General features: G+C 43.9%; 1 protein-coding gene across 9 annotated transcripts; it reads left to right on the forward strand.

The window, feature by feature from the left end:
• Positions 1-20964: 20964 nt before the first annotated feature.
• On the forward strand, positions 20965-148374 carry KCNQ2 (potassium voltage-gated channel subfamily Q member 2). 9 transcript variants are annotated; one of them, XM_069751122.1, is made up of 17 exons: positions 21068-21555; positions 66485-66575; positions 72989-73115; positions 73519-73694; positions 76287-76415; positions 84991-85101; positions 87050-87145; positions 89430-89524; positions 90302-90325; positions 92179-92247; positions 97903-97932; positions 131500-131723; positions 135250-135355; positions 135440-135571; positions 142439-142546; positions 144709-144832; positions 145097-148374. In XM_069751122.1, the coding sequence occupies exons 1-17, from the start codon at positions 21254-21256 to the stop codon at positions 145826-145828; spliced, it is 2676 nt and encodes an 891-aa protein (XP_069607223.1). In that variant the 5' UTR covers positions 21068-21253; the 3' UTR covers positions 145829-148374. The 9 variants fall into 9 exon arrangements, with proteins under 9 accessions (XP_069607227.1, XP_069607224.1, XP_069607225.1 ...); XM_069751129.1 differs by lacking the exon at positions 142439-142546 and adding an exon at positions 116947-116988 and having other exon boundaries at positions 21069-21555; positions 135247-135355; XM_069751121.1 differs by having other exon boundaries at positions 21069-21555; positions 135247-135355.
• The last annotated feature ends 139984 nt before the right edge of the window (positions 148375-288358 follow it).

Below are 288358 nucleotides of genomic sequence, written 5' to 3' on the forward strand. Positions count from 1 at the left end.
TTGTCTGCTATGTTGTTAACTGAATTGGTGTTCTCAAGATCCCCATACTCCCCATAGAGTTGTGAATGAGCACAAAGTTGCTGACTCCGTCACTTACCCCAGTAGCCCAGTAGACATATTGGTATCATAGAAAATCTTCCCTTCCTCCATCCACGGTAATATTAGTAATATATCCCATCTTGTGCTTGAGGACGGGGACAGCATGGGCCTGAGTGATTTAAAATGCCAGGGCTGAATTTCAGCCCCAGTCTGTACCTGGACGTCCGTGTTCAGAATTCAGCACCGGATACTGGATGGTTGTGCCTAATATGGTGACTAGGTCCTATTCATTGAGTGGGACTGACTTGCATTGAGCAGCAATAGCAGGCACAGCCATTCCCAAATTTATGGTCCTATGTAGGATAAGTAAGCAAAGGCCCACCATCCTCATAGCGGCCCCTACACTTATCTAATTGACAGGGGTGCTCCTCATATCCGATATTCATGGCTTATCCTTTTTCAACAGCAGAAAAAAAAGGCAGCAACACTTACCTGCCCAGATCTTGGAACAAATGCACTGCAGGGTGCAGCCAGCCCATAAAGCAAGATGTTAGCAACACAGGTGCAAAATACCAGCTCAACAGCCACAGTATACAAGTGCACAATAAAGGCCCACATAGGGCGTTGTTCACACAATGGTACTGCATAGTGTCTGGTTCACAGCCTATTAGTCACGCCCCTACTTTTAGGCGATTAGGCGGGCTGGCCAGTACACTCTCAATGCATCCCAGTGTGAACACCCCTCATGCGAGACTGAACATGTTTGGGCTTGGCTGCACCCCGAAAAATATAGTGTAAAAAATATACAAAAACAGTGAAGTATTGGTTAATATTTTGGCCAAAATACGTAAGCTCGTAACCCACGCCAAGGGTCCCCACGCTTACGAGTCCTACACTAAACTAAATAGCAAAGCCACTAGAGACTCAAGGTCTACAAACATTCAATTTTCAACAGCAGAAAAACAACAACGCCCCATGTGGTCCTTTATTGTGCACTTGTATACTGTGGCTGTTGATCTGGTATTTTGCACCTGTGCTGCTAACATCTAGCTTTATGGACTGGCTGCACCCTGCAGTGAATTTGTTCCAAGATCTGGGCAGGTAAGTGTTGCTGCCTTTTTTTTCTGCTGTTGAAAATTGAATTTTTGTAGACCTTGAGTCTCTAGTGGCTTTGCTATTTAGTTTCATGGCTTATCCTATAGACAACTTAGGTGCATCTGACACCAATGAATGCTGATAGATCCTGTTGACTTCTATTGGATCAAATTGATTTTTTTTTACAAGATTACTTTTTTTCTTGCCTTATTCTTTTAATATTGGTATTTTTGTCAGTAGCCTCCTGCTCTGAAAAAAAAAGTTAACAGATAAAAAAAATTTAATAAAAAAGAAAACAAAAACAAATACAATAGGTGGTTATGCAAAGAGAAAAAATAATCAAAAGTAAAAAATAAATCCACTTAAAAAGAAATGAAAAATAATTTATTACTGTTGACAGGAAAAAAAATTATTTCCAACCTGTTGTTACACATACGACACGCAGACATGAATTAAGGTCCGTTGCCCAATATAGAAGTCATTCAGGTATGAACATGTTAAGCGCATAAGACAAAGTATTTTCTTTATACCAGCTAATTAAATGAAATCTCCAGGGAATGAAGACTAATGTGAGCTTCTACCAGAATGAACACCCAGATGTGTTGGGGAAAAAAATATATACCGTACATAAGCCTAAAAATCTAATATATATTTTTTTATGCAAATTACTTTAATTAAAAATATTCATATACAATGAAAAATATGATTATTTTATACTGCAGAAGTAAAAATAAAATGTTGGTAATGGTAGAACATGACCACTAGAGGCACTAGCTCCTCTGCGGTGTTTTGGAGATTTTATCAAAGATTATATATATATATATATATAAACAAAATAATAGTGATGCATTATGTTTAGAAATGTTAATAATTCTCAAATAAAAAATATATGGTATATACATAAAAAAATGTGTTTGAAAGCTATAAAAAAGATATATAGTTTCATAATGATTTCTGGCTCTTTCCCTGAAGGCATTGCACTACATGGGACTTAAATAGCCATGAAGAGACTATAAATGGTAGAAGTGCCGAAAGCCTGTCCAGTCCTATATACGATTACATGAGAAGTGGCGTCAGTAGTTATTCCCAGAAGAGGGAGCCCTCAAAATGAACTGTCAGAGTCAGAAGCGATGGGGGGAGTTGCTTTCATGAGCATGAAAATACGTAATTGTTCTTTGCACAAGCAATCAGCCTGAAAAATGACTGTCATTGAGCAGGCGGTGATTATTGTAACCTGCCACTGAATGGACAGTGACTGATACAGATTACTGGGTTTTGGCAGGTGGCTCCTGGACTGTAGGTTTCCTGCAATAATACGATAAGTTGTCTCATACATTGTTACAGTAATTTATAATAATAATCTTTATTTTTATATAGCGCTAATATATTCCGCAGCGCTTTACATTTTGCACACATTATCATCACTGTCCCCGATGGGGCTCACAATCTAAATTCCCTATCAGTATGATTTAAAAACTATCCCTGTATTAAAACATCTAGTCTTGGGATACAGGACAATATCACACCTACACTTGGGGTACCATACAAGACAATGACACTTGGGGTACCGGACAATGACACTGTGACACTTGGGGTACAGGACAGTGACCATGACACTTGGGGCACAGTACAATAATATGCTGACATTTTTGGTACAGGATAATGGCACAGTGATACATGGGGCATCGGATAATGACACTTGGGGTACATGATACTGACACTTGAGGAACAGGACAATAACATGAAGACATTTGACAATGTCAATGACTCTTGGAGTACAGTACAATGACGCAGTGACACAAGGAGTACCAGACAATGACACCGTGACACTTGGGGAACCTGGAGAATGACACTTGGGGTACAGGACAATGACACAGTGTCACTTGGGGTACAGGACAATGACATTTGGGGTACAGGACAATGACACAGTGACACTAGGAATACAGGACAATGACACAGTGACACTTGGGGTACAGGACAATGACACAGTGTCACTTGGGGTACAGGACAATGACATTTGGGGTACAGGACAATGACACAGTGACACTAGGAATACAGGACAATGGCACAGTGACACTTGGGGTACAGGACAATGACACAGTGTCACTTGGGGTACAGGACAATGACATTTGGGGTACAGGACAATGACACAGTGACACTAGGAATACAGGACAATGACACAGTGACACTTGGGGTACAGGTCAATGACACAGTGAAAATTGGAGTACCGAACAACGACACAGTGACACTTAGGGTACTGGACAATGACACTTGGGGTACCGGACAATGACACAGTGACACTTGGGGTACAGGACAAAGTCATATCGACACACACCTCCCAACTTTTGAAGAACAGAAAAAGGCACAAATCATGCCTAGTGCGTTGCGTCAAATTTTGACTACGCCCCTGGCCATATGCTAATCCAAACTCATTGCCTTTTCTTTTTTCTCTGGCAGGACAAGATGTCAGAGGGGCGCTGGCAGTGAGGGACATTCAGTAGACATCTGAGACTGCAGGGTATAGACCCAAATCCAGGACTGTCTGTTGTATACAGGGGACTCCGGTCCATCATACAGGTCAGTGATACCTGGCAGCTGTACGGGAGACCACAAATCTCTAACCTTCAGACGTCCTCTGTTGAGGGCAGAGCAAAGTCGTCCTGTAGTGCACAGGCACTGGGCCTCTCTAACCTTTCCCAGCACCTCCGCACAGCAGCACTTTGCTCTGCTCTCAACAGGGCAAATCAGTACACCAGGGCAGGAGCACGATGCAGGGGAGCAATGAAGCAACAGGAGGGAGGCATCGCAAGAAGATGGGAGGCGCCAGACTAGGACCTGCGACACCCATAGGACCAGACCGCCCTGCAGGTGATTATAATAAAAGTTAATTTTATTCTCTGACAGGTCGGATCGGGGCTTATATACAGCATTATACAATGCTGTAGATAAGCCCTGAAAGGCAGTGGCCATAACTCATATCGGCAAAACCTGGTGATAGGTTCCCTTTAACCCCTTTACCCCAAAGGGTGGTTTGCACATTAATGACCAGGCCAATTTTTACAATTCTGACCACTGTCCCTTTATGAGGTTATAACTCTGGAGTGCTTCAACGGATCCTGGTGATTCTGACATTGTTTACTCGTGACATATTGTACGTCATGATAGTGGTAAAATTTATTTGATATTACCTGCGTTTATTTGTGAAAAAAACGGAAATTTGGCGCAAATTTTGAAAATTTCGCAATTTTCCAACTTTGAATTTTTATGCAACTAAATCACAGAGATATGTCACACAAAATACTTAATAAGTAACATTTCCCACATGTCTACTTTACATCAGCACAATTTTGGAACCAAAATTTTTTTTTGTTAGGGAGTTATAAGGGTTAAAAGTTGACCAGCAATTTCTCATTTTTACAACACCATTTTTTTTGTTAGGGACCACATCTCATTTGAAGTCATTTTGAGGGGTCTATATGATAGAAAATGCACAAGTGTGACACCATTCTAAAAACAGCACCCCCTCAAGGTGCTCAAAACCACATTCAAGAAGTTTATTAACTCTTCAGGTGTTTCACAGGAATTATTGGAATGTTTAAATAAAAATGGGTATCGTTTCTCCTTATGGAGAGTGACATACCATCTCTGGCTTGTCAAGGTAAGGAGGCTTATTCGCCGTGCAATGCTCCTCTGGGAAATATAATATGCAAATTGCCTCTTCTGAGAAAAAGAGGACTTAACTCTATAGCGCTACCTGTTGGAAATAGCGATCCTACAAGTCACAATCCACACTTTAAGGAGTCGTGCAATATGACTTAGGATAAAAGCCAAATTAGTATCTCAATTCGCAGACACGGTGTTTCGGGCTGTTGGCCCTCGTCAGTGCGAAGCATGAGAACTAATTTGGCTAGGTGAGAGGCTCTGGACTGGGGTCTAAGGGGTATCGTTTCTCCTTATGGAGAGTGACATACCATCTCTGTCTTGTCAAGGTAAGGAGGCTTATTCGCCGTGCAATGCTCCTCTGGGAAATATAATATGCAAATTGCCTCTTCTGAGAAAAAGAGGACTTAACTCTATAGTGCCACCTGTTGGAAGTAGCGATCCTACAAGTCACAATCAAAATCACGTAAAAATAAATATCGTAGTTACTCACCGATAACAGTATTTCTCTGATCCCATGACGGCACCACGGAGAGAGAGGGATCCGCCCTCAGGGACAGGAAACCCACAGGTTAAAAAGTCGGGACCTCTCTTCCACCTCAGTTTGGTTTACAGAGCCTTGACAGGACTTCAGCTGTAACTTAAATGGTTATTAAACAACAAAATAATTAAATCTTTCCCTTTTTTCTTTATTTTTTTCGACACCGCGTGATTAAACATTAGTAGTGTGCACAACCACACGTGAAAGGGAGGGAATATACGGGTGCCGTCATGGGATCAGAGAAATACCGTTATTGGTGAGTAACTACGATATTCTCTTACCCCCATGACGGCACCACGGAGAGAATTTCATAGAATGTATGTTAGGGTGGGATGACTGCCTCTAGAACCCTCCTACCAAAGGTAGAAGAGCAGGATAGGTCCTGTTGGTAGTGTTTGAAAAATGTAAAGGGAGAAGACCAAGTGGCTGCTCTACATATCTGGTCAATCGATGCTCCTGCCCGTTCTGCCCAAGAGGTTGATACCGATCTGGTGGAATGAGCTTTAATCCCTTCTGAAGCGGCTTCATTGGACGAGGCGTATGCTAGAGTGATGACCTCCCTTACTCATCTCACCAATGTTGCTTTTGACGCTTTGTGCCCTTTATTTTGACCCTGAAAACAAACAAACAGAGACCTGCCTTTCCTACACTCACTTGTGGCTGTTATATATTGGGTCAAGCATCTCTTAAGATCTAGTGTGTGTAGGGACTTCTCTTTTTCGTTTTTGGGATTTGGGCAAAACGATGGTAAGGATATTTGCTGAGATCTATGAAAACGTGATGCTACCTTGGGCAGGTAAGACGAGTCAGTCCTAAGGACTACTCTATCCTCTAGTATCTGAGTTAGAGGCGGGTAAGCTGAGAGAGCCTGCAAGTCACTAATTCTGCTTCCTGAGGTTAAAGGGACACTGTCACCTGAATTTGGAGGGAACAATCTTCAGCCATGGAGGCGGGGTTTTTGGGTGTTTGATTCACCCTTTCCTTACCCGCTGGCTGCATGCTGGCTGCAATATTGGATTGAAGTTCATTCTCTGTCCTCCATAGTACACGCCTGCGCATAGTCCTCCATAGCAAGGGTAAGAGAAAAATCATATTTTATCACAAAAATTATCTTTTTGCCCCCAATTTTTTATTTTCCCAAGGGTAAGAGAAGAAAATGAACCCCAAAAGTTGTTGTACAATCTGTCCTGAGTACGCTGATACCCCATATGTGGGGGTAAACCACTGTTTGGGCGCATGGGAGAGCTCGGAAGGGAAGGAGCGCCGTATGACTTTTCAATGCAAAATTGACAGGAATTGAGATGGGACGCCATGTTGCATTTGGAGAGCCACTGATGTGCCTAAACATTGAAACCCCCCACAAGTGACACCATTTTGGAAAGTAGACCCCCTAAGGAACTTATCTAGATGTGTTGTGAGATCTTTGAACCCCCAAGTGTTTCACTACAGTTTATAACGCAGAGCCGTGAAAATAAAAAATCTTTTTTTTTCCCCACAAAATTTATTTTTTAGCCCCCAGTTTTGTATTTTCCCAAGGGTAACAGGAGAAATTGGACCCCAAAAGTTGTTGTCCAATTTGTCCTGAGTACGCTGATACCCCATATGTTGGGGTAAACCCCTGTTTGGGCACACGGGAGAGCTTGGAAGGGAAGGAGCACTGTTTTACTTTTTCAACGCAGAATTGGCTGGAATTGAGATCGGACGCCATGTCGCGTTTGGAGAGCCCTGATATGCCTAAACAGTGGAAACCCCCCAATTATAACTGAAACCCTAATCCAAACACACCCCTAACCCTAATCCCATGTAGACACAAGAGAACAATTATAGAACCAAAAAACACAATGGCCTACTCTGTGGGCCATTTGCATAGAAGCTGTTCCATCCTGGATGTCCACATGTATATTTTCTCTCTGAACCCTGCTTATACAGGTACTATACAGATGATCAGGTTTTTAATACATCAGATAGGGATTATATACATTAGATAGGACAGCTCTATTATGGGTATACCTTGGCGATTGGTGGAGCAGCTTAATATACATTTTTTTTGCAAAAAAAAAGTATTAACTAAATACCCTGTATTTTTTTTCATTTTTTGACTAGCACTTGCTCATTTACTGTGACTTCTTTACAACAGAGTATTTTTGACCTTGCTGTGCTCTTTTTGGTTCTATTACCTCCATAGGCTGCCGTCACACTATCAGTATTTGGTCAGTATTTTACATCAGTACTTGTAAGCCAAAACCAGGAGTGGAACAATTAGAGGAAAAGTATAACAGACACATATGCACCACTTCTGCATTTATCACCCACTCCTGGTTTTGGCTTGCAAATACTGATGTAAAATACTGACCAAATACTGCTAGTGTGACGGCAGCCATACTGTTACTCAATAAAACAAAGAATCGCTAATTTAAAGCAAATTCAGGAGGCCCATATAGTTTTTTGGAAATGATGATGTTGCCTATATGAAGAATATGCTGTATGCAAAAAAAGGGTCTATATGATGCTACCACATGGGTACAGCCGGGACCAGCTGCTTCGAAAGCATCACCAAACCGCGCGCCTGTAGGACATTATTGCAAGAGAGCTTGGCTGAGTAGATTACACAAGAAGGAAAACACACAGCAAGTCAGCAGGATCTAGGAGCAACGTGGCAGATGTGACAACCTACATGGTGAGCTGCAGCATGTGCTACATGTTCACAGATCGACCAGAAGAAGAATCCAATTTCACCTGTCAGAAGTGTAGACTAGTGGCCCTTTTAGAAGAAAAGGTGCGGGGTCTGGAAGAAAGAATAGCAACTTTGAAACTCATCAAAGAGAATGAAGACTTTCTAGACAGAACAGAAGCATCTCTACTGGTCACAGAAGGTGCAAAAAGTGTCAGAGAACCTCCAAAAGCAGATGAGTGGAAGCATGTGACCAAAAGAAGCAAGAAGACCATGGAGAAATCACCAACCACACAACTGAAGAACCGATATCAAATCTTTGTAGAGGATGAAGATGGCACACCCAAGAATGAAGCAATACCAGCAAGCAAAAAAGAAAAGGGCACACAGCAACAAGTGACAGCAAAAAGTACAGCCAAGAAGCAACGAAGAGTGGTGGTGGTGGGAGACTCACTACTGAGAGGCACAGAAGCAGCCATCTGCAGACCGGACATAACTGCAAGAGAAGTATGCTGCCTTCCAGGTGCGATGATCAAGGATGTGACCGATAGGATACCAAAGCTCTTCAGCTCCAAGGACGTCCACCCATTTCTTCTGATACATGTTGGCACCAATGACACGGCAAGGAAGGACCTACCGACAATCTGCAAGGACTTTGAAGAGTTGGGGAAGAAAGTAAAGGAACTGGATGCACAGGTAGTTTTTTCTTCTATCCTTCCAGTAGACGGGCATGGCACCAGGAGATGGAACAGGATCCTTGATGCAAACAACTGGCTAAGACGATGGTGCAGACAACAAGGATTCGGATTCCTGGACCACGGTGTGAATTACTTGTACGATGGACTCCTCGCCAGAGACGGACTACACCTCAACAAACCTGGGAAACACACATTCGCCAGAAGACTCGCTACACTCATCAGGAGGGCGTTAAACTAGAAGAAGAGGGGACGGGAAGAAAAACATTAGACTCGAACAAAGACGACCCAGGAAAACATACTCAGAAGGGAGGTAAGAACATTTCTAAAACAATCCACAGTGAGGAGATTGGAACAAAACAAAATCCTCTGAACTGCATGCTCGCAAACGCCAGAAGCCTGACAAACAAGATGGAAGAACTAGAAGCAGAAATATCTACAGGTAACTTTGACATAGTGGGAATAACCGAGACATGGTTAGATGAAAGCTATGACTGGGCAGTTAACTTACAGGGTTACAGTCTGTTTAGAAAGGATCGTAAAAATCGGAGAGGAGGAGGGGTTTGTCTCTATGTAAAGTCTTGTCTAAAGTCCACTTTAAGGGAGGATATTAGCGAAGGGAATGAGGATGTCGAGTCCATATGGGTTGAAATTCATGGAGGGAAAAATGGTAACAAAATTCTCATTGGGGTCTGTTACAAACCCCCAAATATAACAGAAACCATGGAAAGTCTACTTCTAAAGCAGATAGATGAAGCTGCAACCCATAATGAGGTCCTGGTTATGGGGGACTTTAACTACCCGGATATTAACTGGGAAACAGAAACCTGTGAAACCCATAAAGGCAACAGGTTTCTGCTAATAACCAAGAAAAATTATCTTTCACAATTGGTGCAGAATCCAACCAGAGGAGCAGCACTTTTAGACCTAATACTATCTAATAGACCTGACAGAATAACAAATCTGCAGGTGGTTGGGCATTTAGGAAATAGCGACCACAATATTGTGCAGTTTCACCTGTCTTTCACTAGGGGGACTTGTCAGGGAGTCACAAAAACATTGAACTTTAGGAAGGCAAAGTTTGAACAGCTTAGAGATGCCCTTAATCTGGTAGACTGGGACAATATCCTCAGAAATGAGAATACAGATAATAAATGGGAAATGTTTAAGAACATCCTAAATAGGCAGTGTAAGCGGTTTATACCTTGTGGGAATAAAAGGACTAGAAATAGGAAAAACCCAATGTGGCTAAACAAAGAAGTAAGACAGGCAATTAACAGTAAAAAGAAAGCATTTGCACTACTAAGGCAGGATGGCACCATTGAAGCTCTAAAAAACTATAGGGAGAAAAATACTTTATCTAAAAAACTAATTAAAGCTGCCAAAAAGGAAACAGAGAAGCACATTGCTAAGGAGAGTAAAACTAATCCCAAACTGTTCTTCAACTATATCAATAGTAAAAGAATAAAAACTGAAAATGTAGGCCCCTTAAAAAATAGTGAGGAAAGAATGGTTGTAGATGACGAGGAAAAAGCTAACATATTAAACACCTTCTTCTCCACGGTATTCACGGTGGAAAATGAAATGCTAGGTGAAATCCCAAGAAACAATGAAAACCCTATATTAAGGGTCACCAATCTAACCCAAGAAGAGGTGCGAAACCGGCTAAATAAGATTAAAATAGATAAATCTCCGGGTCCGGATGGCATACACCCACGAGTACTAAGAGAACTAAGTAATGTAATAGATAAACCATTATTTGTTATTTTTAGGGACTCTATAGCGACAGGGTCTGTTCCGCAGGACTGGCGCATAGCAAATGTGGTGCCAATATTCAAAAAGGGCTCTAAAAGTGAACCTGGAAATTATAGGCCAGTAAGTCTAACCTCTATTGTTGGTAAAATATTTGAAGGGTTTCTGAGGGATGTTATTCTGGATTATCTCAATGAGAATAACTGTTTAACTCCATATCAGCATGGGTTTATGAGAAATCGCTCCTGTCAAACCAATCTAATCAGTTTTTATGAAGAGGTAAGCTATAGGCTGGACCACGGTGAGTCATTGGACGTGGTATATCTCGATTTTTCCAAAGCGTTTGATACCGTGCCGCACAAGAGGTTGGTACACAAAATGAGAATGCTTGGTCTGGGGGAAAATGTGTGTAAATGGGTTAGTAACTGGCTTAGTGATAGAAAGCAGAGGGTGGTTATAAATGGTATAGTCTCTAACTGGGTCGCTGTGACCAGTGGGGTACCGCAGGGGTCAGTATTGGGACCTGTTCTCTTCAACATATTCATTAATGATCTGGTAGAAGGTTTACACAGTAAAATATCGATATTTGCAGATGATACAAAACTATGTAAAGCAGTTAATACAAGAGAAGATAGTATTCTGCTACAGATGGATCTGGATAAGTTGGAAACTTGGGCTGAAAGGTGGCAGATGAGGTTTAACAATGATAAATGTAAGGTTATACACATGGGAAGAGGGAATCAATATCACCATTACACACTGAACGGGAAACCACTGGGTAAATCTGACAGGGAGAAGGACTTGGGGATCCTAGTTAATGATAAACTTACCTGGAGCAGCCAGTGCCAGGCAGCAGCTGCCAAGGCAAACAGGATCATGGGGTGCATTAAAAGAGGTCTGGATACACATGATGAGAGCATTATACTGCCTCTGTACAAATCCCTAGTTAGACCGCACATGGAGTACTGTGTCCAGTTTTGGGCACCGGTGCTCAGGAAGGATATAATGGAACTAGAGAGAGTACAAATGAGGGCAACAAAATTAATAAAGGGGATGGGAGAACTACAATACCCAGATAGATTAGCGAAATTAGGATTATTTAGTCTAGAAAAAAGACGAGTGAGGGGCGATCTAATAACCATGTATAAGTATATAAGGGGACAATACAAATATCTCGCTGAGGATCTGTTTATACCAAGGAAGGTGACGGGCACAAGGGGGCATTCTTTGCGTCTGGAGGAGAGAAGGTTTTTCCACCAACATAGAAGAGGATTCTTTACTGTTAGGGCAGTGAGAATCTGGAATTGCTTGCCTGAGGAGGTGGTGATGGCGAACTCAGTCGAGGGGTTCAAGAGAGGCCTGGATGTCTTCCTGGAGCAGAACAATATTGTATCATACAATTATTAGGTTCTGTAGAAGGACGTAGATCTGGGTATTTATTATAATGGAATATAGGCTGAACTGGATGGACAAATGTCTTTTTTCGGCCTTACTAACTATGTTACTATGTTACTATGTTACATGGTGCTCAAAATCCTACACACTGAGGCTATGTGCACACGTAGAATGGGCTACTGCGGATTTTTCCTCAGCAGATTTGCTAAATCCACATTGGAAAACCGTTGCGGTTTTTAATGCGGATTTATTGCGGATTCTACTGCGGATTCCGCTGCGGTTTTCCATCTGCAGTTTTCTATTGGAGCAGATGGAAAACTGCTGCGGATTCCGCACAAAGAATTGACATGCTGCAGAAAATAATCCGCTGCGTTTCCGCACGGCTTTTTCCGCGCGGCTTTTTCCGCAGCATGGGCAAAGCGTTTTTGTTTTCCCTTAAGTTTACATTGTACTGTAAACTCATGGGAAACTGCTGCGGATCCGCAGCTGCGGAAACGCTGCGGATCCACAGCAAAATCTGCATCGCGTGCACATAGCCTGATTCTTCAATTACCCTGTTGTATTCAAGTAATCAGAGTTTTTACCAACTGCACCTGAGCTAAGATGGCCTACGAGAGAGGGTATGTCTCAGTGTTTGGGCAAACATCAATTTTTTCTGTGTCCTCTTTCAGTTTTATGAAGGGGTAATAGTGTCGTAGTGCTACATAAAGCAATACAGCTGTATAGTGCCTAAGAAAAGCCGCCATTTTCTACTTACATAATGCAGCTGTGAGCAGGTAGAGGGATGCAGTGATGGACAGGAGGCAGAACAAGAGTTAACAGGTTTATTAACAATGGGATTGCTCCACGCAGGGAGGTGATGGGTAAACAGGGATTTGGCAGGAGGAAATGGCCCTGTATACGGGCAGGTTATAGTAACAATGGCAATAGATAAAGCAACTGTTCACGAAAGGTTAAACTTATCAGTCAGATGGCTTCTAACTTAGAAGGCTACTTTTACACTTGCGCCGCTACGCGTCCGTCGCTAAGCGTCGGGCTGACGTACCGACGCACGTTGTGAAATTTGTGCACGACGTGGCAGTGGATGCAGTTTTTCAACGCATCCGCTACTCATTCTGACGTCCGGGGAGGAGGGGGCGGAGTTCCGGCCACGCATGCGCGGTAGAAAATGGTGGCTGCGACGTACAAAAAAACGTTCCCTTGAACGTTTTTTCGTGACGACGGTCCGCCAAAACACGACGGATCCGTTGCACGACAGACGCGACGTGTGGCCATCCATTGCTAATGCAAGTCTATGGGCAAAAAACGCATCCTGTGGGCACATTTGCAGGATCCGTTTTTTGCCCAAAACGATGGATTGTGACGGATTAGAAAAAACGCTAGTGTGAAAGTAGCCTCAGCTGCAGAGTCCTAGTGCCCAACAGAGGCGCCTTCGCAACCGGCGCGTGATGATCTCGGAGTAGTCCTGAAGAAGTTGCAGATTCGGCTCCTAATGGTGGCGTCGAGTCCTTGCTGTCTCCAGCATGATCCTGAGTCTGGATTCACCGTGAGGAGTGAAGAATAGTCAATGATGCTGCCCGTACATGGTTCAGCTTGGCAGAACACTACGGGTGAGGTGGGACACAGTTCTATGCAAGTCATCCTGTCTGTCTCAGGCGGCATGCACGCAGCAAAAAATGGCCAGGAGCGTCTGGCACTTTCAGATGCAGGAGCAAGCGGGCACAATGCAGGTCTCTGCTCACAGTCACTGTACTTGACAGTCGGGGGTCTATTGCGCAGGCCTGCGCTGTCACGTTGCTCAAAGGATTGAGCACCAACCTTTCCCTGATGCGCATGCTGTATTCCCACCAAGTCTCCTCCACTCTTCCCGCGTACAGCCCCTTTTATATCAGACGTGCCTCCTATTGAACAGTGCAAAGGTGAGTCCAGGTAACAGTGCAAAGGTGAGTGTTGTGAATTCTGTGGCAGAGCTCCCTCCTGTGGTCACAAGTGGTACTTCGGCTGATTCTCTCTATGAGCTTCCGTTGGTGGAGGAGAGTGGTACTGCGGCTTCTGAGTTTCCTTCCGCAGGTGATGTGGTGAAGTCGTTAGGTGCTGCTCTATTTAACTCCACCTAGTGCTTTGATCCTGGCCTCCAGTCAATGTTCTAGTATAGGACTTGCTTCCTCCTGGATCGTTCCTGTGGCCTGCTGCTCTGCATAGCTAAGTTCCGCTTTTGTTATTTTTGTTTGCTGTTTTTTTCTGTCCAGCTTGCTTGTTTGGTTTTTCTTGCTTGCTGGAAGCTCTGGGACGCAGAGGGTGTACCTCCGTGCCGTTAGTCGGTACGGAGGGTCTTTTTGCCCCCTTTGCGTGGTTATTTGTAGGGTTTTGTGTTGACCGCAAAGTTACCTTTCCTATCCTCGCTCTGTTCAGAAAGTCGGGCCTCACTTTGCTAAATCTATTTCATCTCTACGTTTGTCTTTTCATCTTATCTCACAGTCATTATATGTGGGGGGCTGCCTTTTCCTTTGGGGTATTTCTCTGAGGCAAGGTAGGCTTATTTTCTATCTTCAGGCTAGCTAGTTTCTCAGGCTGTGCCGAGTTGCATATGGAGCGTTAGGCGCAATCCACGGCTGCTTCTAGTGTGGTTGGAGAGGATTAGGGATTGCGGTCAGCAGAGTTCCCACGTCTCAGAGCTCGTTCTATGTTTTTGGGTTATTGTCAGGTCACTGTATGTGCTCTGACTTCTATGTCCATTGTGGTGCTGAATTGCCTGATCATAACAGGTGAGTCCAGGTTAGAAAGCTTTCCCCCGAGCAACAATGGTGACAGCCCTGACAGTTTCAGAAAGGTACCCCCGGTCCATCTTCTTACACTGCCATACCATGCTCAGGTCGTACCACAGCTACATGTATTAGAAGATGACTATTGCAGTGTCATCCGATTTTCTCATATGTGGAGAAATTAAGAAACAAAATTCTCCACCGCCTCCATTCTGACAATCCGGAAAAATTGGACCACTCTCAGATGTCATTCGTGTGTCGTCCGATTTTTTTCACGGACCCATAGACTTGCAGTGCTGATTTTGGATAAAAATTGGACATGTCTCTGATATTCTCTGCAGAACACATGGTCCGAGGATAAAAATGGACGTATGAATGGCCCCGTAGACTATCACAGGTAGCACTCGTAAGTGAAAATCGCACATCTGAATGAGTCCTGACTCCCTTTAAAAGCAGAAGGGGGTCCTGTTGTTATTCAGCTGGAGAATCAAAGTCAGCATTACTGCCCTGCCGATACAGCAGGATATGTCGCCCTGCAAATAATGTGGAGAAGTGTTACTGTCACATGGATAAAACTGCACGGCTTCACTGTATTAAAGGACTGTAAGCACGTAGGGACATAGATTTGCAGCAATGGGCGGTGTGAGGGACAAGGGAGAATCCATTTTGGATTTTAAATTCAGGACATCTCCTTCCACTCCTGAAATGTGCCCCCACCCTTGGGATTACACAGGCTCATTGTTATCTTTTAATTAAAAAAGCTAGGACAAGTTATTTGAAGCTGTTAACACAAGGGTGTGAACTCTTCTGCAGCTATAGCAACCTGGACCTCTTTGTGTGACTAAGTACATGGTACAACTATTCACAGCAGACTGAGGTATGGAATCTGGAAAATGACCTATAATAACAGAATGCAATATCTCTAAGATAAGGCAAGCACATATTCCGAATCGGCGTTCCTTTCCCCACATGCACATATTGGTTAGCCACTTGTAGCACTCTGGATTCTGGAGTTATAAAGCATAGCTAGCAGTAATTACATTCGGTTAGTCATATTTAGTCTCCATGCGCAGATAAAGTCCAGTGGCGGTACAACCAACCCATTCAGAGCTTCGTGCACAAAGTTATGGGCCAGCCATAGTTCTAGGCAGAAAATCATATTCTCAGATATGGGAGGAGAGGCTGCACCACCCAGGGGTGGGAGCATATGTGTGAGGTAGGACCCTAGGAGATATAAGGCAGCCTCTTATTTTGAACTGTGTTTTTCTGATGACCGGAGGATACGTTTGCTGACGCAGCTCGGAAAGCCTGTAACTAAGATTTGGACCTGTGATCTATCATCGCCTCCCTGTGGTCACATGCTACATTACACGGTAATTGCAACCTAGCTATACACTATCCTTGTCCTACAGTCCTGACTGTATATACAGGTCCTTCTCAAAAAATTAGCATATAGTGTTAAATTTCATTATTTACCATAATGTAATGATTACAATTAAACTTTCATATATTATAGATTCATTATCCACCAACTGAAATTTGTCAGGTCTTTTATTGTTTTAATACTGATGATTTTGGCATACAACTCCTGATAACCCAAAAAACCTGTCTCAATAAATTAGCATATCAAGAAAAGGTTCTCTAAACGACCTATTACCCTAATCTTCTGAATCAACTAATTAACTCTAAACACATGCAAAAGATACCTGAGGCTTTTATAAACTCCCTGCCTGGTTCATTACTCAAAACCCCCATCATGGGTAAGACTAGCGACCTGACAGATGTCAAGAAGGCCATCATTGACACCCTCAAGCAAGAGGGTAAGACCCAGAAAGAAATTTCTCAACAAATAGGCTGTTCCCAGAGTGCTGTATCAAGGCACCTCAATGGTAAGTCTGTTGGAAGGAAACAATGTGGCAGAAAACGCTGTACAACGAGAAGAGGAGACCGGACCCTGAGGAAGATTGTGGAGAAGGACCGATTCCAGACCTTGGGGAACCTGAGGAAGCAGTGGACTGAGTCTGGTGTGGAAACATCCAGAGCCACCGTGCACAGGCGTGTGCAGGAAATGGGCTACAGGTGCCGCATTCCCCAGGTAAAGCCACTTTTGAGCTACAGAGAAGCAGCACTGGACTGTTGCTAAGTGGTCCCAAGTACTTTTTTCTGATGAAAGCAAATTTTGCATGTCATTCGGAAATCAAGGTGCCAGAGTCTGGAGGAAGACTGGGGAGAAGGAAATGCCAAAATGCCTGAAGTCCAGTGTCAAGTACCCACAGTCAGTGATGGTGTGGGGTGCCATGTCAGCTGCTGGTGTTGGTCCACTGTGTTTCATCAAGGGCAGGGTCAATGCAGCTAGCTATCAGGAGATTTTGGAGCACTTCATGCTTCCATCGGCTGAAATGCTTTATGGAGATGAAGATTTCATTTTTCAGCACGACCTGGCACCTGCTCACAGTGCCAAAACCACTGGTAAATGGTTTACTGACCATGGTATTACTGTGCTCAATTGGCCTGCCAACTCTCCTGACCTGAACCCCATAGAGAATCTGTGGGATATTGTGAAGAGAAAGTTGAGAGACGCAAGACCCAACACTCTGGATGAGCTTAAGGCCGCTATTGAAGCATCCTGGGCCTCCATAACATCTCAGCAGTGTCACAGGCTGATTGCCTCCATGCCACGCCGCATTGAAGCAGTCATTTCTGCCAAAGGATTCCCGACCAAGTATTGAGTGCATAACTGAACATTATTATTTGATGGTTTTTTTGTTTGTTATTAAAAAACACTTTTATTTGATTGGATGGGTGAAATATGCTAATTTATTGAGACAGGTTTTTTGGGTTATCAGGAGTTGTATGCCAAAATCATCAGTATTAAAACAATAAAAGACCTGACAAATTTCAGTTGGTGGATAATGAATCTATAATATATGAAAGTTTAATTGTAATCATTACATTATGGTAAATAATGAAATTTAACACTATATGCTAATTTTTTGAGAAGGACCTGTATTTGCTCTTGTATGAAAAGCTGTATTTTCTAGTGCGCCTCCTCAGCGATTAAATATAAAATTAATCTTGGGCTGCTCTTTTATCTTGATCCACGAATCCCCACGTCTGAACGCTCAGTTGGTTATATTATACGCTACCGCAGGGTTGGTTCCTGACCAGATATAAGCCTGCTGTCGGACGGGGCTTATTTTAAATGAGGCACTGGTGGCAGAATACCGTACTATTTTAGTGAGAAGCTCTGGCAGTGACAACCGGGAGGTTTAGACATATATCCCCAGACTGGACTGGTGATATATATAAATCCCCCCTCACTGGGAGCACCTCACTAACTCGTACCTATAAGGGAAGCCTTTCTGGCGAGTATTTCCCCTTGGTGCAGTTCCCTGACTGACCTGAGGCAAGTGGTGGTGCCAGAGAGCCGATCTCTGCTGGGTCCTTCTCTCCGCTCCCCCAGAGGGTGATAGACAGCTAGCAGCAATGGGGAAGTGGGTGATGGAGAGCTAACAGCAATAGAGGTGACTGACAGCTAGCAGCGATGGGGGTGATGGACAGCTAGCAGTAATGGGGGGTGATGGACAGCTAGCAGCAATGGAGGTGACTGACAGCTAGCAGCAATGAGGGTGACTGACAGCAGCAATGGGGGGGTGATGGACAGCTAGCAGCAATGGGGGTAACTGACAGCTAGCAGCAATGGGAGGGTGAATGACAGCTAGCAGCAATGGGAGGGTGACTGACAGCAAGCAGCATTGGGGGTGACTGGCAGCTAATAGCAATGGGGGTGACTGACAGCTAGCAGCAATAGAGGGTGATGGACAGCTAGCAGTAATGGTGGTGACTGACAGCTAGCAGCAATGGGAGAGCGACTGACAGCTGGCAGCAATGGGAGGGTGACTGACAGCTAGCAGCAATGGGGGGGTGATGAAGAGCTAGCAGCAATGGGAGGGTGAATTACAGCTAGCAGCAATGGAGGTGACTGACAGCTAACAACAATGGGGGTGACTGACAGCTAGCAGCAATGGAGGTGACTGACAGCTAGCAGCAATGGGGGTGACTGACAGCTAGCAGCAATGGGAGAGCGACTGACAGCTGGCAGCAATGGGAGGGTGACTGACAGCAAGCAGCATTGGGGGTGACTGACAGCTAATAGCAATGGGGGTGACTGACAGCTAGCAGCAATAGAGGGTGATGGACAGCTAGCAGTAATGGTGGTGACTGACAGCTAGCAGCAATGGGAGAGCGACTGACAGCTGGCAGCAATGGGAGGGTGACTGACAGCTAGCAGCAATGGGGGGGTGATGAAGAGCTAGCAGCAATGGGAGGGTGAATTACAGCTAGCAGCAATGGAGGTGACTGACAGCTAACAACAATGGGGGTGACTGACAGCTAGCAGCAATGGAGGTGACTGACAGCTAGCAGCAATGGGGGTGACTGAGAGCAAGCAGCAATGGGGGTGATGAGGAGCTAGCAGCAATGGGAGGGTGAATGACAGCTAGCAGCATTGGGGGTGACTGACAGCTAGCAGCAATGGGGGTGATGAAGAGCTAGCAGCAATGGGGTGAGTGACAGCAGCAATGTGGGGTGACTTACAGCTAGCAGCAGTGCGGGGTGATGGAGAGCTAGTAGCAATGGGTGTGACTGACAGCTAGCAGCAATGGGAGGATGACTGACAGCTAGCAGCAATGGAGGGTGACTGACAGCAGCAATTATTATTATACATAGCGCCATTTATTCCATGGCACTTTCGGTGACTGGCAGCTAGCAGCAATGGGGGGTGATGGACAGCTTCCATCTACAGAACATGAATGACATATAGCGGGTGATTGACAGCTGGAAGTCACAGTAGATGACTGACAGCTTGCAGATATAATTGACACTGACACTGAGGATGACAGAGAGTTTACATACTTATAGGATGACTAACAGCTAGCAGATTAATGGGATCATTGACAGCTTGCAGATATAGGGGAAGATTGACAGCCACAGGGAATGATAGTATGCAGTTATATGGGATGACTGACAGCTAGCAGTAATGGGGGGTGATGGACAGCTAGCAGCAATGGGGGTGATGGAGAGCTAGCAGTAATGAGGGGTAATGGACAGCTAGCAGTAATGGGGGGTGACTGACAGCTAGCAGCAATGGGGGTGATGGAGAGCTAGCAGTAATGGGGGTAATGAACAGCTAGCAGTAATGGGCATGATGGACAGCTAACAGCAATGGGGGTGATGGAGAGCTAGCAGTAATGGGGGTGATGGACAGCTAACAGCAATGGGAGTGATGGAGTGCTAGCAGCAATGGGGTGACTGACAGCTAGCAGCAATGGGGGTGATGGAGAGCTAGCAGTAATGGGGGATGATGGACAGCTAGCAGTAATGGGGGATGATGGACAGCTAGCAGTAATGGGGGAGGATGGACAGCTAGCAGTAATGGGAGGTGACTGACAGCTAGCAGCAATGGGGGTCATGGAGAGCTAGCAGTAATGGGGGGTAATGGACAGCTAGCAGCAATTGGGATGATGGAGAGATAGCAGCAATGGGCATGATGGACAGCTAACAGCAATGGGAGTGATGGAGAGATAGCAGCAATGGGGGGTGACTGACAGCTAGCAGCAATGGCAATGGGGGTGATGGAGAGCTAGCAGCAATGGGGTGACTGACAGCTAGCAGCAATGGTGGGTGACTGACAGCTAGCAGCAATGGGGTGACTGACAGCTAGCAGCAATGGTGGGTGACTGACAGCTAGCAGCAATGGGGTGACTGACAGCTAGCAGCAATGGGGAGTGACTGACAGCTAGCAGCAATGGGGTGACTGACAGCTAGCAGCAATGGGGAGTGACTGACAGCTAGCAGCAATGGGGTGACTGACAGCTAGCAGCAATGGGGAGTGACTGACAGCTAGCAGCAATGGTGGGTGACTGACAGCTAGCAGCAATGGGGTGACTGACAGCTAGCAGCAATGGTGGGTGACTGACAGCTAGCAGCAATGGCGGGTGATGAGGAGCTAGCAGCAATGGGGTGACTGACAGCTAGCAGCAATGGTGGGTGATGGACATCTAGCAGCAATGGGGGTGATGGACAGCTTCCATCTACAGAACATGAATGATAGTGGGTGATTGACAGCTGGCAGATATAATTGACACTGACATTGTGGATGACAGACTTTACAGACTTGCAGGATGCCTAACAGCTAGCAGGTATAGGGGATGATTGGCAGTTTGCTAGCAGATTAATGTGATGATTGACCGCTTGTAGTTAGAGAGGTTCTGCAGCAGTTGCAGCCCTGGTTGTGACCCTAGCAGTGTGCTTCTAGCACTGGGGTGGGGTTCCATGACTGAGAGGCTCCTCCCTGTAGTAATAAATAACGCAGCCCTGTGTGTGGTGTGCAGTCTGCACTGGAGCCGGTACAAGGGGTTAATGAGGGAGGTGAGGGGCCGCCCGTGTAGGAGGAGCCGGGCTCCGGAGAGCGGATTGCGGAGATTCCGTGTTCATCACTGAGCCATCGGCAGCAGCACTGGTCATAGCCCCCCACCTTCCCCATATAGCAGGGATATGAGCCCCCCACCTGGAGAGACCCCCTCGGTCTGCCCCCCATTCAGCATGGAGCCCCGGTGAGACCCCCAAGTCCTATTCATTGACCATGGTGCAGAAATCCCGCAATGGGGGGGTCTACCCCGGCCCTACCGGGGAGAAGAAGCTAAAGGTGGGCTTCGTGGGTCTGGACCCGGGGGCCCCGGAGTGCAGCAGGGACGGAGCTCTGCTGATAGACGGCTCCGACCACAACCCGAAGAGGAGCAGCATCCTCAGCAGCAAGAGCCGCTCAGCAGTGCCCGGGACCGGGAAGCCCCCGAAACGCAACGCCTTCTACCGCAAGCTGCAGAATTTCCTGTACAATGTGCTGGAGAGACCCCGGGGCTGGACCTTCATATACCATGCCTATGTGTGAGTACCCGCCAGGGCGCTGGGTCCACTACATTAATGGGGTACACACAGAGAGGGGCGCTGGGTCCACTACATTAATGGGGTACACACAGAGAGGGGCACTGGGTCTGCTACATTAATGGGGTACACACAGAGAGGGGCGCTGGGTCCACTACATTAATGGGGTACACACAGAGAGGGGCACTGGGTCTGCTACATTAATGGGGTACACACAGAGAGGGGCACTGGGTGCACTACATTAATGGGGTACACACAGAGAGGGGCACTGGGTCTGCTACATTAATGGGGTACACACAGAGAGGGGCACTGGGTGCACTACATTAATGGGGTACACACAGAGAGGGGCACTGGGTCTGCTACATTAATGGGGTACACACAGAGAGGGGCACTGGGTGCACTACATTAATGGGGTACACACAGAGAGGGGCACTGGGTCTGCTACATTAATGAGGTACACACAGAGAGGGGCACTGGGTCCACTAACTTAATGGGGTACACACAGAGAGGGGCACTGGGTCTGCTACATTAATGGGGTACACACAGAGAGGGGCGCTGGGTCCACTACATTAATGGGGTACACACAGAGAGGGGCACTGGGTCTGCTACATTAATGGGGTACACACAGAGAGGGGCACTGGGTGCACTACATTAATGGGGTACACACAGAGAGGGGCACTGGGTCTGCTACATTAATGAGGTACACACAGAGAGGGGCGCTGGGTCCACTAACTTAATGGGGTACACACAGAGAGGGGCACTGGGTCTGCTACATTAATGGGGTACACACAGAGAGGGGCGCTGGGTCCACTACATTAATGGGGTACACACAGAGAGGGGCACTGGGTCTGCTACATTAATGAGGTACACACAGAGAGGGGCACTGGGTCCACTAACTTAATGGGGTACACACAGAGAGGGGCACTGGGTCTGCTACATTAATGGGGTACACACAGAGAGGGGCGCTGGGTCCACTACATTAATGGGGTACACACAGAGAGGGGCACTGGGTCTGCTACATTAATGGGGTACACACAGAGAGGGGCACTGGGTGCACTACATTAATGGGGTACACACAGAGAGGGGCACTGGGTCTGCTACATTAATGGGGTACACACAGAGGGGCACTGGGTGCACTACATTAATGGGGTACACACAGAGGGGCACTGGGTGCACTACATTAATGGGGTACACACAGAGAGGGGCACTGGGTCCGCTACATTAATGGGGTACACACAGAGAGGGGCACTGGGTCCGCTAACTTAATGGGGTACACACAGAGGGGCACTGGGTCCGCTACATTAATGGGGTACACACAGAGAGGGGCACTGGGTCCGCTACGTTAATGGGGTACACACAGAGAGGGGTGCTGGGTCCACTACATTAATGGGGTACACACAGAGAGGGGCACTGGGTCCACTACATTAATGAGGTACACACAGAGAGGGGCACTGGGTCCACTACATTAATGAGGTACACACAGAGAGGGGCACTGGGTCTGCTACATTAATGGGGTACACACAGTCAGGGGCACTGGGTCCACTACATTAATGGGGTACACACAGCCAGGGGCACTAGGTCCACTACATTAATGGGGTACACAGAGAGGGGCACTGGGTCCACTACATTAATGGGGTACACACAGCCAGGGGCACTGGGTCCACTACATTAATGGGGTACACACAGAGAGGGTCACTGGGTCCACTACATTAATGGGGTACACACAGAGAAGGGCACTGGGTCCACTACATTAATGAGGTACACACAGTCAGGGGCGCAGGGGTCCAATACATTAATGGGGTACACACAGAGAGGGGCAAAGGAGTCCAGTACGTTAATGGGGTACACAGACGGGCGCAGGAGTCCAATACATTAATGGGGTACACACAGCCGGGGCGCAGGAGTCCAATACATTAATTGGGTACACACAGCCAGGGGCGCAGGAGTCCAATACATTAATGGGGTACACACAGCCTGGGGCGCAGGAGTTCAATACATTAATGGGGTACGCACAGCCGGGGCGCAGGAGTCCAATACATTAATGGGGTACACACAGCCAGGGGCGCAGGAGTCCAGTACATTAATGGGGTACACACAGCCAGGGTCGCAGGATTCCAATACATTAATGGGGTACACACAGCCAGGGGCACTGGGTCCAGTACATTAATGGGGTACACACAACCAGGAGCGCAGGGGTCCAATACATTAATGGGGTACACACAGAGAGTGTCAAAGGAGTCCAGTACATCAATGGAGTACACACAGCCAGGGGCGCAGGGTCCAATACATTATTGGGTAGTACTCAGCCAGGGCGTAGGAGTCCAATACATTAATGGGGTACAGACAGCCAGGGACAAAGAGGTCTAGTACATTAATGGGGTACACAAAGAGAGTGGCAGAGGGGTCCTATACCATATTGGGGTACACACAGCCAGGGGCACAGCCTGGGGTCCAGTACATCAGCAGGGAAAACACAGTAAGGGGCACAGGGATCCAATACATCAATGGGGTACGTGTAGCAAGAGGCACAGAGGTCCAAAACAACAGTGGGGAACACGGTAAGGGGAACGGGGTCCAATTCATCAGTGGGGTATACACGGGGGTCCAATACATCAGTAATGTACACACAGTACACCCTGCCAGGGGCACAGGGGTCCAGTACATCATTGGGTAGCACACAGAAAAGTAAACGGGTCCAGTACAACAGTGGGGAGCACACAGCAAGGGGCACAGAGGTCTAGTATATCTTTGGGGAACACACAGTAAGGGCTACAGGGGTCCAGTACATCAGTGGGGTACACACACTTTGTGTCAGAGGTATCCAGTACATCATTGGGTAACACACACTTTGTGGCACAGAGGACCAATACATCAGTGGGGAACACACAGTAAGGCTATGTGCACACGTTGCAGATTATTTGCGGTTTTTTAGCGTTTTTGCACTATAAGGGTATGTGCACACGATGCAGATTTAGTGCAGAATTGGTGAATAACTGCAGCAGATTTTTCTGCTGCAGAAACGCTGCAGAACTGCACTGTGATTTACAGTACAATGTAAATCAATGTGAAAAGAAAAAAGCTGTGCACATGGTGCAGAAAAATCTGCGCAGAAACGCTGCAGATTTCAAAGAAGTGCACGTCGCTTCTTTTGTGCAGTTCTGCAGCGTTTCTGCAGCAGATTTTTCTGCACCATGTGCACAGCTTTTTTCTTTTCACATTGATTTACATTGTACTGAACAGAAACTGCACAGAATCTGCACAGAATCTGCACAGAAACTGCACAGAAACTGCACAGAAACTGCACAGAAACTGCATAGAAACTGCGCAGAAACTGCATAGAAACTGCATCAAATCTGCAGATGCAGATTTAGTGCAGAAAATTCTGCACCACATTTCCTACGTGTGCACATAGCCTAAAACGCTATAAAACCGCAAATAATCTGCATACATTAAGCATCCTATCATTTTTATGAAAAACGCATTGCGGAAAAATAATGAACCTGCTCATTAATTTTGCGTTTTTTTTTTGCGGTTTTCCCACTGTCTAATGCATTGGGAAATGTCCGGAAAAAAACGCGCAAAAACCGCATGCGGATTTCATGCAGAAATCTGGCAGAAATGTCCGAATTTTCTGCATGAATTCCTGAACGTGTGCACATAGCCTAAGGGGCACAGGGGTCCAGTACATCAGTGGGGTACACACACTTTGTGTCAGGTGTCCAGTACATCATTGGGTAACACACACTTTGTGGCACAGAGGACCAATACATCAGTGGGGAACGCACAGTAAGGGGCACAGGGGTCCAGTACATCATTGGGTAACACACACTTTGTGGCACAGGGGACCAATACATCAGTGGGGAACACACAGTAAGGGGCACAGGGGTCCAGTACATCAGTGGCGTACACACACTTTGTGGCACAGGGGTCCAGTACATCATTGGGTAGCACACAGAAAAGATAACAGGGGTCCAGTACAGCAGTGGGGAGCACACAGCAAGGGGCACATTTTATGGAGATGAATTGGTGTACACTTATGAATTCAGAAAGTATGTCAAATAGGAAAGCCAACTCCATAGTGGGGTACAGTAACAATCACAGACCTATGTTACTTTGGCTTTAAAGTTGAAAACCCCAATTATAAGACAATTATGAAAGGGAAGAAAATATAGGGCTAGCAAAATTGGAAAATTGGTGTACAACTCTATTGGCACATGAGTGGTAGACTCAGCAGTGGTGGGGGGCTTAGATGTAAGTGTGGTCTTCTAAGAGTGATGTCTGATTTTTGGGGTGTATTGGACCACAGGGCTTTTCACGATATCCCAGGAAATCTGGCTACCAAATTTTGGGTTCAGTATTAAAATCATAGGGCCTGTCAAGTTCAAAGAAAGACTCTGAGATAGAGGGTGGCCTATTTGGTGGTGTAAAACACTTTTGTAGAAACATTTGGCACCAGATGTTCATACTGAACACCAGAACAGATCGAAGCCTGTGGAAACTGGGGTTCAGTTGATGACAAGATCAGAATGTTGTGAGGTCCTGTAGATTCCTGCCCAGCCCATATCTCCATAAACCTTACAGTTTACAGATACCGGAGTCTGTCCAGAACATATGACAGGTACTATAAAGGTCTTATTGTTGGCTCATGGTGTCCTCCATGAAGCCTTTTATATTAGTAGATATCAAACTGTTGTACAGAACACATAACATGTATGAGAAGGGAGGCATTATCTTCTATTTCCTCGCTACTGTATATTTCCAACCTAAACATGCTGATATTCACTTGTTTATTATGCGCGATGGAACCTTGAGGATCAAGCCAGTGACCACTGATGGTCAGGTGTCATCGTAGAAGAAGCATTACATGAATGTAACCTATCATGGGAGTTAATAACTGAAGGGAGGTTGGGATACCATTACATTGTTCATAGCTTTGAACCTTATAGTGAGGTGATCACCCAGATTGAGGGTGTTGTCCTTCATGACTTCTCTGAGCTTTGTCTCCATTTGGATATGTGTCTGCCCATAATCTGTCTTTAGCTCATGTTCAATTAAGGTTTTTTCTTTATTAGAAGATTTAACCCACTCTGTGCTGGTATGAAGGTTTCTTTTCTTCCATTATTTCATATTGAGCCCCCTTTGACTTTTTCCATTATCCTACATAGCTAGAAATATTGAGTTTCTGATTTTTGGGGTAAACTATAGCTGTTTTTCTATCTTCCATTTTAATTAGTTTAATTTAGTTTCATTCCTTATCTATCATCTATATGCATCTTGGCTACCACACCCCAACAATGCCTTCCTCAAGTTGGATAGCACAATTCTTTGTCCATTCTTACAGTCCGAAATCCATTGTGAGCCTGTTTTCTTCAGAAATCCTCTGCCTGCAACATCTTAAGACGTCCATGTAACGTTTCTTCTATCATATTTGGACATACAATGGTTGCTTCTTGCTGTGACTTAAGCCTAAGGCTTTCATAAGACTCTTGAGCAGTAGAGGGAGAGTATAGGAGGCAATATTGTCTGTGAATTTGGTCCATCCCACAATTTGTAGACACAAAAGGGGGGAACGTTCCATTGAAAACATCCACAACGTCACAGCTGGATCTCATGTGTGCCGAGAAAGCTGAAGACATTTTCTAGTGTGGAGAATACATTCAGCATCTGTCCTGACGGGGAATCATGTGGGGCCTTAGCCGTCTCCCTGTTCATCAGCCAGTACATGATAGAACATTCCTTGGCTTGGAATGACCACAAGATTCTTCTCCCTAGGGGATTTCTTTAGCTGAAGATCAGCTTTACGTGGTGGGGTTTTCATAGAACAGAACGCCACATTAGACCCAAATTTCCAAGCACTAATCAATGTAGTTCATTGCGGAGCACCAGGTGGTGTGAAACAGCTCAGGAAGGTGCGAGTTCCTGACTCTCTCATAGACATGAGCTTGTAATTTATTCAGTGAAGAACAAAAAGAGAACTGTTGACCTAGAAAATACGAACATTATTTTTAATATTTCTTTTTACTTACCGTAATTTGGTAAAATATTGTAAAAATGGAATAATGCAGAATAAGGCAATTTAGCCAAAATGAGGACCCATGACGATTATCTATAGGTCCATGGTGGCGAAACTATTTTTGGCTCTTGTATGGACATGGGTATCTCCAGGGGTTTCAATTGGTAAAAGTTCACATACATATTACTGTATACTAACCTGTTGATATCGTTAGGTTCAGCCTATGGTCTAATGACTGCTGACCCTTTTGTTCTCCCAGATAAGTAGCCAGCAGAGAAGTCCTTCAGCAGCTCTCTGTAGAGAACACAGAAATGATCGGCGAAACCATTGTATGTCTGACAGCTACCTAAGATGTATTAGGGGCTTAAGGTGGAAGATAGGACTGCCACCGATCACTAGCACAGATGGGTCCTAACTCTACTTTAAGAATCTTTAGATTGAGGATTTCTTGATCTCAAAGCTAACGTTGATGGGTTAGCTGTAGAGACATTGTACCTAATGCTGACTTTCTCAATTTCAGTATGAACTTTTAGCCAAAAAGTCTTTACATCCTCAAGCATTAACCTTGAAACCAAGGCCATGTATACCAAAGTAGTGGCATCTGTGAATACTACAGAGCTAGTGAAGTTGGGTGACTCCGCTCAGGTTGGACCCATGCCACTTGTCTAGCATCTTAATTAAAAACGAAAGTAAGCAATGAGGGTCATTCTGCACCAAGGATTAAAAAGGAGTATAGCTAGGTTGTGATAGCATGTGACTTTATGACACGAAGCTAGAAGATAAGTATAGCTAGAAAGGGTGCAGAGGTAGCAGTACCACCTAAGTCCTGGTGCCTGAGGGGCTCAAAAGCTATTATCCTACTTAAGGACAAACCCTTATTATAGATCCATGGTAGGTGGTGACACTGGAGCTTTTCCAGTGAGTCTCAGGAGCTTCATGCTACATCTCTGAGGGCAAATATGTATAGGGGATTATGGTGGTGGAAACATGGTGATGGAATCTATCTTAAGGAAAGTTATAGTTTTGATCTTTTTTCTCTGTAGCCTGTAATTCTCTGCAAAAGGCCAGAATGCCTACTTGGTCAAGTGTGTAGCTGTGTATTGATGAAACAAATATTCATGTTTCCACTATAAAGTAGGGTACAAAGATTTTTTTTTTATTGTCTGTAGCAGCAGGATCCTCAGTAAATGATGAAATGTGATTGTAAAGTGTCACCTACGTCACATGTACAAGGTAACAAGCTTTAGCTGAAATGACTAGGGTCCTGAGTTTTGTGCTACTGTTCTTAGGCTACGTTCACATTAGAGTTTCCCGACGCAGCGTCGGGAAACGCTGCGGCGACGCATGCGTCATGCGCCCCTATATTTAACATGGGGGGGCGCATGGACATGCGTTGTGCTGCGTTTTGCGACGCATGCGTTTTTTTTGCCGCAAGCGTAGGGCGCAGAGGACACAGCAAGTTGCATTTTTTTTGCGTCCTTTTTTCGGCAAAAAAGGACGCATGCGTCGCAAAACGCAGCGTTTTAGCGTGTGTTTTGTTGCGTTTTTGTTTGCGTTGTGTGGTGCGTCGCCGACGCAGCCCCGCAGATGGGTTATGCGCGTTGACTAAGCCCACAAGATCTAGACTGTGAGGTGAGTAGGCACCATGATGTGGTCTCCATCTTCTGTTTTGGATCCTTACCTTTAACATATTGAAGGGTACATCCCAATCATGGGGTGGAAAGTGGGAATCTTTCCATTAAGAGCCCTCATCAGTTGCAACCAATGGGAAAGCCAATCTTGTCGGTGTGCCCATTGTGTCCATTCTGTTCAGTGGCCACATTTTGGTCCACCAGCAAATAAATATTGGGATGACATTAGTCATTTTGGAAAAATAAGGCAGCTGTCACTCAGTGGGTTCCTACAGGCGGCAGCAAATTTTACCAAAATGTCATATTCTGTGAGATAAGTACCAGATGTGGCGCTGCATGTTAGGTTGGCGTCAACTACGATTCTAGCAGCGGATAATGGGTTCCTTATGATGTATCATGGTCGAATTAATAGGTCACGGTCTCTGTGTTGTCCTTAGATCCAGGGATATTGTTCCTTTGTATTCAGGTATAGCCTGGAACATGGCCGCGTTCCCTGTGTGTAAAGGTACCGTCACACTAAACGATATCGCTAGCGATCCGTGACGTTGCAGCGTCCTGGATAGCGATACCGTTCAGTTTGACACACAGCAGCGATCAGAATCCTGCTGTGCCATCGTTGGTCGCTGCAGAAAGTCCAGCACTTTATTTGGTCGTTGGACTCCCTGCAGACATTGCTGAATCGGCGTGTGTGACGCCGATTCAGCGATGTCTTCACTGGTAACCAGGGTAAACATCGGGTTACTAAGCGCAGGGCCGCGCTTAGTAACCCGATGTTTACCCTGGTTACCAGCGTAAAAGTAAAAAAAAAACAAACACTACATACTTACCTTCCGCTGTCTGTCCCTCGGCGCTCTGCTTCTCTCACACAGACAGCTCTCCAGCGACCAACGATGCCGGTAACCAGGGTAAACATCGGGTTACTAAGCGCAGGGCCGCGCTTAGTAACCCGATGTTTACCCTGGTTACCATCCTAAAAGTAAAAAAAACAAACGCTTCATACTTACCTTCCGCTGCCTGTCCTCGGCGCTGTGCTTTCCTGCACTGACTGTGAGCACAGCGGCCGGAAAGCAGAGCGGTGACGTCACCGCTCTGCCTTCCGGCCGCTGGGCTTACACAGGGCAGAGAAGCAGAGCGCCGAGGGACAGACAGCAGAAGGTAAGTATGTAGTGTTTTTTTTTTTTTTACTTTTACGCTGGTAACCAGGGTAAACATCAGGTTACTAAGCGCGGCCCGATGTTTACCCTGGTTACCAGTGAAGACATCGCTGAATCGGTGTCACACACGCCGATTCAGCGATGTCTGCAGGGAGTTCAGCGACCAAATACAGTGCTGGACTTTCTGCAGCGACCAACGACATCACAGCAGGATTCTGATCGCTGCTGTGTGTCAAACTGAACGATATCGCTAGCCAGGACGCTGCAACGTCACGGATCGCTAGCGATATCGTTTAGTGTGACGGTACCTTAAGGAGTCATGTATCGATTTGTTGGATCGTTTGACTGACTGAATGGCAGGTTGCATCCTCCATGTGGCATCTTTACCAATTGGTGAGATTTTTCCAATTTATATTACTGCACCCCTTGTCTTTACTTTTGCTGGTATACTATGGTGATCATCAGTGGTACTGATTCGTTTTCACATATCTGAGCAAAGGTATATTGGTACAGACAGCAATATCAGTAAAAAAAAAATTTTCTTGGCTTCTTTGCTGGGTTGGACAAAACTTATTAGCTGTGTAGGGTTTTTTTTGTATCCGTAACACCTTTATTTGCTTGTAGTACCATATTTTGATCTCTTTTAATTGTTTAACCGGTTGTTTGTAAAACATGTGTGTTCATATATGTTGTGTCACGTGATTTTAATAGGTATATTAAATGTTATATTTTAGGTCCCCTTTTTTTGCTATTTAAAATAATAGAATATGTATGTAGTTTACTTATGAAGATTTCAGAATAATGCAATGAATACACAGGATTTGGCTGGCCGGGCGCGACCAATTAGCAAAGCGTGGTTTGCATTCCGCGCCAATTCGCAGCCGGACTGCGCCTGTTGCTGATTGTTCACGGACGGCCACGTAGTATATAGCACAGCTACATAGTATATAGCACCGCCACGTAGTATATAGCACAGCCACGTAGTATATAGCACAGCCACATAGTATATAACAAAGCCCACGACGTATATAGCACAGCCCATGTAGTATATAGCACAGACCACGTAGTATATAGCACAGCCACGTAGTATATTGCACAGCCCACGCAGTATATAGCACAGCCACATAGTATATAGCACAGCTACGTAGTATATAGCATGGCTATGTAGTATATAGCACAGCCACGTAGAATATAGCACAGCCACATAGTATATAGCACAGCCTATGTAGTATATAGCACAGCCCACGTAGTATATAGCACAGCCCACTCAGTATATAGCACAACCCACGCAGTGTATAGCACAGCCCACGTAGTATATAGCACAGCCCACGCAGTATATAACACATCCCACGTAGTATATAGCACAGCCACGTAGTATATAGCACAGCCACGTAGTATATAGCACAGCCACGTAGTATATAACAAAGCCTGCGTAGTATAGAGCACAGCCCGCGTAGTATAGAACACAGCCCACGTAGTATATAGCACAGACCACGTAGTATATTGCACAGCCCATGGAGTATATAACAAAGCCCGCGTAATATAGAGCACAGCCCACGCAGTATAGAGCACAGCCCACGTAGTATATAGCACAGCCCATGTATATAGCACAGACCACGTAGTATATAGCACAGCCACGTAGTATATTGCACAGTCCACGCAGTATATAGCACAGCCACATAGTATATAGCACAGCCCATGTAGTATATAGCACAGCTACATAGTATATAGCACAGCTACATAGTATATAGCACAGCCACGTAGAATATAGCACAGCCCACGCAGTATAACACATCCCACGTAGTATATAACACAGCCACGTAGTATATAGCACAGCCACATAGTATATTGCACAGCCCACGGAGTATATGGCACAGCTATATAGTATATAGCACAGCCACGTAGTATATAACACAGCCCACGCAGTATATAACACAGCCAACGCTGTATATAACAGCTACGTAGTATATAGCACAGCCACATAGTATATAGCACAGCCCACGCAGTATATAACACAGCCCACACAGTATATAACACAGCCTACATAGTATATAACACAGCCTACGTAGTATATAGCAATGTGGGCACCATATCCCTGTTAAAAAAAAAGAATTAAAATAAAAATGAGTTATATACTCACCTTCCGGCGGCCCCCGGATCCAGCCCAGGCCTTTAGCGATGCTCCTTGTGATGCTCCGTTCCCAGTAATGCCTTGCGGCAATAACCCGTGATGACCGCTACGTCATCTGGGGTCATTGCTGCAATGCATTCTTAGGACCGGAGCGTCGTGAGGAGCGGAAAAGTCTGCCGCCGATGCCTGAAGGTGAGAATATAATTTTTTAATTATTATTATTATTTTTAACATTATATGTTTTTACTATTGATGCTGCTGACTGGAGGGAGTATGGAGGGGGCACTGATTGGAGGGGAGTAGGGAGGAGCCAATTCGCGGCCTGACTGTGCTTGTTGCTGATTGGTCGCGCCCAGCCGGCCGCGACCAATCAGCGACGCGGGATTTCCGTGACAGACAAACATATGGAAGTGGACCTTAGACAATTATATATATAGAGTGCCTTTCCAGAAATACCTGCTGGGTGCAAGCACGATCTCTGGGACCATTACCTAGGGGGAGAACAGAGATCCCACTAATCCTGTTTGTCAACTGATGATAGCTGCTGTCCCTATTAAAGTCTATAGAGTTATAGATGGAAGAGAGTGCGACTTACTTGGGTCTTCCCATACCTGCCACAGACCACCATAGACCTCTATAGGGAAAGCTGCTCATGTGATACGGTGAATAGGAGTCACAGGACCCCGGTTACTCTACAGTAGCACTTTATAGGGCTTAGAGCTAATGTGTGTACACAGTGACTGCACCAGCGGAATAGTGAGTGCAGCTCTGGAGTATAATACAGGATGTAACTCAGGATCAGTACAGGATAAGTTATGTAATGTATGTACACAGTGACTGCATCAGCAGAATAGTGAGTGCAGCTCTGGAGTATAATGCAGGATGTAACTCAGGATCAGTACAGGATAAGTAATGTAATGTATGAACACAGTGAATGCAGCAGCAGAATAGTGAGTGCAGCTCTGGAGTATAATGCAGAATGTAACTCAGGATCAGTACAGGATAAGTAATGTAATGTACATACACAGTGACTCCACCAGCAGAATAGTGAGTGCAGCTCTGGAGTATAATACAGGGTGTAACTCAGGATCAGTACAGGATAAGTAATGTATGTACACAGTGACTGCATCAGCAGAATATTGAGTGCAGCTCTGGAGTATAATGCAGGATGTAACTCAGGATCAGTACAGGATAAATAATGTAATGCATGTACACAGTGACTGCACCAGCAGAATAGTGAGTGCAGCTCTGGAGTATAATACAGGATGTAACTCAGGATCAGTACAGGATAAGTAATGTAATGTATGTACACAGTGATTGCACCAGCAGAATAGTGAGTGCAGCTCTGGAGTATAATACAGGATGTAACTCAGGATTAGTACAGGATAAGTAATGTAATGCATGTACACAGTGACTGCAGCAGCAGAATAGTGAGTGCAGCTCTGGAGTATAATACAGGATGTAACTCAGATCAGTACAGGACAAGTAATGTAATGTATGTACACAGTGACTGCACCAGCAGAATAGTGAGTGCAGCTCTGGAGTATAATACAGGATGTAACTCAGGATTAGTACAGGATAAGTAATGTAATGCATGTACACAGTGACTGCAGCAGCAGAATAGTGAGTGCAGCTCTGGAGTATATGCAGGATGTAACTCAGGATCAGTACAGGATAAGTAATGTATGTACACAGTGACTGCACCAGCAGAATAGTGAGTGCAGCTCTGGAGTAAATGCAGGATGTAACTCAGGATCAGTACAGGATAAGTAATGTATGTACACAGTGACTGCACCAGCAGAATAGTGAGTGCAGCTCTGGAGTATAATACAGGATGGAACTCAGGATCAGTGCAGGATAAGTAATGTAATGTATGTACACAGTGACTCCACCAGCAGAATAGTGAGTGCAGCTCTAGAGTATAATACAGTATGTAACTCAGGATCACTACAGGATAAGTAATGTAATGTATGTACACAGTGACTCCACCAGCAGAATAGTGAGTGCAGCTCTGGAGTATAATACAGGATAGAACTCAGGATCAGTGCAGGATAAGTAATGTAATGTATGTACACAGTGAGTGCACCAGCAGAATAGTGAGTGCAGCTCTGGAGTATAATACAATAATACAGGATGTAACTCGGGATCAGTACAGGATAAGTAATGTAATGTATGTACACAGTGACTCCACCAGCAGAATAGTGAGTGCAGCTCTGGAGTATAATACAGTATGTAACTCAGGATCACTACAGGATAAGTAATGTAATGTATGTACACAGTGACTCCACCAGCAGAATAGTGAGTGCAGCTCTGGAGTATAATACAGGATGTAACTCAGGATCACTACAGGATAAGTAATGTAATGTACCGTATGTACACAGTGACTCCACCAGCAGAATAGTGAGTGCAGCTCTGGAGTATAATACAGGATGTAACGCAGGATCAGTACTAGTTATGAGTTGCTTTTAAAAAACAACTCAATTTTGAATGCAGATTATATTTCTGTAAATATATATGTTATAAAGTGTAACCCTGTTAAATCTGGTAATTGCGAGAAATTTACAACTCTTAAAGGGCCCCATGTAAAATATCACACACGTTCATTCCTTCATCTCTTGTTCCTGGCAAACATGGTGACGCATAATTTAATGGACCGGTTCCTTAGAGAATTGACTTTATTCATTCACACTGTAATAACAGGAATTATCCATATTACAGACTCTTTAAACAGAGCAAGATCCAGACATTCTTACATTAATAGGATATTAATGAGGCTTTGTAATATAATCTGTTCTAGAACTGAGAACATTGGGTTGTCCCTACTGATTGCAGTGCACACTAGACTACATACAGTGGGAAAATAAGCGTTTGATACATTGCCGATTTTGCAAGTTTTCCCACTTACATTTGCATTTTATTGCATGAAATAAGTATTTGATACTATAGAAAAACAGAACTTAATATTTGATACAGAAACCTTTGTTTGCAATTACAGAGGTCAGAAGTTTCTTGTGGTTCTTGACTAAGTTTGCACACACTGCAGCAGGGATTTTGGCCCACTCCTCCATACAGATCTTCTCCAGATCTTTCAGGTTTCGGATCTGTTGGGATTTTCAGCTCCCTCTAAAGATTTTCTATTAGTTCAGGTCTGGAGACTGGCTAGGCCAATACAGGACCTTGAATTGCTTCTTACGGAGCCACTCCATAGTTGTCCTGGCTGTGTGTTTCAGGTCATTGTCATGCTGGAAGACCCAGTCACGAAGTTGGTGAACTTCAAACAGGCCTAAACATGTGCTGGCGTGGGCATGGGGACATTGTGTGCCCTGCAGTATTTCATGATGGTGTAGTGTGGAACTAATGGTAATGTTTGATATTATGGTTCCAGCTCTCTTCAGGTCATTGACCAGGTCCTCCCTGATAGTTCTGGGCTGATTCCTGACCTTTCTCAGAATCATCCTTACCCCACGAGGTGAGATCTTGCATGGAGCCCCAGACTGAGGAACATTGACAGTCATCTTGTGTTTCTTCCATTTTCTAATAAATGTGCCAACTCTTGTTGCCTTCTCACCAAGCTGCTTGCCAATTGCCATCCCATCCTTGTACAGGTCTGCTATTTTGTCCCTGGTGTCCTTAGACAGCTCTTTGGTCTTGGCCATGGTGGAGAGGTTGGTTTGAGTGTATGGACCGGTATATTTTCTACAGGTAACGAGTTCGAACAGGTGTAATTAATACAGGTAATGAGTGCATAGTAGGAGGGCTTCTTAAATAAAAACTAACAGGTCTGTGAGTCAGAATTTTTGCTGGTTGGTAGGTGATCAAATACTTATTTCATGCAATAAAATGCAATTTAATGATGTAATAATCATACAATGTGATTTTCTGGTTTTGATTTTTAGATTCTGTCTCTCACAGTCGAAGTTACCTATGATAAAAATTACAGACCTCTCCATTGGTTGTAGATGGGGAAACTTGCAAAATCGGCCGTGTACCAAATACCGGTACTTATTTTCCCCACTGTACGCCTCCTATGCTGACCGATGAGTCTCCATGGTGACAGATTACAAATTCTGAGTGGTCTGGTCCTGCGTTACTCCACTACAAGATACCAGAAGAAGGTGGAGTGATTGGAGTAACACATGACTGCAGGATCAGACTACATGGTGTGTTTGTAGTCTGTTACCATGGAGACCCACAGAGGTCTGCACAAAGGGAGCCTGACATTATCAAGGTAGTCCGCGTTAAAACCCTCACCAAATGGAAGTGTTGATGGCAGGGCTGTGGAGTCGGAGTCAGTGTCATGGAAATTAAGCAGTCGGAAGTTTGGCTTACCGTCTCCACAGCCCTGGTTGGTGGAAGCGATCATTTCCAGAATCGCCGTGCTCATTGATCATTAAATGGATATGTGTAGGTGAAGGTCTCATGGTGGTCAGGAGGAGTTAGGAGACTAGTCATCTGCTGGTCCTTAGGCCGCATCCTCCGGATGAAGCACAGACCTTTTCTCTTTCCTTACCTTGAACCATATCCCAGTCATCAGGTTTTTCGATCCATAAATCATTCCTCCTGGCCGCGGAGGGGCCGGCGCTGACTGTGGTTCTTCGGGATTATTTTCCACCATTTCATACCGACAGCCTGATGTAGATCATTGATTCCTTTCACCGCTTCCTGTGTTGCTGGGGCTGATAGTTTGATTTCCCTATAGCAACGGTCACTATGTCTTCATTTCTTCACTGCTTATATACTCTGTGCCTCCAGGGTTAACGAGCCCAAAATTTTAAAGGGGCAGTCCACTTTTTCTTTTTTCAAAGACGTTTTGTAGGATCTTTTTTGCTTTCTTCCATTCTAATGCCACACCTGGCCTTTGGTCATATCGGTTATTATGGCTTGGCTTTATTAACTTTTGTAAAACTGAACTTCAAGACCAGATTTAGTAATGACTTTTGGAAGAAAGCAGCCATGTCTTTCACATCCAGAACTATCCCCTTAAAGGGAACCTTTCACATTGTACTTGCAGTCCGATATGTGAACAGCATAGTATAAAGGAGAAGCTGAGCAGACTTATATAGATTTTGTTTGGAAATATTCAGTACAATTTGTACTTTATTCATTGAAATCCCTGGTGTTTGTATCATGAGTCCAGTGGGCGGGCCTACTAGTGATTGACTGCTCTCTCCATGCACATAGAGGAAGGACTTAGTGGGACCGCCCACTGGACTCACGTAATCAACACTACAGATATCAATGAATAAAATAGACATTTTTATGGGAAATGTTTCAGTAAAATAGTTTTTTCATTGAAATCCCTGGTGTTTGTATGTATAGGAGTCCAGTGGGCGGTCCTACTACTAGTGATTGACAGCTATCTCTGCATCCACAGTTTTAGGGTATGTGCACACGATGCAGAAAACGCTGCAGATCCGCAGCAGTTTCCCATGAGTTTACATTACAATGTAAACCTATGGGAAACAAAAAACGCTGTGCACATGCTGCGGAAAAAAACTCGCGGAAGCGCAGCAGTTTACATTCCGCAGCATGTCACTTCTTTCTGCGGATTCCACAGCGGTTTTACAGCTGCTCCTATAGAAAACCGCAGGTGTAAAACCACAGCGTAATCCGCGGTAAATCCGCAATAAATCTGCAGCAAAAACGCAGCGTTTTTGCCCTGCAGATTTATCAAATCCGTTGCGGAAAAATCCGCAGTGGATCATTCTACGTGTGCACATCGCCTTACAGGGAAGACTGTCAATCACTCAGTAAGACCGCCCACTTGACTCATATGTATGGATTTCAATGAACGAAAGTCAAAGTTGTTAGACATGTACTAACTCCGGCTCCAGCTGTAAAAATTATCCTCTCTGTCATGAATATTGTATAATGAAATGTATTCATTTTTTATCAGAATTTAGCCAAGATAAGTGATGTTAATAATATAAATATATTTTATGTTTTTCAATCGAAGTCTGTGCAAAAAATAAAACAGCAAAAATCAGTAAATCTAATAATGTAATTTCTTTCTAATTATTGGCCATTTATAAAGGAGTCTGGAAAAATGAAAGCATTGGAGATGGGGTGAGATCTTTGGTTTATTGACTCCTTGGGCCTGTAGACATAGACCGGGCTTCTCAGCTTCGCTATGGTACCAGATGGGGCCCAGACGTTCCTCTGCCAAATAAGGAGACCCCAAGATTATAAATGGCACATGGTAGGTAGCGGTATGTCACAGATTTTGCATTGCAGCCCAGGAGCCTCAAATTGCACCAAAGCTGGACTTCCTTATTAAAGGGGTTAATCCCATAGATGGTTATTGTCAGATAGTGCTTGTAAATACAAGACATTTTCCATTTTACTCCTTATTAAATTTTGCAGCCGTTCTTTAGATGTTAACAGTTTTCTTTTCTTTACATAGCGTTGCCCTGGATACCGACCACTGCTGCTAGACTGCAGAACATGTCCAGTGCTTACAAGCTCTTTTCTATTGAGATTGTAAGCAGTGTTTTGAAGCTGGCAAGAATCGCTAGAGCGTGCGCTGCTCCATCCTAAACCCGGCCACCTGCAGCACAGCATTTATAAGCCAGACGGCAACAGTGGTCAGTTTCCTAGGCAACGAGCTGTAAACAAAAGAAAAGAAAAATGTTAATATCTCAAGAACAGCTCTAAATATTAATTAGCAGTAAATTGCAAACTTGCTTGTTTTTACAAGCACTCTCCAAAAATATCTCTGAAGAAGGGGATAACCCTTTAAGGCATGTTTGAATTATTGATGGATCAGTGATGGATACCATAACATTTGGTTGTTACCCAGCTATCCCAGATAGAAATAAAGCTTGCCATTAACATGAGATATTTATCTGCAGACAATTGACAGATCCGGCTATAATTGATGACAACCCGATGTCTGTAGTGGTCATACACATCAGAACAAGGGGTTATTTACAGGATATCTTGTAGATCTATGGGGTCTGACAACTTAGACTGCCTCAATCCCAAGAAAGGGGTCTGTGAGATGCCCTGGATCAGTGGCTGGACACGTGCACCACAGCTCCATTCATTCTTCATGGGACTGCCAGTAAAAGCCCGATGCTGTGGAGTCGGAGTCATGGAGTCGGAGCCCATTTTGGTGGAGTCATGAAGTCGGAGCCCATTTTGGTGGAGTCATGAAGTCGGAGCCCATTTTGGTGGAGTCGGTGTCATGGAAATTGAGTAGTCGGAGCCGAAGGGTCTGTGGAGTCGGAGTTGTGGAGTCAGAGTCGGAGCCCATTTTGGTGGAGTCATGAAGTCGGAGCCCATTTTGGTGGAGTCGGTATCATGGAAATTGAGGAGTCGGAGGTTTGGCTTACCGATTCCACAGCCCTGTTACATGGCTATGTCCGGGAGTCCCATTGAGAATAGGCCGTTGCTTCAGAGCCTGTTCTTGGGACTGGTGGGGCCCCCAAAAGCTGAATAATTATAAATGTTGGGAAGAAGCCTTTAACAGCAGATGCTGCAAAAATAAGTTGGATCTGCCAGGGATCTTCCAATACATTTCTCATGTCAATGCGATGTTCAGCAGAAGACACTTATCTGCCCCCTGAAAGGGATGGTCCTTACGCAAATACATAAAAGGGACTTTTTGAGGAATTCATGGGCTGAGAGGGGAACAGGACTTTTATCATGATTTTGGATTGAAGCATGAATGGTGTAGTTGCGCCTATTATTACTAGAATATAGGGCGTTGGGGTCTGCTGTATTTGCAGTGCGGTAAGCAGGACCCCTGTCACCTCTGTGGCCCCCAATACACCTAGTTGGAGTTAAAGACTGTACTAATTATATAAAAACAGGCGCCGAGCTCCCCCGCAATCTGTCAGGATTAGACTCCGACGTCCCCCAATTTCCCTCCATTGATTTCTCATTTGCTATATAACCAGATTACAGGAAGCAGAGGAGGCCTGTTATTCAGCGACGGCAAATGAACTCTACTGCCATAAAGAACAGTGTGCCAGGTTCCTGCGCCATTCTCTGGCATAAACCCGGTGATAATTTGTCATTATTTCCCGTGGTGAGGTGTAATTATGAATGCAAATACAACAGCAGCATGAGAAATGGCGCCATGGGGTCAGGATTCGGGGGAGGGGCAGGGTTAGGGCAGCTGGTAAATTCCCGTATGTGGACAGTGATGCACTGGTGAATGGGCTCAGAGGTTACTGTATTTCATGCTGAAAGCCGGACACTTGTGCTCCAGGGCCTGGCTATGGATTTTCTGGTCCCAGTGGTGATGCATTAGGCTAGGAGATGGACTTGTTTGTTGGATTTACTGACACTATTTTCTGTGTCCCAGTGAAAGTCCTGTGTTAGGGAGAATAATGGACATTCACCATGATAACATTTTGTTGTCATTTCGCTGGTGGCAACCAGTGTGGCTTGTTCGATGTCGGGCTTCTTCAGTGCTCTAGAACCTTCATCCTGTGTCGTGTGTAAATGGGTTTCTTGGCTCTCAGATCTTCATCTTTTGTGTTTGGTCTTACTTTCTTGTGTCTTTTCCCGTGTTATTTGTATTTTTTCCGTGTTCTAGAACTTTTGTTTTGTGGCTTATTTAATTTTTTCAAAGCTCTACGAACTTTATTTTGTGACATGTTTTATGTTATTTAGGGCTCTTAATTATCTGAATCAATGATTGATTTAATCAGTGCTCCAGCATTTTCATCCTGTTCCATCCAGGTTTTCCTCAGTGCTCTAGGACCTTTATCTCTTTCCATGTATGGTTACATCACTTCCTCTATAACCTTCATCCTGTTCCATCCAGATCTTCTTCGGTGCTTTGGGGCCTTTATCTCTTTCCATGTATGGCTTCATCAGTTCTCTATAACCTTCATCCTGTTCCATCCAGATCTTCTTCAGTGCTTTGGGACCTTTATCTCTTTCCATGTATGGCTTCATCAGTTCTCTATAACCTTCATCCTGTTCCATCCAGATCTTCTTCAATGCTTTGGGACCTTTATCTCTTTCCATGTATGGCTTCATCAGTGTTCTATAACCTTCATCCTGTTCCATCCAGATCTTCTTCAATGCTTTGGGGCCTTTATCTCTTTCCATGTATGGCTTCATCAGTGTTCTATAACCTTCATCCTGTTCCATCCAGATCTTCTTCAGTGCTTTGGGGCCTTTATCTCTTTCCATGTATGGCTTCATCAGTGTTCTATAACCTTCATCCTGTTCCATCCAGATCTTCAGTGCTCTGGGGCCTTTATCTCTTTCCATGTATGGCTTCATCAGTGTTCTGTAACCTTCATCATGACATGTTCCATCCAGATCTTCAGTGCTCTGGGGCCTTTATCTCTTTCCATGAATGGCTTCATCAGTGTTCTATAACCTTCATCCTGTTCCATCCAGATCTTCTTCAGTGCTCTGGGGCCTTTATCTCTTTCCATGTATGGCTTCATCATTGTTCTATAACCTTCATCATGTTCTATCCAGATCTTCTTCAGTGCTCTGGGACCTTTATCTCTTTCCATGTATGGCTTCATCATTGTTCTATAACCTTCATCGTGTTCCATCCAGATCTTCTTCGGTGCTCTGGGTCCTTTATCTCTTTCCATGTATGGCTTCATCATTGTTCTATAACCTTCATCGTGTTCCATCCAGATCTTCTTCGGTGCTCTGGGTCCTTTATCTCTTTCCATGTATGGCTTCATCATTGTTCTATAACCTTCATCGTGTTCCATCCAGATCTTCTTCGGTGCTCTGGGGCCTTTATCTCTTTCCATGTATGCCTTCATCAGTGTTCTATAACCTTCATCCTGTCCAATCCAGATCTTTTTCGGAGCTCTGGGGCCTTTAGCTCTTTCCATGTATGGTTTCATGAGTGCTTCAGCATCTTCATCCTGTTCCATCCAGGTTTTTCTCATAGCTCTAGGGCCTGTATCTCTTTCCATGTTTGGTTTCATCAGTGCGCTATAATCTTCATCCTGTTCTATTCTGGTCTTCCTCTTGATTGGCAGATTTCTGTGTACACTGCATAGTCAGAAAGCTGCCAATCAGAGATGTGTGCGGGGTTATACAACTCTCAACATTCAGAGAACTTGTAGAGCTACAGCAGATAAAATTGATTTTATCAAAACTACAGCATCAGCCCAGTAAGTGACTCGTTCTAGAGCGGATCCAACAGGAGGTCAATGTGTTTGCTAACTTAACAATTATTTGAATCTATGGAAAGAATACCAAGGAATATTGGCGGTTTTAGGCTGCAGCGGTCTTGTTCACTGGTTGTCCGCATTATTGCACTTCAATACCAGACACAACATACTGCTGGATGGGGGCTATTACTATAGAAAAAAGAAAATCTAGACAACAGCTTTAGGTGACCTATAAAAACCCGTGGAGTATTGGCATATTCTATGCCTTAAGTGTGTTGCCATTTGTAAGATCTCTGCTTGCTGTCAGTGTCTGAAAAGATTTCACATAGGCTCAGAATTGATAAAATTGCGTTCAGTAAATATTTGACAGATTTTATTGAATTGGATTAGCATCTCTGCTCCAGCAGTAAATAGGTTAATCGCCCAGCTTTATTCAGTCTGCCAGCCAAGGGAAAGTGCCCTGTCAGCAGAACTGGACCTGGATCCGGCTCCTCCCGGCGCTGCCGGGTTCAGTTTCATCGGTTAAAAGCTTTATGTAAATGAAGAGTGGCTTTATTGCTACTGATTTGTGTTACTGGCTTGTTTCTCCCGCACAATAGTGAGCAATCTCCCCATATAATCGCCCCTCCAGTGCCCAGTGCCACCGACCCGCCAGATCCCTATGGTCCTAGTGCCATCATGGAGGCACGAGCTCTGTTTCCCCAGCACTACATTTTCCCCAGCACTACATTTTCCCCAGCACTACATTTTCCCCAGCACTACATTTTCCCCAGCACTACATTTTCCCCAGCACTACATTTTGGCCCAACCGTTCCCGTGACATCATGGCGATTGTGTCTTCTGTCTGCTCTGTGGCAAACGATCGGCCTGTGTGTAGCAGAGTCGGGCGTGTGTCCTACACGGCAGAGACGAGTTTGTTCTGGTTGATGCACATTTCTATCAGTTTCAACAGCTGAGTTTGTCGGATACCGCAAAGGTGAATTTTAAGGTTGCAGCAGAGGTGAGGTTTTTTTTTTCAGGTATAGCAGAAACTTATGGATGCAGCAGAGCCGAGTTTCTTTCAGATGCAGTAGAGAGGAGTTTCTTTCAGAATGCGGAGTGATTAGTTTTTTTGGATGCAGCAGAGCCGAGTTTCTTTCAGATGCAGCAGAGTGTGTCTTTCACATGTAGCAGAGCTGAGTTTATTGTTGATGCAGCTTACCCAAGTTTCTTTCAGATGTAGCAGAGAGGAGTTTCTTTCAGAATGCCAAGTGATTAGTTTTTTTGGATGCAGCAGAGATGAGGTTTTTTCTTTCAGTTGCAGCATAGACCAGTTTCTTCAGTATGTAGTAGAGATGAGTTCCTTGCTGATGCAGCAGAGCTGAGTTTCTTTCAGATGCAGCAGTGCAGAGTTTCAGATGTAGCAGAGATGAGTTCCTTGCTGATGCAGCAGAGCCGAGTTTCTTTCAGATGCAGCAGTGCAAAGTTTCAGATGTAGCAGAGATGAGTTCCTTGCTGATGCAGCAGAGCTGAGTTTCTTTCAGATGCAGAAGTGCAGAGTTTCAGATGTAGCAGAGATGAGTTCCTTGCTGATGCAGCAGAGCTGAGTTTCTTTCAGATGCAGCAGTGCAGTTTCAGATGTAGCAGAGATGAGTTCCTTGCTGATGCAGCAGAGCTGAGTTTCTTTCAGATGCAGCAGTGCAGAGTTTCAGATGTAGCAGAGATGAGTTCCTTGCTGATGCAGCAGAGCTGAGTTTCTTTCAGATGCAGCAGTGCAGAGTTTCAGATGTAGCAGAGATGAGTTCCTTGCTGATGCAGCAGTGCCGAGTTTCTTTCAGATGCAGCGGTGCAGAGTTTCTTTCAGATGCAGCGGTGCAGAGTTTCAGATGTAGCAGAGATGAGTTCCTTGCTGATGCAGCAGAGCCGAGTTTCTTTCAGATGCAGCAGTGCAAAGTTTCAGATGTAGCAGAGATGAGTTCCTTGCTGATGCAGCAGAGCTGAGTTTCTTTCAGATGCAGCAGTGCAGTTTCAGATGTAGCAGAGATGAGTTCCTTGCTGATGCAGCAGAGCTGAGTTTCTTTCAGATGCAGCAGTGCAGAGTTTCAGATGTAGCAGAGATGAGTTCCTTGCTGATGCAGCAGAGCTGAGTTTCTTTCAGATGCAGCAGTGCAGAGTTTCAGATGTAGCAGAGATGAGTTCCTTGCTGATGCAGCAGAGATGAGTTTCTTTCAGATGCAGCAGTGCAGAGTTTCAGATGTAGCAGAGATGAGTTCCTTGCTGATGCAGCAGAGATGAGTTTCTTTCAGATGCAGCAGTGCAGAGTTTCAGATGTAGCAGAGATGAGTTCCTTGCTGATGCAGCAGAGCCGAGTTTCTTTCAGATGCAGCAGTGCAAAGTTTCAGATGTAGCAGAGATGAGTTCCTTGCTGATGCAGCAGAGATGAGTTTCTTTCAGATGCAGCAGTGCAGAGTTTCAGATGTAGCAGAGATGAGTTCCTTGCTGATGCAGCAGAGCTGAGTTTCTTTCAGATGCAGCAGTGCAGAGTTTCAGATGTAGCAGAGATGAGTTCCTTGCTGATGCAGCAGAGCTGAGTTTCTTTCAGATGCAGCGGTGCAGAGTTTCAGATGTAGCAGAGATGAGTTCCTTGCTGATGCAGCAGAGCCGAGTTTCTTTCAGATGCAGCAGTGCAGAGTTTCAGATGTAGCAGAGATGAGTTCCTTGCTGATGCAGCAGAGCCGAGTTTCTTTCAGATGCAGCAGTGCAGAGTTTCAGATGTAGCAGAGATGAGTTCCTTGCTGATGCAGCAGAGCTGAGTTTCTTTCAGATGCAGCAGTGCAGAGTTTCAGATGTAGCAGAGATGAGTTCCTTGCTGATGCAGCAGAGCTGAGTTTCTTTCAGATGCAGCAGAGCTGAGTTTCTTTCAGATGCAGCAGTGCAGAGTTTCAGATGCAGCAGAGCCGAGTTTCTTTCAGATGCAGCAGTGCAGAGTTTCAGATGTAGCAGAGATGAGTTCCTTGCTGATGCAGCAGAGCTGAGTTTCTTTCAGATGCAGCAGTGCAGAGTTTCAGATGTAGCAGAGATGAGTTCCTTGCTGATGCAGCAGAGCTGAGTTTCTTTCAGATGCAGCAGAGCTGAGTTTCTTTCAGATGCAGCAGTGCAGAGTTTCAGATGTAGCAGAGATGAGTTCCTTGCTGAAGCAGCAGAGCTGAGTTTCTTTCAGATGCAGCAGAGTGTGTCTTTCACATGTAGCAGAGCTGAGTTTATTGTTGATGCAGCTTACCCAAGTTTCTTTCAGATGTAGCAGAGAGGAGTTTCTTTCAGAATGCCAAGTGATTGGTTTTTTTGGATGCAGCAGAGATGAGGTTTTTTCTTTCAGTTGCAGCATAGACCAGTTTCTTCAGTATGTAGTAGAGATGAGTTCCTTGCTGATGCAGCAGAGCTGAGTTTCTTTCAGATGCAGCGGTGCAGAGTTTCAGATGTAGCAACGACGAGTTCCTTGCTGATGCAGCAGAGCTGAGTTTCTTTCAGATGCAGCAGTGCAGAGTTTCAGATGTAGCAGAGATGAGTTCCTTGCTGATGCAGCAGAGCTGAGTTTCTTTCAGATGCAGCAGTGCAGAGTTTCAGATGTAGCAGAGATGAGTTCCTTGCTGATGCAGCAGAGCTGAGTTTCTTTCAGATGCAGCAGTGCAGAGTTTCAGATGTAGCAGAGATGAGTTCCTTGCTGATGCAGCAGAGCTGAGTTTCTTTCAGATGCAGCAGTGCAGTTTCAGATGTAGCAGAGATGAGTTCCTTGCTGATGCAGCAGAGCTGAGTTTCTTTCAGATGCAGCAGTGCAGAGTTTCAGATGTAGCAGAGATGAGTTCCTTGCTGATGCAGCAGAGCTGAGTTTCTTTCAGATGCAGCAGTGCAGAGTTTCAGATGTAGCAGAGATGAGTTCCTTGCTGATGCAGCAGAGCCGAGTTTCTTTCAGATGCAGCGGTGCAGAGTTTCTTTCAGATGCAGCGGTGCAGAGTTTCAGATGTAGCAGAGATGAGTTCCTTGCTGATGCAGCAGAGCCGAGTTTCTTTCAGATGCAGCAGTGCAAAGTTTCAGATGTAGCAGAGATGAGTTCCTTGCTGATGCAGCAGAGCTGAGTTTCTTTCAGATGCAGCAGTGCAGTTTCAGATGTAGCAGAGATGAGTTCCTTGCTGATGCAGCAGAGCTGAGTTTCTTTCAGATGCAGCAGTGCAGAGTTTCAGATGTAGCAGAGATGAGTTCCTTGCTGATGCAGCAGAGCTGAGTTTCTTTCAGATGCAGCAGTGCAGAGTTTCAGATGTAGCAGAGATGAGTTCCTTGCTGATGCAGCAGAGATGAGTTTCTTTCAGATGCAGCAGTGCAGAGTTTCAGATGTAGCAGAGATGAGTTCCTTGCTGATGCAGCAGAGCTGAGTTTCTTTCAGATGCAGCAGTGCAGTTTCAGATGTAGCAGAGATGAGTTCCTTGCTGATGCAGCAGAGCTGAGTTTCTTTCAGATGCAGCAGTGCAGAGTTTCAGATGTAGCAGAGATGAGTTCCTTGCTGATGCAGCAGAGATGAGTTTCTTTCAGATGCAGCAGTGCAGAGTTTCAGATGTAGCAGAGATGAGTTCCTTGCTGATGCAGCAGAGCCGAGTTTCTTTCAGATGCAGCAGTGCAAAGTTTCAGATGTAGCAGAGATGAGTTCCTTGCTGATGCAGCAGAGATGAGTTTCTTTCAGATGCAGCAGTGCAGAGTTTCAGATGTAGCAGAGATGAGTTCCTTGCTGATGCAGCAGAGCTGAGTTTCTTTCAGATGCAGCAGTGCAGAGTTTCAGATGTAGCAGAGATGAGTTCCTTGCTGATGCAGCAGAGCTGAGTTTCTTTCAGATGCAGCGGTGCAGAGTTTCAGATGTAGCAGAGATGAGTTCCTTGCTGATGCAGCAGAGCCGAGTTTCTTTCAGATGCAGCAGTGCAGAGTTTCAGATGTAGCAGAGATGAGTTCCTTGCTGATGCAGCAGAGCCGAGTTTCTTTCAGATGCAGCAGTGCAGAGTTTCAGATGTAGCAGAGATGAGTTCCTTGCTGATGCAGCAGAGCTGAGTTTCTTTCAGATGCAGCAGTGCAGAGTTTCAGATGTAGCAGAGATGAGTTCCTTGCTGATGCAGCAGAGCTGAGTTTCTTTCAGATGCAGCAGAGCTGAGTTTCTTTCAGATGCAGCAGTGCAGAGTTTCAGATGCAGCAGAGCCGAGTTTCTTTCAGATGCAGCAGTGCAGAGTTTCAGATGTAGCAGAGATGAGTTCCTTGCTGATGCAGCAGAGCTGAGTTTCTTTCAGATGCAGCAGTGCAGAGTTTCAGATGTAGCAGAGATGAGTTCCTTGCTGATGCAGCAGAGCTGAGTTTCTTTCAGATGCAGCAGAGCTGAGTTTCTTTCAGATGCAGCAGTGCAGAGTTTCAGATGTAGCAGAGATGAGTTCCTTGCTGAAGCAGCAGAGCTGAGTTTCTTTCAGATGCAGCAGAGTGTGTCTTTCACATGTAGCAGAGCTGAGTTTATTGTTGATGCAGCTTACCCAAGTTTCTTTCAGATGTAGCAGAGAGGAGTTTCTTTCAGAATGCCAAGTGATTGGTTTTTTTGGATGCAGCAGAGATGAGGTTTTTTCTTTCAGTTGCAGCATAGACCAGTTTCTTCAGTATGTAGTAGAGATGAGTTCCTTGCTGATGCAGCAGAGCTGAGTTTCTTTCAGATGCAGCGGTGCAGAGTTTCAGATGTAGCAACGACGAGTTCCTTGCTGATGCAGCAGAGCTGAGTTTCTTTCAGATGCAGCAGTGCAGAGTTTCAGATGTAGCAGAGATGAGTTCCTTGCTGATGCAGCAGAGCTGAGTTTCTTTCAGATGCAGCAGTGCAGAGTTTCAGATGTAGCAGAGATGAGTTCCTTGCTGATGCAGCAGAGCTGAGTTTCTTTCAGATGCAGCAGTGCAGAGTTTCAGATGTAGCAGAGATGAGTTCCTTGCTGATGCAGCAGAGCTGAGTTTCTTTCAGATGCAGCAGTGCAGAGTTTCAGATGTAGCAGAGACGAGTTCCTTGCTGATGCAGCAGAGCTGAGTTTCTTTCAGATGCAGCAGTGCAGAGTTTCAGATGTAGCAGAGATGAGTTCCTTGCTGATGCAGCAGAGCTGAGTTTCTTTCAGATGCAGCAGTGCAGAGTTTCAGATGTAGCAGAGATGAGTTCCTTGCTGATGCAGCAGAGCTGAGTTTCTTTCAGATGCAGCAGTGCAGAGTTTCAGATGTAGCAGAGATGAGTTCCTTGCTGATGCAGCAGAGATGAGTTTCTTTCAGATGCAGCAGTGCAGAGTTTCAGATGTAGCAGAGATGAGTTCCTTGCTGATGCAGCAGAGCCGAGTTTCTTTCAGATGCAGCAGTGCAAAGTTTCAGATGTAGCAGAGATGAGTTCCTTGCTGATGCAGCAGAGCTGAGTTTCTTTCAGATGCAGCAGTGCAGTTTCAGATGTAGCAGAGATGAGTTCCTTGCTGATGCAGCAGAGCTGAGTTTCTTTCAGATGCAGCAGTGCAGAGTTTCAGATGTAGCAGAGATGAGTTCCTTGCTGATGCAGCAGAGCTGAGTTTCTTTCAGATGCAGCGGTGCAGAGTTTCAGATGTAGCAGAGATGAGTTCCTTGCTGATGCAGCAGAGCCGAGTTTCTTTCAGATGCAGCAGTGCAGAGTTTCAGATGTAGCAGAGATGAGTTCCTTGCTGATGCAGCAGAGCCGAGTTTCTTTCAGATGCAGCAGTGCAGAGTTTCAGATGTAGCAGAGATGAGTTCCTTGCTGATGCAGCAGAGCTGAGTTTCTTTCAGATGCAGCAGTGCAGAGTTTCAGATGTAGCAGAGATGAGTTCCTTGCTGATGCAGCAGAGCTGAGTTTCTTTCAGATGCAGCAGAGCTGAGTTTCTTTCAGATGCAGCAGTGCAGAGTTTCAGATGCAGCAGAGCCGAGTTTCTTTCAGATGCAGCAGTGCAGAGTTTCAGATGTAGCAGAGATGAGTTCCTTGCTGATGCAGCAGAGCTGAGTTTCTTTCAGATGCAGCAGTGCAGAGTTTCAGATGTAGCAGAGATGAGTTCCTTGCTGATGCAGCAGAGCTGAGTTTCTTTCAGATGCAGCAGAGCTGAGTTTCTTTCAGATGCAGCAGTGCAGAGTTTCAGATGTAGCAGAGATGAGTTCCTTGCTGAAGCAGCAGAGCTGAGTTTCTTTCAGATGCAGCAGAGTGTGTCTTTCACATGTAGCAGAGCTGAGTTTATTGTTGATGCAGCTTACCCAAGTTTCTTTCAGATGTAGCAGAGAGGAGTTTCTTTCAGAATGCCAAGTGATTGGTTTTTTTGGATGCAGCAGAGATGAGGTTTTTTCTTTCAGTTGCAGCATAGACCAGTTTCTTCAGTATGTAGTAGAGATGAGTTCCTTGCTGATGCAGCAGAGCTGAGTTTCTTTCAGATGCAGCGGTGCAGAGTTTCAGATGTAGCAACGACGAGTTCCTTGCTGATGCAGCAGAGCTGAGTTTCTTTCAGATGCAGCAGTGCAGAGTTTCAGATGTAGCAGAGATGAGTTCCTTGCTGATGCAGCAGAGCTGAGTTTCTTTCAGATGCAGCAGTGCAGAGTTTCAGATGTAGCAGAGATGAGTTCCTTGCTGATGCAGCAGAGCTGAGTTTCTTTCAGATGCAGCAGTGCAGAGTTTCAGATGTAGCAGAGATGAGTTCCTTGCTGATGCAGCAGAGCTGAGTTTCTTTCAGATGCAGCGGTGCAGAGTTTCAGATGTAGCAGAGACGAGTTCCTTGCTGATGCAGCAGAGCTGAGTTTCTTTCAGATGCAGCAGTGCAGAGTTTCAGATGTAGCAGAGATGAGTTCCTTGCTGATGCAGCAGAGCTGAGTTTCTTTCAGATGCAGCAGTGCAGAGTTTCAGATGTAGCAGAGATGAGTTCCTTGCTGATGCAGCAGAGCTGAGTTTCTTTCAGATGCAGCAGTGCAGAGTTTCAGATGTAGCAGAGATGAGTTCCTTGCTGATGCAGCAGAGCCGAGTTTCTTTCAGATGCAGCGGTGCAGAGTTTCTTTCAGATGCAGCGGTGCAGAGTTTCAGATGTAGCAGAGATGAGTTCCTTGCTGATGCAGCAGAGCTGAGTTTCTTTCAGATGCAGCAGTGCAGTTTCAGATGTAGCAGAGATGAGTTCCTTGCTGATGCAGCAGAGCTGAGTTTCTTTCAGATGCAGCAGTGCAGAGTTTCAGATGTAGCAGAGATGAGTTCCTTGCTGATGCAGCAGAGCTGAGTTTCTTTCAGATGCAGCAGTGCAGAGTTTCAGATGTAGCAGAGATGAGTTCCTTGCTGAAGCAGCAGAGCTGAGTTTCTTTCAGATGCAGCACAGTGTGTCTTTCACATGTAGCAAAGCTGAGTTTATTGTTGATGCAGCTTACCCAAGTTTCTTTCAGATGTAGCAGAGAGGAGTTTCTTTCAGAATGCCAAGTGATTGGTTTTTTTGGATCCAGCAGAGATGAGGTTTTTTCTTTCAGTTGCAGCATAGACCAGTTTCTTCAGTATGTAGCAGAGATGAGTTCCTTGCTGATGCAGCAGAGCTGAGTTTGTTTCAGATGCAGCAGTGCAGAGTTTCAGATGTAGCAGAGATGAGTTCTTTGCTGATGCAGCAGAGCTGAGTTTCTTTCAGATGCAGCAGTGCAGTTTCAGATGTAGCAGAGATGAGTTCCTTGCTGATGCAGCAGAGCTGAGTTTCTTTCAGATGCAGCGGTGCAGAGTTTCAGATGTAGCAGAGATGAGTTCCTTACTGATGCAGCAGAGCTGAGTTTCAGATGCAGCAGTGCAGAGTTTCAGATGTAGCAGAGATGAGTTCCTTACTGATGCAGCAGAGCTGAGTTTCTTTCAGATGCAGCAGTGCAGAGTTTCAGATGTAGCAGAGATGAGTTCCTTGCTGATTCAGCAGAGACGAGTTCCTTGCTGATGCAGCAGAGCTGAGTTTCTTTCAGATGCAGCAGAGCAGAGTTTCAGATGTAGCAGAGATGAGTTCCTTGCTGATGCAGCAGTGCCGAGTTTGTTTCAGATGCAGCAGTGCAGAGTTTCAGATGTAGCAGAGACGAGTTCCTTGCTGATGCAGCAGAGACGAGTTCCTTGCTGATGCAGCAGAGCTGAGTTTCTTTCAGATGCAGCAGTGCAGAGTTTCAGATGCAGCAGAGCCGAGTTTCTTTCAGAATGTGGAGTGATTATGGTTTTTTTGGATGCAGCAGAGATGTGTTTTTGTTTTCAGTTGCAGCATAGACCAGTTTCTTCTGGATGAAGCAGAGCCGAGTTTCTTGCGATGCAGGAGACATGTGTTTGTGTTAGAAATTTGCCTCTGTTGGGTCTATCACATGCAGCAGAGCTGACTTTCTTAAGTAGAGATACGTTTCTATTGCACCCAGTAAAGACAAGGTTTTTCATGATGTAGCAGAGCTGAGTTTACACTCTTTATGTCATACGCAGAGAGCTGAGTTTGTCATTGTGTTCGGTTTGGATTTACATAGGACTGCAGATAAACTTAATGCATTGCCTGAGCGCTATATGTGAGTTGTTAATACAATATTTAAGCTGAATTACAAATTTAGCTCTGCTACATCTGTACGTAAACTCTGACACTCAGGAATAATGGCTGATGGTCTAGTGCAGGGATTGGTTTTCTGACCACTGGTCACTTGGTATCACCAGCCCTTGTAGTGATTCCTGGGGTTATGGCTCAGACCTGTCTCTGTAGAAGCAGAGGACATGACACTCCCGGATTTGATGTTGGCAGACACGCGCCCGTGGGCCGCAATGCTCAAGATCTCTCCCAGAAATCCTGGTATAAATGGAACGACCCTCGGCTGTGACCGGTATCACGTCCGTACCAGCATTGATCCTCGGGATATCAGCAGGAATGTTCACACAGACTGACAGCAAGCACCGATATTGATGGGGGGGTCCTAATTTTGAGGGGGGCAGACTTGTCCACAGATCTGCATGTGATGGTCAGCGTGCCATGGCGAAATCAGGGTAAATGGGATAATGCAGAATGAGTGTTTGCTATTAGCAGCACAGAGTATTTCAGGAGAGTATTTGTGGAGAGTTCTAGTTAATGACTGAACCCCAGCAGCACAGAGTATGTCAGGGTTTGAGTACTCAGATCATGTGTAGGGGCTTGTTCTCACTAGTCTTGTGACAAGTGCTAAAGGGAATCTGTCACCAAGTTTTTGCTATCTCATCTGAGAGCAGTATGATGTAGGGGGCGAGACCCTGATTCCAGTGATGTGTCACTTACTGGGCTGCTTGTTGTAGTTTTGATAAAATCCCTGTTTTTTCTGCTGCAGATCTAGCAGTGCTCTGAATGCTGAGCTCTGACAACCCCGCCCACACCACTGATTGGCTGCTTTCTTTGTACATGGGGATGGGGTTACACCGCGCTCATGAATATCCTCCCACATTCCATATTCAGAATTTAGATTATGAGCCCCAATGAGGACAGTGATGATGATGATGTCTGTAAGGTCCTGTGGGACTAATAATAAGCTGGTAAAAAAAACGTATAAATATGGAGCACTCCATAGCAGCAGGTGTAATAATCTGATGATAAAATGTTGATTTTATCAAAACTACAGCAAGAAGCCCAGTAAGTGACACATCGCTGGAATCAAACATAGGGCAGCACAGAGTATTTAAGAAGGTATGTGTGGTGTGTTAGTGGAGGCAAGTGGGAGGGTAAAAACTGAGAGTTAGCAGTGGCAAAAGAAGGCTGGCACAGTGGCACAAAATATTTCAGGAGAAGAATACTCATCTTATTAGAGTCACAGACTGATAGTTACCTCACGCAGCACAGAGTACTTCAGGAAAGGGATGTCCTATCTTCAGGGATGTAGTGAACACAGAGGGTCCGCAGTAGCACAGAGCATGTCATGAGAGGACCAATGATGATGATGAAGGTCAGAGCAGGGATGCACATTTCCCACAAGACCTTAGAGGGTCCTTCCCCCCCAAAATCTCCCCTTTATAGATGACGGCTCCCTGTGATAATGACGCTCACCGCTTTGAGGTCTTGTTGAGAGAAGACACATTTATAAAATGCATTTTCTTCTAAAACCGCAGATTAATTTTCCGTCTCATTATCCAATTACATGAGCTCTGGATAATAAGACATTACTGCAGTCCCCTGGTATTACTGATGCTGCCATATAGCGGTCTGTAGCCAGGCGGCACAATGGAGGTGCATTGCCCATGGGACCGGGGCGGGTGTATGAGGCCGAGGTGCTGACTGTGGTGGAACCACAAGGAAGTGCGGAACTCAACTTATTCACTGGATATTGCCCTCCCGGGATTGGAGAATGGGACGCCCTCCCCCAACAATCATTGAGGATTTGGTTTGCTGTACCATGTACCTCTTCAGGGAACCTGTCCGTCAGCCCTGATTTCTCTGCAATTAACAGAGCTATGTAATTCCTGAAGGTGCTATAGTCTCACATGTCACGTAGGAGGCTGGAGAACAGGAACATTATATATAACTAGATGGTGGCCCGATTCTAACGCATCGGGTATTCTAGAATATGCATGTCCACGTAGTATATTGCCCAGTCACGTAGTATATTGCCCAGCTACGTAGTATATTGCTCAGTCACGTAGTATATTGCCCAGTGACATAGTATATTGCCCAGCCACGTAGTATATTGCCCAGCCACGTAGTATATTGCCCAGCCACGTAGTATATTGCCCAGTCACGTAGTATATTGCCCAGTGACGTAGTATATTGCCCAGTCACGTAGTATATTGCCCAGCCACGTAGTATATTGCCCAGTCACGTAGTATATTGCCCAGTGACGTAGTATATTGCCCAGTCACGTAGTATATTGCCCAGTGACGTAGTATATTGCCCAGTCACGTAGTATATTGCCCAGTCACGTAGTATATTGCCCAGTGACGTAGTATATTGCCCAGCCACGTAGTATATTGCCCAGCCACGTAGTATATTGCCCAGTCACGTAGTATATTGCCCAGTGACGTAGTATATTGCCCAGCTACGTAGTATATTGCTCAGACACGTAGTATATTGCCCAGTGACGTAGTATATTGCCCAGTCACGTAGTATATTGCCCAGCCACATGGTATATTGCCCAGCCACATAGTATATTGCCCAGCGACGTAGTATATTGCTCAGACACGTAGTATATTGCCCAGTGACGTAGTATATTGCTCAGTCACGTAGTATATTGCCCAGCCACGTAGTATATTGCCCAGCGACGTAGTATATTGCCCAGTGACGTAGTATATTGCTCAGTCACGTAGTATATTGCCCAGCCACGTAGTATATTGCCCAGCCACGTAGTATATTGCCCAGCCACGTAGTATATTGCCCAGCCACGTAGTATATTGCCCAGTCACGTAGTATATTGCCCAGTCACGTAGTATATTGCTCAGCCACGTAGTATATTGCCCAGTCACGTAGTATATTGCCCAGTCACGTAGTATATTGCCCAGTCACGTAGTATATTGGCCAGTCACGTAGTATATTGCCCAGCCACGTAGTATATTGCCCAGCCACGTAGTATATTGCCCAGCCACGTAGTATATTGCCTAGTCACGTAGTATATTGCCCAATCACGTAGTATATTGCCCAGCCAAGTAGTATATTGCCCAGCCACGTAGTATATTGCCCAGCCACGTAGTATATTGCCCAGTTATGTAGTATATTGTCCAGTGACGTAGTATACAGCACAGAGCCACTTGGTATATTGCTCAGCCACGTAGTGTATTGCCCAGTCACGTAGTATATTGCCCAGCCACGTAGTATATTGCCCAGCCACGTAGTATATTACCCAGTCACGTACTATATTGCCCAGTTACGTAGTATATTGGCCAGCCACGTAGTATATTGGCCAGCCACGTAGTATATTGCCCAGCCACGTAGTATATTGCCCAGCCACGTAGTATATTGCCCAGTCACGTAGTATATTGGCCAGTCACGTAGTATATTGCCCAGTCACGTAGTATATTGCCCAGCCACGTAGTATATTGCCCAGCCACGTAGTATATTGCCCAGCCACGTAGTATATTGCCCAGTCACGTAGTATATTGCCCAGTCACGTAGTATATTGCCCAGCCACATAGTATATTGCCCAGTCACGTACTATATTGCCCAGTTACGTAGTATATTGCCCAGCCACGTAGTATATTGCCCAGCCACGTAGTATATTGCCCAGCCACGTAGTATATTGCCCAGCCACGTAGTATATTGCCCAGCCACGTAGTATATTGCCCAGTCACGTAGTATATTGCCCAGCCACGTAGTATATTGCCCAGTCACGTAGTATATTGTCCAGCCACGTAGTATATTGCCCAGTCACGTAGTATATTGCCCAGCCACGTAGTATATTGCCCAGTCACGTAGTATATTGCCCAGCCACGTAGTATATTGCCCAGTTATGTAATATATTGCCCAGTCACGTAGTATACAGCACAGAGCCACTTGGTATATTGCTCAGCCACGTAGTGTATTGCCCAGCCACGTAGTATATTGCCCAGCCACATAGTATATTGCCCAGTCACGTACTATATTGCCCAGTTACGTAGTATATTGCCCAGCCACGTAGTATATTGCCCAGCCACGTAGTATATTGCCCAGCCACGTAGTATATTGCCCAGCCACGTAGTATATTGCCCAGCCACGTAGTATATTGCCCAGTCACGTAGTATATTGCCCAGCCACGTAGTATATTGCCCAGCCACGTAGTATATTGCCCAGCCACGTAGTATATTGCCCAGCCACGTAGTATATTGCCCAGTCACGTAGTATATTGCCCAGCCACGTAGTATATTGCCCAGCCACGTAGTATATTGCCCAGTCACGTAGTATATTGCCCAGTTATGTAGTATATTGCCCAGCCACGTAGTATATTGCCCAGCCACGTAGTATATTGCCCAGTTATGTAGTATATTGTCCAGTGACGTAGTATACAGCACAGAGCCACTTGGTATATTGCTCAGCCACGTAGTGTATTGCCCAGTCACGTAGTATATTGCCCAGCCACGTAGTATATTGCCCAGCCACGTAGTATATTACCCAGTCACGTACTATATTGCCCAGTTACGTAGTATATTGGCCAGCCACGTAGTATATTGGCCAGTCACGTAGTATATTGCCCAGCCACGTAGTATATTGCCCAGCCATGTAGTATATTGCCCAGCCACGTAGTATATTGCCCAGTCACGTAGTATATTGCCCAGCCAAGTAGTATATTGCCCAGCCACGTAGTATATTGCCCAGCCACGTAGTATATTGCCCAGCCACGTAGTATATTGCCCAGCCACGTAGTATATTGCCCAGCCACGTAGTATATTGCCCAGCCACGTAGTATATTGCCCAGCCACGTAGTATATTGCCCAGTCACGTAGTATATTGCCCAGCCACGTAGTATATTGCCCAGTCACGTAGTATATTGCCCAGCCACGTAGTATATTGCCCAGTCACGTAGTATATTGCCCAGCCACGTAGTATATTGCCCAGCCACGTAGTATATTGCCCAGCCACGTAGTATATTGCCCAGTTATGTAATATATTGCCCAGTCACGTAGTATACAGCACAGAGCCACTTGGTATATTGCTCAGCCACGTAGTGTATTGCCCAGTCACGTAGTATATTGCCCAGCCACGTAGTATATTGCCCAGCCACGTAGTATATTGCCCAGCCACGTAGTATATTGCCCAGCCACGTAGTATATTGCCCAGCCACGTAGTATATTGCCCAGCCACGTAGTATATTGCCCAGTCACATAGTATATTGCACAGCCACGTAGTATATTGCCCAGTCACGTAGTATATTGCCCAGTCACGTAGTATATTGCCCAGTCACATAGTATATTGCCTAGCCACATAGTATATTGCACAGCGACGGAGGATACAGTACAGAGCCACGTAGTATAGAGACTTAAAAAAAAAAATAAACATATACTCACCTTCCGAAGCCCCGTTGACTTCCTGCTATACTCACCATCCGCCGCCTTTCCCGCTCCTCGCGACGCTCCCGGGACCGCTCCCTTGCAAGCTGGTGGTATGTTTAACATGACATATTTTTACTATTGATGCCGCATATAGGCAGCATCGATAGTAAATAGTTGGGGACACACAGGGTTAATAGCAGCGGTAACGGAGTGCGTTACACCGCAGGCCGTTACCGCTGCCATTAACCCTTTGTGAGTGCTGACCGGAGAGGACTATGCGAACGCCGGGCACTGACTGCGGTGAGTAAGGAGCGGCCATTTTCTTCCGGACTGTGCCCATCGCTGATTGGTCGCGGCAGCCATGACAGGCAGCTGCCGCGACCAATCAGCGAATGAATAACCGTGACAGACAGAAGAACAGACAGACGGAAGTGACCCTTAGACAATTATATAGTAGATGCTTTGTATCACTGCAGCGTGATGGGGGAGCGGAGGAGGGGGACTTCCTATAAATGTCCACCAGGAAATATGAGATTTATGTCTGTAAGTGCATGTAAAAAGTCTTTTACCCCTGTGTAGATATTTATTACCACAATCATGAAGCATCAGTATATTTTGTAACCGTGAGCGGATAATACCGGCTCTCTCAGAGCACCCCGCGGGTGCCCAACCTCCAGGACCACTCCAAAATAATACCAACACTTCAACATAGCTATATACTGTATAAAAGTCTACAAAATTTTATTAGTCTATAACAATCACATTAATGTATCAATATACAATATTAAGGTTCAGAATATGTGTGCTGTCTGCACTCATATATAGCAGGAGACAATAAAAGGAAAATGTGACGGTAGCCAAGTTAGAGGGGGAGTGCTACAATACATCTTTATGGTAACAGCATGAACAAATAGCAAACAAGTTCAATACGTGGCCGTACAAATCTCTAGTCTTATGTGTAGCGATGCACTCATCAGACCACCCCCGTATATAAAGTCACATAATTGTACATGGCTCATGCTTACCCATCGGTGATCAGGGAAGGCACCCCCACCTCACTTGGCACCCCGGACGCGCGTTTCGCATAGCTTTTTCAACAGAGACCCTGTTGAAAAAGCTATTTATTTTCTTATACATAGGCAGTATTATAGTAGTTATATTCTTATACATAGGGGCAGTATTATAGTAGTTATATTCTTGTACATAGGGGCAGTATTATATTAGTTATATTCTTGTACATAGGGGCAGTATTATAGTAGTTATATTGTACATAGGGGGCAGTATTATAGTAGTTATATTCTTGTACATAGGGGGCAGTATTATAGTAGTTATATTCTTGTACATAGGGGCAGTATTATAGTAGTTATATTCTTGTACATAGGGGCAGTATTATAGTAGTTATAGTCTTGTACATAGGGGGTAGTAATATCTACTATATAATTGTCTAAGGGTCACTTTCGTCTGTCTGTCTGTGCTTCTGTCTGTCTGTCACGGATATTCATTGGTCGCGGCCTCTGTCTGTCATGGAAATCCAAGTCGCTGATTGGTCGTGGCAAAACAGCCACGACCAATCAGTGACGGGCACAGTCCGGCGGAAAAATGGCTGCTCCTTCCTCCCCGCAGTCAGTGCCCACTCCGTACTCCCCTCCAGTCAGCCCTCATACAGGGTTAATGGCAGCGTTGACCGCGGTGTAACACACTCGGTTAACGCTGCTATTAACCCTGTGTGACCAACTTTTTACTATTCATGCTGCCTATGCAGCATCAATAGTAAAAAGATCTAATGTTAAAAATAATATAAAAAATAGTTATATACTCACCGTCCGTCAGATCGGGAACAGGCCTTTCCCGATCCTCGCGACGCCCCGGTGACCGCTCCATGCATTGCGGTCTCGCGAGATGATGACGTGCGATCTCGCGAGAACGCTACGTCATCATCTCGCAAGACTGCAATGCACTCTTCAGACCGGAGTGCGCGAGGAGCGTCAGTAACCGCTTCGATCCGGGGGCCAACGGAGGGTGAGTATATAACTATTTTTTATTTTAATTCTTTTTTTTAATAGGGATATGGTGCCCACATTGCTATACACTGCGTGGGCTGGGCAATATACTACGTGGGCTGTGCAATATACTACGTGACTGGCCAATATACTACGTGACTGGGCAATATACTACGTGGGCTGTGCAATATACTACGTGACTGGCCAATATACTACGTGGCTGTGCAATATACTACGTGGCTGAGCAATATACTACATGGCTGGGCAATATACTACGTGACTGGGCAATATACTACGTGGCTGGGCAATATACTACGTCACTGGGCAATATACTACGTGGCTGGGCAATATACTACGTGGCTGGGCAATATACTACGTGGCTGGGCATTATACTACGTGGCTGGGCAATATACTACGTGGCTGTGCAATATACTACGTGGACAGGCATATTCTAGAATACCCGATGCGTTAGAATCGGGCCACCATCTAGTAGTAGTTATATTCTTGTATATAGGGGCAGTATTATAGTAGATATATTCTTGTACATAGGGGCAGTATTATAGTAGTTATATTCTTGTACATAGGAGGCAGTATTATAGTAATATTCTTGTACATAGGAGGCAGTATTATATTAGTTATATTCTTGTACATAGGAGGCAGTATTATAGTAATATTCTTGTACATAGGAGGCAGTAGTATAGTAGTTATATTCTTGTACATAGGAGGCAGTATTATAATAGTTATATTCTTGTACATAGGAGCAGTATTATAGTAGTTATATTCTTGTACAAAGGAGCAGTATTATAGTAGTTATATTCTTGTACATAGGGGGCAGTATTATAGTAGTTATTTTCTTGTACATAGGGGCAGTATTATAGTAGTTATATATTCTTGTACATAGGAGCAGTATTATAGTAGTTATATTCGTGTACATAGGAGGCAGTATTAAAGTAGTTATATTCTTGTACATAGGAGCAGTATTATAGTAGTTATATTCTTGTACATAGGTGGCAGTATTATATTAGTTATATTCTTGTACATTGAGGCAGTATTATAGTAGTTATATTCTTGTACATAGGGGCAGTATGATAGTAGCTATATTCTTGTACATAGGGGGCAGTATTATAGTAGTTATATTCTTGTACATAGGAGGCAGTATGATAGTAGCTATATTCTTGTACATAGGGGGCAGTGTTATAGTAGTTATATTGTACATAGGGGGCAGTATTATAGTAGTTATATTCTTGTACATAGGGGCAGTATTATAGTAGTTATATTCTTGTACATAGGAGCAGTATTATAGTGGTTATATTCTTGTACATAGGGGGCAGTATTATAGTAGTTATATTGTACATAGGGGGCAGTATTATAGTAGTTATATTCTTGTACATAGGGGCAGTATTATATTAGTTATATTCTTGTACATAGGGGGCAGTATTATAGTAGTTATATTGTACATAGGGGCAGTATTATAGTAGTTATATTCTTGTACATAGGGGCAGTATTATAGTAGTTATATTCTTGTACATAGGGGGCAGTTTTATAGTAGTTATATTGTACATAGGGGCAGTATTATATTAGTTATATTCTTGTACATAGGGGGCAGTATTATAGTAGTTATATTCTTGTACATAGGGGGCAGTATTATAGTAGTTATATTCTTGTACATAGGAGGCAGTATTATAGCAGTTATATTCTTGTACATAGGGGGCAGTATTATAGTAGTTATATTCTTGTACATAGGGGCAGTATTATAGTAGTTATATTCTTGTACATAGGGGCAGTATTATAGTAGTTATATTCTTGTACATAGGGGGCAGTATTATAGTAGTTATATTCTTGTACATAGGAGGCAGTATTATAGCAGTTATATTCTTGTACATAGGGGGCAGTATTATAGTAGTTATATTCTTGTACATAGGGGGCAGTATTATAGTAGTTATATTCTTGTACATAGGGGCAGTATTATAGTAGTTATATTCTTGTACATAGGGGCAGTATTATAGTAGTTATAGTCTTGTACATAGGGGGTAGTAATATCTACTATATAATTGTCTAAGGGTCACTTTCGTCTGTCTGTGCTTCTGTCTGTCTGTCACGGATATTCATTGGTCACGGCCTCTGTCTGTCATGGAAATCCAAGTCGCTGATTGGTCGTGGCAAAACAGCCACGACCAATCAGCGACGGGCACAGTCCGGCGGAAAAATGGCTGCTCCTTCCTCCCCGCAGTCAGTGCCCACTCCGTACTCCCCTCCAGTCAGCCCTCATACAGGGTTAATGGCAGCGTTGACCGTGGTGTAACACACTCGGTTAACGCTGCTATTAACCCTGTGTGACCAACTTTTTACTATTCATGCTGCCTATGCAGCATCAATAGTAAAAAGATCTAATGTTAAAAATAATCTAAAAAATAGTTACCGTATATACTCACCGTCCGTCAGATCAGGAACAGGCCTTTCCCGATCCTCGCGACGCCCCGGTAACCGCTCCATGCATTGCGGTCTCGCGAGATGATGACGTGTGATCTCGTGAGAACGCTACATCATCATCTCGCGAGACTGCAATGCACTCTTCAGACCGGAGCGCGCGAGGAGCGTCGGTAACCGCTTCGATCCGGGGGCCAACGGAGGGTGAGTAAATAACTATTTTTTATTTTAATTCTTTTTTTTAATAGGGATATGGTGCCCACATTGCTATATACTGCGTGGGCTGGGCAATATACTACGTGGGCTGTGCAATATACTACGTGACTGGCCAATATACTCCGTGGCTGGGCAATATACTACGTGGCTGTGCAATATACTACATGGCTGGGCAATATACTACGTGGCTGGGCAATATACTACGTGGCTGGGCAATATACTACGGGGCTGGGCAATATACTATGTGGCTGTGCAATATACTACGTGGACATGCATATTCTAGAATACCCGATGCGTTAGAATCGGGTCACCATCTAGTAGTAGTTATATTCTTGTACATAGGGGCAGTATTATAGTAGATATATTCTTGTACATAGGGACAGTATTATAGTAGTTATATTCTTGTACATAGGGGGCAGTATTATAGTAGTTATATTCTTGTACATAAGAGCAGTATTATAGTAGTTATATTCTTGTACATAGGAGGCCGTATTATATTAGTTATATTCTTGTACATAGGAGGCAGTATTATAGTAATATTCTTGTACATAGGAGGCAGTATTATATTAGTTATATTCTTGTACATAGGAGGCAGTATTATAGTAATATTCTTGTACATAGAAGGCAGTAGTATAGTAGTTATATTCTTGTACATAGGAGCAGTATTATAGTAGTTATATTCTTGTACAAAGGAGCAGTATTATAGTAGTTATATTCTTGTACATAGGGGGCAGTATTATAGTAGTTATTTTCTTGTACATAGGTGGCAGTATTATATTAGTTATATTCTTGTACATTGGGGCAGTATTATAGTAGTTATATTCTTGTACATAAGGGCAGTATGATAGTAGCTATATTCTTGTACATAGGGGGCAGTATTATAGTAGTTATATTCTTGTACATAGGAGGCAGTATGATAGTAGCTATATTCTTGTACATAGGAGCAGTATTATAGTGGTTATATTGTACATAGGGGGCAGTGTTATAGTAGTTATATTGTACATAGGGGGCAGTATTATAGTAGTTATATTCTTGTACATAGGGGCAGTATTATAGTAGTTATATTCTTGTACATAGGAGCAGTATTATAGTGGTTATATTCTTGTACATAGGGGGCAGTATTATAGTAGTTATATTGTACATAGGGGCAGTATTATAGTAGTTATATTCTTGTACATAGGGGCAGTATTATAGTAGTTATATTCTTGTACATAGGGGGCAGTTTTATAGTAGTTATATTGTACATAGGGGCAGTATTATAGTAGTTATATTCTTGTACATAGGGGCAGTATTATAGTAGTTATATTCTTGTATATAGGGGCAGTATTATATTAGTTATATTCTTGTACATAGGGGCAGTATTATAGTAGTTATATTGTACATAGGGGGCAGTATTATAGTAGTTATATTCTTGTACATAGGAGGCAGTATGATGGTAGCTATATTCTTGTACATAGGGGGCAGTATTATAGTAGTTATATTCTTGTACATAGGGGCAGTATTATAGTAGTTATATTCTTGTACATAGGGGGCAGTATTATAGTAGTTATAGTCTTGTACATAGGGGGTAGTAATATCTACTATATAATTGTCTACGGGTCACTTTCGTCTGTCTGTCTGTGTTTCTGTCTGTCTGTCACGGATATTCATTGGTCGCGGCCTCTGTCTGTCATGGAAATCCAAGTCGCTGATTGGTCGTGGCAAAACAGCCACGAGCAATCAGCGACGGGCACAGTCCGGAGGAAAAATGGCTGCTCCTTCCTCCCCGCAGTCAGTGCCCACTCCGTACTCCCCTCCAGTCAGCCCTCATACAGGGTTAATGGCAGCGTTGACCGTGGTGTAACACACTCGGTTAACGCTGCTATTAACCCTGTGTGACCAACTTTTTACTATTCATGCTGCCTATGCAGCATCAATAGTAAAAAGATCTAATGTTAAAAATAATATAAAAAATAAAAAATAGTTATATACTCACCGTCCGTCAGATCAGGAACAGGCCTTTCCCGATCCTCGCGACGCCCCGGTGACCGCTCCATGCATTGCGGTCTCGCGAGATGATGACGTGTGATCTCGCGAGAACGCTACATCATCATCTCGCGAGACTGCAATGCACTCTTCAGACCGGAGTGCGCGAGGAGCGTCGGTAACCGCTTCGATCCGGGGGCCAACGGAGGGTGAGTATATAACTATTTTTTATTTTAATTCTTTTTTTTAATAGGGATATGGTGCCCACATTGCTATATACTGCGTGGGCTGGGCAATATACTACGTGACTGGCCAATATACTCCGTGGCTGGGCAATATACTACGTGGCTGTGCAATATACTACATGGCTGGGCAATATACTACGTGGCTGGGCAATATACTACGTGGCTGGGCAATATACTACGTGGCTGGGCAATATACTACGTGGCTGTGCAATATACTACATGGCTGGGCAATATACTACGTGGCTGGGCAATATGCTACGTGGCTGTGCAATATACTACGTGGTTGGGCAATATACTACGTGGCTGGGCAATATACTACGTGGCTGTGCAATATACTACGTGGACATGCATATTCTAGAATACCCGATGCGTTAGAATCGGGCCACCATCTAGTAGTAGTTATATTCTTGTACATAGGGGCAGTATTATAGTAGATATATTCTTGTACATAGGGGCAGTATTATAGTAGTTATATTCTTGTACATAGGGACAGTATTATAGTAGTTATATTCTTGTACATAGGGGGCAGTATTATAGTAGTTATATTCTTGTACATAAGAGCAGTATTATAGTAGTTATATTCTTGTACATAGGAGGCAGTATTATAGTAATATTCTTGTACATAGGAGGCAGTATTATATTAGTTACTAGATGGCAGCCCGATTCTAAAGAATCGGGAGTCTAGAATCCATATATACTTTATTTATTCAAATGTAAGAATAATACAATTAATAAATAATAGTAAGAAAGAACAAAAATAATAGGCAGTATATGGAGAAAACACCAAACAAAAGTTCAAAATTGGTGTGAAAATGTCACTGAACCACTTCACAACTAAATATATATAGTTTTGGTAAATGGTATTATCATTTTTTTGACGAAATTCGGCAGGAGCTTTGAAGAGCAACGTCACTGGGCCCGCCTCCACGCAGTAGAAACTTGCTGTGAGGTAAAAATTCCAAAATCACACCAAAATGGCGGGCGGAGTGTGTCACAGTACGGCACGTTTCTGATTGGTCGCTCGCAGCAGGCGGCAACCAATCAGACACTGGACACTGTTGACGTCACTTATCTCCGGACATTAGCTCCGGACATTAGCTCCGGACAAAGCCACGGAAGTTGGCACAAATTGCAGGAAGTAGTATTCTAGGCAATTATATATTAGATATTCTTGTACATAGGAGGCAGTATTATAGTAATATTCTTGTACATAGGAGGCAGTAGTATAGTAGTTATATTCTTGTACATAGGAGGCAGTATTATAATAGTTATATTCTTGTACATAGGAGCAGTATTATAGTAGTTATATTCTTGTACATAGGAGCAGTATTATAGTAGTTATATTCTTGTACAAAGGAGCAGTATTATAGTAGTTATTTTCTTGTACATAGGGGCAGTATTATAGTAGTTATATATTCTTGTACATAGGAGCAGTATTATAGTAGTTATATTCTTGTACATAGGAGCAGTATTATAGTAGTTATATTCTTGTACATAGGAGGCAGTATTATAGTAGTTATATTCTTGTACATAGGAGCAGTATTATAGTAGTTATATTCTTGTACATAGGGGGCAGTATTATAGTAGTTATTTTCTTGTACATAGGGGCAGTATTATAGTAGTTATATATTCTTGTACATAGGAGCAGTATTATAGTTGATATATTCTTGTATAAAGGAGGCAGCATTATAGTAGTTATATTCTTGTACATAGGGGGCAGTATTATAATATATTCTTGTACATAGGGGCAGTATTATAGTAGTTATATTCTTGTACATAGGATACAGTATTATAGTAGTTATATTGTACATAGGGGGCAGTATTATAGTATATTCTTGTACATAGGAGCAGTATTATAGTAGTTATATTCTTGTACATAGGATACAGTATTATAGTAGTTATATTGTACATAGGGGGCAGTATTATAGTATATTCTTGTATATAGGAGCAGTATTATAGTAGTTATATTCTTATACAAAGGGAGCAGTATTATAATAGTTATATTCTTGTACAAAGGGGACAGTATTCTAGTACATAGCTGGCGTGATTATAGTAATTATGGTATAAGTCCTTCTCCTTTTTTATCCCTAGGTTCCTGCTTGTCTTTTCCTGCCTTGTTCTTTCAGTCTTTTCCACCATTAGGGAGTATGAGGAGAAGTCAGAGGGGGCCCTCTACATACTGGTATGTACAGAAAAAGAGATCGTCAACTCTTTGAAGCAAAAATGTGTGATAATGACTTCAACACAGTGTTTTGTGCATTACATACTGTATAATACAAATACAAATTGATTAGATTTTAAAATGTTGTTAAACGGAGGTCCCGGATTTCTTGTATCAGTGTCTGATGTGATGAGCTCCAATTTAAAGGGATCTATCAGCAGGATTGTGCAAAGAAACCTATAATGTCAGGTCGGTGCTGTTTTACAGATTAAAATAATACCTTTGTTGATGAAATCCGTCTTGTGGTTGTTGTTTAATCCTTATTTGTAGATTTCAGTTAATGATATGCTGGTGCCCCAGAGCGGCCTGTGGGGGTCTTCATGTGGTGGTCTGCTTACATATGCATCTGTATTGGCTTATGACAGGTCGCTGACCCCTCACTGACCTGCCCCCATTTTACATACTGTATATCTTATTGTTTAACCCCTTCCCGACCTTTGACGCATACGCTGCGTCATGAAAGTCGGTGCCATTCCGACCCATGACGCAGCATATGCGTCATGGAAAGATCGCGTCCCTGCAGATCGGGTGAAAGGGTTAACTCCCATTTCACCCGATCTGCAGGGACAGGGGGAGTGGTAGTTTAGCCCAGGGGGGGTGGCTTCACCCCCTCGTGGCTACGATCGCTCTGATTGGCTGTTGAAAGTGAAACTGCCAATCAGAGCGATTTGTAATATTTCACCTAAAAAAATGGTGAAATATTACAATCCAGCCATGGCCGATGCTGCAATATCATCGGCCATGGCTGGAAACACTAATGTGCACCCACCCCACTCCTCCGATCGCCCCCCCCCAGCCCCCCGATCTGTGGTCCGCTCCCCTCCGTACTGTGCTCCGCTCCCCCGTCCTCCTGCCCGCTCCCCCCGTGCTCCAATCACACCCCCCGTGCTCCAATCAAACCCCCCCGCACAGCGATTCCCCCTCCGCACAGCGATTCCCCCCCCCGTGCTCCGATCCACCCGCCCGCACAGCGATCCCCCACTCCGTGCTCCAATCCACCCCCCCGTGTTCCGATCCACCCCCCCGTGCTCCGACGCCCCCCCTGTGCCCTGATCTCCCCCCCCTTATACTTACCTGGCCTCCCGGGGACCGTCCGTCTTCTTTCCTGGGCGCCGCCATCTTCCAAAATGGCGGGCGCATGTGCAGTGCGCCCGCCGAATCTGCCGGCCGGCAGATTCGTTCCAGAGTGAATTTTGATCACTGAGATAGGTTATATCTCAGTGATCAAAATTAAAAAAAAGTAAATGACCCCCCCCCACCCCCTTTGTCACCCCCATAGGTAGGGACAATAAAAAAAATAATTTTTTTTTTCCCACTAAGGTTGGGGTAAGAACTAGGGTTAGGGGTAGGGTTAGGGGTAGGGTTAGGGTTAGGGGTAGGGTTAGGGGTAGGGTTAAGGTTAGGGGCAGGGTTAGGGGTAGGGTTAGGGGTAGGGGTAGGGTTAGGGGTAGGGTTAGGGTTAGGGTTTCGGTATGTGCACACGTATTCTGGTCCTCTGCGGATTTTTCCGCTGCGGATTTGATAAATCCGCAGTGCTAAACCGCTGCGGGTTTATGGCGGATTTACCATGTTTTTTCTACGCATTTCAATGCGGTTTTACAACAGCGATTTTCTATTTGAGCAGTTGTAAAACCGCTGCGGAATCCGCAGAAAGAAGTGACATGCTGCGGAATGTAAACCGCTGCGTTTCCGTGCAGTTTTTCTGCAGCATGTGTACAGCGATTTTTGTTTTCCATAGGTTTGCATTGAACTGTAAACTCATGGGAAACTGCTGCGGATCCGCAGCGTTTTCCGCAGCGTGTGCACATACCTTTAGAATTAGGCTATGTGCACACGGTGCGGATTGGCCGCTGCGGATCCGCAGCAGAGTTCCATCAGGTTTACAGTACCATGTAAACATATGGAAAGCCAAATCCACTGTGCCCATGGTGCGGAAAATACCGCGCGGGAACGCTGCGTTGTATTTTCCGCAGCATGTCAATTCTTTGTGCGGATTCCGCAGCGTTTTACACCTGTTCCTCAATAGGAATCCGCAGGTGCAATCCGGACAAAAAACACTGGAAATCCGCGGTAAATCCGCAGGTAAAACGCAGTGCCTTTTACCCGCGGATTTTTCAAAAATGGTGCTGAAAAATCTCATACGAATCCGCAACGTTGGCACATAGCCTTAGGGCTAGGGTTGGGTTGGAATTAGGGTTGTGGTTAGGGTTAGGGGTGTGTTGGGGTTACGGGTGTGTTGAGGTTAGGGTTGTGATTAGGGTTACGGCTACAGTTGGGATAAGGGTTAGGGGTGTGTTGTGGTTAGTGTTGGAGGTAGAATTGAGGGGTTTCCACTGTTTAGGCACATCAGGGGGTCTCCAAACGCAACATGGCGCCACCATTGATTCCAGCCAATCTTGTATTCAAAAAGTCAAATGGTGCTCCCTCACTTCCGAGCCCCGACGTGTGCCCAAACAGTGGTTTACCCCCACATATGGGGTACCAGCATACTCAGGACAAACTGCGCAACAATTACTGGGGTCAAATTTCTCCTGTTACCCTTGTGAAAATAAAGAAATGCTTGCTAAAACATCATTTTTGAGGAAAGAAAAATGAATTTTTATTTTCACGGCTCTGCGTTGTAAACGTCTGTGAAGCACTTGGGGGTTCAAAGTGCTCACCACATATCTAGATAAGTTCCTTGGGGGGTCTAGTTTCTAAAATGGGGTCACTTGTGGGGGGTTTCTACTGTTTAGGCACATCAGGGGGTCTCCAAACGCAACATGGCGCCACCATTGATTCCAGCCAATCTTGTATTCAAAAAGTCAAATGGTGCTCCCTCACTTCCGAGCCCCGACGTGTGCCCAAACAGTGGTTTACCCCCACATATGGGGTATCAGCGTACTCAGGAGAAACTGGACAACAACTTTTGGGATCCAATTTCTCCTGTTACCCTTGGGAAAATAAAAAATTCTGGGCTAAATAATTATTTTTGAGGAAAGAAAACGTATTTATTATTTTCACGGCTCTGCATTATAAACTTCTATGAAGCACTTGGGGGTTCAAAGTGCTCACCACACACCTAGATAAGTTCCTTTCGGGGTCTAGTTTCCAAAATGGGGTCACTTGTGGGGGGTTTCTACTGTTAAGCCACATCAGGGGCTCTGCAAACGCAACGTGACGCCCACAGAGCATTCCATCAAAGTCTGCATTTCAAAATGTCACTACTTCACTTCCGAGCCCCGGCATGTGCCCAAACAGTGGTTTACCCCCACATATGGGGTATCAGCGTACTCAGGAGAAACTGGACAACAACTTTTGGGGTCAAATTTCTCCTGTTACCCTTTGTAAAATAAAAAATTGCAGGCTAAAAGATCATTTTTGAGAAAATAATTTTTTTTTTTTATTTTCATGGCTCTGCGTTATAAACTTCTGTGAAGCACTTGGGGGTTCAAAGTCCTCACCACACATCTAGGTTAGTTCCTTTGGGGGTCTAGTTTCCAAAATGGGGTCATTTCTGGGGGATCTCCAATGTTTAGGCACACAGGGGCTCTCCAAACGTGACATGGTGTCCGCTAATGATTGGAGCTAATTTTCCATTTAAAAAGCAAAATGGCGTGCCATCCCTTCCGAGCCCTGCCGTGCGCCCAAACAGTGGTTTACCCCCACATATGGGGTATCAGCGTACTCAGGACAAACTGGACAACAATATTTGGGGTCCAATTTCTCCTATTATCCTTGGCAAAATAGGAAATTCCAGGTTAAAAAATCATTTTTGAGGAAAGAAAAATTATTTTTTATTTTCATGGCTCTGCGTTATAAACTTCTGTGAAGCACCTGGGGGTTTAAAGTGCTCAATATGCATCTAGATAAGTTCCTTGGGGGGTCTAGTTTCCAAAATGGGGTCACTTGTGGGGGAGCTCCAATGCATAGGCACACAGGGGCTCTCCAAACGCGACATGGTGTCCGCTAACAATTGGAGCTAATTTTCCATTCAAAAAGTCAAATGGCGCGCCTTCCCTTCCGAGCCCTGCCGTGTGCCTAAACAGTGGTTTACCCCCACATATGAGGTATCGGCGTACTCGGGAGAAATTGCCCAACAAATTTTATGATCCATTTTATCCTACTGCCCATGTGAAAATGAAAAAATTGAGGCGAAAAGAATTTTTTTGTGAAAAAAAAGTACTTTTTCATTTTTACAGATCAATTTGTGAAGCACCTGAGGGTTTAAAGTGCTCACTAGGCATCTAAATAAGTTCCTTGGGGGGTCTAGTTTCCAAAATGGGGTCACTTGTGGGGGAGCGCCAATGTTTAGGCACACAGGAGCTCTCCAAACGCGACATGGTGTCCGCTAACGATGGAAATAATTTTTCATTCAAAAAGTCAAATGGCGCTCCTTCCCTTCCGAGCCTTACCATGTGCCCAAACAGTGGTTTACCCCCACATATGAGGTATCGGCGTACTTAGGAGAAGTTGCCCAACACATTTTAGGATCCATTTTATCCTGTTGCCCATGTGAAAATGAAAAAATTGAGGGTAAAAGAATTTTTTTGTGAAAAAAAAAGTACTTTTTCATATTTACGGATCAATTTGTGAAGCACCTGGGGGTTCAAAGTGCTCACTATGCATCTAGATAAGTTCCTTGGGGCGTCTAGTTTCCAAAATGGGGTCACTTGTGGGGGAGCTCCAATTTTTAGGCACACGGGGGCTCTCCAAACGTGACATGGTGTCCGCTAAAGAGTGGAGCCAATTTTTGATTCAAAAAGTCAAATGGCGCTCCTTCCCTTCCAAGCCCTGCCGTGCGACCAAACAGTGGTTTACCCCCACATATGAGGTATCAGCGTACTCAGGACAAATTGGACAACAACTTTCGTGGTTCAGTTTCTCCTTTTACCATTGGGAAAATAAAAAAATTGTTGCTAAAAGATAATTTTTGTGACTAAAAAGTTAAATGTTCATTTTTTCCTTCCATGTTGCTTCTGCTGCTGTGAAGCACCTGAAGGGTTAATAAACTTCTGTAATGTGGTTTTGAGTACCTTGAGGGGTGCAGTTTTTAGAATGGTGTCACTTTTGGGTATTTTCAGCCATATAGACCCCTCAAACTGACTTCAAATGTGAGGTGGTCCCTAAAAAAAATGGTTTTGTAAATTTCGTTGTAAAAATGACAAATCGCTGGTCAAATTTTAACCCTTATAACTTCCTAACAAAAAAAAATTTTGTTCCAAAATTGTGCTGATGTAAAGTAAACATGTGGGAAATGTTATTTATTAACTATTTTGTGTCACATATCTCTCTGGTTTAACAGAATAAAAATTCAAAATGTGAAAATTGCGAAATTTTCAAAATTTTCGCCAAATTTCCGTTTTTATCACAAATAAACGCAGAATTTATTGACCTAAATTTACCACTAACATGAAGCCCAATATGTCACGAAAAAACAATCTCAGAACCGCTAGGATCCGTTGAAGCGTTCCTGAGTTATTACCTCATAAAGGGACACTGGTCAGAATTGCAAAAAACGGCAAGGTCTTTAAGGTCAAAATAGGCTGGGTCATGAAGGGGTTAAAAAAAAAATTCCATTCATCATGCGGGTGGTGGCAGCTGCGCTCTAACATGATTGGATCTATAATATCGTTATTTAAATTTTATTTAGTCATATAAATTTCTTTAGAAAAAAAAAATCTTCCTCAAAATGGCGCCGGCCTGCGCAGTAGTAGCATAATCCAGAACGCGATAGATGCTGCTGTGCAGGCGCCACGGCTTGGGCCATTTTGCTAGATGAAAATTATTATTTTTTGCCACCACCAAGAAGGCGCCGTCACTCCTGCACAGCAGCATCTATCGCGTTCTGAATTATGCCACTACAACGCAGGCGCGGTAGGCGGCATTTTGAGGAAGAATTTTTTTTTTCTAAAGAAATTTATATGACTAAATAAAATTTAAATATGGATATTAAAGATCCAATCATGATAGAGTGCAGGCGCCGCCACCTGCATGATGAATGGAATTTTTTTTTTAAACAATAAGATAAACAGTATGTAAAATGGGGGCAGGTCAGCGAGGGATCACTGACCTGTCATAAGCCAATACAGATGCATATGTAAGCAGACCACCACATGAAGACCCCCACAGGCCCGCCCCGGAGCACGTGCATATCATTAACTGAAAACTGAAAATAAAGATTAAACAACAACCGCAAGACAGATTTCATCACCCAGGTATCAGTGTAATCAGTATAACTGCGCCGACCTGACATTGCCTGTAGGTTACTGAGCTCAATCCGGCTGACAGATTCCCTTTTATAGTCCTGATTTTTTGAAGTCTAATATCCCTTTAAATTCTGTTTTCTATTGTCTTTTACGGCTGAAAAATCAGAATTGTTTTCTTTCTTGCAGGAAATTGTCACCATTGTGGTCTTTGGAGTGGAGTATTTTGTTCGGATTTGGGCTGCCGGGTGCTGCTGTCGTTACAGAGGATGGAGAGGTCGGCTGAAATTCGCACGCAAGCCATTCTGTGTCATTGGTGAGGCCACTCCAGCAAAATGTTTATTTATTTGTTAAAAGAATAATTAGTAAGTGACAGTAAAAGTCTCCTGCTCAATATCTATAATCAACTGGTACCTTGTCACTAAAATATACCCCCTTTCAGATCTACATCCTTTCACTGTGTATGTTTTTCTAGCCTTGGGACCCCACAGCCTGAAAGTGGTGGTTTAGTTTGGGAAAACATGGTATTTTATTCAACCCTTTATGTCCATTATTGTGTCCAGACCTGCCTCGTAGCTCTTCAGCTGTTACAGAATTTTAATTATCTGCTTTGTAATATTGGTTGGAGCCGCTGTGCCCTGCGCAATTGTAATATTATTGAGGTGCAGTTTTTTGCCACATATGAGGAGATCTCCCCCTCTTCTTTCCTCTCTTTCCAGACATCCTGGTGTTGATAGCGTCCATAGCGGTCCTATCTGCCGGATCACAGGGGAATGTCTTTGCTACCTCTGCTCTCAGGAGCTTGAGATTTCTGCAGATTCTGCGTATGATCCGTATGGACCGGAGAGGAGGAACATGGAAACTACTGGGCTCTGTGGTGTACGCGCACAGCAAGGTATTATCCACTGTACATGGGCATTACCTTATTTCTATAGCAGTGTAGTACCTACTTATTGGACATATCCATGTATGTGTGTACAGTATATACAGTATATACAACTCTGGCAAAAAGACCACCACATCAATTCCCTGTCATGGGCAGCCCAATCTCCAGGCCTGAACCCCATTGTAAATCTCTGGAATGTAATCAAGAGGAAGATGGATAGTCACAAGCCATCAAACAAAGAAGAACTGCTTAATTGTTTGCACCAGAAGCAGTGTGATAGACTGGTGGAAAGCATGACAGGACACATGAAAGCTGTGATTAAAATCATGGTTATTCCACAAAATATTGATTTCTGAACTATTCCTGAGGTAAAACATTAGTATTGTTGTTTCTAAATGATTATGAACTTGTTTTCTTTGCATTATTTGAGGGCTGAAAGCATGGTTTTTTTTTTTTTTTTTTTAATTTTGACCATTCCTCCTTTTCAGAAAAAAAATACAAAATTTATTGCTTGGAAATTCGGAGGCATGGTGTCAGAAGTTTATAGAATAAAAGAACAATTTACATTTTACTCAAAAATATACCTATAAAGAGAAAAATCAGATAAACTGAACATTTTGCAGTGGTCTCTTAATTTTCGCCAGAGCTGTATGTATGTGTATATATATATATATATATATATATATATATATATATACCGTGTATATATATATATATATATATATATATATATATATATATATATATATATATATATATATATTATTTTTCTGACTATAAGACGCACCCCAGGTTTAGACAGCAGAAAATAGGAAAAACATTTTCCTGATAATTAAAACTTTCCTGTAAAGTGGAGGGGTCAATATCACTAAGTTTAATAAACTTGGGTAGAATAGGGAAGTAATAAATCTATTATTAGTGTCTCTCTGCATTGTGTGCATTTTATATACATCTCTGCAACATATGCACACTGCATGTATATATACAGTCTACTACAGATGCAAATATAAACACAGCTCTGCTATGTGCACATATAGACACACACAGCTCTGCTACATGCACATATAGACACACACAGCTCTGCTACATGCAGATATAAACACATACAGCTCTGCTACATGCACATATAGACACACACAGCTCTGCTACATGCAGATATAAACACATACAGCTCTGCTACATGCACATATAGGCACACACATCTCTTCTACGTGCACATATAGACTTACACAGCTCTGCTACATTCCGATATAAACACACAGCTCTATTACATGTACACTACATACACATATAGACACACACAGCTCTGCTCCATGCACATATAGTCAGGCTGATCTGCTACATGCACACTACATGCACAAATAGATATACACCGCTCTGCTACATGAACTCTACATGCACATAGAGACACAGACATCTCTTCTACATGCACGTATAGACACACAGCTCTGGTACCTACACATATAAACACACAGAACTCTGCTACATTCAGCTATAGACACATACAGCTCTGCGACATGCACACTACGTGCAGATATAGACACACAGCTCTGCTACATGCACATATAGACACACAGCTCTGCTACATGCACATATAGACGCACAGCTCTGCTACATGCACATATAAATGCGCACAGCTCTGCTACATGCAAACTAGATGCATATATAGACACACACTCTACATTGCTACATCTTGCAATTCCTGATCATCATCTGAACAGATCCTGCACAAGCTGAGCAGCTCAAGGACCTTCCACCCGATTAAGTGTCGTAAATATCCTATAACCCGTCTTACCTCATATTTACTAATTACCGTACCTTTGGGGACTGTACATCCCCACCCAGTGTATCTATAATCTCAAATATTGAAAATATGACTCCCTATAGAAGTGGTGTCACTAAGGCTACTTTCACACTAGCGTTGTTTGCTGTACCGCGCAAACTGTCGTTTTGGAGAAAAAAACGCATCCTGCAAATGTGCCCGCAGGATGCGTTTTTTTCTCCATAGACTTGCATTAGCGACGCATTGCGACATATGGCCACACGTCACATCCGTTGTGCGACGGATGCGTCGTGTTTTGGCGCACCGTCGGCACAAAAAAGTTACATGTAACGTTTTTTTGTGCTTCGAGTCCACCATTTCCGACCGCGCATGCGCGGCCGAAACTCCGCCCCCTCCTCCCCGGACATTACAATGGGGCAGCGGATGCGTTGTAAAACTGCATCCGCTGCCCCGTTGTTCATTATTTTCGCAGTTTGCGTTGGTACGTCGGGCCGACGCATGGCGGCGGCCCCGTACCGACGCTAGTGTGAAAGTAGCCAGTCTACAATCAAGTAGTTCATAATTAGGTGAAAGTTTTTTCCCCTTCAGTTAAAAAAAAAATCACCGAATTTAGAGTTATCCTGAGTTCTAGTCATTTCTGGGAAATCTAGGTGATAAGCAGTCCCAGTACTGCACCATGTTGTAGCTGACACCAGACATAACTGATCACAGAGAGTAATAGCTTGCATTATGCTGTACAATAAATGGAGATTGCGTAGACTTTATTTTGCAGGATCCCTTTAAGGAGAATATTTCTGACTAACTGATTTTACTTTTAGGAACTGATAACAGCCTGGTACATCGGCTTCCTGTGCCTCATCTTGGCATCGTTCCTGGTATATCTGGCAGAGAAAGAAGCAAACAGTGAAATGTTTGATACTTATGCCGACGCCTTGTGGTGGGGACTGGTGAGTGTCTGAGTTCTGAACTGGCACCATCTGCAGGGCACATAGAAGAATCGTGGGAAACTTCAGGAAATTCTCCTTTCTGTATTATTCTTTATGTGTAGCTAGATACAGTGCAGTATTAAGTGTTCCCATTCACAAGCCATATTGAGAAGCCTGTCTCTTACCGCCATCTCATCAGAAACACTGATGGTCCCCTTATCCAGCCTGGCTGATAACAGTGATCACTTCCGATTAATGCCGAGGACCCTTGTCACTAAATCAAAAGTGGCCACTTTTTATTCCTCCAGCTCCCGTTTTTTTTTTTTTTTAATGCCGCCATATGGTTCCAGAGACTTGGGTCTTTTTTATTTAGCGTTATTTCTATGGACTTTACAAGGAGACGTGGGTCACAGGATCCTCTGGGGTGGGTCTTTAGGCTGCTTCATTGTTACCTTTGGGAGCTACACCCCCTTGGTAAAATCGATAAAAAATAGTAGTAAAGAAAAATGCTCAAATCTCTCTACTGTATGGTGGATTTAAAAAACAACCAAAACAAAAAAAAGAAAAACAAATAAAAATGCAATACTTAGGAAATTAATAGGAATAAAAAAATAGCAAAAACTGGCCTCTTAAAACAGGTTTTCTTTAAGGACTAAGTCTCTGATCTCAGATATCTTACCTGTTAATTATGAAAAATTTATGTAAAATGACAACAGTATGAGAAGCAGCTTCACTGCTCTGAAGGAACATGCACTTCATCAATATTTGACGATGAAGTGAAATCGCTCCTTCCAAGAATAATGCTGTAATAAGCAGTAAAGAGATACTCAAGTCTGATATGAAGGTTCTCCAACCTGTGCATGTCCTTATGTATTACATTATATTCTTGTACATATGAGCAGTATTATAGTAGTTATATTCTTGTACATAGGGGCAGTATTATAGTAGTTATATTCTTGTACATAGGGGGCAGTATTATAGTAGTTATATTCTTGTACATATGAGCAGTATTATAGTAGTCATATTCTTGTACATAGGGGACAGTATTATAGTAGTTATATTCTTGTACATAGGGGGCAGTAGTATAGTAGTTATATTCTTGTACATAGGGGCAGTATTATAGTAGTTATATTCTTGTACATAGGGGACAGTATTATAGTGGTTATATTCTTGTACATAGGGAGCAGTATTATAGTCGTTATATTCTTGTACATAGGGGCAGTATTATAGTAGTCATATTCTTGTACATAGGGGACAGTATTATAGTAGTTATATTCTTGTACATAGGGAGCAGTATTATAGTCGTTATATTCTTGTACATAGGAGCTGTATTATAGTAGCTATAATCTTGTACATAGTGGAAGTATTATCGTAGTTGTATTCTTATACATAGGGACAGTATTATAGTAGTCATATTCTTGTACATAGGGGCGGTATTATAGTAGTCATATTCTTGTACATAGGAGCAGTATTATAGTAGTTATATTCTTATACATAGGGGGCAGTATTATAGCAGTTATATTCTTGTACATAGGGGCAGTATTATAGTAGTTATATTCTTGTACATAGGGGGCAGTATTATAGTAGTTATATTCTTATACATAGGGGCAGTATTATAGTAGTCATATTCTTGTACATAGGGGCAGTATTATAGTAGTTATATTCTTGTACATAGGGGCGGTATTATAGTAGTCATATTCTTGTACATAGGAGCAGTATTATAGTAGTTATATTCTTATACATAGGGGGCAGTATTATAGCAGTTATATTCTTGTACATAGGGGCAGTATTATAGTAGTTATATTCTTGTACATAGGGGGCAGTATTATAGTAGTTATATTCTTATACATAGGGGCAGTATTATAGTAGTCATATTCTTGTACATAGGGGCAGTATTATAGTAGTTATATTCTTATACATAGGGGGCAGTATTATAGCAGTTATATTCTTGTACATAGGGGCAGTATTATACTGTAGTAGTTATATTCTTGTACATAGGGACAGTGTTATAGTAGTTATATTCTTGTACATAGGGGCAGTATTATAGTAGTTATATTCTTGTACATAGGGGCAGTATTATAGTAGTTATGTTCTTGTACATAGGGGACAGTATCATAGTAGATATATTCTTGTCACGATACCCGGGTATAAATGCTGCAGGGGAAACTTCACCCAGCAGCAACGGAGCTGAACCAGAAACCAGATAACTAACATGAACACCAACGGGACCTTTCACATGAGACAGAGTAACCGGGTAAAGCCAAAGGACCTACGATCATGTGACAGAGTGGGAGGCGGTCAGGGGGCGGAGCCAGACACCGGGGAAACAGAGAAGGAACAAGCATAAAAGAATAGTGAAACAAGACGAGGTCGTAGCCAGGAGATTACAAGATACCAACAGGGAGAGTCAGAGAATAGTCAGAAGCCAAGCCAGGGGTCAGTAATCCAGGAAAGCGAATAAAGAACGTGACAGCAAGACACAAAGCAAGCCAGCACACACTACAGAGGTCAAGCATACAGACTGCAGAAAACCTTTAGCTGACAAGGATACCAAGTTAGGAGCGAGTATAAATAGCCCTCCCATCTTGAAAGAGAGGCTAAGAACATTAACCCTTGAGAGTACAAGACATAACCTTGTCCTAACCATGACAATTCTTATACATAGGAGGCAGTATTATAGTAGTTCTATTCTTGTACATAGGGGCTGTATTATAGTAGTTATATTCTTTTACACAGGAGCAGTATTATAGTAGTTGCCTGAGGAGGTGGTGATGGCGAACTCAGTCGAAGGGTTCAAGAGAGGCCTGGATGTCTTCCTGGAGCAGAATAATATTGTATCATACAATTATTAGGTTCTGTAGAAGGACGTAGATCTGAGGATTTATTATGATGGAATATAGGCTGAACTGGATGGACAAATGTCTTTTTTCGGCCTTACTAACTATGTTACTATGTATGTTACTATGTTAGTTATATTCTTGTACATAGGGGCAGTATTATAGTGGTTATATTCTTGTACATAGGAGCAGTATTATAGTAGTTATATTCTTGTACATAGGAGGCAGTATTATAGTAGTTATATTGTACATACAGTAGGGGCAGTATTATAGTAGTTATATTCTTGTACATAGAGACAGTATTATAGTAGTTATATTCTTGTACATAGGGGCAGGATTATAGTAGTTATATTCTTATACATAGGGGGCAGTATTATAGCAGTTATATTCTTATACACCGGAGCAGTATTATAGTAATTATATTCTTGTACATAGGGGCAGTATTATAGTAGTTATATTCTTGTACACAGGAGCAGTATTATAGTAGTTATATTCTTGTACATAGGGGCAGTATTATAGTGGTTATATTCTTGTACACAGGAGCAGTATTATAGTAGTTATATTCTTGTACATAGGCAGGATTATATTAGTTATTTTCTTGTACATAGGAGGCAGTATTATAGCAGTTATATTCTTGTACATAGGAGGCAGTATTATAGTAGTTATATTCTTGTACATAGGGGCAGTATTATAGTAGTTATATTCTTATACTTAGGCGGCAGTATTATAGCAGTTATATTCTTGTACACAGGAGCAGTATTATAGTAATTATATTCTTGTACATAGGGGCAGTATTATGGTAGTTATATTCTTGTACACAGGAGCAGTATTATAGTAGTTATATTCTTGTACAAAGGAGGCAGTATTATAGTAGTTATATTCTTGTACATATGGGCAGTATTATAGTAGTTATATTCTTGTACATAGGGACAGTGTTATAGTAGTTATATTCTTGTACATAGCGGCAGTATTATAGTAGTTATATTCTTGTACATAGGGGCAGTATTATAGTAGTTATATTCTTGTACATAGGGGGCAGTATTATAGTAGTTATATTCTTGTACATAGGGGCAGTATTATAGTAGTCACATTCTTGTACATAGGAGGCAGTATTATAGTAGTTATATTCTTGTACATAGGAGGCAATATTATAGTAGTTATATTCTTGTACATACAGTAGGTGCAGTATTATAGTAGTTATATTCTTGTACATAGGAGGCAGTATTATAGTAGTTATATTCTTGTACATACAGTAGGTGCAGTATTATAGTAGTTATATTCTTGTACATAGTGACAGTATTATAGTAGTTACATTCTTGTACACAGGAGCAGTATTATAGTAGTTATATTCTTGTACATAGGGGCAGTATTATAGTGGTTATATTCTTGTACACAGGAGCAGTATGATAGTAGTTATATTCTTGTACATAGGCAGTATTATATTAGTTATTTTCTTGTACATATGAGGCAGTATTAAAGCAGTTATATTCTTGTACATAGGAGGCAGTATTATAGTAGTTCTATTCTTGTACATAGGGGCAGTATTATAGTAGTTACATTCTTGTACATAGTGGCAGTATTATGGTAGTTATATTCTTTTACATAGGGGCAGTATTATAGTAGTTATATTGTACACAGGAGCAGTATTATAGTAGTTATATTCTTGTACATAGGGACAGTATTATAGTAGTTATATTCTTGTACATGGTGGGCAGTATTATAGTAGTTATATTCTTGTATATAGGATCAGTATTATACTAGTTATAGTCTTGTACATAAGAGCAGTATTGCAGTACTTATATTCTTGTACATAGGAGGCAGTATTATAGTATTATTCTTGTACATAGGAGGCAGTATTATATTAGTTATTTTCTTGTACATAGGAGGCAGTATTATAGTAGTTATATTCTTGTACATAAGAGCAGTACTACAGTACTTATATTCTTGTACATAGGAGGCAGTATTATAGTAATATTCTTGTATATAGGAGGCAGTATTATAGTAGTTATATTCTTGTGCATAGGGAGCAGTATTATAGTAGTTATATTCTTGTACATAAGGGGCAGTATTATAGTAGTTATATTTGCCAAAATGATCAAAGGTAAGTGTGGAGAAAAAAGGGCACAGAATTTCAGGAAGAGAACATCTCACTAACCATTAAGCATGTGAGTGGATCAATCATACTTTGGGGTTGTGTTGCAGCCAATGGCACGGGGAACATTTCACGAGTAGAGGGAAGAATGGTTTCAATGAAATTTCAACAAATTCTTGATGCAAATATAACACCATCTGTAAAAAAAATGAAGATGAAAAGATGATGGCTTCTGAAAATGGATGATGATCCTAAACAAAAGACAAAATTCCCAATAGACTACCTCAAAAGGCACAAGCTGAAGGTTTTACAATGGCCTTCACAGTCCCCTGATCTGAACATCATTGAAAATCTGTGGCTAGACCTCAAAAAAGCAGTGCATGTGAGATGACCTAGGAATTTCACAGGACTGGAAGAATTTTCCAAGAAAGAATAGATGAAAGTCCCTCTAACAAGAACTGAAAGACTCTTGGCTGGCTACAACCTGTGATACTTTCAAAAGGGGGTGCTACTTGGTATTAACCATGCAGGGTGCCCAAACTTTTGCATGTGCTTACTTTCCTTTTCATAATTTTTAAAATGAAAAAATTACAATATACCGGTATATATTTTTTTGCGTCATCTTTAACTTTAGCCTGTTCAGAGATAATTTCATCTTCAACTTGCTTAACTGTTCACAATAACAGTAATTTTGACCACGGGTGCTGTTGTGAATTCTGTGGTCAAGCTCCCTCCTGTGGTCATGAGTGGTACTTCGGCTGGTTCTGTCTATGAGCTTCCTCTGGTGGATGTGAGTGGGGCTGCGGCTTCTGAGTTTCCTTCCTCAGGTGACGAGGTTAAGTCGTTAGGTGCTGCTCTATTTAACTCCACCTAGTTCTTTGTTCCTGGCCTCCAGTACTGTTATGAACTGGTGATTCAGAAACACAATGGACTTGGTGGTTAAGAGCACACAAAGTGACCTGATAGTTACTAATAACATAGGACGAGCTCTGAGACGTGGGAACTCTGCTGACCGCAATCCCTAATCCTATCACACCACACTAGAGGTAGCCGTGGAGCGCTCCTGACCAGACCTAGGCACCTCGGGCACAGCCTGAGAAACTAGCTAGCCCTGAAGATAGAAAAATAAGCCTACCTTGCCTCAGAGAAATTCCCCAAAGGAAAAGGCAGCCCCCCACATATAATGACTGTGAGTAAAGATGAAAATACAAACACAGAGATGAAATAGGTTTTAGCAAAGTGAGGCCCGACTTACTGAATAGACCGAGGATAGTAAAGATAGCTTTGCGGTCAGCACAAAAACCTACAAACAACCACGCAGAGGGCGCAAAAAGACCCTCCGTACCGACTAACGGCACGGAGGTGCTCCCTCTGCGTCCCAGAGCTTCCAGCAAGCAAGAAAAACCAATATAGCAAGCTGGACAGAAAAAATAGCAAACAAAAGTAACACAAGCAGAACTTAGCTTATGCAGGGCAGACAGGCCACAAGACGATCCAGGAGAGAGCAAGACCAATACTGGAACATTGACTGGAGGCCAGGAACAAAGAACTAGGTGGAGTTAAATAGAGCAGCACCTAACGACTTAACCTCGTCACCTGAGGAAGGGAACTCAGAAGCCGCAGCCCCACTCACATCCACCAGAGGAAGCTCATAGACAGAACCAGCCGAAGTACCACTCATGACCACAGGAGGGAGCTTGACCACAGAATTCACAACAGGGTGCCCAAACTTTTACATGCCACTGTATATTGTTTGGATTGCATTACAATAAAATGTGAACATTTTTTTTCTTCTATTGAAATGCCAAGTGCCTTTTTTAATTTCACAGAATTTTTTGTGTCGTTCACAAACCATGAGCTATCTCAGCCTTCTGATTGGTCAGTGCCTATTTTGATGGAAATCCCATTAGGAACCCCTCAAAGTTCCCATGTTTTTTTTTTTTTCTTTTAAATCTAAAGTGGAAAAATATGCTATTCATAGAGATGCAAAGGAGGAGTCTTAGGCTATGTGCACACGTTCAGGTTTTTTCACGTTTTTTTCGCGATAAAAACGCATGCATATGCATCCTATCATTTAGAATGCATTCTGCAATTTTTGTGCACATGATGCGTTTTTTTTTCGCGGAAAAAAAACGCATCGCGGTAAAAAAAAAGCTGCATGTTCATTCATTTTGCATGTCCAGTTTGTGCAAGAAATCCGGAACGTGTGCACATACCCTTACAAGCAATTTTTTTTTAGCCATTTTTTGGAGTGTACCCATTTGAAAATATTCCGAGTCCACATGCCCTAAGGTCCCGATCCATGAAGACTGGTGTTTTGTGTGCCAGTGTTAATGAAGAGAGCGCTGGAGTAAGAGCGCCAATTTTATTAACAGGCTTATGATACTTAAATGAATTTGGCGCATTTTTCACTTGTTGTGCGCCAACACAAAAACTGGTAATAACTGGCGTACATTTTTTCGTTTACTTTTTTTGGCATAGATTATTTTTAAATTTGATAGCCACGCTCAGCAATCCCCTTTATCAGCCATGAAAGTTGGCCAGGACTTTGCAAAAATGGCAAAAGCTGCCTATTTTTTCTGCTAAGAGAAGCAGAAAAAATTGTATAAACTTTTTGATGAATCAGGGGCCTAAGTGGTTTCCTGTAATAGTGGACGACCATTATATTATTTCTATTAAATGTGCTTGACCTTTGGAGAGTTGAAGTGCTTGTGCTTGTCATGTTCTGCTTTGCTCCAGATGTACTTACAGAAAGACACACATCCTGGTCATATTTCCTTTTAATAATAATAATCTTTATTTTTATATAGCGCTAACATATTCCGCAGCGCTTTACAGTTTGCACACATTATCATCGCTGTCCCCGTTGGGGCTCACAATCTAAATTCCCTATCAGTATGTCTTTGGAATGTGGGAGGAAACCGGAGAACCCGGAGGAAACCCACGCAAACACGGAGAGAACATACAAACTCTTTGCAGATGATGTCCTTGGTGGGATTAGAACCCAGGACTCCAGTGCTGCAAGGCTGCCGTGCTAACCACTGAGCCACCGTGCTGCCTTCATTAATCGTCTTAAGTCATTATTCTGAGTATTGGAGAGATAATTTATATATCAGAAAATGGCATGTATGGCAATTCACTATCACAACACATTTGTGGAAGCAATTGGCTCATAAGGTCCCTGTTTAGGACTGATGACATCTTGTATCTGCTGAATGAATCACATGGTAAGTAATAGTTTTTTCCCATCTTCATAGATGGTTAGTGTTTTTAAAGACAAGCAATTAATTTACTGCTCGTTGCCTAGGAGACCGACCGCTGCTGCTGTCTAGCTTGTAAGCTTGTGCTGCAGAGGACCAGGATTAGGCTGTAATAACATGCTCCAGAAATCCCGGGCAGCTTTAAAGTAATGTTTACAAGAGCTATAGAAAGAGCTTGTAGGCACTTTACATGTTCTGCTGGCCAGCAGCTGTGGTCTGTCTCCAAGGCAACAAACTGTAAACAAAACAAAAAAGTTAATATTTCATGAACAGGTGAAAATTTTAATAAGCAGGAAATTGTAAGTGTTTTTTTTTTTACAATACCCATTTATGAAGATTGGAATAACCCTTTAACTCTTTATCAAGAGGCAGCGATTAACCTGTAGAGGTTTTCTTGTCTCTTTCAGATTACTCTGACCACCATCGGTTATGGAGATAAGTATCCACAAACCTGGAACGGTCGTCTCCTCGCTGCCACCTTCACCCTTATCGGGGTCTCGTTCTTTGCCCTTCCTGCTGTAAGTGCATGGATCTTAACGGTGTTGTCTAGTTTAGGAAGCCGAATTTCAAATACCCTATTGGAGGGTGGGATGTTGCCCCTTTTGAAGCAGTAAGCCCTTACAAGCACCCTCCTTTCTGTCTGGATTCCCATGGATGACACATACATATATATATATATATACAGTGGGGCAAAAAAGTATTTAGTCAGTCAGCAATAGTGCAAGTTCCACCACTTAAAAAGATGAGAGGCGTCTGTAATTTACATCATAGGTAGACCTCAACTATGGGAGACAAACTGAGAAAAAAAAATCCAGAAAATCACATTGTCTGTTTTTTTAACAATTTATTTGCATATTATGGTGGAAAATAAGTATTTGGTCAGAAACAAACAATCAAGATTTCTGGCTCTCACAGACCTGTAACTTCTTCTTTAAGAGTCTCCTCTTTCCTCCACTTATTACCTGTAGTAATGGCACCTGTTTAAACTTGTTATCAGTATAAAAAGACACCTGTGCACACCCTCAAACAGTCTGACTCCAAACTCCACTATGGTGAAGACCAAAGAGCTGTCAAAGGACACCAGAAACAAAATTGTAGCCCTGCACCAGGCTGGGAAGACTGAATCTGCAATAGCCAACCAGCTTGGAGTGAAGAAATCAACAGTGGGAGCAATAATTAGAAAATGGAAGACATACAAGACCAGTGATAATCTCCCTCGATCTGGGGCTCCACGCAAAATCCCACCCCGTGGGGTCAGAATGATCACAAGAACGGTGAGCAAAAATCCCAGAACCACGCGGGGGGACCTAGTGAATGAACTGCAGAGAGCTGGGACCAATGTAACAAGGCCTACCATAAGTAACACACTACGCCACCATGGACTCAGATCCTGCAGTGCCAGACGTGTCCCACTGCTTAAGCCAGTACATGTCCGGGCCCGTCTGAAGTTTACTAGAGAGCATTTGGATGATCCAGAGGAGTTTTGGGAGAATGTCCTATGGTCTGATGAAACCAAACTGGAACTGTTTGGTAGAAACACAACTTGTCGTGTTTGGAGGAAAAAGAATACTGAGTTGCATCCATCAAACACCATACCTACTGTAAAGCATGGTGGTGGAAACATCATGCTTTGGGGCTGTTTCTCTGCAAAGGGGCCAGGACGACTGATCCGGGTACATGAAAGAATGAATGGCGCCATGTATCGTGAGATTTTGAGTGCAAACCTCCTTCCATCAGCAAGGGCATTGAAGATGAAACGTGGCTGGGTCTTTCAACATGACAATGATCCAAAGCACACCGCCAGGGCAACGAAGGAGTGGCTTCGTAAGAAGCATTTCAAGGTCCTGGAGTGGCCTAGCCAGTCTCCAGATCTCAACCCTATAGAAAACCTTTGGAGGGAGTTGAAAGTCCGTGTTGCCAAGCGAAAAGCCAAAACATCACTGCTCTAGAGGAGATCTGCATGGAGGAATGGGCCGACATACCAACAACAGTGTGTGGCAACCTTGTGAAGACTTACAGAAAACGTTTGACCTCTGTCATTGCCAACAAAGGATATATTACAAAGTATTGAGATGAAATTTTGTTTCTGACCAAATACTTATTTTCCACCATAATATGCAAATAAAATGTTAAAAAAACAGACAATGTGATTTTCTGGATTTTTTTTTCTCAGTTTGTCTCCCATAGTTGAGGTCTACCTATGATGTAAATTACAGACACCTCTCATCTTTTTAAGTGGTGGAACTTGCACTATTGCTGACTGACTAAATACTTTTTTGCCCCACTGTATATATATATGGGCACCATGTAATACTATATGTCCCCTATGGGGGTGCTGTAGTAAAATTGCACACCAGGTTCTTCCATAGATCACAGTTGATCTCTAGTGGTCACATAAAGGGGATTTCCACACTACAAAGGTATAAACTTGTTGTATAGCATCAGCCTGTAATGTCATCTTTTCAGGGGATCCTCGGATCTGGATTTGCCCTGAAAGTCCAAGAGCAGCACAGACAGAAGCACTTTGAGAAGCGGCGTAATCCTGCGGCCGGACTGATTCAGGTAACGGATGACTGTCCTCGGTTCCCCTGGTCCCAGCGCTGGGACCAGTTTTAGATCCTGCGCGGGAGGTGTAATCTCTGCATCATAAATCTGCCCATTGTTGTCAAAGCACAGACGTCATCCTGTGCGGCAGCCAGCTCCGGCGCTAGAACAGATGGCACCAAGGGAGTTTTTAGGGAAAGGTGAGGAATAACTAAATGCAGAAAACATCCACATGTAAATCTCTCCTGGGTGCGGTAAAGCTTAGAAACCGAGGCAGTGCGATAATTGGACAAGCTGTTTCTCTATAGCTATTCTGGAACCACAAATCCCAGCAAGTCGTGAGATGAAGAATTTGGTGCCGGAGAAGAAAAAAAATCTGTTCTGTTGGATCCTTGTGTTTTTCTAGATTTTCTGTTCACTAATGCATTAGAGTTTCCATTTATTGGCAGCAAGCAGAGATGATGGGGTATCACCGACAGTCACCTGTGTGGAACTCCTCAAAATCATCAGCCCCTATTAAAATTAATGGTCGGTGGTCGACCATAAGGAATCCGGTTGTTGAAAATTTATCCAGCCTCCTTCTTTACTTTGCATGTAATTTTATTCCCTTTTTGCTTGCTGTCAGGGAATGGAAATATTATTTTTGTTGGTTAAAATGTATTGAGCTGTCAGACTGGAATCCAGGCGAAAAGAGAAATTTGGAGACATACCTAGTCTGATACATTGTAACAAACCTGCATAAACTGGGAAATGCGGGGGAAATGAAATCCCCACTTTTACTCTTGCATTACTGTTGAACCCTACAGGAATGGCCTTACCACATGGTACTAGGACGAGTTAGATCTGCCAGATTGGGAGCTGCTCCTGCTCTCTGTCCTGGCTCATACTGGGGGTCTTTAGTAGGGACCACCCCCCTTTTATGACATCCATTGACTCTAATATAATTCAGATCTGGGTGGTCTCTCTACTGCAGTCCAGCGGACAGAGTGCCATCCCACTAGTTGCCCAGAAGGTCAGGTTGTGGCCATGATGCTGAGGTGTCTCCTCTGATCCAGCTATGGGTCTCCAGGACCCTAGTTTGTACCACTGCTTGCCCTTCATGGGTTTTGATTGTGTGGTTGTTTACAAGAGCCCTGGTACCTTCCACACGACACGGCCTTTCTTATGGAATGTCTTCTGACTTTATTGAGGATGCACAGACATGTTCACCACTAATTTTGGTGTTATCAAAATGTCTGACTGATCACAATGTGGCCAACGCAGTCCAAAGTCTTTGTCAGTCTTTTCTGAAGCCCTTCAGGCACTCTGAATTTTTAGTGATGTCTCTGAGAGTTCCATGACACTTAGGGAAGAGTCAGACGTATATCTCGGATGAGGATCGCAACACAATGCTCGGACTGGCAGTCGGTTCTTACAACTGGACTTTTGCATAGAAATACATGCTTTCCTGTCAGGAGAGCCAACGACCAGTCCAAGCATTGTGTGGCCGTGTGACTCTTCCCTTAATTACACCTACCCTACAGAATTTAGAACATTTAATCCCTGCTTGGGTTTGCCTGGCAATACCCCAGATGCCCAGCACTGTGCCAAGCAGCCATTTTAGCTATAGTTTTACTAACCCCCTTCCTTTTTGTGAAATAGTTAGCAGGATGTTCCTGATCTTTAAATTGTTGGCAAGTATGAACCCATTGCCACCCATGATCCATCAAGTTCACGATACACCGTGTCCTACTGTACTTCAGCCCCTCCCTGTACCTTGACTTTTCGGCGTCACTTTCAGGCACCAGTTTTGATGGCTGTCTCTGTAACAGACCTCTTTGTGGTCTCTCTGTTTGCCAGTTGCCTCAACGCGTCCATGTTTGGCACCAACTTAAATATGCAGCTACTGTATCCAGGGATACCGCTACTTTCCTCACAGTCACGTCAGCAGAAAGCTTATAGCACATCGCCCTCGCTGACTGACACCTACTCCTCCTGCAACCTGGCATCCAGGAAAAACACTGGCAGGATCTGGCGGTGCTGCCACGCGTGCAAAAACCCAACATGCGTCACTATTACACATAAAATTGCTTGTACGGGGGCAGGGAAGGTTACTTGTGGTCCTCCTCGCTTACAGATGGGACAACCACTTCAGTGGCGACTTTTCTGCTGGAACATGGACCCCAGGAGTTACATCCCCCCTATAAATAGTTAACGAGACTGTTGATACATTAACCCTAAGCTGACTGTCTCTATAACAAGTGTATCCTTGCCCAAAATTACATGTCTGACACAAATAAGTAACCCCACTTTCCTTTTTTAGGCGTCTTGGAGATTCTACGCCACAAATCTATCTCGCATGGACCTGCACTCCACGTGGCATTACTATGAACGCACCGTTGCCGTGCCAATGTACAGGTAGAGGTTCTAGCCGTTTGTCGCTCCCCCACAAACAAGGCTCATTTCCCCTCCCCACCCACGTTATGAGTATCTTTGGGTTTGATTTTCATTTATATTTCACATTTTTGTATCTTTATGATTTTGTTGAGATTATTAATTTTATTCTCTTTGTTTTTTTTGTGCAGTTTGTTTAATTTTTTTATTTTTTTCTCATTTGACCCCCTCACCACATCCATTGTCAGTAGATTTTTGTTGTGTCATGTGAACGTATGAAGACGGCTCATGCAGCAGAAGATACTAGGTAACTCTTCACCGTGTTCTGGGGTACGGGTGTGGGTAAAATCTGAAACAGGAGACTGACACATCATGGCGGGAATTGAAAATTCATGTGTGCAGGACTACATGTTCCAGAAATTTCCAGCATGGCCATAAATACTGCCCGTGAAAGGACGAATCTGCGGACTTTGGTCGAAAATAGATGTAGCGCTGTCCAATTTTTGACAAATTGATCAATCTTCTATAGGAAAGAAATTAGCAGTACCTTACAGGTTATTAATATGAAAACTTGATCCTATTGGTCAAGGTATTGGGGAGTCTTTAGTTATTTTACAAAATTATGAAAGCCTACAGTATTCTTATATAGTTGCCGTCCATACAATGTGAATATAGCGCCACATACACGCTGGTAATCCCTGAAGTGTTTCGCCCTCATATGATCCCTCCTTGGTTCTAGCACACCAGCAAAATTCTTGATCTTTTTTGCTTTTCTTCCCTTCTTTGCTGTTTGACGAGCAGCTCTCAAACATACGGCGCATCCAGGTATGGCACAGATATATATGTGGAGCGTCCTGTCTTCCACCCTTCCCCTGGCATTGTGCTGTTGGCTTGCCATTTTAGCTGTGGTTTGTGTGCCCCCCAGTGACTGTGAAATCTGTGACCATTTTGTGGTGACCTGTGTGTGCATAAAAAAATGTTTTTGGTGATTCTCACGGGAATGAGGGATAAATTTATGTAATGTTTAAAATACATTTTTACCTACAATGAAGGTGCCAGGTTGTGCCATATGAGGGCACATCATAATGCCCCCTGAGGTAATAAGATGTGCTGGTTCGGGCGCCAGTATAGCTACATTAGTGCTGTTTTGTAGACTAAACCATTATTCACTTTCGCCATACTATATGCCAATGGGGGAAGAGTTCACCTTTTTAGGCAGAACCTGGCATTCTTCTCTAGTTCAGTTAATTTTTGTTGTGTCTACATCAGTCATGAGATATCTTGTGATTGTACAGTATTTTTGCCCATTTGTTACTTTGTGTTTGTGGCTTGCAGTTTGTCTTTCCATAATAAAGCCCCTTTAGGTGGCAGAACTGTCACACCATTGCATTTCAGTTGACATTTTTGGGTGGGGAGAGTCAAGGAAGGAATAACTTAACATAGAGGAACAAAAGATGTAGACAATGAAAACTCAACATCCCAAGGTATGGCGATGTGATGTATTGGTAGCAGTAGACCTGGATAAGTTGGTCAATGTGTCAGTCTGTTCATCGGCATTGAGTTGAATTAATCTGAGATGGAACAACTGAACAAGCACATTTTTTTTTGTCTTGTGTGACTGAACAATGTCCTCAGCCCCGGTCAGAAGTCTTGAGTACGGACTACGATGCATGAACTAGCAATTGGTGTTCTGACTCAAACTTGACAGCTAGTTCGGGACAGTAGACCATTGGCCAGTCTGTACATTGCGGTCTATACATGGACCTTGTTTCATAGATATCTGAATTTAGTCTAGCCCCAAGAGTCAACTGTGATAGATCTAGGATAACTGACACATCCTCTATACTCTAAACTGAGGTTGGTGGATGTCAACATGTTTAGTATTCGACATGGAGCAAACCTCATATGTTGATGGACCAAACTTTGGAATGATCTACTCTTATCGCATGACCTCTGGTTAATTACTCTAGGCCTTTTCTAATTGGTGACCATGCAGTCTGGTTCTTTTAGTCAATTTTGATGTCTGACCATCCCTATTGCCACTCACATTGTTACACGTTGGAATAGAAGCCCTCAACTATTGGGGACTTGGATACCGTGAGAGAAGCTTCTACTTCTAGTCATCAAACATTCTGGGATCCGATTGTGCTGTCTCTTCCCAATGTACTAAATTGTTAGACATTAAAGATGAATCAGCGGGTTGTAGAAGCCAAACGGCATAACTTAGAAGTCTTGTTCCCTAAACATAAGGAATTTTCTATGGGATATCCTAAATCATTCTCTTTGACATGTTCAAAATTTGTTACAGAGGAAGCCTCCAGTCTTCATGATCAGATTTTATGATGTTTACCATCTTCTCCATTCGGTGAATTACCCCGTGGCTTCCCGGCTAGTGACCCATAGCCAGATTGCCGCTCTAGCTTTATTCATTCCTACTGGCCTTCTTTTGGAATTGTTCATAAAACATTTTGAAAAACATTTATTGAGATTTTAGTATTGTTAGTATTAATTAGTTGGATTAATATGAGTCTTTGGAAACATCTCTATTCGGGCAAGGTCAAAACAAACTAAAAAGAAAGAACAAAGCCAAACATTTTTTTAAATAAAATAACAGAGGGAATAAAACTTTTGGATTATAATACTTTACTGATATCCTATCTTCTATATCCCTTCTTTAGGTTGATCCCACCACTTAATCAACTGGACCTTCTAAGGAACCTGAAGAGCAAATCGGGACTTACATTCAGGTCAGATGTGCCAGGGGGAGTTTTCGTGGAGTTGGTCAATGAGCCTAATTATTATTTTTTACAATGCCTGATAAATTTAATGAGGGGTCTGAGTTATGTGGCACCTTGGTCACCCCCAATCATGGTCATGTCTAACCAGTTGTGCCCACTCTCGGATACCTATCATGCAAAGATTGTTTATCTATATCAGGGTCATGTGATGCAGTAAAAAGTCGCCACATTGTGACATTACAAACTGGTTGCCATCATCTAGCATTGCATTGCGTCGGTTCACATGTGCCATATGATGCCAGAGTCAATCATTCAACCAAGTCGATGGATTTAGTGCCTGGCCATATGTTAAGCTGACCTAATTAAAGGGAATGTATTGTCAGAAAATTACCTAGTGTTTAAATCAGGTTGTTACCTCTTACATGTATATTTTTAATTTTTTATCATGATTTGTATTAAAAAAAATTAACAGATTTCACATTGTGTATTTGTACATTAGCAGCAGTAGTAGACGGACTCTGACCCTATCTTTTATATTGGTCCATACAGTGAATGGGTGCAAAGGTCTTTGTGAAAGGAGGGGGAGTAGGATCAGCCATTGTGATCAGTAGATCCTTTTATTACTAACTGTGTGTAGAGATGTAATTTGTAATCGTGCCTCTAATGATAAGAGTCTGCTGAAAACTCTTCCTCAAAGGATAGAAAGTATGAGTCTAAAAAAGCTCCAATGATCTGCATGAAAATTGCAACATTACTAATTTTATGTTTTACTACAGATCATGAAATGAAAAAATAAATAAATATTGCTAAGTTAAAAAAATAAAAAAATAAATTTAATACAAAAAAATTTGATGTACACAGTAGATCATTTTCTGACTACATATTCCCTTAAACATAGATTGGGTCATCCTTCAAAATCTTGATGTGTAGGACCCTTCTGGTTAGTTCTCATAGTTCTTGTGCCAAAATAGAATTTATTTGGGGGAAGGGGTGGCAAGAAGGGTCTCTAACAAGTTTTTTATTGTTTTGCTTGATTCCAAACTCCTTATTCCATGATAACGCTCCAGGGCCCCTTTTTCGAGATGTGTATATAAAATATATATGCATGTGTATATATATATATATATATATATATATATATATATATACATACACACACACACACAGTATATCTATTAAATGTCCCAGATGGGTCAGGGGTTCACATATTTTTGCCTTTCTGCTACACAGTTTTTGCCATGCTAGTTTCACCATTTATTGCCAAGGGACATCAAATGATGGCAGGAATCACCTCAGATTTTCGGGCCGCGATGAAGCCGTGTGTGGGAATCCAGCGTAACCAATTAAGGGCTGTGACGTGAATTACAATGTACCAACAAATACTATAATGAAGAAGATCTGGGGTATAAATATTAATTCATGATGAAATATTCAGCAAGAACCTTCCCGGATTTGCTTTTGATGTTCTGTATCCAGGCTCCATCAAACCGATAATTTTATTTTTGTGCATTATTTACTGGGTGACACAGGGTCAGTTATAGCCTTTTTTTTTAAGTAATCACGTCCAAGTTTGTGTTCAGCTTCCGAGGCGATCAGTATGCGGTTTCCATGGCTACAGGCTAGTGCGGTTACCATGCCGACGTCTCCCTCTCCTCCTGTGACTCATCGCATCCTCACATTCCATGCATGCGAGGAGAACGGCACCGTGACCCCCCCGATGACTGAGGAAAGCACAGTTATGGGGGCCACGCTCACCCCACTCTATTGTGTCCATAGTTGTCTTCTACCGTTTAAAGCCCCCTCATTATCATTTGTCTATAATATTGCAAGGCTGCCGAAAAAGTGGTTAATAAAATAAACCTATACGCACAATTTTTCTTTTTTTAGCAACTTTTTAAAATTATATATATATAATGCAGTGCTATGCAAAAGATTTGGGCAGTTTTTGGTAAAAACTTTGCAAAGTAAGAATGCTTTCAAAAATAAAAGGGTTAATAGTTTACTTTTATAAAGTAACAAAATGCAAATAAAATTAATGTTTGGTGTGACCGTCTTTTACCTTCAAACCTGAATCAAAGCATAATTTCGTCTCGGTACACGTGTCACTTGCACACAGGTTTTGAACGAGCTTGGCAGGAGGTTGTTCCAAACATCTTGGAGAACTAACCACAGATCTTCTGTGGATATCGCTTGTTCAAATCCTTCAAGCTTCATGTAATCCCAGACAGAGTGGATGATATTGAGATCAGGGCATTGTGGGGTCGTATCATCACTTCCTGGACTTGTTCTTCTTTACGCTGAAGATAGTTCTTAATGACATTGTCTACTTGTATTTCCGAGTGTTGATAACACCATTAGTCCTGATGAAATCCCCAACTTCAGTCCAAGGCTTGCCAGGAGCCTCTATCATGCTTCTATGTTCCTGCAGACACTCATTATTGTACCACTCTCCAACCCTTCTGTGAATAAACTTCCTTCTGTTTGAGCCAAATATTTCACATTTTGACTCATCAGTCCAGAGCACCTGCTGCTATTTTTCGGCAAACCAGTTTTTTGGTCCTTATTTATAATTGAGTTGCTTGGCCTTGTTTCCATGTCGAAAGTTTGGCTTTTCAGTTGCATTTCTTCAATGAAGACACCTTCTGGTCAAACGTCTCCAAACAGTAGATGGGTGTAACTGGGTCCCACTAGCTGCTGCCAGGTCTGAGCTGATGGCACTGCTGGACGTCTTCCAGTTTAGTAGGAAAGTAAGCATGTTGTGTCTTTCATCTGCTTCACTAAATTTCCTTGGTCGACCACTGGGTCTATGGATCTCAACATAGCCCATTTCTTGATGCTTCTTTTAACCCATTTCTTGATGCTTCTTCAAAAGAACTTGAACAGCAAGTCTTGAAACCCCAGTCCGCTTGGAAATCTTTTCTTGGGATAGACCTTGCTGGTGCAGTAGAACTACCTTGTGTCTTGTTGCTGTGCTCAGTCTTGCCATAGTGTATGACCTGTGACAAGAAAGAAGAGCAAAGGGTCCAGGAAAGGAATATGTGGCATTACATAGCCCTGTTGTCAACATCTTCAAGGCTGCCTGGGTTTAAGAGAGCACTGTCAGTGAAGGGCTGGGAGCCATTAAAAGGGCTATACTATTAGCAATTCTATTTTTGAAAGCATTCTTACATTCTAGCATTTTTCTCACACCTGCCTTAAACTTTTGCACAGTACTTTATATACTGTGTGTATACCTATATATATATATATATATATATATATATATATATATATATATATATTTTTTTTTTTTTTTTTTTTTTTTTTTCGTTTTTGCTGACTTTGGACTAAGAGCTAATCTTTTGAATTTAAGAGTACCTCAACAAGTATAACCCCAAATGGTCATATAACATTGCTGAACTAGCTCCAGCATGGCATCATAGATGTATGTAGTGATCTGCATACAGCGAAACGGGGAACAGAGTGAAAGAGTATTTTTCTCCTGTATTTTATTGTATGGACTTGTCACTACGTATGTGCAGGGCAGATAGTGAGATCTCCAAAATCCCCCAGGGCCATAGCAGGTGATGTCTGAGCTACTCTGTATTCAGATCGCTTACACGAGCATTAATACATAGATGTTTAGCATTTCATGGGACAGTGTCAAAAAAGGTAGAATTTATGATAATATGCCCCAAAAAGAGTAAGTTGGCTACATTCTGGATAGGATGGGTATGGGTCTTAAAATGCCTCATATTTGCTTGTCAGATATTTTAAAACATAGATAAATAATTATTAATTTATATTACTCTCTTACAGGTGCTTTTCACAAAATTAGAATATCATCAAAAAGTTAATTTATTTCAGTTCTTCAATACAAAAAGAGAAACTCATATATTATATACTGTAGAGTCATTACAAACAGAGTGTTCTATTTCAAGTGTTTATTTCTGTTAATGTTGATGATTATGGCTTACAGCCAATGAAAACCCAAAAGTCATTATCTCAGTAAATTAGAATACTTTATAACACCAGCTTGAAAAATGATTTTAAAATCTGAAATGTTGGCCTACTGAAATGTATGTTCAGTAAATGCACTCAATACTTGGTCGGGGCTCCTTTTGCATCAATTACTGCATCAATGCGGCATGGCATGGAGATCAGCCTGTGGCACTGCTGAGGGGTTATGGACCTACACCAGCAGATGACATGGCTCCCCAAACCATCACAGATTGTGGAAACCTCACATTAGACCTCAAGCAGCTTGGATTGTGACCTCTCCACTCTTCCTCCAGACTCTGGGGCCTTGATTTCCAAATGAAATGAAAATTACTTTCATCTGAAAACAACACCTTGGACCACTGAGCAACAGTCCAGTTCTCATCTCCTTGGCCCAGGTAAGACGCTTCTGTCGTTATCTATTGGTCATGAGTGGCCTGACACAAGGGATGCGACACCTGTAGCCCATGTCCTGGATACGTCTGTGTATGGTGGCTCTTGAAGCAATGACTCCAGCAGCAGTAAACTCCTTGTGAATCTCCCCCAAATTTTTGAATGGCCTTTTCTTAACAATCCTTTCCAGGCTGCGGTTATCCTGGCTGCGTGTGCGCCTTTTTCTACCACACTTCTTCCTTCCACTCAACTTTCCATTAATATGCTTGGATACAGCACTCTGTGAACAGCCAGCTTCTTTAGCAATGACCTTTTGTGGCTTACCCTCCTTGTGGAGTGTGTCAATGACTGCCTTCTGGATATCTGTCAAGTCAGCAGTCTTACCCATGATTGTGGAGCCCACTGAAACAGACTAAGAGACCTTTTTAAACGCTTATTAAGCCTTTGCAGGTGTTTTTTGTTAATTATTCTAATTTACTGAAATAATGACTTTTGGGTTTTCATTGGCTGTAAGCCATAATCATCAACATTAACAGAAATAAACACTTGAAATAGATCATTCTGTAATGACTCTATAATTTGAGTTTCACTTTTTGTATTGAAGAACTGAAATAAATTAACTTTTTGATGATATTCTAATTTTGTGAGAAGCAGCTGTACGGTATATATAGTCACATATTTGTTTGAGATGAAGCAATCGCCATTGCAGCTGTTTTTACATTTTCGAAAAAGTGGCTCCAAACGTCCATCAGAATTATACTGATGTTTTCTTTTTTACATTTTGACTCAGTCAACATTACAGAATATTACAGTGATCATTAACATTATTATTATTATGTATTATTATAGTGCCATTTATTCCATGGCGCTTTACATGTGAGGAGGGGTATACATAATAAAAACTAGTACAATAATCTTGAACAATACAAGTCACAACTGGTACAGGAGGAGAGAGGACCCTGCCCGCGAGGGCTCACAATCTACAAACATAAAGAAAAGAATTTAAAAAAATCTAGTTCTCTTTTATTTATTATGAAATGGCAAAAGTGTCGCATGGATATTCTGGCTATTGGTTTTGTCGTAATTATTTGTATTAAAAAGTTACAGTTCTCATTTCCGCTAGATTAGACATTTTTGTACTTTCTCCTCATTCCTTCCCCCCCTCCTGCTGCCACGTCCCTCGCTTGCTTGTGTCTCGCTTGTGTCCCAGGCAGATGGTAGCTGAGAATTAACAGAGAATGCGCCATTTTATCATTGCATTACGGCTAACATAATATTGCTTCTTGTTTTAAGGAAAGAGCAGCAGGCTGAGCCGCCACCCAGGTTGGTACCCAGACGTGTCATATCGCCATACTATGTGTAACCCTTGCTGATGCCCACCTGCCAGCTCCTGTGGCTACACCTCCTCCCTCATGGCTTCTGTGGTCCCATCCCACGTTACGTGTCCTCACTAACCGCTCACTGCACCCGTCATACAATAGCCAGAAAAATTGGAAAGGGGTCTTTTTATTGGGATAAAAGTGGCAGTCTTGGGCTGGCAACATGAGTCCTTTCTACTATTGAGACCTCCTGGAAGACCTCATTAGAAGAATGCCGTCATTCGGAGTGAATGTTGCCTATAGTGGCCACTAATACTTCTTCCCCCGAACTCTAGAGCTATAGCATGCCTACTTGGCTCATAGATTTCGGCACTTTTGGGACTTGTAAATATCTCCCCCCATTCTTTGGGCTTATTATCTATAGATTTAGTGAAAGCCTTTGCCCCCACTGCTTCTGAGATTGTCCTGATGTCGGGGTTTTCTATTCCTAACGAATTGACAGAGAGCAGATGACATCCCAAGACGATTGCCGATGTCACCACTTCTTAACTTCTTAGTGACTAGACGTCTAATATTCAAAAACACCCTGTATACGTCCTATAGTAATATATTGTTGAAAAGAATGGCGGCCACAGTAACAACCTTGTTTAGTAGGGAATTAAGAGGTGACATCTGCTTTTATTCTGCATAGTGACTGCCTGTTCTGTAAGTGTCAGGTGTAGAGGTAACGCTTCCTGTGATCACTCCATAATGAACATTTATCACTCTAAAGTCATATCTATACTAACACCGGCTGGTCACCCTGCATGGACACTCATGCTACATTGTGACATCTGCAGTTAGTTGGCAGCAGAAATGGTTGGGTAGAAATTAAGTAGAACATTTTAATTTGTGTTGTGTAATACTTTGCTCGGCCTCTGGGTGGCGCCGTGAGTCAGAGAAGAGGTTTTGTCTTTCTGCAGTTGGTGCCTTCTATGGTGAAGCAGCAAGAACACAGTGTAATCAGCCGTGCCTCCTCCTTCTCTCATCTCCCTTCTCCTGACTTTTCAGTCAATATTTACTTTTTTCCTTCTATTCCTCTACAGTCTCTTCCTTTCTCCTCCCTCCTTATTTTCTCTCATTTTATTTCTTCTATCTTTTCTCACTCTATTTTCTCTTCTTTTTTTTCCTTCCTCTTCTCCACTCTCATTTTCCATCTCCCACCTCCTTTTCTGCTCCTTTTTATGTCTTCTCTTTCTTTTCCCTTTTTTTACATTTTGTCTTATTTTTCTCTTTCCCCTCTCCTCTTTTTTCTTCCATTATCTGTTATCAGCTTTCTACCTCTTATACCCCTATTCCTTCCTTCATCTATCCTTCCTTTTTCATCCTTGCTTCCTCACTTACTTCATCCTTTTTCACCCATCCTTCCTTTTTTCATTTTTCCTTTTTTAATCCTTCCTTCCTTCATCTTTCCTTGAGACTGGCCACACGATGGCAGCACTGCCCATGTTTATATTTCCAAGTCTTTTGGAATTTATTTTATTTTTTTAATTTCTAATCTTTTACTGTTGCTAGATAATTGTCCTACACTGTAATACTGCGTTACTACCTCCAGTAACCTGTGGGGGTGCCAGTCTGTTACAGCCTAAAGCTCTATTGCTTGCCTTCTACTCTCTCTTCTAGCTCTGCTCAGTCAGCGCTCAACTATAATTAACTGTATTATCAGAGTCTGAGGTTGTCCAAAGCCCACCTGCTGCTCTGTCACCCACCATGCTTTACACTGCAGCTCTGATGTATGCCCATTTAATCAAGTCATCGTGCAGCTATTCCTTACATATAGAACCAGAAACACATGGGCTACTTGCACATTGAACAAGTCTGCAGGAACATGTTCACACACCACCAAGAAACTTGAAGACACAAAAGAGCACAGTGAGGTCAAAAATACTCTGTTGTAAAAAAAAAATCACAGTAATAAGCAAGTGCTAGTCAAAAGATGGAAAAAACAGGGTATTTAGTTGATACTTTTTTTGCAAAAAAATGTATACTAAGCTGCTGCACCAATCGTCAAGGTACAGTTAGGTCCATATATATTTGGACAGAGACAACATTTTTCTATATTTTAGTTATAGACATTTCCACAATGAATTTTAAACAAAACAATTCAGATGCAGCTGAAGTTCAGATTCCAGCTTTCATTTGAGGGTATCCACATTAAAATTGGATGAAGGGTTTAGGAGTTTCAGCTCCTTAACATGTGCCACCCTGTTTTTAAAGGGACCAAAAGTAATTGGACAATTGACTCCAAGGCTATTTCATGGACAGGTGTGGGCAATCCCTTCGTTATGCCATTCTCAATTAAGCAGATAAAAGGCCTGGAGTTGATTTGAGGTGTGGTGCTTGCATTTGGAAGGTTTTGCTGTGAAGTAAACATGCGGTCAAAGGAGCTCTCCATGCAGGTGAAACAAGTCATCCTTAACCCCTTAGCGACCGCCGATACGCCTTTTAACGGCGGCCGCTAAGGGTACTTAAACCACAGCGCCGTTAATTAACGGCGCTGTGGAAAAAGTGTATAGCGCCCCCCACAGGCCGATTTTCTCCGGGGTCTCGGCTGCCGAGGGTAGCTGAGACCCCAGAGAACATGATTCGGGGGGTTTTTAACCCTCCCCGCATTTGCGATCGCCGGTAATTAACCGTTTACCGGCGATCGCAAAAAAAAAAAAAAAAAAAAAAAGCGATCTCTTTTTAATTTCTCTGTCCTCCGATGTGATCGCACATCGGAGGACAGAGAAAAGGGGTCCCAGGTGGCCCCCCAATACTCACCTAGCTCCCCCGATGCTCCTCGTGTCTCCCGGTGGGCGCCGCCATCTTCAAAATGGCGGGCGCATGCGCAGTGCGCCCGCCGGCCGGCACCGGGAGAATCTTTGGGGTCTCGGCTGCCTGGGGTAGCCGAGACCCCAAAGAGCATGATCGGGGGTCGGTTTTAGCGACCCCTGTTTTGCGATCGCCGGTAATTAACTGTTTACCGGCGACCGCAAAAAAAAAAAAAAAAAAAAAAAAAGTAAAGTGTAATTCTCTGTCCTCTGATGTGATCGCACATCAGAGGACAGAGAAATAGGGGGATTCGGGGACCCTAGCATACTCACCTAGGTCCCTGGATCCTCTTGCTGCTCCTCCTGGCCGCCGGCAGAAGAACATGGCGGACGCATGCCCAGTGCGCCCGCCATCTGTCTCCACCTGCCGGCCGGCAGGAGAACAGCAGTTAGGGCTAAAATTAGGGTTAGGGTTAGGGTTAGGGGTAGGGTTAGGGTTAGGGGTAGGGTTAGGGTTAGGGTTAGGTTAGGGGTAGGGTTAGGGGTAGGGTTAGGGGTAGGGTTAGGGGTAGGGTTAGGGGTAGGGTTAGGTTAGGGGTAGGGTTAGGGTTAGGTTAGGGGTAGGGTTAGGGGTAGGGGTAGGGTTAGGGTTAGGGTTAGGGTTAGGTTAGGGGTAGGGGTAGGGTTAGGGTAGGGTTAGGGCTAGGGTTAGGTTAGGGGTAGGGTTACGGCTAGGGTTAGGTTAGGGGTAGGGTTAGGTTAGGGTTAGGGGTAGGGTTACGGCTAGGGTTAGGTTAGGGGTAGGGTTAGGGGTAGGGTTGGGGCTAAATTTAGGGTTAGGGTTGGGGCTAAATTTAGGGTTAGGGTTGGGGCTAAATTTAGGGTTAGGCTTCTTTCACACTTACGTCGGTACGGGGCCGTCGCAATGCGTCGGCCCGACATACCGACGCACGTTGTGAAAATTGTGCACAACGTGGGCAGCAGCTGTAGTTTTTCAACGCATCCGCTGCCCAATCTATGTCCTGGGGAGGAGGGGGCGGAGCTACGGCCACGCATGCGCGGTCAGAAATGGCGGATGCGACGTAAAAAAAAGCGTTTCATTGAACGTTTTTTTGTGCCGACGCTCCGCCAAAACACAACTGATCCAGTGCACGACGGACGCGACGTGTGGCCATCCGTCACGATCCGTCGGCAATACTATGGGCAAAAAACGCATCCTGCGGGCACATTTGCAGGATCCGTTTCTTGTCCAAAACGACGGATTGCGACGGAATGCCAAACAACGCAAGTGTGAAAGTAGCCTTAGGGTTAGGGTTGGGGCTAAAGTTAGGGCTAGGGTTGGGGCTAAAGTTAGGGTTAGAGCTGGGATTAGGTTTAGGGTTTGGATTAGGGTTGGTATTAGGGTTAGGGTTGGCATTAGGGTTACGCTTGGGATTAGGGTTAGGTTTGGGATTAGGGTTAAGGTTAGGGTTGTGATTAGGGGTGTATTGGGATTAGGGTTAGGGTTGAGATTAGGATTAGGGGTGTGTTGGATTTAGGGTTTTGATTAGGGTTATGGTTAGGGTTGACATTAGGGTTGTTTTGGGGTAAGGGTTGTGATTATGGTTAGGGTTAGTGATTAGGATTATGGATCAGGTTGGGATTAGGGTTAGGGGTTGGAGCTAGAATTGGGGGGTTTCCACTGTTTAGGTACATCAGGGGGTCTCCAAACACGACAGCCAATTTTGCGCTCAAAAAGTCAAATGGTGCTCCCTCCCTTCTGAGCTCTGCCGTGCGCCCAAACAGTGGGTTACCCCCACATATGGGGCATCAGCGTACTCGGGATAAATTGGACAACAACTTCTGGGGTCCAATTTCTCTTGTTACCCTTGTGAAAATAAAAACTTGGGGGCTACAAAATCTTTTTTGTGAAAAAAAAAAATATTTTTTATTTTCACGACTCTGCATTCTAAACTTCTGTGAAGCACTTGGGCATTCAAAGTTCTCACCACACATCTAGATAAGTTCCTTGGGGGGTCTAGTTTCCAAAATGGGGTCACTTGTGGGGGGTTACTACAGTTTAGGTATATCAGGGGCTCTGCAATCGCAACATAATGCCCACAGACCATTCTATCAAAGTCTGCATTCCAAAAAGGCGTTCCTTCCCTTCCGAGCTCTGCCGTGCGCCCAAACAGTGGTTTACCCCCACATATGGCACATCAGCGTACTCGGGATAAATTGGACAACAACTATTGCAGTCCAATTTCTCCTGTTACCCTTGTGAAAATAAAAACTTGGGGGCTACAAAATCTTTTTTGTGAAAAAAAAAATATTTTTTATTTTCACGACTCTGCATTCTAAACTTCTGTGAAGCACTTGGGCATTCAAAGTTCTCACCACACATCTAGATAAGTTCCTTGGGGGGTCTAGTTTCCAAAATGGGGTCACTTGTGGAGGGTTTCTACTGGTTAGGTACATCAGGGGCTCTGCAAATGCAACATAATACCCGCAGACCATTCTATCAAAGTCTGCATTCCAAAACGGCGCTCCTTCCTTCCGAGCTCTGCCGTGCGCCCAAACAGTGGTTTACCCCCACATATGGGGTACCAGCATACTCAAGACAAATTGGACAACAACTTTTGGGGTCCAATTTCTCTTGTTACCCTTGTAAAAATAAAAACTTGGGGGCTACAATATCTTTTTTGTGGAAAAAAAAAATATTTTTTATTTTCACGGCTCTGCATTATAAACTTCTGTGAAGCACTTGGGCATTCAAGGTTCTCATCACACATCTAGATAAGTTCCATGGGGGGTCTAGTTTCCAAAATGGGGTCACTTGTGGGGGATTTCTACTGTTTAGGCACATCAGGGGCTCTCCAAACGCGACATGGCGTCCGATCTCAATTCCAGCCAATTCTACATTGAAAAAGTAAAACGGCACTCCTTCTCTTCCAAGCTCTGCGGTGCGCCCTAGCAGTGGTTTACCCCCACATATTGGGTATCAGCGTACTCAGGAGAAATTGCACAACAACTTTTGTGGTCTAATTTCTCCTGTTACCCTTGTGAAAATAAAAATTTGTGGGCAAAAAGATCATTTTTGTAGAAAAAATGCGATTTTTTTTTTTTTCACGGCTCTACGTTATAAACTTCTGTGAAGCACATGGGGGTTCAAAGTGCTCGCCACACATCTAGATAAGTTCCTTAAGGGGTCTAGTTTCCAAAATGGTGTCACTTGTGGGGGGTTTCCACTGTTTAGGCACATCAGGGGCTCTCTAAACGTGACATGGCGTCCGATCTCAATTCCAGCCAATTCTGCATTGAAAAAGTCAAACGGCGCTCCTTCACTTCTAAGTTCTGCGGTGCGCCCTAACAGTGGTTTACCCCCACATATGGGGTATTGGCGTATTCAGGAGAAATTGCATAACAAAATTTATGGTTACATTTCTGTTTTTACACTTGTGAAAATAAAAAAATGGTTCTGAATTAAGATGTTTGCAAAAAAAAGTTAAATGTTCATTTTTTCCTTCCACATTGTTTCAGTTCCTGTGAAGCACGTAAAGGGTTAATAAACTTCTTGAATGTGGTTTTGAGAACCTTGAGGGGTGTAGTTTTTAGAATGGTGTCACACTTCATTATTTTCTATCATATAGACCCCTCAAAATGACTTCAAATGTGATGTGGTCCCTAAAAAAAAATGGTGTTGTAAAAATGAGAAATTGCTGGTCAACTTTTAACCCTTATAACTCCCTAACAAAAAAAAATTTTGTTTCCAAAATTGTGCTGATGTAAAGTAGACATGTGGGAAATGTTATTTATTAACTATTTTTCGTGACATATCTCTCTGATTTAAGGGCATAAAAATACAAAGTTTGAAAATTGCAAAATTTTAAAAATTTTCGCCATATTTCCGTTTTTTTCATAAATAATCGCAAGTAATATCGAAGAAATGTTACCACTAACATGAAGTACAATATGTCACGAAAAAACAATCTCAGAATCAGCGGGATCCGTTGAAGCGTTCCAGAGTTATAACCTCATAAAGTGACAGTGGTCAGAATTGCAAAAATTGGCTCGGTCATTAAGTACCAAATTGGCTCTGTCACTAAGGGGTTAAGCTGCGAAAACAGAAAAAACCCATCCGAGAAATTGCTACAATATTAGGAGTGGCAAAATCTACAGTTTGGTACATCCTGAGAAAGAAAGAAAGCACTGGTGAACTCATCAATGCAAAAAGACCTGGGCGCCCACGGAAGACAACAGTGGTGGATGATCGCAGAATAATCTCCATGGTGAAGAGAAACCCCTTCACAACAGCCAACCAAGTGAACAACACTCTCCAGGAGGTCGGCGTATCAATATCCAAATCTACCATAAAGAGAAGACTGCATGAAAGTAAATACAGAGGGTTCACTGCATGGTGCAAGCCACTCATAAGCATCAAGAATAATAAGGCTAGACTGGACTTTGCTAAAAAACATCTAAAAAAGCCAGCACAGTTCTGGAAGAACATTCTTTGGACAGATGAAACCAAGATCAACCTCAACCAGAATGATGGAAAGAGAAGAGTATGGTGAAGGCGTGGTCCAGCTCATGATCCAAAGCATACCACATCATCTGTAAAACACGGCGGAGGCAGTGTGATGGCTTGGGCATGCATGGCTGCCAGTGGCACTGGGTCACTAGTGTTTATTGATAATGTGACACCGGACAGAAGCAGCTGAATGAATTCTGAGGTATTCAGAGACATACTGTGTGCTCAGATCCAGCCAAATGCAGCAAACTGATTGGTCGTCGTTTCATACTACAGATGGACAATGACCCAAAACATAAAGCCAAAGCAACCCAGGAGTTTATTAAAGCAAAGAAGTGGAATATTCTTGAATGGCCAAGTCAGTCACCTGATCTCAACTCAATTGAGCAGCATTTCACTTGTTAAAGACTAAACTTCAGACAGAAAGGCCCACGAACAAACAGCAACTGAAAAGCACCGCAGTGAAGGCCTGGCAGAGCATCAAAAAGGAGGAAACACAGCGTCTGGAGATGTCCATGAGCTCAAGACTTCAGGCATTCATTGCCAACAAAGGGTTTTCAACCAAGTATTAACCCCTTCATGACCCAGCCTATTTTGACCTTAAAGACCTTGCCGTTTTTTGCAATTCTGACCAGTGTCCCTTTATGAGGTAATAACTCAGGAACGCTTCAATGGATCCTAGCGGTTCTGAGATTGTTTTTTCGTGACATATTGGGCTTCATGTTAGTGGTAAATTTAGGTCAATAAATTCTGTGTTTATTTGTGATAAAAACGGAAATTTGGCGAAAATTTTGAAAATTTCGCAATTTTCACATTTTGAATTTTTATTCTGTTAAACCAGAGAGTTATGTGACACAAAATAGTTAATAACATTTCCCACATGTCTACTTTACATCAGCACAATTTTGGAAACAACATTTTTTTTTTGCTAGGAAGTTATAAGGGTTAAAATTTGACCAGCGATTTGTCATTTTTACAACGAAATTTACAAAACCATTTTTTTTAGGGACCACCTCACATTTGAAGTCAGTTTGAGGGGTCTATATGGCTGAAAATACCCAAAAGTGACACCATTCTAAAAACTGCACCCCTCAAGGTGCACAAAACCACATTCAAGAAGTTTATTAACCCTTCAGGTGCTTCACAGCAGCAGAAGCAAAATGGAAGGAAAAAATGAACATTTAACTTTTTAGTCACAAAAATGATTTTTCAGCAACAATTTTTTATTTTCCCAATGGTAAAAGGAGAAACTGAACCACGAAAGTTGTTGTCCAATTTGTCCTGAGTACGCTGATACCTCATATGTGGGGGTAAGCCACTGTTTGGGCGCAGGGCTTGGAAGGGAAGGAGCGCCATTTGACTTTTTGAATGAAAAATTGGCTGCACTCTTTAGCGGACACCATGTCACGTTTGGAGAGCCCCCGTGTGCCTAAAAATTGGAGCTCCCCCACAAGTGACCCCATTTTGGAAACTAGACGCCCCAAGGAACTTATCTACATTCATAGTGAGCCCTTTAAACCCCCAGGTGCTTCACAAATTGATCCGTAAAAATGAAAAAGTACTTTTTTTTCACAAAAACTTTATTTTCGCCTCAATTTTTTCATTTTCACATGGGCAATAGGATAAAATGGATCCTAAAATTTGTTGAGCAATTTCTCCCGAGTACGCCGATACCTCATATGTGGGGGTAAACCACTGTTTGGGCACACGGCAGGGCTCGGAAGGGAAGGCGCACCTTTTGACTTTTTGAATGGAAAATTAGCTCCAATTGTTAGCGGACACCATGTCGCGTTTGGAGAGCCCCTGTGTGCCTATGCATTGGAGCTCCCCCACAAGTGACCCCATTTTGGAAACTAGACCCCCCAAGGAACTTATCTAGATGCATACTGAGCACTTTAAACCCCCAGGTGCTTCACAGAAGTTTATAATGCAGAGCCATGAAAATAAAAAATAATTTTTCTTTTCTCAAAAATGATTTTTTAGCCTGGAATTTCCTATTTTGCCAATGGTAATAGGAGAAATTGGACCACAAATGTTGTTGTCCAGTTTGTCCTGAGTACGCAGATACCCCATATGTGGGGGTAAACCACTGTTTGGGCGCACGGCAGGGCTCAGAAGGGAAGGCACACCATTTGGCTTTTTAAATGGAAAATTAGCTCCAATCATTAGCGGACACCATGTCGCGTTTGGAGAGCCCCTGTGTGCCTAAACATTGGAGATCCCCCACAAATGACCCCATTTTGGAAACTAGACCCCCAAAGGAACTAATCTAGATGTGTGGTGAGCACTTTGAACCCTCAAGTGCTTCACAGAAGTTTATAACGCAGAGCCATGAAAATTTAAAAATAAAATTATTTTCTCAAAAATGATTTTTTAGCCCGCTATTTTTTATTTTCCCAAGGGTTACAGGAGAAATTGGACCACAAAAGTTGTTGTCCAGTTTCTCCTGAGTACGCTGATACCCCATGTGTGGGGGTAAACCACTGTTTAGGCACATGCTGGGGCTCGGAAGTGAAGTAGTGACGTTTTGAAATGCAGACTTTGATGGAATGCTCTGCGGGCGTCACGTTGCGTTTGCAGAGCCCCTGGTGTGCCTAAACAGTAGAAACCCCCCACAAATGACCCCATTTTGGAAACTAGACCCCCAAAGGAACTTATCTAGATATGTGGTGAGCACTTTCAACCCCCAAGTGCTTTACAGAAGTTTATAACACAGAGCCGTGAAAATAATAAATACGTTTTCTTTCCTCAAAAATAATTTTTTAGCCCAGAATTTTTTATTTTCCCAAGGGTTACAGGAGAAATTGGACCACAAAAGTTGTTGTCCAGTTTCTCCTGAGTACGCTGATACCACATGTGTGGGGGTAAACCACTGTTTGCGCACACGTCGGGGCTCCGAAGGGAAGTAGTGACTTTTGAAATGCAGACTTTGATGGAATGGTCTGCAGACATCACGTTGCGTTTGCAGAGCCCCTGGTGTGCCTAAACAGTAGAAACCCCCACAAGTGACCCCATTTTAGAAACTAGACCCCGCAAGGAACTTATCTAGATATGTGGTGAGCACTTTGAACTCCCAAGTGTTTCACAGACGTTTACAACGCAGAGCCGTGAAAATAAAAAATCATTTTTCTTTCCTCAAAAATTATGTTTTAGCAAGCATTTTTTTATTTTCAAAAGGGTAACAGGAGAAATTGGACCCCAGTAATTCTTGCGCAGTTTGTCCTGAGTATGCTGGTACCCCGTATGTGGGGGTAAACCACTGTTTGGGCGCACGTCGGGGCTCGGAATTGAGGGAGCACCATTTGACTTTATGAATACAAGATTGGCTGGAATCAATGGTGGCGTCATGTTGCGTTTGGAGACCCCTGATGTGCCTAAACAGTGGAAACCCCTCAATTCTACCTCCAGCACTAACCCCAACACACCCCTAACCCTAATCCCAACTGTAGCCATAACCCTAATCACACCCCTAACCACAACCCTAATTCCAACCCTAACCCTAAGGCTATGTGCCCACGTTGCGGATTCGTGTGAGATTTTTCAGCATCATTTTTGAAAAATCCGCGGGTAAAGGGCACTGCGTTTTACCTGCGGATTTACCGTGGATTTCCAGTGTTTTTTGTGCGGATTTCACCTGTGGATTCCTATTGAGGAACAGGTGTAAAACGCTGCGGAATCCGCACAAAGAATTGACATGCTGCGGAAAATACAACGCAGCATTTCCGCGTGGTATTTTCCGCACCATGGGCACAGCGGATTTGGTTTTCCATATGTTTACATGGAACTGCAAACCTGATGGAACACTGCTGCGAATCCGCAGCGGCCAATCCGCTGCAGATCCGCAGCAAAATCCGCACCGTGTGCACATAGCCTAATTCTAAAGGTATGTGCACACGCTGCGGAAAACGCTGCAGATCCGCAGCAGTTTCCCATGAGTTTACAGTTCAATGTAAACCTATGGGAAACAAAAATCGTTGTACACATGCTGCGGAAAAACTGCACGGAAACGCAGCGGTTTACATTCCACAGCATGTCACTTCTTTCTGCGGATTCCGCAGCGGCTTTACAACTGCTCCAATAGAAAATCGCAGTTGTAAAACCGCAGTGAAATGCGCAGAAAAACCGCGGTAAATCCGCGATAAATCCACAGCGGTTTAGCACTGCGGATTTATCAAATCCGCAGCGGAAAAATCTGCAGAGGACCAGAATACGTATGCACATACCCTACCCCTAACCCTACCCCTAACCCTACCCCTATTCTAACCTTAGTGTAAAAAAAAAAAAAATTCTTTATTTTTTTATTGTCCCTACCTATGGGGGTGACAAAGAGGGGGGGAGGGGGGGTCATTTACTATTTTTTTTTATTTTGATCACTGAGATATAACCTATGCCTGACTGCACATGCGCCCGCCATTTTGGAAGATGGCGGCGCCCAGGAAAGAAGACGGACGGATCCCGGGAGGTAAGTATAAGGGGGGAGGAGATCAGGGCACGGGGGGAGCGTCGGAGCACGGGGGGGGGGGGGGGGGTGTGGATCGGAGCATGGGGGGGTGGATCGGAACACGGTGGGGGGGTGGATTGGAGCACGGGGTGGGGGATTGCTGTGCAGGGGGGTGGATCGGAGCACGGGGGGGGGAGAATCGGAGCACGGAGGGGGGATCGCTGTGCGGGGGGGGTGATCGGAGTGCGGGGGGGTTTGATTGGAGCACAGGGGGAGCGGACAGGAGGACGGGGAGCGGAGCACAGGACGGAGGGGAGCGGACCACAGATCGGGGGGCAGGGGGGGCGATCGGTGGGGTGGGGGCACATTAGTGTTTCCAGCCATGGCCGATGATATTGCAGCATCGGCCATGGCTGGATTGTAATATTTCACCAGTTTTTTAGGTGAAATATTACAAATCGCTCTGATTGGCAGTTTCACTTTCAACAGCCAATCATAGCGATCGTAGCCACGGGGGGGTGAAGCCACCCCCCCTGGGCTAAACTACCACTCCCCCTGTCCCTGCAGGCCGGGTGAAATTGGAGTTAACCCTTTCACCCGGCCTGCAGGGACGCGATCTTTCTGTGACACAGCATATGCGTCACAGGTCGGATTGGCACCGACTTTCATGACGCATACGCTGTGTCACAGGTCGGGAAGGGGTTAAAAATGAACATATTTTTTAAAATTATTGAACCTGTCCAATTACTTTTGGTCCCTTTAAAAACTGGGTGGCACATGTTAAGGAGCTGAAACTCCTAAACCCTTCATCCAATTTTAATGTGGATACCCTCAAATGAAAGCTGAAAGTCTGTACTTCAACTGCATCTGAATTCTTTTGTTTAAAATTCATTGTGGTAATGTCTATAACCAAAATAAGAAAATTTTTGTCTCTGTCCAAATATATATGGACCTAACTGTATACCCATATAGAGCAGTCCAAACTAATGTACAGTCATGGCCAAAAGTATTCCCACCAGATTCTGTCAGATAATACTCAGTTTCTTCTTGCAAACACAAATTATTTGGTATTATTATCTTCATTTAATTTGTCTTAAATGAAAAAACACAAAAAGAATTGTCCTAAAGCCAAATTGGATATAATTCCACACCAAACATAAAAAAGGGGGTGGACAAAAGTATTGACACCGTTCGAAAAATTTTGTGATGCTTCTCTAATTTGTGTAATTAACAGCACCTGTAACTTACCTGTGGCACCTAACAGGTGTTGTTGGCAATAACTAAATCACACTTGCAGCCAGTTGACATGGATTAAAGTTGACTCAACCTATGTCCTGTGTCCTTGTGTGTACCACATTGAGCATGGAGAAAAGAAAGAAGACCAAAGAACTGTCTGAGGACTTGAGAAACCAAATTGTGAGGAAGCATGAGCAATCTCAAGGCTACAAGTCCATCTCCAAAGACCTGAATGTTCCTGTGTCTACCATGTGCAGTGTCATCAAGAAGTTTAAAGCCCATGGCACTGTGTCTAACCTCCCTAGATGTGGACAGAAAAGAAAAATTGACAAGAGATTTCAACGCAAGATTGTGCGGCTGTTGGATAAACAACCCCGACTAACATCCAAACAAGTTCAAGCTGCCCTGCAGTCCAAGGGTACAACAGTGTCAACCCATACTATCCGTCGGTGTCAGAATGAAAAGGGACTGTATGGTAGGAGACCCAGGAAGACCCCACTTCTTACCCCGAGACATAAAAAAGCCAGGCTGGAGTTTGCCAAAACTTACCTGAAAAGGCCTAAAACGTTTTGGCACAATGTTCTCTGGTCAGATGATACAAAAGTAGAGCTTTTTGGGCAAAGGCATCAAAATAGAGTTTACAGGAGAAAAAAAGAAGCATTCAAAGAAAAGAACACGGTCCCTACAGTCAAACATGGCAGAGGTTCCCTGATGTTTTGGGGTTGCTTTGCTGCCTCTGGCATTGAACTGCTTGACCGTGTGCATGGCATTATGAAGTCTGAAGACTACCACCAAATTTTGCAGTATAATGTAGGGCCCAGTGTGAGAAAGCTGGGTCTCCCTCAGAGGTCATGGGTCTTCCAGCAGGACAATGACCCAAAACACACTTCAAAAAGCACTAGAATATGGATTGAGAGAAAGCACTGGAGACTTCTAAGGTGGCCAGCAATGAGTCCAGACCTGAATCCCATAGAACACCTGTGGAGAGATCTAAAAATAGCAGTTTGGAGAAGGCACCCTTCAAATATCAGGGACCTGGAGCAGTTTGCCAAAGAAGAATGGTCTAAAATTCCAGCAGAGCATTGTAAGAAACTCACTGATGGTCACCGGAAGCGGTTGGTCGCAGTTATTTTGGCTAAAGGTTGTGCAACCAAGTATTAGGCTGAGGGTGCCAATACTTTTGTCTGGCCCATTTTTGGAGTTTTGTGTGAAATGATCAATGTTTTGCTTGTTGCTTCATTCTCTTCTGTGTTTTTTCATTTAAGACAAATTAAATGAAGATAATACCAAAGAATTTGTGTTTGCAATCATTTTCAGGAAGAAACTGAGTATTATCTGACAGAATTGCAGGGGTGTGAATATTTAAAAACCTGATCATCTGTATAGTACCTGTATAAGAAGGGTTCAGAGAGGGAATATCCATGTGGACATGCTGGATGGAACAGCTTAAATGCAAATGACCCACAAAGGAGTGGTGGACTCCCCAGTCTTGTAGAAACAAGAGAATTATAGAACCAGAAACACATGGGCTACTTGCACATTGAACAAGTCTGTAGGAACATGTTCACACACACCACCAAGAAACTTGAAGACACAAAAGAGCACAGTGAGGGCAAAAATACTCTGTTGTAAAAAAAAATCACAGTAATAAGCAAGTGCTAGTCAAAAGATGGAAAAAAAAAACGGTATTTAGTTGATACGATTTGTTGCAAAAAAATGTATACTAAGCTGCTCCACCAATCGTCAAGGTATACCCATATAGAGCAGTCCAAACTAATGTATATAATCCCTATCTGATGTATTTAAAAACCTGATCATCTGTATAGTACCTGTATAAGCAGGGTTCAGAGAGGGAATATCCATGTGGACATGCTGGATGGAACAGCTTAAGTGCAAATGACCCACAAAGGTGTGGTGGACTCCCCAGTCTTGTAGAAACAAGAGAACAATTATAGAACCAAAAACACATGGGCTACTTGCACATTGAACAAGTCTGTAGGAATATGTTCACACACACCACCAAGAAACTTGAAGACACAAAAGAGCACAATGAGGTCAAAAATACTGTTGTAAAAAAAATCACAGTAATAAGCAAGTGCTAGTCAAAAGATGGAAAATAAACAGGGTATTTATTTGATGCGTTTTTTGCAAAAAAATGTATACTAAGCTGCTCCACCAATCGTCAAGGTATACCCATATAGAGCAGTCCAAACTAATTTATATAATCCTTATCTGATATATTTAAAAACCTGATCATCTGTATAGTACCTTTATAAGCAGGGTTCAGAGAGAGAATATCCATGTGGACATACTGGATGGAACAGCTTAAGTGCAAATGACCCACAAAGGAGTGGTGGACTCCCCAGTCTTGTAGAAACAAGAGAACAATTATAGAACCCTCTGAACCCTGCTTATACAGGTACTATACAGATGACCAGGTTTTTAAATATATCAGATAGGGATTATATACATTAGTTAGGACTGCTATATATGGGTATACCTTGACGATTGGTGGAGCAGCTTAGTATACATTTTTTTGCAAAAAAAAGTATCAACTAAATACCCTGTTTTTTTCCATCTTTTGACTAGCACTTGCTTATTACTGTGATTTTTTTTTTTACAACAGAGTATTTTTGACCTCACTATGCTCTTTTGTGTCTTCATATTCCTTACGTATACCCCAAGTCAGTCACTTTTGCAGACATCCTAGAAGTTATGTATTTTTTTATTTTTCTTGTACGTAACATATTTTGGATGTAACCATACCGTATCACTTTGTGATGCTTCCACCTGCTGGCCATAATTATTATGTCTCCTGAAGCTGGGAGACATAGGTATTGAAGTTTCCAGACATGGAGCCACCCTTCCATCAGGAGGTATGTCCGCCCCCATAATACTGAAATATCCTGATAATTTTATTGGATCATGACAGCTCTGAGCATCTATAAAGCATCTGATTATGGCAGTACGCCACGATGCAGTGAGGTTGTCAACCATCGCTTAGGATTTTTTCTGCCAGGGAGGTGATATTAGGTGATCGTTTTATGGCTGAGATATTCACATTGCGGTCCTCACGGCCTGAGATGAATATGGACCCAGTCTGCAGAATAAATGTGTTACTTTGAAAAACGTTACTATCAGTAGCCATTATACAAGGGTAACTGCTTTATAGGCAATTATTTCACGTATGTAGCAGAAGGGGAAGAGTGTGCTGATCATGTGGGGACAGTGACCTGTCCACTCAGGTGATGATGACAGTGGGTAAAGGACTACATTTCATAGGGGTAGTGTCAGTGTGTTAGGCACTAACATAAGGCACTAATATGATTAAATCTGCAAGGACAGTGCTAAATGTGATGGAGCATTTCCATGATCAGGAGACAGTGTTTCCAGTATTTCAGGAGAGGCTTGTGCCAATCTTTTAGAGGCATTGACCCTGCTACTAAGAACTTACCTGTATGGAGCATGGGTAGTGCTATACAGTTGGCAAGAGCAGAACTCACAGTAGTTAATCTGAATACAGCAGCGAAGATGAGTGTGTTGATCTTGCACGTGAAAGTGACCTGTCTACTCCTCATGCTAGAAGGAATATAGCTGTATTTGGCGGGGACAGTGTTAAGGTACCTTCACACATAACGATATTGTTAACGATATCGTTGCTTTTTGTGACGTAGCAACGATATCGTTAATGAAACCGTTATGTGTGACAGCGACCAACGATCAGGCCCCTGCTGGGAGATTGTTGGTCGCTGAATAAAGTCCAGAACTTTATTTCGTCGCTGGACTCCTGCTGACATCGCTGGATCGGCGTGTGAGACACCGATCCAGCGATGTCTTCACTGGTAACCAGGGTAAACATCGGGTAACTAAGCGCAGGGCCGCGCTTAGTAACCCGATGTTTACCCTGGTTACCATCCTAAAAGTAAAAAAAAACAAACACTACATACTTACCTACAGCCGTCTGTCCTCCAGCGCTGTGCTCTGCTCTCCTCCTGTACTGGCTGTGACGTCACCGCTCTGCTTTCCGGCCGCTGTGCTCACAGCCAGTACAGGAGGAGAGCAGAGCACAGCGCTGGAGGACAGACGGATGTAGGTAAGTATGTACTGTTTGTTTTTTTTTACTTTTAGGATGGTAACCAGGGTAAACATCGGGTTACTAATCGCGGCCCTGCGCTTAGTTACCCGATGTTTACCCTGGTTACCGGCATCGTTGGTCGCTGGAGAGCTGTCTGTATGGCAGCTCTCCAGCGACCAAACAGCGACGCTGCAGCGATCCGGATCGTTGTCGGTATCGCTGCAGCGTCGCTTAATGTGAAGGGGCCTTTAGACTATTTGCATAAAACGAGCTCTCAGTAGTTAATTTGAATACTGCAGCAGAAGATGAAAGTGTTGATCTTGGAGGAGAAAGTGACCTGTCTACTTTTAGGGTAAGTGTACACAGGGCGTATTTGCTGCTTTTTTTTTCTGCAGCAAAACCTGATCTTCTTGGCAGGAAAGAAGCTGCGTTAAAAATGCAGGTTTAGGTGCGTTTTTGGTGCATTTTTTTTCTTTGTCCAGGCTAATGTCCTTGGATTTTCAGCAGCAAAAACGCAGCAAATAAAGATACCTGCATTTTTGCTGTGTTTTTTTTCAACACCCATTCAAGTCAATGGGTGAAAAACGCAGCAAAAACGCTGAAAGAAGTGACATGCTCTATGTCCAAAAAACGTAGCAAAGCACAACATACTGATCAAACAAAAAACCAATGTGTGTGCATGAGATTTCTGAAATCTCATAGGCTTTGCTGGTATTGTAAAAAGCAGCTGAAAATTAGCATAAAAAAGTGCAGCAAAAACGTCCTGTGTGAACTTACCCTTATGCTAAAAGAAATATACGGCAGCTGTGCAAGGACAGTGTTAATGTACCGTTACACTAAGCGACGCTGCAGCGATATAGACAACGAGCCGATCGCTGCAACGTCGCTGTTTAGGTCGCTGTAGAGACGTCAAACACAGCAACTCCAGAACGATGCAGGAGTGATCCAGTGACGTACTTATCGTTCTCGCTGGTTGTTCGCTCCATGAAAAAACCAGTGATGTCACAGCGGGATCCTGATCGCTGCTACGTGTCAAACACAACGAGATCGCTATCCAGGATGCTGCAACGTCACGGATCGCTGTCGTTCTCGTTCTAAAGTTGCTCAGTGTGACGGTACCTTTAGACATTAGGCAGGAGCACAATGCTCAGTAATCAATCTGAATGTTGCAGAAGAAGATTAGTGTGTTTATCTTGTGGAAGATACTGACCTTACTACTTTTAAGTTACTTTCCTTTTATAAATTGTAATGTTTGACTTGTGATTCCTTGACAATATCTTCTAGTCCAATTAATGAATGACCCCATTGTATATGTGAATATGTTCAGAATTTGTCTTTGGGCATGACAGATTCCCTTTAATGTATATGGTAAGGAATCGCCGGACACCAAGGCCTTGCCATAGGGAAGTGAAATTGTATATACTGCATGAGTAGACCCTGACCAGTAGGGGGCGCTGTTCTTGACGTTTCAGATTAGATTTACAATTGTATATGAATAAAAGTTCAGTCTCTGATTAATCCCTTTGTTCCCCGCATTTTTACCCCTGTATGTGTGAAGCAACTTTCTACTTTTAAACATTTCACAGGTAGAGCTTCATTTGAACGGATACCATTTTATAGGTCTTGGGTTAGGTTATCGCCTTCTTGTTTGCCCTCCTGAATATGTATGTTTCCTACAGATTCCAAGTGGCACTCAGCAGAATTTTGAATTCAGCTCTGGATGTAACTAGAGTATAAAACATAATTAAACCCTAGATTATTACATGATGGTTTAAATTATTAATGCAACATTGTTTAAAAGTGGAACTTCCTTTATGGATGAGTGATTTTTAGCCATTATTTTTGCCTAACGCACTATTTTTCATGGTCCCGGAGATGTCTTTGAGGATTCTCCAGAGTCCTGTCTTTGTTCCATAGCTTTGCATGTAAAGGAGACTAATTTTTTACTTTCCCCTGATTTTCAGTAAAGGCAAAACTCTCTGCAGCTGCTGCACGGGGGACAATAGGTACCGTGAGAGACCACCGCTAGGCACGTCCTGCCCCAGATCGGTTTTCTAACCCTGTAGTGTCTCAGTAGAGTTTCCACAAGTCCTGGTTCTCCTGATCTCCTGTGTTCAAACACAGTTACAGTCTACTCATCCCAGTAGCCCAAAATGTTCCTCTTGGCCACAGGTGACTCTGTGACTTTTGGCAACTCTGCTCGGCTTTAATCTAACATGTTAACCCTCTAACCTTGATGTGTCCACCTTCCCGGCTACTGCAGTCCAGGCTTACGTTAACATTACTAAAACACTGAGATGACATTTATCCATCTAACTATGCCATATTTGCCCTAAAATTTTCTTAAGTCTTTTCTTTCAATATTGTAAAAAAAAAAAGAAATGTGGATTAGTTACTTGAAGGGGATTTTCAGGAATTCTCATATTGGAGGAGTAGACTTAGACTAAAGCCGGGATCCCACACAGCGAGATACGGCCGAGTCTCGCAGGTTAAAACCAAGCTCTGGCGCCGGCACTCCAGAGCGGAGCGTGCGGCTCCATGTATTGCTGTGCGGCTGCACGTTCCGCTCCGGAGTGCCGGCACCAGAGCTCGGTTTTCACCTGCGAGACTCGGCCGTATCTCGCGTATGTGTGATCCCGGCCTAAGGCCACGATTCATCAAGACCCGCGGTTTTCTCGTCAGTCTTGATGAAGGGTCATGGTGGAGCCAGATGCTCCTGATTGATGATGGCTCCATGGACGACGCCAGAAAACTTACACCAGTCTCTGACTGGAGTAAGATTTCTGGTATAAGGAACGCCACCTCTCGTCATGGATTAGACGCACCATGGCATCACACCTTTGCCGCGTCCCCGTCATGTTCCAACTCTGCCCATTTTGGCGCAGCTGGGTGAAACTGGAATGAAAATGCCAACAATTCCCAAATTTTTGTGCAAAGTTTGCAACTTTTCATGACAATTAACACCACAATTCCGGCGAAATTACTTTGAAGAAATGGGGCATGAGGGTATGAACTCACAGTGCTTTTTTGCATACATCACTCTTTGTTTTTGATGCATTTTTTCATTTACTAAATTGAATAGGTAAAAAAAAACAGCAAACAGCACTCTGGGAAATCTGACATGCTGCAGTTTAAAAAAAAAAAAAAAAAAGCACCGTAGCTGAAAAAATCTAAGGAAAAAAATGCACAGAGTGAATAAGATTTATGAAACTTATGGTAATTTATTTTTCAGCTACTGTAAAACACTGAGTTTGTTTCAGGAGGCCCTTAGATATTAGATCCTCTGAAATCAGGAAATTCTGATGACTTTAATCTATTATGTATTGGGGTCTTAAAAAGAATTTTTTTTTTTGTTTTGATACATTAAAACCCAAAAAATGAGAAAAATTGCAGATATCCAACAGTATTGGGAACCTGCATTCCCCCATAATTATAGAAAATAGAAACGTTACAGGATTGCTTATCTGATGCACTTTTCTGTTTTAATTGTTTTGAATATTATCCCACAAAGTTCATTTTAAGCAATAGATTTTGGAATAATAATAAGTAAGACAATTGTATGTGTTGAAAAAAAATGTTCCTGTGTTGAGATAATCTTACAAATGTGCCCCTGCCGTGTACTGTGTAATGGCTGTGTATGTCCATGCAGAGCTGCTCCAGTTCATGGGCCACACAAGCCACAGCTCTTTGTCAGGGGAGGTAGCACAAATCACTTATGATAAGTGAGTATATAGACGGAAAACCAGGCTATGAATAAAGAGCGAGATCTAACATTCTCCAAGATCAACTTCTCCCAACCGTCCAGGAGCAATTTGGGGATGACCAATGCTTTTTCCAGCACGATGGAGGCCATGTCACAAGACAAAATTGATAACGAAGTGGCTCAGTGAATAAAACATTTAAATTTTTGGATCAAAGCCAGGAAACTCCCCAGATCTTAATCCCATTGAGGCTATGTGCACACATTGCGGATTGGTGTGCGGATGTTTCCGCACTGTTTTTGCAAAATCCGCAGGTAAACCGCACTGCGGATTACCCGCGGATTTACTGCGGTTTTTGTGCGTTTGTGCAGATTCCAACTGCGGTTTTACACCTGCCGATTCCTATTATGGAGCACGTGTAAACCGCTGCAGAATCCACACAAAGAATTTACATGCTGCGTTTCTGCGCGTTTTTTTCCGCAGCATGTGCACTGCGGATTTGGTTTTCCATACGTTTACATGGTACTGTACGCCGCATGTAAAACAGCTGCGGATCCACAGCAAAATCTGCAACAAGTGCACATAGCCTGAGAACCTTTAGGCTGTGTGCACACGTTGCTGATTTATCGCGTTTTTTTCACTATAAAAACGCTATAAAATTGCAAAAAACAGCATACATTAAGCATCCCATCGTTTAGAATGAGTTCTGCAATTTTTGTGCACATGATGCGTTTTTTTCCGCGAAAAAACGCATCGCGGTAAAAAACGGAGCATGTTCATTATTTTTGCGGATTTCCCACTATATAATGCATTGGGAAATGTGCGGGGAAAAAACGCACCAAAAGGCGGTAAGGCTACGTTCACATTTGCGTTGTGTGTTGCGTCAGCGACGCAACGCACGCAAAACGCATGCAAAAACGCATGGTTTTGTGACGCATGCGTCCATTTTTGGCTTGCTTTTGGACGCAAAAAAAATGCAACTTGCTGCGTCCTCTGCGCCCTGACGCTTGCGCCAAAAATGACGCATGCGTCACAAAACGCAAGACAACGCATGTCCATGAGCCCCCATGTTAAATATAGGGGCGCATGACGCATGCGTCGCCGCGGCTGTGCCCGATGCAACGCTAATGTGAACGTAGCCTAAAAACACGCAAAAAACGCATGCAGATTTCTTGCAGGTTTTTCTCAGGAAATTTCTGCAAGAAATCCTGAACGTGTGCACATAGCCTTAGGCAATCCTCAAAGAGTGAGAGGACAAATACAATCCAGAATTTGTGATAAATTCCAAGCACTGATTAGACAAGAACAGGCGGTCATCAGTCAGGATTTGGCCTAGAAGCCGATATCCAGCTGCCAGGATGAAGAGCAGAAGTCATGAAAACTAAAGGTACCGTCACACTCAGGCTACGTTCACATTGGCGTTCCGCCAATGTGCGTCGCTGTTGCGCCGGCGACACAGCGGCGACGCAGCGGCGACGCGCCCCTATGTTTAACATAGGGGACGCGTGCGTTGTTTTGGTGGCGTTTTTCGCCACGTGCGTCGTTTCCGACGCTAGCGTCGGACGCAAGAAAACGCTACATTGTAGCATTTTCTGTGCGTCCGATTTTCGTCAAAAACGACGCACGCGTCGCAAAACGCGCGCGTTTTTGCGCGCGTTTGCGCGCGTTTTTACGTGCGTCGCGCGTTGCGTCGCCGACGCAGGGCGGCGCAACGCTAGTGTGAACCTAGCCTAAGCGACGCTGCAGCGATACTGACAACGATGTCGATCGCTGCAGCGTCGCTGTTTGGTCGCTGGAGAGCTGTCACACAGACAGCTCTCCAGCAACCAACTATGCCGGTAACCAGGGTAAACATCGGGTTACTAAGCGCAGGGCCGCGCTTAGTAACCCGATGTTTACCCTGGTTACCATCCTAAAAGTAAAAAAAACAAACACTACATACTTACCTTCAGCTGTCTGTCCTCGGCGCTGTGCTTCTCTGTACTGGCTGTGAGCACAGCGGCCGGAAAGCAGAGCGGTGACGTCACCGCTGTGCTTTCCGGCCGCTGTGTTCACAGTGAGTGCAGGAAAGCAGAGCGCGGGAGGACAGACAGCTGAAGGTAAGTATGAAGCGTTTGTTTTTTTTTTACTTTTAGGATGGTAACCAGGGTAAACATCGGGTTACTAAGCGCGGCCCTGCGCTTAGTAACCCGATGTTTACCCTGGTTACCAGCGAAGACATCGCTGAATCGGTGTCACACACGCCGATTCAGCGATGTCAGCGGGAGATCCAGCGACCAAAGAAAGTTCTGGCCTTCTAGCCCCGACCAGCGACATCACAGCAGGATTCTGATCGCTGCTGCGTGTCAAACTGAACGATATCGCTAGCCAGGACGCTGCAATGTCACAGATCGCTAGCGATATCGTTTAGTGTGAAGGTACCTTAAGGGACAACCCTGTAAATAATGATTCTTTACATAAACTTGATGTATTTGTCAGTAACTGATATGTTTCTTTTTGAACTTCAGTAACCACAGAAACATTTGACTAAAAAATCTAAAAACATTAAATTAGCATACTGTGTGACAACAAAAATATGTCTCAAAACTTTTGGCTACAACTGAATACTTTTTAACATAGGGGCAGTAATATAGAAGTTATTATTTTACATAGAGACAGTATTATAGTGGTTATTTATTTAGCACCATTGGTTCCATGATACTGTACATGTGAAGTAGGTTTGCGTGTATAAACTACAATGTTCAAACAGTGACAGACTGGTACAGAGGGGGAGAGGACCCTGCTCACTTGGACTTGTAATATATTCTTTTTTCATAGGGGGAAGTATTAAAGTAGCTATATTCTTGTACATAGGGACAGTATTATAGTAGTTATATTCTTGTACATAAGGGGCAGTATTATAGTAGTTCTATTCTTGTACATAGGGGCAGTATTATAGTAGTTATATTCTTGTACATAGAGAGCAGTATTATAGTAGTTATATTCTTGTACATAGGAGGGAGTATTATAGTAGTTATATTCTTGTACATAGGGGCAGTATTATAGTAGTTATATTCTTGTACATAGGGACAGTATTCTATTAGTTATATTCTTGTACATAGAGGTCAGTATTATAGTAGTTATATTCTTGTACATAGGGGGCAGTATTATAGTAGTTATATTCTTGTACATTGGGGCAGTATTATAGTAGTTATTCTTGTACATAGGGAGCAGTATTATAGTAGTTATATTCTTGTACCTAGGGGGCAGTATTATAGTAGTTATATACTTGTACATAGGGGCAGTATTATAGTAGTTATATTCTTGTACATAGGGGACAGTATTATAGTAGTTATATTCTTGTACATAGGGGGCAGTATTCTAGTAGTTATATTCTTGTACATAGGGGTCAGTATTATAGTAGTTATATTCTTGTACATAGGGGGCAGTATTATAGTAGTTATATTCTTGTACATAGGGGGCAGTATTATAGTAGTTATATTCTTGTACATAGGGGGCAGTATTATAGTAGTTATATTCTTGTACATAGGGGGCAGTATTATAGTAGTTATATTCTTGTACATAGGGGGCAGTATTATAGTAGTTATATTCTTGTTCATAAGGGGCAGTATTATAGTAGTTATATTCTTGTACATAGGGGCAGTATTATAGTAGTTATATTCTTGTACATAGAGAGCAGTATTATAGTAGTTATATTCTTGTACATAGGAGGCAGTATTATAGTAGTTATATTCTTGTACATAGGGGCAGTATTATAGTAGTTATATTCTTGTACATAGAGGTCAGTATTATAGTAGTTATATTCTTGTACATAGGGGGCAGTATTATAGTAGTTATATTCTTGTACATTGGGGCAGTATTATAGTAGTTATTCTTGTACATAGGGAGCAGTATTATAGTAGTTATATTCTTGTACCTAGGGGGCAGTATTATAGTAGTTATATACTTGTACATAGGGGCAGTATTATAGTAGTTATATTCTTGTACATAGGGAACAGTATTATAGTAGTTATATTCTTGTACCTAGGGGGCAGTATTATAGTAGTTATATTCTTGTACATAGGGAGCAGTATTATAGTAGTTATATTCTTGCACATAGAGGCAGTATTATAGTAGTTATATTCTTGTACATAGGGAGCAGTATTATAGTAGTTATATTCTTGTGCATTGGGGCAGTATTATAGTAGTTATATTCTTGTACATAGGGGCAGTATTATGGTAGTTATATTCTTGTACATAGGGGGCAGTATTATAGTAGTTATATTCTTATACATAGGAGTAGTATTATAGTAGTTATATTCTTGTACATAGGGAGCAGTATTATAGTAGTTATATTCTTGTACATAGGGGCAGTATTATAGTAGTTATATTCTTGTACATAGGGAGCAGTATTATAGTAGTTATATTCTTGTACATAGGAGTAGTATTATAGTAGTTATATTCTTGTACATTGGGGCAGTATTATAGTAGTTATATTCTTGTACATAGGGGCTGTTGTGAATTCTGCTCTTGGGTTCCCTCCAGTGGTTGTTGGTGGGAATGCAGTTGTCTCTGACTCGCAGTCCTGGCCAGGTGTATCGGATAATTACAATTCTGACTGGGATATTTAGGTGTGCCGGATTCTTTAGCCCTTGCCAGTTGTCAATGTTTCTTTGGAAGTATTGGTTCTCTGCCTGGCCTCACCTGCTTAGCTGCCAATTTCAGCAAAGATAAGTGTTTTATTTTTGTATCTGTGGCACACTGCTGTGTGCTTGTTTCAGTTTATTCCTGCTCTGTTTGTAGGATTCACTGGAGTTGCAGATATACGCTCCTACATCTTTAATTAGATGTAGGAAGTTTTTGTATATCCTGCTGTGGATTTTTTGAAGGGTTTTAATACTGACAGCACAGAACTCTGTCCTATCCTGTCCTATCTACCTAGAGTGGCCTCCTGTGCTAAATCCTGTTTTTTCTGCCTGTGTATGTTTTTTCCTCTCCGACTCACCACCAATATTTGTGGGGGGCTGTCTATCCTTTGGGGATTTTCTCTGAGGCAAGATAGTATTCCGATTTCCATCTTTAGGGGAATTTAGTCCTCCGGCTGTGACGAGGTGTCTAGGTGTGTTAGGTACACTCCAGGGCTACTTCTAGTTGCGGTGTTAAGTTCAGGATTGCGATCAGTATAGTGGCCACTTTCTCCAGTGAAAGTTCTCATGCAGCTCCAAGGTCACCGGATCATAACAGTACAACTGGCCCACAATGAGTTAATTGCATCTCAGAAGAAGGGAGGAAAGATTTTGAGCCATTTTTTTTTCTCCAGTCTGAAGAGCCTTGTGCTAGCATGAATGATCAGGAATTAGCTTCTCGTATAGACCAGCTTGCTGCTAGAGTACAGGGTATTTCTGATTACATTGTTCAGACTCCTGCTTTAGAACCAAAGATACCTACTCCTGATTTGTTTTTTGGTGACAGGTCCAAATTTTTGAGTTTTAAAAACAACTGTAAACTGTTTTTTGCATTGAAACCTCGATCCTCCGGTGATTCCATTCAACAAGTTAAAATCATCATTTCCCTGCTGCGTGGTGATCCACAGGATTGGGCATTTTCCCTGGAATCTGGGGATCCTGCTTTGCTTAATGTAGACTCCTTCTTTCAGGCGTTAGGATTACTGTATGATGAACCTAATTCAGTGGATCAAGCTGAGAAGACCTTGTTGGCCCTGTCGCAGAATTATATTGTCAGAAATTCTGAAAATGGTCTGTATTGACTAAATGGAATAATGATGCTTTGGCGGCAATTTTCAGAAAGGGTCTTTCTGAATCCGTTAAAGATGTTATGGTGGGGTTTCCCACACCCTCCAATCTGAGTGATTCTATGTCTCTGGCCATTCAGATTGACCGGCGCTTGCGGGAGCGCAGAACTGTGCGCGATATGGCGTTATCCTCAGAGCAAATTCCTGAGCCTATGCAGTGTGATAGGATTCTGTCTAAAACAGAACGACAAGGTTTCAGACGTCTCAATAGGTTGTGTTATTATTGTGGCGACGCTTCCCATATCATTTCTGTCTGCCCTAAGCGGACCAAGAGGATCGCCAGTTCATTTACCATCAGTACTGTACAACCTAAATTTCTGTTATCTGTGTCCTTGATCTGTTCATTGTCATCATTTTCTGTCATGGCGTTTGTGGATTCAGGCGCCGCCTTGAACTTAATGGACTTTGAGTTTGCCAGGCGTTGTGGTTTTCCCTTGCAGCCTTTGCAGAACCCTATTCCTTTAAGGGGCATTGATGCTACACCCTTGGCTAAAAATAAGCCCCAGTTTTGGACACAGGTGACCATCCGCATGGCGCCAGCCCATCAGGAAGATTGTCGATTTCTGGTGTTGCATAATTTGCATGATGCTATCGTGCTGGGTTTTCCATGGTTGCAGGTACATAATCCTGTTTTGGATTGGAAGTCCATGTCTGTGACTAGTTGGGGTTGTCAGGGGGTTCATAATGATGTTCCTCTGATGTCTATCACCCCTTCTCCCTCTTCTGAAATTCCGGAGTTTTTGTCTGATTTTCAGGATGTATTCGATGAGCCCAAGTCCAGTTTCCTTCCACCACACAGGGACTGTGATCGTGCTATTGACTTGATTCCAGGCTGTAAGTTTCCTAAGGGCCGACTTTTCAACCTGTCTGTACTTGAACATGCCGCCATGCGGAGCTATGTTAAGGAGTCTTTGGAGAAAGGGCATATTCGGCCATCTTCTTCACCATTGGGAGTGGGGTTCTTTTTTGTTGCTAAAAAAGATGGTTCCTTAAGACCCTGTATTGATTATCGCCTCTTGAATAAGGTCACGGTCAAGTTTCAATATCCTTTACCTTTGCTTTCCGATTTGTTTGCTAGGATTAAGAGAGCTAGTTGGTTTACTAAGATTGACCTTCGGGGGGCTTATAATCTTGTTCGTATTAAGCAGGGTGATGAATGGAAAACTGCGTTTAACACGCCCGAGGGCCATTTTGAATACCTTGTGATGCCATTTGGACTCTCTAATGCTCCATCTGTTTTTCAGTCCTTCATGCATGATATCTTCCGGGATTATCTTGATAAATTCTTGATTGTATATTTGGACGATATTTTGATTTTTTCCGATGATTGGGAGTCTCATGTGCAGCAGGGCAGGATGGTATTTCAGATCCTTCGTGACAATGCCTTGTTTGTGAAAGGGTCTAAGTGTCTTTTTGGGGTGCAGAAGGTTTCCTTTTTGGGCTTTATTTTTTCTCCCTCATCTATAGAGATGGATCCGGTTAAGGTTCAGGCCATTCATGATTGGATTCAGCCCACATCCGTGAAGAGCCTTCAGAAATTTTTGGGTTTTGCTAATTTTTATCGCCGTTTCATTGCTAATTTTTCCAGCGTGGTTAAACCCTTGACTGATTTGACGAAGAAGGGCGCTGATGTGGCGAATTGGTCCCCTGCGGCTGTCTCTGCCTTTCAGGAACTTAAACGTCGTTTTACTTCTGCTCCTGTGTTGCGTCAACCGGATGTTTCTCTTCCGTTTCAGGTTGAGGTTGACGCTTCTGAGATTGGGGCAGGGGCTGTTTTGTCTCAGAGGTATCCTGTTGGTTCCTTAATGAAACCGTGTGCCTTCTTTTCCCGTAAGTTTTCGCCTGCTGAACGCAATTATGATGTCGGCAATCGGGAGTTGTTGGCTATGAAGTGGGCGTTTGAGGAGTGGCGACATTGGCTTGAGGGAGCTAAGCACCGTATTGTGGTCTTGACCGATCATAAGAATCTGATTTACCTTGAGTCTGCCAAACGGTTGAATCCTAGACAGGCTCGATGGTCCTTGTTTTTTTCTCATTTTGATTTTGTGGTCTCGTACATTCCGGGTTCTAAGAATATTAAAGCTGATGCCCTCTCTAGGAGTTTTTTGCCTGATTCTCCTGAGGTCTTAGAGCCAGTCGGTATTCTGAAAGAGGGGGTGGTCCTTTCTGCCATTTCCCCTGATTTACGACGGGTTCTTCAGGAATTTCAGGTTGACGAACCTGACCGCTGTCCTGTGGGGAAATTGTTTGTTCCTGACAGATGGACTAGTAGAGTGATTTCTGAGGTTCACTGTTCCGTGTTGGCCGGTCATCCTGGCATTTTTGGTACCAGAGATTTGGTTGGTAGGTCCTTTTGGTGGCCTTCATTGTCACGTGATGTGCGTTCTTTTGTGCAGTCCTGTGGGACTTGTGCGCGGGCCAAGCCTTGTTGCTCCCGTGCTAGTGGGTTGCTTTTGCCATTGCCGGTCCCTGAGAGGCCCTGGACGCATATTTCTATGGATTTTATTTCCGATCTTCCTGTTTCCCAGAGGATGTCGGTTATCTGGGTTGTTTGTGACCGATTCTCTAAGATGGTTCATTTAGTGCCTTTGCCTAAATTGCCTTCTTCTTCTGATTTGGTTCCGTTGTTTTTTCAGCATGTGGTCCGTTTGCATGGTATTCCGGAGAATATTGTGTCCGACAGATGTTCCCAGTTTGTTTCTAGGTTTTGGCAGGCCTTTTGTGCCAAGCTGGGCATTGATTTGTCTTTTTCTTCTGCATTTCATCTTCAGACCAACGGCCAGACCGAGCGAACTAATCAGACTTTGGAGACTTATTTGAGATGCTTGGTGTCTGCTGATCAGGATATTTGGGTGGCTTTTTTGCCATTGGCCGAGTTTGCCCTTAATAATCGGGCTAGTTTGGCTACTTTGGTTTCGCCTTTCTTTTGTAATTTTGGTTTTCATCCTCGGTTTTCTTCTGGGCAGGTTGAGCCTTCTGACTGTCCTGGTGTGGATTCTGTGGTTGACAGGTTGCAGCAGATTTGGGCTCATGTGGTGGACAATTTGGTGTTGTCTCAGGAGGAGGCTCAGCGTTTTGCTAATCGTCGTCGGTGTGTTGGTTCCCGGCTTCGGGTTGGGGATCTGGTTTGGTTGTCTTCCCGTCATGTTCCTATGAAGGTTTCTTCCCCTAAGTTTAAGCCTCGGTTTATTGGTCCTTATAGGATTTCTGAGATCATTAATCCGGTGTCTTTTCGTCTGGCGCTTCCGGCCTCTTTTGCTATCCATGATGTCTTCCTTTATTGCGGAAATATGTGGAGCCCGTTGTTCCCTCTATTGATCCTCCGGCCCCTGTTTTGGTTCATGGGGAGTTGGAATATGTTGTTGAGAAGATTTTGGATTCCCGTTTTTCGAGGCGAAAGCTTCAGTACCTGGTCAAATGGAAGGGTTATGGCCAGGAGGATAATTCTTGGGTTTTTGCCTCTGATGTCCATGCTGCTGATTTGGTCCGTGCCTTTCATCTGGCTCGTCTTGATCGTCCTGGGGGCCCTGGTGATGGTTCGGTGACCCCTCCTCAACCCTGTTGTGAATTCTGCTCTTGGGTTCCCTCCAGTGGTTGTTGGTGGGAATGCAGTTGTCTCTGACTCGCAGTCCTGGCCAGGTGTATCGGATAACTACAATTCTGACTGGGATATTTAGGTGTGCTGGATTCTTTAGCCCTTTCCAGTTGTCAATGTTTCTTTGGAAGTATTGGTTCTCTGCCTGGCCTCACCTGCTTAGCTGCCAATTTCAGCAAAGATAAGTGTTTTATTTTTGTATCTGTGGCACACTGCTGTGTGCTTGTTTCAGTTTATTCCTGCTCTGTTTGTAGGATTCACTGGAGTTGCAGATATATGCTCCTACATCTTTAATTAGATGCAGGAAGTTTTTGTATATCCTGCTGTGGATTTTTTGAAGGGTTTTAATACTGACAGCACAGAACTCTGTCCTATCCTGTCCTATCTACCTAGAGTGGCCTCCTGTGCTAAATCCTGTTTTTTCTGCCTGTGTATGTTTTTTCCTCTCCGACTCACCACCAATATTTGTGGGGGCTGTCTATCCTTTGGGGATTTTCTCTGAGGCAAGATAGTATTCCGATTTCCATCTTTAGGGGAATCTAGTCCTCCGGCTGTGACGAGGTGTCTAGGTGTGTTAGGTACACTCCACGGCTACTTCTAGTAGCGGTGTTAAGTTCAGGGTTGCGATCAGTATAGTGGCCACTTTCTCCAGTGAAAGTTCTCATGCAGCTCCAAGGTCACCGGATCATAACAAGGGGCAGTATTATAGTAGTTATATTCTTGTACATAGGAGTAGTATTATAGTAGTTATATTCTTGTACATAGGGAGCAGTATTATAGTAGTTATATTCTTGTACATAGGAGTAGTATTATAGTAGTTATATTCTTGCACATTGGGGCAGTATTATAGTAGTTATATTCTTGTACATAGGGGCAGTATTATAGTAGTTATATTCTTGTACATTGGGGCAGTATTATAGTAGTTATATTCTTGTACATAGGGGCAGTATTATAGTAGTTATATTCTTGTACATGGGGCAGTATTGTAGTTATATTCTTGTACATAGGGGCAGTATTATAGTAGTTATATTCTTGTACATAGGGGGCAGTATTATAGTAGTTATATTCTTGTACATAGGAGTAGTATTATAGTAGTTATATTCTTGTACATAGGGCAGTATTATAGTAGTTATATTCTTGTACATAGGTAGAAGTTATATACAGAGAGCTACAATTATAGTAGTTATATTTTTCCTTGTGAGGAAGAGTGCTGTATTCCTGTGTGCCAATGTAACTGGGAAATTTCCAATATTCATTATGAGTGGAGAATACACAGATTTAGGCATTTCACCTGCAGGCTAATTCAGACACATTGCCTGTTATTTATCTTCATGCATCAGTTAATTATTTAACCCCTCTTAAGGTACCGTCACACTAAGCGACGCTGCAGCGATACCGACAACGATCCGGATCGCTGCAGCGTCGCTGTTTGGTCACTGGAGAGCTGTCACACAGACAGCTCTCCAGCGACCAACGATGCCGGTAACCAGGGTAAACATCGGGTTACTAAGCGCAGGGCCGCACATAGTAACCCGATGTTTACCCTGGTTACCATCGTTAAAGTAAAAAAAACAACCACTACATACTTACCTACCGCTGTCTGTCCCCGGCGCTGTGCTTCTCTGCTCTGGCTGTGAGCAAAGCGGCCGGAAAGCAGAGCGGTGACGTCACCGCTCTGCTTTCCGGCTGCCCGGCGCTCACAGCCAGAGCAGAGAAGCACAGCGCCGGGGACAGACAGCGGTAGGTAAGTATGTAGTGGTTGTTTTTTTTACTTTAACGATGGTAACCAGGGTAAACATCGGGTTACTAAGCGCGGCCCTGCGCTTAGTAACCCGATGTTTACCCTGGTTACCAGCGAAGACATCGCTGAATCGGTGTCACACACGCCGATTCAGCGATGTCAGCGGGACGTCCAGCGACGAAACAAAGTTCTGGACTTTCTGCCCCGACCAGCGATATCACAGCAGGGGCCTGATCGCTGCTGCCTGTCACACTGGACGATATCGCTAGCGAGGACGCTGCAACGTCACGGATCGCTAGCGATATCGTCTAGTGTGACGGTACCTTTACACAATGCTTCTTTAGTCCCACACTCCTCATTCCACCATTGCATCTTGATTTCCACGTGTCTTGCGTTGTCTGCTTATAGCACCTTTGTGTCTCCTTTACGCTTTGCTATATCAAACACTTATTTGCTATATGCATGAAAATAACATCTTATGTGATTTTTCCATGATACATTGTTTCAGTCTTCAAAACAATTAATGCATAAACGTTGAATGTTCCAACACTTCACAAGTATTGGAACGCTCCTTGTATAACAACCTTGCACTTTAAAAGTACCCCATTTTTAGCCTTTACTTTTAAAGGGAGTTTGTTAATGATCAGTTGACTTTAGAACAGCGGTCTTCATCCCAAAGCGCAATTATACTGCATATCCTGAAAGCCTGAGACTGGGTAGACACAGATTGAAGTCAACTACTTTGATTATTCCATATGCTATCAGTCCAAAAGGGCAGATCTCTGTCCATTTCAAGTGCCAATATAACAAGTCATTCAGCAGTCACTCCCTTTAATAATCAGTCACCTGTAATACTCCTAGCAGATGTAGTCATTTAAAGGGAATCTGTCAGCAGGTTTGTGCTATGTATTCTGATAGCATTATGATATAGGGACAGAGACCCTGATTCCAGTGTTGAACACTTAATTTACTGGGTGCAGTTGGTAGAATCACATTTTTCTCTGCTACAGATCTTGCAGCACTCGGAATGTTGAATCCTGCAGAACCCCACCCACACCACTAATTGGCTGCTTTCTGTTTGCACTGTGCATAGGCAGCAAGGTGCTAATCAGTGCTGGTGGCACGGTTGGACTAGGAGGCACCAAACAGCTTGTGCTGTAGAGATTATCTCCTGCTGATAAAACACTGATTCTATTGAAGCAGTAAAACACAGTCCAGTAAGGGAGACATTGCCGGAATCAGGGTCTCTGCCTCTAGATCATTCTGCTCACAGATTAAGCCTGCTGACAGAATAATTCGGTCACATAAAACTGGTGTAGAGTTCTCCTAATGTGACATACCTTTGGATGTCCATATCACTGCCTAAGTCACTGCTTGGCCCAACATGGTGGCTACTACAATAAACAAAGGAACATCTTGATGTATTCCTATTGGTATAAGAAGAATTAGTTTTTAGTGGTGGAGTCATTGACAGGCCGAGATTAAAAACCGTTAAAGATGTGTTCTCAGATGGCGGGGTCAAAGAAGTTGTGCTGGGCCTTGTAGTGCCAAATGTTTAATTGCACTGGTCTAGGAGGTATAAAGCAGGCCTTGCATTGCTCATTCATATATTTCTTTTGCATCGTATTAATTTTTCTTTACAAGTTATTTTTGGGATTGTTGGTCAGCGCCTTTATTTTGTGTCCGCAGCCAGAAAGTGAGCTTGAAGGAGAGGGTGTTTTCTAGCCCCAGAAATGTTGCTGCAAAAGGAAAAGGTTCTCCTCAATCTCAAGGGGTGCGTCGTTCCCCCAGCGCTGACCAAAGCATGGAGGAGAGTCCAAGCAAGGTGCCCAAGAGCTGGAGCTTTGGAGATCGAGGACGGACTAGACAGGCTTTCCGCATCAAGGGATCAGCATCACGGCAGAACTCTGAAGGTGGGGTCATTGATGGACCTGATGTGGGCTAATAAAAACACTTCCAGCTTCTCAATGGTCTAGGGTAGTAAAGAGTCTAATGCCATTTTCACTAATAGCCTGTATTCCTGGTCGTCTGTGTAAAGATTAATGCTTGTGTCTTCATTGATCGTGGAGGGGTTAAAGGGAATTTGTCATCAGAAAATGGCCTACTGTTTAAATTAGGTTTTTATGTTAAATGTCTTTGTAAGAAAAAAATAATTTTTCATATGAAAATCTGTATAAAAAAATAGAAGTCTTGCAATTTTCACACTGACCACTGGGGCTATTTTAGACTTTTTTCAGGAAGAGTTTTCAGCAGTCTCATTATCATCACTGACAGGATTGTAATGAAAGGTAACCGGTCTATTCATTGCACTAGGTGATGTCACAGTTGCCCCTGCTCCCACTCCTTTCCTAATGACCTTTGCACATGCTCATTATTTGCTTCATTACAAAGTATAGCGTCCAGGTGAGTCTATTGCTGTTAATGTACATGTAACTTTCCTACAATAACAGGATGTTAGAGACTAGAATAACCCCAGTTGCAAAAATGGGAAGATTTCTAATCCTTTTTTTTTTAATATGCAGATTATATTCTGAAAAGTAAAAGAATAAAAAAAAAACCATATTTTTGAAAACACACACGCATTATAAAAACCTGATTCAAACATCAGATCATTTGCTGATGACCCATTCCCTTTAAGGCTTGTGATTGACTTTGTGGTCTAGGATAATGTAATCCATATATATAATTGTCTAAGGTCCACTTCCGTGTGTCTGTCTGTCCGTCACGGAAATCCCGCGTCGCTGATTGGTCGCAGCGATGGGCACAGTCCGGCCGCAAATTGGCCCCTCCCTACTCCCCTGCAGTCGGTGTCCCCTCCATACTAATTACCCCCCCCCCCTCAAGTCAGTGCCCATATAGCATTAAACGGATTGCTTTACACCGCGGCATAACGTGCCAGCATTGGCTTTCCCTGTGCTTACGTGACATTATGTCACAAGATTCCTGTGGCCAATCAGCGCTGGCTTCACTCTCATCTCCTATAGACGTAATTGACATTGGGTGGGGGGGATGGGACAGGGCGGCTATAGCTATCACTTCCTCTGGCCGTCTTCATTTGTCTGACGGCGTGGAAAGTGAATCCACACAATTGGCCACAGGAATCGCATGACATAACAATGTCACGCGATCCCCGGGAAAACTAGTGCAGCCACTGGAGGTGAGGATAGGTATTATTATTTTACTGAGGGGAAACAGGGATTCAGAAGGAGTTATCCAAGTAGTGGACAACCCCGTCTAAAGAGCTTGTCCGGTCACACATATTAATGACCTATCCACATCGGATCACTTTGGGTCAACCACCAGCACCAATCAGCTGTTATAATCTGCGGCCGCTAGTGGTTGTGAACATTTTGAACTGAGCTGATTTAGGAGCTGTTCTGCAGGACCCGGCAGCAGCCTCTACACATTGAATGGAGATAAAAGTGTTTACATCCAGCAGCTGCAAAGTCAAATAGCAGCTAATTGGTGTCAGACCCCCACAATCTCATATTGACCTCTCCTATGTTTCCTAGAATAATGCAGTTACTGATCCTTGAGTCCCTGATGGTCTAGGGTAAAACAGGGGCTAATATCTGCCTCCATGTTGACTCTGAATATTTGTTTCTTAGGGTAACAATTTTTTATTAATAAGATAATATTTAAAAAAATCACATAACTTATATAAGAGACCCTGTGCTGTAATTTGGCAATTGGAGACGTAGGTAATAATGCCCACTGATGTTTTATAGGATAATTATTATAAGCAGTATTACAGTGGGGAAAATAAGTATTTGATATACTGCTGATTTTGCAGGTTTTCCCTCTTACAAAGAATGGAGAGGTCTGTAATTTTTATCATAGGTACACTTCAACTGTGAGAGACAGCATCTAAAAATAAAATCCAGAAAATCACATTGTATGATTTTTACATAATTAATTAGCATGAAATAAGTATTCAATACCATAAAAAACAGAACTTAATATTTGGTACCGAAACCTTTTTTTGCAATTACAGAGGTCGGACGTTTCCTGTAGTTCTTGACCAAGTTTGCACACGCTGCAGCAGGGATTTTGGCCCACTCCTCCATACAGATCTTCTCCAGATCTTTCAGGTTTCGGGGCTGTGGCTGGGCAACATTGAGTTTCAGCTCACTCCAAAGATTTTCTGTTGGGTTCAGAAATGGAGACTAAGTAGGCCACTCCAAGACCTTAAAATGCTTCTTACGGAGAGACTTCTTAGTTGCCCTGGCTGTGTGTTTCGGGTCATTGTCATGCTGGAAGACCCATCCACGGCCCATTTTCAGTGCTTATTGAGGGAAGGAAGTTGTTGGTCAAAATCTTGCGATACATTACCCCATCCATCCTCCCTTCAATCCTGTCCCTTTTGCAGAAAAGCACCCCCAAAGTATGTTTCCCCACCATGCTTCTTGGTTGGGATGGTATTCTTGGTATTCTTTGTCCAAACACAGCGAATGGAGTTGATACCAAAAAGTTATATTTTGGTCTCATCTGACCACATGACTTTCTCCCATGCCTCCTCTGGATCATCTAGATGGTCATTGGTGAATTTCAAATGAACCTAGACATGTGCTGGCATGAGCAGAGGGACCTTGGGTGCCCTGCAGAATTTTAATCCATGACGGGATGTGTTACTATCAGTAATGTTTATGGTCTCAGCTGGACCATTGAGCAGGTCCTCCTGTGTTGTTCTGGGCTGATTTCTGACCTTTCCCAGAATCATGCTTACCCCGTAAGGCGAGATCTGTCATGAAGCCCCAGACCGCGGGAGATTGACAGTCATCGTGTGTTTCTTTAATTTTCTAATAAATGTGCCAACAGTTGTTGCATTCTCATCTAGCTGCCTGGCAATTGTCCTGTATCCCATCCCAGCCTTGCACAGGTCTACAATTTTGACACTGGTGTCCTTAGACAGCTGTTTGGTCTTGACCATGGTGGAGAGATTGGAGTGTGATTGTTTGAGTGTGTGGACAGGTGTCTTTTATACAGGTAACAAGTTCAAACAGGTGCAATTTAATACAGGTAATGAGTGCAGAGTAGGAGGGCTTCTTAGAGAAAAACTAACAAGTCTGTGATAGCCAGAATTCTTGCTGGTTGGTAGGTGATCAAATACTTATTTCATGCAATACAATACAATTTAATTATGTAAAAATCATACAATGTGATTTTCTGTTTTTTTATCTTAAGAGTCTGTCTCTCACAGTTGAACTGTACCTAAAATAAAAATTACAGACCTCTCCATTCTTTGTAGGTGGGAAAACTTGCTAAATTGGCAGTGTATCACATACTTATTTTCCCCACTGTATTTCCTCCCACCTTTCGTCTTCCTTTGGTCTCGGTTATGTGAACTACTCCTATATTTGTAGTAATCTTTAAAAACAAAAAAGATCTCCTTCACTTTGCTTAAATAATGTTATTCATGGAGGGTTCTCCACCCAGCAGCCAGCCTCCCTGGGGAGGAGATTCCTGAGGACAACCGGAGCTGCAACTGTGAGTTTCTCGCTGAAGACCTTACTCCTGGTCTCAAGGCTTCAATTCGAGCCGTGTGGTAAGTCTTCTAAATTTCACCAAGTCATCCACAGTGAGGAACTAGATTGTTCAATGACTGACCTGTTTACTGTTGCATCTTTAGCGTAATGAAATTTATGGTATCAAAGCGGAAATTCAAGGAAAGTCTCCGACCCTATGATGTGATGGATGTGATAGAGCAGTACTCAGCTGGACATCTCGACATGCTTGCGCGTATCAAAAATCTGCAATCCAGGCAAGGAATCTTCTCAATTTCTCTTCCTGCCATATACACACAATAATATACACGTTTATGAGCAGATCCTTCAACTACTACAGAGTCTGAAGTCAATAATATGTAAAATGTTGGTGGCCATGTAGAGAATACGGACTACACCACTATGTTAATCCCTCAGTTATGGGATTTATATATATTACATTCAATGACCCAAAAGATTCTAGAACTTGTATGTAGAAATGTTGATCTCATTGTCGGATTACGGTTCACATTGTCTGATGTGTATCCATGCAACCCAGAGTGTATTCGAGTGGTGAAATATGGCCGACGCAGAGCTGTTTCACGCTCTATCGGGGATAACATGTTCGTCCATTTGGTTTAGTTGATTACCTTTGATAAAAGCGCTGAGTTTCAATAGGTTGCTAAACTTAAATATGAGTCATAAGGTGGAAAATTGGTCCAAGTTACCGTATGCTGAGATCATGAAGGTGGCTTCAATGAAAACAGGATCATGAAGAATTGATCAGAGCTAAGTCCAATGATATAAGGAGGGCATATTGTAAAATTAGCCCGTCTAAACCCATGTAATATCCAATACATGAGCTGAACAATTATAGGAGAAAAAGGAACATGCTATCAAACAGGGGCCACCAATACATAATCAATATTTTATTAGAGTATACAAAAAAATACATACTGTAAAAACCTATAAAACCAAAGAGTGCCCACTGTGGGGTGGGATGCCGCCTTGTGGACCTAAGGGATATGCATGCATATACATCCCACCGCATGTTCATGCATTTATAAACTCATAAAGGATTAAATATCAAATAAGCATACACTGGCCAATGTTACAGATATATATACTATTTTGACACCTGGTATGAGGCACCAACAAAAGAATGGACTTTCTTTTGTTTTAAACCCAGTATAGGCCTAATGGCAAATTGGATAAATCCGACAAATAGTGCAGGAAACAAGGCACAATGCAAAACAAGTGTACAAATGAAAATTAAATGTCTATATTTGAATCAAAACACTGTGCCCTGCTGAAAAGATATCCTTTACCAACATGTGTAATTTACCATCCTAATCGAAGATAAACTTGCAGCATGTGCATGAAACATGGATGGAAAATGATACTGGAAAGGATGATGATAAAGAGTCTCAATAGACTAAATTAATGAAAAAATGCCATAGCTGCAGCTAGAGCATGCCACCAGAGAAGTGCACACAATACCTATTGAACATGACCAGAGTATATGCCAGAAGGTCCGGAGGACGTGTGAGCCCTACGCGTATCGCCACTGAAAGTGGCTTCGTCAGGGGCAGGTGTAATGGCTCCTGTACACTTATATATATATATATATATATATATATACTAGATGGAGGCCCGATGCTGTTGCATTGGGTGGGCGGAAATGTCACGATGGGGGCAGGTTTTGCAGCGTTGAGAATCTCTCCCCCTATGTTCTCACCCACCTATCCACTCTCTCTTTCCCCATGTGCTGACTTCTCCCATCTGTGCTCTCTACTTTGACCTGTCTACCCAATGTGCTATTCCCCCCGTCTCTCCTTCCTGTTCTGTGTTCTCCCCTCAAAGACAATACTGACATTACAGCAGGAGATCGCAGAGGATACATTTTGTGAAGCAAAATATTGTTTTAAAAAAGGCAGTGAAATATTTTACCTCACAAAATGAATCCTGTGTGATCCCCTGCTGTAATGTCAGTATTGTCTTTTGCTTCCTCCCCTGCCCAGGAGATGTTGTATGCTCTGTACACGGTCAGACACAGACAATTTTTAAAATGATATTAATAAAACAGGATAAGGGTTCTGATGAAGAAGGACTGCGTTCCTTCGAAACACGTCGGTTGTCTGCTTGGTCCCAGTGTTGCTCCACACTTTTTGTGACGTCACACAGTGAGCGCTCCCATCGGCCATTTTTTTTTTTTTTGCTTCACTGTCTCCAGGGACGCCACCGGCCGGGGCGTTCCTGGTTTCCACGCCGACTCACCGCCTTCCTGTTTGGCTGCTGCCACCTGGTGCTGGCTTCCTCGTCCGGTACCTGTTCCTCAAGAGCAGCGTCTCATGTGCTGGACTCACTTTCCAGGCGCTCGGATCCTTGGCACCTCTGGCACTACGTCTATCATCAGATCTCGGTGAGTTAGACTCGTATTGGTTAGTGCCAACAGCTCTGGTACCACGTTGTGCTCAGCATAGTATTTATCACAGTGCACTTATCCTTCCACTTTTTTCCCATCACATGTAGCAGGGACTCAGCGGGGAGTTTATTAATAGGGGCAACTTTTGTATACTCCACCTAGTGGTATATAGATTCCTCAGCACAGACATTTCCCTTTAGCGCGGTATCATCCTGTTTTACTAATATTGTTTACTTACATTGACAGCCCTGGCATCTGGCTGTTTTGATACCAGGAGCAAAGGGTATCTTTTCTATTGGTAGCGCTGGTGTTTTCCTTTGTTGTATACAATTTTTAAAATGAACTTTCGTTCATGGGAAAACCCCTTTAACCCCTTCACGACATGCGCCGTACTAGTACGGCGCATGTCGTGTCTCCTCCTTTGATGTGGGCTCCGGCGCTGAGCCCACATCAAAGTCGCAACATGTCAGCTGTTTTGTACAGCTGACATGTGCACGCAATAGCGGCAGGTGGAATCGCGATCCACCTGCCGCTATTAACTAGTTAAATGCCTCTGTCAAACGCTGCCAGCGGCATTTAACTAGCGCTTCCGCCCATCGGGCCGGAAACGCGCGCATCGCCGACCCTGTCACATGATCGGGGGTCAGCGATGCGTCGGCATGACAACCTGAAGTCTCCTTGAGACCTCTATGGTTGTTGATGCCGGCTTGCTGTGAGCACCACCCTGTGGTCAGTGCTCATAAAAAGCCTGTAATTCAGCTGCATATAAGCGATCTGATGATCGCGGCTATGTAGCAGAGCCAATCAGGCTATGCCAGCTTCTAGCCTCCCATGGAGGCTACTGAAGCATGGCAAAAGTAAAAAAAAAATGTTTTACAAAATATGAGAAAAATAAAAAAAATATAAAAGTTTAAATCACTCCCCTTTCGCCCCATTCAAAATAAAACAATTAAAAAAAAATCAAACACACACATATTTGGTATCGCCGTGTTCAGTATCGCGCAATCTATCAATTAAAAAAAAGGATTAACCTAATCGCTAAACGGCGTAGCGAGAAAAAAAATTAAAAACACCAGAATTACGTTTTTTTGGTCGCAGCGACATTGCACTAAAATGCAATAACGGGCGATCAAAAGAACGTATCTGCACAAAAATGGTATCATTAAAAATGTCAGCTCGGCACGCAAAAAATAGGCCCTCACCTGACCCGAGATCCCGAAAAATGGAAACGCTATGGGTATCAGAAAATGGCGCAATTTTTTTTTTTTTTAAGCAAAGTTTGGAATTTTTTTCACCATTTAGATAAAAAATAACCTAGACATGTTTGGTGTCTATGAACTCGTAATGACCTGGAGAATTATAATGGCAGGTTAGTTTTAGCATTTATTGAACCTAGCAAAAAAGCCAAACAAAAAACAAGTGTGGGATTGCACTTTTTTTGCAATTTCACCACACTTGGAATTTTTTTCCCGTTTTCTAGTACAAGACATGGTGAAACCAATGGTGTCGTTCAAAATTGCAACTCGTCCCGCAAAAAAATAAGCCCACACATGACCATATTGACGGAAAAATAAAAAAGTTATGGTTCTGGGAAGGAGGGGAGCAAAAAACGAAAACGCAAAAACGAAAAAGGGCTGCGTCTTGAAGGGGTTAATGTAACCGGCTTCCCCTGCCTGTAGACATGTCGAAATTCGCACAGGCGCAGTAAATCAGATCGCCACCATCTTTGTGCAGACAGATAGCAGCATTCCTCCTGTACAAAGATGGCGGCGGCGTGTTCGTGACGGTGCTCCGCTGGTGGTACCTCGCAAGAGGTTGCATACAGCGTACACAGTGTGTGTGGTGCGATGGTGTCCCGCTGGTGGTACCGCGCAAGAGGCTGCATACGGCGTCTACAGTGTATGTGTGGTGCGACGGTGTTCTGCTGGTGTTACCGCGCAAGAGGCTGCGTATGGCGTCTACAGTGTGTGTGTGGTGCGACGGTGTTCTGCTGGTGGTACCGCGCAAGAGGCTGCGTACGGCGTCTACAGTGTGTGTGGTGCGACGGTGTTCCGCTGGTGGTAACACGCCAGAGGCTGGTACCACCAGCAGTTTCCCTATTGAGACACCCATCACTTGGATGTCCCAATATGGCGGTCGGTGAACTTACGCCGCTTGGAATTCTGGGATCCGGACACATCTGTACGGAACAGGGTGTGAAGACATTACAAGGTAAGTATGTATTAAGATATAGACATACCAAAATGAGAGGATCCACAACAGCTGTGCGAGACGCCAACAAGAAACCGGAAATGACATCAGCGGTCAGGTTGCAGTAGCCAGAAGTACTGATACGCAGGTATGCAGTGAGGCAAAGTGCCAGCTGGCACAGAGACGGGGGACTGCGCATGCGCCAAATAAAAACTCCATAGATTAAAGAAGGAAGATCAGTCGTGAATGAAAATACATTACAGCGCATGTGTGCAAATATCAAATGCACAGCTATAGATGAAAGCTGCAGAGCCTCACAGTACATGCGTGCAGGTATCCTGTTAGTACAGCTATAAACAGAAGCTGCAGTTTAGATGTTTTCTGCACCGCAAAATGAGGTGTAATGTAATAACAATTTAGCCACGTGCGCTAAATGGCCAAATGCCATATATACCAAGAAGTTTGGTGATACAAAGACAAATAGTGTGTTTGTGCCATAGAGCCAATGACAGTGGAGATTAATGGCACATGAAGTCCGAATTTAAATATCAAAAAATAAGGTACTGCAGTTACTAGCAACCACACAGTCAGAGTCAGAGCCCGCAGGTCATGTGCAAAGAGACCGCAAAATTGTGAAAAACTAAGGTGAGCTATGTTTTCCTAAAAAACAAAAAAACTCCAAAGTGTTCCTTGACAGGTGGAAACTTGAAATACCATAGTCAAATGTAATGCAATAAGATCTTATTAAATGTGACCACACCTGGAATTATCAAAAGGTTTATTTGAATCATCCCACAATACAGTGCCACTAGGAATATTATATTACAATGGATCCCCCCAAACATGGGGGTAAGCTACCAAATATGATGAAAAGGAAGGCCGAAACACATGAAGAATTATATGAATATCATGTAAGTAGTAACATGCAGAAACTTGACGAGGTAAATGAAATAAAATAGAAGATAACTAATTGCTTCATACCAAATCACGTACCCGGTGTCAAAATTGATGGGAAAATAATTACAGTAACCCAAAGGGATGTCAGAAATATCACCTAAAGTCAAACCCCATACCAGGCGAATACGTGAGCTATACAATGATATAGCGGACTTGGCTCCTATAAAATTCACGCTAGCACTGTACCTTTTACTGAAATGAGGGGGCCTTGGTGCACCGTCACCATTTTGCATGTTGAGTGCTCGCTTCCCAGAATGAGCTCTGCCTAAAGTTAACCAGCATGTGTGCACACTGGCACTGCCTGAGCCTGACCTCGCACGTAGCGTCGGCATACACAGTGTGGCTGGGCACTTTTTCCTGCCTGATTCTTCTCTGCTGATAGTTCTGGTTGTGTCACTGTAGCAAGCAGAGAGGAGCCAAGGAGGAGAACTTTCTCAAGCACTGTATGTGCTTGCAGACGGTGTACAGGCACAGTCTGAGCAAACACACAGACACACAACGTCGCTCTGGTAAACGGGCGCTATCAATCAGAAGCAGGTGAAGCCCCCAAAATGCAAAAAAGAGGGGGCATAATGGCAAAGCTCTTGGTTTTTCCAAGAGTACATCCTCATTTTCATGTGAATTAAGTTATTTTCTCAGTCACTGTACCAGTAACAGCTACAGTGCTAGTATGGTTTCTATAGGAGTCAAGTCCTCTATATTATTATATTGATTGTCTAAAATCCATTTAGAGTGACATACTCACTGTAGAACAGAGTTGCTGCTTAGGTTGACACAAAAATAGGTGGATTTCATCCAAAGCTGCTTGTGACCATGGAGGTGCCTACCTTACTAGTACCTTCAGTCTTGAGGTTTAATTATGTATGGTAGAGGACTAGTGCCCAGTTCATATATTATTATATGAGGCTTCCTCTGAGCCTCATGTCTCCATTCATGATTCCTCAATTTGCCACCTAATGTAGGTTAAAATAAATTCCTCTGTTTTTGACAATCAGAAGAAAAGTTGACTTGACTTTTGTCTCAGGGTATTGAAGTTATCTTCTATATTAGTCAAGGTTGAGATGATGTTATCTAAGGTCATTAATAATACTTCTAGAAGATAACGTTAACTCCATCTTAGTTGGGTTTGATAACTTTATTAATTTGACAAATGCCTTTGATAAATTCCAGTTTCACCACCAATTACACTCTGACCTGCATACGTATGATGATTACTCCCGTGACCAGTTGTGTGTCTTGTGTCATATTGTGTATTTTTTTCACTCCTCCATCATGACGCACAAACCCTCTCTATACTTTCACACTGTGTCTGTCACCTCGAACCATAGGAATATATGTTGATCTATATCCAGTATTCCAACCAGGATATTGCTACATATATACATGCAAATATATTCCAGCCATCCTAAACTTTGACTGGTGGTTTTTCTGCAACCTACACATTGACATAGCTGAATTCAGCCCAATGGAATATATTTCCAATTTATTGAAAAATTTTCCCTTTTGAATTTTTCCCAACGTTGCTTCATTATGCATTTTTGCTGGTGTTTTGTTTTTCTATTTACTTTGCCAGGATAGATATGATTGTGGGTCCCCCACCCCCTTCAACACCCCGGCATAAGAAGTACCCTACCAAAGGATCAGTGCAATCTACCAAAGAATCTCCCTTGTACTCACCTAGGTTAGGATTCACCAAAATGCCTCTTTGTATGGACTGCTTTCATTTTTTATTTCCTTTCTTGAAGGCGAACCTCTTCCAGTCCATGGTTTGTGATGGCATGTAGATGCTGGGAAAACCTAGGGGAATTAGACAAGAAATGTCATGTCGAATTTAAGGAGCCACCTCCATGTTTCTTATGAGATCATTGGCTTTTATGGACACACATAAGGTCCAAAACTGCACAAATCCAAAATAGTATAAGACCTTAATATAAGTTTCTGTATTTTATTGATGACCTGATAAGTATTTGTAGAGAACAATAATCAGGAAGCTCCAGAATTGTCAGTGACCTCAAAAACTTGGTGTATGATCAACAGTGTGATTCCCTTTAAAGGAACACTAAACCTAACTTCTGTCTACCCTGCTAAATGATATCAAATGAGGTCTACTTTATGTTTAGTGCTCCCAAGATATAGGTTTTATAGTTTGAACATCATATGAAACAGGATTTTATAGGATGAGATCTAGGGAAGCATAGTGTTCACTGGTTAGGGAGAAGCAAAGTTGTCAAGGTGACCCATGCAGAAGGTAAGTGTCCATCACATAAATGGGTGAAAGGGGTTTGCTGTATCATTTATTCTTTTTTTTTGAGCTGCAACGAGGTTGAGAAGACAAAGCATCCTCCTTTGTTTTATCTGTTGCTAGTCTTTCTTTTCTGCTCTGGGTTCTACCTTGTTATTTGCATGCACGCATGTATTCTAATGGAGCATGACAAAGATGGCATCGTGGCTGAAAACGAGCAGCATTTTTATGTCTCTTTTAATGTATTTTTTCTAAATAAATGATCTCTAGATCCCACCAAAGATTAGGATTTTAGAAGGGAGGAACCAATGTTGAGTAGATATTGCGGGTGTGTAATCATAGGCATTTTCACTGGTTATGATAACTCCTTTTGTATACGCTGTTATTTATTAGAGGGGGTTTCCCTGCTCAGGACATCATCTTTTAAGCCACAGATGAGAGCCATGTCCACAACAGCTCCCAAAAATTGTAGGTTTCTTCTGGATTATGTGGATTTTCAATTATTAAAATGGACATCTTCTGAGCAACTCTTTAAAGTAAAGAGCCATAACTTGGCACTGGGTGAGAACTTAAGAGCCAAACTGACCACTGATATGACTATCAATGGTGGTACAATTAACATATAGATCAGCAAGATCTTTCCAACTAATTGGGGTTTATAGAAGTTCTCAGCTCATGCAAGACTGATCTCAAGTACTGACAGCTTCTTCTCCATACATTTAGGACAACCCCACTGTTGTAAACTGGCAATTCAAGCTGTAGGTGAAAATTTCCAGCAGTCTTCATTTGGATGACGTACTTTGTGAGCCAAAGTCATGTATAATTTAGCATATCCAAAGCATTACCCAGATGTATTCTAGCCAAAATCATGGGACCCAGTTGGTAAAGAAAAAATAAAAGTTGCCTGGATCCCTGGCAGTTGTTTTAGGCTGTTGCTTTCTGCCTTGCAGTAGCCTGGCCCCTTCATCTTCTCTGCTGTCACTGTGTTTGTCTGTGTCCTCTTCATCCTTGCCCCTGCCACCCTCATTTAGTGCACGTGTCCCCATCACATATCATGCCGGCTGGTGGGAGCCACACAGCATTCAAGTGTGATATAGGCTTAATGATCAGTACAAAGAGAACGGGTGGGATCTGTAGATGTTGCACCCCAGATCAGCTTTTGGAAGGGTTATACAAGAGCGAATGTTCACTCATGTCACTGACATTTTCACCTCATTGCCTCTAAAATTTTCAAGATGGACTTTTAGGGGCTCAAAAAATACATTACAATTGTTGAAAGGACCTACAATTAATCTTCTACCATAAAAAGGCCAAAATAATGAATTAATTTAACTCTACTGGAAATGTGAATATTACACTCTTGTAGGACTTTTCACATGTGCCTGGGACTTGTTTTTGGTTTTCTTAGGTTAATGGCTTCCAATCGGAAATAAAAAAAAAATTGACGCCATTAGATGCTGAAATTTCTTCTAATGTAGACTGTGCTATGGTGCTAGAACTAGTTTGATTCTGAATTGCTTACTGGAATAGTAAGAATTGAAATCTGCAGTGACATTTGACTAATCTTTGGGCATTCTTGGGTATGTTTATGTTTCTGGTAGAGTGGACCAGATTGTCGGAAGAGGAGGTTCCATTAATGAGAAGGATAGGACTAAGGGAGCAACTGAACCTGAGATTCCTGAGGATCCAAGTATGATGGGTCGTTTGGGCAAAGTGGAAAAACAGGTAAGTAAATTGACAACAGGTATGAGAAATTTTACAATGTTATATTTAGCTTTTATTTATTTAGGTTTCATATCGACCCTTAAAATATCAGATTGAACCTTAAAATATCTTATCAATCCTTACAATTATGTTCACATGTGTTTATATTGAGGTAAGATCACAATATGGTTCAAATAAAATCACGTCTCAGTAATTACAGATTAGGCATTTTAATATGTATTAGCCTAGTGTAGGTGATTGTGGTAACCATTATGCTCTTTTCAGGTGCTGTCAATGGAGAAGAAACTTGACTTTTTGGTCAACATCTACATGCAAAGAATGGGCATCCCACCATCTGAAACAGAGGCTTACTTCGGGACCAAAGACCGTGAGCCTGCTCCTCCATATCACAGTCCAGAGGATAGTCGGGATCCTGTAGAAAGAAACGCCTGCATCACTAAAATTATTCGATCCACAAGCTCCATGGGTCAAAAAAACTATAGTGCTCCTCCTACACAGGGAACAACTACAACTTATTGCCCTCCATCTACATCATGGCAACAGCAGCAACAGCCGCCAAGCCACCGCCATAGCCATGGCTCTTCACCTGTAGGCGATCCTAATTCCATGGTAAGGATTCCTCCTCCCCCATCACATGAGCGCTCACTTTCTGCATTTGGAGGAAGCAGGATGGGGACAGGCGAAGAAGGATCTGCCAAACATCGAGACACAGCAGCCTTGAGAGATAGTGACACCTCCATATCAATTCCTTCAGTGGATCATGAAGAGTTAGAGCGTTCCTTCAGTGGCTTTAGCATTTCTCAGTCCAAGGAGAACCTAGATGTTTTGAACAATGGGGCAGTGGCGGGTCCTGGTCCCAGCAACAAAGTTCGTCCTTACATTGCAGAGGGAGAGTCAGACACAGACTCAGATCTCTGCACGCCCTGTGGACCACCCCCCAGGTCGGCCACCGGTGAGGGACCATATGGTGATATGGGTTGGCCAACTAGCAAATAAGCGATTGCCTAGGGATCTTTTGGACTTGTGTAGATATTGGCAAACAGCGATTCATGTAATGCGCCCAGAATAAAGGGTCTCCATATCTACATCTTCCTCCGAAGGTGCAACCACATCAAAGAATTTAGTAGCAAATATGGGATAGAAATTTTTGATGACAACATCTTCTGTTAGGCTTGCTCTAACTGCAGATTAGACTTGGTTGAACAGCCCAGTACTCTGGGGCAGGCACCCTGTTACCTTATGTGTCTGTTTGACATAGTTGAATGTTAGGTTCATTGGCCATTTTTCACTAGCTGTTGGGTTGGCACTGGTTGATATGGCGAGGTTCATCTCTTCACAACTGTTGACTTGCTGGAAGTTGGGACATCTTTGTAAGCCCCCTGGGCTACTTATAGACAGTTTTCTTAATCTCATTCATCTTCTTCACTGTACAGTGTTTTTATAGAACATTACAAATCTAGTCCCATCTATTTTCACATTCTGCCATTACAAGTGTCTCCGTCAATTGGAGAGTTTTATAGACCTCACGTTTTCAACGCCACTGTATATAGTTGTACAGGATATTTAAGACACCCCTTCGGACTGTCTTCAGATGTACAGTGTTGGAACAATGATCACTTAATAGATCTTTGTTTACCATGTATAGATTAATGTAATTATGGATAGAGACATATAATCTTCATTGGTCTCTCATGCATGTTGCAATGAAAAGTCCACATCATAGACCCCTATGACATCTTGTTTATCCCCAGATTTTTTCATTTATCTTTCTGCATGTACCAAAAAATGTGTTCCTTTTTCTTATCTCAGTAATCAAACTGTTTGCCAATAAAGCTGCCAACCGACAGGTCAGACAACAGAACTTTCTAATGAGTTCCATCCAGTTTACAGACATTGATGTCTCATCTGGTGCTGTTGATAGTTATATTAGGTCGGATATTGAAATTTCCACCACCTCCTGCATGAAAAGGGCTAGATTTAATCAATACAGCCCCCAATGTACCTAACTAATGTAAATATATGTACGATTGCGATGCCTTACACTTTTCTGTGGTCTAGAGGGCACTAGTGAGTTTTTACTTTTGAAATTCTAGTATTCTATTCACTTAACCCACCCGACCACAGTATCTCAAATGCAAACCTTTTTTTCTAATGAGGGCTCATTATAGAGATATACAAGTAATCTGTGTATGTTTTGGCTTTGGCAACTCATGGTGAGCCACAATCTGGTAACGATGACCCGAAATCATGGTGTGCCATCCTATCTATGTACTGATATTGAGGTGACAACCAACCGTAATTTGGTTCTTGGTGCACTTAGGTGAATTTAGCTTCTATGGCGTTCCATCCAGCCAACATATAGTATACAAAGGGTGGGCTAATTTAAAGGGAATTTCCAACTTCAGCATTTATTTGTTTCTTGGCTTGTGCAGTTTCCCAAGGCTTCTATATAGCCCCTAACAAGACTTTGCAATTGGTTAAAATTTTGAAGGCCATGGATAGAAGAAAGTTAGAGCCGTCCCTAAACTGGAGATTCCTTGTAGATAGAAGTCTTCTTGAAAGCCTATTTAATCTTGCAAATGTTCAGGTCCGACCTAAACAAAAGAAGTTCTTCCTGAATGCTATTGTTGAGTTGATGAAGAAGTTAAGTTAAAGATTTCTTGTAAGGGGTAAAAAGTGTGATGTTTTTTGTAAATATGGCTCCACTTTCTTTCCACACTTGTTGCTGTGGTCCTAACCATACATAAAGAACATTGCAGAACGGTTTTATAATGTGGTTGCACCTTTCAACATGGTTCGGGAGGAAGAACTTTGGATGACTCTTAAGGAGCCTTCCAATTCTTAAGCTCAGGAAGGGTTTTGTTGGGTGAGAGAACGTATTTTATGCACTTGTTTCTCTGGAATTTGGACTGTCGGGGGCAGCAGGGAGAAAAATTATTGTACTTTTTATATTGGGACTCCCAGGCTCCTTTCACCAGCCACCACTGCTGCCCGAACCAACTACTGGCACGTAGGCTTGACCTGGATTGATTTGCATTTCTACCTTGGCTTTTTGTTGCACTTGTTTTCTTCCAAAGAAACTTTTTACATAATTGCCTTTTTTTTCTTCCTTAATCTCTTAATCTCAGTTCCGTACTGGGCCGGTCGCTAGACCTGTGTATATGGTCCACTCTGGGTTTAGTAGGGGCAAGGAGCCGTGCTAGCTTCACCACACTGCCTGCATCTTGGGTTTTTTGCATCTTGTGCATGGCTGTATTTTTGCGATGTTCTGCAGTCTGCAAGAGATGGCTCAGTGCTGCGCTCCCCTTTATGTTAAGTAATCGGCCTTAACCCTACAACTGCCAGAAATGCATGCAACATCTACACAGCTCCTTGCAAGCTACAATGGCAGGGAAGTGGGTTAAAGGCAGGAGAAGATCAATAAGTAAAAGACCCCTTTTGCAGACAGAGTGCAGCTGCTCATTGCTGTGCAATTTGCTGCAAGGTTCCTTTTGCGCAAAAGGGTTGTATGCTCTTAAAGAATAAACTGAATTCAGTACTTATGACTGACTCTGGTTGAATTATGTGATCTCATCATTCACTCTGTAAAATTGCCAGTTCACCGAGTTGTCAGATTAGACCTGCCTATGAAGTTGGAGGATGAAAGAGGAGGTGGGTTGAGCAGAGTGAAAGAGTTGCAGCTTCTAGTGTTTTAGCTCATCTCTGTGCTGGAGTCACAGCTACACTGCTCAGTGTAGAAATCACTCATGTGTACTGTGTATGGGAGATATCATAGGAGCTAGTCTCTTCTCACTAGCTCAAAGAAAACTGAAAAGTAGATACGGAGCCTGTAAAGGTAAAGCTGATGATAAGTTCAGGACATTGTGTTATTCCTTGTGTACTCACATATAACAGTTTATTGAAAAGTCAGTAACATAGCATATTTTACCCACTTTAAGAGTTCAATAGACTGAATATCCTGATCGAAACTGCAGTTACTTTTTGATAACTTATAGATAAGTAGGGGGGTCTCACCATTGGGCCCGGCACCAATCAACAGAGCAAGGCACTTTTATCGCTGTTAGAATGGCGCAGCATTGAACATGTCCGACCGCCCTTTTATTTATTCACTATGCAGTTCCATAGAGAATGAATGGAGTGGCTCTTGGGCATGCACACTTTTGACCATTCTAACAGGGATTGGACTGCCCCTTTCTGCCATTTGGTGATGGTCCCAGTGATCGAACCCCCGCTGATCTAGACATTTTCACTTATCCCGGAATAACTTATCTTGACTGGAAAACCCCTTTAAGTTCGATTGAACACTATAGTGTTAATGTGTCGGTAGACTACTCATTATGATAGAACCGATTTAGTACCACCAATGTTATAATATCAGCACAATGCGGTGAGAAGGTAGGTAGATGCCAAAGGGACTAGACCAGTACTGGTGGCACAAGAGTTCCCATCAGTGCCAAGAGGATCTTTGTTTTTGGGTTTACGCAAAACAGTATTTTTTAGTGCCTTTACATAAAGAGAGAGGCTGCTATGGAGATATATTATGAGGAACTCCCGATTAAAAGAAAATCCTTTTAGAAGTGTGTCTTGCCTTTTTTCACTACAACATCAACAACTTAATGAAAAGACTAAACTGATGTTCTTCAAGAGGTTGCTCATAATCCCGGACCATAGACCGTGGGTCATAAAATATCTCCTCAACCTACCTAATGATAGTGATAATGGCTACAAGTTGGAGGCTCCTTATCCCTTATATCTCTTCTATGAATAGTTTCTTCAGTCATATTGACATCAAACACAAGAACCTTGTTAGCCATTTCCAGAATAGGAGGCCTAATTACTCGGTATTTTAACTCGAAAATTCTCAGGCTTTTGTCCAACTGTGGTTAGTAAGTCCAAGTGGTCCCAAAAGGACATGAGGTGGAGATCAAGCTTCCAGTGACGATAGAATCAAGCTCAGTGTACCAGACTTCTGATAAAATTTGATCCAAAAAATGTTTTTCATGACTTGCTGTACAGTTATTATGCATTTTAGACACTTTCTGTCCCAACAAGGAGAAGCGGCATTGCTGAAAAAGATGAGTATTTTATTATGGATTCCAAGATTCAAGGTAAATGGATTCACACACACAGTGGCTAAATTAAATAATAGCTTAAAGAACAGTAAACTTGTATTATGCTCAGAATCACACATCTGGGGGCGCCTCCTCCCGCCTAGACCCACATGGGCACAAGAGTAGACGTCCATCTTGCAATTTTATTTGGACTCCACTCTCCAATTGTCTAACACAAAAGTCTGGGCAGAAAGCGAAGAGAAGAGAGATCTTTCTAAATTATAAACTAGTGGCTGTTTAGTGCTAAGATAACTACTCTGGAGCCTGGCACTGCCTGTTATCTACCTTCTCAAGAACTAAATCAGCGCTGAAACAAGAATAAATCTTCCTAAGTAAGACAACTAATAGGTGGTGAAAAATTATACAAGACTGCCTAAAAATGTGTCATCTTTATCAAACAGCATCAATTTCTATCATACATCTAACGCATTTTAACACTGGTTTGTATCCTAAATGTTACATCTAGTACAGGATAAGTAATGTATGTACACAGTGACTCCTCCAGCAGAATAGTGAGTACAGCTCTGGAGTATAATATGGGATGTAACTCAGGATCAGTACAGGATAAGTAATGTAATGTATGTACACAGTGACTGCACCTGCAGAATAGTGAGTGCAGCTCTGGAGTATAATACAGGATGTAACTCAGGATCAGTACAGGATAAGTAATGTAATGTATGTACACAGTGACTCCACCAGCAGAGTAGTGAGTGCTGCTCTGGAATATAATACAGGATGTAACTCCAGATCAGTACAAGATAAGTAATGTAATGTATGTACACAGTGACTCCACCAGCAGATTAGTGAGTGCAGCTCTGGAGTATAATACAGCATGTAACTCAGGATTAGTGCAGGATAAGTAATGCAATGTATGTACACAGTGACTCCTCCAGCGGAATAATGAGTGCAGCTCTGGAATATAATACAGGATGTAACTCGGATCAGTACAAGATAAGTAATGTAATGTATGTACACAGTGACTCCACCAGCAGAATAGTGAATGCAGCTCTGGAGTATAATACAGGCTGTAACTCAGGATCAGTACAGGATAAGTAATGTAATATATGTACTCAGTGAAGGCACCAGGATAATAGTGAGTGCAGCTCTGGGGTATAATACAGGATGTAACTCTGGATCAGTATAGGATAAGTAATGTATGTGACTACACCCAGTGACGTATCTAGGGGGGAGGCAGCCAGGGCATGTGCCCCGGGCACAGCCGGCAGGGGGTGCAGTCGTGCCGCTTAATGTGGCGGTCCGCAGTGTCTCCCCCGGCAGCTGCATTCTGCCGCCCCCAGGACTGAGAGTTGGCTTTTCTCTGTGCCGACTGTCAAGCTGACAGCCGTCACAGAGAAGCTGCCGTGCGCCAGCTCCCATGTGTGGACATACCGCTTGTGCAGCCTGTGCAGCTGCATCGGGGCCCAGAGGTGGAGGGGGGCCCCTGCATGGTGGCTGCGGCGGGTAGGGAGAAATCCCTGCAGCTCTGCTTCCTACAAGAGAAAACGGCAGTGGAGCTGCAGCGATCTGTCTTCCAGCTTCTTGCCCGCGCTTCCTCTCACACAGACGCGCCGCTGGATGATGTCATCATTCAGCGGTCAGCTGTGTCAGAGGAAGGCGATGGAGATGCTGCGGAAGAGCGTGCAGAGAGGTGTGTGTATGTGTGTGTAGAGGGGAGAGGTGCTGCATGTGTTGTGTGTGCGTGCATGTGTAGCGCTGTGGGGGAATGTGTAGAGGTAAATGGTGTGTGTGTCTGTGTGTGTAGGGGGAGGAGAGGGCAATGATGGGGATGCTGGTGAGAAAATGATGGATGTGGTGGAAAGGGCAATGATTGGGTGGGGGGAGGAAATGATGGAGGTAGTGGAAGGGGCAATGATGGGGGTGGGGGAGAAAGCAATGGAGGTGTTGGAATGGACAATGATGTGGGGAGGAGGAAATTATGGAGGTGGTAGAATAGGCAAGGATGGTGGTGGTAAGGACAATGATGGTGGTTAGAAAGGGCAATGATGGGGATGGTGGGGAGGAGAAAATGATGGATGTGGTGGAAAGGGCAATGATGGGGATGGTGGGGGATGAGGAAATGATGGAGGTGGGGGAGAAGGCAATGATGGTGGTAGTGGAAAAGACAATGATGGGAGTGGTGGGGAAGGAGGCAATGATAGAGGTAGTGGAGAAGAAGGCTGAGATGGAGGTGGTGGAAAGGGCAATGATGGGGTGGTAGGGGAGAAAACAATGATGGAGGTGGTGGAAAGGGCAATGATGGGGTGGTGGGGGAGAATGCAATGGTGGTGGTGGAAAGTACAATGATGGTGGTGGAAAGGGCAATAATGGGGTTGGTGGAGGAGGAGGAAATGATGGAGATGGTGGAATGGGCAATGATGGGAGTGGTGAGGAAGACGGAAATGATGGAGGTTGTGGAATAGGCAATTATATGGGGTGGGGGAGAAAGCAATGATAAGTGGTGGTGGAGAAGCCAATGATGGAGGTGGTGAAGAGAGCAATGATGGGGTGGGGAAGAGGACAATAATGGGATACGTGGGGAGGAGTACAATGAGGGGTGCTGGGGATTGGGATGGGAGGAAGGGGGAATCATAATGGACTTAGGAACAGGGTGAGGAAGGCAGTGTTTATTATGTCTAACACAGTCCCTTAGTATAGAGTGTACGTACTTATGTATTACACAGTCCCTTAGTAAATAGTGTACTCACTTATATATAGCACAGTCCCTTAGTATATAGTGTACTCACTAATTCTGTATAACACCATCCTTAGTTACATAGTTTCCCCTTTTATCATGTATAACATCATCCCCTATTACGGACCATTCTCTCTAGTTATATATGGTGCCGTCCCTTATTATATAGCTTCCTCTGCTGTTATGTACAGTGCTGTCTCTTACAGGAGGATTTATAATGTGTGGGGAGAATTTGAGTGGGGATGGGGAGACTTATGTGTAGGTGAGATTTGAAGTGGGGATGGTGGATTTAATGTGTGGGGAGATTTCGAATGGAGATGGGGTTATTTATTGTGTGTGGGGAGATTTGTAGTGGGGATGGGGGGATTTGAGGACACAAAATGAAGAGCAAAGGAGATGGGGGGCATATATGAGGAAACAGTACAGGGGAATGGGGGGCATGTATGAGGAAACTACGGGGGGATTGGGGGCATGTATGAGGAAACAGTACGGGGGAATTGGGGGCATGTTTGAGGAAACAGTACGGGGGAATGGAGGGCATGTATGAGGAAACAGTATGGGGGGCATGTATGAGGAAACAATATGGGAGAATGAGGGCATGTATGAGTAAACTACTGGGGAATGGGGACATGTATGGGGAATGCGGGGCATATATGAGGAAACAGTATGGGGGATGGGTGCAGACAGTATGGGGAGCGAACGGGGGAATGTATGCGGACACAGTATGAGTAGCGATGTGAAAAATGTATGTGGACAGAGTACGGGGAGTGAGGGTGATGGCATGTGTACAGACAGTGTCGGGGTCATCACGACAATACCCTTCATTCACCAGTCATCCCAAATTAGACTATGAGCATTGGTACCGGGTAAGAATGAGTCAGACAAAGAGCTGGTTCAATCTCAGTGCATGCTCGTGCTTCTACAAGTATTAGCAATGGTCACAGCAACTGAACTTTATTTCCTGATACACAGCATTATGTAGTGTATTAGGGGAAGGCATGCAATAGGCGGGGTTTAAGCAATATATGTCTAGTATCCGGTCTTTCTGGTTAGTCTTGACGTCATCTGGTGGATCCTTCTCTCTCCACATATCTCAAGTTTCGACTTCAGCAGAAACGATACTTAACTTCTCAGAAATGAAACTAGGGCATAGGTGAATACTGGCAGCCATTTTAAATACAGTTACATTTGCATCAGCAAGCATAGGGGAAAACTTATTGTTTCACAGCATAAGAATATAAAAGTACAAAAAAGTGTATAAAGATATATCTTTTCACCTTGACAATAGTATGGGGAGTCAGCTGAGCAGCAGTATAGAAACTGAGGGGGTAAATATATGAGGAGACAGTATGGTGAACGGGGGATGTGAGAGGAGACAGTATGGGGAGGGAGGAGAATAGTGTGAGGAGATAGTATATGGGGAGAAAAGTGAATGGGCACAGAATAGAAACTGAGTAGTGGGGGCGTAGCATGGAGGAACAGTGTAAGGTCACAGCCAGGAGGGGACAGTATACAAAGGAGGGGGAGTGTGATGAGAGAGTACAGTATAAATACTGGGTCCTATAGGGGGGGACACAGTATGAGAGGACAGTGTGAAGAGGGGGCCGGTATGGAAAGGAGAGGTCAGTGTGAAGAGCATGTACCATAAGAGGGACAGTGTGGGGGTCATATTTTGTGCAGACAATATAGTTAGGGGCAATTTTTATTCAGGAGCATTTTAAGTACACTTCGATCTTTAAGGGCATCATGTGGAGATTTTCTGCAAAAGAGCGGAGAAGAAGGAAGTCTGCAGAGACGAGCTGTGGATGAGAATACTCATCATGGGGGGTCTGGACAAGATGAAGAAAAGAAGGAGAATGACTCCAGAGATGATGTCATCTATAAGGTGCCTGGATGTAAATGTTATGTGTGATACTAACTAGTTCTCATGTTTTATTTATGTCAGGAGCATTAAAGGGGATGTCCATGTTTGTAATGATTCAAAAATAAGCGTGTGCACAGCTCTATACGGTGGTGCCCAGGTAGGTTCCAAAACCTTAGTGATATGAATAAAGCAAAACCCGGCACTCAACTTTATATTATATGCAAGTGGTTTTTATTCCTTGCGGGAGTGCAGTAACAGCAAAACGTTTCGGTCATATACCATGACCTTCATCAGTTACTGTAAGTTACAAAATAATCAAAGAAAATAGTAAAATAAACTAAAGTATATACAGAAAAAAAAATTTGCACGACAATATATAATAACTTATAGTACGAATGGAAGAATATATGCATCATGGCACAGTCGCATAGGATAAAACAAGAAAATGCATAGAGTTACGTACCGTGTTGTGACTAATGGTGGGGTGAAAATTAGCTCAGTTGCACAGACTGAAATGATTACGGCTGAAATTGGATGAAAGTAATATGTGTTAGAGAAAATGCAAAAAGTGACTCTGTGTGACCAGTGTGGATTTAAAAGGACGGCATACCCCTTCTACAGGAAAGCACAAGAAAAAGGACGCTGATATGGTCGCAGCCTGTTTGTGAGAAAAATGTTATGCTATTAAGGAAATGGCCCCTATGTGAGGTAATAGGCGCAGTGGTGGGGACACCGTGGAATGCCTTACCCGACTGTGGTGCTGCAGACGCGGACTCCACCGCTTGTCTATGGTGTGCAGTCGGTGTGTCCCGTAATAAGCACATGAAGAAGGGCGGGGGTGGTGCAGGTGCCGAGGACCGGAAGTGGGCGGGAGCACGTGAGTGCTATGGTATGCTGGGCGCGGATGTGATGACATCAAGATGGAGGTGCGCTCCAAGGGACGCGCTAGATGCGTTCCACTGCAGGGAATAGTAACCGGTCATGGTCTGCTGAATGCGGCAGAAGGTCACAATTGACACATGGCATGGGAATATCACAGAGCCACTATATGTTATAAGGGGAATAGTCATGTAATATGAGAACAGCTGGTGAAAAGAGGTGAAGAAACCTTTGCTACCAGTATAAGAAAAAAAGTACAAGGAGTATAACAATAAATCCAGTGTGTTGTTGCTGGAAGGAACGTTATCATACGTGGTGTAACAGGAATTGCAACTTAGGTGGTGCTCGCGAGATGCTGTGTCCGGAGGTCAGTAAAGGCGACTCTAGAGGAATAAAGAAAAACACAATCATCAAGACAAAGAAATGCACTCAAAACCTAACTTATATGAATGCTAACAAGTCATATTCCCTATTTAACCCCTTCGGGGTAAGTGTCTCTAGCGTATGTATCCAATACGCTTCACGTTTTTTTAGGAGGGATATCCTATTACCTCCCCGTCGTAGTGGGGGGACAGAATCAATGACCTGGTATTTCAACTGGGAAATGGAATGCCCTTGTAAGTGAAAATGGTATGGAATAGGTAAAAGTAGGTTTTTGCAACGGATCGTGGACTTGTGCTTTGAGATTCTATCTCGTACCGGTTGTGTGGTCTCACCAATATATAATAGGCCACAAGGGCACTCAATGAGATACACCACGAAGGATGCCTCGCACGTATAATAGCCTCTAATCTGGTAGCTTTTGCCTGATTGTGGATGGTAGAAGGTGCTGCCCTTCTGTACGTTACTGCACTGAGCGCAGTGCATGCAGGGAAATGTTCCCATTTAAGGTGTAGTTAAAAATAACGGTCTCTTAGTAGGTGTAGAGCCAATGTCAGCCTTAACAAGATTGTCTCTGAGATTGGGAGGTCTTTTAAAACATGGTAAAAAGGGGGCTCTAAATTCTGGGATGTTGGGATATGCCGTTGATAATAGGGGCCAATGCTTCCTGATATTTTTATGGAGAATAAATGAGAATGGATGGTACGTGTGAACGAATGGTATTCTATTCTATGGTTGGTGTCGCGAGTTCTAGGTGGAGGATTTAATTGTTCGTTTAATATAGAGGTGGGATACCCTCTGTTGCGGAATTTAGACGTCATGTCGTGTAGACAATGTCCACGTTTTACGTTATCAGTAACAATACGATTAACGCGTTGGAACTGTAACCTAGGTATCGCACGTTTAACTGAGGGAGAATGGAAGCTCTGATAGTGTAGGATACTGTTCCTATCTGTGGGCTTGACATGGTGGTCTGTGGATAAGTGACCATTTTTGTCTTTGATGACAATCGTGTCTAGAAAGCTGACCGAACTCACATCATGATTCATGGTAAATTTAATACCAGGCCAGGAGTCATTAAGTATTGTAAAGAATGAATTTAGGGATTCCAACGTGCCCCCCCAAAGACAGAATACATCGTCTATGTAGCGTGTCCATTGAAGGACATTGGTGGTAAAGAGGGGATGTTTGTAAATTACTGATTCCTCAAAATGTGCCATGTAGGCATTAGCATAAGGGGGCGCTACGTTGGAACCCATAGCGGTCCCCCTGGTCTGGAGGATATAACTGTCCTGGAAGAGAAAGAAGTTATTAAACAATACCAGTGTGAGTAGATCTATACATAGGTTTATCTGGTCTGTTCCAATATTGGATGACGACAAAAGATGATGTACTAAGTTAATCCCCTTAATATGGGGGATAGAAGTATAGAGATCCTTCACGTCCATGGTGACTAGAATTGTATTGGGTAGTACGGTATCAAGTGTCTGAATGATATTAAGGAATGCCCCCGTGTCTAGAAGAAATTAGGGTGTTTGCTGGATCATTGGAGTAAGGATTTTCTCCAAGAAGATTGATATTGGCAATTAAATGGATTCAGTAGAGGCCACTACCAGGAGGGTGCTGTAAGTTCTTATGAATCTTAGGTAAAGTATAGAATACCGGTGTCACTTTTCCTAAGAAAATCCATGGTTTTGGAATCGAGAATTCCCAAATGGGCATATTTCACTAGGATAACCTCAATCTTATTACGGATATCATAAGTGGGATCTCTAGTAAGTTTACAATAGATGGACGTATCTGCCAGTTGTCTGGTAATTTCGGACAGATAATCGGATTTGTCCATAACTAAAAGGGCACTCCCCTAGTCAGCTGATTTTATTACAAGATTATTATCCCTCTGTAGTGCCCTAAGGGCTTGGTGTTCAACTGTAGATAAATTGGACGGGAAGAAGAGTCTCCCCTTCTCCATGTCTTCGCGAATAGTATGGAAGGAGTTTTGTACAAAATTGATGAACATTTCAACAGCATGCAACCCATGGGGTGGCCGAAAATTACTCTTATTACACAACCCTAAATTAGTGATAGACAGAGTATTACAGGTTATATCAGGATTAGGGGCCTGAGAAGGAGTAGTAGAGAAGTGGACCTTCAGTCTAAGGAGACGGAAAAACCGTTGTAGGTCCATCTCCAATTCAAATGTTCTACATTTGTAGGAGGGACAGAAAGAGAGACCCTTCTGTAGGACATTCAGTTCAGCAATACCCAGGGATCTTGATGAAATGTTTATTACCAAGGATTCCCTACCTGGGATCTCGTCACTCGCATTCTGTCCTGATTGCTGTCTCTTGGTGCGCCCCTGTCTTGTCTTCTTCTTGGGAAACGGTGTTTCTGTCCTAAAAAAGAGGTTTGACTGGAAGGGAGGGTACCCCTCTCCTGCTCCGATCCTGAAGTGGAAGCATCCGTTGAGGATCTTTGGATGTGGGACGGTAGTCATCTGGTAGTAGAGTTGTCTCGCCATCGGTATACCTGGTTTAGTTCGTAATCCGTGGTATCTCTAGAGAACAGTCAATTGTGACTTTCTGCTGCATTCAGCAGACCATGACCAGTTACTATTCCCTGCAGTGGAACGCATCTTGCGCGTCCCTGGAGCGCACCTCCATCTTGATGTCATCACATCCACTCCCAGCATACTATAGCACTCACGTGCTCCCACCCACTTCCGGTCCTCGGCACCTGCACCACTCCCGCCCCTCTTCATATGCTTATTACGGACACACCGACTGCACACCACAGACAAGCGGTGGAGTCCGCGTCTGCAGCACCACAGTTGGGTAAGGCATTCCACGGTGTCCCCACCACTGCGCCTATTACCTCACCTAGGGGCCATTTCCTTAATAGCATAACATTTTTCTCACAAACAGGCTGCGACCATATCAGCGTCCTTTTTCTTGTGCTTTCCTGTAGAAGGGGTATGCCATCCTTTTAAATCCACACTGGTCACACAGAGTCACTTTTTGCATTTTCTCTAACACATATTACTTTCATCCAATTTCAGCCGTAATCATTTCAGTCTGTGCAACTGAGCTAATTTTCACCCCACCATTAGTCACAACACGGTACGTAACTCTATGCATTTTCTTGTTTTATCCTATGCGACTGTGCCATGATGCATATATTCTTCCATTCGTACTATAAGTTATTATATATTGTCTTGCCCAAAAATTTTTTTCTGCATATTCTGTATATACTTTAGTTTATTTTTACTATTTTCTTTGATTATTTTGTAACTTACAGTAACTGATGAAGGTCATGGTATATGACCGAAACGTTTTGCTGTTACTGCACTCCCGCTTGGAATAAAAACCACTTGCATATATTATAAAGTTGAGAGCCAGGTTTTGCTTTATTCAGGTTTGTAATGAGTCTGCAGTCATTCTATGTGACTGCAGACTTCTGAATTCTCACAGTGCGCACTGCACGCTGTCAGGATTCTTTCGTGCTGGCGATTTACATTCATGCGGTTGTAATGTCCACACGGTGTAAGGAATTTAAGAGAGAGTAAGCTTTAACTGTATTTTATTCTTCTCTTTTCCTCCAGCACACAACATACAGCAGCATAAGATTTCCTCTTCAGGCCAGAACTGAAACTGAAACTCCTCTCAACTCCCGCCCTCGCTTTCTTAAAGAGACAGATCTAATTCTTATACATTACATCATCCCCTTTTTTTTTTTATTTTATTTTTATTTTTTTATATATATGTTAACCTAAAACAAATATTGACAATGTAACAATACAAAAATGTCCAAGAAAAACCATATGTCTGTATTGTCTTATTCCCCCTTTTTTTTTTAAACTATATCTCTTCAATAAGTCTCGATGGAGCCCTTCTTTCCCGTATAGGGTAATGTCTGGGTTCATTGGGGGTGTCCAGTGCTGACGGATCAGTCACCTCTTGTTGGTCCTCTCCACCGTCGGGTATCAAATCTTCCACTGGTGGGAGTTCATTATCATTGTTCTGCGGTATGATTTTAAAATGTGAGGAATTTCGAGTGATGGAGTGTCCGTCTCGCTCAGCCGTGACCATACTGCCTTTTCTCTCAGTAACATTATATTTTGCAGGACTATATACAGGTGAGGTTTTGTTGGTTGATTTTTGACGCACAACAACCATATCACCTCTTTTGATGGCACATGGCTGTGCCCGTCGCCTTCTGTCTGCATAATGTTTCATGGCTTGCTTGTTAAAGAAATCCGTTGATCGCACTGAAGAGTCATTTGGTAAGGGATGACTGGTCACATCAGGGATCCGTGTACGAAGAGTTCTGCTGAACATTAGATGAGATGGCGCCGCATTAGTGGTGGAATGTGGCGTGTTGCGGTAATTGCGCAGGAATTTGTATAGTGACTGTTTCAGTGGGGTGTGCTCCAGGCTAGCTGCCTTGATTCGTTTCCCCATGGTGCGCATGAAACGTTCTACGATTCCATTGGCTTGCGGCCAGCAAGGTGTGATTTTTCTGTGGCTGAACCCCAAGTATTCAGAAAACTGTGCAAACACATGTCCATTGAATGGAGGTCCATTATCTGTTTTGACCACTCTTGGAATGCCATATGCAGAGAATATTTCGTCCAGTTCTGGTATGACACTATTAGCAGACGTTGAAGAGATGAATGAAATGACAGGGTATCTAGAATATTCATCAATTGTTACTAGAATGTATTGGCCATTTGGTAATGGTCCATATATGTCGACTGCCACTTCCTCCCATACAGCAGTGGGTAACGGAGACATTTGTAATGGCTCTAGAGTTGATGATGGAGTAATTAATTGACAAGTGGAGCAATGTCCAATCTTCTCTTCCACCAATTTATCCATATTTGGGAACCACACTTTTTCTCTGAGTAACTTTTTTGTGCCAACAATTCCTAGATGACCTTCGTGTGTTATCTGTATGACTAGGTTGCGCAAGGCCTTAGGTACAACCAGTTTGGTACCACGAAGGATGAGTTGATCTTCAGTGACTGATAATTCCTCACGTACATTTGAAAATAGTTTTAACTCTTTCAGATCAATCCCATCTTCAGGAAATTTTTTCTTTTGAATTTCATGCCACCTTCTATTTTGGATAATTTGTATTAAGGCACAGAGTGTCTTGTCACTTGTTGTTGTATTCACAAACTGATCAACAGAAAGTGCTTTTGGCACAGCGTGAGCTGCAACAAAGTGGATGTATTCTTCAATGGAGGAATGCACAGGTAAATCATCATTCGTGGGATGTCTTGAGAGATAATCAGCCGGATTGCTGTATTTTCCAGGTTTGTGAACAATTTTGTAATTATAGTCCTGTAGACGTAGACCCCATCGTTCAATCCGTGCTGGCATTTTAGCTCGGGGATTTCCAAAAATTGTAAGGAGAGCTTGATGATCTGTGACAATAGTGAAGGGAGCGCCATAGAGAAATAAGTGAAAGTGTTCACATCCCCAGACGACTGCCAAGCTTTCTTTTTCAGGTTGTGAATACTTTCTTTCAGTGCTTGTTAAGCTTTTACTTGCATAGGAAATGATGTGGGGACTTTGATTGTCATCCTTGTATTGTGCTAAAATTGCACCCAGTCCCACGGGACAAGCATCCACAATCAGTTCGGTTCGAAGAGCTGGATCAAAATAGGCCATGGTGGTTGTTGAGCAGAGTTCGTTTTTGATTGTTTCAAAAGAGGCCTGACAGTCTTGGGACCATTGAAAAACACAATTTTGTTTCGTAAGTTCCCTTAATGGAGTGCTGATTGTCGAAAAATTTGGAATATATCTAGCACAGTAACTTGCCATTCCAAGAAAAGAGCGCACTTCACTGGCTTCCTGTGGAATTGAAGCTGCTCTGATGGATTCCACTTTCTTGGGATCAGGTCGTACTCCTTCCGCCGAGAAAATGTGACCATAGAACTCCAATGAATTTTTATCAAATTCGCATTTTTCTTTGTTTAAAGTGAGTCCAGCAGAGAGCAGACATTCAAAGATAGCATATAGAGCACGATTATGTTCAGCTTGAGTTTTCGCAAAAACCAGTATGTCATCACTGTAATTAAAGGCATTTGGAATATGTTGAATGACGCTCCTTATCGTATCTTGAAAAATTTCTGCTGCTGAGCAGACCCCAAACGTCAATCTTTTGTATCTTCTGAGACCCAAATGGGTGGAAAATGTTGTTAAGTATCTGGATTCTGGACTCAATTCTAATTGATGATAGCCCTTATTGAGGTCGAGTTTTGAAAAAACAGTTGCTCCATTTAATAAATTGATAATGTCATCAATTGTGGGTGAGATGTGTCTTTCCCTTTGAATAGCAGTGTTGGGCAGGCGCATGTCAACACACAGTCTTACCTGCTCTGGAGTCTTTGGTTTTGGAACTACCACAAGTGGAGAGACCCACGGAGTGGGACCAGAAACGGTTTCAATGACATCATCATCCATGAGTAATTGGAGTTCCTTTTCTACCTTCTTTCTCAGGTGAAATGGAATACGCCTGTGAGCCTGGGCTACTGGACGGACACTGTCATCCACATGAAGATGCACTTGAGAGTCCTTTAATTTTCCTAATCCACTAAATAGGGAGGGAAAACTATTCACCATGGCTTGTACATCCAGGTCTGCAGGGTCGGTTATGGTATGAACAATCTGGATGAGTCCTAGCTTCAAGGCAGTGTGATAGCTGAGAAGACAGCCTCCTGATCCTTGCAATGTGTGAAAAGTGGTTTTCTGCCTATTTTCTTTATAGCTAAGTTCAGCATCAAATTGTCCCATTGTAACTAGAGGTGTTTTAGATCCATATGGAAAGATTTTAGTATGCACTTGCTGTAAGACTGGCTTTGTTTTCAACTGTTCATAAGTATTGCTGTCTATGATATCCACCGAAGCTCCTGTATCTATGGTAAAGGTGATATCCGTGTTGCAGATGGTGAGTGTAATACATGGAGACTGCACTGAGCCAGTGGCAGACGTCGTGAACACATAGTTCTCAGCCACAGACACTTCTTCTATATCCTGATTTACCATTTTTATATTTGCAGGCTTTGTAATTGACAGAGGAGACTTGTTGGGCGCTGATTTGCAGACAACTGCAAAATGGTTCCCTTTTCCACATTTACTGCAAGTTTGTCCTATAGCTGGACATTTGTTCATGTGGTGAGGGAAATCTTGTCCACATCTATAACATTTCTTCTGTTGCGGGGCCTGCTTGCCTTGTGCACTGTTATGTTTGAGATTATGCACATGTAAATTATCCCCACTCTCCATTGCAGTTGCCTGATGATCTGCTATCTCTATAGCACGGGCCATCTTGAGTAAATCATGCAGAGAGATCCTGCTGCAGAGCTTTATGCCTTATGTTATTAGACGAGAAGGTGACAATTACTTGAGTTAGGATTTCATCATCTACGTCAGTAAATGCACACCCATGTGCTAGTTCTTTTAGCCGGGTGACATAGGTGTCTATGGATTCTTCTGGAAGCTGCTTAGCAATCCTGAACTTGTATCTTTCATATCTGATGTTTTGTTTAGGGTTGAAGTAGTCAGTGAGAGCTTTGGAGCATTTGCTGTACGTGTCTGTCTCCGCTGCTGGTAATGTGCTGTATATGTCATAGACTCCTGTGCCCGCACAATGCAGGAACACGGCTTTTTTTCTGTTCACCTCTTTTATATCTATTGCTTCCAGGAAATTCTCAAATCGATTTAACCATTTTCTCCAGTTATGAGAGAGATTAGTGACATCAGTCATATCAAACTGTGGGAACATGTGCAAGTATTCAGCCATGACGGAGTCTCTCAGTGGTGCTGGCGTGTGAAGCAGTAAAGCAGGGGTCAGTACTCACAGTAGCAGGTGATTCAATCCCATCCTCCGTCGCCAGTTGTAATGTCCACACGGTGTAAGGAATTTAATAGAGAGTAAGCTTTAACTGTATTTTATTCTTCTCTTTTCCTCCAGCACACAACATACAGCAGCATAAGATTTCCTCCTCAGGCCAGAACTGAAACTGAAACTCCTCTCAACTCCCGCCCTCGCTTTCTTAAAGAGACAGATCTAATTCTTATACATTACAGCGGTCACATGCTGACTAGACATGTGTGGCCCCACTCAATGAACATGAACTGAGCGAGGCCGGGTACGTCTAGTCGGAATGTGGTCAGAAGTATACAAATCGCATGCTTGTGCTGACATGACTGTCCACCGGCCAGGGAGAATCCTAGAAGTGTGCAATGCATTAGTTGTGAGAATCCAGAAGCTGCGATGTCAGGATTCAGCTCTGCAGGTTCCAGTAGTCGTCACATGGACACTTCACTCATATACGATTTTCATACTTGTGGTCCTGTGACAACGAGCTTCTCTTTCACTGAATATTGAGAGCGTTAGGGAGAGCAGCTGGTCGGTACATGACTAAGTGTGCAAATCGCATATATCCTTGAGGGGGTGGCTCGAAAATGAACTCTTGCCCCAGGTGCCAGAAACCCTAGATACACCTCTGACTGCGCCAACAGAATAGTGAGTGCAGCTCTGGAGTATAATACAGGATATAACTCATGATCAGTTCAGTATAAGTAATGTAATGTATGTACACAGTGACTCCACCAGCAGAATAGTGGGTGCAGCTCTGGAGTATAATACAGGATGTAATTCCAGATCACTACAGGATGAGTAATGTATGTACACAGTGACTCCACCAGCAGAATAGGGAGTGCAGCTCTGGAGTATAATACAGGATGTAACTCAGGATCAGTACAGGATAAGTAATGTCATGTATGTACACAGTGACTGCACCAGCAGAATAGTGAGTGCAGCTCTGGAGTATAATACAGGATGTAACTCAGGATTAGTACAGGATAAGTAATGTAATGTATGCGCACAGTGACTGCACCAGCAGAATAGTGAATGCAGCTCTGGAGTATAATACAGGACGTAACTCAGGATCAGTACAGGATAAGTAATGTAATGTATGTGCACAGTGACTCCACCAGCAGAATAGTGAGTGCAGCTCTGGAGTATAATACAGGATGTAACTCAGGATCAGTACAGGATAAGTAATATAATGTATGAACACAGTGACTCCACCAGCAGAATAGTGAGTGCAGCTCTGGGGTATAATACAGAATGTAACTCAGGATCAGTACAGGATAAGTAATGTATGTACACAGTGACTCCACCAGCAGAATAGTGAGTGCAGCTCTGGAGTATAATACAGGATGTAACTCCGGAACACTACAGGATAAGTAATGTAATGTATGTACACAGTGACTCCACCTGCAGACTAGTGAGTGCAGCTCTGGAGTATAATACAGGATGTAACTCAGGATCAGTACAGGATAAGTAATGTAATGTATGTACACAGTGACTCCACCAGCAGAATAGTGAGTGCAGCTCTGGAGTATAATACAGGATGTAACTCAAGATCGGCATAGGATAAGCAATGTAATGACTGTACTGACTAACTATACGTTAGTGCATCCTGTAATGCCTGAGCATTACAGTTCTGGTACAGTTTTATTTGTAATAATATATTACTAGACAGGGTGAGCAGCTTTTCTAACATTTTGGAGATGCTGTTCCCCAGCATTATGCTGTTACCTGTCCTGTCTCTTTTTAGTGCTCTCTACTGTTGTAGGAGAGGCCATTGCTATAATGCAGAAATACATTGACTGTAATTCTCCATTGCTTCATTAGGGGGCAAAAGAGATTCATCTTTTTACAAATCATAGACCTTGGAAACCGAAAAATAGCATAATTGTACTTTGTTTATCTTTGTAATTTTCATCAATTTTTGATTAATTAGGAGATGAGTGTTATGTCACCATTACATATCTTGGCTAGGAAGCAGTGTAAGGGGGAAAGAAAATGAAAAGCCAAACAGGACTGTAGGAATGTTAGTTAAGGGGTTTGTAAACTTTTGAAACTTGTTTTATTAACCCCTTTACCCCCAAGGGTGGTTTGCACGTTAATGACCGGGCCAATTTTTACAATTCTGACCACTGTCCCTTTATGAGGTTATAACTCTGGAACGCTTCAATGGATCCTGGTGATTCTGACATTGTTTTCTCGTGACATATTGTACTTCATGACAATGGTAAAAATTATTTGATAGTACCTGCGTTTATTTGTGAAAAAAACGGAAATTTGGCGAAAATTATGAAAATTTCGCAATTTTCCAACTTTGAATTTTTATGCAATTAAATCACAGAGATATGTCACACAAAATACTTAATAAATAACATTTCCCACATGTCTACTTTACATCAGCACAATTTTGGAAACAAAATTTTTTTTTGTTAGGGAGTTATAAGGGTTAAAAGTTGACCAGCAATTTCTCATTTCTACAACACCATTTTATTTTAGGGACCACATCTCATTTGAAGTCATTTTGAGGGGTCTATATGATAGAAAATACCCAAGTGTGACACCATTCTAAAAACTACACCCCTCAAGGTGCTCAAAACCATATTCAAGAAGTTTATTAACCCTTCTGGTGCTTCACATGAATTTTTTGAATGTTTAAATAAAAATGAACATTTAACTTTTTTTCACAAAAAATTTAATTCAGCTCCAATTTGTTTTATTTTACCAAGGGTAACAGGAGAAAATGGACCCCAAACATTGTTGTACAATTTGTCCTGAGTAAGCGAATACCCCACATGTGGGGGTAAACCACTGTTTGGGCGCATGGCAGAGCTCGGAAGCGAAGGAGTGCCATTTGACTTTCAATGCAAAATTGACTGGAATTGAGATGGGACGCCATGTTTCGTTTGGAGAGCCCCTGATGTGGCTAAACATTGAAACCCCCCACAAGTGACACCATTTTGGAAAGTAGACCCCCTAAGGAACTTATCTAGAGGTGTGGTGAGCACTTTGACCCACCAAGTGCTTCACAGAAGTTTATAATGTAGAACCGTAAAAATAAAAAATCATATTTTTTCACAAAAATTATCTTTTCGCCCCCAATTTTTTATTTTCCCAAGGGTAAGAGAAGAAATTGGACCCCAAAAGTTGTTGTACAATTTGTCCTGAGTACGCTGATAGCCCATATGTGGGGGTAAACCACTGTTTGGGCGGATGGGAGAGCTCGGAAGGGAAGGAGCGCCGTTTGACTTTTCAATGCAAAATTGACAGGAATTGAGATGGGACCTCATGTTGCGTTTGAAGAGCCACTGATGTGCCTAAACATTGAAACCCCCCACAAGTGACACCATTTTGGAAAGTAGACCCCCTAAGGAACTTATCTAGAGGTGTGGTGAGCACTTTGACCCACCAAGTGCTTCACAGAAGTTTATAATGCAGAGCCGTAAAAATAAAACAAAATTTTTTTCCCACAAAAATTATTTTTTCAGCCCCCAGTTTTGTATTTTCCTGAGGGTAACAGGAGAAATTGGACCCCAAAATTTGTTGCCCAATTTGTCCTGAGTGCGATGATACACCATATGTGGGGGGAACCACTGTTTGGGCACATGGGAGGGCTCAGAAGGGAAGGAGTGCCATTTGAATGCAGACTTAGATGGAATAGTCTGCAGGTGTCACATTGCGTTTGCAGAGCCCCTAATGTACCTAAACAGTAGAAACCCCCCACAAGTGACACCATTTTGGAAAGTAGACCCCCTTAGGAACTTATCTAGATGTGTGCTGAGCGCTTTGACCCACCAAGGGCTTCACAGAAGTTTATAATGGAGAGCCGTAAAAATAAAACAAAAATTTTTTCCCACAAAAATTATTTTTTAGCCCCCAGTTTTGTATTTTCCCGAGGGTAACAGGAGAAATTCGACCCCACAATTTGTTGTCCAATTTGTCCTGAGTGCGCTGATACCCCATATGTGGGGGGGACCACTGTTTGGGCGCATGGGAGAGCTCGGAAGGGAAGGAGCTCCATTTGGAATGAGGACTTAGATGGAATGGTCTGCAGGTGTCACATTGCATTTGCAGAGCCCCTAATGTACCTAAACAGTAGAAACCTCCCACAAGTGACACCATTTTGGAAACTAGACCCCCTAAGGAACTCATCTAGATGTGTTGTGATAGCTTTGAACCCCCAAGTGTTTCACTACAGTTTGTAACGCAGAGCCGTGAAAATTAAAAAAAAAAATCTTTCCCCCCAAAATTATTTTTTAGCCCCCAGTTTTGTATTTTCCCGAGGGTAAGAGGAGAAATTCGACCCCAAAAGTTGTTGTCCAATTTGTCCTGAGTACGCTGATACCCCGTATGTTGGGGGAAACCACCGTTTGAGCGCATGGCAGAGCTCGGAAGGGAAGGAGCGCCATTTGGAATGCAGACTTAGATGGAATGGTCTGCAGACGTCACATTGCGTTTGCAGAACCCCTAATGTACCTAAACAGTAGAAACCCCCCACAAGTGACCCCATATTGGAAACTAGACCCCCCAGGGAACTAATCTAGATGTGTTGTGAGAACTTTGAACCCCCAAGTGTTTCACTACAGTTTATAACGCAGAGCCGTGAAAATAAAAAATCTTTTTTTTCCCACAAAAAATATGTTTTAGCCCCGAGTTTTGTATTTTCCCAAGGGTAACAGGAGAAATTGGACCTATTCGTCCTGAGTACGCTGATACCCCATATGTTGGGGTAAACCCCTGTTTGGGCACACGGGAGAGCTCGGAAGGGAAGAAGCACTGTTTTACTTTTTCAACGCAGAATTGGCTGGAATTGAGATCGGACGCCATGTCGCGTTTGGAGAGCCCCTGATGTGCCTAAACAGTGGAAACCCCCCAATTATAACTGAAACCCTAATCCAAACACATCCCTAACCCTAATCCCAACAGTAACCCTAACCACACCTCTAACCCAGACACACCCCTAACCCTAATCCCAACCCTATTCCCAACCGTAAATGTAATCTAAACCCTAACTGTAACTTTAGCCCCAACCCAAACTGTAGCCCTAACCCTAGCCCTAACCCTAATCCTAACCCTAGCCCTAACCCTAGCCCTAACCCTAACCCTAGCCCTAACCCTAACCCTAACCCTAGCCCTAACCCTAACCCTAGCCCTAACCCTAACCCTAACCCTAGCCCTAACCCTAGCCCTAACCCTAGCCCTAACTCTAACCCTAGCCCTAATGGGAAAATGGAAATAAATACATTTTTTAAATTTTTCCCTAACTAAGGGGGTGATGAAGGGGGGTTTGATTTACTTTTATAGCGGGTTTTTTAGCGGATTTTTATGATTGGCAGCCGTCACACACTGAAAGACGCTTTTTATTGCAAAAAATATTTTTTGCGTTACCACATTTTGAGAGCTATAATTTTTCTATATTTTGGTCCACAGAGTCATGTGAGGTCTTGTTTTTTGCGGGACGAGTTGATGTTTTTATTGGTAACATTTTCGGGCACGTGACATTTTTTGATCGCTTTTTATTCCGATTTTTGTGAGGCAGAATGACCAAAAACCAGCTATTCATGAATTTCTTTTGGGGGAGGCGTTTATACCGTTCCGCGTTTGGTAAAATTGATGAAGCAGTTTTATTCTTCGGGTCAGTATGATTACAGCGATACCTCATTTATATCATTTTTTTATGTTTTGGCGCTTTTATACGATAAAAACTATTTTATAGAAAAAATAATTATTTTTGCATCACTTTATTCTCAGGACTATAACTTTTTTATTTTTTTGCTGATGATGCTGTATGGCGGCTCGTTTTTTGCGGGACAAGATGACGTTTTCAGCTGTACCATGGTTAGTTATATCTGTCTTTTTGATCGCGTGTTATTCCACTTTTTGTTCGGCGGTATGATAATAAAGCGTTGTTTTTTGCCTCGTTTTTTTTTTTTTTTCTTACGGTGTTTACTGAAGGGGTTAACTAGTGGGCCAGTTTTATAGGTCGGGCCGTTACGGACGCGGCGATACTAAATATGTGTACTTTTATTGTTTTTTTTTTTTTATTTAGATAAAGAAATGTATTTATGGGAATAATATTTTTTTTTTTTTTTTCATTATTTTGGAATATTTTTTTTTATTTTTTTTACACATTTGAAATTTTTTTTTTTTACTTTTTTACTTTGTCCCAGGGGGGACATCACAGATCAGTGATCTGACAGTTTGCACAGCACTCTGTCAGATCACTGATCTGACATGCAGCGCTGCAGCCTTCACAGTGCCTGCTCTGAGCAGGCTCTGTGAAGCCACCTCCCTCCCTGCAGGACCCGGATCCGCGGCCATCTTGGATCCAGGGCTGGAGGGAGCAGGGAGGGAGGTGAGACCCTCGCAGCAACGCGATCACATCGCGTTGCTGCGGGGGGCTCAGGGAAGCCCGCAGGGAGCCCCCTCCCTGCGCGGTGCTTCCCTGTACCGCCGGCACATCGCGATCATCTTTGATCGCGGTGTGTCGGGGGTTAATGTGCCGGGGGCGGTCCGTGACCGCTCCTGGCACATAGTGCCGGATGTCAGCTGCGATAAACAGCTGACACCCGGCCGCGATCGGCGGCGCTCCCCCCGTGAGCGCTGCCGATCGCATATGACGTACTATTGCGTCCTTGGGAAGTAAAGCCCACCCCACATGGACGCAATAGTACGTCTAATGGCAGAAAGGGGTTAATTGCTTCTGAAATAAAACATAATGCAATTTTATACATAATCAGACTCAAATAGTTCATACTCTTTTGTATATTAAATTCATATGCCAATATAAGTGGATTAGAAATATGATTATCTTCTAAGACTTTAAAGCAGGGCAAGGGTCTTATACTGTATATTGGTCCAGAGCTGTGGTGCCTGAAGGGGCCAGTAAATAAGTTAAAATTTCAGTATGCCTTGAATCCTTGCTATGGCTCCTATTTGAAAATAGTGCAGTGATGAAACAGACCAGTTGGGTTGACTAAAATAACTTAAAGGGAACCTGTCACCCCCAAAATCGATGGTGAGGTAAGCTCACCATCATCAGGGGCTTATCTACAACATTCTGTAATGCTGTAGATAATCCCCCCGATGTAACCTGAAAGAGGAGAAAAAGAGGTTAGATTGTACTCACCCAGGGGCGGTCCCGCTGCAGTCTGGTCAAATAGGTGTCTCAGGTTCGCTCCGGAGCCTCCCATCTTCATTCCATGATGTACTCTTCTGGTCGTTACACCGCGGCGCAGGCGTACTTTGTTTGCCCTGTTGAGGGCAGAGCAAAGTACTGTAGTGCGCAGGCGCTGGGCCTCTCTGACCTTTCCGCGGTGTAAAGACCAGAGTATAATCTAAACTCTTTTTCTCCTCTTTCAGGTAACATCGGCGACTTATCTTCAGCATTACAGAATGCTGTAGATAAGCCCCTGATGACGGTGAGCTTACCTCACCATCGATTTTGGGGGTGACAGGTTCCCTTTTAAGTTGAGTAAGGTAGAAATCAAGGTTCTCTGAGGGCACAAGCTTGCTGGTTACACGACATTACACAGGTACACATCTTGCTGGTTACATGTTACAATTGAGGCACTGAGCTTGTAACTAGCCCTAACCCTAGCCCTAACCCTAGCCCTAACTCTAGCCCTAACCCTAGCCCTAGCCCTAATGGGAAAATGGAAATAAATACATTTTTTTAATTTTTCCCTAACTAAGGGGGTGATGAAAGGGGGTTTGATTTACTTTTATAGTGAGTTTTTTAGCGGATTTTTATGATTGGCAGCCGTCACATACTGAAAGACGCTTTTTATTGCAAAAAATATTTTTTGCGTTACCACATTTTGAGAGCTATAATTTTTCCATATTTTGGTCCACAGAGTCATGTGAGGTCTTGTTTTTTGCGGGACGAGTTGACGGCTCCCCTCAAAATCTAACTTTCTCTCTGTTAGCAGTTTGAGCAAGGCTCTAAGGGCAGCTCTGTTTTATACGTCATATATGCATTTGGCCAACTTAGGGCCACTATGTTAATGGGGCCCCAGTTATGTATTCCCACTTTATCAATTACAGAGCCAGTGCCCTTAACAGGTTACATCAAATCCAAATCTCCACCTAAGTTACTGGGACAATATAAGAAAAATATACGATATGTCTCCTGTAAGGTGTGGTTGGGATGCTTTTTTGATCAACACCTTTAAAGGCCCAAAGTACCTTGTAGAACTCTTATGACTTCTAAAGTACATTTACGCAGGTAGCGTACAAGCCAGAGAGACAAGTACCTGATCCTGACAGGTAAGTACCTGAACCTGACAGGTCCCTGTTGAGACTAGGTAAAGCCCTTCTCTGACTATGGTCTGTGCCTGCCTGACTGCGGAGGTTGGCTCCTTAAGATAACACAAAGGCACCCCCACTCGACGACGGCTTACTCGCATTACCAGCTTCTGGTATCGCTAGAGAAGCAATTCCCTGAGGAATAAAAGAATCACAAAGCAACTGCAACCAACAAAAACTACAGCAAAGTCTATAACCAGCAGGAAACATCAGCAGGGGAAGGTATATAAAGCTGCACCCGAAAGGTGATAGGGCAGACAGAGTAAATAAAAACCACCAGTTACCCATAACCGACAGAAACAAAGATAACAGAAATAAAGCACCCAAAGAAAAGGTGTATGTGTTATGGCTCAGCGGAAAGAGACGCCGACCCCAGAACACAGAATGAAGTATTCAAATCCAGAAGCATGAAAAGTACTGAAGGTATCAAGAATGTATTATGTAACTGTCTATGCCAGGCTTTTGGATCTTAGTGTAAGAAGAAAATATCTTAATGCTCTGTAAAGAAGAACTACAAAAGTAATTGGGGAGTACCTTCTATTAAGCTGGTCTCGCTTTGCTCTGGGGCTTGTAGTGCTACCTGCAGCCACCACTTGGGGTATCTAATTTTAAATAGATTTTTATGTTATGGGAGGTTTCAAATTTTGGAAAGACCTCTCCACTCATTGCAGTTTGTTTAAAAAAACACCGCTTTTGTATTCACCTTTCCCATGTCCAGCACTGAGGCACCGCCACTGTCCCCAGTGTCTGACGCTGTCTGCAGCGCTGACATCATGTTGACAACGCTGCAGCCAAACAGGGAGCACCTTGTGTCGTCAACTGGGGCAGAGCTGCTGAGCTCAGTCATTGACTGTGACATCAGCCCTGCCCACAATAATGGACGGGACAGCAGCAGAGACTCAGAGCTGGACCTGGGCATGGTGAGAAAAGTAGATTGTACTTTTAAAACTGGAAAGTCCTGTATTGTAGTGAGCTGCCCCTAGTGGTGGCTCCAGGAAGTAGGATTCTATAATTGCACAGGAGTCTGAAAACAGATCTCCAACCCCCTATATAGATATATTAAGAAATTAATAAGAGCAGAATTACAGACCCAGTTGACATTTATTAGATGGCTCAGCGGAGCCCATAATATCCTTAATATGCAGATTTTATGCATCAAAGCCCAAGTTCCATGATATCCAAAGTTGCTGTCTGAGAACAGACGACCGTAAATTGGAGAAAATATAAATTCGATCATTTACTGCTATGGTCAGCAAAACCTATGAGCTTATCTAAAAATGAAAGCCAGATTCCAAATGGAAATTCTCCTTTGCTCAGCTGAACTACAATGTATTCCAATATGACTTATTTACAGCTGAAAGCTCCAGTCCGGGAATATGGCGCTGCTTTACAAGTTCTAATAGCGGATATGGAAATGGCTTCCCACAATATAGGACATTAAAAAGGAACAATCCTTAGCAGATAAACATATAGCAGAGCTGAGACGGCGTCCCATCCATCACTGTCACAGGATTTATTTAATGAAGGCTGTACAGTCCCAGGCGGCTATGGAGTTTAACTCCTAGCTGCCTACAGGGATAATAGAAACCAATGGGTTAAAAACGCATAGAGTGGAGAGCGTAACCCCAGACGCACGCCGGCTCCTACATATTTAAAGATCTCTTCAAGAACATCTGCATTAAGAACACAGGGCTCCTGTTGAGACTGAGCAGCACAAACAGCAGCCGCTACCTCCCCAGACAGAGCGGAAACCAGGCAAGGGGCCAAAACGTGTCCCCATGAAGGGCAATGAAGGGTGGGGAGAAGGATGGAGTCTCCATACAGTCCATTCATAATGATAATTCCACAGTCGCCTGAGAAGAACATAGCAATAATTGTACTGAGAAATAAAAATACGAGGAAAGCTCCTTCATGAATTATAGGGATCACTGTATACTGATAAATTTGCCCCAGAGAAAGAAACCCATATATTTCAACCCCTTCAAGACCTTGCCCTTTTCCATTTTTGCATTTTCGTTTTTTCGCTCCCCTCCTTCCCAGAGCCATAACTTTTTTATTTTTCCGTCAATATGTCCATGTGAGGGCTTATTTTTTGCGGGACGAGTTGTACTTTTGAACGACATCATTGGTTTTAGCATGTCGTGTATTAAAAAACGGGAAAAAATTCCATGTGCGGTGAAATTGCAAAAAAAGTGCAATCCCACATTTGTTTTGTGTTTGGCTTTTTTGCAAGGTTCACTAAATGCTAAAACTGACCTGATATTATGATTCTCCAGGTCATTACAAGTGGATAGACACCAAACATGTCTAGGTTATGTGTTATCTAAGTAGCAAAAAAAATTCCAAACTTTGCTAAAAAGAAAAAAAAATTGCGCAATTTTCCGTTACCAGTAACGTCTCCATTTTTCGTGATCTGGGGTCAGGTGAGGGCTTATTTTTTCCGTGCCGAGCTGACGTTTTTAATGATGCTATGGTGCAGATATTTTCTTTCGATAGCCCATTATTGCATTTTAATGCAATGTTGTGGTGAGCAAAACAACGTAATTCTAGCGTTTCAAATTTTTTTCTCGCTACGCCACTTAGTGATCAGGTTAATCCTGTTTTTATTGATAGACTGGGTGATTTTGAACGCGGCGATACCAAATACGTGTAGGCTTGATTTTTTTTTAATTGTTTTATTTTGAATGGAGCGAAAGGGGGGTGATTTAATCCCTTTCTGACATCTGACGTACTATCCCGTCGAGGTGGTATGGGCCCATATGACCACCGACAGGATAGTACGTCTAATACGATCAGCCGCACTTACGTGGGGAGCGCGGCTGATCGAGGCCGTCTGTCATCTGACTATCACAGCTGACAACCGGCACTATGTGGAAGGAGCGGTCACGGACCGCTCCTGGCACATCAAACATGATTGCAGCGTTCCGGCGGCATAAGGAAGCATCGCGCAGGGAGGGGGCTCCCTGCGTGCTTCCCTGAGACCCTCGGAGCAACGCGTTGTGATCGCGTTGCTCCGAGCGTCTCCTCCCTCCTCCCTGCAGGCCCCAGATCCAAAATGGCCGTGGGGCACCTTCCGGGTCCTGCAGGGAGGTGGCTTGCAGGCGCCAGCAAGCCTCCTGCAGTGCCTGTCAGATCGCTGATCTGACACAGTGCACTGCATAGTGTCAGATCAGCGATCTGACACTATAACATGATGTCCCACACTGGGACAAAGAAAAAAAGTAAAAAAAAAAAATATTTACATGTGTAAAAAAGAAAAAACCTAAATAAATAAAAAAATATTGTTCCAATACATTTCTTTATGTAAATAAAAAAAACAAAACAATAAAAGTACACATATTTAGTATCGCCGCGTCCGTAATAACCCAACCTATAAAATTGTCCCACTAGTTAACCCCTTCAGTGAACACCGTAAAAAAAATACTAGGCAAAAAACAATGCTTTATCATCATACCGCTGAACAAAAAGTGGAATAACACGCGATCGAAAAGACGGATATAAATAAACATTGTACCACCAATAACATCATCTTGTCCTGCAAAAAACGAGCCATGATACAGCATCATCAGCAAAAAAATAAAAAAGTTATAGCCCTCAGAAAAAAGCGATGCAAAGATAATAATTTTTTCTATAAAATAGTTTTTATTGTATAAAAGCGCCAAAACATAAAAAATGATATAAATGAAGTATCGCTGTAATCGTACTGACCCGAAGAATAAAACTGCTTTATCAATTTTACCAAACGCGGAACAGTATAAACACCCCCCCAAAAGAAATTCAAGAATTGCTGTTTTTTGTTCATTCTGCCTAGCAAAAATCGGAATAACAAGCGATAGAAAAAGTCATGTGTCCGAAAATGACACTAATAAAAACGTCAACTCGTCCCGCAAAAAACAAGACCTCACATGACTCTGTGGACCAAAATATGGAAAAATTATAGCTCTCAGAATGTGGTAACGCAAAAAATATTTTTTGCAATCAAAAGCGTCTTTTAGTGTGTGACAGCTGCCAAACATAAAAACCCGCTATATAAACCGGCTCTAAATAGTAAATCAAGCCCCCCATTATCACCGCCTTAGTTAGGGAAAAATAATAAAATAAAAAAATATATTTATTTCCATTTTCCCATTAGGGTTAGGGTTGGGGCTAAAGTTAGGGTTGGGGCAAAATTTAGGGTTGGGGCTAGAGTTGGGGTTAGGGTTTGGATTATGTTTACAGTTAGGTTAGGGGTGTGTCAGGGTTAGGGGTGTGGTTGGGATTGGAGTTAGGGGTGTGTTGGGGCTTGGATTCGGGTTAGGGGTGTAGTTAGAGTTGGGGTTAGGGGTGTGTTGGGGTTAGCGGTGTTGGGGTTAGGGGTGTGGTTAGGGTTGGGATTAGGCTTGGGGTGTGTTGGGGTTAGGGTTGGAGTTAGAATTGGGAGTTTTCCACTGTTTAGGCACACCAGGGGCTTTGCAAACGCAACATGACGTCCAATCTCAATCCGTACAATTCTGCGTTGAAAAGTAAAACGGTGCTCCTTCCCTTCCGAGCTCTGCCATGTGCCCAAACAGTGGTTTACTCCCACATATGGGGTATCAACGTACTCAGGACAAATTGGACAATAACTTTTGGGGTCCAATTTCTCCTGTTACCTATGGGAAAATACAAAACTGGGGGCTAAGAAAAATTTTTGTGGAAAAAAAAAGAATTTGTATTTTCACGGCTCTGCGTTATAAACTTTAGTGAAACACTTGGGGGATCAAAGTGCTTACCACACTTCTAGATGAGTTCCTTGGGAGGTCTAGTTTCCATAATGGGGTCACTTGTGGGGGGTTTCTACTGTTTGGGAACATCAGGGGTTCTGCAAACGCAACGTGACGCCCGCAGACCATTCCATCAAAGTCTGCATTTCAAAATGCCACTTCCCTTCCGAGCTCTGCCATGCACCCAAACAGTAGTTTTCTCCCACATATGGGGTATCAGTGTACTCAGGGCAAATTGCACAACAACTTTTGGGGTCCAATTTCTCCGGATACCCTTGGGAAAATACAAAACTGGGGGCTAAAAAATCATTTTTGTGGACAAAAAAAGATTTTTTATTTTCACGGCTCTGCGTTATAAACTTTAGTGAAACACTTGGGGGTTCAAAGTGCTCACCACACATCTAGATAAGTTTCTTGGGGGGTCTAGTTTCCAAAATAGGGTCACTTGTGGGGGGTTTCCACTGTTTAGGTACATCAAGGGCTCTGCAAACGCAACGTGACACTCGCAGACCATTCCATCAAAGTCTGCATTCCAAAACCCCACTTCTTCCCTTCTGAGCTATGCTATGCGCCGAAACAGTAGTTTTCTCCCACATATGGGGTATCACCGTACTCAGGACAAAATTGGGGGCTAAAAGATAATTTTTGAGGAAAAAAACATTGTTTTTATTAACTTAAGCACTTGGGGGTTCAAAGTGTTCACCACACATCCATATAAGTTCCTTACGGGGTCTACTTTCCAAAATGGGGTCACTTTGGTGGGTTTCCACTGTTTAGGCACATCATAGGCTCTCCAAACGCGACATGGCGTCCTATCTCAATTCCAGCCAATTTTGCATTGAAAAGTCAAATGTCGCTCCTTCCCTTCCGAGCTCTGCCATGCGCAAAAACAGTGGTTTACCCCCACATATGGGGTATCGGCGTACTCAGGACAAACTGTACAACAACTTTTGGTGTCCAATTTCTCCTGTTATCCTTGGTAAAATAAAACAAATTAGATCAGAAGTAAATTTTTTGTGAAAAAAGTTAAATGTTCATTTTTATTTAAACATTCCAAAAATTACTGTGAAACGCCTGAAGGGTTAATAAACTTCTTGAATGTGATTTTGAGCACCTTGAGTGGTGTCGTTTTTAGAATGGTGTCACACTTGCGTATTTTCTATCATATAGACCCCCTCAAAGTGACTTCAAATGTGATGTGGTCCTTAAAAACAAAATGGTGTTGTAAAAATGAGAAATTGCTGGTTAACCCTTATAACTCCCTAACAAAAAAAATGTTGGTTCCAAAATTATGCTCATGTAAAGTAGACATGTGAGAAATATTACCGTATATACTCGAGTATAAGCCCAGATTTTCAGCCCATTTTTTTGGGCTGAAAGTCCCCCTCTCGGCTTATACTCGAGTCATACCCGGGGGTCGGCAGGGGAGGGGGAGAGGGGACTGTGTAATTATACTCACCTGCTCCCGGCGCGGTCCCTGGACGTCCCTGCTTCTTCTAGCACTGCAGCTTCTTCCTGTATTGAGCGGTCACATGGTACCGCTCATTGCAGAAATGAATATGCGGCTCCACCTCCCATAGAGGTGGAGCCACATATTCATTACTGTATGAGCGGTAACGGTGACCACTCAATACAGGAAGAAGATGCAGTGGTGGAAGAAGCAGGGACACAATGCCAGGAGCAGGTAAGTATACGGGGGAGGGGGGAGTGCAGCGCTGCGCGATATTTACCGCTCCTCGTTCCAGTGCGGCTCCGTCTTCAGCTTCCTCTGGCAGTGACGCTCAGGTCAGAGGGCGCGGTGACGTAGTCAGTGCGTGCCCTCTGCTGAACGTCAGTGCCGAAGACGGAGCCGCAAGAGAAGCAGGTAAAAATGACGGGGTCCTGAGCGACGGAGAGGTATGTGATTTTTTTTTTTTTTATTATGGCAGCAAAAGCAAATGGGGCAAGTGACTGTGCGGAGCATCTTATGGGGCCATAACACTTGTGCAGCACTATAAGGGGCAAATGGCTGTGCGGAGCATCTGTATGGGGCCATAACACTTGTGTAGCACTATATAGGGCAAGTGACTGTACGGAGCATTTTATGGGGCCCTTATTACCCTTTATGGAGCATTATATAGGGCTCCTGATTCAATATGGATAGTCAAAAACACTTAACCTACTGATGTCTCAATTAATTTTACTTTTATTGGTATCTATTTTTACTTTTGAAATTAACCGGTAGCTGCTGCATTTTCCACCCTAGGCTTATACTCGAGTCATTAAGTTTTCCCAGGTTTTTGTGGCAAAATTAGGGGGGTCGGTTTATACTCGGGTCGGCTTATACTCGAGTATATACAGTACTTATCAAGTATTTTGTGTGACATCTCTGTGATTTAAGGGCATGAAAATTCAAAGTTGAAAAACTGCGAAATTTTCAAAAATTTTGCCAAATTTCTGTTTTTTTCACAAATAAACTCAAGTAATGTCAAAGAAATTTAACAACTAACATGAAGTTCAATATGTCACGAGAAAACAATGTCAGAATCACCGGTATCCGTTTAAGCGTTTCAGAGTTATAACCTCATAAAGGGACAGTGGTCAGAATTGTAAAAATTGGCCCGGTCATTAACATGCAAACCACCCTTTAGGGTAAAGGGGTTAAACTTTAATATTTTTTTAAAAATTTTTTCATACTTTTTAAAACATTTTTTTTACTCTTGCCATGCTTCATTATCCTCCATGGGAGACTAGAAGCTGGCATAGCCTGATCGGCTCTGCTACATAGGAGCGAAGCTCAGATCGCTCCTATGTAGTAGATTTAATGCATTGCTATGACCGCCAATCAGAGAGTGGCGTTCATAGTAATCCGGTATCAACAACCATAGAAGTGTCTTGGAGACCTCTGGTTGTCATGCTGACTCATCGCTGTCCCCCAATCACGTGACAGGGGTCAGCGATGCGCTCATTTCCGACCCGATGGCCGGAAGTGCTAGCTAAATGCATCTGTTAGATGAGAGCGGAGTACCACACCTCTGGCTGAGGTGCAGTACCTCTGTGGCGATGGGACCTTCAGGGGCACCACAATACACTACACTGGACCCTGTATCTAATCATATCATGTGATACACTACCCTGGACCCTGTATCTAATCATATAATGTGATACACTACACTGGGGCCAGTATCTATTACCATCTTGTGATACACTACAATGGGCCCTGTATCTAATCTCATTGTATGATACACTGGACTGGGCCCTGTATCTAATCCTATCGTTTGATACACTACACTGGGCCCTATATCTAAACCCATTGTGTGATACACTACACTGGGGCCAGTATCTAATCCCATAGAAGGACGTAAATCTGGGGATTTATTATGATGGAATATAGGCTGAACTGGATGGACAAATGTCTTTTTTCGGCCTTACTAACTATGTATGTTACTATGTTACTATCATGTGATACACTACACTGGGCCCTGTACCTAATCCCATTGTGTGATACACTACACTGGGCCCCATACCTAATTCCATTGTGTGATACACTACACTGGGCCCCATACCTAATTCCATTGTGTGATACACTACACTGGGGTTAGTATGTAATCCCATCATGTGATATACTACATTGGGCCACGTATCTACTCCCATTGTCACAGGGTTACCACGACAGAAAGGAGCCAGAAGACCGCATAGTCTGCTCCTGCTCATGTGCCGAAAATAAGCACTTCACCTTTTTAAATGGTGTAAATTTCTTTTGGCAGTACAGGGGTTAATCGTCCATGTTGGGAGCTCTGGGAGTCTGAGTTCTCAGCTGAGCTCGGTTAGCCACTCCTATCCCTTATATATAACCCATCGTCAGAGCTTGCTTATGCTGCATGGCTAGGAGGACTGTTGATTGGTGGTTATATGAGACTAGATGGAGGCCCGATGCTATCGCATCGGGAGGGCGGTAATGTCACGATGGGGGCAGGCATACAGCGCTGTTGTTGCCTAATGGCATCCTGTGATAATCTAACGACTTTTGCATCAGGGGACTCATGTGCTTGACGCCTACACTTATATGCATTGTTTTTGTCCCAGCGATGCTGTTGCTCTTCAAGAGTCTCATTTGCCCTTTGATGTCTTCAACGTTGTGCCTTTGCTTCTTTCCTTTCATTGTCATTGGCGTACTTTTAAGGAGGAGCCATGTTGGTGTTGATATTTGCTTTTTAAAGGGGTTTTCCCATGAACAAAAGTTCATTTTAAAAATTGTGTCTGACCGTGTACCAAACATACCACAGCTCCTTGGCAGGGGAGAAAGCAAAAGACAATACTGGCATAACAGAGGACACATTTTATGAGGTAAAATATTTTTTGAAAACAGTCAGTGAAATATTTTACCTCACATCAATCAACTGTGATCCCCTGCTGTAATGTCAGTATTGTCTTTTGCTTCCTCCCCTGTCCAGGAGATGTGGCATGCTCTGTACACTGTCAGGGTATGTGCACACGTCAGGATTTCTTGCAGAAATTTTCCTGACAAAAAACGAACATTTCTGCCAGAAGAGCGCATGCGTTTTTATCGCGTTTTTGACACGTTTTTTTTTTTTTTTTCCCAAATGCATAGAATAGCAGGAAAAACGTAGAAAATCCACAAAATTAATGAACATGCTGCTTTTTTACCGCGATGCGTTTTTTTCGCGGAAAAAAACGCATCATGTGCACAAAACATGCAGAATGCATTCCAAATGATAGGATGCATAATGTATGCGTTTTAATGAGTTTTTATAGCGTTTTTACCGTGAAAAAACGCGAAAAAACCTGAACGTGTGCACATAGCCTTAGACACAGTTAATTTGTAAAAGGAACTTTCGTTCGTGGGAAAACCCCTTTAACCCCTTCATGACCTTGGGATTTTCCCTTTTTCCGTGTTTGTTTTTCGCTCCTCTCCTTCCCAGAGCCATATTTTTTTTATTTTTCCATCAATATGGCCATGTGAGTGCTTATTTTTTGCGAAACAAGTTGTACTTTTGAACGACATCATTGGTTTTAGCATGTCATGTACTAGAAAACGGGAAAAAAATTCCAAGTGGGGTGAAATTGCAAAAAAAGTGCAATCCCACACTTGTTTTTTGTTTGGCTTTTTTGCTAGGTTCACTAAATGCTAAAACAGACCTGCCATTAAGATTCCTCCAGGTCATTACGAGTTCATAGACACCTAACATGTCTAAGTTATTTTTTAAGTGGGGGGAAAAAATTCCAAACTTTGCTGAAAAAAAAAAAGCGCCATTTTCCGATACCTATAGCATCTCCATTTTTTATGATCTGGGGTCAGGTGAGGGCTTGTTTTTTGCTTGCTGAGCTGGCGTTTTTAATGATACCATTTTGGTGCAGATACGCTCTTTTGATCGTCCGTTATTGCATTTTAATGCAATGTCGCGGCAACCAAAAAAGACGTAAACTTAGTGATCAGGTTAATGCTTTTTTTTATTGATAGATCGGGCGATTCTGAACGCGGTGATACCAAATATGTGTAGGTTTGATTTTTTTTTTTATTGACTTATTTTGAATGGCAAAAAGGGGGTGATTTAACCCCTTCCCGACCTTTGACGCCACGTAGGCGTCATAAAAGTCGGTGCCAATCCGACCTATGACGCCTATGTGGCGTCATGGAAAGATCGCGTCCCTGCAGATCCGGTGAAAGGGTTAACTCCCATTTCACCCGATCTGCAGGGACAGGGGGAGTGGTAGTTTAGCCCAGGGGGGATGGCTTCACCCCCCCGTGGCTACGATCGCTCTGATTGGCTGTTGAAAGTGAAACTGCCAATCAGAGTGATTTGTAATATTTCACCTAAAAAACTGGTGAAATATTACAATCCAGCCATGGCCGATGCTGCAAAATCATCGGCCATGGCTGGAAACATTGATGTGCCACCCCCCACCCCACAATCGCCCCCCCCCCCGGTCCACCGATCTGTGGTCCGCTCCCCTCCGTCGCCCTGTTTCCTCCCCGTCCTCCTGTCCGCTCCCCCCGTGCGCCGATGCCACCCCGTGCTCCGACGCCCCCCCCCCCCGGTGCCCCGATCTACCCCCCCTCATACTTACCTAGGCTCCCAGTGTCCGTCCGTCTTCTTCATGGGCGCCGCCATCTTCCAAAATGGCGGGCGCATGCGCAGTGCGCCTGCCGAATCTGCCGGCCGGCAGATTCGTTACATGTAAATTTTGATCACTGTGACATAACCTATCACAGTGATCAAAATAAAAAAAATAGTAAATGACCCCCCCCCCCCTTTATCACCCCCATAGGTAGGAACAATAATAAAATAAATAATTTTTTTTTTCCACTGCAGTTAGAACTAGGGTTAGGGTTAGGGAATGTGCACACGTATTCTGGTCCTCTGCGGATTTTTCCGCAACGGTTTTTATAAATCCGCAGTGCAAAACCGCTGTGGATTTATCGCGGATTTACCGTGGTTTTTCTGCGGATTTCACTGCGGTTTTCTATTGGAGCAGTTGTAAAACCCGCTGCAGAATCCGCAGAAAGAAGTGAAATGTGCAGAATGTAAACCACTGCGTTTCCACGCAGTTTTTTCCGCAGCATGTGCGCAGCGTTTTTTGTAAACTCATGGGAAACTGCTGCGGACCCGCATCGGCTGAAACGCTGTGGATCCGCAGCGTTTTCCGCATCATGTGCACATACCCTTAGAATTAGGCTATGTGCACACGGTGCGGATTTGGCTGCGGATCCGTAGCGGATTGGCCGCTGCAGATTCGTAGCAGTTTTCCATCAGCTTTACAGTTCCATGTAAACCTATGGAAAAGTAAATCCGCTGTGCCCATGGTGCGGAAAATACCGTGCGGGAACGCTGTGTTGTATTTTCCGCAGCATGTCAATTCTTTGTGCGGATTCCGCAGCGTTTTACACCTGTTCCTCAATAGGAATCCACAGGTGAAATCTGCACAAAAAACACTGGAAATCCACGGTAAATCCGCAGGTAAAACGCAGTGCCTTTTACCTGCGGATTTTTGAAAAATTGTGCGGAAAAATCTCACACGAATCCGCAACGTGGGCACATAGCCTTAGGGTTAGGGTTGGAATTAGGGCTAGGGTTGGAAATAGGGTTAAGATTAGGCTTGTGGTTAGGGGTGTGTTGGGGTTAAAGTTGTGGTTAGGGTTGGGATTAGGGTTGGAATTAGGGTTACGGGTGTGTTGGGGTTAGGGTTGTGGTTAGGGGTGTGTTGGGGTTAGGGTTGTGATTAGGGTTATGGCTACAGTTGGGATTAGGGTGAAGGGTGTGTTGGGGTTAGTGTTGGAGGTAGAATTGAGGGGTTTCCACTGTTTAGGCACATCAGGGGTCTCCAAACGCAACATGGCGCCACCATTGATTCCAGCCAATCTTGCGTTCAAAAAGTCAAATGGTGCTCCCTCCCTTCCGAGCCCAGACATGCGCCAAAACAGTGGTTTACCCCCCACATATGGGGTACCAGCATACTTGGGACAAACTGGGCAACAACTATTGGGGTCCAATTTCTCTTGCTACCCTTGTGAAAATAAAAAACTGCTTGCTAAAACATAATTTTTGAGGAAAGAAAAATGATTTTTTTACTTTCACAGCTCTGCGTTATAAACTTCTGTGAAGCACTTGGGGGTTCAAAGTGCTCAACACATATCTAGATAAGTTCCTTTGGGGCCTAGTTTCCAAAATAGGGTCACTTGTGGGGGGGGGGTTACTGTTTAGGCACATCAGGGGCTCTGCAAATGCAACGTGACGCCCGCAGAGCATTCCATCAAAGTCTGCATTTCAAAACGCCACTACTTCCCTTCCGAGCCCCGACGTGTGCCCAAACAGTGGTTTACCCCCACATATGGGGTATCAGTGTACTCAGGAGAAACTGGACAACAATTATTGGGGTCCAATTTCTCCTGTTACCCTTGTGAAAATAAAAAATTGCTTGCTAAAACATCATTTTGAGGAAAGAAAAATTATTTTTTTATTTTCATGGCTCTGTGTTGTAAACATCTATGAAGCACTTGGGGGTTCAAAGTGCTCACCACATATCTAGATAAGTTCCTTGGGGGGTCTAGTTTTCAAAATGGGGTCACTTGTGGGGGGTTTCTATTGTTTAGGCACACCAGCGGCTCTGCAAACGCAACGTGACGTCCGCAGACCATTCCATCAAAGTCTGCATTTCAAAACGTCACTACTTCCTTTCTGAGCCCTGACGTGTGCCCTAACAGTGGTTTACCCCCACACATGGGGTATCAGCGTACTCAGGACAAACTGGACAACAACTTTTGGGGTCCAATTTCTCCTGTTACTCTTGTGAAAATAAAAAATTGCGGGCTAAAAAATAATTTTTGAGGAAAGAAAAATGATTTTTTATTTTCATGGCTCTGCGTTATAAACTTCTGCGAAGCACTTGGGGGTTTAAAGTGCTCAACACATATCTAGATAAGTTTCTTGGGGGGTCTAGTTTCCAAAATGGGGTCACATGTGGGGGAGCTCCAATGTTTAGGCACACAGGGGCTCTCCAAACGCGACATGGTGTCCGCTAACGATTGGGGCTAATTTTTCATTCAAAAAGTCAAATGGCGCTCCTTCCCTTCCGAGCCCTGCCGTGTGCCCAAACAGTGGTTTACCCCCACATGTGAGGTATCCGTGTACTCAGGAGAAATTGCCCAATAAATTTTAGGATCCATCTTATCCTGTTACCCATGTGGAAATGAACAAATTGAGGCCAAAATAAAATTTTTTGTGAAAAAAAAGTACTTTTTCATTTTTACGGATCAATTTGTGAAGTACCTGGGTGTTCAAAGTGCTCACTATGCATCTAGATAAGTTCCTTCGGGGGTCTAGTTTCCAAAATGGGGTCACATGTGGGGGAGCTCCAATGTTTAGGCACACGGGTGCTCTCCAAACGCGACATGGTGTCCGCTAAAGAGTGGAGCCAATATTTCATTGAAAAAGTCAAATGGTGCTCCTTCCCTTCCGAGCCCTGTCGTGCGCCCAAACATTAGTTCCCCCCCCACATATTGGGTATCGGCGTACTCAGGACAAATTTTACAATAACTTTTGGGGTCCAGTTTATCTTTTTACCCTCTGGAAAATAAAAAAATTGTTGCTAAAAGATCATTTTTGTGACTAAAAAGTTAAATGTTCATTTTTTCCTTCCATGTTGCTTCTGCTGCTGTGAAGTACCTGAAGGGTTAATAAACTTCTTGAATGTGGTTTTGAGTACCTTGAGGGGTGCAGTTTTTAGAATGGTGTCACTTTTGGGTATTTTCAGCCATATAGACCCCTCAAACTGACTTCAAATGTGAGGTGGTCCCTAAAAAAATGGTTTTGTAAATTTTGCTGTAAAAATGAGAAATCGCTGGTCAAATTATAACCCTTATAACTTCCTAGCAAAAAAAAATTTTGTTTCCAAAATTGTGCTGATGTAAATTACACATGTGGGAAATGTTATTTATTAACTATTTTGTGTCACATAACTCTCTCGTTTAACAGAATAAAAATTGAAAATTTGAAAATTGCGAAATTTTCAAAATTTTCGCCAAATTTCCATTTTTTTTCACAAATAAACGCAAAAATTATCGACCTAAATTTACCACTAACATGAAGCCCAATATGTCACGAAAAAACAATCTCAGAACCGCTAGGATCCGTTGAAGCGTTCCTGAATTATTACTTCATAAAGGGACACTGGTCAGAATTGCAAAAAACGGCAAGGTCTTTAAGGTCAAAATAGGCTGGGTCATGAAGGGGTTAAACTTTTAATTTTTTTTATTTTTTCACTTTTTTTTTTTACTTTTGCCATGCTTTAATAGCCTTCATAGGAGGCTAGAAGCAGGCGCAGCACGATCGGCTCTGCTATGTAGCTGAATTGCAGGTGTGCTATGAGCGCCGATCACAGGGTGGCACTCACAGCAGGCCAGCACTAGTAACCATAGAGGTCTCAAGAACCTCTATGGTTACCATTCTCATGCATCGCTGACCCCCAATCATGTGACGGGGGTCAGCGATGCTCTCATTTCCGGCCAGATGGCCGTAAGCGCCAGTTATATGCCGCTGTCAGCGTTTGACAGCGGCATTTAGCTAGTTAATAGTGGCGGGTGAATTGCGATTTCAACTGCCGCAATTGCGGGCGCATGTCAGCTGTTCTAAACCGCTGACATGTCCCGGCTTTGATGCGGGCTCACCGCCAGAGCCCTGCATCAAAGAGGGGGATCTGACCTCGGACTTACTATCCCGTCCGAGGTCAGAAAGGGGTTAATGTGACTGGCTTCCTCTGCCTGTAGACACGTCGCGCCTCTGCCACCGGGATCAGCCAAATGATTCACTGCACCTGCGTGTAATTCGCACAGGCGCAGTAAATCAGACCGCCGCCATCTTTTTGCAGATAGTGGCAGTCACATTAAAACTATGCATGCGCTCCTCCTGTAAAAAGATGGCGGCAGTCAGTGAATCATTCGGCTGATCCCGGCGGCGGTGGCATGTTCGCGACGGTGTTCTGCTGATGGTGCCACGCAAGAGGCTGCGTGAGTGTGTGTGTGAGTGTGTGTGTGTGTGTGTGTGTGTGGTGTGTACAGTGTATAGAGTGTGTGTGTGTGTGTGTGGTACGATGGCATTCTGCTGGTGGTACCCTGTAATAGGTTGGTACCAGCAGCAGTTTCCATATTGAGGCAACCATCACTTGGGTGTCCCAATATGGTGGTCGGTGAACTTCCTCCACTTGGAATTCTGGGATACAGTGACATCTGGACAGAACAGGAAATGAAAACATTGCAAGGCAATTATATAAATAGATGGAGTTTAGTGTATTTATCTGTGACTGTTGCTTGGGTTTGTAAGTGTGGACCCTACACTGGGCCCTGTATCTAATCCCATCATGTGATACACTACACTGGGCCCTGTATCTAATCCCATCATGTGATAGACTACACTGGGCCCTGTATCTAATCCCATCATGTGATACACTACACTGGGCCCTGTATCTAATCCCATCATGTGATACACTACACTGGGCCCTGTATCTAATCCCATCATGTGATAGACTACACTGGGCCCTGTATCTAATCCCATCATGTGATAGACTACACTGGGCCCTGTATTTAATTCTAGTGTGCATTACACTCAGCGTATCTAACCCCTTCCATAAGGCTACTTTCACATTAGCGTCGGTATGGATCCGTCGCTATGCGTCGGGCCGACGTACCGACGCAGGTTGAGAAATTTATGCATGACGCGGGCAGCAGATGCAGTTTTTCAATGCATCCGCTGCCCAGTCTAAAGTCCGGGGAGGAGGGGGTGGAGTTTAAGCCGCACCTGCGCAGTAGAAAATAGCGGACGTGACGGACAAAAAAATGTTCACTTGAACGTTTTTTCGTGCCGACGGTCCGCCAAAACACGATGGATCCATTGCACGACGGACGCGACGTGTGGCCATCCATCGCGATCCTTCGCTAATACAAGACTATGGGCAAAAAAACGCATCCAGCTTGCACATTTGCAGGATCCATTTTTTTACCAAAACGACAGATTGCTACGGATTGCTAAAAACACAAGTGTAAAAGAAGCCTAATTATGTGCACACGCTGCGGATTCCATTGCGGAATTTTCCGCAGCGGATTTGATTAAATCCGCAGTGCAAAAAGTACTGCGGATGTATTGCGGTTTTTTGTGTGGTTTCCACTGCGGTATTAGAGACCTGCGGATTTTTAATATGGAGCAGGTGCCAAACTGCTGCGGATTCCGCACAAAGAATTGACATGCTGCGGAAAATAAACCGCAGCGTTTCCGCGCGGTTTTTTCCGCAGCATGTGCACAGCGGTTTTTGTTTTCCATAGGTTAACATTGTACTGTACACCACATGGAAAACTGCTGCGGATCCGCAGCATCAAAAACGCTGCGGATCCGCAGCAAAAACCGCAACGTGTGCACATAGCCTAATACAGAGAGCAGCACCAACTAACAGCCGTCCTCAGTGACACTATAGACATGTCAGTATCACTCTGCAATCACAAAAAAATGGCTCCGCACTGTGATCCCAAACTTCATCCCCCCTTATCCTTTTGCAAACACTGAGAAGGGGAGGGGAGGAGTGACATCACACACATGTGAGCAGATCCCGCCCACTTTTACTGCAGTCGTAATGTGAGCTACTTGCAGTCGTAATGTGAGCTACTTGTAATGTGAGCTACTTGTACAGTCGTAATGTGAGCTACTTGGCAAATTTCAGCAGCAACATCTCCCCCTATTGTTTCAAAGAGGAAAATATTAGAACTTTTAAAATTATTTTTCATATTTTTCTCCATTAAAAATAAATATTCGTATTAAAAAATATATTAAAAGTGTACATTCTTTCAATTGGTGAAAATAATTTTTTCCATGGCATCTTCCATGTTATGAATCTGGTCCCTAATGTTCTGATATATTTAATTAAATTGAAATCTCTCTGTATGGAAAAGTAAAGCTATGTTCCCTGTTATGATCCGGTGACCTTGGAGCAGCATGAGAACTTTCACTGGAGAAGGTGGTCACTATACTGACCGCAATCCTGAACTTAACACCGCAACTAGAAGTAGCCGTGGGGTGTACCTAACAACCTAGACACCTCATCACAGCCGGAGGACTAAATACCCCTAAAGATGGAAATAGGAATACTATCTTGCCTCAGAGCAGATCCCCAAAGGATAGACAGCCCCCCACAAATATTGGCGGTGAGTGGGAGAGGAAAAAACATACACAGGCAGAAGAACAGGATTTAGCACAGGAGGCCACTCTAGCTAAATAGGACAGGATAGGACAAAGTTCTGTGCGGTCAGTATTAAAAACCCTTCAAAAATATCCACAGCAGAATATACAAAAACTTCCTACATCTAACTAAAGATGTAGGAGCGTATATCTGCAACTCCAGCGAATCCTACAATCAGAGCAGGAATACAAACAAAAACAAGCACACAGCAGTGTGCCACAGACACAAAAAACCAAACACTTATCTTTGCTGAATTTGGCAGCTAGCAGGAGAAGCCAGAAAGTGATCCAACACTTCACAAGGAACATTGTCAACTGGCAAGGGCTAATGAATCCTGCACTCTTAAATATCCCAGTCAGAACAGCAATTAGCAGATACACCTGGCCAGGACTGTGACTCAGAGACAACTGCATTCCCACCTACAACAACTGGAGGGAACCCAAGAGCAGAATTCACAACAGTTCCCCTGATTATCTCAACTCCTATTATAAGCAGAATTACAGCACACATATGAAATACTCTGCAGAGAAAGAAATAACAGCATCATGTCCCTTTAAATTCTGTGTTACATGACTTACATGACACTAGTCAGCAGCCAATAGGATCGCTGCATTTGAATTTGAAAATAAAGCAAACTGTCAATCATCCTCAGTCTGTTACAGAACCGTGAGCAGTGAACATGGATGTTGGTGAGTTGCTCCCATCCCATCATCTGCTGTAACTGACACTGATTTATCTCATTCCCCTGAAGATTTATTCTTGTTATCTGGAATCCGCTGATGATTTTATAATTTCGCCTAAACCTAAAGTAGGAGAGAAATGGGCAGAGTAGACAAATGTGGCACAACGGCAGTTATCACCCTCCACTAGGGGGAGCTATCTGCATAATATATACTGGTGCACTGTGCTCCCCCTAGTGGCTGCAGGAAAGCAGAGTTTTATCTTTGGGTTACACAGGACACTCTACTGCCAGTATTAGTTATTGAGGGACATTTTTATGCCACTAATGTCAATGGGATTAGTGTTCTGGCACTGTTAGTGGGGGTCCGGCTTTATGTGCTTGTAATGAAGCCTATTTGGGTGTCATTGTTTAGGGCTTACCTGTACTTATGGGCATGAAGAGCACAGAAATACCTGTATGCCTTTATTTACAGGGTGCCAGTACAATCCAGTGCACCTTATGTGTTGTATGTGGTGTTACCTATACTGGGGCCTCTGCTGTCAGGAGACTGTACAAGCACCCAGTAAAGGCTATGCTCCACGGGGTCATATTACCTGCATGTATGAGTGTAATGGGGGTCCGATACCGGGGGGACGTTCACTATGAATGTGTGAGGAAAGCTGCAGTGTTTGTGTCTTTATCAGATCTGTGACTAAATCTTTTTTGGATTCACAGATTTTTCTATGGCTACTACAGGAGATGAATACAGGATGGCTGCGAGCCGCGGATCTCTGGGGGTAAGCAGCTTCATTATAACCGGACCCCTTGTCCTATTCTCCACCCCTGAGGAGTGATAAGTGGACACAGGATTCTGTTTTCTTTAGGACTTCTACCTCCGCCAGGAATGTGTCTTCGGACCTGGATACTTCTCATGTGAGATCGTTCATTAAATAAAAGTATTCCCAGTTAATCTGAAAATATGATTCCCTTCCTTTTATCCAGCATTTAATAATCCAGAACGTTTATTAGTCCAGCACAGAATTGCATCACAATGTAGAGTGAGCAGAAAGTCAGAAATAGTTTGCAATAGTAGATTGTATGCTCTTCTGTCCCCGGAATCATTCAGAATCTGTCAGGTCACATTGATGTTGGGTTTAAGGATCTTCCTGTAATTTTAATGATTTGATTCCTCTGGACATTGTGTGATTGATCCCTTATTTGCTTGTGTTTTCTTTCCAGCTTATCCCTGCACAAAGGAGGAAAGAGAACAACAACTTCTGATCTACTGCACCAGATTCCTGCCGTCACCGATCTTCAATATGGAGGTCACTGATCGTATCGCATATTATGTCGTCCATGTTCTGTCCATAGATGTAAAAGAACATCTCAGTAGACAAGTGACTGAATCTATTCTTTCCTTAGCGCCTCATGCCGACCAACCGAGAAGCTCAGAAGAAATATCTGCCATTTCCTTTGGATGACGAAAAACCAGAGCCGACATCAATGCCAGAGGAACCGAAAGAAGAGGAGATGGAGATGCCCAAGGACGCAATGAAATATCGGGAAATTAAAGAGTTTGATGAAGATGAGGCAGAAGACATGGAGGAGACAGAAGAAGAAGATGGGAAGGCATCAGAAGAGAAAAAAGAAGTTGTGCAGAAGAACAGCAACTCCACAAGAAGAGTTCAGAAGCAGCCGGCCCGAAGACAGAAGATCCGCCAGCAGTCCATCCTCCAATACGTTAACACCAACCTCAGAGGAAGGAGGAATATCATCTGGACCATCCTCCTCAAAGCAATGAGGCGCTGATGGACGTCTGAAGCTGAGTAACATCGACAGCTTCAAATCTAATATTAATAAAAAGAAATAGCATAAAATATTATTAGATTAATACAGCTTAAAAATGTAGTAAAAACATTATAAACATTTTTAGAATATTAGGAGTAGTTATGTAGTGTGTAATATTCTAATAAGAGCAGTAACTATCATATTAATTGTATAATAATGATAGAAACCTATAAATAACAGCAGCAGGTTTGATCCAGGGTTCTAGGACTGATCGCCTTTTCTCGGGGTCAAGAAGGAATTTTCCCCCTGAGACACTAATTGGCTGAATGTGTCCAGGGGTTTTTGCCTTCTTCTGGATCAACAGCTTTAGGAATAAGGACCTAGGTATTAGGAAGGTTATACAGGTCCTTCTCAAAAAATTAGCATATAGTGTTAAATTTCATTGTTTACCATAATGTAATGATTACAATTAAACTTTCATATATTATAGATTCATTATCCACCAACTGAAATTTGTCAGGTCTTTTATTGTTTTAATACTGATGATTTTGGCATACAACTCCTGATAACCCAAAAAACTTGTCTCAATAAATTAGCATATTTCACCCATCCAATCAAATAAAAGTGTTTTTTAATAACAAACAAAAAAAACCAACAAATAATAATGTTCAGTTATGCACTCAATACTTGGTCGGGAATCCTTTGGCAGAAATGACTGCTTCAATGCGGCGTGGCATGGAGGCAATCAGCCTGTGACACTGCTGAGATGTTATGGAGGCCCAGGATGCTTCAATAGCGGCCTTAAGCTCATCCAGAGTGTTGGGTCTTGCGTCTCTCAACTTTCTCTTCACAATATCCCACAGATTCTCTATGGGGTTCAGGTCAGGAGAGTTGGCAGGCCAATTGAGCACAGTAATACCATGGTCAGTAAACCATTTACCAGTGCTTTTGGCACTGTGAGCAGGTGCCAGGTCGTGCTGAAAAATGAAATCTTCATCTCCATAAAGCATTTCAGCCGATGGAAGCATGAAGTGCTCCAAAATCTCCTGATAGCTAGCTGCATTGACCCTGCCCTTGATGAAACACAGTGGACCAACACCAGCAGCTGACATGGCACCCCACACCATCACTGACTGTCGGTACTTGACACTGGACCTCAGGCATTTTGGCATTTCCTTCTCCCCAGTCTTCCTCCAGACTCTGGCACCTTGATTTCCGAATGACATGCAAAATTTGCTTTCATCAGAAAAAAGTACTTGGGACCACTTAGCAACAGTCCAGTGCTGCTTCTCTGTAGCTCAAAAGTGGCTTTACCTGGGGAATGCGGCACCTGTAGCCCATTTCCTGCACACGCCTGTGCACGGTGGCTCTGGATGTTTCCACACCAGACTCAGTCCACTGCTTCCTCAGGTTCCCCAAGGTCTGCAATCGGTCCTTCTCCACAATCTTCCTCAGGGTCCGGTCTCCTCTTCTCGTTGTACAGCGTTTTCTGCCACATTGTTTCCTTCCAACAGACTTACCATTGAGGTGCCTTGATACAGCACTCTGGGAACAGCCTATTTGTTGAGAAATTTCTTTCTGGGTCTTACCCTCTTGCTTGAGGGTGTCAATGATGGCCTTCTTGACATCTGTCAGGTCGCTAGTCTTACCCATGATGGGGGTTTTGAGTAATGAACCAGGCAGGGAGTTTATAAAAGCCTCAGGTATCTTTTGCATGTGTTTAGAGTTAATTAGTTGATTCAGAAGATTAGGGTAATAGGTCGTTTAGAGAAACTTTTCTTGATATGCTAATTTATTGAGACAGGTTTTTTGGGTTATCAGGAGTTGTATGCCAAAATCATCAGTATTAAAACAATAAAAGACCTGACAAATTTCAGTTGGTGGATAATGAATCTATAATATATGAAAGTTTAATTGTAATCATTACATTATGGTAAATAATGAAATTTAACACTATATGCTAATTTTTTGAGAAGGACCTGTAGTAGGATTAGCACTAGTGGAACAATTATATAATATAGCATAAAATGTAATATTAGTGATAATAAAACAGTAATAATTTAATTAGTAAAGCAATAGTATTATAATATTAAAAATACAATATTAATAATATTTATTAAAATCTGAATAGGTATTGGGGATTTGATCCAGGGTTCTAGGACTGATCGCCTTTTCTCGGGGTCATGAAGGAATTTTCCCCCTGAGACACTAATTGGCTGAATGTGTCCAGGGGTTTTTGCCTTCTTCTGGATCAACAGCTTTAGGAATAAGGACCTAGGTATTAGGAAGGTTATAGTAGGATTAGCACTAATGGAATAATAATATAATATAGTTTAAAGTGTAATATTAGTGATAATATAACAGTAATTATTTTCCCTAGTATATTAATAACATTATACCGTAATTTTAGAAATAAAATATTAATAATATTTATTAATCTTTTAATAGGTATTAGGGGATTTGATCCAGGGTTTTAGGACTGATCGCCTTTTCACGGGGTCAAGAAGGAATTTTTCCGCCGTAACACTTGTTGGCTGAATGTGTCCGGCGGTTTTTGCCTTCTTCTGGATCAACATCTTTAGGAATCAGGATTTAATTTATAGTTTTACTAAAATATCAATACAAATGTTAGCAGTAATGATAATAATAAAATAGCAATAATCCAATGATATCTAGAATAAAAAATGTTAACAGTAAAATATTAGTAATGTAACAATAATATCAGTAAAATAGCAGCAAATTAAATATAATATAAATAAAAGTAGTAATAATAAAAATAAAACAGCATCGAGGGTAATGAATATAATAATTAGTACACAATTAATAGGTATTAGGTGATTTGATCCAGGGTTCTAGGACTGATCGCCTTTTCTCGGGGTCAAGAAGGAATTTTTCCCCTGTGACATGAATTGGACGAGAGTGTCTAGGGTTTTTTTGCCTTCTTCTGGATCCATACCATTAGGGATCTAATGAATAGTAAATAGAGAAATAATATAAATATTAGTAACAATAGTCATAATATGAGAAATAGTAACTTGGCAAAAGTAGAAATATTTGTAATAAATTGTGGTAGTAATAAAATAGCTATATAAATTTTAATGCTATAGCATTATTAGAAATAGCATAATAATAGCATAGTATAGTTTTAGGCATCAGCAGGTTTGATCCAGGGTCTTAGGACTGATCGCTTTTTCCCGGGGTCAAGAAGGAATTTTTCCCCTTGACACTAATTGGCTGAATGTGTCCAGGGGTTTTTGCCTTCTTCTGGATCAACCGCTTTAATGCTAGGGATCCCATAGTACTAGAGTAATCATAGCAATAATAAGTATAATAATAATGTAATAGTAATGAAAGGATCGTTCTAATAAGATTAAGAATAGTATTAGCACAATAAATAGGTTAGTCTGTTAGTGTAGGGCCCCATCTGATGAGGTCGCCTTGTCGTTGGCAGATGGGCTTGCACATTTTGATCCAAATGTGCACTAAGAACCTCAAATTTATAAGTATAAGTAAATAAGGAAGTAATAAAACAGCCAGGATCAAAAATCTAACTTTGTGTTGTCTCCATTATTTTTCTGTAATAAAGAAAACCAGAAAATCCAACACATTTCTACATTTGAATCTCTGTGTTGCAATCGTGTTAGGTTAAAATTGCAACGTAACACCATAAGAAATGATTATATTCTATCCTGCAATGCAACAATGCACACCAATTGGTGGTTATTTAATAGACACTTCATACCGGCCGACCATCACACTTCCATGCTCACAGTATAGAAGTGATGGGACTTGTTTAGCAGGACCCGGTCCATCAGCCATGTCAGCAGTCTGTGGCTGGAAGGACCTACGGCCTGAGAACTGCCTTATAACTCCTGGAATATTCAGTTCTTCTTCTGAGCCGCCGGCCATGTACAACGTCATTGTTATGGCGTGATGTACATATGATGTTGTGCCAGGATGGCTAATCAAATTAAGAGCCACAGGAGGTAGATGGTGGTTTCTAGCGCTCCTGGCCGATGGCCCAGATTACGGACATTGCTGATTGGACTGTGTCCTACAATTGATTTGCACTAATTTTCTCACTGAACAATCATCAATACAATCACTTTATGCACATACTGTAGATTATCAATGTCCTCAGCAGCACATTGTGCTGCCAAGAATGATGATCTCTAAGCAACCTTCAAAATGTCATTAGCCGGGTGATTTGCAGCCTATGTAGAAAACAATAATCAGGAAACAAGTGGAGCACCCCCAAGGGCAGCGGGGTACTCGGTACCGGGTCCTTCGGTTCTCAAGGGGGATGTCACGGTGGCTGACCCGGTCCGTGGCCCTCGGGAGGTCCGTGTAAAAAGGGAAAGGTCTTTAAAGGGAATGTTCATGACGCCACCTGTGATATTCGGTCAGGGTGACCTACGCTGCTTTAAGGGGTCCGCTGGGGTGATGTTATGGCAGCTAGATGGTATACCTTCCCAGAGGTGAAGTATGTCCCCAGGGCTTCCCAGTGTATAGATGGTGGATGGTGAGAGGCGCAGTGAAGAACGAGGACACAAGGTTGCAGTCTCTTTACCTTTTACTGAAGGCTTCAGCATCCACAGTCCAGAGCACAGATCACAGGGCAGGCAGAGTCCAGCCGGTTCGGAGGCAAATCCAGAGTCCCCTAATCCAGGTGGAAATCAGTAGCCTTCCTCTAGCGCCTTGGTGCTGTAGTACCTTATTGCTAAGCCTCTCATAAGGTCCTCACAGAGGTTGTAGATGTTATTGATGTTATCTCTTTCTCTCTGTCCCCCAGATGGATAGTACAAACCCGTATGACCGGTGGCTTGAGGCTTTTTACAGGGACTCTATGTTGCCCCGGCCTCGAAGCGATGCCACTCTGCTTCCTGGGTGTAGGGGCGGATCAGTAACTTGCAATTAGCTGTCCTGCCAGTCTCTGGAGCAAGGCATAAAGGACTGTTGCTCCTTTGGTGTTCCGGCTACCCGGATCCTGCACCTCAAAAGGAAGCAGCCTGTGCAGGGCAGAACTCCTCCTGGTATCCACTCCTTTGCTATGACTTCTTCACCCTCCCTACAATACAATTCTCTTTTCGTGTCCTTTCTTAGGAACTGCCGCACTTAGGGCAGGCGCAGCTCCGTATCCTTCTGTCTAGGCCTCTGACAGGCTCCCACGCCTGTCAGGGACCAACTACCTGAGCAAAGCTCAGCTAGCAATTGCCTAACTTCCTCTCCAGGCCACCAGTTTTACCTAAGTGTGAAGAGTGCCCTAATAAATAGGAGCATAGCTCCCCCTGGTGGACTGGAGTATGAAATGTGTTGTATGTTTGTGATACCTGGTAAAGAGATCTCCTTCTTTGCCTCCAAACGTAACATCACTCCCCCTAGAGGTAAATGACATTACTGCAACGACCAGGACCCTGGGGCACTGCACAAGCTTTCCTAGGAATGCTCATTACTGATTCAGGCAGTGGAAATGGGCCCTTAGTTTTATTTTAAGGTGTGAATACGCCCCGTTGCCCACAATGTCCCCCTGCAGCTGCACAGGATTCATATTAGGGGGTCCTTTCCCTTTCTTACTCTGGAAAATTTGTTTCTCTGCCTCTATGCCAGCTCGTACTGTATATAGGAGGTTAATTGCAGGCTCATACTGGATATAAGAGGCTATTTGCGGGCTCATACTGTACACAGGAGGCTATATGGAGGCTCAAACGGTATATAGGAGGCTATGTGGGGGCTCATACTGTATACAGGAGGCTATAAGTGGGCTCATGCTGTATTACAGGAGGCTATATGCGGGTGCATACTGTATATAGGAGGCTATATGGGGGCTCACATTGTATATTGGTAGCTATGTGTCAGCTCGTACTGTATATAGGCAGCTATATGGTGGCTTACACTGTATATAGAAGGCTATTACTGTATACAGGAGGCTATATGCAGGCTCATGCTGCATAGAGAAAACTATATGTGGGTCCACACTCAGGGCCGTATTTGCCACTAGGCACTTAAGGGCACGTGCCTAGGGCGGCAGGATGCGGGGGGCGCACTTGAGCAAGGTTTTTTTTTTTTTATAAAAGTCCGGGGTCAAGTGCCCGCCCCCCCTCCTGCCTCTCTCCCGCCCTCCCTCCTTCCCCCGCCCTCCCTGAAGACGTCATACTCACCTTCCTCCAGGGATGGCTGCAACTCCGTCTCAGCGTCCTGCCTTCAGCGGTCACGTGGTACCGCTCATTAAAGGTGATGAATATGCGCATATTCATCACCTTAATTAGCGGTACCACGTGACCGCTCATACAGGAAGGAAGACGCTGCAGAGATGCCGGGAAGTTCTGCGCCGTGCGGTGAGAGAAAGGTGAGTATGACAGGGTTATATAGTGGGGGGTCGGGTGTATAGTGGGGATGGGGTATATAGTAGAGGGTTATATTATGGGGGTGGGGTATATATTGGTTACACCTTGGGGTGAGCTGAGAGTGATCTCGGGCACCTGTAGGCTCTGTCCGCAGTGTGCGGGGGGCTGTCGCGATCTCTGGTCACTCACATACACCCGCAGCTGCAGGTATCGGGTGTGCAGTGTGCAGGGCGCTCAGCAGCTTCTCCTCGTCCAGATTCGGCAGTGACGCTGCGTCCTCCCCGGGGACAGGAGCCGGGAGCCCGGCCGGCAGCTCCATGTGTCTCCATATGTCTCCGCTCCTCAGTGGCCCACATCATTACCGGCAGGAGGCGCCACCCTGCGGGTGTGAGAGGAGGAGGCAGCGGGTCACCGGGTCACAGAGATAAGGAACGTGGGATCCAGGCACCTGCATCTGTCTGTATATATATGTGTGTCCTCTGTATATATGTCCTGAGTATATAGATATATGTGTCCTGTATATATATATATGTGTGTGTCCTGTGTGTGTATATATGTCCTGAGTATATAGATTAGATATATGTGTCATGTATGTATGTGTGTCCTCTGTATATATGTCCTGAGGAGTATATACAGTTAGGTCCATATATATTTGGACAGAGACAACATTTTTCTAATTTTGGTTATAGACATTACCACAATGAATTTTTAACAAAACAATTCAGATGAAGTTGAAGTTCAGACTTTCAGCTTTCATTTGAGGGTATCCACATTAAAATTGGATGAAGGGTTTAGGAGTTTCAGCTCCTTAACATGTGCAACCCTGTTGGTAAAGGGACCAAAAGTAATTGGACAGATTAAATAATTTTAAATAAAATGTTCATTTCTAGTACTTGGTTGAAAACCCTTTGTTGGCAATGACTGCCTGAAGTCTTGAACTCATGGACATCACCAGACGCTGTGTTTCCTCCTTTTTGGCGCTGTGCCAGGCCTTCACTGCGGTGCTTTTCAGTTGCTGCTTGTTTGTGGGCCTTTCTGTCTGCAGTTTAGTCTTTAACAAGTGAAATACATGCTCAATTGGGTTGAGATCAGGTGACTGACTTGGCAATTCAAAAATATTCCACTTCTTTGCCTTAATAAACTCCTGGGTTGCTTTGGCTTTATGTTTTCGGTCATTGTCCATCTGTAGTATGAAACGACGACCAATCAGTTTGGCTGCATTTGGCTGGATCTGAGCACACAGTATGGCTCTGAATAGCTCAGAATTCATTTGGCTACTTCTGTCCTGTGTCACATCATCAATAAAGACTAGTGACCCAGTGCCACTGGCAGCCATGCATGCCCAAGCCATCACACTGCCTCCGCCGTGTTTTACAGATGATGTGGTATGCTTTGGATCATGAGCTGTACCACGCCTTCGCCATACTTTTCTCTTTCCATCATTCTGGTAGAGGTTGATCTTGGTTTCATCTGTCTAAAGAATGTTCTTCCAGAACTGTGCTGGCTTTTTTAGATGTTTTTTTAGCAAAGTCCAGTCTAGCCTTTTTATTCTTGATGCTTATGAGTGGCTTGCACCGTGCAGTGGACCCTCTGTATTTACTTTCATGCAGTCTTCTCTTTATGGTAGATTTGGATATTGATACGCCGACCTCCTGGAGAGTGTTGTTCACATGGTTGGCTGTGTGTGTGTGTGTGTCCTGTGTGTATATTTGTCCTGGGTATATAGATGTGTGTCCTGTATAAATGTGTGTATATGTGTCCTGTATATATGTGTGTCCTGTGTGTGTATATATGTCCTGAGTATATAGATATATGTGTCCTGTATAAATGTGTGTATATGTGTCCTGTATATATGTCTGTCCTGTGTGTGTATATATGTCCTGAGTATATAGATGTGTCCTATATATATGTGTGTGTCCTGTGTATATATGCCCTGAGTATATAGATATATGTGTCCTGTATATATGTGTGTCCTGAGTATATAGGTATGTGTCTTGTATATATGTGTGTCCTGTGTGTGTGTGTGTGTGTGTGTGTATATATGTCCTGAGTATATAGATATATGTGTCTTGTATATATGTCAGGGAGGAGGATGGGGGAGCCATGCACGGAGGATGGGGGAGCCATGCACGGAGGATGGGGGAGCCATGCACGGAGGATGGGGGAGCCATGCACGGAGGATGGGGGAGCCATGCACGGAGGATGGGGGAGCCATGCACGGAGGATGGGGGAGCCATGCACGGAGGATGGGGGAGCCATGCACGGAGGATGGGGGAGCCATGCACGGAGGATGGGGGAGCCATGCACGCAGGGTGGAGGAGCCATGCAAGCAGGGTGGGACGATGGGGGAGCCATGCAAGCAGGGTGGGACGATGGGGGAGCCATGCACGCAGGGTGGGACGATGGGGGAGCCATGCACGCAGGGTGGGACGATGGGGGAGCCATGCACGCAGGGTGGGACGATGGGGGAGCCATGCACGCAGGGTGGGACGATGGGGGAGCCATGCACGGAGGATGGGGGAGCCATGGACGCAGGGTGGGAGGATGGGGGAGCCATGCACGCAGGGGAGGAGGATGGAGGAGCCATGCACGGAGGATGGGGGAGCCATGGACGCAGGGTGGGAGGATGGAGTATAAATATGGAGTATAAATACTGGGCCCTATAGGGGGGACACATTGTAAGAGGACAGTGTGAAGAGGGGTCCGGCATGGAAAGGGGAGGTCAGTGTGAAGAGCATGTACCATAAGAGGGACAATGTGGGGGTCATATTTTATGCAGACAATATAATGAGGGGCAATTTTTTATTCAGGAGCATTATAATGACACTTGTATCTTTAAGGGCATCATGTCGAGATTTTCTGCAAAAGAGTGGAGAAGATGGAAGTCTGCAGAGACGGCTGTGGATGAGAAAACTCATCATGGGGTCTGGACAAGATGAAGAAAAGGAGAACGGCTCCAGAGGCAACATCATCTATAAGGTACCTGGATGTAAATGTTATTTGTGATACTAACTCATGTTTTTATTTATGTTAGGAGCATTAAAGGGGATGTCCATGTTTGTGATGAGGCTGCAGTCATTCTTTGTGACTGCAGACTTATGAGTTCTCAGAGTGCGCCCTGCACACTGTCAGGATTCTCTCGTGCTGGTGATTTACATACGTGCGGTCACGTGCTGACTAGACATGTGTGGCCTCAGTCAATGAAAATGAACTGAGCGAGGCCGGGCACGTCTAGTCGGAATGTGGTCAGTAGTATACAAATCACATGCTTGTGCTGACATGACTGTCCACCGGCAAGGGAGAATCCTAAAAGTGTGCAGTGCATGCGTTGTGAGAATTCAGAAGCTGCGATGTCAGGATTCAGCTCTGCAGGTTCCAGTAGTCGTCACATGGACACTTCGCTCACATGCGATTTTCATACTTGTGGTCCTGTGACAACGAGCTTCTCTTCTACTTCTCGTAGTTTTTCACTGAACATTGAGAGCATTAGGGAGAGGAGCTCGTTGGTGCATGACTGAGTGTGAAAATCGCATAAGTCCTTGGCGGAGGGGAGGCACCAAAATGGATTCTTGCCCCTGGTGCCAGAAAACCTAAATACACCTCTGCCGGTATGTGACTGCGAGCGGCGATTACCGGGTCCGGTGGAGGGAGGTTTGTGCACAGGCAGTGAGGCAGGGACTGAGGGTGTGCACAGAGAGACAATGGAGACCCGGAGACTGCCCGTCCTAATCTACGCTGTAGCCTGCAGCCTCATTATCGTAGGAATATGTCAGTTAATTCTTTTTCTAAAGCTTTATAGTGTAGTTTTAGGTCAGAGAGGGATGAGCTAGGAAGGTGCAGGGACAGGTAGTGAATACTGATGGCTACTTGTGGACATGTGCGGAAATTGCGGTTTTGCACTTACGGTGATACAAAAAACCAATGCTAGCAGCATTTTTTTTCTATTGCTGCAGGTACCACATTTGCCGGATCGTGGGAAAACCGCAAGTGGCGCACATGTCCGCAAGTCCCATAGGGAATGTATGAGGCCGAACGCAGTGTTGCCGTAAGTGATCCGTTACGTGGCAGATGCGGAAAAACTTCCAGATCTGCTGCAAAAGGCGACTTTCACATCAGCGATTATTGCCAAAGTCACTGCCGATAGTGTCATACTCACAAAAGGGGGAGGCAGCACTAAAAGTGCCTAGGGCAGCAGAAACTCTAAATACGGCCCTGTCCACACTGTATAAAGGAGGCTATGTGTGGGCTCATAATGTATATAGGAGGCTGTGTGCAGGCTCTTACTGTATACAGGAGGCTACATGGGGGCTCATACTGTATATAGGAGGCTATTTGAAGGCTCACACTGTATACAAGAGGCTATTTTCTGGCTCACACTGTATACAGGAGGCTATGTTCAGGTTCACACTGTATACAGGAGGTTATGTGCAGGTTCACACTTTATACGGGAGGCTATATTGTAGCTCATACTGTATGTAGGAGACTATATGGGGGCTCATACTGTATACAGGAAATTATGTGCAAGCTCATACTCTATATAGGAGGCTCACACTTTATATATGTAGCTATGTGCAGGCTCATACTTTATATAGGAAGCTATATGGTGGCTCACACTCTATAGGAGGTTATGTGCAGGCTTTTACTGTACACAGGAGGCTATATGAAGGCTCACACTGTATACAAGAGGTTATTTTCTGGCTCACACTGTATACAGGAGGCTATGTGCAGGTTTACACTGTATACAGGAGGCTTTATGGTAGCTCATACTGTATGTAGGAGGCTATATGGGGCTTCATACTGTATATAGGAGGCTATGTGCGGCTTATACTGTATTACTGGAGTCTATATGCAGGCTCATACTGTATCTAAGAGGCTATGTGCAGGCTCATATCGTATACAGGAGGCTCAAACTGTATATAGGAGACTATATGGGGGCTTACACTATATACAGGAGGCTATATGCAGGCTCATGCTGTATATAGGAAACTATATGGGTGTTCACACTGTATATAAGAGGCTATGTGCGGGCTCATACTGTATATAGTAGGCTATGTACTGGCTCTTACTGTATATAGAAGGTTATGTGCAGGCTCCTACTGTATTACAGGAGGCTATATAGGGGCTCATACTGTATATAGGTAGCTATGTGCGGGCTCATACTGTATATAGGCGGCTATATGGTAGCTCATACTGTATAAAGGAGGCTATGTGCGGGCTCACACTGTAAACAGGAGGCTATCTGCACGCTCATACTGTATAGAGGAGAATATATGGGGGACCATACTGTATACAGGAAACTATGTGCATGCTCATACTGTATATAGAAGGCTATATAAGGCTCACACTGTATATACATACCTCCCAACTTTTGAAGATGGGAAAGAGGGACAAAGTTTGCGGCGTGCAACGCACGCCGCGGTAAATTTTAGGCCTCTGACCACACCCATTCATAATTAGTCACACCCATATCCACATCCCAACCACACCCATTTAGCACTACTGATCACACTGTTTCATATACAATAAATATAAACAAAAAAATATGGCCACACAGTGCTCCATACTGTATAATGGCCACACAGTGCTCCATACTGTATAATGGCCACACAGTGCTCCATACTGTATAATGGCCACACATGATGCTCCATACTATATAATGACTGCACATGATGCTACATACTGTATAATGACTGCACATGATGCTCCATACTGTATAATGACCACACATGATGCTCCATACTGTATAATGACTGCACATGATGCTCCATACTGTATAATGACTGCACATGATGCTCCATACTGTATAATGACTGCACATGATGCTCCATATTGTATAATGACCACACATGATGCTCCATACTGTATAATGACTGCACATGATGCTCCATACTGTATATTGACCGCAAATGATGCTCCATACTATATAATGGCCGCACATGATGCTCCATACTGTATAATGACCGCACATGATGCTCCATACTATATATTGACCGCACATGATGCTCCATACTGTATAATGACTGCACATGATGCTCCATACTGTATAATGACCGCACATGATGCTCCATACTGTATAATCACCGTACATGTTGCTCCACACTGTATGATGACCACACATGATGCTCCATACTGAATAATGGCCACACATGATGCTCCATACTGTATAATGACCCCACATGATGCTTCATATTGTATAATGACCACACATGATGCTCCATACTATATATTGACCGCACATGATGCTCCATACTGTATAATGACTGCACATGATGCTCCATTCTGTATAATGACCGCACATGATGCTCCATACTGTATGATGACCACACATGATGCTCCATACTGAATAATGGCCACACATGATGCTCCATACTGTATATTGACCCCACATGATGCTCCATATTGTATAATGACCACACATGATGCTCCATACTGTATAATGACTGCACATGATGCTCCATACTGTATATTGACCGCAAATGATGCTCCATACTGTATAATGGCCGCACATGAAGCTCCATACTGTATAATGACCGCAAATGATGCTCCATACTGTATATTGACCGCACATGATGCTCCATACTGTATAATGACTGCACATGATGCTCCATACTGTATATTGACCGCACATGATGCTCCATACTATATATTGACTGCACATGATGCTCCATACTATATATTGACTGCACATGATGCTCCATACTGAATAATGGCCACACATGATGCTCCATACTGTATATTGACCCCACATGATGCTCCATATTGTATAATGACCACACATGATGCTCCATACTGTATAATGACTGCACATGATGCTCCATACTGTATATTGACCGCAAATGATGCTCCATACTGTATAATGGCCCCACATGAAGCTCCATACTGTATAATGACCGCAAATGATGCTCCATACTGTATATTGACCGCACATGATGCTCCATACTGTATAATGACTGCACATGATGCTCCATACTGTATATTGACCGCACATGATGCTCCATACTGTATAATGACTGCACATGATGCTCCATACTATATAATGACCGCACATGATGCTCCATGCTGTATAATAACCACACATGATGCTCCATACTGTATAATTACCCCACATGATGCTCAATACTGTATAATGACTGCACATGATGCTCCATACTGTATAATGGCCGCACATGATGCTCCATACTGTATAATGGCCACACATGATGCTGCATACTGTAAAATGACCATACATGATGCTCCATACTGTATAATGACCGCACATGATGCTCAATACTGTATGATGGCCCCACATGATGCTCCATACTGTATAATGGCCGCACATGATGCTCCATACTGTATAATGACTGCACATGATGCAATAAATACATTCCTTTGTCTAAATTTAAAAAAAACAATAAAAGTACACATATTTAGTATCGCTGCTTCCGTAACGACCCAACCTATAAAACTGTCCCACTAGTTACATAGCCCTTTCAGTGAACATCGTAAAAAACAAAACAAAAAAAACACGAGGCAAAAACCAACGCTTTATTATCATACCGCCGAACAAAAAATGTAATTGCACGCAATCAAAAAGACAGATATAAATAACCATGGTACCGCAGAAAACGTCATCTTGTCCCGCAAAAAACGAGCCACCATACAGCATCATCAGCGAAAAAATTAAAAAGTTATAGTCCTCAGAATAAAGCAATGCAAAAATAATTATTTTTTTCTATAAAATAGTTTCTATCGTATAAAAGCGCCAAAACATAAAAAAAATAAATGAGGTATCGCTGTAATCGTACTGACCCAAAGAATAAAACTGCTTTATCCATTTTACCAAGTATCAGCGTACGTAGGACAAATTGGACAACAACTTCTGGGGTCAAATTTCTCTTGTTAACCTTGGGAATATAAAAATTTGGGGGGCTAAAAAAACATTTTTGTAGGAAAAAAATGATTTTTATTTTCACTGCTCTGCGTTATAAACTGTAGTGAAATACTTGGGGGTTCAAAGTTCTCACAACACATCTAGATAAGTTCCTTGGGGGGTCTAGGTTCCAATATGGGGTCACTTGTGGGGGTTTCTACTGTTTAGGTACATCAGGGGCTCTGCAAATGCAACGTGACGCCTGCAGACCAATCCATCTAAGTCTGCATTCCAAATGGCGCTCCTTCCCTTCCGAGCTCCGCCATGCACCCAAAAGGTGGTTCCCCCCACATATGGGGTATCAGCGTACTCAGGACAAATTGGACAACAACTTTTGGGGTCCAATTTCTCCTGTTACCCTTGGGAAAATACAAAACTGGGGGCTAAAAAATAATTTTTGTGGAAAAAAAAAAGAATTTTTATTTTCATGGCTCTGCGTCATAAACTGTAGTGAAACACTTGTGTTGTGAGAGCTTTGAACCCCCATCTAGATAAGATCCTTAGGGGGTCTACTTTCCAAAATGGTGTCACTTGTGGGGGGTTTCAATGTTTAGGCACATCAGGGGCTCTCAAAATTCCACATGGCGTCCCATCTTAATTCCAGCCAATTTTGCATTGAAAAGTCAAACGATGCTCCTCCCCTTCCGAGCTCTTCCATGCACCCAAACAGTGGTTTACCCCCACATATGGGGCATCAGCCTACTCAGGACAAATTGCACAACAACTTTTGGGGTACAATTTCTTCTAGTACCCTTGGGAAAATAAAAAATTGGGGGCGAAAAGTTCATTTTTGTGAAAAAATATTATTTTTTTTTACGGCTCTACATTATAAACTTCTGTGAAGCATTTTTTTGGGTCAAAGTGCTCACCACACATCAAATGTACAAATTGTACAACATCTTTTGCTGTCCATTTTCTCCTGTTACCCTTGGTAAAATAAAACAAATTGGAGCTGAAGTAAATTTTTTGTGAAAAAAAAATTAAATGTTCATTTTTTTATTAAACATTCCAAATATTCCTGTGAAGCACCAGAAGGGTTAATAAACTTCTTGAATGTGGTTTTGAGCACCTTGTGGGGTGCAGTTTTTAGAATGATGTCACACTTGGTTATTTTCTATCATATAGACCCCTCAAAATGACTTCAAATGTGATGTGGTCCCTAAAAAAAAATGATGTTGTAAAAATGAGAAATTGCTGGTCAACTTTTAACCCTTATAACTCCCTAACAGAAAAATATTTTGGTTACAAAATTGTGCTGATGTAAAGTAGACATGTGGGAAATGTTACTTAATAAGTATTTTGTGTGACATATCTCTGTGATTTAAGGGCATAAAAATTAAAAGTTGGAAAATTGCGACATTTTCAAAATTTTCGCCAAATTTCCGTTTTTTTGACATATAAACGCAGGTAATATCAAAGAAATGTTACCACTGTCATGAAGTACAATATGTCTCGACAAAACAGTGTCAGAATCACCGGGATCCGTTGACGTGTTCCAGAGTTGTAACCTCATAAAAGGACAGTGGTCAGAAATGTAAAAATTGTCCCAGTCATTAACGTGCAAACCACCCTCGGGGCTTAAGGGGTTAAAGTTCCTATAGTCCCAGGCGTGGAGAGCAGTGACTATTCCGGCAGCTGTCCTCGGCATTACTGTCATGTGCTGCTTACAGCGGAAATCATATGCTGGCGGCAGAACAGTGCTCTTCGAGGGAGCGGAGGGAAGGTAAATAGAATGGTTTGTTTTTTTTCATGTTTTTCTGATGGGGGCCATGCATACCAGGATGGAGATGGGGGCCATTCATACCAGGATGGGTGGGGGCCATTCATACCGGGATAGGGAAGTGGGGGCCATGCATACCAGAATGGTGAATGAGGGGGCTATGTATACCTGGACTGGGGGCATATATTTACCAGAATGGGGGATATTAGTACAGAATTGACCAAATTTTTTATTTCAATTTTTTTCTATTTTCCTCCTCCAAAACCTAGGTGCATGTTATGGTCCGATGCGTCTTATAGTCTGAAAAATAAGGCATATATCAGTGACTGAGTGAGTACATGGTGGCCATAATACTGTAAGACTTCATTATATTCTATGGGGGGCTATATTATACTATATGAGGGCTGCATTATACCATATGTGGGCTACATTATATTCTATGAGGGGCTGCATTATATTCTATGTCTATTGCTTCTCTCAATGTAATGATAAAATTGAAAGCTGTAACATGTGCTGTATCATTGATGCTAATAATTGTGGCGTAAATTTATCTTTAACCCCTTACCGGCATCGGACGTACTATACCGTCCGATGCCGGCTCCCCTGCTTTGATGCAGGGCTCCGCGGTGAGCCCGCACCAAAGCCGGGACATGTCAGCTGTTTTGAACAGCTGACATGTGCCCGTAATAGGCGCAGGCAGAATCGCGATCTGCCCGCACCTATTAACTAGTTAAATGCCGCTGTCAAACGCAGACAGCGGCATTCAACTACCGCTTCCGGCCGGGCGGCCGGAAATGACGTCATCGCCGACCCCCGTCACATGATCGGGGGTCGGCGATGCTTGTGAATGGTAACCATAGAGGTCCTTGAGACCAGTGGCGTAGGAAGGGGGGTGCGGGGGGGGCGGTCCGCCCCGGGCGGCACAATGCTGGGGGCGGCCGGCGCTGCAGGAGAAGAAGATAAAAAAAAAAAAAAAAAAAAGACGCCCCTTTAAATCTTCGGGCGGCGCCGTCCGCCGCCACGACCAGGGCCAGCTCCCCCCACCCCCGGGTCCCGCCCCCGCCCCCGCCCCCCGCTCTAATACTCACCTCTCCTGGTTCCTGCGGCTTCCTGCGACGTCTCAGAGCAGAGGGCGCGATGACGTCACTACTGTGCGCGCCGCTCTGCCTCTCTGTCCTGAGCGTCGCAGAGCCGGAGAGACGCTGACTGCAGCGGACCTGCGCTGGGAACGGGAGAGGTGAGGATTTTACTTTTTTTTTTTTTTCTTTATTTCTGACTGTCTGGGGCTGGGGCAATGCTGGAGACCATGGGGCAGAATGCTGGACACACTGGGGCAATACAGGAGACCATGGGGCAGATTGCTGGACACACTGGGGCAATACAGGAGACTATGGGGCAGATTGCTGGACACACTGGGGCAATACAGGAGACCATGGGGCAGATTGCTGGACACACTGGGGCAATACAGGAGACCATGGGGCAGATTGCTGGACACACTGGGGCAATACAGGAGACTATGGGGCAGATTGCTGGACACACTGGGGCAATACTGGAGACCATGGGGCAGAATGCTGGACACACTGGGGCAATACTGGAGACCATGGGGCAGAATGCTGGACACACTGGGGCAATACTGGAGACCATGGGGCAGAATACTGGACACACTGGGGCAATACTGGAGACCATGGGGCAGAATGCTGGACACACTGGGGCAATACTGGAGACCATGGGGCAGAATGCTGGACACACTGGGGCAGTACAGGAGACTATGGGGCAGAATGCTGGACACACTGAATACTGGAGACCATGGGGCAGAGCTCAGGACACATTGAGGCAATGCTGGAGACCCTGGGGCAGACTTCTGGACATACTGGGGCAATACTGGAGACCATGGGGCAGATTGCTGGACACACCGGGGCAATACTGGAGACTATGGGGCAGAATGCTGGACACACTGGGGCAATACAGGAGACCATGGGGCAGATTGCTGGAGACCATGGGGCAGAATGCTGGACACACTGGGGCAGTACAGGAGACTATGGGGCAGAATGCTGGACACACTGGGGCAATACTGGAGACCCTGGGGCAGATTGCTGGACACACTGGGGCAATACTGGAGACCCTGGGGCAGATTTCTGGACACATTGAGGCAATGCTGGAGACCCTGGGGCAGACTTCTGGACACACTGGGGCAATGCTGGACACTGGGGCAGATTGCTGGACACACTGGGGGTAATATACTGGACACACTGGGGGTAATATGCTGGACACACTGGGGGCAGGACTTGAGGCATGGGCAGAATGTAGATACGGGGCATGATTGGAGACACGGGGCAGGATTGGATCATGGGGCAGGACGGATACGATGGAGGCTGGTGGGGCAGGATGGGGAGATCATATGGGGTAGAATGGATACTCATGAGGGCAGGATACGACAACATATGGCTGGAGCCAGGAATGAGATAAACGGGGCCAGGGTGGGGAATATTATTACCATAGGGGATAATTAAGGGATATTGTTACTGCAGTGATGTATTTATTTTATTTTTTGAGTATACTGTTTTAAATGGGGGGGCGGTCCTGTTACTGTGCAGAGTGACACTATATCACCTTTTTTTCTTCATGTGGTGTAATGTAGAAGTTGTGAAAAATTAAGTAATGTGTTCTGCAAGCGGAGCTCGAGATAACTGTGTTATTTCCTGCAGAAACGAGTCCTGGCTGGAAGGAATGATGGCGGTCTGTGCTGGATGAAAGATGAAGGACTTCACCTAGAGACGTCACTGGTGAGTCAGTGTTACCTATACACTGACACTATACACTGTATACTATATAGAGGTCCTGTGTATAATGTCACCAGTGATCTCTGTATTACCTCTACACAGACACTGCATACTAAGTACAGATCTCCTGTGAATACTGGCACTTATGGTGATAGTATTGTGGTTTTTTTTTTATTACTGATCAGTATTGTAGTATTCAGTCACTATGTGGTGGTAATATGTGGTCTGGAAATGGTGCGGTGGTATTTGTCCCTTGTATGTAGTATTATTCGGTCACTATGTGGCCTGGTCATGGTGTGGTGGTATTAAGTCACAGGTGTGGCATGTGGGGGTGACACCATTAGGCCCAGTTTAAGTTCTACAAAACAGGAAAACCATTTTTGGTAACCTTTGTGTGTATTGAGCTGGGGGGGGGGATGGGGGGGGGGGGGCGCCAAACTCGGGAACAGCCCCGGGCGGCAAAAGCTCTAGCTACGCCTCTGCTTGAGACCTCTATGGTTACTGATTGCCCGTCGCTGTGAGCGCCACCCTGTGGTCGGCGCTCACAGCACACGTGCAATTCTGCTACATAGCAGCGATCAGCAGATCGCTGCTATGTAGCAGAGCCGATCGTGCTGTGCCTGCTTCTAGCCTCCCATGGAGGCTATTGAAGCATGGCAAAAGTAAAAAAAAAAAAGTAAAAAAAAATGTGAAAAAAATAAAAAAAAACATAAAAGTTTAAATCACCCCCCTTTCACCCCAATCAAAATAAATCAATAAAAAAAATATCAAATCTACGCATATTTGGTATCGCCGCGCTCAGAATCGCCCGATCTATCAATTAAAAAAAAGTATTAACCTGATCACTAAACAGCGTAGCGGGAAAAAAATTTGAAACGCCAGAATTACGTTTTTTTGGTCGCCGCGACATTGCATTAAAATGCAATAACGGGCGATCAGAAGAACGTATCTGCACCGAAATACTATCATTAAAAACGTCATCTCGGCACGCAAAAAATAAGCCCTCAAGCGACACCAGATCACGAAAAATGGAGACGCTACGAGTATCGGAAAATGGCGCAATTTTTTTTTTTTTTTTTTAGCAAAGTTTGGAATTTTTTTTCACCACTTAGATAAAAAATAACCTAGTCATGTTTGGTGTCTATGAACTCGTAATGACCTGGAGAATCATAATGGCAGGTCAGTTTTAGCATTTAGTGAACCTAGCAAAAAAGCCAAACAAAAAACCAATGTGGGATTGCACTTTTTTTGCAATTTCACCGCACTTGGAATTTTTTTCCCGTTTTCTAGTACACGACATGCTAAAACCAATGATGTCGTTCAAAGGTACAACTCGTCCCGCAAAAAATAAGCCCTCACATGGCCAAATTGACGGAAAAATAAAAAAGTTATGGCTCTGGGAAGGAGGGGAGCGAAAAACGAAAAATCCCCCGGTCATGAAGGGGTTAATAGCTCAGAGGTCACTGATGATACTGATGACTTGATTTACAATCTGTTTTTTTAGTCTTGAGGGACTTTTGCTTGGTCTTAGTTGACATATTCTGATTCTGAATGTGAATTATTCCACATTTTGATAGAACACAAGAGAAATCACAGAGCATGACAGAAAATACGTGATCTCCCTCCTTCTGACTTCCTCTATCTTCTCGGACATGAAGGGTCATCATATTGAAAAATGACTCTAAAGCACAATGCTCGCTCTCCATATCTGGCATCAGGTGTAATTCAGAGTTGGTGAATTGTGCACTTCCACTCTGGTGACTTTTTGATCGGTTATGTGTTTTCGGGGCAATGTTATCTATATAGGTGACAGATCTAGTATTTTCAGAAACAGTTACATTTATTCCAGTGATGGACAGAAAGGAGGGAGAGAGGATAGAATTCTCTCAAACTGTTTTTGACATTGGAGGGGAAATGAAGGAGGCTGTCAAAGTTTTTACAAGGATTTATTGGACTTGCAACTAGTCTATCATGGATGGCATAAGCACACACAGTGGGACGTTTAGAGGATTGGAATTGTAATTAACTCAACCAAAGGCAACTTGTTTGGCGATTACAGTGGGGACACAAAAGGCAACAGGTGTGATGCTTACAACAGTCTTACATACAGGCAGCATGCATGACGGCTACAACAATCTCTCATAGAATGTTACACACCTGTCCCAGATCAGGGTTTTGCTGACCTCTTCACGGTCCGCTAAGCTCTGTTGTGCTCCACATCAGGCTATGCAGATGTGTAAGGAGGTGAAGAGGAAGACGAGCCCAAAGTAGGTTGCTTTCCCTGCTCCTTACCTGGAACCACTTATTCGGACAGCTGGGTTGTTGGGGGGAGGACTTTCTGCCCTGGACAGAGGAGACCATGTGACTTCTGGGGGCGGAGAGGAAGAGAGAGGAGTGTGGTCAGAAAAGAGCGGGAGAGCAGAGCGAGAGAGACAGAGGGGACAGCGCGCCAGAGAGAAAGCAGGCTGCAATGCCGCACTCCCCATGAGAGAGTGCTCCCCGTGAGGGCACTGAGGCTGAAATACCCACCATAGTGAAGGCTGTATGTGAGTGTGTGGACTCGGAAGCCTCCGTAATCAGAAAACACTTTTCCCCTGACAGTGCAGAGACAGTGACCCGAGCGTGCAGCCCCGGTGACCGCAGTGACAAGCCAAGACCCCTGAGTGTGATAAGTAACTGCCCAGTGTGTGTGAAGCATTCCTACTGCAGAGAGACTGCCAGCCTAACTAAGGCTAGTTGCACATTTGCGTTAGAATCCGCAGCGTTTAATCCGCATCCGCAAGTGCAGTTTATCATCCCTCCACTTCCAATAGCGGCTTGGAATATCCACCCTGTCCGGAATAGTTGCGGACACCTGCCGGGCTTTGTGGAATGTACTCTGGGATGAGTTTATACCCCTACCCACCTTGGACATGTGGATTGGAATTGCGGAAAAATTCTGGAGTGTGTGTGATTTCCCCAACTGTTTGGGAGCGGTGGATGGAAAGCACATCCGCATTATCAAACCAGCCAGAACAGGATCGGAGTACTTCAATTGTAAAAAATATTTTTCTGTGGTGCTCATGGCAATAGCCGATGCGGACTGTCGCTTCATCGCCGTGGACATTTGAGCTTTTGGCCGTGGCAACGATTCCCAGACTTTTAAGAACTCTGATATGGGCCACCGAGTGTATGGCAAAAATTTTAATTTTCCACGGCCACGACCTCTCCCCAACACTCAAGGTCCACCGATGCCATTTGTTATGGTTGGTGATGAGGCCTTTCAGATCTGTGAAAACCTACTGAAGCCATATTCCAGTCGGGACTTAAATCACACTAAAAGGATTTTTAACTACAGACTGACCAGGGCCTGAAGAACAGTAGAGTGTACCTTTGGGATTCTAGTCTCAAAATGGCGCATTCTTGCATCAGCCATTAAACTAAAAATGGAGACAGTCGACGAGGTGGTCAAAGCCTGTGTGGTTCTGCACAATTACATAATGGCTAAGGAGCAGCCCAACATTGAACTGGATGAACCAGTTGCACACCCACTGCCCGATTACCAGCATCACCCGCTTCGGTCAGCTGCTGAAGTTGGCCACATGCGGAACCAATTTGCTGCCTTTTTTGATTCAGATATTGGACGTGTGTCATGGCAGGACAATGTTGTGTAAATGTTCTGTTGAGATTTTATCTGTACCAGTTATTTTCTTAAATGTTACTAATATTTCTCGTTAATAAACTTTATTTTTTGGTATCTTGACCATGTCTCCTATGTATTTCCTCTACAAACCAATGCTGCCATCACACTAGCAGTATTTGTTCACTATTTTACATCAGTATTTGTAATCCAAAACCAGGAGTGGGTGATAAATGCAGAAGTGGTGCATATGTTTCTATTATACTTTTCCTCTAATTGTTCCACTCCTGGTTTTGGCGTACAAATACTGATGCAAAATACTGACCACATACTGCTAGTGTGACGGCAGCCAGGTTGTTAGTGGTAAGGTTGTTGACGTCATTGCGTCCTTATCCTCTTCTGCAGTATCCATTGGACACAGACTGAAGAGACAATGGCTGTAATACAAAACAGATCTATACTCATCAAGTCAGGTGTCAGAAATAATGAATTCATGATGCACATATAACAGCCTCATGAATTCGTTATTTCTGACACATGTCCAGGTGAGCATAGATATGCCTTGTATGACCGCCATCGTCCCTTAACTTTGCGTGAAATAGTTTAAGTACACAGAAGAGAAAATGGAGGTTATACAAGGCAGTTCTCTACTCACCAGGTAAGGTGTCCTAACTAATTAGTTTTTGTACACCTGACCTGTTGAGTATAGTTCTGCATTGTATTGCCGCCATTTTATCTTCAGTCTGCAACTCTAGTCACAGACTAAGCAGAAGGAAGAGATTATGGAGATAATACAAGTATTAATTTTGTGGCCCACCTCATATCTCTATACTAAAGACACACAATGCTGCAGTTTTTGACTTGCTAACTACTGGAGCTATGATGTGGCCAAAAAATTAGGTGTGCGGCGAATGGTGTGTATTGCCAGCGGAAAAAGACACAATTAAACCACACATAATTGGGGGCAAAAAACAATATTATTTATTTTGTTTTACACAAATTTTTTAATTAACTGCGCCTGCTTGGGGTAGAGTGATGGAAATGGGGGGTGTGAAGCTGTGAGGCCAGGCTAAGTGTGGACGACGCAGGGGTGGCAGGAGAAGGGGCAATGAAACTAGTGGGGTCTGGTAGTTTGGGGATAGGGCTTGACACATGAGAGGCCTGAAACGCACTAGACTGGTGAGATAAACCTGACATTACAGACACACTGGGAGGTGAGAGGGGAGGAATACTGATTGTACGCTGTTTTTTATTTTTTCTCCCTTTCTGGGATCGCCAAGTTCTGGGAAGCCTCGGTGGGCTCATATGTAGTGGCATGGTCGTGGTTGGTGACCTATCAGGGTCCGGCTGCACTGTGCAGCCATGCCAGAGTCCATATTGCTCGTAGAGTGTGCAGCCATGCCAGAGTCCATAGTGCTCTTAGAGCATGCAGCCATGCCAGAGTCCATAGTGTTCGTAGAGCGGAAGGCCATGCCAGAGTCCATAGCGCTTGTAGAGCCGAAGGCCATGCCTGGGTCCTGCTGCATCGTGGTGGTGGTGGAGCGGAAGGCCATGCCAGGGTCCTGCTACTGCATTGTGGTGTCAGTGGAGGAGGTCCAAGCAGGAGCAGCGGTTGTCATGGTGGTGGCGGTGGGCTGTCGTACAGCACTCGGCATGGTGGTGGTGCTGTACTGGTGTCCAGCAGTGCTAGGAATAGAGGTGGCCGTGCAGTGGTATGCAGCAGAGGTCGGCATTGAGGTTAATCGTGACAATAAAGGCACAGGTGGATATGCCGCCACTGTCTGCTGAAAATACCGACTCTGCTGCATAGCCTGCACATAAGCAGCATTGCAGGCCTGCATGACACTAAGCTGGAGATCAGGAGTAAGGTGTTCCGACATGCCCTGCTCAATTTGGTTAAAAAAAATGATGTGCTGGCCTCTGGAGGTCGGCTTTTTCTTGGTCAAGGCTTTTGGTGACCTCCTGGATACGTGTATTCATGTGACTAATTGCAATATCCATTCGGTCACCCAAAGCCTTGAGTCCATCGTGAAAAACCGAGCTCAAGTGCAAAAACTCTGGCATGAGGGACCTGTCCGATGCCCTCTGCCGCTGCCGGGAGGAGCCCAAAAAAAAAAGGGGCAGAGGCAGAGGACTGGGAAAGGGGAAGACCTGATGGACCAGCTTCCTGGTCTCCGGTTAGTGTGGCAGGCCCACTTGCTGCAGCGCTGCAGGATAGCTGGGACGGGTTCGTGGCTGTCTGATGAAGGACCGCTCCAGAACCTGTGCCAACAGTGCTGCTCCATGTGCTGTGAAATAAGGGAAAAAAAATTAATACCAAAAATTTACCAAACGCCAACTCCTGTTGAATAGAAACATACAGATTATGGCAATACAACACAACCAAATGCACAGGAGAAATACTTACGTTCTCTGGGCAAGGACCGGTCTTAAAAATGCTAGAATGCGATGGTATTTGTACTTTTGGATCCTTGCTCCTGAACCTCTGGAAACACGGCTCTCTTGACGCAGGTCCTTGATGAAGCGGTCCTTCATCAAACGCCAACGTGTTTTGACTTTGAGCACTGTTGAAAAAACAAAAAATTATGGTTAGACAATGTCCTTTTGGCCGTGCTCACAAAACTGTGTGTGATGAGAGAAACTCCTGATAGTTTTTCTCATCACACACAGTTGTGTGAGCACGGCCAAGGTCTCTGCTGCTTCACACTGCATTGCAATACTTACAAAATGCAGTTCGGTCCCGAGTTGGGGCGTTGTCCCAGCCATCCCACATCACTTTGGTCACCTCATTCCATAGGCGCCGGATCGTCACGTTGCCCGAGTGCTGTGGAACCCAGGTGTCCCACAATGGGACTCCCTCCTGGACCAGGGAGATGAGGAGGTCATTTTTTATGAGGTTTTCATCCTGTTCTGGAACCTAAAAATTAAATAAAGACATTAATATTGCATACATAACATAAGGAAAAGAAAGAAAACAGAGGCTGAGAAATGGCATGAATAAGGAAAGTCAAGATACAAAAGGAGTCCAGAAGAAAATTGTAAAGAAAGAATAAAGTACAGAAAGGAAGATTCAAGAATACTAAAGTGAGGATACAGTAAACAGTCAGCTTTGTATACTTACACGCTGCCGCCTTGACACTCGACCGTGACCCCGATGCTCTTGCACAGCCTCTGCCGCAGTAGAAGTGCTCTAAAAAATGAAAAAAAAAATATTGTCATATGTGTAGATGTGACAGTTAGGGTTGAGCGAAACGGGTCGTTCATTTTCAAAAGTCGCCGACTTTTGGCAAAGTCGGGTTTCATGAAACCCGATCCGACCCCTGTGCGGGGTCGGCCATGCGGTACGCGACTTTCGCGCCAAAGTCGCGTTTCAATGACGCGAAAAGCGCCATTTCTCAGCCAATGAAGGTGAACGCAGAGTGTGGGCAGCGTGATGACATAGGTCCTGGTCCCCACCATCTTAGAGAAGGGCATTGCAGTGATTGGCTTGCTGTCTGCGGCGTCACAGGGGCTATAAAGGGGCATTCCCGCCGACCGCCATCTTACTGCTGCTGATCTGAGCTTAGGGAGAGGTTGCTGCCGCTTCGTCAGAAGCAGGGATAGTGTTAGGCAGGGTCCATTAACCACCAAACCGCTTGTGCTGTAGCGATTTCCACTGTCCAACACCACCTTCGGTGTGCAGGAACAGTGGAAGCTACATTTTTTTTTTCTCAGCGCTGTAGCTCATTGGGCTGCCCTAGAAGGCTCCGTGATAGCTGCATTGCTGTGTGTACGCCGCTGTGCAAACCAACTGCTTTTTTCAAAGCACAAATCCTGTTGTTCTGCACAGCTATCTTGTTTGTTTGTCCACACTTTTTATTTAATTTGTGCATCAGTCCACTCCTTATTGCTGCCTGCCATACCTGGCTGAGATTACTGCAGGGAGATAGTAATTGTAGGACAGTCCCTGTTTTTTTTTTTTTTTTTGTGGGAGATTAAGATTGGCATTTCTGCTAGAGTGCCATCCCTGTGTGTGCCATCTCTCACTCAGTGGGCCATAGAAAGTCTATTTATTTTTTTGCTTGATTTGGGTTCTAAAATCTACCAGAAAATATCACTACATCAATCAGTGGGAGAAAAATATTGGCCTCAGGGCTTGTGTACCACTCCTGACTCCTGTGTGTGCCATCTCTCACTCAGTGGGCCATAGAAAGCCTATTTATTTTTTTGCTTGATTTGGGTTCTAAAATCTACCTGAAAAAAATCACTACATCAATCAGTGGGAGAAAAATATTGGCCTCAGGGCTTGTGTGCCACTCCTGACTCCTGTGTGTGCCATCTCTCACTCAGTGGGCCATAGAAAGCCTATTTATTTTTTTGCTTGATTTGGGTTCTAAAATCTACCTGAAAAAATCACTACATCAATCAGTGGGAGAAAAATATTGGCCTCAGGGCTTGTGTGCCACTCCTGACTCCTGTGTGTGCCATCTCTCACTCAGTGGGCCATAGAAAGCCTATTTATTTTTTTGCTTGATTTGGGTTCTAAAATCTACCTGAAAAAATCACTACATCAATCAGTGGGAGATAAATATTGGCCTCTGGGCTTGTGTGCCACTCCTGACTCCTGTGTGTGCCATCTCTCACTCAGTGGGCCATAGAAAGCCTATTTATTTTTTTGCTTGATTTGGGTTCTAAAATCTACCTGAAAAAATCACTACATCAATCAGTGGGAGAAAAATATTGGCCTCTGGGCTTGTGTGCCACTCCTGACTCCAGTGTGTGCCATCTCTCACTCAGTGGGCCATAGAAAGCCTATTTATTTTTTTGCTTGATTTGGGTTCTAAAATCTACCTGAAAAAATCACTACATCAATCAGTGGGAGAAAAATATTGGCCTCTGGGCTTGTGTGCCACTCCTGACTCCTGTGTGTGCCATCTCTCACTCAGTGGGCCATAGAAAGCCTATTTATTTTTTTGCTTGATTTGGGTTCTAAAATCTACCTGAAAAAATCACTACATCAATCAGTGGGAGAAAAATATTGGCCTCTGGGCTTGTGTGCCACTCCTGACTCCTGTGTGTGCCATCTCTCACTCAGTGGGCCATAGAAAGCCTATTTATTTTTTTTGCTTGATTTGGGTTCTAAAATCTACCTGAAAAAATCACTACATCAATCAGTGGGAGAAAAATATTGGCCTCTGGGCTTGTGTGCCACTCCTGACTCCTGTGTGTGCCATCTCTCACTCAGTGGGGCATAGAAAGCCTTTTTTTTTTTTTTTTTTTTTTATTTGGTTTCTAAATTGTCCTTGAAAAAAATCATTTTATTTTATTTGGTTTCTAAATTCTTCCTGAAAAAATCATTTTATTTTATTTTGTTTCTAAAGTCTCCCTGAAAAAAAAAATAAAAAAAATAAAACAGTGGGAGATTAATATTGCCCTTTCTGCTTGTGTGCCAGTCTTGACTCCTGGGTGTGGCATCTCTCTCTCTCTCTCTCTCTCTCTCAAATTGTGGGCCATAGAAAGCCTATTTATTTTTTTGCTTGATTTGGGTTCTAAAATCTACCTGAAAAAATCACTACATCAATCAGTGGGAGAAAAATATTGGCCTCTGGGCTTGTGTGCCACTCCTGACTCCTGTGTGTGCCATCTCTCACTCAGTGGGGCATAGAAAGCCTTTTTTTTTTTTTTTTATTTGGTTTCTAAATTGTCCTTGAAAAAATCATTTTATTTTATTTGGTTTCTAAATTCTTCCTGAAAAAATCATTTTATTTTATTTTGTTTCTAAAGTCTCCCTGAAAAAAAAAAAAAAAACAGTGGGAGATTAATATTGCCCTTTCTGCTTGTGTGCCAGTCTTGACTCCTGGGTGTGGCATCTCTCTCTCTCTCTCTCTCTCAAATTGTGGGCCATAGAAAGCCTATTTATTTTTTTGCTTGATTTGGGTTCTAAAATCTACCTGAAAAAATCACTACATCAATCAGTGGGAGAAAAATATTGGCCTCTGGGCTTGTGTGCCACTCCTGACTCCTGTGTGTGCCATCTCTCACTCAGTGGGGCATAGAAAGCCTTTTTTTTTTTTTTTTTTTATTTGGTTTCTAAATTGTCCTTGAAAAAATCATTTTATTTTATTTGGTTTCTAAATTCTTCCTGAAAAAATCATTTTATTTTATTTTGTTTCTAAAGTCTCCCTAAAAAAAAAAAAAAAAAAAAAAAAAACAGTGGGAGATTAATATTGCCCTTTCTGCTTGTGTGCCAGTCTTGACTCCTGGGTGTGGCATCTCTCTCTCTCTCTCTCTCTCTCTCTCTCAAATTGTGGGCCATAGAAAGCCTATTTATTTTTTTGCTTGATTTGGGTTCCAAAATCTACCTGAAAAAAACACTACATCAATCAGTGGGAGAAAAATATTGGCCTCTGGGCTTGTGTGCCACTCCTGACTCCTGTGTGTGCCATCTCTCACTCAGTGGGCCATAGAAAGCCTATTTTTTTTTTTGCTTGATTTGGGTTCTAAAATCTACCTGAAAAAATCACTACATCAATCAGTGGGAGATAAATATTGGCCTCAGGGCTTGTGTGCCACTCCTGACTCCTGTGTGTGCCATCTCTCACTCAGTGGGCCATAGAAAGCCTATTGATTTTTTTGCTTGATTTGGGTTCTAAAATCTACCTGAAAAAATCATTTTATTTTATTTTGTTTCTAAAGTCTCCTTGAAAAAAAAATAAAAAAAATAAAACAGGGGGAGATTAATATTGCCCTTTCTGCTTGTGTGCCAGTCTTGACTCCTGGGTGTGGCATCTCTCTCTCTCTCTCTCTCAAATTGTGGGCCATACAAAGCCTATTTATTTTTTTGCTTGATTTGGGTTCCAAAATCTACCTGAAAAAATCACTACATCAATCAGTGGGAGAAAAATATTGGCCTCTGGGCTTGTGTGCCACTCCTGACTCCTGTGTGTGCCATCTCTCACTCAGTGGGGCATAGACAGCCTTTTTTTTATTATTATTTTTTTTATTTGGTTTCTAAATTGTCCTTGAAAAAATCATTTTATTTTGTTTGGTTTCTAAATTCTTCCTGAAAAAATCATTTTATTTTATTTTGTTTCTAAAGTCTCCCTGAAAAAAAAAAATAAAAAAAAAATAAAACAGTGGGAGATTAATATTGCCCTTTCTGCCTGTGTGCCAGTCTTGACTCCTGGGTGTGGCATCTCTCTCTCTCTCTCTCTCTCTCTCTCAAATTGTGGGCCATAGAAAGCCTATTTATTTTTTTGCTTGATTTGGGTTCCAAAATCTACCTGAAAAAATCACTACATCAATCAGTGGGAGAAAAATATTGGCCTCTGGGCTTGTGTGCCACTCCTGACTCCTGTGTGTGCCATCTCTCACTCAGTGGGCCATAGAAAGCCTTTTTTTGTTTTTTTATTTGGTTTCTAAATTCTTCCTGAAAAAATCATTTTTTTTAATGTTGTTTCTAAAGTCTCCCTGAAAAAAATAAAATAAATAAAACAGTGGGAGATTAATATTGACATTTGTGCTTGAGAGACAGTCCTGCGTGTGTGGCATCTCTGTGATTTGGTGCCACAGAAAACAGAGTGTGTAACATTGTGCCTGATTTTCCTTGTGGTCTCACCAACCTGTAAAGGGATATTGAAATCATACTGAAGTTATAGGTCACCGTGTAAGTTGTTTGACAGCAACAAATAAAGTTACTTTGGTTAAGTTTTTAAAACAATGAGGAAGTCTGGTGCAAGAGGTCGTGGCCGTGGGCGTTCATTGTCAGATGGTAATGATGGTAGTGGTAGTGGAGCATCAGGTGGTCGTGGGAAAAAAAATATTCCACCTAAGTCTGGAGCTGTGGAGCCAGGTTCGTCGTCTGGCTACACAAGGCCTCGAACGCTCTCTTTTCTGGGAGTAGGAAAACCGCTTTTAAAGCCGGAGCAGCAACAGCAAGTTTTGGCTTACCTTGCAGACTCAGCCTCTAGCTCTTTTGCCTCCTCTTCTGAAACTGGTAAATGTAAAAGCAGCGCGTCGCTTGTGGATGTTCACGGTCAGGGACAAGTCGCTTCCTTGTCCTCTTCAGCAAAAACAACAACAAGAGAGAAGGATGCAGCAGGCGACACAACGGGTTACTCCATGGAGCTCTTTACACATACCGTCCCTGGCTTAGAAAGTGAAACACTTAACAGGCCATGCCCATTACAAGTAGATTCTGACATGGAGTGCACTGATGCGCAGTCACAGCCAGACTACTATGCTGGTCCTTTGACTCAGACCACAACATTGCCCTCTCAGGGTACTGATCCACAATCAGACCCTGATGAGACTATGTTGCCCCGTCACGAACGCTATACCACCGACCGACACGGTGACACAGACGAAGTTGCACACGAGCTAGAAGAGGAGGTAATAGATGACCCAGTTGTTGACCCCGATTGGCAGCCATTGGGGGAACAGGGTGCAGGCGGCAGTAGTTCAGAAGCGGAGGTGGAGGAGGGGCCGCAGCAGGCATCAACATCGCAACAGGTTCCATCCGCCGGGCCCGTATCTGGCCCAAAACGCGTGTCAAAGCCAAAACCTGTTGGAGGACAGCGTGGCCATCCGGTTAAAGCTCAGTCTGCAATCCCTGTAAAAGGGATCCGATGCTAGGAAGAGTGCAGTCTGGCATTTTTTTAAACAACATCCAATTGATCAGCGCAAAGTCATCTGTCAAAAATGTTCAACCAGCTTAAGCAGAGGTCAGAATCTGAAAAGTCTCAATACAAGTTGCATGCATAGACATTTAACCACCATGCATTTTCAAGCCTGGACTAACTACCAAACGTCCCTTAAGGTTGTAGCACCCTCGGCCAATGAAGCTAGTCAGCAACGCAACATCCCTTCCGTCACTGTAAGGCCACCATTTTCCGCACCACCGGCAGTATCTGTGCAGGTTTCTTTGCCAGCCCAAAGCAGTCAGGGTCAGGGAATCACCAGTTTTGTAGGAGGAAATATTGCATCTAGGGCACCGGCGGAAATAATACCGTCTCCAACCGTCTCTCAGTCTGCCATGTCCACCGGCACACCCGCAAGTTCCACGATCTCCAGCTCTCCAGTCCAGCTCACCCTACATGAGACTCTGGTTAGAAAAAGGAAGTACTTATCCTCGCATCCGCGTACACAGGGTTTTAACGCCCACATAGCTAGACTAATCTCGTTAGAGATGATGCCCTACCGGTTAGTTGAAAGTGAAGCTTTCAAAGCCCTGATGGAGTACGCTGAACCACGCTACGAGCTACCCAGTCGACACTTTTTTCCAGAAAAGCCATCCCAGCCCTGCACCAGCATGTGCGGACAGTTGTGCCTAGCCCACGGTCTAGGAAACAGTTGGCTGTAGGTGTTCGCACCCCCTCCTCCTCGTCCTCCTGCAGAAGCGACAGCTCTTCCACAGACCGCAGTCGGCCAACCACTCCATCGGCAGCTGACACTGTTGCACACCAGTTGTCCCATTATGGGCCAGCTACTGGCAAGCGTCAGCAGGCTGTATTGGCTATGAAGTGTTTGGACGACAACAGACACACCGCGAAAGTTCTGTCCGAGTTCTTGCAACAAGAAACGCAGTCGTGGCTGGGCACAGTAGATCTTGAGGCAGGCAAGGTAGTGAGTGATAACGGAAGGAATTCCATGGCTGCCATCTCCCTTTCCCAACTGAAACACATTCCTTGCCTGGCTCACACCTTAAACCTGGTGGTGCAGTGCTTATTGAAAACTTATCCTGGGTTCTCCGACCTGCTCCTCAAAGTGCGTGGACTTTGCTCACATATCCGACGTTCGCCTGTACACTCCAGCCGTATGCAGACCTATCAGCGGTCTTTGAACCTTCCCCAGCATCGCCTAATCATAGACGTTGCAACAAGGTGGAACTCAACATTGCACATGCTTCAGAGACTGTGCCAACAGAGGCGGGCTGTTATGTTTTTGTGGGAGGATACACATACACGGGCAGGCAGTAGGATGGCAGACATGGAGTTGTCAGGTGTGCAGTGGTCGAAGATACAAGACATGTGTCAAATCCTTCAGTGTTTTGAGGAATGCACACGGCTGGTTAGTGCAGACAACGCCATAATAAGCATGAGCATCCCCCTAATGTGTCTGCTGATGCAAAGTTTGACGCACATAAAGGATCAGGCGTCTGCACCAGAGGAAGAGGAAAGCCTTGATGACAGTCAGCCATTGTCTGGTCAGGGCAGTGTACAGGACGAGGTAGCGGGCGAAGAGGAGGTGGAGGACGAGGAGGATGATGGAGATGAGTATATTTTTAATGAGGAAGCTTTCCCGGGGGCACTGGAAATTGGTTGCGTGGCAAGGCCGGGTTCTGGTTTTTTGAGGGACACAAGTGACATAGATTTGCCTGAAACTGCCCCTCAACCAATCACAACCGCAGATTTGACAACTGGAACTTTGGCCCACATGGCGGATTATGCCTTACGTATCCTCAAAGGGACACACGCATTACTAAAATGATGAACGATGATGATTACTGGTTGGCCTGCCTCCTTGATCCTCGCTATAAAGGCAAATTGCAAAATATTATGCCACATGAGAACTTGGAACTAATATTAGCAACCAAACAATCAACTCTTGTTGACCGTTTGCTTCAGGCATTCCCAGCACACAGCGCCCGTGATCGTTCTCACACGAGCTCCAGGGGGCAGCAGACCAGGAGTGTTAGGGGTGCACACATCAGAAGTGGCGTTGGACAGAGGGGTTTTCTGACCAGGTTGTGGAGTGATTTTGCTATGACCGCAGACAGGACAGGTACTGCTGCATCAATTGAAAGTGACAGGAGACAACATTTGTCCAGTATGGTTACTACCGTAACTATTTTTCATCCCTTATCGATGTTCTCCCTCAACCGTCATTCCCATTTGATTACTGGATAACAAAAACTGACATTACGGATATACTCATAACATCTAGATTTGCATTACGCAAAAAGAGTCGCTCCTAATGAGAGCATCATACCTATATCGGACAAGAGGGAGCTAAAGACTCATAATGACACAGGGCCAACCACAAAAATAATAAAAAATACCAAATTTTATTACGTTGTTCACATACACGTTACATAAAAAACAATAACACACAGTGGCCCAATCTAAATACAAACATACACAGTACGAGTGTCTGTAAGGGGATAAGAGAGCAAACAATAGTATGCACGATGGCTGCAAGAAATCGCCACTAGAGAATGGGTCAGAGGTGAGATGGAAAAAATGCTAGCAAAAAAGCCCTGTACCCATAACAATAAAACGTATGGCCAGTGTATACCCAAATAAATATAAAGGTCTAATTTAGAGCCTAGATCTTAATCACCACATATGGCCACACATGGGTAAGTGGAACAATGTATGTCCTATCCTAAAAAAAGGTGCTTGTGCCAAAGTGCAATGTGCATAGGACAGCAGTGGTTAGAGACGGAACTTACCCATGGCAAAAGACGATGGCGCATACACCGTGCATACAAGGTGCCCCGACGCGCGTTTCGCGTTGCGGGCTTCTTCGGGGGGCAGTGTGGATATACCTGAACATGTGTTCCCTTTATAGGGCTCAATAAGTGCGCACACCTGTGAGCGCATGTGGAGTGGGGCAATGGAAGCCGCACAGCCCGTCCGTACGTCCAGCTTCCGGTGCAGGTCAAAGGAAAAACTTCCTGTGACGTCACTGGCCTGCACCGAAGCTGAGAGGACGACTTCGGAGATGCCGACGTACCCAAGGCACCACGGCGCATGCGCGTCTGGCGGCGCACAGACGCCCAAGGTAACTAAGCGACGATGTGTCCCAATACGCAAGGATACAGGACATACATGAATCAGGAATGCAGATATAATACACTGTGCATAGAAAAAAGTGGGCGCATGCACAAAATATAAAATAAGTGAAAAACAAAAAAAAAAACAAAAAAAAAAAACAACAAAACAGAAAAAAAGGAAAAAAAGAAAGAAAAGAAGGAAAAATGTGTATACGAGAAATGCCTGCAAAACTAATGGAAACAAAAAACAAAAAGACAAAAACAGAGGAGATGGATCCAGTGTCAAGTCCAATCGTTGATCTGATGTACTGGTGTAGTAATCCTCTCCATAGCGTGGATACATTTCGAATGGATATTTGGCACTATTGAAAATGCAAATATGGAACCAAAGACAGTCTCATATGGCAGGCACTATAACATAAGGATAAAAGAGTAAGTAAAAACAATAAAAAAACGACAAAAAATGCACACACCAGAGAAAACAGACTATACATAAAAGGAGGCAACTGAGGCAGTCAGATGAATCTAGAGAAATGGAGCGAAAGATAGCTTCTCGTTCAAACCATGAGGAGACATTGTATTCAAAGAGACTATCCATCGACACTCAAGCTGCGCCAGAACCCGTTTGGGGTCACCCCCACGTGTGCCCATGTGCACTTTATCAATACCCCTGATCCGTAATCCAGTGGGGTCACAGTTGTGGCGCAGCCTGAAGTGTCCAGGGATAGTCTTAAGAGTAGAGGGATCAGTGCAGGTTTTTGCCGCCATGATATCTCTGACATGTTCCCTGGTCCTAATTCTCAATTCACGCGAGGTGAGCCCCACGTATATGAGGTTACAGGGGCAGACAGCATAATACACCACGAACGTAGTGCTACAGGAGATATAGTGAACAATCCGATAGTCCCTACCTCCATCTGATGTGCTGAAAGATGTGGTCCGATCTATATTGCGACATGCCAGGCAGGAGCCACATGGATAGCAACCCCATCTCTGCTTAGACGTGCCAAAAATGTTAGGGGGGGTAGCCACATAGTGGCTCCTGACTAGCATGTCTTTCAGGTTCCTCCCTCGCCTAGCCGTCAGCAACGGTCGATCCGGAATAATACGCCCTAAGATGGGCTCTGTTCTGAGAACCGCCCAGTGTTTTTGTAATACCTGACGCATCATATCCCACTGGTTGTTGTATGTTGAAATAAATCTCAGAGGGGCGTCCTTCTTAACCCTGGGCGGTGCTCTGCAGAGTAAACCATCACGTGCCTCCCTTTTTGCACGGGAATACCCCCTCTTGATGCTCCTATTGCTGTACCCCCGATCCCGGAATCTCCTGGAAAGGTCCCGAGCCTGGTCCTCAAAGAACGCATCCGAGGAACAAATTCTTTTCATTCTTAAAAATTGTCCAATTGGAACTGCTCCAATTGTTGAAGATAGATGTGCTGACGTAGCGTGCAGAAGTGAGTTCACCGAAGTCGCCTTACGAAAGACGTCACTTTGGATATTACCCACACTATCTACCAAGATTTTAATGTCCAAAAAATCAATCTCTTTGGCATCTATCTTATATGTTAACTTGATGTTGTATGGATTTGAATTTAGTTCTCGGATGAGATCACGAAAACCAGGCTCGGTACCCTGCCACACCACAAAAATATCGTCAATGTAACGATACCAGCACTGCGCATGGGACGCGGCCCGCACGCCCTCCCCAAAAATCTCCCTCTCCCAAAATCCGAGAAAGAGATTTGCGTACGAGGGCGCACAGGCCGCGCCCATCGCAGTGCCACGCTGTTGGAGATAAAATCGATCCTTGAAGGTGAAATAATTGTGGGTCAGTATAAATTCCAGGAGCTCCAGGATCAGGGAGCACAGATCAGCATCCAAATTGCTTTTTTCAAGGAAGAACGCTACGGCCCTCAGGCCGTCAATATGCCCAATACTTGTATACAATGACTCCACATCGATCGCCGCCAACAGCATATCGGATTCGAGGGAGAGTCCATTAATTTTCCCCAGGACGTCCGTCGTGTCCCTGACATAGGAGGGCAGCGTTTCGACCAGTGGATGAAGATAGTATTCAATAAATTTACACACTGTGTCGCACAGCCCCCCAATGCCAGAGACAATCGGACGCCCCGGGGGGACCAACGAATCCTTATGGATTTTGGGTAAAAGATAGAAGGTAGGGACTACCGGAATTCTAGTAGTAAGGCCATCTAGAATTTTTTTAGGAATGATCCCCTGCGTAAAGGCTCTATCCAAAATTTCCTCCAAAATGGTCGTAAATTTGGTTGTCGGGTTCTGAGGCAACATCATGTATGCCTCCTTATCTCTCAGCTGCCGAAAGGATTCCCTCTCATACATCTCCGTCGGCCACAGGACCACGTTTCCCCCCTTGTCTGCCGGTTTAATAACAATGTCCCTCATAGATTTTAGTTCCCTGAGGGCCTTACGCTGTACCCATGTTAAGTTATCACCCCTCCTATTTTCGGAGATTGTTCTGAAATCATCCAGAACCAATTTGTCGAAAATCTCAACCTGTGGGTAAAGCGACAAGGGGGGAAACGCAGTTGACCTGGGGACGACGGAGGTGGGGAATGTACCTGAAGTAGTTGGAGCGCTCTCACGTTCAAGCTCCTCTAGTGCGGATAGGGCTTCTTGCTCCATAGTTGTATCAAAATCGTTTGTTTCCATAGATCTATTATGAAGCCTACGAAGGATGACCTTGCGTAGGAACAATTGTACGTCTTTCATGGCTGTGAAAAAGTTGAAATTGTTAGTTGGCACAAAAGTCAAACCCAAGCTCAGTACTTCCTTTTGAGGTCCTGACAAAACATGTTTCGAAAGGTTGATTACCTCAAGAGTAGTATTAATTTTGGATTTCTTTTCCAAAGATTGAGGTGGTGTCAATTTCCTCTTATTCTGGAGGTGTCCCTTCTTAGAAACATGCTTGCCAAGGCCAAGGCGTTCGTTACGGTGAAATGACGTATTGCTGTCACATGGCAGCTAGAGTTGAGCGACCTTGACCTTTTTAGAGTCGAGCCGGGTTTTGCGAAACCCGACTATGTCCAAAGTCGGGTCGAGTGAAATCGGCCGATTATGACGTAAAGTCGGGATCGACCGAAACACGAAACCCAATGCAAGTCAATGGGGCAGCATAGTCGGCAGTGAGTGGGGGCCAGGAAAACACCTAGAGTGCCCATTTTAATGTCAAAACCATCCATTCTTCTTAATGAAGCTTGTCAAGCGTAATTTACCTTATAATAATTGGAAGGCATTTGAAATTGGGGGTCATTTGGCTAAAGTTGTGGGGGGTAGGGCTGGTTCAAGTAATTAGTGGGCCCAGGAAATCTGGACCACGTCACGGCAGTGGAGCAGGGAGAGGTAAGTATTTCAACTTTGCAAGTGCTGTGAACCTGAGCAAGCAGGGGGGGCCCACTCGTTGGCATTGGCACTGGCACAGGGCCCCTCAAAGTACGGCGGTGTGTTTGCACGGCGGGGGCGCCTCCCACCGGCAGCGACACTTTTGCGTACTATGAGGGGCCCTGTGCCAGTGACGTCGCCAACGAGTATTCCTCCCCCCACCTGATGAAGGAACCTGCACTTTCATCTGCACTTTCCTCTTTGTCCCCATGTAAGGTGGTATGGTATGCGGGAAGGGGAACCTGACTTTCAGCAAGGTCACATTCTGGCTGTGTAGCGTGCACGGGGAATGTAACGTTCTGGGTCAATGTACCAGCAGACTCATCTATCACTGGCTGGGCAATGGGCACGATGAAGTGGAAACACAGATATAGGCCCAAAGAAGAAAGTGGGCTAAATGCAGTTCAAAATTGGTAACACAGGAATAACCAGGGGGCATTGCAGTGGAGGACAACTGGAATGAGAGGCTGACACAGAGAGTAGGGCCAAATCAGTAAGTAGTCGAAATGCAGTTCAAAATTGGCAACCGTAGTAAACAGGCGGCACAGCTTTGTTCAGTGGAGGAGAACAGCAAGGAGTGGCAGACACCGATAGTAGGCCCCAACCCAACTAGTAGGCCAAATGCAGTCTAACATTAACAACTACTTAACGAGAGGCTGAAAATGGTATTTCAGGACAGGAAACCAGGAGAACAGCAAGGAGTGGCAGACACCGATAGTAGGCCCCAAACCAACTAGTACGCCAAATGCAGTTGTTCCATTTAACCACAATTTAATGAGAGCCTGAAGATAGAAGCTCAGGAAAGGCAACCTGGGGAACACCTTGGAGTGTAACACACCATCTCTCTCCACCCCATACCCATTTTGTAGGCCTAATGCTGTGTACTTTTCTACAACTACTAAACGAGAGTCGGAAGACCGAAGCAATGGCAAGGAAACCTGGGGAACACCTTGGAGTGTAACACACCATCTCTCTCCACCCCATACCCAATTTGTAGGCCTAATGCAGCCTACTTTCCGACACCTACTAAACGAGAGCATGAAGATCGAAGCTCAGGAAAGGCAACCTGGGGAACACCTTGGAGTGTAACACACCATCTCTCTCCACCCCATACCCATTTTTTAGGCCTAATGCAGTGTACTTTTCTACAACTACTAAACGAGAGTCGGAAGACCGAAGCAATGGCAAGGAAACCTGGGGAACACCTTGGAGTGTAACACACCATCTCTCTCCACCCCATTCCCCATTTTTTAGGCCTAATGCAGCCTACTTTCCGACACCTACTAAACGAGAGCATGAAGATCGAAGCTCAGGAAAGGCAACCTGGGGAACACCTTGGAGTGTAACACACCATCTCTCTCCACCCCATACCCATTTTGTAGGCCTAATGCTGTGTACTTTTCTACAACTACTAAACGAGAGTCGGAAGACCGAAGCAATGGCAAGGAAACCTGGGGAACACCTTGGAGTGTAACACACCATCTCTCTCCACCCCATACCCAATTTGTAGGCCTAATGCAGCCTACTTTCCGACACCTACTAAACGAGAGCATGAAGATCGAAGCTCAGGAAAGGCAACCTGGGGAACACCTTGGAGTGTAACACACCATCTCTCTCCACCCCATACCCATTTTGTAGGCCTAATGCTGTGTACTTTTCTACAACTACTAAACGAGAGTCGGAAGACCGAAGCAATGGCAAGGAAACCTAGGGAACACCTTGGAGTGTAACACACCATCTCTCTCCACCCCATACCCAATTTGTAGGCCTAATGCAGCCTACTTTCCGACACCTACTAAACGAGAGCATGAAGATCGAAGCTCAGGAAAGGCAACCTGGTGAAAACCTTGGAGTGTAACACAACCTGTCTCTACACCCCATACCAAATTTGTAGGCCTAATGCAGCGTAGTTTCCACCAACTACTAAACGAGAGCCGGAAGATCGAAGCTCATGAAAGGCAACCCGGGGAACACCTTGGAGTGTAACACAACCTCTCTCTACACCACGAAAGGGCTGATTCTTAGGAAGGAAGGCTGTTGTAAATAAGCATTGCGCGTCCGAGGGTGATTATATTCTTATTCGGTATCTACTCACCCTCGGACGCGCCATGCTTCTTGATTTGTAATTAATGTTTATTTGCAATGTGCTTTTGACTTACTCAATTATTTTTTTAATTATTGATTTTATTAAATTAATAGTTTAACATCTTATTGGAAATAATTTAAAGGAGACGCGACAGGACAACACTCGGTGGATGCCATATCTGTGTTAACAACTCCAAAAAACTTTCAGTTAACTTCTTGCAGGAGAAAGAAATTGTAGCTGTTGGACCTTTGTAGTACAGTTCCAGATATTTGTTGTGTGTTTGTTTTGATTGTTAAAATGTCTGCATTTGAGATCTCAACACGATCTTATTTTTTATAATCAAATTAATTTTTTAAATATTTTATTAGGTTGGTTCAAGGGGTACACGGGCCGCAGTAGACAGGTCAGTGGAGGCCTAGTGGAAGGAGGGACCGCAGATGCGCCACTGTTTCACCCATACACAATTAGTAGGCCTAATGCAGCGTAGTTTCCAACAGCTACTAAACGAGAGCCGGAAGATCGAAGCTCAGGAAAGGCAACCTGGGGAACACCTTGGAGTGTAACACAACCTCTCTCTACACCACGGAAGGGCTGATTCTTAGGAAGGAAGGCTGTTGTAAATAAGCATTGCGCGTCCGAGGGTGATTATATTCTTATTCGGTATCTACTCACCCTCGGACGCGCCATGCTTCTTGATTTGTAATTAATGTTTATTTGCAATGTGCTTTTGACTTACTCAATTATTTTTTTAATTATTGATTTTATTAAATTAATAGTTTAACATCTTATTGGAAATAATTTAAAGGAGACGCGACAGGACAACACTCGGTGGATGCCATATCTGTGTTAACAACTCCAAAAAACTTTCAGTTAACTTCTTGCAGGAGAAAGAAATTGTAGCTGTTGGACCTTTGTAGTACAGTTCCAGATATTTGTTGTGTGTTTGTTTTGATTGTTAAAATGTCTGCATTTGAGATCTCAACACGATCTTATTTTTTATAATCAAATTAATTTTTTTTATATTTAATGATGTTGGTTCAAGGGGTACACGGGCAGCAATAGACAGGTCAGTGGAGGCCTAGTGGAAGGAGTGACGGCAGACAGGCATCAAAGGCCTAACATTGGGCTGGCTGTAGGCAAGTTAAAATTGGTTCCAGGGGAACACGGCCATCAGTGGCCTGGTCAGTGTAGTTGTAGTTGAAAGAACGGGACGCAGACAGGCTTCGAAGGCCTAACATAATAACATAGGGCTGGCTGTAGGCAAGTTAAAATTGGTTCCAGGGGAACACGGCCATCAGTGGCCTGGTCAGTGTAGTTGTAGTTGAAAGAACGGGACGCAGACAGGCTTCGAAGGCCTAACATAACAAACTTGGGCTGGCTGTAGGCACTTTTAAATTGGTTCCAGGGGTACACGGGCAGCAGTGGTCTGGTCAGTGGAAGTCTAGTGGAAGGAGTGACCGCAGACAGGCTTCCAAGGCCTAACATAACAAACTTGGGCTGGCTGTAGGCACTTTTAAATTGGTTCCAGGGGTACACGGGCAGCAGTGGTCTGGTCTGTGGAAGTCTAGTGGAAGGAGTGACCGCAGACAGGCTTCGAAGGCCTAACATAACAAACTTGGGCTGGCTGTAGGCACTTTTAAATTGGTTCCAGGGGTACACGGGCAGCAGTGGTCTGGTCAGTGGAAGTCTAGTGGAAGGAGTGACCGCAGACAGGCTTCCAAGGCCTAACATAACAAACTTGGGCTGGCTGTAGGCACTTTTAAATTGGTTGCAGGGGTACACGGGCAGCAGTGGTCTGGTCAGTGGAAGTCTAGTGGAAGGAGTGACCGCAGACAGGCTTCGAAGGCCTAACATAACAAAATTGGGCTGGCTGTAGGCACTTTAAATTGGTTCCAGGGGTACATGGGCAGCAGTGTATGGTCAGTGGAAGTCTAGTGGAAGGAGTGACGGCAGACAGTCTTCGAAGGCCTAACATAACAAAATTGGGCTGACTGTAGGCACTTTTAAATTGGTTCCAGGGTAACACGGCCAGCAGTGGCCTGGTCAGTGTAGTAGTTGTAGAAAGAAGGGACCGCAGACAGGCTTCGAAGGCCTAACATAACAAAAATGTCAAAACAATGGTATTGTCAGTGCCAGGCATTGAAGGATGTCAGCGCCTAGACTACACATTGGTGAAGCTGTGAGAGATAATTTTGCTAGTGGTAGAGCACTGTTTGAGCTGGGGGGGGAACTGTCTTGTGGCCGGCGGTACAGGCACAGAGCCCCTCATATTACAACGGTGTGTCTGACGTTGGGTGCGCACCACCACCGCCAGAGACACTTTATTGTACTATGAGGGACCCAGTGGCAGTGCCGTCGACCAAAAGCGGCCACACCCACCTCTTCAGACAAACAGCACTCTCAAGGGTCCAAGCGCAAAGTGGCGATAGCACGGCCCCGTGTGGGGAGTTTGGCCATTTCGTGAGGTGGAAACATGTCGTATGCTGGACAATCAGGTGAAGAAAATTACGAGATTGGAAAAGTCATTCAGAATAGTCCACAGGCAAGACCTTTTCATAGGAAAGCTAGGTGTCAGCCGGGCAGGGTGGGGCAAAAGATTTTGAAATCCAGTTGTGGTTCATTTTAATGAAGGTTAGATCATCTACATTTTGGGTAGCCAGACGAGTCCTTTTTTCTGTTAGTATTGAACCTGCAGCACTGAATACTCTTTCTGATAGGACACTAGCTGCCGGGCAAGCAAGCTCCTGCAATGCATATTCTGCCAATTCTGGCCAGGTGTCTAATTTGGATGCCCAGTAATCAAATGGGAATGACGGTTGAGGGAGAACGTCGATAAGGGATGAAAAATAGTTTGTAACCATACTGGACAAATGTTGTCTCCTGTCACTTTGAATTGATGCTGCAGTACCTGTCCTGTCTGCGGTCATAGAAAAATCACTCCACAACCTGGTCAGAAAACCCCTCTGGCCAACGCCACTTCTGATTTCTGCCCCTCTAACACCTCTGGTCTGCTGGCCCCTGGAGCTCGTGTGAGAACGATCACGGGCGCTGTGTGCAGGGAATGCCAGAAGCAAACGGTCAACAAGAGTTGATTGTTTTGTTGCTAATATTAGTTCCAAGTTCTCATGTGGCATAATATTTTGCAATTTGCCTTTATAGCGAGGATCAAGGAGGCAGGCCAACCAGTAATCGTCATCGTTCATCATTTTTGTAATGCGTGTGTCCCTTTTGAGGATACGCAAGGCATAATCCGCCATGTGGGCCAAAGTTCCCGTTGTCAAATCTGCGGTTGTGCTTGGTTGAGGGGCAGTTGCAGGCAAATCTACGTCACTTGTGTCCCTCAAAAAACCAGAACCCGGCCTTGCCACGCCACCAATTTCCCGTGCCCCCGGGAAAGCTTCCTCATTAAAAATATACTCATCCCCATCATCCTCCTCATCCTCCACCTCCTCTTCGCCCGGTACCTCGTCATGTACACTGCCCTGACCAGACAATCGCTGACTGTCATCAAGGCTTTCCTCTTCCTCTGGTGCAGACGCCTGATCCTTTATGTGCGTCAAACTTTGCATCAGCAGACGCATTAGGGGGATGCTCATGCTTATTATGGCGTTGTCTGCACTAACCAGCCGTGTGCATTCCTCAAAACACTGAAGGACTTGACACATGTCTTGAATCTTCGACCACTGCACACCTGACAACTCCATGTCTGCCATCCTACTGCCTGCCCGTGTATGTGTATCCTCCCACAAAAACATAACAGCCCGCCTCTGTTCGCACAGTCTCTGAAGCATGTGCAGTGTTGAGTTCCACCTTGTTGCAACGTCTATGATTAGACGATGCTGGGGAAGGTTCAAAGAACGCTGATAGGTCTGCATACGGCTGGAGTGTACAGGCGAACGGCGGATATGTGCGCAAAGTCCACGCACTTTGAGGAGCAGGTCGGATAACCCCGGATAACTTTTCAGGAAGCACTGCACCACCAGGTTTAAGGTGTGAGCCAGGCAAGGAATGTGTTTCAGTTGGGAAAGGGAGATGGCAGCCATGAAATTCCTTCCGTTATCACTCACTACCTTGCCTGCCTCAAGATCTACAGTGCCCAGCCACGACTGCGTTTCTTGCTGCAAGAACTCGGACAGAACTTCCGCGGTGTGTCTATTGTCGCCCAAACACTTCATAGCCAATACAGCCTGCTGACGTATGCCAGTAGCTGCCCCATAATGGGAGACCTGGTGTGCAACAGTGGCAGGTGCGGATGGAGTGTTTGTGCGACTGCGGTCTGTGGACGAGCTCTTGCTTCTGCAGGAGGACGAGGAGGAGGAGGAGGAGGAGGGGGTGCGAACGGCTACAGACAACTGTTTACTAGACCGTGGGCTAGGCAGAACTGTCCCAAACTTGCTGTCCCCTGTGGACCCTGAATCCACCACATTTACCCAGTGTGCCGTGATGGACACGTAACGTCCCTGGCCATGCCTACTGGTCCATGCATCTGTTGTCAGGTGCACCTTTGTGCTCACAGATTGCCTGAGTGCATGGACGATGCGCTCTTTAACATGCTGGTGGAGGGCTGGGATGGCTTTTCTGGAAAAAAAGTGTCGACTGGGTAGCTCGTAGCGTGGTACAGCGTAGTCCATCAGGTCTTTGAAAGCTTCGCTTTCAACTAACCGGTAGGGCATCATCTCTAACGAGATTAGTCTAGCTATGTGGGCGTTCAAACCCTGTGTACGCGGATGCGAGGCTAAGTATTTCCTTTTTCTAACCATAGTCTCATGTAGGGTGAGCTGGACTGGAGAGCTGGAGATCGTGGAACTAGCGGGGGTGCCGGTGGACATGGCAGACTGAGAGACGGTGGGAGATGGTATTGTTGCCGCCGGTGCCCTAGATGCAGTGTTTCCTACTACGAAACTGGTGATTCCCTGACCCTGACTGCTTTGGCCTGGCAAAGATACCTGCACAGATACAGCAGGTGGTGCGCTAAATGGTGGTCCTACACTGCCGGAAGGGATGTTGCGTTGATGACTAGCTTCATTGGCCGAGGGTGCAACAACCTTAAGGGACGTTTGGTAGTTAGTCCAAGCTTTCAAATGCATGGTGGTTAAATGTCTATGCATGCAACTAGTATTGAGACTTTTCAGATTCTGACCTCTGCTTAAGGAAGTAGAACATTTTTGACAGATGACTTTGCGCTGATCAATTGGATGTTGTTTAAAAAAATGCCAGACTGCACTCTTTCTAGCATCGGATACCTTTTCAGGCATTGCAGACTGAGCTTTAACCGGATGGCCACGCTGTCCTCCACCAGGTTTTGGCTTTGCCACGCGTTTTGGGCAAGATACGGGCCCGGCAGATGGAACCTGTGGCGATGTTGATGCCTGCTGCGGCCCCTCCTCCTCCTCTGCTTCAGAACTGCTGCCGCCTGCACCCTGTTCCCCCAATGGCTGCCAATCGGGGTCAAGAACTGGGTCATCTAATAACTCTTCTTGTACCTCCTGCGCAACTTCGTCTGTGTCACCGTGTCGTTCGGTGGTATAGCGTTCGTGATGGGGCAACATAGTCTCATCAGGGTCTGATTCTTGATCAGCACCCTGCGAGGGCAATGTTGTGGTCTGAGTCAAAGGACCAGCATAGTAGTCTGGCTGTGGCTGTGCGTCAGTGCACTCCATGTCAGATTCAATTTGTAATGGGCATGGACTGTCAACTGCTTCACTTTCTAAGCCAGGGACGGTATGTGTAAAGAGCTCCATGGAGTAACCCGTTGTGTCGCCTGCTGCATTCTTCTCTGTTGTTGTTTTTGCTGAAGAGGACAAGGAAGTGACTTGTCCCTGACCGTGAACATCCACTAACGACGCGCTGCTTTTACTTTTACCAGTTTCACGAGAGGAGGCAAAAGAGCTAGAGGCTGAGTCAGCAAGATAAGCCAAAACTTGCTCTTGCTGCTCCGGCTTTAAAAGCGGTTTTCCTAATCCCAGAAAAGGGAGCGTTCGAGGCCTTGTGTAGCCGGACGACGAACCTGGCTCCACAGCTCCAGACTTAGGTGCAATATTTTTTTCCCCACGACCACCTGATGCTCCACCACTACCACTACCCTCATTACCAGCTGACAATGAACGCCCCCGGCCACGACCTCTTCCACTAGACTTCCTCATTGTTTTAAAAACGTAACCAAACTAACGTTATTTGTTGCAGTCACACAACTTACACGGTGAGCTATAACTTCAGTATGATTTAGCTACCCCTTTACAGGTTGGTGAGACCACAGCGAAAATCAGGCCCAATGTTACACACTCTTTTTTTGGTGGCTGCAAATTAGAGAGATGCCCCACACGCAGGACTGTCACTGAAGCACAAATGTTAATATTAATGTCACACTATTATTTTTTTTTTATTTTTTTTTTTTTTCAGGAACACTTTAGAAACCCCCCAAAAAAAAAAAAATAGATTTTTGCAGGGAGAATTTAGAAAACAAATGTAACAAACTATATGCTTTCTATGGGCCACTGAGTGAGAGATGACGCACACAGGAATCAGGAGTGGCACACAAGCCCAGAGGCCAATATTTTTCTACCAATGATTGATGGAGTTATTTTCTCTGGTAGATTTTGGAACCCAAATCAAGGAAAAAAAATATAGGCTTTCTATGGACCACAATTGGAGAGAGAGAGAGAGAGAGAGATGGCACACCCAGGAGTCAAGACTGGCACACAAGCAGAAAGGCCAATATTAATCTCCCACTGTTTTTTTTGTTTGTTTTTTTTTTTTTTTTTTCAGGGAGACTTTAGAAAAAAAAATAATAAAAAAAATATGATTTTATCAGGAAGAATTTAGAAACCAAATAAAATAAAATGATTTTTTCAGGGAGAATTTATAAAACAAATAAAACCAAAAATAGGCGTTCTATGGCCCACTGACTGAGAGATGACGCACCCAGGAGTCAAGACTGGCACACAAGCAGAAAGGCCAATATTAATCTCCCACTGTTTTTTTTTTTTTTTTTTTTTTTCAGGGAGACTTTAGAAAAAAAAATAATAAAAAAAATATGATTTTATCAGGAAGAATTTAGAAACCAAATAAAATAAAATGATTTTTTCAGGGAGAATTTAGAAAACAAATAAAACCAAAAATAGGCGTTCTATGGCCCACTGACTGAGAGAGAGAGAGAGATGGAACGCTTAGTACTGGCACACAAGCCCAAAGGGCAATATTAATCTCCCTTTTTTTTTCCAGGGAGAATTTCTAAAACCCAAAAAAAAAAAAAAATAGGCTTTCTATGGCCCACTATTTGTGAGAGAGATGGGACGCTCAGGACTGGCACAGATGGCACGCTCAGGACTGGCACAGAAGCCCAGAGGCCAATATTAATCTCCCTTTTTTTCTGGGAGAATTTATAAAACCAAAAAAATATTTAAATAGGCTTTCTATGGCCCACTATTTGTGAGAGAGATGGCACGCTCAGGACTGGCACAGATGGCACGCTCACAACTGGCACACAAGCCCAGAGGCCAATATTAATCTCCCTTTTTTCAGGGAAAATTTATAAAACCAAAAAAAAAATTAAATAGGCTTTCTATGGCCCACTATTTGTGAGAGAGATGGCACGCTCAGGACTGGCACAGATGGCACGCTCACAACTGGCACACAAGCCCAGAGGCCAATATTAATCTCCCTTTTTTCAGGGAAAATTTATAAAACAAAAAAAAAAATTAAATAGGCTTTCTATGGCCCACTATTTGTGAGAGAGATGGCACGCTCAGGACTGGCACAGATGGCACGCTCACAACTGGCACACAAGCCCAGAGGCCAATATTAATCTCCCTTTTTTTCAGGGAGAATTTATAAAACCAAAAAAAAAATTAAATAGGCTTTCTATGGCCCACTATTTGTGAGAGAGATGGCACGCTCAGGGCTGGCACAGATGGCACGCTCAGGACTGGCACACAAGCCCAGAGGCCAATATTAATCTCCCTTTTTTTCAGGGAGAATTTATAAAACCCAAAAAAAAATAAAATAGGCTTTCTATGGCCCACTATTTGTGAGAGAGATGGCACACTCAGGACTGGCACACAAGCCCAAAGGCCAATATTAATCTCCCACTGTATTTTTATCAGGGAGAATTTATACACCCCACAAAAAAAAATACAGAAAAATGAAAAGGCTTTCTATGGCCCACTATGTGAGAGAGATGGCACACACAGGGATGGCACTCTAGCAGAAATGCCAAATTGCCAATGTTAATCTCCCACCAAAAAAAAAAAAAAAAAAAAAAACAGGGAATGTCCTACAATTACTATCTCCCTGCCTGCAGTAATCTCAGCCAGGTATGGCAGGCAGCTACTATCTCCCTGCCTGCAGTAATCTCAGCCAGGTATGGCAGGCAGCAATAAGGAGTGGACTGATGCACAAATGAAATAAAAAGTGTGGACAAACAAAAAAGATAGCTGTGCAGAAAGGAAGGAACAAGAGGATTTGTGCTTTGAAAAAAGCAGTTGGTTTGCACAGCGGCGTACACACAGCAATGCAGCTATCAGGGAGCCTTCTAGGGCAGCCCAATGAGCTACAGCGCTGAGGGGAAAAAAAAAAAAAAAAAAACTTCCACTGTCCCTGCACACCGAGGGTGGTGTTGGACAGTGCAAATCGCTGCAGCACAAGCGGTTTTGTGGTTAATGGACCCTGCCTAACGCTATCCCTGCTTCTGACAAAGCGGCAGCAACCTCTCCCTAAGCTCAGATCAGCAGCAGTAAGATGGCGGTCGGCGGGAACGCCTCTTTATAGCCCCTGTGACGTCGCAGACAGCAAGCCAATCACTGCAATGCCCTTCTCTAAGATGGTGGGGACCAGGACCTATGTCATCACGCTGCCCACACTCTGCGTTTACCTTCATTGGCTGAGAAATGGCGCTTTTCGCGTCATTGAAACGCGACTTTGGCGCGAAAGTCGCGTACCGCATGGCCGACCCCGCACAGGGGTCGGATCGGGTTTCATGAAACCCCGACTTAGCCAAAAGTCGGCGACTTTTGAAAATGTTCGACCCGTTTCGCTCAACCCTAATGGCAGCTCCTCATCTATCGATGAAGTGGAGGAAAAGGAGTTGCGATGTGGCTTCACCGTGGGCAATCTAGGTTTCCTTTTCCACCTATACACTTGATTACTTTTCAAGTCACTCAAATCTCTTTGATATTTTTTAGTTTTAAAAGACACAATGTCCTTCTCCCATTTATTGAACTCAATCTCCAATTCTTTATTAAATTTAACAAGACTCAGCTGATAGTTGTGTTTGTAATGTAATTTGCAGCGTACTGATGATCAGAACAGAGCCCATCTTAGGGCGTATTATTCCGGATCGACCGTTGCTGACGGCTAGGCGAGGGAGGAACCTGAAAGACATGCTAGTCAGGAGCCACTATGTGGCTACCCCCCCTAACATTTTTGGCGCGTCTAAGCAGAGATGGGGTTGCTATCCATGTGGCTCCTGCCTGGCATGTCGCAATATAGATCGGACCACATCTTTCAGCACATCAGATGGAGGTAGGGACTATCGGATTGTTCACTATATCTCCTGTAGCACTACGTTCGTGGTGTATTATGCTGTCTGCCCCTGTAACCTCATATACGTGGGGCTCACCTCGCGTGAATTGAGAATTAGGACCAGGGAACATGTCAGAGATATCATGGCGGCAAAAACCTGCACTGATCCCTCTACTCTTAAGACTATCCCTGGACACTTCAGGCTGCGCCACAACTGTGACCCCACTGGATTACGGATCAGGGGTATTGATAAAGTGCATATGGGCACACGTGGGGGTGACCCCAAACGGGTTCTGGCGCAGCTTGAGTGTCGATGGATAGTCTCTTTGAATACAATGTCTCCTCATGGTTTGAACGAGAAGCTATCTTTCGCTCCATTTCTCTAGATTCATCTGACTGCCTCAGTTGCCTCCTTTTATGTATAGTCTGTTTTCTCTGGTGTGTGCATTTTTTGTCGTTTTTTTATTGTTTTTACTTACTCTTTTATCCTTATGTTATAGTGCCTGCCATATGAGACTGTCTTTGGTTCCATATTTGCATTTTCAATAGTGCCAAATATCAATTCGAAATGTATCCACGCTATGGAGAGGATTACTACACCAGTACATCGAATCAACGATTGGACTTGACACTGGATCCATCTCCTCTGTTTTTGTCTTTTTGTTTTTTGTTTCCATTAGTTTTGCAGGCATTTCTCGTATACACATTTTTCCTTCTTTTCTTTCTTTTTTTCCTTTTTTTCTGTTTTGTTGTTTTTTTTTTTTTTTTTGTTTTTTTTTATTGTTTTTCACTTATTTTATATTTTGTGCATGCGCCCACTTTTTTCTATGCATAGTGTATTATATCTGCATACCTGATTCATGTATGTCCTGTATCCTTGCGTATTGGGACACATCGTCGCTTAGTTACCTTGGGCGTCTGTGCGCCGCCAGACGCGCATGCGCCGTGGTGCCTTGGGTACGTCGGCATCTCCGAAGTCGTCCTCTCAGCTTCGGTGCAGGCCAGTGACGTCACAGGAAGTTTTTCCTTTGACCTGCAACGGAAGCTGGACGTATGGACGGGCTGTGCGGCTTCCATTGCCCCACTCCGCATGCGCTCACAGGTGTGCGCACTTATTGAGCCCTATAAAGGGAACACATGTTCAGGTATATCCACACTGCCCCCCGAAGAAGCCCGCAACGCGAAACGCGCGTCGGGGCACCTTGTATGCACGGTGTATGCGCCATCGTCTTTTGCCATGGGTAAGTTCCGTCTCTAACCACTGCTGTCCTATGCACATTGCACTTTGGCACAAGCACCTTTTTTTAGGATAGGACATACATTGTTCCACTTACCCATGTGTGGCCATATGTGGTGATTAAGATCTAGGCTCTAAATTAGACCTTTATATTTATTTGGGTATACACTGGCCATACGTTTTATTGTTATGGGTACAGGGCTTTTTTGCTAGCATTTTTTCCATCTCACCTCTGACCCATTCTCTAGTGGCGATTTCTTGCAGCCATCGTGCATACTATTGTTTGCTCTCTTATCCCCTTACAGACACTCGTACTGTGTATCTTTGTATTTAGATTGGGCCACTGTGTGTTATTGTTTTTTATGTAACGTGTATGTGAACAATGTAATAAAATTTGGTATTTTTTATTATTTTTGTGGTTGGCCCTGTGTCATTATGAGTCTTTAGCTCCCATTTGATTACTGGGCATCAAAATTAGACACCTGGCCAGAATTGGCAGAATATGCATTGCAGGAGCTTGCTTGCACGGCAGCTAGTGTCCTATCAGAAAGAGTATTCAGTGCTGCAGGTTCAATATTAACCGAAAAAAGGACTCGTCTGGCTACCCAAAATGTTGATGATCTAACATTCATTAAAATGAACCACAACTGGATTTCGAATTCTTTTGCCCCACCTTGCCCGGCAGACACCTAGCTTTCCTACGAAAAGCTCTTGCCTGTGGACTACTGTGAATTACTTTTCGAATGTCTAATTTGCTGCAGCTGATTGTCCAGCATACGACATGTTTACACCTCCCTAAATGGCCAAACTCCCCATACGGGGCCGTGGTATCGCGACTTGGCGCAAGCACCCGTGAGAGTGCTGTTTGTCTGAAGAGGTGGGTGTGCCCGCTTTTGGTCGACGGCACTGCCACTGGGTCCCTCATAGTACAATAAACTGTCTCTGGCGGTGGTGGTGCGCACCCAACGTCAGACACACTGTTGTAACATGAGGGGCCCTGGGCCTGTACCGCCGTCCACAAGAGAGTTCACCCACCCCCAGGTCAAACATTGCTCTGCCACTTCCACAATTATCTCTCACACTTCCACCAATGTTTAGACTATGCGCTGACATCCTTCCATTCCTGCCACTGACAATACCATTGTGTTGACATGTATAATGGTACTTAACATAGTCAGGGGCAGTGTCCTCTATTTACCCAAGTAAAAACTTTGCGCCAAATTAGTAGGTCAGAAACAACGCAGAGGATCCCACCCCTGTACCTAAAAATTGCACCCTTTAGTGTTTTCGCTGGATTTTAATGTGAGACATTCACATTTATGTATTGTTTTGGACTACTAACTGGCAGACACTCATTACAATCATCCTCCGCTGACCAGACCACTGCTGCCCGTGTTCCCCTGGAACCAATTTTAAATTGCCTACAGCCAGCCCAATTTTTTTATGTTAGGCCTTCGAAGCCTGTCTGCGGTCCTTCCTTCCAATAGTTCTCCACTGACCAGACCAATGCTGGCCGTGTACCCCTGGAACCCAGCTGAAAGTGCATGGAGCCTCCTTTTTTTCTTTGTTTTATATTTAGAAAGCCCAGATGAACTACGCTGTACCACGGTTTAAGCTACCCAGTCGACATTTATTTTGCGAGAAAAGCCATCCCAGCCCTCCACCGGCATGAAAAAGTCTGCATTGTCATAGCACTCAGGCAATCAAACAGTTGAAAGGTGCACCTGACAAGAGACGCATGGACCAGTAGGCATGTCCACAAAAAATTACGTGTCCATTACGGCGCACTGGGTTAATGTGTTGGATGCATGGTCCACAGGGGACAGCCTACAAAGTCTGTCTGCAGTCCCTAATTCAAATTTTCCTCCGCTGACCACACCACTGCTGCCCGTGTACCCCTGGAACCATTTTTAAAGTGCCTACAGCCTAATTTTGTTATGTTAGGCCTACTACGCCTGTCTGCGGTCCCTCTTCCAATACTCGTCCACTGACCACACCACTGCTGCCCGTGGACCCCTGGAACCAATTTTTAATTGCATAGAGCATCATTTTTTTAATAGTAGGCGTACAAAGTCTGTCTGCGGTCCACTATTGAAATTGTCCTCCACTGCCCAGAGCAATGCTGCCTGTGTACCCCTGTAACTTTTTTAAGCTGCATTGAGCGACATTTTTGGTTTAAGGCCTACTACCTGTGTCTGTCTGCGCCGCTCAATTCAGCTGTGTTCCTTTGAAAAAAGCTGAGCGTCAATAGTCTTGTTTTCAGCCTCTAGGAATTTTAAAAGTGCATTGGGGGTACAACTTTGGTAGGGCCTACTAACAGTGTCTGCCGCCCCAAGGTGTGCCCCAGGTTTCGTCCACATGGCTTCGGTCTTCCGACTCTCGTTTAGTAGTTGTAGAAAACTACACTGCATTAGGCCTACAAATTGGGTATGGGGTGTAGAGAGATGGTGTGTTCCACTCCAAGGTGTTCCCCAGGTTTCCTCTCCATTGCTTCGATCTTCATGCTCTCGTTTAGTAGTTGTTGGAAACTACGCTGCATTAGGCCTACAAATTGGGTATGGGGTGTAGAGAGATGGTGTGTTACACTCCAAGGTGTTCCCCAGGTTTCCTCTCCATTGCTTCGATCTTCATGCTCTCGTTTAGTAGTTGTTGGGAACTACACTGCATTAGGCCTACAAAATGGGTATGGGGTGTAGAGAGATGGTGTGTTGCACTCCAAGGTGTTCCCCAGGTTTCCTCTCCATTGCTTCGATCTTCATGCTCTCGTTTAGTAGTTGTTGGGAACTACACTGCATTAGGCCTACAAAATGGGTATGGGGTGTAGAGAGATGGTGTGTTACACTAAAAGGTGTTCCCCAGGTTTCGTCCACATTGCTTCAGTCTTCCGACTCTCGTTTAGTAGTTGTAGAAAACTACACTGCATTAGGCCTACAAATTGGGTATGGGGTGTAGAGAGATGGTGTGTTCCACTCCAAGGTGTTCCCCAGGTTTCCTCTCCATTGCTTCAATCTTAATGCTCTCGTTTAGTAGTTGTTGGAAACTACACTGCATTAGGCCTACAAATTGGGTATGGGGTGTAGAGAGATGGTGTGTTCCACTCCAAGGTGTTCCCCAGGTTTCCTCCCCATTGCTTCGATCTTCATGCTCTCGTTTAGTAGTTGTTGGAAACTACGCTGCATTAGGCCTACAAATTGGGTATGGGGTGTAGAGAGATGGTGTGTTCCACTCCAAGGTGTTCCCCAGGTTTCCTCTCCATTGCTTCGATCTTCATGCTCTCGTTTAGTAGTTGTTGGAAACTACGCTGCATTAGGCCTACAAATTGGGTATGGGGTGTAGAGAGATGGTGTGTTGCACTCCAAGATGTTCCCCAGGTTTCCTCTCCATTGCTTCGATCTTCATGCTCTCGTTTAGTAGTTGTTGGGAACTACACTGCATTAGGCCTAGAAAATGGGTATGGGGTGTAGAGAGATGCTGTGTTACACTAAAAGGTGTTCCCCAGGTTTCGTCCACATTGCTTCGGTCTTCCGACTCTCGTTTAGTAGTTCTAGAAAACTACACTGCATTAGGCCTACAAATTTGGTATGGGGTGTAGAGACGGTGTGTTCCACTCCAAGGTGTTCTCCAGGTTGCCTTTCCTGAGCTTCTATCTTCAGGCTCTCGTTTCGTAGTTGTTGGAAACTACACTGCATTAGGCCTACAAAATGGGTATGGGGTGTAGAGAGATGGTGTGTTCCACTCCAAGGTGTTCCCCAGGTTTCCTCTCCATTGCTTCGATCTTCATGCTCTCGTTTAGTAGTTGTTGGGAACTACACTGCATTAGGCCTACAAAATGGGTATGGGGTGTAGAGAGATGGTGTGTTGCACTCCAAGGTGTTCCCCAGGTTTCCTCTCCATTGCTTCGATCTTCATGCTCTCGTTTAGTAGTTGTTGGGAACTACACTGCATTAGGCCTACAAAATGGGTATGGGGTGTAGAGAGATGGTGTGTTACACTAAAAGGTGTTCCCCAGGTTTCGTCCACATTGCTTCGGTCTTCCGACTCTCGTTTAGTAGTTGTAGAAAACTACACTGCATTAGGCCTACAAATTGGGTATGGGGTGTAGAGAGATGGTGTGATCCACTCCAAGGTGTTCCCCAGGTTTCCTCTCCATTGCTTCAATCTTAATGCTCTCGTTTAGTAGTTGTTGGAAACTACACTGCATTAGGCCTACAAATTGGGTATGGGGTGTAGAGAGATGGTGTGTTCCACTCCAAGGTGTTCCCCAGGTTTCCTCTCCATTGCTTCGATCTTCATGATCTCGTTTAGTAGTTGTTGGAAACTACGCTGCATTAGGCCTACAAATTGGGTATGGGGTGTAGAGAGATGGTGTGCTCCACTCCAAGGTGTTCCCCAGGTTTCCTCTCCATTGCTTCGATCTTCATGCTCTCGTTTAGTAGTTGTTGGAAACTACGCTGCATTAGGCCTACAAATTGGGTATGGGGTGTAGAGAGATGGTGTGTTACACTAAAAGGTGTTCCCCAGGTTTCGTCCACATTGTTTCGGTCTTCCGACTCTCATTTAGTAGTTGTAGAAAACTACACTGCATTAGGCCTACAAATTGGGTATGGGGTGTAGAGACGGTGTGCTCCACTCCAAGGTGTTCTCCAGGTTGCCTTTCCTGAGCTTCTATCTTCAGGCTCTCGTTTAGTAGTTGTTGGAAACTACACTGCATTAGGCCTACAAAATGGGTATGGGGTGTAGAGAGATGGTGTGTTCCACTCCAAGGTGTTCCCCAGGTTTCCTCTCCATTGCTTCGATCTTAATGCTCTCGTTTAGTAGTTGTTGGAAACTACGCTGCATTAGGCCTACAAATTGGGTATGGGGTGTAGAGAGATGGTGTGTTACACTCCAAGGTGTTCCCCAGGTTTCCTCTCCATTGCTTCGATCTTCATGATCTCGTTTAGTAGTTGTTGGGAACTACACTGCATTTGGCCTACAAAATGGGTATGGGGTGTAGAGAGATGGTGTGTTGCACTCCAAGGTGTTCCCCAGGTTTCCTCTTCATTGCTTCGATCTTCATGCTCTCGTTTAGTAGTTGTTGGGAACTACACTGCATTAGGCCTACAAAATGGGTATGGGGTGTAGAGAGATGGTGTGTTACACTAAAAGGTGTTCCCCAGGTTTCGTCCACATTGCTTCGGTCTTCCGACTCTCGTTTAGTAGTTGTAGAAAACTACACTGCATTAGGCCTACAAATTGGGTATGGGGTGTAGAGAGATGGTGTGTTCCACTCCAAGGTGTTCCCCAGGTTTCCTCTCCATTGCTTCGATCTTCATGCTCTCGTTTAGTAGTTGTTGGAAACTACACTGCATTAGGCCTACAAATTGGGTATGGGGTGTTGTTGTGATAGGCAATTCAGTATCACAATGGACATAGCGGTCAGAGCACATAAAGTGATCTGACAATAACCCAAAATAATAGAACGATCTCTGAGACGTGGGAACTCTGCAGACCGCAATCCCTAATCCTCTCCAAACAACACTAGAGGCAGCCGTGGATTGCGCCTAACTCTGCCTATGCAACTCGGCACAGCCTGAGAAACTAACTAGCCTGAAGATAGAAAATAAGCCTACCTTGCCTCAGAGAAATACCCCAAAGGAAAAGGCAGCCCCCCACATATAATGACTGTGAGTTAAGATGAAAAGACAAACGTAGGGATGAAATAGATTCAGCAAAGTGAGGCCCGACTTTCTTAACAGAGCGAGGATAGGAAAGATAACTCTGCGGTCTACACAAAACCCTAAAGAAAACCACGCAAAGGGGGCAAAAAGACCCTCCGTACCGAACTAACGGCACGGAGGTACACCCTTTGCGTCCCAGAGCTTCCAACAAAACAATTAGACAAGCTGGACAGAAAAAATAGCAAACAAATAGCAAAGAAGAACTTAGTTATACAGAGCAGCAGGCCACAGGAATGATTCAGGGAAAAACAAGTCCAACACTGGAACATTGACAGGAAGCATGGATCAAAGCATTAGGTGGAGTTAAGTAGAGAAGCACCTAACGACCTCACCAGATCACCTGAGGGAGGAAACTCAGAAGCCGCAGTACCACTTTCCTCCACATACGGAAGCTCCCAGAGAGAATCAGCCGAAGTACCACTTGTGACCACAGGAGGGAGCTCTGCCACAGAATTCACAACAGTACCCCCCCCTTGAGGAGGGGTCACCGAACCCTCACCAGAGCCCCCATGCCGACCAGGATGAGCCACATGAAAGGCACAAACAAGATCGGGAGCATGGACATCAGAGGCAAAAACCCAGGAATTTTCTTCCTGAGCATAACCCTTCCATTTAACCAGATACTGGAGTTTCCGTCTTGAAACACGAGAATCCAAAATCTTCTCCACAATATACTCCAATTCCCCCTCCACCAAAACCGGGGCAGGAGGGTCAACAGATGGAACCATAGGTGCCACGTATCTCCGCAACAATGACCTATGGAATACGTTATGTATGGAAAAAGAATTTGGGAGGGTCAGACGAAAAGACACAGGATTAAGAACCTCAGAAATCTTATACGGACCAATGAAACGAGGTTTAAACTTAGGAGAGGAAACCTTCATAGGAATATGACGAGAAGATAACCAAACCAGATCCCCAACACGAAGTCGGGGACCCACACGGCGTCTGCGATTAGCGAAACGTTGAGCCTTCTCCTGGGACAAGGTCAAATTGTCCACTACATGAGTCCAAATCTGCTGCAACCTGTCCACCACAGTATCCACACCAGGACAGTCCGAAGACTCAACCTGTCCTGAAGAGAAACGAGGATGGAACCCAGAATTGCAGAAAAATGGCGAAACCAAGGTAGCCGAGCTGGCCCGATTATTAAGGGCGAACTCAGCCAAAGGCAAAGAGGACACCCAGTCATCCTGATCGGCAGAAACAAAGCATCTCAGATAGGTTTCCAAGGTCTGATTGGTTCGTTCGGTCTGGCCATTAGTCTGAGGATGGAAAGCCGAGGAAAAAGACAAGTCAATGCCCATCCTACCACAAAAGGCTCGCCAAAACCTCGAAACAAACTGGGAACCTCTGTCAGAAACGATATTCTCTGGAATGCCATGCAAACGAACCACATGCTGGAAGAACAATGGCACCAAATCAGAGGAGGAAGGCAATTTAGACAAGGGCACCAGATGGACCATCTTAGAAAAGCGATCACAGACCACCCAAATGACTGACATCTTTTGAGAAACGGGAAGATCTGAAATAAAATCCATAGAGATATGTGTCCAAGGCCTCTTCGGGACCGGCAAGGGCAAAAGCAACCCACTGGCACGACAACAGCAGGGCTTAGCCCGAGCACAAATCCCACAGGACTGCACAAAAGTACGCACATCCCGCGACAGAGATGGCCACCAAAAGGATCTAGCCACTAACTCTCTGGTACCAAAGATTCCAGGATGACCAGCCAACACCGAACAATGAACCTCAGAGATAACTTTATTCGTCCACCTATCAGGGACAAACAGTTTCTCCGCTGGACAACGATCAGGTTTATTAGCCTGAAATTTTTGCAGCACCCGCCGCAAATCAGGGGAGATGGCAGACACAATTACTCCTTCCTTGAGGATACCCGCCGGCTCAGATAAACCCGGAGAGTCGGGCACAAAACTCCTAGACAGAGCATCCGCCTTCACATTTTTACAGCCCGGAAGGTACGAAATCACAATGTCAAAACGGGCAAAAAACAGCGACCAACGAGCCTGTCTAGGATTCAAATGCTTAGCAGACTCGAGATAAGTCAAGTTCTTATGATCAGTCAATACCACCACGCGATGCTTAGCTCCTTCAAGCCAATGACGCCACTCCTCGAATGCCCACTTCATGGCCAGCAACTCTCGGTTGCCCACATCATAATTTCGCTCAGCAGGCGAAAACTTCCTGGAAAAAAAAGCGCATGGTTTCATCACTGAGCAATCAGAACCTCTCTGCGACAAAACAGCCCCTGCTCCAATCTCAGAAGCATCAACCTCGACCTGGAACGGAAGAGAAACATCTGGTTGACACAACACAGGGGCAGAAGAAAAACGACGCTTTAACTCTTGAAAAGCTTCCACAGCAGCAGAAGACCAATTGACCAAATCAGCACCCTTCTTGGTCAAATCGGTCAATGGTTTGGCAATACTAGAAAAATTGCAGATGAAGCGACGATAAAAATTAGCAAAGCCCAGGAACTTTTGCAGACTTTTCAGAGATGTCGGCTGAGTCCAATCATGGATGGCTTGGACCTTAACAGGATCCATCTCGATAGTAGAAGGGGAAAAGATGAACCCCAAAAATGAAACCTTCTGCACACCAAAGAGACACTTTGATCCCTTCACAAACAAAGAATTAGCACGCAGGACCTGAAAAACCGTTCTGACCTGCTTCACATGAGACTCCCAATCATCCGAGAAGATCAAAATGTCATCCAAGTACACAATCAGAAATTTATCCAGGTACTCTCGGAAGATGTCATGCATAAAGGACTGAAACACTGATGGAGCATTGGCAAGTCCGAATGGCATCACTAGATACTCAAAATGACCCTCGGGCTTATTAAATGCAGTTTTCCATTCATCGCCTCGCCTGATTCGCACCAGATTATACGCACCACGAAGATCTATCTTGGTGAACCAACTAGCCCCCTTAATCCGAGCAAACAAATCAGATAACAATGGCAAGGGGTACTGAAATTTAACAGTGATCTTATTAAGAAGGCGGTAATCTATACAAGGTCTCAGCGAACCATCCTTCTTGGCTACAAAAAGAACCCTGCTCCTAATGGCGACGATGACGGGCGAATATGCCCCTTCTCCAGGGATTCCTTCACATAACTGCGCATAGCGGTGTGCTCAGGCACGGATAAATTAAACAGTCGACCTTTTGGGAATTTACTACCAGGAATCAAATTGATAGCACAATCACAATCCCTATGCGGAGGTAGGGCATCGGACTTGGGCTCATCAAATACATCCCGGTAATCAGACAAGAACTCTGGAACCTCAGAAGGGGTGGATGACGAAATTGACAGAAATGGAACATCACCATGTACCCCCTGACAACCCCAGCTGGACACCGACATGGATTTCCAATCCAATACTGGATTATGGGCTTGTAGCCATGGCAACCCCAACACGACCACATCATGCAGATTATGCAACACCAGAAAGCGAATAACCTCCTGATGTGCAGGAGCCATGCACATGGTCAGCTGGGTCCAGTATTGAGGCTTATTCTTGGCCAAAGGCGTAGCATCAATTCCTCTCAATGGAATAGGACACTGCAAGGGCTCCAAGAAAAACCCACAACGCTTAGCATATTCCAAGTCCATCAAATTCAGGGCAGCGCCTGAATCCACAAACGCCATGACAGAATATGATGACAAAGAGCAGATCAAGGTAACGGACAGAAGAAATTTTGACTGTACTGTACCAATGGTGGCAGACCTAGCGAACCGCTTAGTGCGCTTAGGACAATCGGAGATAGCATGAGTGGAATCACCACAGTAGAAACACAGCCCATTCAGACGTCTGTGTTCTTGCCGTTCAACTCTGGTCATAGTCCTATCGCACTGCATAGACTTAGGTTTAATCTCAGGTAATACCGCCAAATGGTGCACAGATTTACGCTCACGCAAGCGTCGACCGATCTGAATGGCCAAAGACATAGACTCATTCAAACCAGCAGGCATAGGAAATCCCACCATGACATCCTTAAGGGCTTCAGAGAGACCCTTTCTGAATATAGCTGCCAGCGCAGATTCATTCCATTGAGTGAGAACGGACCACTTTCTAAATTTCTGACAATATACCTCTATCTCATCCTGAGCCTGACAAAGAGCCAGCAAATGTTTTTCTGCCTGATCCACTGAATTAGGCTCATCGTACAGCAATCCAAGCGCCAGGAAAAACGCATCGATATTACTTAATGCAGGATCTCCTGACGCAAGAGAAAATGCCCAGTCCTGAGGGTCGCCACGCAAAAAAGAAATGACGATCCTAACCTGTTGAACTGGGTCACCAGAGGAGCGAGGTTTCAAAGCCAGAAATAGTTTACAATTATTTTTGAAACTCAGAAATTTAGTTCTATCTCCAAAAAACAAATCTGGAATAGGAATTCTCGGTTCTAACAAAGAATTCTGAACCACAAAATCTTGAATATTTTGAACTCTTGCCGTGAGCTGATCCACACATGAAGACAGACCTTTAATGTCCATTGCTACACCTGTGTCCTGAACCACCCAAATGTCTAGGGGAAAAAAAAGGCAAAACACAGTGCAAAGAAAAATGACTGTGTGTTAAGATGACTGTGAGTTAAGATGAAAAGACAAACGTAGGGATGAAATAGATTCAGCAAAGTGAGGCCTGACTTTCTTAACCCTGCTGTTCTGTTCGGTCTGGGGAGACCTATTTTGAACTTTGGTATTTTTTGGGGTGTTCAAGATGCGGTTCTGAAACTTGTGGTTGATTGACTTAAATGAGGATGGGTCGGTCGGCCACGGGTTTCAGAGCCGCATCTTGAATATTTTAAAGAATATTGAAGTTCAAAGTCGGTCATTTTTGACCAACAGAACAGCAGGGTTAACAGAGCGAGGATAGGAAAGATAACTTTGCGGTCTACACAAAACCCTAAAGAAAACCACGCAAAGGGGGCAAAAAGACCCTCCGTACCGAACTAACGGCACGGAGGTACACCCTTTGCGTCCCAGAGCTTCCAGCAAAACAATTAGACAAGCTGGACAGAAAAAATAGCAAACAAATAGCAAAGAAGAACTTAGCTATGCAGAGCAGCAGGCCACAGGAATGATCCAGGGAAAAACAAGTCCAACACTGGAACATTGACAGGAAGCATGGAACAAAGCATTAGATGGAGTTAAGTAGAGAAGCACCTAACGACCTCACCAGATCACCTGAGGGAGGAAACTCAGAAGCCGCAGTACCACTTTCCTCCACAAACGGAAGCTCCCAGAGAGAATCAGCCGAAGTACCACTTGTGACCACAGGAGGGAGCTCTGCCACAGAATTCACAACAGGGTGTAGAGAGATGGTGTGTTCCACTCCAAGGTGTTCCCCAGGTTTCCTCTCCATTGCTTCGATCTTCATGCTCTCGTTTAGTAGTTGTTGGAAACTACGCTGCATTAGGCCTACAAATTGGGTATGGAGTGTAGAGAGATGGTGTGTTCCACTCCAAGGTGTTCCCCAGGTTTCCTCTCCATTGCTTCGATCTTCATGCTCTCGTTTAGTAGTTGTTGGAAACTACGCTGCATTAGGCCTACAAATTGGGTATGGGGTGTAGAGAGATGGTGTGTTGCACTCCAAGGTGTTCCCCAGGTTTCCTCTCCATTGCTTCGATCTTCATGCTCTCGTTTAGTAGTTGTTGGGAACTACACTGCATTAGGCCTACAAAATGGGTATGGGGTGTAGAGAGATGGTGTGTTACACTAAAAGGTGTTCCCCAGGTTTCGTCCACATTGCTTCGGTCTTCCGACTCTCGTTTAGTAGTTGTAGAAAACTACACTGCATTAGGCCTACAAATTGGGTATGGGGTGTAGAGACGGTGTGTTCCACTCCAAGGTGTTCCCCAGGTTGCCTTTCCTGAGCTTCTATCTTCAGGCTCTCGTTTAGTAGTTGTTGGAAACTACACTGCATTAGGCCTAGAAAATGGGTATGGGGTGTAGAGAGATGGTGTGTTCCACTCCAAGGTGTTCCCCAGGTTTCCTCGCCATTGCTTCGATCTTAATGCTCTCGTTTAGTAGTTGTTGGAAACTACACTGCATTAGGCCTGCAAATTGGGTATGGGGTGTAGAGAGATGGTGTGTTCCACTCCAAGGTGTTCCCCAGGTTTCCTCGCCATTGCTTCGATCTTAATGCTCTCGTTTAGTAGTTGTTGGAAACTACGCTGCATTAGGCCTACAAATTGGGTATGGGGTGTAGAGAGATGGTGTGTTCCACTCCAAGGTGTTCTCCAGGTTGCCTTTCCTGAGCTTCTATCTTCAGGCTCTCGTTTAGTAGTTGTTGGAAACTACACTGCATTAGGCCTACAAAATGGGTATGGGGTGTAGAGCGATGATGTGTTCCACTCCAAGGTGTTCCCCAGGTTTCCTCGCCATTGCTTCGATCTTAATGCTCTCGTTTAGTAGTTGTTGGAAACTACGCTGCATTAGGCCTACAAATTGGGTATGGGGTGTAGAGAGATGGTGTGTTCCACTCCAAGGTGTTCCCCAGGTTTCCTCTCCATTGCTTCGATCTTCTGGCTCTCGTTTAGTAGTTGTTGGAAACTACACTGCATTAGGCCTACAAATTGGGTATGGGGTGTAGAGAGATGGTGTGTTCCACTCCAAGGTGTTCCCCAGGTTTCCTCGCCATTGCTTCGATCTTAATGCTCTCGTTTAGTAGTTGTTGGAAACTACACTGCATTAGGCCTACAAATTGTGTATGGGGTGTAGAGTCGGTGTGTTCCACTCCAAGGTGTTCTCCAGGTTGCCTTTCCTGAGCTTCTATCTTCAGGCTCTTGTTAAATAGTGGTTAAATGGAACAACTGCATTTGGCGTACTAGTTGGTTTGGGGCCTACTAACAGTGTCTGCCGCTCCTTGCTGTTCTCCTGGTTTCCTGTCCTGAAATTCCATTTTCAGGCTCTCGTTAAGTAGTTGTTAATGTTAGACTGCATTTGGCCTACTAGTTGGGTTGGGGCCTACTATCGGTGTCTGCCACTCCTTGCTGTTCTCCTCCACTGAACAAAGCTGTGCCGCCTGTTTACTACGGTTGCCAATTTTGAACTGCATTTCGACTACTTACTGATTTGGGCCTACTCTCTGTGTCAGCCTCTCATTCCAGTTGTCCTCCACTGCAATGCCCCTTGGTTAGTCCTGTGTTACCAATTTTGAACTGCATTTAGCCCACTTTATTCTTTGGGCCTATATCTGTGTTTCCTCCTCATCCTGCCCATTGCCCAGCCAGTGATAGATGAGTCTGCTGGTACATTGACCCATAACGCAAAATTCCCCGTGCACGCTACACAGCAAGATTGTGACCCTGCTGAAAGCCTCTCATAGTACGCAAAAGTGTTGCTGCCGGTGGGAGGCGCCCCCGCCGTGCAAACACACCGCTGTACTTTGAGGGGCCCTGTGCCAATGCCAACGAGTGGGCCCCCCCTGCTTGCTCAGGATCTCAGCACTTGCAAAGTTGAAATACTTACCTCTCCCTGCTCCACTGCCGTGACGCGTTCCAGATTTCCTGGGCCCACTAATTACTTGAACCAGCCCTACCCCCCACAACTTTAGCCAAATGACCCCCAATTTCAAATGCCTTCCAATTATTATAAGGTAAATTACGATTGACAAGCTTCTGTAACAAGAATGGATGTTTTTGCCATTAAAATGGGCAGTGTAGGTGTTTTCCTGGCCTCCACTCACTGCCGACTATGCTCCCCCATTGACTTGCATTGGGTTTCGTGTTTCGGGCGATACCCGACTTTTCGCGATAATCGGCCGATTCCACTCGACTCGACTTCTAAGATAGTCGGGTTTCGCGAAACACGGCTCGACTCTAAAAAGGTCAAGGTCGCTCAACCCTAGTGACAGTGAATACTTACCAATCTGAGGAAGTGAGTACTCACTTCACTGACATGTTTGGCTTCAGAAGGCCCAGGACGTTGCTGCTCATCAGAAGAAGACATTCTGATGCATGCAGAAAGAAAGAAATGGAAGAAATTAGGACATGTAGAGACAGAAAATAGAAAATAAAGACATTGGCTAGGATATACTCACATTGTTCTGAGTTGTAGATTCCCTCCTGTGTCTGCTCTGCTGCGTCTGGAAAGCTTCTCTGTCTGCTGCGTAGTGACCTGCAACTGTCCACTCCCTCCCTTTATCACCTAATATGTGGGGGTGGCTAACCAGTGTCTAGACATGTTTTTCTCGGGTGCAACGCATGCGTTCACGAACGCAAGCAAACGCATGTGCTTGCAGCCGCATGCGTTCACATAGACAGCAATGTGTTTTTTTGGCACATTTCTGCCGCTAACAACCGCATACGTTTCTAGGCGGCAAATTGACGCCTCTAAAATTACTACATGTAGCGTTTAGCGCGCCAAACCGCAGACGACGAAACGACGCATGCGTCGTCAAACGCGGCAAAACACAATCAAACGCAGACACTTGCGCTCCTAATGTTAAATATAGGAAAACACAACGCATGCGGATTATTGCGGATGAAACGCTGCGGACACAACCGCAAATGTGAAGCCGGCCATACTGAGACTCGTGCAGCAGTGTGCTGTGCTACTTCCTGCTTCCAGTTTCACTCTGAGAAAAAGACTGCAAAGATTTAACCCCGGAGTCTCCAGTTTCCAGGAGACAGAGGAGAGACTTCAGAATCTTCAAGTGCTGCTGGTGACTGTACCCACGTTGGAATAAGGACCCTCCAGTCAGGACCTCGCTGGACTGATAAGTTACAACAACACTCGTTAACCATTTCTATTCCGCTTAACTGTTTCATGGCTTCAGTTAGCTTGTTTTGTATTGTTATACTGTTTGCTTTATCTCTACTAACCCCCTGTTTTCTCCCTGCGAGGAGAATCTTACTCCTGTTAATAAATCCCCCTCAACACTTGATCTGTCTGTTCCGTGGTGACATACTCAACCGTGCACCCTATTACAGATGATCATATGTGATCATCTACCTTGGCCTATATGAGGCCTACCTAGATACAGATACACACTTGTGTCTTGGTACTTCTAAGTGCTCCAGGACCTCGGCTACCTGTTCCCGGTCTCCTGCCCACCTACAGACTCCAGGACCTCTGCTTCCTGCTTTCTGGTCTCCTGTCTGCCTGCTGTCTCCAGGACCTCTGCTACCTGTTTCTGGTCTCCTGTCCACCTGTGGTCAGGGCCGCCATCAGGGCATTACAGCCATCACTACAGTATGGGGCCCGATGAGCTGAAGCAAAAAGGGGGGCCCGCACACGCTGGCAACCCGGTCTGGGCGGGCCCCCCTCTCTTTGCTAATGCTCATCGGGCCCCTGGGATATTTTGTTTAAAGCTGCCGCAGACCAGATACATAACAACACTGTGGTGATTTAAAGTTACACCTACAGCGTTGTTAATGTATCCGGCAGAGAGAAATGGGCACTGTACCTTTAATTTGCAGGCCCTGGTGCATCATGGTCCTGACGTCACGTTACACACTGAACACTTCCTCATTCTGGAGTGTGGCGTGTGTTGTCGTCGGGCGGGCTGAGGCAGAGAGCAGGAGAACTGAGGAGACTGCAGCCAGTGAGAAGAGGCTTCGGGTGGCTGCATCTGCCGGCGCTAACTCAGGTCTCTCCTCCTCCCCCCTGTCTGGCAGTTGTGCAGCTCTGTGCTCTTAATCACAGAGAACTGTCACTCCAGTCCTGTTGGACACAGTGGGGGCAGAAAGCTGGACACAGTGGGGACAGAACGCTGGACACAGGGGGGCGGAATGCTGTACACAGTGGGGCAGAAAGCTGGACACAGTGGGGGCAGAATGCTGGACACAGGGGCAGAATGCTGGACACAGTGGGGGCAGAACGCTGGACACGGGGGCAGAATGTTGGATACAGTGGGGGCAGAATGCTGGACACAGTGGGGGCAGAATGCTGGACAGAATGGGGGCAGAATGCTGGACACAGTGGGGGCAGTAAAGCTGGACACAGTGGGGGCAGAACGCTGGACACAGTGGGGGCAGAACTCTGGACACAGTGGGGGCAGAATGCTGGACACAGTGGGGGCAAGAAAGCTGGACACAGTGGGGGCAGAATGTTGGATACAGTGGGGGCAGAATGCTGGACACAGTGGGGGCAGAATGCTGGACAGAATGGGGGCAGAATGCTGGACACAGTGGGGGCAGAACGCTGGACACAGTGGGGGCAGAACGCTGGACACAGTGGGGGCAGAACGCTGGACACAGTGGGGCAGAATGCTGGACACAGTGGGGGCAGAAAGCTGGACACAGTGGGGGCAGAATGTTGGATACAGTGGGGGCAGAATGCTGGACACAGTGGGGGCAGAATGCTGGACAGAATGGGGGCAGAATGCTGGACACAGTGGGGGCAGTAAAGCTGGACACAGTGGGGGCAGAACGCTGGACACAGTGGGGGCAGAACGCTGGACACAGTGGGGGCAGAATGCTGGACACAGTGGGGGCAGAATGCTGGACACAGTGGGGGCAGAATGCTGGACACAGTGGGGGCAGAATGCTGGACAGAGTGGGGGCAGAATGCTGGACACAGTGGGGGCAGAACGCTGGACACAGTGGGGGCAGAACGCTGGACACAGTGGGGGCAGAACGCTGGACACAGTGGGGGCAGATCGCTGGACACAGTGGGGGCAGAATGCTGGACACAGGGGCAGACTGTGAGACCTGGGGGCAGAATGCTGGACATGGGGGCATGGTTGGAGACATAGGGGACAGAATGGAGACATGGGGCATGACTGGAGACAAGTGGCAGGATTTCAGACATGGGGGCATGGTTGGAGACATAGGGGGCAGAATGGAGACATGGGGCATGATTGGAGACACTGGGGGCAGAATTGGAGACAGATCGTGCAGGATCATGGGGCAGGATGGATACGATGGAGACAGATGGGGCAGGATGGAGAGATCACATGGGGCGATCATATGGGGCAGGATGGGGAGATCATATGGGACAGAATGGATACTCATGAGGGCAGGATGGGAGAACATATGGCTGACGCCAGGAATGAGACACACGGTGGCCAGGATGGGGAATATTATTACCATAGGGGCTAATTTAGGGATATTATTACTGCAGTGATGTATTTTATTTTTTAAAGACACGGTTTTAAATGGGTGGGGGGGGTCCTGTTACTGTGTAGAGTGACACTATGTCGCCTCTTTTTCTTCATGTGGTGTAATGTAGAAGTTGGGAAAAATTAAGTAATGTATTCTACAAGCAGAGCTCGAGATAACTGTTATTTCCTGCAGAGATGAGTCCTGGCTGGATGAAGTGATGGCGGTCTGGGCTGGATGAAAGATGAAGGACTTCACCTAGAGACGTCACTGGTGAGTCAGTGTGTTACCTATACACTGACACTATACACTGTATACAGAGCTCCTGTGTATAATTTCACTAGTGATCACTGTATTATCTGTACACAGACACTGCATACTAAGTACAGATTTCCTGTGTATAATGGCACTTATGGTGATAGTATGGTGCTTTTTTTTTAATTACTGATCAGAATTGTAGTATTCAGTCACTATGTGGTGGTAATATGTGGTCTGGACATGGTGTTGCGGTTTTTGTTCCTTGTATGTGATATTATTCGATCACTGTGGTGGTAATATGCGGTCTGGTCATGGTGTAGCGGTATTTGTTCTTTGTATGTGATATTATTCGATCACTGTGGTGGTAATATGCGGTCTGGTGATGGTGTAGCGGTATTTGTTCTTTGTATGTGATATTACTCGATCACTGTGGTGGTAATATGCGGTCTGGTCATGGTGTAGCGGTATTTGTTCTTTGTATGTGATATTATTCGATCACTGTGGTGGTAATATGTCATCTGGTCATGGTGTAGTGGTATTTGTTCTTTTTATGTGATATTATTCGATCACTGTGGTGGTAATATGTCATCTGGTCAGGGTGTAGCGGTATTTGTTCCTTGTATGTGATATTATTGGTCATTTTAAAAATTGAAAAATAAAAATATACCTGAATTGTATTGCATATTTTAACAAATATTTAATAGGTTACAGCAGAGTAAGGCCCGACCAAAAGTGTCTACCGTGTTATGGTGGCGGCTTAAAAAATCTTTTGGCCAAAACAAAAGCTGCCGGCTATATGTGTGATCTGGTGATGGGAACTGTCAATGTGTGATAGGTGAGAAGTGGAGATTTTCCAAGAGAGAGCAGTGGGACTGTGGACAGTTCGAGGGGTGGAGCCTAGAGGCGGGGCTGGGGTGGAGCCTGGGCGGAGTCTCAAGGGGGCCCCGAAAATTTTGCCAGTATGGGGCCCCGAAATTTCTAGTGGCAGCCCTGCCTGTGGTCTCCAGGACCTCGGCTCCCTGTTCCTGGTCTCCTGCCCACCTACAGACTCCAGGACCTCGGCTCCCTGTTACCAGACTCCTGCCCACCTACAGACTCCAAGACCTCTGCTACCTGCTTTCCGCTCTCCTGTCTGCTGTCTCCAGGACCTCTGCTACCTGTTCCTGGTCTCCTGTCTGTCTGCTGTCTCCGGGACCTCAGCTACCTGTTCCCAGTCTCCTGTCTGTCTGCTGTCTCCAGGACCTCTGCTACCTGCCTTCCGGTCTCCTGTCTGTCTGTGGTCTCCAGGACCTCTGCTACCTGTTTTCACATTCCTCAACTGTCTGCTGCACCAACACCCGTGGCCTGTGTACCCACCTGGACCTTGGGCTTTGAGGATCCTCCTCACTAGGTGAGCCTAATATAGAGGGCATGCAGATAATAATAATAATCTTTTATTTTTATACAGCGCTAACATAGCGCTTTACAGTTTGCACACATTATAATTAACACTGAGGTAGCGCTTAATGCATTATGGTGCTGTCCTGCCCACTGCCTTTCATTACAGGCAGCACAGTGGCTCAGTGGTTAGCACTGTTACCTTGCAGCGCTGGGGTCATGGGTTCAAAACTCACCACGTATTACATCTGCAAGGAGTTTGTATGTTCTCCCCTTGTTTGTGTGGGTTTCCTCCAGTTTCCTCCCAGACTCCAAAGACATACTGATAGGGAATCTAGATTGTGAGGGACAGCGATGATGATGTCTGTAAAGAGCTGTGGAATATGATGGTGCTATATAAGTATAATAAATAACATTATATAATTAATAGTTGGCTCACTGCTTCCTGCACTGTCATACTCGATTGGGGCTCATTACAAGGTCAGACATCAATGAGCCTCTAGTTATGGTACTTTCCTGCATCCTGCATAGTGATTACTGTCTCTTCTCAACTAATGGTTGGCTACCAATAGAAACGATTTCTCAGCAAGGCTCTTGCTAAACACTCAAGTCTAACAGTTGTCATTAGCAATAACATTATTACTTTGTTTTTTGCCTTCCTCTCTTGGGAATACAGTCTCAATGCTATGATTCCATGGCCACGGCTTAGTACACACACAAAACAGTTCTGACTTTCTATATGGCCACAGCTTTCATGTTCACAGTTGGCATTTCTTAAAGGTGCACTTTGATCAAAAATATTATCCTTTTCATATATTGCAGTCATCATATTATATAGCACTCTGTACTAACAATTGTTCATTTTGTCTTTTTTTCAACCTTTGTAACTAGTACAGAAAGGAGTTCCTTGGCCGGAGTCACACTAGACCGTAATAGGGACGAGTGCTATACGATAGAAAATCGCAGAGCACTAGGACCAATGTTAATCTATGGGACAGCTCCTATCATCAGTTTTTTTTCTCGGCCGTATTTTACGTGTGAGAGAAATCGCAGCATACTGCGATTTGCACCGTATAACGGCTGAGAATTGCCAATGCAAGTCTATGGGTGTGAGAAATAAAGCACACCACACAGACCATCAATGTGACTTGCGAGAAATACGCAGTGGTGTCCTATAGAAAAGCCGGCAATTCAGTGCTGACAGGTTAGAATAGATAAAATAAATGTATACAGTGGCGTATCCAGGGGGGGGGGGGGCAGCTGACAGGGGGGCGCCAGCAGGCCGCCTGATGATGCGGCGGTCCAAGGAGGCTCCTCGTCGAGTCATACCCAGGGGTGAGTCGGCAGGGGAGGGGGAGCGGGGGGGCTGTCTAATTATACTCACCTGCTCCTGGCGCGGTCCCTGCAGGTCCCCGGCTCCCCTGCATTGAGCAGTCACATGGTACCGCTCATTACAGTAATGAATATGCGGCTCCACCTCCCATAGGGGTGGAGCCGCATATTCATTACTGTAATGAGCAGTAACGGTGACCGCTCAGTACAGGAAGCTGCAGCATCGGGAAGCAGGTGAGTATAACGGGGAGGGGAGTGCAGCACGATATTCACCTCTCCTCGTTCCTGCCGCCACTCCGTCTTCAGCGTCTTCTGCAGTGACGCTGAGGTCAGAGGGCGCGGTGACGTAGTTAGTGCGTGCCCTCTCCCTGAAAGTCAGTGCAGAAGACGCTGAAGAAGATGAAGCAGCGGCTGGAACGAGGAGCAGGTGAATATTGAAAGTGCTGGGGGCCTGAGCAACGGAGAGCTGAGTATGTGATTTTTTTTTTATTGCAGCAACAGCAAATGGGGCAAGTGTCTGTATGGGGCATTTTATGGGGCCATAACGTTTGTGCAACACTATATGGGGCAAGTGTCTGCATGGGGCATTTTATGGGGCCCTAACGTTTGTACAGCATTATAAGGGGCAAGTGTCTGTATGGGGCATTTTATGGGGCCATAACGTTTGTGCAGCACTATATGGGGCAAGTGTCTGTATGGGGCATCTTATGGGGCCATAACGTTTGTGCAGCACTATATGGGGCACGTGTCTGTATGGGGCATCTTATGGGGCCATAACGTTTGTGCAGCACTATAATGGGGCAAATGTCTGTATAGAGCATCTTATGGGGCTATAACGTTTGTGTAGCATTATAATGGGGCAAATGTCCGTATAGAGCATCTTATGGGGCCATAACGTTTGTGCAGCACTATAATGGGGCAAGTGTCTGTATAGAGCATCTTATGGGGCCATAACGTTTGTGCAGCACTATAATGGGGCCATTGTCTGTATAGAGCATCTTATGGGGCCATAACGTTTGTGCAGCACTATAACGGGGCAAGTGTCTGTATGGAGCATCTTATGGGGCCATAATTAACTTTTGTGCAGCACTATATGGCGCAAATATCTTTATGGAACATCTTAGGCGGCCATAATCAACGTTTATGCAGCACTATATAGGGCAAGTGTCTGTATGGGGCCATAATCAACGTTTGTGCAGCACTATATGGGGCAAGTGTCTGTATGGAGCATCTTATGGGGCCATAATCAACGTTTCTGCAGCACTATATTGGGCAAATGTGTCTATGGAGCATATTATGGGGCCATTATTAACCTTTATGCAGGATTTTATGGGGCTCCTGATTCAATATGGATATTCAAAAACACTTAAGCTACTGATGTCTCAATTAATTTTACTTTTTTTGGCATCTATTTTAACATTATGGGGATTCAGGAATGTACCTTGGCTTGGTCATACAGATTCAATAGCATTAAGGTTCAAATGGGGGAGGGTTGGGGGGGGGGAAAGGCAGGAAAGGCTAGATACACCTCTGAATGTATATACAGTGGGGCAAAAAAGTATTTAGTCAGTCAGCAATAGTGCAAGTTCCACCACTTAAAAAGATGAGAGGCGTCTGTAATTTACATCATAGGTAGACCTCAACTATGCGAGACAAACTGAGAAAAAAAAATCCAGAAAATCACATTGTCTGTTTTTTTATCATTTTATTTGCATATTATGGTGGAAAATAAGTATTTGGTCAGAAACAAAATTTAATCTCAATACTTTGTAATATATCCTTTGTTGGCAATGACAGAGGTCAAACGTTTTCTGTAAGTCTTCACAAGGTTGCCACACACTGTTGTTGGTATGTTGGCCCATTCCTCCATGCAGATCTCCTCTAGAGCAGTGATGTTTTTGGCTTTTCGCTTGGCAACACGGACTTTCAACTCCCTCCAAAGGTTTTCTATAGGGTTGAGATCTGGAGACTAGCTAGGCCACTCCTGGACCTTGAAATGCTTCTTACGAAGCCACTCCTTCGTTGCCCTGGCGGTGTGCTTTGGATCATTGTCATGTTGAAAGACCCAGCCACGTTTCATCTTCAATGCCCTTGCTGATGGAAGGAGGTTTGCACTCAAAATCTCACGATACATGGCCCCATTCATTCTTTCATGTACCCGGATCAGTCGTCCTGGCCCCTTTGCAGAGAAACAGCCCCAAAGCATGATGTTTCCACCACCATGCTTTACAGTAGGTATGGTGTTTGATGGATGCAACTCAGTATTCTTTTTCCTCCAAACACGACAAGTTGTGTTTCTACCAAACAGTTCCAGTTTGGTTTCATCAGACCATAGGACATTCTCCCAAAACTCCTCTGGATCATCCAAATGCTCTCTAGCAAACTTCAGACGGGCCCGGACATGTACTGGCTTAAGCAGTGGGACACGTCTGGCACTGCAGGATCTGAGTCCATGGTGGCGTAGTGTGTTACTTATGGTAGGCCTTGTTACATTGGTCCCAGCTCTCTGCAGTTCATTCACTAGGTCCCCCCGCGTGGTTCTGGGATTTTTGCTCACCGTTCTTGTGATCATTCTGACCCCACGGGGTGGGATTTTGCGTGGAGCCCCAGATCGAGGGAGATTATCAGTGGTCTTGTATGTCTTCCATTTTCTAATTATTGCTCCCACTGTTGATTTCTTCACTCCAAGCTGGTTGGCTATTGCAGATTCAGTCTTCCCAGCCTGGTGCAGGGCTACAATTTTGTTTCTGGTGTCCTTTGACAGCTCTTTGGTCTTCACCATAGTGGAGTTTGGAGTCAGACTGTTTGAGGGTGTGCACAGGTGTCTTTTTATACTGATAACAAGTTTAAACAGGTGCCATTACTACAGGTAATGAGTGGAGGAAAGAGGAGACTCTTAAAGAAGAAGTTACAGGTCTGTGAGAGCCAGAAATCTTGATTGTTTGTTTCTGACCAAATACTTATTTTCCACCATAATATGCAAATAAAATGATAAAAAAACAGACAATGTGATTTTCTGGATTTTTTTTTCTCAGTTTGTCTCCCATAGTTGAGGTCTACCTATGATGTAAATTACAGACGCCTCTCATCTTTTTAAGTGGTGGAACTTGCACTATTGCTGACTGACTAAATACTTTTTTGCCCCACTGTATGTATATAATAGATGGTGGCCCGATTCTAACGTATCGGGTATTCTAGAATATGCATGTCCACGTAGTATATTACCCAGCCACGTAGTATATTGCCCAGTCATGTAGTATATTGCCCAGTGACGTAGTATATTGCCCAGTTACGTAGTATATTGCCCAGTGACTTAGTATACAGCACACAGCCACGTAGTATATTGCCCAGCCACGTAGTATATTGCCCAGCGACGTAGTATATTGCCCAGCGACGTAGTATATTGCCCAGTGACGTAGTATATTGCCCAGCGACGTAGTATATTGCCCAGCCATGTAGTATATAGCACAGCCACATAGTATATTGCCCAGTTACGTAGTATATTGCCCAGTGACGTGGTATATTGCCCAGTTACGTAGTATATTGCCCAGTCACGTAGTATATTGCCCAGTCACGTAGTATATTTAGTTACATATAGTTATTAAGGTTGAAGGAAGACTATAAGTCCATCTAGTTCAACCCATAGCCTAACCTAACATGCCCTAACATGTTGATCCAGAGGAATGCTTGACCTTACATTTATCCCCATTAAAGCTCATTTGCCATTTATCAGCCCAAGCTTCTAGTTTACATAAATCATCCTGTAATATAAAATTGTCCTCCTCTGTATTGATTACCCTGCAGAGTTTAGTGTCATCTGTAAATATTGAAATTCTACTCTGAATGCCCCCTATAAGGTCATTAATAATTATGTTAAAAAGAAGTGGGCCCAATACTGACCCCTGTGGTACCCCACTGCTAACCGCTACCCAGTCCGAGTGTGCTCCATTAATAAACACCCTTTGTTTCCTATCCCTGAGCCAGCTCTCAACATACTTGCACATATTTTCCCCTATCCCCATTATTCTCATTTTATGTATCAACCTTTTGTGTGGCACCGTATCAAAAGCTTTTGAAAAGTCCATATACACTACATCCACTGGGTTCCCTTGGTCCAATCCGGAACTTACCTCTTCATAGAAACTGATCAAATTAGTCTGACATGAACGGTCCCTAGTAAACCCGTGCTGATACTGGGTCATGAGGTTATTCCTCTTCAGATACTCCAGTATAGCATCCCTTAGAATGCCCTCCAGGATTTTACCCACAGTAGAGGTTAAGCTTACTGGCCTATAATTTCCGAGTTCAGTTTTTGTCCCCTTTTTGAATATTGGCACCACATTTGCTATACGCCAGTCCTGTGGTACCGACCCTGTTATTATGGAGTCTTTAAAGATTAAAAATAATGGTCTATCGATGACTGTACTTAATTCCTGTAGTACTCGAGGGTGTATCCCATCCGGGCCCGGAGATTTGTCAATTTTAGTGATTTTTAGACGCCGCCGCACTTCCTGCTGGGTTAAGCAGGTGACATTTAATGGGGAATTTTTATCACTAGTCATTTTGTCTGCCATGGGATTTTCTTGTGTAAATACTGATGAAAAAGTCATTTAGCATATTGGCTTTTTCCTCATGCTCATCCTCATCCTCATCCACCATTTCACCATTTCACCCAGACTATTGCTCAGTCACATAGTATACAGCACAGAGCCACGTAGTATATTGCCCAGCCACGTAGTATATTGCCTAGTGACGTAGTATATTGCCCAGCCACATATGTCCCAGGTTAAAAAATACAAAATAAACATACTCACCTAACGATCCGAGGGCCCCTTGTAGTTCTAACATACTCACCATTCTCGTCGCTGCTCCTCAGCGTCCTGTCTCTTCGCCTCCTGGGATCCAACAGCGCTGTGCCGATGGGCGCGCGGCTGCCGCCATCTTGCGTTCCCAGGATGCATCGCGAAATTACCCAGATGACTTAGCGGTCTCGCGTGACCGCTAGGTCTTATGGGTAATTTCGCAATGCATCGCTGGGAAAGGAAGATGGAAGCGCAAGCGGCTCAGCGTACAACGGAGGGTGAGTATAGCAGGTTTTTTGTTTTTTTAATTATTTTTAGGCTAAGTGCACACGTTGCAGAATTGCCGCGGAAATTTCCGTGGCAATTCTGCGCCTCCTGCCGCGGGTATATCACATGCGGAATTGGCATGCATATTCCCGCAGAAAACTAGCGTTTGGCAAGCATAATTAGCTTGCAGAATGCTAGCGTTTTCCAAGCGATCTGTAGCATCGCTTGGAAAGCTGATTGACAGGTCGGTCACACTTGTCAAACAGTGTTTGACAAGTGTGACCAACTTTTTACTATTGATGCAGCCTATGCCGCATCAATAGTAAAAGATAGAATGTTAAAAATAATTTTAAAAAATTTTTTAAAAATGGTTATACTCACCTACCGCAAACAGCCGATCTCCTCAGCGGCTTCCGTTCCTTTAGATGGTGTGTGCAGGACCTTCGAAGACGTCATGTGACCGCGACATCATCGCAGGTCCTTCACACACCATCTACAGGAACGGAAGCGGCCGCGTGCAGCGCTCAGAGGCAGGAAGACTCCGGGGGCCATCGAAGGTGAGTATACACCAAGGAGAGCAGACGTGTCTGTCTGCTCTCTGCTGGATGAGGACAATAAGGCGCCGTGCTAGTGGCAGCCCATTGCAGCAGCAATAGTTTTGTTTTGTTTTAGTTTTGTTTTGTTTTATTTTGTTTTGTTCTACTTTACTTTATTTTATTTTGGAATTATTTTTGTTATGTGTGAACCTTTTTCTTTCTGAACCTCAGCTTTTTGGTACTCCTAAGGAATTTTCTTTTCCCCAATACCTTCTCCTTCTGAACTTGGATCCGCTGGAATGCTTCCCTTGGATTTATGCTGAACCCTTGGATTTATGCTGAACCCTTGGATTTCCCCTTGGCTGGTTGCTTCTGAACCTGGGATACTCTGATTTGTTTCCCCTGGATGCATACTGCTACCCACAGCTTTCTGGATGTATGCTTCTGATCCTTGGCTCCCCTGGAAGGTTTCCCTTGGATGTTTGCTGCTACCCGCAGCTATCTGGATTTACAGTGCATTTGTGATCTCCTTGCAACCTAGGACTGGTATTATACGCACCTACTGCCAGGCGGCCACTACCTGTCTGGGAATTGGTACAGTTATGTCTGGAGGCGTGCACTGTATACCTCCCTACACGGACAGGCTTAGTGCGACTAACATGGGCAAGGTTTTGATTGATGTCCCTAAGTCTGTTCATAAACGTGTTGCTTACTCAAGGGTCCGACTTCTGGAGCTGCGCAGGCTAATGCCTTCTCCTGCGGTGGGTAGACCATGTGTCCCGTGTGAGGTAAGGCGACCCTACAGAGGCTGCAGAGCGGGCAAAAAACTTAAGGCAAGGCGAAGACGGTTTAAACCTGTAGTTCCGTCCATCATCATGGGGAATGTTCAATCACTGGGTAATAAGTCGGATGAACTGCTGGCATTAATACGGACCCAGAGGGAATACAAGGAATGCAGTTTGATATGTTTTACTGAAACATGGTTACGTGGCGAGATCCCGGACTCAAGTGTTTCAGTACAAGGATTTCACATGGTCCGGGCGGATAGAGACACTATGAAGAGCGGCAAAAAAAAGGGTGGTGGAGTTATACTCTACATAAACAATGGTTGGTGCAATCAGGGGCATGTGACTGTAAGGGAGCGCCATTGTTGTCCGAACATTGAATTGCTAGCTGTTGGCCTCAGACCTTACTATATTCCTAGAGAATTCTCGCTTGTTATTGCAATAGTGTTGTACATACCACCAACTGCAAACCATGAGGCTGCAGGTGAAGTGCTGTCAGGAGTCATTGCCCGGCTCCAGATGAAACACCCCAACTCGCTTACTGTAATCTCTGGGGATTTTAACCGGGCTAAAATGTCTACTGCCTTACCTAAATTCTATCAATTTGTTAAATGTACAACACGTGACAAAATTACGTTGGACTTACTCTATGCGAATGTCAAGAATGCTTATTCATCGTCTACCCTGCCGCCCTTGGGGAAATCTGATCACAATCTTGTACTATTGTCACCAGTCTACCAACCTGTTGTTAGTACACAGCCTCCTAAGATTAAATCAGTTAGAATGTGGAATCCAACAAATGAACAGGCTTTACAGGATTGCTTTCATCTTACAGACTGGGATGTGCTGCTTGGGACAATGGACGAGTATACAAATGTTAAGGAAGTGGTTGGTAGAGTGACTGACTACATTAACTTCTGCACTGATATGTTGGTGCCGACTAAAAAGATTAGGTGTTTTGCAAACAACAAGCCATGGATAACAAAGGAATTGAAGCATTTGCTCAACAGGAAAAAAATGGCATTTAAACTGGGTGACAAAGAGGAAATTAAAATGATACAGCATGAATTGAAGCATAAAATAAAGGAGGCCCAGGAAGCCTTCAGAATTAAACTTGAAAAGAAACTGTCCCACAATAATACCAGAGAGGTTTGGGCAGGAATGAAATTACTGACTGGGCTTAAGCTGAGGCTTGAAAATGATCCAGGAACAATGGACAAGGCTAATGAGATGAATGAGTATTTCAACAGGTTCAGCAGTACATGTGTACATGTGCCAACTGATAGTGGAGGGGACCTGGGTGCAAATTCTGCAACATCGATATTGGAGGATGAGCAGACCAATTTTAGAGTATCCGAAAATGATGTGAGGAGGCAGTTTAAGTCACTTAACATTGGTAAAGCTGCAGGACCTGATGGACTCAGCTCACGTGTCCTTAAAGTTTGTGCAGACCAGCTGTGTACTGTCTTTACACGCCTATTTAATGGAAGTATACAAACACAGAGGGTACCGGTGTTATGGAAAACTTCCTGTCTGGTGCCGGTACCCAAGACTTCTTCTCCTGCAACCCTAAATGACTATCGTCCTGTAGCCTTAACATCTCATGCTATGAAGGCCTTGGAAAGATTAGTGCTTGCTCACTTAAGACCGAGGGTCAATGCTTTTATTGATCCCCTTCAGTTTGCTTACCGACATAGATTGGGGGTGGATGATGCTATTCTTTCTCTGTTACATAGGGTACATTCATTTCTGGAGAATGACGGAGCCACGGTGCGAGCGATGTTCTTCGATTTCTCGAGTGCATTTAACTCCCTGCAGCCACTTTTACTACACAAAAAGATGACTGATATGAAGGTGGAGGAGGGGATGAGAAATTGGATAACTGACTACCTATCAGATCGGCCACAGTTTGTACAGATGGGAGCAGTGGTGTCAAGCAGATTATTGAGCAGTGTAGGTGCCCCCCAGGGAACGGTGCTTGCGCCCTTTCTATTCACACTGTATACTTCAGACTTTCAGTATAAATCTGAACTTTGCCATCTTCAAAAATTTTCGGATGACTCTGTGGTTGTGGGATGCATTAGGGGAGATCAGGGGGATGAGGAATATAGAAGGGTGGTGTCGAATTTCGTGGATTGGTGCAATGGTAACTATCTGCAGCTAAATGTTAAGAAAACCAAGGAGTTGGTGGCCAACTATAGCAGGATAAAGTTGGAATGCTTACCGATCACTATTGCTGGTCAGGAGGTAGAGCAGGTGGAGAGTTACAAATATTTGGGGGTCCATTTGGATAGCAAACTGGACTGGAGATGCCACTCAGAGTTTGTCTACAAGAAGGGGATGAGCAGACTGTATTTCCTAAGGAAACTGAGGTCTTTTAATGTGTGTAGCAAAATGTTAGAAATGTTCTACCAATCTGTGGTGGCAAGTGCCATCTTTTTTGCAATCACGTGCTGGGGTAGTAGTGTGCGGGCCTCTGATGCTAATAAGCTGAATAAGATTATTAAGAAGGCAAGTTCTGCTGTGGGCTGCAATCTGGACTCTTTTGGGGAGGTAGTGGAGAGAAGAACTCTGAAAAAGTGTATGGCAATTATGAACAATAATGCACATCCATTATATGAGCTATTCATGAGACAGAAGAGCACCTTCAGCAACCGGCTAATACTTCTGAGGTGTAAGAAGGAAAAATATAGGAAATCGTTTGTGCCAACTGCCATGGGAATGTACAACAATAACATTAGGGTTAAACCACCAAGGTGAATGTCTACTTATTTCTCTACATTCAGTTCACTCGTTGTGTATGTCCTATTCTAATGTATAATGTTCTTCTGTCAACAAACTGTCATGTCAACTATGGAATTCCTTTATGATTTTTATGATTTAAGTTGTGCTGCTGTGATACCATAATTTCCCACGGGATCAATAAAGTGTATCGTATCGTATCGTATCGTATATCACGATTTTTTTTATTTTAATTCTTTTTTTTTTTTTAACAATTATATGGTGCCCAGTCCGTGGAGGAGAGTCTCCTCTCCTCCACCCTGGGTACCAACCGCACATGATCTGCTTACTTCCCACATGGTGGGCATAGCCCCATGCGGGAAGTAAGCAGATCAATGCATTCCTAGTTGTGCGGAATCCCTGCGATTCCGCAAATTTAATGAACATGCTGCGTTTTTTTCTGGAATGCCAATCCGCTCAGGAAAAAAATCCAGCATGTGCACAAAAAATGCGGATTGCATTCTATTAAATAGGATGCTTAATGTGAGTGTTTTTTCGCGGTTTTATAGCGTTTTTATAGCGAAAAATCTGCTATGTGTGCACACCACACAGCCTTAACATTACTTTTTTACTATTGATGCCGCATAGGCAGCATCAATAGTAAAAGGTTGGGGACACACAGGGTTAAAAGCGGCGGTAACGGAGTGCATTACCCGCGGCATAACGTGGTCCGTTACCGCCGACATTAACCCCTTTACCCCCAAGGGTGGTTTGCACGTTAATGACCGAGCCAATTTTTACAATTCTGACCACTGTCCCTTTGTGAGGTTATAACTCTGGAACGCTTCAACGGATCCCAGTGATTCTGACATTGTTTTCTCGTGACATATTGTACTTCATGACAATGGTAAAATTTATTTGATATTACCTGCGTTTATTTGTGAAAAAAACAGAAATATGGCGAAAATTATGAAAATTACGCAATTTTCCAACTTTGAATTTTTATGCAATTAAATCACAGAGATACAGTATGTCACACAAAATACTTAATAAGTAACATTTCCCACATGTCTACTTTACATCAGCACAATTTTGGAACCAAAATTTTTTTTTGTTAGGGAGTTATAAGGGTTAAAAGTTGACCAGCAATTTCTCATTTCTACAACACCATTTTATTTTAGGGACCACATCTCATTTGAAGTCATTTTGAGGGGTCTATATGATAGAAAATACCCAAGTGTGACACCATTCTAAAAACTACACCCCTCAAGGTGCTCAAAACCATATTCCAGAAGTTTATTAACCCTTCTGGTGCTTCACAGGAATTTTTTTAATGTTTAAATAAAAATGAACATTTAACTTTTTTTCACAAAAAATTTAATTCAGCTCCAATTTGTTTAATTTTACCAAGGGTAGCAGGAGAAAATAGACCCCAAACATTGTTGTACAATTTGTCCTGAGCACGACAATACCCCACATGTGGGGGTAAACCACTGTTTGGGTGCATGGCAGAGCTCGGAAGCGAAGGAGCGCCATTTGACTTTTCAATGCAAAATTGACTGGAATTGAGATGGGACGCCATGTTTCGTTTGGAGAGCCCCTGATGTGCCTAAACATTGAAACCCCCCACAAGTGACACCATTTTGGAAAGTAGACCCCTTAAGGAACTTATCTAGATGTGTGGTGAGCACTTTGACCCACCAAGTGCTTCACAGAAGTTTAGAATGTAGAACCGTAAAAATAAAAAATCATATTTTTTCACAAAAATTAACTGTCCGCCCCCAATTTTTTATTTTCCCAAGGGTAAGAGAAGAAATTGGACCCCAAAAGTTGTTATACAATTTGTCCTGAGTACGCTGATACCCCATATGTGGGGGTAAACCACTGTTTGGGCGGATGGGAGAGCTCGGAAGGGAAGGAGCGCCGTTTGACTTTTCAATGCAAAATTGACAGGAATTGAGATGGGACGCCATGTTGCGTTTGGAGAGCCACTGATGTGCCTAAACATTGAAACCCCCCACAAGTGACACCATTTTGGAAAGTAGACCCCCTAAGGAACTTATCTAGATGTGTGGTGAGCACTTTGACCCACCCAGTGCTTCACAGAAGTTTATAATGCAGAGCCGTAAAAATAAAACAAAAAATTTTTCCCACAAAAATTATTTTTTTAGCCCCCAGTTTTGTATTTTCCCGAGGGTAACAGGAGAAAGTGGATCCCAAAATTTGTTGCCCAATTTGTCCTGAGTGCGATGATACACCATATGTGGGGGGAACCACTGTTTGGGCGCATGGGAGGGTTCGGAAGGGAAGGAGTGCCATTTGAATGCAGAGTTAGATGGAATGGTCTGCAGGTGTCACATTGCGTTTGCAGAGCCCCTAATGTACCTAAACAGTAGAAACCCCCCACAAGTGACACCATTTTGGAAAGTAGACCCCCTAAGGAACTTATCTACATGTGTGGTGAGCACTTTGACCCACCAAGGGCTTCACAGAAGTTTATAATGGAGAGCTGTAAAAATAAAACAAAAATTTTTTCCCACAAAAATTATTTTTTAGCCCCCAGTTTTGTATTTTCCCGAGGGTAACAGGAGAAATTGGACCCCAAAATTTGTTGTCCAATTTGTTCTGAGTGCGCTGATACTCCATATGTGGGGGGGAACCACTGTTTGGGCGCATGGGAGGGCTCGGAAGGGAAGGAGCTCCATTTGCAATGCAGGCTTAGATGGAATGGTCTGCAGGTGTCACATTGCATTTGCAGAGCCCCTAATGTACCTAAACAGTAGAAACCCCCCACAAGTGACACCATTTTGGAAACTAGACCCCCTAAGGAACTCCTCTAGATGTGTTGTGAGAGCTTTGAACCCTCAAGTGTTTCACTACAGTTTGCAACGCAGAGCCGTGAAAATTGAAAAAAAAAATCTTTCCCCCAAAATTTATTTTTTAGCCCCCAGTTTTGTATTTTCCCGAGGGTAAGAGGAGAAATTTGACCCCAAAAGTTGTTGTCCAATTTTTCCTGAGTACGCTGATACCCCATATGTTGGGGGGAACCACCGTTTGGGCGCATGGGAGGGCTCGGAAGGGAAGGAGTGCCATTTGGAATGCAGACTTAGATGGAATGGTCTGCAGGCGTCACATTGCGTTTGCAGAACCCCTAATGTACCTAAACAGTAGAAATCCCCCACAAGTGACCCCATATTGGAAACTAGACCCCTCAATGAACTTATCTAGATGTGTTGTGAGAACTTTGAACCCCCAAGTGTTTCACTACAGTTTATAACGCAGAGCCGTGAAAATAAAAAGTCTTTTTTTTCCCACAAAAATTATTTTTTAGCCCCCTGTTTTGTATTTTCCCAAGGGTAACAGGAGAAATTGGACCCCAAAAGTTGTTGTCCTATTTGTCCTGAGTACACTGATACCCCATATGTTGGGGTAAACCCCTGTTTGGGCACACGGGAGAGCTCGGAAGGGAAGGAGCACTGTTTTACTTTTTCAACGCAGAATTGGCTGGAATTGAGATCGGACGCCATGTTGCGTTTGGAGAGCCCCTGATGTGCCTAAACAGTGGAAACCCCCCAATTATAACTGAAACCCTAATCCAAACACACCCCTAACCCTAATCCCAACAGTAACCCTAACCACACCTCTAACCCTGACACACACCTAACCCTAATCCCAACCCTATTCCCAACTGTAAATGTAATCTAAACCCTAACCCTAACTTTAGCCCCAACCCTAACTGTAGCCTTAACCCTAGCCCCAACCCTAACTTTAGCCCCAACCCAAACTGTATCCCTAACCCTAGCCCTAACCATAGCCCTAACCCTAACTGTAGCCTTAACCCTAGCCCTAACCATAGCCCTAACCCTAACCCTAGCCCTAACCCTAGCCCTAACCCTAGCCCTAACCCTAACCCTAGCCCTAACCCTAGCCCTAACCCTAGCCCTAACCCTAACCCTAGCCCTAACCCTAGCCCTAATGGAAAAATGGAAATAAATACATTTTTTTATTTTTTCCCTAACTAAGGGGGTGATGAAGGGGGGTTTGATTTACTTTTATAGCGGGTTTTTTTAGCGGATTTTTATGATTGGCAGCCGTCACACACTGAAAGACGCTTTTTATTGCAAAAAATATTTTTTGTGTTACCACATTTTGAGAGCTATAATTTTTCCATATTTTGGTTCACAGAGTCATGTGAGGTCTTGTTTTTTGCGGGACGAGTTGACGTTTTTATTGGTAACATTTTCGGGCACGTTACATTTTTTGATCGCTTTTTATTCCGATTTTTGCGAGGCAGAATGACCAAAAACCAGCTATTCATGAATTTCTTTTGGGGGAGGCGTTTATACCGTTCCGCGTTTGGTAAAATTGATAAAGCAGTTTTATTCTTCGGGTCAGTACGATTACAGCGACACCTCATTTATATCATTTTTTTATGTTTTGGCGCTTTTATACGATAAAAACTATTTTATAGAAAAAATAATTATTTTTGCATCGCTTTATTCTCAGGACTATAACTTTTTTTTTTGCTGATGATGCTGTATGGCGGCTCGTTTTTTGCGGGACAAGATTACGCTTTTAGCGGTATCATGGTTATTTATATCTGTCTTTTTGATCACGTGTTATTCCACTTTTGGTTCGGCGGTATGATAATAAAGCGTTGTTTTTTGCCTCGTTTTTTTTTTTTTTTCTTACGGTGTTTACTGAAGGGGTTAACTAGTGGGCCAGTTTTATAGGTCGGGCCGTTACGGACGCGGCGATACTAAATATGTGTACTTTTATTGTTTTTTTTTTTATTTAGATAAAGAAATGTATTTAGGGGAATAATATATATATATTTTTTTTCATTATTTAGGAATATTTTTTTTTATTTTTTTTTACACATTTTGAAAAATTTTTTTTTACTTTTTTACATTGTCCCAGGGGGGGACATCACAGATCAGTGATCTGACAGTGTGCACAGCACTCTGTCAGATCACTGATCTGACTTGCAGCGCTGCAGCCTTCACAGTGCCTGCTCTGAGCAGGCTCTGTGAAGCCACCTCCCTCCCTGCAGGACCCGGATCCGCGGCCATCTTGGATCCGGGGCTGGAGGAAGCAGGGAGGGAGGTGAGACCCTCGCAGCAACGCGATCACATCGCGTTGCTGCGGGGGGCTCAGGGAAGCCCGCATGGAGCCCCCTCCCTGCGGGAAGCTTCCCTATACCGCCGGCACATCGCGATCATCTTTGATCGTGGTGTGCCAGGGGTTAATGTGCCGGGGGCAGTCCGTGACCGCTCCTGGCACATAGTGCCGGATGTCAGCTGCGATAAACAGCTGACACCCGGCCGCGATCGGCGGTGCTCCCCCCGTGAGCGCCGCCGATCGCGCTGGACGTACTATCCCGTCCGTGGTCATGGGGGCCCACCCCACCTCGACGGGATAGTACGTCCCATGTCAGAAAGGGGTTAACTCTGTGTTAGCGGTGACCGGAGGGGAGTATGCGGGCGACAGGCACTGACTGCCGGGAGTAAGGAGTGGCCTTTTTTTTCCGGACTGTGCCCGTCGCTGATTGGTCGCGGCAGCCATGACAGGCAGCTGGCGAGACCAATCAGCGAATGAATAACCGTGACAGAAAGAAGGACATACAGACGGAAGTGACCCTTAGACAATTATGTAGTAGATATATATATGTCAGTGAGACACATATATATATATATATATATATATATATATATATACATATATATATATATATATATATATATATTTATATTTATATTTCATACATAGATAGATAGCAGAATAGCCGGTAATTCAATTTTCGGCTTTTGCTAAATCATTACCGAACCCCGACAGGATATGAGACATGGTTTATATACAGTATGCCCATGCAGAACAGTTAGATTTTTACATATCCCTCCCTAATAATGTTAGTAGTGTGTGTGTGTAAAATTTGGGAGCTGTCGATATTAAATTAAAGGGTTAATTCATGGAAAAAACTGGCGTGGGCTCCCACGCAATTTTCTCCGCCAGAGTGGGAAAGCCAGTGACTGAGGGCAGATATTAATCGCCTGGAGAGGGTCCATGGTTATTGCCCCCCCCCCCTTCCTGGATAAAAACATCTGCCCCCCAGCCACCCCAGAAAAGGCACATCTGTTAGATGCGCCTCTTCCAGCACTTGGCCTCTCTCTTCCCATTCCCATGTAGCGGTGGGATATGGGATAATACAGGGTTAATGTCACCTTGCTAATGTAAGGTGACATTAAGCCTGGTTAATAATGGAGAGATGTCAATGAGACACCTATTCATTATTAATCCAATAGTCTTAAAGGGTTAAAAATACACACACATTAAGAATAAAGTATTTTAATGAAATGATGAAACACACAAGTTTTAACATCTTTATTGTACGCTCAATCCAAAGCGAAGCCCTCGTTCTCGTAAAGTAAATGATTAGCAATTACTCCTTAACTCCCTCTAGTGGTGTCTCTGTGCAGGGTATGTGGATGTCTGTAGTAGGAAAATGGAACGTTGACCCCCTTTAAAGATATACAGTATGAAGAGTATATATACAAAAAGTATGGCATATGTGTGGGGCCTATACAGCGGCATATATCCAGCGTGCAGAGCTGAGACATATACTGGGGCTCTATAAATATTGTATGGTAAATCAGTGGCAAGTCTCCCAAGTATGACTGCAGCTTAATGAAATGACATCCACAACCTACAGTATGCTGCATATAGCGCTTAATATACATTAATATGTGCTAATATTCCCCCCCAAAACGAGCTGCACTGCAGAATAATTTATAAAGGAATCCAATAAATATGGAATATTACTTGTAAATAGGATGACGTTCCTTCAAGGCTTTCGAGTTGTGTGTTTTTTGAAATTTACATCTTAGCAGCTTATATAATAAAAAGTATTACCCACCACTGAGAGAGCAACTAAATCACATCTGTACATTGGTTTCTTGGAAATTACAGCACGGGCTTGAGAGCGAGAATTATAAAGAAAACATTAAATTAATTCAGTCAGAGGCAACTTCACTCAAAATCCATAATTGTATAATGTTCTTAAAGGAGAAGTGAGGGTACAACCTTGAAAAAGGTAAGTCCTACGCTACTGCTCACCTGCAATTTACTGTCTCCAGTGGTGTTTGCTTGTTTTTTCCCTTGCTCCACTTAGGTCCAGTAATAATCAGTGACTCCAACTGTATTATTTGGTAGGCTCTATGGTAGCCTTAAAGGGGTATTCCCATCTCCAAGATCCTATCCCAATATATAGTAGGTGTAATAATAATAATAATAATAATAATAATGTTAGCAAATGCCTCCAATTAGTAATGCAGTGTAGTTCTTCTGTTTCATTATGTCACTTACCCCATGTGCAGGGCAATGCAGTAGCTTAGATATCTATGGTAACTAACAACCACTAACTAACTGAGTGGTCACAACCATGGATCGTTAAGCTACTGCAATGCCCCGCACATGGGGTAAGTGACATAATGAAACAGAAGAACTACACTACATTACTATTTGGAGGTATTTGCTAATATTATTATTATTATTATTATTACACCTACTATATATTGGGATAGGATCTTGGAGATGGGAATACTCCTTTAAAGTACCCTTCAGTCGTTTGTTTCTTATGTCACTCTGTCCCAGCTGTGAATCCAGCAAATCTGCATTGTCAGTTGGGTTCTGTGGGAGTCTAAAGGTCACCTTCTATCTATTCTGTATCACCTGCTGCCCTTCCGTGATCTGTGACGCCAGTTTAGCTGCATTGTCTATTGGAGTCTATGGTAATCTAAAATCCATATCCAGCATATTTTCTATAGGATGCTAAATATTTCCATATATTACACACTACATTGTGTGCAGAATTATTAGGCAGTAAGTATTTTGATCAAATCATCATTTTGATGCAGCTTTTCCAACTCCAAATTGCATAAATGTGAATAATTATTGGATGAATCAGATCAGGTGATGTGTATTGAGGAGGGGGTGAGGCCCAAGGATACAACGCCTTTTATCAAGGTGTGCAGAATTATTAGGTAGTTTGTTTGCCTCGGGCAAAACAAGAGATTTAACCGAATATGAAAAGTCAAAAACTGTCACGAGTCTAACAGAGGGATGCAGCACTATTGAACTTAATAAGATATTGGGTCGCGATCACAAAACCAGCAAAAATTTAGCTGCAAGTAGTCAACATGGTCGCATAAAATGTGTTGAGGAGAAAAGATGCACATTATCTTCCAAAGATTTGAGAAGAATGGAACAAGAAGGGACCAGGAAGCCATTATCCTCCAGTGCTGTCATATTCCCAGAGGAGGAGGTGTTCATTGCTCAGAGACATGGCCGAGGTAAGGGAGGCTGAACCCGACCACGACTTAGCAAGACAGAGGGAAACATCAAGACTGGGATGAGACACAACTGGAGACAAATTCATCAAACGTTTTATGGACTGATGAGATGAGAGTGACTCTTGACGGACCATGTGAATGGGCCCATGACTGGATCAGTAACTTGGCTGGACAAGCCTCCATTTAGCTCAGATGCCAGCACGGTGGAGATGGGGTACTGCTATGGGCTGGGATTATTAAAGATGAACTCGTTGGACCTTTTGAAAAACACTGAAAAAAAAACGTTGAAAGAAGTGACATGCTGCATTTTGCAAAAACGCAGCTCTTTGACAAAACAGTCAGGAAAAAAAACCAAGGTGTGCGCATGAGATTTCTGAAGTCTCATAGACATTTCTGGTACTGTGAAACGCAGCTGAAAATTTGCATAAAAAACTGCAAAAATACAACATGTGAATATAGCCTTACGGAGAAGTAAAAGTCACCTGTCTGCTGTCACCTGTTATACAGTAGTGCAGGTTAGCCCGCTTGGCTTAGAGTCGAGCTTCCTAGTCCTTTAGCAAAGGCACTCAATCCAGGATATCTGCACACCTCCATACACACAGCCATGTGTGAGACAAACGCCTCTCAATTTACAAAGTGAGCCTCAGCCGAGGGTGGAGTTATGGTGAGCAGCCATCTCTCCCAACTCATCAGCTGCTCACAATCAATCTGTCATGGCCGATTAACCCCTTCTAGTCCTATACGTACTGAAGCAGTATTCCAGGTTAATCTCTCAACCACTAGGTGTCCGACAGCCATCTTACAGCGGTTATATTGGTCACTGAGATTTTTTGGGAAATGTCATGAATTTTTTTTGTTGTTTTACATTTTGAGTTGTTTGGTTATTATTCTCACTTTGACAGAGAAAATAAACAATTGAGATGGGAAAATGTTCCCTGTTCATTTAGTTGCATAATAATTCTGCAGGATGACAAAACCTCAATTTTACTTTCTTAAATAATAAGGTTTATAAACCTTTTGGAGTGACCATCAGCGCTGTAATTGTTCAATAAAAAATGAATCATCAAAAATATAATAATAACAATTCTGCACACGGTGAATGCTCTTTAACCCCTTCATGACCCAGCCTATTTTGACCTTAAAGACCTTGCCGTTTTTTGCAATTCTGACCAGTGTCCCTTCATGAGGTAATAACTCAGGAACGCTTCAATGGATCCTAGCGGTTCTGAGATTGTTTTTTCGTGACATATTGGGCTTCATGTTAGTGGTAAATTTAGGTCAATAAATTCTGTGTTTATTTGTGATAAAAATGGAAATTTGGCGAAAATTTTGAAAATTTCGCAATTTTCACATTTTGAATTTTTATTCTGTTAAACCAGAGAGTTATGTGACACAAAATAGTTAATAAATAACATTTCCCACACGTCTACTTTACATCAGCACAATTTTGGAAACAAAATTTTTTTTTGCTAGGAAGTTATAAGGGTTAAAATTTGACCAGCGATTTCTCATTTTTACAACGAAATTTACAAAACCATTTTTTTTAGGGACCACCTCACATTTGAAGTCAGTTTGAGGGGTCTATATGGCTGAAAATACCCAAAAGTGACACCATTCTAAAAACTGCACCCCTCAAGGTGCACAAAACCACATTCAAGAAGTTTATTAACCCTTCAGGTGCTTCACAGCAGCAGAAGCAACATGGAAGGAAAAAATGAACATTTAACTTTTTAGTCACAAAAATGATTTTTCAGCAACAATTTTTTTATTTTCCCAATGGTAAAAGGAGAAACTGAACCACGTACGTTGTTGTCCAATTTGTCCTGAGTACGCTGATACCTCATATGTGGGGGTAAACCACTGTTTGGGTGCACGGCAGGGCTTGGAAGGGAAGGAGCGCCATTTGACTTTTTGAATGAAAAATTGGCTGCACTCTTTAGCGGACACCATGTCACATTTGGAGAGCCCCCGTGTGCCTAAAAATTGGAGCTCCCCCACAAGTGACCCCATTTTGGAAACTAGACGCCCCAAGGAACTTATCTAGATGCATAGTGAGCCCTTTAAACCCCCAGGTGCTTCACAAATTGATCCGTAAAAATGAAAAAGTACTTTTTTTTCACAAAAAAATTCTTTTAGCCTCAATTTTTTCATTTTCACATGGACAACAGGATAAAATGGATCCTAAAATTTGTTTGGCAATTTCTCCTGAGTACACCGATACTTCACATGTGGGGGTAAACCACTGTTTGGGCACATGGTAAGGCTCGGAAGGGAAGGAGCGCCATTTGACTTTTTGAATGAAAAATTATCTCCATCGTTAGCGGACACCATGTCGCGTTTGGAGAGATCCTGTGTGCTTAAACATTGGAGCTCCCCCACAAGTGACCCCATTTTGGAAACTGGACCCCCCAAGGAACTTATCTAGATGCCTAGTGAGCACTTTAAACCCTCAGGTGCTTCACAAATTGATCCGTAAAAATGAAAAAGTACTTTTTTTTCACAAAAAATTTATTTTCGCCTCAATTTTTTCATTTTCACATGGGCAATAGGATAAAATGGATCCTAAAATTTGTTGAGCAATTTCTCCCGAGTACGCCGATACCTCATATGTGGGGGTAAACCACTGTTTGGGCACACGGCAGGGCTCGGAAGGGAAGGCGCGCCTTTTAACTTTTTGAATGGAAAATTAGCTCCAATTGTTAGCGGACACCATGTCGCATTTGGAGAGCCCCTGTGTGCCTATGCAATGGAGCTCCCCCACAAGTGACCCCATTTTGGAAACTAGACCCCCCAAGGAACTTATCTAGATGCATACTGAGCACTTTAAACCCCCAGGTGCTTCACAGAAGTTTATAATGCAGAGCCATGAAAATAAAAAATAATTTTTCTTTTCTCAAAAATGATTTTTTAGCCTGGAATTTCCTATTTTGCCAATGGTAATAGGAGAAATTGGACCACAAATGTTGTTGTCCAGTTTGTCCTGAGTATGCAGATACCCCATATGTGGGGTAAACCACTGTTTGGGCGCACGGCAGGGCTCAGAAGGGAAGGCACGCCATTTGGCTTTTTAAATGGAAAATTATCTCCAATCATTAGCGGACACCATGTCGCGTTTGGAGAGCCCCTGTGTGCCTAAACATTGGAGATCCCCCAAAATTACCCCATTTTGGAAACTAGACCCCCAAAGGAACTAATCTAGATGTGTAGTGAGCACTTTGAACCCTCAAGTGCTTTACAGAAGTTTATAACGCAGAGCCATGAAAATAAAAAAAAAAAATTATTTTCTCAAAAATGAATTTTAGCCCGCAATTTTTTATTTTCCCAAGGGTAACAGGAGAAATTTGACCCCAAAAGTTGTTGTCCAGTTTCTCCTGAGTACGCTGATACTCCATATGTGGGGGTAAACCACTGTTTAGGCACATGCTGGGGCTCGGAAGTGAAGTAGTGACGTTTTGAAATGCAGACTTTGATGGAATGCTCTGTGGGCGTCACGTTGCGTTTGCAGAGCCCCTGATGTGGCTAAACAGTAGAAACCCCCACAAGTGACCCCATTTTGGAAACTAGACCCCGAAAGGAACTTATCTAGATGTGAGGTGAGCACTTTGAACCCCCAAGTGCTTCACAGAAGTTCATAACACAGAGCAGTGAAAATAATAAATACGTTTTCTTTCCTCAAAAATAATTTTTTAGCCCAGAATTTTTTATTTTCCCAAGGGTTACAGGAGAAATTGGACCACAAAAGTTGTTGTCCAGTTTCTCCTCAGTACGCTGATGCCCCATGTGTGGGGGTAAACCACTGTTTGGGCACACGTGGGGGCTCAGAAGGGAAGTAGTGACTTTTGAAATGCAGACTTTGATGGAATGGTCTGCGGGCGTCACGTTGCGTTTGCAGAGCCCCTGGTGTGCCTAAACAGTAGAAACCCCCCACAAGTGACCCCATTTTGGAAACTAGACCCCCCAAGGAACTTATCTAGATATGTGGTGAGCACTTTGAACCCCCAAGTGCTTCACAGACGTTTACAACGCAGAGCCGTGAAAATAAAAAATCATTTTTCTTTCCTCAAAAATGATGTTTTAGCAAGCAATTTTTTATTTTCTCAAGGGTAACAGGAGAAATTGGACCCCAGTAATTGTTGCGCAGTTTGTCCTGAGTATGCTGGTACCCCATATGTGGGGGTAAACCACTGTTTGGGCACACGTCGGGGTTCGGAAGTGAGGGAGCACCATTTGAATTTTTGAATACAAGATTGGCTGGAATCAATGGTGGCGCCATGTTGCGTTTGGAGACCCCCTGAAGTGCCTAAACAGTGGAAACCCCTCAATTCTACCTCCAACACACCCCTAACCCTAACCACAACCCTAATTCCAACCCAACTCTAAGGCTATGTGCCAACGTTGCGGATTCGTATGAGATTTTTCAGCATCATTTTTGAAAAATCCGCGGGTAAAAGGCACTGCGTTTTACCTGTGGATTTACCGTGGATTTCCAGTGTTTTTTGTGCGGATTTCACCTGTGGATTCCTATTGAGGAACAGGTGTAAAACGCTGCGGAATCCGCACAAAGAATTGGCATGCTGCGGAAAATACAACGCAGCGTTCCCGCGCGGTATTTTCTGCACCATGGGCACAGCGGATTTGGTTTTCCATATGTTTACATGGTACTGTAAACCTGATGGAACACTGCTGCGGATCCGCAGCGGCCAATCCGCACCGTGTGCACATAGCCTAATTCTAAAGGTATGTGCACACGCTGCGGAAAACGCTGCGGATCCGCAGCAGTTTCCCATGAGTTTACAGTTCAATGTGAACCTATGGGAACCAAAAATCGCTGTACACATGCTGCGGAAAAACTGCACGGAAACGCAGCGGTTTACATTCCGCAGCATGTCACTTCTTTCTGCGGATTCCGCAGCGGTTTTACAACTGCTCCAATAGAAAATCGCAGTTGTAAAACCGCAGTGAAATGCGCAGAAAAACCGCGGTAAATCCACGATAAATCGGCAGCGGTTTAGCACTGTGGATTTTTCAAATCCGCTGCGGAAAAATCCGCATAGGACCAGAATACGTGTGCACATACCGAAACCCTAACCCTAGCCCTAACCCTACCCCTAACCCTACCCCTAACCCTACCCCTACCCCTAACCCTAGCCCTAACCCTACCCCTAACCCTAGCCCTAACCCTAACCCTACCCCTAACGCTACCCCTAACCCTACCCCTAACCCTAACCCTACCCCTAACCCTAGTTCTTACCCCAACCTTAGTGAAAAAAAAAAATTCTTTATTTTTTTTATTGTCCCTATCTATGGGGGTGACAAAGGGGGGGGTCATTTACTATTTTTTTTATTTTGATCACTGAGATAGGTTATATCTCAGTGATCAAAATTCACTCTGGAACGAATCTGCCGGCCGGCAGATTCGGCGGGCGCACTGCACATGCGCCCGCCATTTTGGAAGATGGCGGCGCCCAGGAAAGAAGACGGACGGACCTCGGGCGGCCAGGTAAGTATAAGGGGGGGGAGATCAGGGCACGGGGGGGGCGTCGGAGCACGGGGGGGTGGATCGGATCATGGGGGGAGGTGGATCGGAACACAGGAGGGAGGATTGGAGCACGGGGAAGGATTGGAGCACGGGGTGAGGGATCGCTGTGCGGGGGGGGTGGATCGGAGCACGGGGGGGTCGCTGTGTGCGGGGGGGGGGATCGGAGTGCGGGGGGGTTTGATTGGAGCGCGGGGGGTGTGATTGGTGCACGGGGAAGCGGACAGGAGGACGGGGGAGCGGAGCACAGGACGGAGGGGAGCGGACCACAGATCGGGGGGCTGGGGGGGCGATCGGAGGAGTGGGGTGGGTGCACATAAGTGTTTCCAGCCATGGCCGATGATATTGCAGCATCGGCCATGGCTGGATTGTAATATTTCACCAGTTTTTTAGGTGAAATATTACAAATCGCTCTGATTGGCAGTTTCACTTTCAACAGCCAATCAGAGCGATCGTAGCCACGAGGGGGTGAAGCCACCCCCCCTGGGCTAAACTACCACTCCCCCTGTCCCTGCAGATCGGGTGAAATGGGAGTTAACCCTTTCACCCGGCCTGCTGGGGCGCGATCTTTCCATGACGCATATGCTGCGTCATGGGTCGGAATGGCACCGACTTTCATGACGCAGCGTATGCGTCAAAGGTCGGGAAGGGGTTAAAAAAGATCGTCTATGCTTTGAACAAGGAGTCTGTTTTACTTGACTAGGACAAGATTGGTGATATTTTTTGTTTTAATTATCACCCTTTTTTTCCCAATCTTGGGCAACCCCTTCAAAGCAGTGGCCTTTCTAAAATAAAATTAACTGTGTGCTTTTGTCCTATTGGAGAAAGAGGCTTCCTTTAAGTGTGAATCTTGTTCTGGGGTACATAAGCAGTCAAGGTTTTACAGTGGATTCTTCCTACAGTTGACAATGTAGGGGACATGTCAGGTAGCTCTGTCGAAAGTTGGATTTATTAGAAAATATATATACTTTCGAAAATAATTGAATAATTTTTAATCGCAAATGGCTGTTGAGGCCATCAATGGCCAACAATTCATCTGAATTGCCTCCATTCAATTCTCCATTTCCCCTGCAATGGCTGCTATCGGTAAAATCAACCCCTTTAAGACCAAATTCAGGACATCAACGGTCAACATGATAAACCACTGAAGCTTACACCAGTTTCCCCAACCTGCCAGGTGTTAGAAGTCATGGCCATGAATAAAGACTTTGGGTCATCAAATCCATTTCATCATATTCTTTGCTAAACGATTGTAACTGATTCATCTCAGATCTTGTGGAGTCAAAAGCTCCAAGGTATCGTCTCCAGCTTCACAAAAGAACATAGGTTACTTTCATGAGTGTGATAGATCTCAAGGAAGAAAAATCCTTTTGCTAAGACATTTTATTGCTCAATAGGCAAGAGTTAAGTCTGAAAAGAAACATTTCAACTGCCACCCAAATTAGTGTGAAATCCAGTGAAGGAGAAGAGTTGCTAAGATCAGAAGTAGTGGGGAGGGATGGTAGAGGGACAGCAAGAGCGTAAGGAATCTGGAAGAAAGCGTCCAAGGAAAAGGTAGCCTCAGCGGGGTGATCACGTCTCATCATCTTGTCAGGTCACACGTCTCATGACACATCATGAATGCCGATAGCGGTGGTAGTAGACCTTGTCACAGATTGTCATTGTCTTGTTTAAAAAATAGCAGAAAGACACTTAGTCTCGGCAGAAGCAAATAATTACCGTCACATACAATATTGACCGTAAACATTGCATGTCCTTCTTGAAGGTAAAGGAATGTCATCAAGGCTGTACCTTTGAATAAGGAGTAAAGCGTGGAAGTACCTCACAGTATAAAAAAGGACAACATATACTTATATGGCAGGTGGGAGTAACAGGGTCCTAATACAGATTCTGTAACGTGGCCCAGGATTGTAAATATGGTAACTTATTCCACTGTTTGTAAATGAAGATTGTGAATAAAATAACTTTAAAGATAATAATGAAATTATTCTACACAGGGGGCAGTATTATAGTAGTTATATTATTGTACATAGGGGGCAGTATTATAGTAGTTATATTCTTGTACATATGAGCGGTATTATAGTATATTCTTGTACATGGGGCAGTATTATAGTAGTTATATTATTGTACATAGGGGGCAGTATTATAGTAGTTATATTCTTGCACATAGCAGTATTATAGTAGTTATATTCTTGTACATGGAAGCAGTATTATAGTAGTTATATTCTTGTACATGGAAGCAGTATTATAGTAGTTATATTCTTGCACATAGGAGCAGTATTATAGTAGTTATATTCTTGTACATGGAAGCAGTATTATAGTAGTTATATTCTTGTACATATAGGGGCAGTATTATAGTAGTTATATTCTTGTACATAGGAGCAGTATTATAGTAGTTATATTCTTGTACATAGGGGCAATATTATAGTAGTTATATTCTTGTACATAGGGGCAGTGTTAGAGTAGTTATATTCTTGTACATAGGGGCAGTATTATAGTAGTTATATTCTTGTACATAGGGGCAGTGTTAGAGTAGTTATGTTCTTATACATAATGGGCAATATTACAGTAGTTGTATTTTTGTACATAGGGAGCAGTATTATAGTAGTTATATTCTTGCACATAGGAGCAGTATTATAGTAGTTATATTCTTGTACATAGGGGGCAGTAGTATAGTAGTTATATGCTTGTACATAGGGGCAGTATTATAGTAGTTATATTCTTGTACATAGGGGGCAGTAGTATAGTAGTTATATGCTTGTACATAGGGGCAGTATTATAGTAGTTATATTCTTGTACATAGGAGCAGTATTATAGCAGTTATATTCTTGTACATAGGGGCAGTATTATAGTAGTTACATACTGTACATAGGGGCAGTATTATAATAGTTATAATCTTGAACATAGGGGCAGTATTCTAGTAGTTATATTCTTGTACATAGAGGAGCAGTATTATAGTAGTTATATTCTTCTATATAGGGACAGTATTGTAGTATATTCTTATATACTGTTGAAACCAGAAGTTTATATACACTGTATAAAAAGACAAATATGCATGTTTTTCTCAATATCTGACATGAAATCAGAATAAACCTTTCCTGTTTTAGGTCAATTAGGATTACCATAATTATTAATATTTGCCAAATGCCAGAATTATGAGAGAGAGTGTTTTAAGACATTTTTATTACTTACTGCAAAGCCAAAAGTTTACATACATTTCATTAGTATTTGGTACCATTGCCCTTAAACTGAATGACTTGGGTCAAACATTTGGGATATCGCTCCACAAGCTTTTCACAATAGTTGGCCGGAATTTGGGCCCATTCCTCCTGACAAAACTGGTGTCACTGATC

The sequence above is a fragment of the Ranitomeya imitator genome, chromosome 2, assembly GCF_032444005.1.
Source record: "Ranitomeya imitator isolate aRanImi1 chromosome 2, aRanImi1.pri, whole genome shotgun sequence".
Taxonomy (NCBI): Eukaryota; Metazoa; Chordata; class Amphibia; order Anura; family Dendrobatidae; genus Ranitomeya; species Ranitomeya imitator.

Excerpts from the sequence above, each read along its gene's own strand:
- KCNQ2 (XM_069751121.1), top strand. The coding sequence starts at position 21,254 with ATGGTGCAGAAATCCCGCAATGGGGGGGTCTACCCCGGCCCTACCGGG. Across the intron at positions 97,933-131,499 it reads CAGGCTGAGCCGCCACCCAG|CCAGAAAGTGAGCTTGAAGG; the intron begins GTTGGTACCCAG and ends TTGTGTCCGCAG. Across the intron at positions 135,572-142,438 it reads ATCAAAAATCTGCAATCCAG|GATAGATATGATTGTGGGTC; the intron begins GCAAGGAATCTT and ends TTACTTTGCCAG.